Here is a 259,898-nt window from a genome sequence, read left to right on the forward strand (position 1 = left end):
ATTTTTATTTTGCCTCTGATTGTGAATGAGTTAAATAGATTTTAATAAATTGCATCAGGAGTGGCCCTGTGGGCCAGTGGTTAGCGCGTCGACCTCACAGTGCAGAATTCATGGGTTTGATCCCGGCTCCGGCCTTTCCTGTGTGGGGTTTGCATGTTCTCCCCGTGCCTGAGTGGGTTTTCTCCAGGTACTCCGGTTTCCTCCCACATTCCAAAAACATGCGTGGCAGGCTGATTGAACACTCAAAATTGTCCCTAGGTGTGAGGGTGAGCAGGGGTGGTTGTTCATCTCTGTGTGTCCTGCGATTGGCTGGCAACCTGTTCGGGGTGTTCCCCGCCTACTGTCTGAAGACGGCTGGGATAGGTTCCAGCACCCCCCATGACCCTTGTGAGGTTAAAGCGGTTCAGAAAATGGATGGATGGATGGATAAATTGCACCATTGAAATCCCCAAATCCAAGTTCTAACCGAGACTGTCCCTTTCCAAGCGCCACGATGTTGTGCAACTACAACTCTTGGTTGCGTGTCACTGTCATGCAATGTCTCATGTGGGTGCAACTGGATGCATTTATCTCCTGTGTCTCCTTCACTCTCAGATGACGGCGACACAGTTGAGGTTCGCTTTAATGCCAAATTGTGGTTTTCTTAAGCCGCAGCAGTAAACATTTACAAACTGTGAATGCCGTTGAACAAGAAACGTTCACCGAAATGTGCTCATTAAATTAAAACCATGACGGTGGGACTGAGCGATATGGCCTTGAAATAAAATGATCCCCCCATCCCCCCCATCTCCCACAATACAGGTAAACAGTGTTTAACTTCAATCTCATTGTTCCACATGCATGACTGCACCTTCCCATGTTGACAAACACATGGCTGACAGGCCGTCGCTCATATTAAGTCGGGTGTGTTATGTTTTGCAGAGAGAGCCGGCAAAGGTTGTTCATCCTGCTCTCTGCTGTCATGCCACCTCTTATCACAACATTGCCCTACCCTGGCCCTTGGGGCCTGGAGATGGACCAAAGACTCGCAAAAAGACCTGACAACCCTTCTAAAAAGTATTGGGACAATTACAGGAAGAAAAATAAGGAGTCAGTCAGTGACCCACAATTTGCTCATTTTAAAAAAAAATTTTAACGGCAGTCCGAGACTTCAGATTCATGCCTCAAAGAGCATGGAAGTCATTAAGGGTCTTGGGTAATAAGGGACCTTTGGCTTTCACCTGCCAATTAAAGCTAATTCAAGTAAACGTTGGATCGTCTTTCAAAGCCTAACAGCGGACTATGTCTTCAGTTATTGGGTTTGCCTCAGAAGAAACTAAGACAAAACAATAGTTCTCAGATTCTCTCAACTCAATTGTATTTTATAGAGCATTTTAAAACAACCACCGCCGTATACAAAGTGCCATACATGGAGATAAAATAATTAAAACAAAAAAAACAATAAATTAAGAACAAAGACAGTGGAAAGCATAAAAAGAGTCAAACTAAAAATCAAGTCTCAAGGACTCTAAAATGTATAGGGAGCCAATAATTTGATGCCCAAGTAGGAGTTATGTTCTCCCTCTTACGAGAACCAGTCAAGAGGTGAGCAGCAGCATTCTGGACCAACTGGAGACGCTGAATGGAGGATTGGCTGACTCCAAAGAAAAATGCATTACAGTAATCCAGCCGGGATGTAACAAAGGCATGAGTTACTGTCTCAAAGTGCTCATGAGAAAGGAGAGGTTTTACTTTAGCCAGCTGCCCTGAAATGAAAGAAGCTGGATTTAACAACGGCACCAATTTGCCAGTCCAGTTAAAGACCCAAGTTCAAGACTGTTGTGTTAAGATAAGGAGCCAGGGGCCCAGGTCCATAGGATGGAATGTGCAACAGCCACTGGGACCAGACGCGATCACTTTTGTCTTTTCAGTGAAATTCAAGAAATTGGCCTCAATGAGAAAGTGTCTTTTTTGCTCAGTGGGACGTAGATCTGACAGTCATCTGCATAACAATGGAAGGAAATAACATGTTTCCTTGAGATAGAACCCAATGGGCGCAGAAACGGTGAGAACAGCAGAGGCCCCAGAATTGAGCCATGTGGAACACCACACGACAGTGGGGCAGTTTGTGACTCAGAGCGACCAAGGCTGACACAAAAGGTTCTGTCAGCTAAATAGGACCTAAACCACTCATAGGCGCTACCACCAATGCACACTAGGTGATGCAAACGCACCAAAAGAATACTGTACTCTGATCCACTGTATCGAATGCTGCAGTTAAATCCAAATTTACTGACCAACATTCACTTAAAAAGGTAATCCAATTTGATCCCAGTGTTCATTGTTAATAATGCGGTAACACTGTACATGGATTTGTGTAAAGGTTTACATTAACATTTCGGGAAATGTGAAACACAACAGTATTTGTTTATTCTGCTATTATTAGCACTTTTTTTAAAAAAGAGGACCATGGGCTGGTGTCAATCCCAGTTGATATCTGCCTAAAGGCCATTCAGGGTTGACGTGCAAAGACAAGTAAGCAGTCAAACACATCCACGCCCGGAGGCCATTTAGAGCCGGCAATTAGGCTCAACAGCGTGGTTTTAAGTGGTTCCTGAAGGGAAGCTGCTCAGCAACGGAATGCCCAACTTTAGTCACTTGTTCACCAACCGTTGTTTTGTTTGGCATTGAAAGGTTTGGCTTGATAAGCCGCGATGTGACAGATGTGTTGATTACCTTACTTCCTCCCGTCATGGGCTGCAGATAGAACCAAGTAACCATGGCCTGTAGGGCTTTGCCCATGTCTATTTTATTTGTCTAGTGATAAGAGTGATTAATTTCAAAATACCGTGGGATATGATGGGGGACAGGTCATAAAGACAAAAATCCCTCATATATGATTTACAGATCTTTTTTTTAATACTAGAAGGTGTATTTACACCAGAAAAGTCTTTTGGTGTGCTTGTTTGGTCCGGACCAAAAGTGGACCAAATTTTTTTTAGTTCTGGTGTGGTTCAGTTTTTGTAAGTGAATTTTGTACGTTGTAGGACTGAACCCAGCCGATTTGATTGCCAGCCAAATGAAACGTCTCCCCTCATTCCCTTGTGGTCTACTTTGTGGAAGCATAATTGACTCACTGGAGTCCGTGCAGGAGATATGCGCGTGCAAGGCACGTTTCCGGGAAATGACGTGAAGCTATCCACGCGGGAATGATACAAAGTTGACCACTGCGAAAGCGACTGTGTGTGACAACCTACCCCCCACAAGTTCGATACAATGCTGATGTCAAATTTACCTTGGTCATCTGACGTACAAAAAGGAATGAACGACTTTTTTTAGGGTTCCAAAACAGTCTTGAGGATGTCGTGGGACTGCAATTCATGGTACCACGATGGAAGTTTGCCTTCATTGGTAAAATACAAGTCATCCGCACATTGTGATGGCAGTCTTATGGTTTAGTTTTCATTATTAAAACGATCTGTCTGCAGTGCTCTTTTAACCTCTGCTTTATTTATCGGTGCAGCCCCCAAGAGGGCTCTGCTACATCCATTACTACCAGATGATTGTTCCCATAATTGGAGCCCCATCGAGCAGCCCCGGCACCTCGAAATAGTCAGTGTGTAAGAAGATCTTTTAAACAGGAAGCACATTACGCCACATTTCTGAAATAGGTTAATTATACTTTTGACCAAATGACACAATGTCCCAATTTGCACCGAAAGCATGTTGCTTTGATTCCCTGATTGGACCATTTTCTTGATTTAAACATTATGTTCAAGAAGCCAATGATGCATTCACAAGAAAACCACAAACTAAAAACTAAACAAAAACACCCCCCCCCCCAAAAAAAAACATTTTGTCATATGTTCTTGGCTTTGAGAGACATGGAAAAATTACCCCAAACCAAAACAACGTCACAAAGGGATTGGTGCACGAAAGCGTTAACGTGTCCAGAAAGGAGACCACCCCTCGTCCCTTTGAACCGACTTTCACCTTCGTTTATTTGTAATGAAATAGACGACACAGTTTTATAGAAAATTGCTACTTTTATTTTTAATACTGTCCTTTGTTTTGGCATCATTTTTTTTACAAACACATAAACACTTGAGATAAACAATACAGAGCATGATGGTGCTTTAGCGACAAAGTTGCAAACAGCTGCTGTTCCCTTTCACAGTCCAAAGCAGCATAAAAGTATTCCAGTTGATGCGTTCATGGGATGGGCAGATGGGATCTGATCTTGTCACGTCGCGTGCTCGCCAGCAGGTGGCGGGTTCTCCCGCCACCTGTTCGGCACACCTGCCCGTTATTTCGGGCTGATTACGTGCCTTTATTAGGCGACTCCGGCAGTCATCTCACTGCCGGAGAATTCCTTACCGTGCCATTGCTCTCTATTTGCTATTCTCGTCGTTTGACTACTTCTCGCTGCCCTATTGCCTTACGGCCCCAATCTTCGCGTACTTCTTATTGTGATCAAATTGTTATCTCGGTAGTTCCTCGCCCTTTATCGTTTCGCGAGCGTTTTCGGTTGTCTTCCTTATTTTTTCCTGGTCCTTATTTGACCAGCGTTTTCTGTTACCGTTTTCCCTGTTCGGGCTCCTTTTGTTCTTTATTAAAACACCTTTGTTCTCACAAGATCTTTTCGTTGTCTGCTTCTCCGGGGATCCACCTCGTTTCTCTCTGTTGTGCACGAGGCGATTTCTCATCGCCTCGGGCTCAACGTGACAGATCTTGGTTGGGGGGTGATGTAGGGGGTGATGTATGGATTCACATTAGACTGCACTTTAGTCCTAAAAACTTGACGAAGCAGTTTTACCTTTTATATACAACGTCGCTTTCAGCTGTAGCCAAGATTTTGCATCACGTTTAACGAGTACTATTTTAAAAGACGGCTGCGTGCCTGGTGAATCAAAGGCGCACTGTTGTAAACCATTTACACTTAAGATGGTGATGAGTTCTCGCTCCAGACCAGAGGACGAAGTTTGAGTGTCAGTCGGGGTAAAATGGCTTAATTCAAGGTGTCAGAAGTTTGGGGAAGACTATTTTCAGAGACTCTCAGATGAGCTTCTGAATCTCGGTTTTTGAGCTCAGTCCTCAGAACGACTATATAGGCATATGTTACCATGCCAGCAAAACCCAAAACATTGAATCCAGTTGTTCTAAACTATGCTTTTGAAGTATAGATCAAAAGAACGGTCATCGAGCATGGGAGAACATTCTTGGACGGGTCGTTTGCGCGGTTAAAAAATTACCATCATTTTTATTTACTCTATGTTTTTTACATTATGCACAACTCTCATTTATTGTGTGATCATCTAATTGTAATGTGTGTTTGTTACATATTTTGATGCATTTTTATGCTTTAGAAAACATTTGTCTGAATTTTGGGGGGCCTTGGAACGGATTAGGGCATTTACATGGAAAACGTGTCTCTACTTACAAAATTTTCTCGTTAAAAAATTTCTTCCAGAACCAATTAATTTCGTGAGTAGAGGTACCACTGTACACACACACAAAAGATGAACATATTGTTTTGTCCCAAACTGTCAGCTACCTGAATGCTATTCTCGAGTGACATTCATCTCAGCCTCCGTCGCAAATAATTTTGACAATCATGCGTAGGAAGCATGTTTTTGTCTATCCAAATCGGTATCGTTTCAAATCACAATTAACAGCAAAATAACTGAATTAATTGACAGAAAACAATGTCACAACAACAATGAATCGGAACATCGGCCACACAAACCGGCCTTCCTGTCCACGGCACGGCCGTGTGGACAGACCCGATGCCTCTGTGTTGAGTCCGTCAGCCTTTGAGCTGCCATCCAACCCAAAAGCAATCGGCTGGGCGAAGAGATGGGTATTTTGACAGAATACACTTGGTATGCTTGGAAGTTTCGATCCACAAATGTCATCAGTAAGTCTGGTGACATGATTCAAAGCTTTATCAGACCATCAGTCGTACTCCATGATGGAAACGGTGAAAAGTAAATAGCAGAGTCTCTTCAGTTTCTGATTTAAATGCAGCTGTGTCAAACTTCAAATGTATTTTTTTTTTGTATCATGAATAGCTGCGCTTCCCTCCAGTTTCACTTCCAAGTCCAGCAACAGATTTACAACTCATTCAATGTTTCCTGAACAAGAAACAGTTTTAAAACAAACCATTATCAAAGGCTGTGTCCATGTTAAAAATAATGGCACTTTTCCGATTGGACTTTTTCTTGTCAATTGCACTTTGTTACATCACTTGATTGGCTTTTTTTCTCACCATCCAAAGCCATTTGAAAACTGCAGCCTGCTTGTTGTCCCGTCCTGACTAGGCTCATTTCCAACATGCTGCAAATGTGAGTGCGACTCGTTGTTGTCTGAATCGTCATTCCAGTCAGTAGTGGTATCGTCTTACAAAACAAAGGAAAAGTGCCGCATTGAAACTGTGACAAAACCTCAGAATGCTGAAACCACTACGCAGGTGATGGGCAGGGCTTCCAAAGTGTTCATATATTATTGCATCTTAAAAATACGATGGCTTTAGGGATGATCGACTGTTATTTGAGGGGGAGTGGCCTTCCATCAGTGGGACCTGATAGTCCAAATTGCCGTTTTGTTGCAACGATGTGGCTGGTTGTCGAGTGTGACAACGGTCAGTTTCTGTCTGTTTGTGGGGTAGTGGGCCGTTTCCCCCATCTTCCGGACATGCCTTGATGCCGTCCACTTCCATTGAATCGTCAGGATCTGCAGGACCCAGCTCGAGCTCCATTCCCGCTTTACGCTGCCTCTTCTTCCGGAGACAGATGATCAGACAGACCACCAATGCCAACCCCAGCACCAGTGCCAGAGCAGCTATTGCAGGAATGAGAGTATTCATGAGTGAGCTTTGAGTCTCCACTCGGGGTTCTAAGGATGCCAGAGGAACCCCTGCCGTCCGAGCTTCTGTACATGACCCCGTCTCCACTGAGCTGTTTGCCCTTGTGGTCATTCTCTCCCCGAGAGGGCTCGCGCAGACGGAGTAGGTACAGTTGGGTCTGAGTCCACGCAGGGTGTACTCCGGATAGGATGCCGGCACGCTCAAAATAATGGGGCGGCGGTCGGGGCCAGAGAGATTGCGGTAGGTCAGCCTGATGCCACGGATATTTGGTCGTGTCTTAATGAAGAGGTGCAGATCGAGAAGAATAGAGGTGGAGGTCACTTGGCGGGAGCTGATGGCATCAAGTTCTGCACGAAGCGTGGACTCTTCAACAGACACTTCTGTTCCCAGAGGTTTTGGTGGTTCCGTAGTGTTGTCGACATTTTCACAGTAGAGTCCAGATGTTCCTGAAGGACACAGACACCCCAGTTGCCCTATTGGGTCAAAGTTACAAATGCCACCGTTGAGACAAATATTTGGTGGACAGATGTGCTGGTCATATTTCCCACTAGTGAAGCTTGGAGAGGCGGTAACCTCTGATGGAAGCGGGTCTGTTTTTGAGTCCAGGCTTTGTTCACTTGGTGGTGGCGGAGGAGGAGGAATTGCATTGGTATGGGTTGTTTCTTGGAATGTCGTAGGATCCTGTGGCGCTGGAGTACTCCCCATGAGTGATTTCATCAGTAAAGTTGTGGTCGGTGGACAGCCAAAATCTGTGTGGTCCAGTGCTGAAAGCATCTTCCCGGCATTAGCTAGAGGGAAGTGGCACCTGGTCTCCCTAAGCCTCCCCAGATTTATATTCTTCTCTTTCAGCCAAACCGCAAACGAAGCGAGGGGGCACAAACAATTAAATGGATTTTCAGCTGCTGCCAGATGTACAAGTTTGGGGAAAGACTGGAAAAAGTCTTGGGGAAAGCCCTGAAGATTGAGACCACTGAGATCTAATTCTTGGAGCCCGGTGAGTTTCTGAAAGTCTTCTGTCCTGAGCTCACCCAGTGGGTTGGCAGCCAGATTGAGCTTGATCAAGCCCTTTAGGGAGTCCTTCTTTAGGGCTTGGGGAACCGCTGTGAGTTGGTTCATGGAGATGTCTAGCTCGTGGAGGTTCCCTAGAAAAGCAACAAGATCTTCATCTAGAGAAACAAGCCCGAGAGACGCCATTTTCAGGGTTTCTAAGTGGGGTGTCTGAAGGTCTGAGACATGCAAGGTGGGGATGTTGTTGTAACTCAGGTCTAGAAGCAGAAGCCTGGGTAAATTAAGAGACGGCAAAGATATGAGTTCGTTCCCTTGGAGCTTGAGTTCCAGTAGCATTTCTAAACCTTCAAAAGCTTCTCGTTGGATGCTCTGGATGTGATTTTGGTGGAGATACAGTCTCTCCAGCTGGACCAAGCCAGAAAAGCTCTCTTTGGAAATGTGAGTGATGAAGTTGGAGGACAGGTCCAAGTTCTTCAGCTTCGACAGCATCTTGAATACACCGTCTGGAACCTCTCTCAGCTCATTCTGGCTTAGATCTAGCAAATCCAAGTCTCCAAGACCCACAAAGTCGTTTTGGGTCAGAGCATTGATGCCGTTTTGGAAGATGTAAAGATTGATGGTGCTGGATGGAACCCGGGGCACAGTGGTGGACCGTCGAACGATGCAGAATATTGATCCTGGACTGTTACAAGTACAATCTTCTGGGCACTCGATGGATAAAACCAGACTTGAGGAGAGGAAGAGGAGCACGAGATTAAACAACATGGTAATTCCAGGGCTTGGAACTCTGAAAGACAAAACGGAAACAGACAAAAGGAAGGTGTTAATTTTGATTTGTGTCTTTGGTTGGCCACAGAAACTGGAAATAAATCATGAACAGGTGGTTTGTAAAGGTGTTTGTTTAAGATGGACCCTCAATCTTTATTTTAATTCCAATTGAGTCCTACTTTATATCCTTTACCTTCTTTTTTAAAGCCATGTTGTTGTTTTTTTTGTAAGGAATTCTTGACTGACTGCATCACCTAACCCGAAGCCAAGAATCTGTCAAGAAGACCTACAAAGCCAGTTCCTACTTTTTCAAAGTCCTTATTAAATGTGACACAGTTTTCTCGTTCACATGGAGCCTCTGCCATTTGCAACGTCAAACAGAAATGTGGCCGCTGACGTGACGCAAAGCAGATCGGCACGCATACCTGAGACCGACAGCCACACGGTGAACAGCAGACGAGGCGCAATCGCCATCACAGCTGGATTAAGTTACCCACAATGCACTGGAGCCATCACTCACGTTGCGACACAGCCACATGAACCTTTGCTTTGTCCTCCTAATGACTAGAGGGATTAGCTAGGGAAGAATACTAAACGGGACGGAGAAAAGGATGTAGGCAAAAGAAAATGAGGAGGTAGCGACTATTTTTCACAAGTCTTATTGAAACACAGTACGTATTCTCTTGTATGTTTCTCTTCGGTCATGTGGTGCCTAGGCATCAAAAGATCTACTGTGGTTGAATCTCGGCAGGTGGCTGGAGACTGTATAATGTCGGTGGTTTATTTTTTTCGGCATTCCTAGAGGAGCATGAAGAGGATTGAAGAAGTTGGGTTAGAGGTGAACTGGATGTAAAAATCACCCCGGTTGCATCATCCTTAACCCTTTCAGGCACAGTGGTTACTATAGTGGACATCTTATCAGGTTACAGGGTGCATGAAAGGGTTAAAAGGGGCCTTGGAGATTGTAAACCGTAAAAATATGTGTGTTGCACAAACGTTTCCCGTTGCTTGGGAATCCGTTATCGACTGCACAGAGGTAGGAGAGGGACAAAGGGGGGGAAAGTAAGGAATGAAGGTACTTAAGTGCAAAAACGGGGTCCATAAATTATATTTGGGAACATGTGTCCAAGGGGAGATTACTTCATCTTTTCTGAGAGGGGGAGGGGAAAAAACACCCACTTCCACCCCCTCAACTTCCCATAAATGGAATATCCTGTTACTTTATCCCGAAAAAGGTCCGTGGTCTCTTAAAAAATGCTCCAAAATGCAATTGTCTAAGCGCAATGCGCAACCTGGTCGTTGTGCAATCCAAACACTGGAGTGGAAGCGTGGTTGACAAAATATCAACATCATACAGTACAGGGCGCTTTACGTCAATCCAGACCAACGCTGTGGATTAGCGGTAAGCATGTCAGCTTTACAGTTGGAAGGTTCTGGGTTCAAATTTTTTTCCATGTATTGCAGGCAAGTGTTGCTACTTAGCATTTGTGTTGTCTTAGATCAAAAAATACTTGGTCAATAATCCACAATTTCTGTCGTTTGATTAATTGCATCATGAGGCAAGTACTGTTAAAGGAGAAAAAAAGTTCAATCCCCTGTGTAGGGCCGTTCTCACTTGACAACTGCTGTCTAGACTGCAGTGACAACTGCATTGGGGTCTATATTAAGATGACCAGACACTTACAATAGCGTGGTGAGAGACATAATTTCATATATATATATATATATACAAATTTCATTCCATTTCCCTTGTCTGGGTCTTTATTGGCGACAAAGTAGTTCACACACCTCGATAGATAGAGGCCAGTGTGATACCAGCTCCTGTGTGTAATCAGTACGTATGGAATGCAGGGGCTCGTGGGCGCACCTCTTAATACCTTGCTGCCTCTGAGCCAATTGTGTTTACGAGCAACAGCAAATGAAAAGCCCCATGCAAGTTTGCCAAAAAGCATTTGGCAACAGCCTCACACTTCTCTGACTTCTTGTTCCAAAACAATCCCAGAGATTGTTTTGGCATTATTTTTTTCCTTTGCTTACTTGAGTATTGGCTCAGATCTTCCTTCCAATGTGCATCTTCTCCCTGTCCTTACGTGGGTGACTTCTATATTGGCCAATGCCCGTATCTGGGAATGGTTGTTTGTCAATATGGCCGCTGTCAATGACTGACGACCAGCCCAGGTTGCACACTTCTTCTCTTGCTGATATGGGATTAGCTAAATTTGACCTGCAATCCTAAACAGGATAATGAGTCGAAAATTCAAAAACGTGCCTGCATCATCGAACAGGTAACTTTCTTGACACTGGGACAGCAACTACCTGGCGTAGACAAAAAAAAAAAACACATAGATTTTTACACGACCGTATTTTCCACACTAAAGGTTGCACTGGATTATGAGGTGCACCTTCAATGAATGGCCTATTTTGTAATTTTTTTCATATATTGGTCGCACCACATTTAAAGACGCAATCTACAATGCATCAACTAGATGGAGCTACACACAAGGGAATGCCAACAGAACACTACACTACACCCTGATTTATATAGCAACGATCAGATGTCTGTAAAACATATTTAATAAAGCGGCGGCACAGTTCACTGAACCAACAGCAAGTTATAACATTGACTCGATAACGTTGAACTCTCTTGCCGCTGCTCTATTTCCGTGTTCAACTGCGAACCCAATCGCCTTAAGTTTGAACTCTGCGTTGTAAGCATGTCTCTCGCAAGGAGCCATTTTGCGGTTGACATATTACCGTAATGACAAGACGCATCGGATTTTAAAGCGCGCTGTGAGCTTTTAAGAAAGGTGCGCCCTTCTAGTGCAGAAAATCATCTTTCATGTGTATGGGAGGTTTGACTACCGTGTCAAACCTCCCATACACATGAAAGATGACCAAAACTTTGGAAAAAGACCTTCCAGTCCTTGCGATTGGCTGATGACCATTTCAGGGTGAAGCCTGAAGTTGCCCAAAGTCAAGTGGGATAGGCTCTAGCACATCCATGACCCTAGAGAGGATGACCTTTGATGTATAAAATTTCATTTCACACAATGACAAAGCATTGTCAACAGAACCCTTATTTCTGACACATGATGATTTGCCAGTGGATAGCGCTAAACCACTCCCAAAGAGAACTGACTCGATGTCAGATCTTGAAGCATCGGTGGCTGGTATCGGCAGCCTCTGTGAGTACCCGGTCTCTAAAAAATAAGGCTGGAATCGACCCCAGACTAATACTCTGATATTGGTGCTCACTCATCCCTAGCTCATACATCCGAACATGGTATGGTGCACTCCATGGGACGGGGCTAGTAGTGCAGCGCACAAAGCATCTGACTGACTACGGACTTTGTGAGCAAAATGTTAAAGAGTAAAGAGCTAAAACTTAAAAACTGGGAACGGCCAAGTTCGGACTGTTTGGCTCCTCGTTTCCTGGCTTCCCAAACGAGGCAATCAATCAACCAAGTTGTTGTTCTAGAACCGCAGTTCAGCAACAGATCTTCACCAAATCTTTTTACCTTGAGGCGACCGCAAGGCTAATTTTCCCCTTGCACTCTCCTCAATGAGCTGCTTCCATCTGGAAACAGTGTCGCACCTACAGTCAAGTAGTTATTTGAGCAAAGAGTCACACTGGGGTTTTAATTCAACTTGTTTTCCAGACAGTAAACCTTCCTCGACTTCCTCCCACCATCCACGCGAATAACATTGTTTACGTGGCCTGTATCGAGTATTAAACAGCCTGTGATGTCAGGCCCGTTCACACAAGACCCAAATGGATCAAATCTCCCCGACGGAGTCGCCTGACTCCATATACGTCAAATTTAAACACATGTAAGCTTTTGAGCTGTTTTCAAAACATGGCTTTGCAGTCACCAAGGTCTGGTAATCATGAGAATTTCTCTCACTTTTGAGAAAAGAACAAATTGGCACGTTGTTCCTTTTTATTTATTTATCTCGTGCCTTTGTTGCGTCCCTCGAGCCCTGTTGGACAAAGTCGTCTGACCGTTGGCTAGCGACAATTTACTCAGTTGCTTGGTTCCCCTTCATTTCCGACAAGTCCCAAACATTGCGAAACTGACATTTGACTGGAAAACCAAATCTCTTGAGCAGCGACAAACAACGGACTTGCTAATAATATGCTATTCGCCATTTTAAGTTACATTTCAGCACTGTCCTATGAAAAACAAACATGAGCGTCTTTTTTTTTTTTTTTTTTTGGCATTAATGGTATGTTCCTAATGCTTTAAAATTACCGATTGGACATAGCAACGAAATAATGATATTTAAAACAAAGTGAATTAAATTATAGCCTTGAAGAATAAAATAGAGAAAGTCGAGGAAAATGGCTTCTTGGTTTATTACGATAACAACCCATTATTACATTGCAAGTGAAAGAATCTAATTAGTCCGGCTAGTTTGTGGATCCCCTTAAGACAAAAATCCGTTTTGGGGGGGGTTGGCCACACTGACATAAATCAACCAGATGTGCGTGAACACACACACGTGCATGCACATGCACGCAAAAACGAAAAAGTGTGCCCCACTGCTTGGATCACCTCGTTACGAACGCCTTAGTCCAATAGTGTCGGCGGATTTATGGCTGACAAGAACTTGGAAGAACTATAGGGACACGTGCAAACACACACACACACACGCTCATCCACGGACTATTCAGCAAATGAGTATGACACCATTTATTCACAAGGAGATTAAATGATGTCTACGTACGTATGCCTGTGTGTGTGGGGGTGGGAGGGGGGGGGCGTATGTTTACGTAAGTCACTTATCTATTTACTTTTACCCCTCACAAATCCTTCAGTTAAGTAAACACGCACGCATTCTGGAATCAATTAGAGCCGTTGCCTGCATGGCTTTCCAATCTGCCGACCTTGACTGCTTCGTAGAAAAACAATGGCTTCATTCTGCAAAAGATCATACGAGTCAGACCCTTTGTAAGCGCTGCTCAACCCCCCAAGCCCCCTACGAGGACCGACGCTGTTATCTTTTACAGTGTGGAAGCAGACGTGTCAAACCACTCGGCTTCCTTCTCGTACTGCGTCCGCCAGAGTAGCCAAATTTGGAAGCCATTTCGGCTTTCTTGGGTGACAAACACATTGAGATGCAAAAGACTTTGAACTAGCAGCGGTATCGTCATTTATGTGTGTGTGTGTGTGTGTGTGATGGGTCAGAAGTAAACCAAATTGGGTAAAAAAAAATTGACTGATCTGAGCAAACCCCCCAAAAAGTCAGGTTGGTTTATAAAAAAAATAAAAATAAATTGGGTTGAGTTGACCCAAGTAGCAATCCATCCATTTTGGACCCACATTGTTGTCTTTTTTTGACGCAACTTTTTTTCGAGCGGTGTCACAGTGAATGTCTGGTTAGCACGTTTGCCTCCCAGTGCAGAGGCGTAGGTTTCGATTCTGGCTTCCTGTGTGAGGCTAGGCCTGCGTGGGTTTTCTCCGGGTACTCCGGTTTCCTCCCACATTCCAAAAACATGCATGGCAGGCTGATTGAACACTCTAAATTGTTCCTCAGTGTGAGTGTGAGTGCGGATGCTTGTTTCGTCTCTGTGTGCCCTGCGATTGGCTGGCAACTGGTTCAGGGTGTCCCCTCGCCTGCTGATGAAGACAGCAGGGATAGGCTCCGGCACGCCCTGCGACCCTCGTGAGGATGAAGCAATTCAGAATGATGATTTCACAAATACACTCACTCACTCCGAAGCCGTACTCACAGACGCACACAACTAAAACACGACTGAAATGCTGTCTCGCCCCAGTGAAATGCCCTTACGAGCACGCCTGCAATGCTATCGCAGTTACAACTTACAGGCACTTCCGAGTCCTCAGCCCCCTCATGTTTTAATGATACCTTAAGTTCAATCTCATTCAAAAAATATATATATATACATCTAAAAAGACAAGCACACTCGTTCCGCTCTACTAAAAATAGCATCAAGCGTTACGGTGCCTTCAATGTCCGTGGGGGAAATAGCTAAGAATACGAAGAAAAAAATCGTAACAAGCAATAAACGTGCATGTGATCAGTTTTGGAGAACATGACACCCCAGTGGCGGTGGCGCCAAAGGCCAGGACGATTAATTCTGTTCAGGGGTGTCCAAAAAAAAGAACGTGCCTTCAATACAGTTTGTTTTCACGCGGTTTAAAAATCATGGTCGCACTGCTTCTCCTTGGCTTTTTTGCACCAGCCTTCGTTGACTATAAATGCCTTCAAAAAGCAAAAAGAAAACACTTTTTTGCCTCATGTGTACATCGCGTGTTGAGATCAAATTCTGACCATGTTGTTTTTTCCATGCAGATATAAATCCTTATTTTTTTTTTTTTTAACAGTTCCTTAATCAATCCGTTTTGGCGACTCAAGTCTTGTCATTCATGCCCCTGGTAAAAAACGTGTAAATCAAAAGACAACACAGATATACGGTCAAAGCTTTTACGGCTTCCACGACTGTCTCATCAATCTTTTTTCTTTCCAACAAGAACCATCTGCGAATGAGTGAACGCCCAACACTGAATCGTCCGTCACCATAGCGACTCTCCTCTGCTTCACCGCCGGTCTTGGATGGCGTGTGTTTGTTTTTGGAGCGTCTCGGTCTGGCGAGAGGCTATGGCTACGCTCGGCATAACTTTGGCCAGTGTGTGCGCGGAAAGAGGAAAACGGCCCAGTCAGAGGAAATATGCACTGGCCAGCCGCTTCATTAGGTACGCCAACAAATGTCCATCCTAATCCATTTAACCCAAGTGTCTAGGATCCGGTAAATGGTCCATAAAGTTCTTGGGGGGGGGGGGGGGGGAGAGAATCTGATTAAACCTTAAGCAATAAGTAAGCATTTTCCACACAAAAATAAATAAATAAAGGGGGGAATGGCCCCCCCATAACATGAAAAATATATTGAAAAGAAAAAAAAATATGTATACACATCCCATCTAAAGCTAAAGCTAGCATGTGGCCCATAAAGCTAATGCTTTATGGGCCACATGCACACTAAAAACACTCTCAGCTAATCGCTCGTCCCGCTTGTTTGGATCTGTTTGTTGTCTCTTTCACGTGGCATTTCGCTCTCATCTGTGAGCAAGATGTCCACATACCACACAAGCTGCAGAACATGTGCAATAAAACATTTCTGGTTCCTCGGCGCCGAAACGACATAAAACTTTAACACATGGTTCTAACTACTGGTCATACAGAAAATGCTGTAATGTGCATGCTAGGCCAGTAGCGGGCAATGTTTTCCTTTTACGTTTATGATTATTTAGGGTGTTTTTTGGGAGGCTGGGGGGGGGTGTACTTATCCACTTTGAGATCTGCTTCCAAAAATCTTTATGTTGGTCTCATAGCCTTTTGTGGCCTTACATGACAACAATGACATTGGGAGGCTAAAATAATGCTAACCTGTTTAAAAGGGTAGCATTAGAGCAAGTGGCAAAATGGCCGCCGCCTGAGATGTTCCTAAACGGGTGGACTTTACTGCTTAACTCACAAATGCAAAATGAATCAGAATGCCGTGGTTTTCCCCTTTAAATCGATTAATTAACTAAACTATTTGATTAGCAAGTTAATCAGCAACTATTTCAATAATCAAGTCATCACTTTCTCACACTTCTCTCCATGAAAGCAGACTGATTTATCTTTTGTGATGAATCAAAATTGGACAAACATCAGTTTTTACTGTGGGAAAACAATGACTGACTGAATCCGTTTCAAAAAGGTGAATATGTTGGCGAGTCCATCAATCAATTCGTCTTGTGTGATCATGCTAAATTTTTGTTTACTTGTTTGGGTTTTTTTAATCATTAAACAATATCAAACATCCTTCAATCATTTTTAATCAACAGTAATTGGGAAAAATTGTTTTGTTCATGAAAGTGTTTTTTTTTTTCAATTAATCAATGCAGATGATTCATTCAAATACATCTAAAACTTCTTGAGTCAAAGAGCAGCTGTGGCAATATCGCAACGCTTTTTTTTTTCTTTTTTGGTGTCTGGATGATGTGATTATGATTCATCCGCCTCCCTGCGAGCACCCCTCCCTTCTTCTCCAAGCGGTGACTTTTCACCTCCTAATCCCCAGACGGCCCGCAGCGAAGCATGCGACACTGACAACGATGTGCGTATGCTTTTCTACACATGTTGTTGCCGCAGTATTATGTCTACTGTGCATTTTCTCGGCTTTGTAATCCTTTTACGTATGGCGGGCTTTGGCAAAGATTCTGCAAACTCTGGTTGTCCACAAAACAATTTGCAAGCAGTTCTGTCATATCATTTCAAAACTATTTTTGGGAACCTACCTGTCGATTAACCAATTATCCCTATCTATTTTAGTTTTGGGCAATTCAAAAGCTGTGACGTGATTTCCTTTTGGGGAGGGACGGGTTCGGTTTGGGACCAACAGGTGGCACTGTAGGGCTCCCCTGCAGCTGCACACCTGTTGGGCGTTAGGTAATTAGTGGCTCTAAAAGGACTCCCGTCATTGTTTGTATGCTACTGTCATGTTTGTTTCAGTCAGCCTTTGGTCATTGTTTAATTGTTATGCTTTATCTTCAGTCACGTGTTTTGTTTGATACTTTGGACTTTGTTTGTTTTGGATTTCATTTTCTGAGGTTTAATCTTTCAAGTACACCCGGCTCCTTCCTCCTGCCTGCTTTTTAGGGTCCACCACCTTGCTACGTGACTTGGGATAAGACTCCTTAAATGTCTAAATGTTGATAATACAGTGGTACCTCTACTAAGAAAATTTATTGGTTGTGGAAGAAATTCCTTAACTAGACAATTTTGTTAGTTGAGACGCGTTTTCCATGTAAATGACCTAATTCGTTACAAGCCCCCTCCCACCCAAAAAAATTCAGACATAAATGTTTTCTTAAGCATAAAAATGGATCAAAATATGTAACAAATACATGTTACAATTGGATAAACAAAGATAAATCCTAATGGCATTTGGAGGTAGTGAGGTTTAATGCCGTTGTGATTATGAGAGCGGGTGGAAAATAAATAAATTCTCCCCCCAGGGCACCAAAAAATTTGAGAACCCTCGGCCTCTGGGCTGAGAAAAGGCAGGAAAGGCCGAGGTTGTGACCCATCAACACCTGCAAGGCACAACGGGTGTTGAGAGGAGCAGCTTCTACGACAGCAGTGTAAATTACACAGACACGCGTGTCACACTTTCCAAACTGAGGTGACGGGATAACTGAGCAAACGTCGCCTCAGGTGAGAGAGGCTCTGTGCTTTTGTCTCCCAAGTTTTGTTCATATCTGACTGGAGGGACAACTTGGAAAATCTGAAGTCGTTTGCAGTATAAAGCCTTTAGTAAAGTTCACATGCTTGCGGGGGTAATACAGAAACAATGTTGTGGTAACCTTGAGGTGGCACTACAGCTAACATTCGAGTAGGTAGGTGGTAGGTATGCATGGTATGCAGGTAGCTTAACTGCTCATGATGGTGCTACAAAAACATCAGTGAAAGTCAAAGTAGGTAGGAAGATAGCTCGGTGGGCTTAGTAAGTCCTCTAAGTCCCCAACCTTTTTTTCCCCACGGACCAGTTTAATGTCAGATGATATTTTCAGGGACTGACCTTTAATGTGTGGCAGGTAAATGCAACAAAATAATATGATATGACCACGGGTGTCAAACTCATTTCAAATGGTGGGCCACATATGGTCTCGGTTGTTGTCAAGTGGACCGGACCATTAAAATGATACCATACTTTGCTATAAATAACCAAAATAATGCATTTCCTTTGTTTTGGTTTAAAGCACAAGAACATGAGGAAAATGTTGAAATTAAATGAACATATCTTTTACAAAACATTTCATGAAGCACCTTACATTTCCTTCGACAAATGTGCAATTTACTTTTATCATTCACATATATGCATTGCAACTGATCCCACTGATTGTACAAACTTTAACAAGTAAATGGTATTGAAAAATATAGTCATGCACTTTAAGATTAAACGAGATCTATAAAGAAATGTTTTAAGCCATTTACACGTGCATATCAAATCTAAAAGTAATCCCTCCCTACACCTTACAAACTAAGAGTGCTATTAAATGTGTAAATGTGAGAGTGCTATTGATCGCGTCTGCTGTGTTGGGTCTGTGACGGACTGAGGCTGCTGTTGTCTTTTTCTCTGATCAAAACAATGTGTCCCCGAGCGGATACTCCATGAATTGCGCCTTTTAAAAAATATTAATGTGTCCTTTATGCATGTTTTCACTTTTAAATTATCCTGCTGGCCTAATCAAACCTCTTTGCGGGCCGGTTCTGGCTTGCGGGCCGTATGTTTGACCCCACTGCTAAAGCCAGATGTAAGAGAATCCGGTCATTTTTCAAAATAAAACATCTTTCAGATTCCGAAATGAATAAAACGGAAGTAATGTAAGTTATTTATTCTTTCTCTGTGGACCGGTACCAAATGACCCACGGACCGGTATCGGTCCACTGGGGACCGGTGCAAAGGAAAGGAATGTTGGTATGTGAGTCGGGAGGTATGCAGCGGGGTAGATATGGTAGTACATATACTGTAAGTGGCTAGTTTGTAGCTAATACTATGATGCTAAGTCTTATTTTTTTTACGTGAAGCTAAAAAAAGAAAAAACAAACCACTGAGCAGGAGACAAACTGCTGACATCAGCTTCATAATAATGTCACCAGAGCTCAGATCCGCACCTCTGTATGCCGGTGTCTCCTGGTACCGCTGCGGAATGTTCACGGCGAGCGCTTTTTTTTTTCTACAAATGTCATGCTCTTTACCTTCTTACTGAAGCGCTGTGTTTATACAACGCGCCGAGGGGATGGGGGGGGGACTTGGAGACACACTTCATGGCTTACAAAAAGAGTAGCGAGCCCTAAAGGCTCCCTGGGGGTGGTGGTGGTGGGCGGGGTGGGGTGGGGGACTTCTAAGGGAAGAAAAGTTCCCCTCTGGTGAGCGTGCCGAGGTGCGGGTTCATCCATGTAGTTTTGCTTCTAGAATTCCTCAGGTGTCAAGATGACTTGTAAAAGGTTCAACGTGAGCCTGTTGTCATTGAAACCTGAAACCATATTAGGCACTCGGGGGAAAAGGACAACATGCACTACATTACCATCAATTCTAAAAAAATAACTAAATAAAAAAGTTGTACATTTGAAATGTTATGAGGATAAATTCGGGACGCTACATGAAAAAAAATGCATGTTTTGGGGCCTGAAACGGGAATTTAACCTTTTCAGGGACAACGGTTACTACAGTGGACCGCTTCAGGTCACCGGTTGTCATTATTGATGCATGAAAGGGTGAAGTTGGAACAACTTGAAAAATATAAACGATTGATGTTCATGGCAACAAGGTGATTTAGCATCGCAAAGAAAGCAAGTTGTTTTCTCCCAAACAATTTGCTGCATTGACTTTACTCATATTGTGAAGTTGAGGGACAATACAAGGGACACTTAGTTCTGTCAACTCTTATTTCTTCGTTGGAAAATGTGGGGAAGCCAATTTTCTCATTCATAAAACTTGAAATATTTTGTGCATGCCCTGCGATTGGCTGGCAACCGGTTCAGGGTGTCCTTCGCCGACTGCCCGAAGACCGCTGGGCACTAGCACCCTCCGCGACCCTTGTGAGGATGAACGGATTCGAAAGTGGATAAATGGATGGATTTTTTTTTTGTTGCATTGCCCAACTTCAAGTTTGCTCATTCATTGAGTCGAAATGAGTTCATTCTTTGTCTTTTTGTGAGAATTAAGTTTGATAAAAAAAATATCATTAAAACAAATACAAGCTTAATAGTATGACAGAAAAATTGTAATGTTAGTCATTGTAATAACAAACCAAAAAAAAAAAAACGTTAGGATAATGATTAAACACAGCCTTGTCCAACTAAAGCATTTTGCAAGCCACAATATTTGAGCCAAAACCAAAGAACCTGGGGGGGTTCAACCCCAATGTTCCAAGCATAACCCAGAGCAAATTAATACATCTTAAGAAATAAAAATAAAAGAATCACCCAGACATGGTGAAAACGGGCAGCCTGCAGGAAATGCCAAAGTTATAATGATCAAAGTAGCACCAAATGATTTTTTTATTTTATTTTTTTTTGCCTCGCGAGTGAGTGGGACCAGTGGAATGCAGACAAATGGATCACGTTGGAGCTGATTGTCTCAGTATGCTGGAGTGGAGGGACACGCCAGTCGAGTGCAGTGCAGTCTAATGTACACGAGTGAAACGCGCTGAAAACAAATCAGCACGATTCGACCTCATTCCACATTTGGGACGGGGAATATGTTTGGCCCCTGCAGGCTCGCCTTTGCCACTGAACTCCAGTTGCCCCGTATCAAAGAAAGAATCCCATTAATTTCAAAGCAAAAAAACAACAACAAAAAAAAGATGTTGACTGAAGCGTGTCGGAGTTTACCGCTCTGTCAAAAGGACCACCAACCTTTTCCGATCTTATGCAGTTGATAAAGTTTACATCCCCTTTGAATGTCAGATGTTTGTGATTTTTAAAAAATGAGAACAAGATAAATCATTTCAAAAGTTTTTTCACCAATGAACTCTATAGCAGCTCAACTGAGAATGTTTTTTTTTTAAATAAATAATGGAGTTGCACAATTGTGCACACCCTCCTATAACTGGGAAGGTGGTTGTGTTCTGAATCAAGCAGTCACATTCAAAAACCACTCCTGCGCACAATATTACTTTTTTTGGGGGGGGGGGGGTTGCTTGTACACGCACTACCGAAACACTCTCTCTCACTACTGGAAATGCTTTCGCTTTCATACAGTACTGAAATGGTAGCACCTACAGCTGTTTGGGTCCCCCCCCTCCCCCCCCCCCCCAGCACACACAACTGAAAGGCTCCCACAAACATTACCAAAACTCTCAAGGTGCCGGCCCTCGCAGCATCTTCCATCTCCATGGAACCCCCCCACCCCACCCCACCCCCCGCCACGCCCCTCACTACCACCCCTCCAAAATAAGAAAAACTTAATTAAATTGCTGAGGCAGCGAGTCAGGAATGTTTGCTTTCCTCTCTCTCTGTGCCTGGGCCTAACTGCCTCTGAGTTCTTTGCATTTTTCAGCCTTCTGATTCTTTTTCTTCTTCTTCTCAGATCCTTGTCATAATAAGAAGCCGATTGTTTTTGGTGAAATGGAGGCCCATTCATTAAGGTTCTGCTTCCTGGCATGACTTTGTTGACGTTTGAGAGTCCATGCTCCTTGTTAGCTTGTCGGCCAATCATCAAGGTGCTTTTCTGGTACTGTCTATCAATTTAGAAGTTGTCAACGTGGTCAGCCATATTCTGTAGTTGCTTAGAAAGCATGATTGCTAACTGAATAACCGTATTGCTTTGAATGCTGTCCAAGAAGTTGAGTTTTTTTTGTTCGGACCAGGAATCCAAATGACTTTGAATTATATCCAAGTAACCATACAGGTTTGGAATGAGAATCCAGCCAAGAGGTCATACCAATTCCTCATTCCAAATCTTTGTGATCTTTTTTTTTCTTCGCTGTCTTTTTGTGGTGGAGGATTTGCTTTGATACACCCGATCTAGAACCTGACTGCTTTTAAACATCCGATTTTATTTTTATTTTATCATCGTTGTGTAGTTTTAAGTTTATTATTGTTTGAAATCAGTCCAAGAACACTGCTGCTTTTTGAGGGATGGCCAATCAAAATATTGCAATTTTTAAACCTCATGATTAAAAAACCAAAACAAAACACTGATAAACAATCAATATTTGTAATATATGGGAAAAAATCATTAAAAAAATCTACAGATACATTTTTTCGTAACTATATACTCTTAAAAATCTATTAATTATTGTTGTTGTGCCTGTCTGAGCACTCTTTTGATTTTTGGAATGTTTCTTCCTTGTTGTCAGGTAGCCAAACCCAAAATGAAGGATATGTAGAAAGCGCACAGGAAACCGGCTGAGCCTCTCACAAATGTGGACACACCGTGTGTGCACGTGAGAGAGCGAGAGAGATGGAAAGATATATGAAAATGTTTCAGTAATGTATGTGAGCATAAAAAACTCCGGAGTGCACGAGTGTTTCAGTTGTGTGCCTGAGAGGTTTTAGTAGTCTGGGATAGCATATCAGTGGTGTTATATTTGCAAAAATAAAAAATAAAAAGCCTCATGCGTATGGGCGCATTTTGGTAGTGTGTTTGTTTCATTGTGAAGTGAGAGCGTTTCAGTTGTGTCTGAGCGAAATTCAGTCATGCGAGTGATGGTTTTAGAAGGTGGGTACTTTCAGAGAGCGGGTTCAGTAATGCGAGTGTCCGTAAGAGGTTAACTCTGGCCACGTCCCACACAATCTCTCACTCAGGCTAATCGTATTTCATTTCCACGCACGACGACACATGTGTGAATGGTTCGTGGGTGTGAAATGCGAGATGTCACTTACCCTTTACGACGAATCAAATCCAAGCGGGATATATGTTCGGGTCCAAACTATGTATCCAAACTTTCTGCATAAACACAACCGCGGTGAGCGTCCGTTCACGCGGAAAGTCTCCACGACGATCCGGCCCCGTGTCTATTCTCTTTGCGTGTCTTAATCCAAACTGCGGCAGTGTTTCGCCTCCACTCCACACACGGGGAAACACTTGAAGGAGGAGGTGCACAAAAGGAGAGGCGAGGCGGGGACTACCTGCCTCTCCAGTCCCGAACTGCAATATGTGCGCACTCAACAATTAGACAAAAAAACACTCAACAAAAAGGGATTTAAAAAAAGAAGCAACGTGACGGCATTAGCTTCTCGCTTCATTTAAAATGTCTTATAAATCAGAGTTTTCTCGCTTTGAGTTGGGAAAAGACACCATATTGTGATGATATATGCGCCTTGGCCACCAGGGGGCAGTATAATACCATCCATCTATTCATTCATTTTCTCATCTGTTATCCTCACGAGGGCCGTGGGCGTGCTGGAGCCTTTCCTGTCTTGGGGCAATAGGCGAGGTACACCTTGAACTGAACTGAATAATACATTCATAATAAATACACGAAGATAGCCACAATGGCTCAATAAACTGTAGTTATATTTGTTCGGTTTTGCAGAGGATAAAGAATATATGCCTGTGAATATTTTGTTTGTTAGGGTTTTTTTTTGTCTATATGCTTTCTGACTGTTTATATTTGAACACCGGTTGCTGGTTAAGCCCCTACGACATTAGCAGTCATTAGCACGGCTAAGGCGTTTCGCGATGTTAGCACTATGCAATCAGATTTTTGAAAGGCATAGATAATTTGATGGTAAATACATATGATGTAATTCTCTTTATTTGTTTGTGCCTACGTGTTTATTGATGCCAAGACTGTAATAAAATAAAGCCAAATACGACATACCAAAAATACTAATAAACTCGTCACTGAGTGTGTGTGTGTGTATGCGCATGTCTGTGTGCGAAGAAAGAGGAACATTTGACAGGATCGGGTAAAAACAAACAGCGGTGTTTGTTCTGCTGCTTTACAATTTTAAAAAAAAGTGTCAACTTCTCATGGGAAGAATCGCACTACGAGAGACGGGGCTCACTTGCACTTACTGTTAACGTGGGGAAAACATATGGTCAAACAAAATAATGGGTCCTCTGAGTTGTTTGCCTGTTGGTTCACTACTTGCTGGGTGTTCTCTCTAAATGGGTGACCATTCCATTCACACCATTGAAACCAGTGGCGGATGCTGGTCTGTCAAGGATGGGAAGCTCAATTTCGGCCTACATCATAAAATGTCTGTTTATTTTGAACAAGGCGTCTCTTCCAGGGTCTTAACTGTGGTGATATAAGTCAGTCTGCGAACACAAGCAGACTGACAATTACAATTACAATTGCAATTACAATGAACCCCACCAGAAACAAAAGATTAATTTGTCACGAGTCGTTTTCAACAAAGAGAGTGTTGCGAAGATAATTGGAAGAAGCCTCCAGTTCAACTCAGAACAGAATGGGAATTGAAAAATGCTCCCACGGATGGCAACACCAAAAGATCGATGATTGGCTCATTTCGCTGTCAATCAATAGATTCCGCCTCAGACAGATCATCCAATCATCATGCAGTAAAGCAGAGCGTCCCAGCCCGCCCATAAACGCCCACTGTCCATCGACTCCCAGAGACGCTGAGCGTCCGATGGGCGGAACAAAACCAGCATTTATCCAATGATTCGCCTCGTTTCAACGCATTGGGACTACTCTCTCGACGCCCGCGTCTGCAATGTAGACGCTCAGCGTCCACAGGTTAAAGCATAGTGAAGATGTGGGAATGAATGAGAAGAGAGTCGCGTCGCAACCAGTAATAAAAAGCTGATTCGGAACCAAAGTTGAGCGCGTTGTAGCGCATATTTAGTCAATGACGTACACACATATATTTTATCACGTATTTTTTGACATTTTAGGGGAAGCTGAGCTTCCCTTGCAGTCTTGGAGCAATCACCTCTGATAAAAACCCATGTTAATGTCTTGTTGGCCAAATAGCATCATTGCCCCAGTCCTGTTTAACTGACTGTCAGGATGTCACTGAAAAATACCAACGTGCTTGCTAGAAAAATTTTGTTTCCCCTTAGGTTCGTACATTCTCAGTCATCGAGGTCTTGGTACAGTAATCAGCAAAAGTTGAATCGAGGCAACTGGATACTTTTTTGTTTGTTAAATTTGTTGTGTGTGTGTGTGTGTGTGTGTGTGTGTGTGTGTGTTTGCCCCAAAAAACATAGGCGATGCTATTATGCTAAGGATAAATTCCTTGGTCTGGACCTCTGTCCCTGATTCGGTTTGGGTCACTTTGTTGGGTCAAGTCAGATGAGTTTAGCGATAAATTACAATTAACTCTGATAATTCTCACTTAAAACGTTGATTTTAAAAGTGCGGGCTTTTCACCAACCTGTCGTTTATATTGGGTGTAATTTCATTATCGGCCACGGGAGGGAGGCCCACTTTTTTGTTTTAAGACGGTGGTAATTTAAAAGAAGAAAAACAATGGGAAATATTTCAGCCCTGTCTGATTTTTGTTGAAAATTGCTACATGTCATCCGCTACAATCGTGCTTTTTACACCTACAGACCCAGCACAGCGGAAATGACTTGCCTTTCGAAGAAGCGTCACTTTTCTCTTTCACGCTGCTCCCAAAATGTCAACCTCCCTTCGCAGTGGAATGTAAACACGATGAGAAGGGGACGCGTTGATGCGTTTATCTGTGTACTCAGCACGGGATGTGTTTTGTCTTACTTCTCACACGACTCATGGAAGTGTTTCAAAACTGAAATGTAAAAAAAAAATAAAATATGCATAATCTTAATTGAAGTATATTCATATACTTCGGGTCATATTCATATAATTTGATCAATACCGGTTAAGACACTTATATTTTTTAAAAAATCAAATGAAGCGATTTTTAAAAAATACAAAATGGGTTTTATAGTTGCGGTGTGTGTGAAATGCTTCCCATGCTGAAACAATCATGCTTAAAATTCAATTTTTAAAGCGACTGTCGATTTAAATTTGTAAACATTCTTAGTACAGGCAATACTTAAATGGTGGTGGCCTACTGAGATGGAATTTTTGCATAGAATTCTCACTTAAAACGTTGATTTTAAAAGTGCGGGCTTTTCACCAACCTGTCGTTTATATTGGGTGTAATTTCATTATCGGCCACGGGAGGGAGGCCCACTTTTTTTGTTTTAAGCCTACTGAGATGGAATTTTTGCATAGAGGCAAAGGCAGAAACGGCGTCATAAAAAACTGAGAGTTACATCGATTTCCGTCAAACTTTGCGGACACAAGTGCATAAATGGTCCTGCCTAATCGTGAAACCCCTTGCACTTTTTTTCTTGATAAACTTGTGAAAACGGCAAAGGCACTGAAGTAGTTTCGATTTTTTCACAAATTCCTGCACACCTCGGAAATATTGCGGATTCTTTGGCTATCTGCTATTGTTTGAACGCACAAAGGATGCCTCATCCTGGCCTTTCAGATCCAGCGGCGTGAACTGTCGAGACAACTTGAGTGATAAAGATGGAGCTCGCAAAATAACCATTAAAAAAGAACCTCAGAAGACAGTGAAAATCATTTAAGTTGATTATTTAAGTCAGGTTTCAACTTTGGTGTTACTCTGTCAATCAAATTTGCCCCAGGTCTTCGGTGTCAGTTATGCTTTTCTCTAGTGTTGATGGTCTCTATAAATGTAGCGGAATAGTGGTGGTCTTAGATGAATTAACACACACGACAGACCGGTTTGTGAGGCTGGCTGGATGAATGGATGGTTATTTTGGGCATTGACGTGTGAAATGTCGAGAATGGCTTTCCCCTCCGAAGTTGGAAGCGTGCAATTGTGATCCTCGTGGTCCCTCTGGTGGACAAAAGAGGAGTAACCACAACGGTGCAGCCTGACGAAGAATGAATGCAACGGAGGACTTTTTATTCCCGTTTTATTCATATTTTCTGGCAGCCAACTTAATTGAATAAGAGACATTTTACAGTAATCGTGAAAATCAAGTGAAATAAGATAACCTCTATTTGTCCCACGTGGGGGAAATTTGCAATCGACAGCATGCTTTAATATTTGAATAGTCACAACAATAAGTAAATGTTTACAATGAATAAGTAATTTGGTGGGATTTGACACCCTTGACAAAGCGGATAGTTGAATAGTGAGTGAACCTAAACACAGCAACAAATGTCTTAACATGGGGGTCCAGGCGCCAGCTTGAGCTGCCCCCAGAAATCAATCAGTTGTGTTGGGGACTCTAGAATGGAGGTCATGATCTTGGAGTACGTGCAGCGCTCGAACTTATTGACGTAGGTTCGGAATTGGAAGGGATCAGGCGGCGACGTGAGTGCCAGTCCGAGCTTCTTCATGCACATTCCCCACATAAGCGTCCTCAATGTCGAAGGGCTTGATTCTTTTAGAGATCTCCACCAACTTGCGGGGCAGATCACCGGAGAACACGTAGTCCATGCCCGAAGCGTAAAGTACGCATACGCATACCCGATCAGGGAACTTCTCCTCTGAGACATACCACTTGGATCTCTTAATGCAAATGACCGGTGAGTTCCGCATGAGGTGCCCGGTCAGGTAGTCAGTTTGGGGAATGTCCGGCTTCTGCAGCATCGGCACCAGGTTGTCGATGTTGAGAAACATGTCCGAGTCGATCTTCATGGCGTAGGCGGCCGTCGGGGAGCGCGTGGCCAGCAATCCATGATGAGCATGGTCTTGATGTTTAGGTTGCAGTAAGTGTCCCCGAAGTCACTGTGGATCAAGTCGTAGTGCAGATCGCCCCACGTGCTGCGGATGGCGTCCCGGGCCGCAATGTTTTTAGGCTCCACCGGAACGATCAGCCCCAGGAAAGGCGTACAACTCTCGCACACGTCGCCAACATCCATGAGGAAGTGATAGTTCTGCGGGTACGCCAGGTGGTACTGCGTGCCCCCAGCGTTCCCCATGTTGCTAGGATTGTTCTCATCCAGTTTGACTTGGAGCTTAGGATGGACCCGGTTATGAGGGGCTTTGGCATAATGGGTCTCGTCCGTCAACCACCAGGAGCGCTGACGGAGAAGCAACTTGTTCTTCCAAATGTAATAAAACGAAAACGAAAGCAGGAACAGGGACTTGAGCTGTCTTCTGGAAAACAGACACAATTCAAATGAACCTTTCATGCATAAATAATGATAACCTGGTAAGCCAATAAGCTGTCCACTGTAGTGGCCGCTGTCCCTGAAAGGGTTAAGTACATGGATGGGATTGACATGTGTCATGGGGCTTGTCCTTCATTGCCGCACGTTTATTTGCGCAAGACGCGTGTATCACAATTGCATGTTGTATCGTCAGCCATTCCATTCTCATTTGTATGGCATTTTAAATGGGGTGTTGAAATTGTTACTTTTTGTTGCCTCTTGGCTGTAAAGTTACACAAAAGGACAAAGCGCCGGTAATATTGAACATGAATGTGCTAAATATGAGTCTGTTTCTTTTTTTAACCCTTTCAGGCACAGCGTTTACGACAGTGGATATCTTATCATGTCATTAGGTTAAGGGGTGCACGAAAGGATTAATTAGTTTGACACTTATTTGGTCATCGATTAGTTATTTATTTATTTATGTTTCTCTTTGTTATCAGAATCGACGTCATCCTCAAAAACACATGTTAAAGCCATTGGTCATAAAGAAACAAAAATCTCGCGAAAAGCCAACCGTGTACAAAGCAGTATTTTACCTTCCACACAAATAATGAAAAAGTGGTTGATAGTTTCAGTGAAAAAAAAAAAACAGTCAATACCTCTTGAGTCCACTCCAACTCAGACTTCTTTTACGGTCTTCCAAGGGTAAAGTCTTTAAATTTGTCCCCCACCTTGCACTCGTCTCACCTCTTCCCTTGCTTTGGTCAATGGTGTAGTTTATATCCAATCCAATGTACGAGTGTGCGTTCAAACTGTCACACGCCCAAAGGGGCTCAGGTATGACGCCATCACGGCATGGAGGAGGTTAAAAAAAAAAAAAGACTGCTGTTCTTTGTATTCCAGCCGTTGGTCAGAAAGAAACAAAATGTCTTCACGAGATCCACTTTGTATCCTTTATACATGAAAGGCCGAAAATTCAGTGATCCAGTGGTTAGCGCGTCGACCTCACGGTGCACACGTACAATTTCACCTCCGGCCTCCATGTGTGGAGTTTGCATGTTCTCCCCGACTCTTTCGTGGGTTTTGTCCGGGTACTCTGGTTTCCTCCCACATTCCAAAAAACATCCTTGACAGGCTGTGTGTTCAATGCACTACATGTTTGCACTGTGTGGTTAAGAGAGGAAAGTAAGTTGAGAGTTGAACAGTGCACGGGGCAAACTCTGCATGCTGAAAGAGTCTTTTAAAAAGGTTTTTGTCACCAACTAAACATTTGTCTTTCATGGCTGTATTATATTGGCAATCCCCATTTAACACTGAAGTATACATAGTATTTAAGCCTGTTTGTTATCCTCCTGTCTACCAGGAAAAAAAATATTGTCCAATCACATTTATTTTGAAATTCCCCAAACCAGGTGAAGTAATTGGACTACTCCAAAAGAAATGTTTGAAATCCCACTATATTTTTTAAACAGGCTCAAATACACTTAAAAAGAGGTCAAACAACACTTTAACGTGTTCATAAGAGTCTTATCATTAAAATGCCAACAGCATTTCAAGACAAAATGTGTCACGGTTCTGTGTCAGTCTGGCCAGCAGGTGGCATTAGCGGACTTCTGTGCACACCTGCTGCCAATCTATGATTAGTTACACTCTGTATTTAAGGAGCCCTCTGCTATGCACATGTTGCTGGACTATTGCATTTGCCTTGCTGCTTCCTTGCTCACAGACTGCTTTTGCTCTTGACCTCGTCGTGTTTCGCTTTTTGAACTCTCGGTAAGTATAGTTTTTAGTAGTGATGGGTCCATGAGGCCTCATGAGGCGTGTCGACACACTGACACACTGTGTTGATACTGTGCTGATACTGTGTCACTGACCACTGCCACCTGCTGGACCTTCAAGATCCCTGCATCCAACCCACTCAACAGACTTTACTGACTGATAATTTTTTTGTATATTGAACATATAAAATATACAATTCGGTAATAAATTGGCAAAAAGTGAAGGTAAGATATAAAAAAAGGAAAAGAAAATAGTCATCATCACAAATATGTGTTCAAAGGAGTAGAAAGAAGTAAAAAAACCCTAGAGTCCTACCCCTTCTTATATATGAATTGATCATTTTTCAAAATAGAAAAGAAAGTCTACATATCAACAAATGCTTTTACCCTTATGTATGCTGTACTTATACATTTTTACAACTTTAGGTTTGTATATACAGTACATACTCATTGGAGCACAAGTATATGTCGATTTTCTCATATTCATAATGGATGCTACATTTCATTAATATATTAAATAATCTCATCAATGTATTCCTGATGTATTGCTATATTTCATGGGTGTATCGAATTTATTAGCTTAATTCTGATTTGTGTAGTTGTCTTGTACTACTCTCAAATTCATTTTTAATCTCAGCAAGAGAGTTACTCATTTTACTGGTCCGTTTCAGAATCATTCCACAGATTTACACCTATTACAGATACACTCCTTTGCGTGATGTTTGTTCGTGTTTTGGATTTTTCTGTATAGGTTAGTACCCCTTAAATTATGACAACTTTCTCGAATTTTAAAAAGCTTCTGGATGTTTTGGCAAAGGAGGTTATTGTGTGCTTTGTACATTAATTGGGCGATTTTGAAGTCAACCAGGTCATGAGATTTCATTGTTTAATTTGATAAACAGTGGCTTTGTGGGTTCCGTCTATTTGGAGCCAGTGATTGTTCTGATTGCTTTGTATTGTAGTTTTAAAACAGTGTTTTACTGGCATTTCCCCATATTTCCACACAATAGGTCAAATATGGAAGTAATAAAAGTGTGTACAAGGATTTCTTATTCAGCACATCCTTAGTTTTGGGAGGATCCCTATGGTTTGGGATATTTTTCTTTTATCTATTATGTAGCTGCCAGCACGGTTTTGCATCTACAACTGTTCCAAGACATTTTCATAAGGTCATTCATCGATTTGATGAAGTGTATACAATATCATTCACATCCATGCATTCATTTTGCAACATTCAATGTGTTCAAAAAATGTGAAGATCATTTGAATGAGGATGCTTGTGGGCTTTGATTTCACATTTTTATTGAGAAAAATAAGATGCTCCAATGTTTTAAACTTCAGCCTGTTGCGTCTTTTACAAGCAATTTCTCCTGCTGTGAAGAACACACGCTCACAAGGGACGGATGAGGCTGGCGTACAAAAGGAACTCCTTTGCGAGGTGGGAGAGGTTTGGGAAAGAAGTGTGTTGGTCCTTCCAGTACAGCTGCTTCCTGGAACCTTGATTGTCAAACATGGAGTGGAGAGTCAACCAATAATTACTGATTGTCAATTAATCATCAACATAGCAACCGTGAAAAGATGAGTGAACGTTTGTATACCTGGCGTAATACCGGGTGTATCGCGAACTTCATTCTCATGCTTGGCCCGATAATGCCTCAGCATGGTGGAGGTGCTTCTGTTGGCGAATTGACTTGGCAAATTCGACATTTCACCTGTAATGAAATGTGAATAAGAAGTAACTAAGAGTTACCTTGAAATGTATTCGGATTAGAATGGTACAACACGTCAATAATCTGAGAGGCACTCGGCGACTGCCTCTCGCCGAGAGGCTCTCGGCGACAGAAGGCGATTTGAATAAATAAATAATACCTTATTCTCCAGGACATCAAAATGGTCCCACACGGCGGATGATTTGCGTCTCTGCTCCATAATCGGCAAGGAAGGCAAGGCACGAACACGAAGTCTGCACTGACACGAGCTTCGACAAGCGAGCGTGAGTGAGGTCTGGCTTGTTTCGGCAGGTGTTCCTTATAAACACTGTGTGGCGGGCTTTTGCTGCGTCAACGCCCTCTGCACTGAGTCGACGCCCCCTGGACTAAGTGGCGCAGCCTGTACTGTGCCAAGCAGCCGATGCAGGTGCAGTTCACGTGTCAATTAGCAGCCTGGACTGTGTCAACGCAGCCGATGTGTCAATTAGCAGCCTGGACTGTGTCAACACAGTCGATGTGTCAATTAGCAGCCTGGACTGTGTCAACGCAGCCGGTGTGTCAATTAGAAGCCTGGACTGTGTCAACGCAGTTCACGTGTCAATCACGTGACGTAATGAGCCAGCACATGCATCGACACGTGGTTTGCTCTGTGAGCCCGGCGCATGTGTCAATGCATCGGTGTCGCTGGACCCATCACTAGTTTTTAGTAGTCATGGGTCCATGAGGCCCCATGAGGCGTGTCGACACAATACAATACATGCTGATTTATATAGCGCTTTCACAACAGCGGCAGCTGTAACAAAGCGCTTACCAAAACAGTTAACATAAATTAAAATAATAAACACAACACATAACATAAAACACGGACAGTCATGCAGTTCTAACCACTTTTCCATCACACGCTTTGTTGTTTGAAGCAGTTTGAGATGAAAGAGGAGAGAATCAAAGTGTCCTTTAACCAGTGGATCAGACGTCATGCTCAAAATGTGCACACGTCGGCTACAAGCTAAGTTTCAAAGTCAACAAGAAGCTGTAGCATCCATTGATGAAAAAAGAGATTGGTTCACTTCTCCTGTCCCAATGAAATCCATTTCAATTTCAAGCGGCGACTCTCGGTTCCAAATACGCATCGGCGCTCTTCGCCAACGCTCCTCTCTCCTCATCCTCAACTTCAGCGGCCATCCATCCAGCCGCACCAACGGCGACTGTCCAACAGCGCTGACATAGCCACTGAACAAATCGGGGTTGTGAAAAATGCTGCCCATTACTGGCGCAAAAAACACAAGCATCCCAGGTCTGTCCAGCACCGACAGTCAATGGCGCCGACATTCCTCCCAATCAAAATCTGTTCTGGTACAGGCGTGCTGCCGAGAAGGCGCAACCACCAAGCACAGATACTGCTCCTTTGACGAATGTCGTGGCCAAAAAGCGCTGAAAACAGTCCATATCAGGTCCACACAATGAAACAACAAACAACATGTGACAAAACAAAAGACAAAAACGGCAAAAAAGAACAAAAAAGCAAGGCTATTGAAGAGCACTTGCCGAAGGCTGCCTACTCGGGCGCCATCTTGGGAAAATAAAAATAAAAATAAAATGACACACTGTGTTGATACTGTACTGATACTGTGTCGCTGACCACTGCCACCTGCTGGACCTTCAAAATCCCTGCAGCCAACCTTCTTGACAGACTGAACAAACTGATTTGATGATGACGTGTATACAATGCACTACCTCACTCTACCCAATGACTGGTACTGAATGAGATAAAAGCTCAGTGTAGCCACTAGCGCCATTGTTTATGTTGTTGTTTATGCTGTTTATATTGTCTATACTGTTCAGATTACATGTCTTTTTTTATACAGTGTAGCTGCTATCCTTTCTTAGTTGTGTGTGTTTAGTGCACAGCATGTTTACATGCATGTATGCACTGAGGATTGAGAGGAAGAAATTTCATCTATGTTGCATGTCATACATAAAGCATATTTGACAATAAAGATGACATTGACCCTTGACAATATCATTCACATCCATGCATTCATATTGTATCATTCAATGTGTTTCAATAATGTGAAATTCATGTGAATGAGGATGCTTGTGGGCTTTGTCTTCACAAATTTTGATTTAGAAAAATAAGATGCTCCAGTGTTTTAAATTGCAGTCTGTTGCATGCTATTTCCCCTGTTGTGGAGAAGACACACACACACAATGCAGTAAGACATGTCAAAAATCCGAGAGGCACTTGGTGAGACAAGGAGATTTTAATGAATACCTTATTCTCCAAAAGATCAAAATGGCTCTACGCGGCGGACAATTTGTATTTGTCCGGAAGCTGCTCCATAATATGCACGTACTGTAGCAACGTCACTCGAGTGAAGCGCGTCTCATCAGTCGATAGTCTGCTGCTCTCAGCTGTGCGCGCGAGCACGTACTTGCGGCGCCGACCCAACCCACGCCACATATTAAGCTTTGAACTACGACAACAGCTAAACTAGCCTAGCCGATGTAATGATGGTGAGCAGACAAGGTTTACGTTTTATGTGACTTTTAATAGCAACGTGGCAGAGTCATCAAACATGCGGTGTGCTCACTCGCAGTCACTTTCTGGAACTCCCCCTTAGAGGCGGGACCTCTCAATCAACTGGAGTATGACGTACAGTACAAACGTTCATAAAACACTTCTCATATAATAATAGCCTATTATATGACAGCCGGCATGACGCTAGAAGTCAGACGGACACATTTTTTTCTGATAATCAGTGTGTTTTCCGTATTGCCCAAACATATATTTTTATTCGAGCGAGGGTGGGGTCTAGCTTGTTTCGGCAATCGGCATCGTGTCGCCAGACGCACTTCCTTAGGATACACTGTGCGGGCTTTTGCTGCGTCAACGCCCCCAGCACCGAGTCGACGCCCCCTGGACTAAATGCCGCAGCTTGGACTGTGCCAAGCAGCCGATGCAGTCTAAACTGCACCGGTGCAGTTCAAGTGTCAATCACGTGACGTAATGAAGTGGCACATCACCGACACGTCGACGCATCGGTGTCGCTGGACCCATAACTACTGCTTTTGCTATAGACCTCGTCGTGTTTCGCTTTTTGAACTCTCGGAGACCTTGTTTGGTGTCTTCACTTCTGGGATCCCAACTTTAGTTCGGCTTGCCCGAACGTAACAAAATGTGTTTGATAAAAAGTATTACTTTTCCTCTTCCCATAAAAAGTGCTTGCACTGAGGGAAGCCATTTTCTTACTTTTTCTAACCCTGACAAATGTGGTATCATTAGAAAGCACTGAATGTCCTCTTTAGAGTAACAAAAGGAGTTAATGCGATTGGGGGCACTGGGTGGAAGATATTTAGGTTCACAAATTTGTCCTCTGCAGAGGACAATTTGACATATAAACAGATAATGGTGATTTGAGAGGAAATGGGACAAAGTAAAACAATCTACCTCGTTCTTGACGTTTTTAATTTGTTTGATATTAATATAGTCGTGGATCATTTCTTTCGTATGTCTCGGTCTGACACCAACAAATGCTTTTGCCCTTCGATGTGCTATTTTTAAGTGTGTTTGTACAACTGTCGGTTTGCATGCAGACTATTTAAATTTAAGCGCACACACACTAGCATATTTATACATCACTTTTCTTTCTTTGTCATTTGTAAAAAAAAAAAGATATACTGTATGTACAGTATGTAATCATATTATTTGGTTGTATTAACTGATTTGGCCGATTATATGCAAGAAACTCTTTAAAAAAAAAAAAACTATTGAGATTGCCGGAAAGCATGAAAAGGAAATATTGTGATTCTCTGAAGTGTTGCTAACCACACCGATTGACGTACATGTACAGAAGAAGTTTCAAGACACTTTAACACTCATTTAGGGTGTGTCTGTCGACATGCTAGAACATCGATGATTGCGTGTCCCCATTTTTAATGATATTTTTATCTATTATTACTTGTACAACTCAACCGTATTTATAGATTACCAATTTTGAAATCAGTCAAATTAACGACAATAGTTTGTTCAATCATTGTTTGAGTTAGTGTGAACAGGGTTACAAAATTATCACAAAATCTCGACATTATTTGTTACATATTAAAATTTGACATTTCAGTACTAATTTTAGCAAGGATCATAGAAGTTGACGCGCGTAGCTTGCTTTCGCGGGCCACATAAAATGATGTGGCGGGCCGGATCTGCCCCCCAGGCTTTGAGTTTGACACCTGTGATCTAGCCTATCTCATAATTTAAAAAAAAAAATTTAAAGCACAAATGCTTTTATTTTGGAGGTCGGAGTGTTTTATGTATTGTACTCCTGAGTTGATGTTGCTGAACTGAATTAGATTTTGTATCGTTGATTTATTTGTTTAATTTTGTTTTCAGAATGGTGACATCGTTCAAATGGTGCATTAATTTGACCCCCCCCCCAAAAAAATTAAATGTGAGTATTTTTATTGTTTACTTAATTTTTGTTTGGTGTTGTATTGTTGTGCTTAGGTTCTCTTCCGTAACGGTCTAAAAATCGAAGTGAATGTCGTTATTTTTTGCTATAAGTTGTACTACATTTCTTTCTTTTGTTCTTTAATGTTAATCAGGTTTCGATGTAATACTGTAATATGCTTTTAACAATTTTATAGGCAAATGACGATTGTCGTGGCAGAGTTTTTCTTTTTAATAAAAAGAAAAAGAAGATAGGGGGAGTTATAGTTTTTAAGTTAAATATTAAGTTGAAATTAAAACAAGAAGAAGGAGACCATTCATATTTGTCTTTATTGACATTCCGTCATTGTCATTTGGAAAATGTCACAGTGGCCCTGATGCACAAGTCGCATCTGTTGTCATTGTTACAGTTACACAAAAGAAGTTACACGAATACACTTTTTTTTTTGCGTCAATGTTTTCAAATAACGTGCGATACATTTTGGTCGGAAACACAAGGCACATTTGGGACAGGTCAGAGATATTCACTAAGATATAACACAACACAAACAGGCCACATGTAGCCATTGTCAGACTTGGCAAAAATAGCCAAGTTTTTTTTAAGTATTATTTTTTTAAAGTAAAAATACCTTCCTCTTCTCTAACCTCTATGTAAAATACTAGAAACAAGTCAAGTATGTGGCAGTCGCACGGGCGCGACCTGTTTGTTGAACTGTCGGAAGTCATTCCTCACTAGTTCGGCGAAGGAGACATTGGCAGATCCCGTGGAGATCTTTGTCTACGATTAACGTGGCCGGAGGAAGGCAGAAAGAACTGCCGATTGCTGTGGTTTTTGACGCCACACTGTCACTGTGAAAAGAACAAGGACAACCCACAAAAGGCTGCGCGAACCTCATTTTTAAAATACACATCATCTGTGGACAAGAGTACGGTGTAGGGGAAATGAAAGCTCACCAAAATGTATCTTTGAATTGGGTGCACAATATTCAGATTTAATTTGTAGAAATGTTCCTCTTTTCCGATCAAAATCAGCAAGTGCCAAATGGTCTCTAAAGATTAATGATCCTGTGGTGTGGGGTGTGTTCAGAGTCTTTTTTTTTTTTTTGGTCCCTCCCTCATCTACTTGAAAAAACGGTCTGAGCCAACCATCGTGCGTGTTAAACCCGCGCCGTATTTCCAGTGGCAAAATGTGCGTCTGACACCGGAGTCGAATGATTCACCAAAATGTCAGACCTGTTCAATATTTCCGATCGCGAATCCTCATCGGACTTAATAGTGATGATTTGGTTCAGTGTGTTGGTCATTTCGAGCGCACCACAGAACTTGAGTCGGATGAACTGAGTGTACTGTATTTGAGTATTTTGTGTCATGAAGTGGAAATCTAATTAATCTGACAATTTTAGCAATTATTGGTGGTGGCTTCGCGTAACACAGATTTTTAGCCACAGCTATACTGCTAACATGCTACGACATTTCTTAGGTTAAAAATACTATCAGTATAGGTTGCTTTGCCCCCTTGTTGAATTCAAATTTCAACCCAACGTGCTGGACCAAATCCTCAATCCAATGTACTGGGTTAGAAATAAAAAACGCATTTGTCCCGGTCTCTATTTCACGCAGAGCTGCGATGGCTATTTCAACCAATTTGGATGACTTTTGACCCAGCAATTTTAAGAGTGCAATAACACACCACTAACCATCCCCCTCCCCCTTCATGTGTCCGCTCTTCATTTTCTTTCAAAAAATCCCTTAAAATGATGTGTTCCCCACCTGAGATATTCATTCCTTTTCCACCCCAAACTCATGCTAGCATGCTATTATAGACTTAGCTTTGTGCAAGGGGTAGACCAAAGGGGCTTCCCCCTGACAATCCAAAGTCCACTATTTAGTGATCCGGGACGCGGCCCAATCCTGTACTGTTGTCCACAGGTGATGTCGCTGTATTGAAATCATTTTGACATTAAAGCATTTTATGCTTGCCTATATATTTCCCTGAACATAGATACACCCTTAGTAGAACCCGCAGTCTACAACGACTTAGTCATTAGTCATACGTTAACTTATACTGTACGTTTCCCGGTTGCACCCCTTCGCGCAATCCCGCTCTTGATTCCCGTTTTGGTTTAAAGCTAAAATACGGGCGAGCGGAAGCGTCAGCGAGGTTTGTCGAACGCGAAAAGGCCGTCGATTGTCCGCTGCGAGACGTCAGGATGAAAGTCTTCCAAAGCTCCCCCATCCTCCGTTTAATATTTCTCTTTTACAGAGCGTACATTATGATAAAAGTGCAAAGTAAGAATTACAATCAGATTTTCCACATCAACTGATTTCTTGGCCGCAATGACTGTTTACACCTCTCTCGTACGTAGATTTGCAGTGCTCAGCAAACGATTAGAACGGCATCCGTTTTCTACGCTTCTGTCAGGTTAATGCGCTTGCATGTAGATGTTCTTGGACCTAAACAATAATCTCTTGAAATCGTATATTGGAGTTTGCTTTGCACAAATGCTTTGCCTTCTTGGAGGGTCTAAACATACATGAAAACTGTTATCTTGGTAAAAATATCGGTATTGGTAGGAGTCTCTAACCACCCCCCAGGAGAGCTTGAACAAATGAGCCTATGAAACCTGTTTCATTGATCAGCAGCCAAAAAGATGCAAAACAAGTCTCAAGGTCCAAAGCTGAAATTGAGTAGGAATGGGGACATTTTTGTTTGAAAAATGCCAAATCTCCTACAAGATTCAAATTCAAATCGCTAGATTGCCCCCCCCCCCACCCTCCAAAAAAATGGAAAATTTCATGATGAATTGATCCAGATGTCAGAAATAACACAATATTAGAAATTAATGTTTGTGCTTGATTCATCCAATTGTAAAGTCAAGAGCTCGCGGAAATTGAAAGAGTCCAAATGAGAGCACTTTGATGACCTCTTGTCATTTTCCATTTCACACTGGGCCTGACACTTTGCGTTGCCTGTTTTGGGGGATTAAAACGAATCCACGCATATTTGTGGTTGGGCAAATGCAAATGTACTTTTTTTGCGGATGTTTTCATGACCGGGTGGGAGGAACTCACCTTGTGTTATTTGGCTAAGTCAGGCCATAGCATTTTCAAATAGACCAAAGTGTATTGCCACCCTCTTGTGGCATCGACTGTCAATTCCAAACTTTTTTTGTTGGTGGGCGTCAGTTTCTCGTGAATTTCTGTGTTGTTATAATGGCTATAATGGTCCTAAACCCCCACGTGTAGTCACCACTATCCATGCAATTGTGTCACATTGGGTGGGTCACTCGTGTAGCCTGTTTTTATGACTACTTTCAAATCGGCATTAAAAATTGACTATCACACGCAAGTGAAAGATTTTTTTTGTGTCATTTGTTCGGCCAAATATTCTTGGAAATATCATTGCAGCCCCGTATGGGTAAACGGGAAAAGTCAGTGATGTAAAAATACCACGTCAGACCACCCCTTACACTCATCGCCCCGCCTCCAAACAGAGGGAGACCATCCTAGCTGACAACAGCTGGCTTGAGCAGGAGTGCCCTCGGGGGGACAACCACCCAGGACAGGGGATCCCCCCTTCTGGGCGCCACCTCCGCAGACAGGTTTAAAGCCTCCCCCTCTGGCTCGGTGTCGCCCTCGCCACGGCGCGGCCTTCCCAGAGAGCTCAGCCCCAACACGGACGCCGCCGATAGTCCAAAGTGAAAAAGCGGCGAGTCCGTCAGGCCGAGCGGGCCCAGGCCTCCTCTTCTTCCCACGGAGAAGAGCGGCGCATGGGGGTGGCACAGCGCAGACAGCGGCAGCGTCGTGCCTAAACCGCCCAGGAGGGCCGCGGCCGCCCCCGGGTGGATGAGCCGGGTGCCCCCCGTCGAGGCGGGGTCAGTCGTCCCCTGGTTTCCGAGAGGACCCGCCTTTGGGGCGGCGCCCTGCTCCTGACTAACAAAGTGGCCGTGGGCTTTGATGTGCTTGCGTAGCGAGCTGGGGTCGGTGTAACGCTTCAGGCAGCCGGCCATCTTGCAGCAGTAGGGCTTGTCCACGTAGTGCGTGCGGGTGTGCTTGAAGCGGTCGCTGGAGTTGGAGTAACGCTTGTTGCAGCCCTCATACGGGCAGATGTAAGGTTTCTCTCCTGGACAGTGGAAAATACAAAAACATGGAGATCGTGCCACACCTTTCATGCAAAATCAGCCGAAAGGAGGGCCGTAATAGCCCCTTTCTTACAAAACATTCTTTTAATTCTTCACACTTTCAAACATGTTTTAGACTCGTTCCCGTTTGTATTATGTGTGTCGGGCGATATTGGCATATGTGTTACTTGACGAAGCCCTGACTGTGGATGGTAGGATAGACAATGATTTTTCCATCATATTGATTGCATGTTAAGGTGTGAAAGTGACACTCTTATGCGTAATGCTTTCAGACATCTCAAATATATATCACTGTCAGGATTTATTTTCTCCCATGTTTTATGTAGCTCAATAGTGTTTAGTTTAAAAAATACCTCTACGAATATATAACATAATGTATACTTTAAAATGTTTGAAACCGGCCTGCTTGAAACGTGATGATTTCCTTGGAAAGTTACAAAAGTGATCATTTGGAAACGTAAACACTTTCATTTCAAGCTTTTTTTTCTCTCTTGTTGTTCACCTGTCATCATATGTGTTTCTTCATATTGACATAATGTCATGAAATATTTTAGATAACACATCGAATTAAAAGGAAGCTGCAGCAAATCTGTTATGTCAGAAACGTGTAGCCCTCCTCTTTGATTCAAACCGGAATTATCCTTTGAACTATTTGCAGAGCTCACCTGTATGGGAGCGCGTGTGGATCTTCAAGTTCTCCAGACGTGAAAAACTCTTGCTGCAGGTGGGACAATGATGCGGCTTCTCATTGGTGTGTGTGCGGATGTGGATCAGCATTTTATACCTAAAAAAATAAAAATAAACCTATTTAAAACATGGCCATATATACGTGAGCATGCGCTTTGCCCACGGTGTACTTCAACATGCCTCAAGCTAATGTTAGCTTGAGGCAGAATAGTGTACCTTCTAGTTGACAAACACACACACACACACACACACACACACACACACACACACACAATGTGAATGAAAACAGAAGATCCGAACACACCTGGCGTTGAAGCCCCGCCCGTTGCGAGCACAACCCTGCCACTTACAGCAGTACCCAGAATCCTTTTCGGGTTTGACGTGGGCGTCGTTGATGTGGTCCACCAAGTCCTGTAGCGACCCAAACAGCAGGTGGCACTGCAGGACACACAAACCGAGTCGGTTCCAACGGATTCCAAATATCACACGTTCGACTTGGTTGAGGGTATAGTATGTTTAGGGTTTAAATTATAAGAGTAGGTCATTCTAAACTTTTTCCGCCCGGAGGGGTGGGGGGGGGTGTCATGTACTCGAGGCCAAGGCTCACGATACCTTATTACAAAGTTGTTTATGAGCATGATTATAAAATAGAAATTACCTTCATCCAGCGGCATGCGAGTTGAGCGTCCAGTGAGGGTTCAGGTGTGGCTTGCTTGTCCCTCTTCTGACCACTGAAAAGAGAAGACGGGAAGCTGTACCCCGCCGGTGGGCTTGCGATGGGCATATAGAAAGGATAGCGCGGAGGTGACGCGTCAGCCTCCACCCTTCGATGAAGCGTCGCTTCCTGCGATGTAGATACAAAACAATGTCGTCAACTTCCATGTGTCATAATCGATATATTATGGAAATATGACTTTTGGTGTACAAATGCCCCCATCATGTTCCTCCGCTGACTTGGCAGCAAGACTATACAGCGCCGGGGCAATTCGAGCGCCTACCTATGTTGAAATGTTTACTTAAGAGTCTTGCGTCTTGTGTGAGGATTTTGCATCAACCGGACTTGCAGCGTCTCAACTATTTTTTGAGCAATGGGAATGTTCCAAAGGGCACCTAATGGTGATTTTGACTCAGCCACTAACCCGGACTCACCCGTGTGAAGGCGTTTGGCCGAGGGCTGCCGCTGCTTCTGCTGTTGTAGGGGGACTCCAGAGGCGAGGGAGGGGACGAGGGGGATGGGGACGAGGGAGACGGGGAAAGGGAGGAGTCGTGTCTGGAGGAAGGCGACAGGCTGAGGTCCATGGCTGGGGGAGTAAAGCAGGATCCAGGTCGCTCATGACATGGGGACTTGGAATCTAGAATGGGGGGGAGACGGTGTAAGTCAGAACGAGGGCAGTGATGATGATGCCTGCTTGGGTTTGGCAGAAACATTTATGGAGCCTCTTTTAAAATATGATTGATTGATTTTATTTTTATTCCCAATACCAAACGGCCGCTTGTTGTGAAGTACCCTGCCCTCATAAGTTTACTTTGTTTTGTAATTCATAAATCATTTATTTCGTGTGTGTGAGCGCGTGCATTTGTGTGAGCTTTGTGTGTGTGTGTGTGTGTTTTGCCCAAATACTCATGAGTAAGCATTTTTAAATGGAAGCTCACTCCTGTTTATTTCTTTGTTGTGGTACAGACAAAGCTTGGCCTGTCACATGAAAAATTTCTGCTGAGGTTTCTTTGTCAGTCAACATCATCTCGTCTTATGATACATACTGCCAGTTCCAAACCTATGTGGGCGTGGGGAGGAGGGGTGGGGGGAGGACAATGCATTTCTATTTGAGAACACAACACACTGAGAGACCACTGAGCGAGTTCAGCGAATTAGGTTACCGGCAAAGAACAGAGAATCCGCTCATAACCTGATTGCATTACGAGGGTAACGTTCCTAATTTGCACAGTGTGGCATCACGCGTCAACGAGAACAATAACGCTTGACCAGGAGTGGTCCAAGGAATGAGTGATAACCGCCTGTTTTGGGCCTGGCAACCACTAGGGGGCCTCGAGAGCAAGTAAAGGTCAACAGAGACTGGAGTTGTATTCAAAGATTTGTTGGGATGGGAACATTTGTATTGAGAGCAAAAGTGAAGGGCCCGAAAATCTAGTTTTTGCTTAGGATCCTAATGACCCTTCTGGTTGAGGCTTATACCTGGAGAGGAAGGCGGTGACGGGAAGGTGGTGTAAATCAGGCGCGGTCGCGGGTGGATGCCGAGCGGTGCGCAGATGGATGACGAGCTCCGCTTTCCTAGTCGGAGGGGACAACGCGTCCGTCCCGAGGGAAGCTTGAGGTCCAGCGGCTCGTCCGAGGACAACATGATGTGTAATGCAAGCAGCCCAGCTGGGAAAGAAAAGAAGCTTATTACAATGGCTGAACTTGATTAGAACGCAGCCATTTTAAATGTGATTGGTTAATCCTGCACACAGCAACATCCCCAATTACGGGAGGGTGTACACACTTGTGCAATCACATTTTCACTCTCTCACTCTCACAAACACACACACACACATGCATATGTATGCATTATATATCAGCAACAACAAACCCATCTATACCAAGTTATAATTTTGATCGGATTGTGGCCCGGTCAAGCTTTACGAGTTTGACTCATTTGTATGTACCAACACACTCACTTTTAAAGCTAAACAGATTTTCTGATTTGGTTTTCGTCACACCCTGTTAAGTATTTTGGAGGCGCTGCGATTCATCATAGCGTAAGTGCGTTCTAACCCTTTCTGTGCTCCGGGGACTGACTAAGGCTACTAATTTTCCATCCTAGGTCATGTGATATTCTGGGAGAGCAAGAGTGAAAAAGCAGCTCCTTGACTCAAGCGCAGGAATTCTTGTTGGAGCTGAGTGACTCAAAAGGCAGTTATGTGCTTTACAGGACACTCTAGGGGAGGGGGTGTAATCTGCAGGAGATGAACGGAACGGAACGTGTGAGGAAATGCGCACCAGCTGCACGCATAGTTAGGACAACGCACACTTTATTTACACCTTCAGGCCATAAATGAAACATATAGAGGCTGCGAACGGACCCTGGTGTATACTCCTGTTTTTGTGATGACAAGCTAAGAATGCGATGATAGTGTTTTCACTTTTTCATTGGCTTTGTGGGTCCCTTTTTTTTTTGGTGACGCCTATTCCAAAATACTGACTGTATGACTCTTCAGCATAAAAAAAGGCCTCTAGCAGGTTGACCAATATTCCACCAGTGCATCTTCAAATCTTTCCATTGATCGGCTTATCTCTCTATTAATCTTTCTCCGGATGCGGGCGAACATTTTCCCGCTCCAAATAATTGTTCCTGCCATCACAGGCGTGATCCCTTGACGTTGTACGAGGCAGAGGCTAAACCGCAGTGAAGTCAGTCTGACGGCTGTCCACATGGCCGCACTGGTTTCGCATTCCACTGCAAACTCATTGACTTCTGCCTCGTCTCGTCGTCTTTCTTTCTCTCTCTCTCTCACACACACATACACAACTATTTGGAGTTATTGTAGAAGCATGCACATGCAAGACCATATGGACGCAGGCACGCACACTGAGGGCCTGAAATCACAGTGGCAGACTCATAACCCCACGTGAGCCCGCCCCCAGCCCCGCCCCTCACAACAGCGTAACACCACCACCACATCCAACCTCCTGCAGCTCCTCCACCACTTTTTCCCTCAATGACCTTATATTTGTGGCAGCATGCCCAGACTCTCTTATGGATCTCTACAAAAACACCCTCTCACGCACATACATGCTTGTATGGTAGAGATTCTAAACACATGTCAGAGACCAAAGACTTTTCATTTGGGGGTTAGTTAACACACACACACACACACACATGCACGGCACATGCATACAATTACCGAGGTACGCCCATGAGTCCACACGTAACGTACATCTACTGTACATACACAGTATGAAAAGACTGGATGACCCCTCTGAAAGTGGAGGCAAAGTAAAAATAAGTTGTTATTGGACTTACAGGGGGAGGTGTTGGAGGGGGGGGGGGTTAGGGTTTTAAAACTGCTCGTAAGATTTGCACATAGCCTCACTTCACTCATGGGTGGATTTTCCGCTATAGTTTCAGAAAAACCCCGAAAGTCCTGGTGGTTTCTTTATAGAAAAGTCAAGTCAAAAATGTACTTTACAGTAATATGTGCTCTGCTCTCCCACTGATCTAAACACACTATTCTGATCCATATTGCATTTGTGGAATATGAATATAGCAGAAAAATCCACCCGTGTTCATCCATCGCAAAGAGGCAGCAATTTTGCCACTTGCTGTCGACTGGAAATGACATCACAGTGCCTAAGTGTCATGTGACGTTGGCAAGCTAAGCCCTTAGGCACTGTGATGTCATTTTCAGTCGACAGCAAGTGGCAAAATGGCTCTTTTTTTTTAATGGTTGATTTGACTTCCCCTTTAAAACTCATTGTAGAGGATAGCGATGCAAAATGCAGCCAGACACAAATCGTTTTTGCTAATTACTACTGTCAGGTCAGACTGACGGTTTTAACAAAAAGTGATTTGAAGTGTGTGTGTGTGTGTGTGTGTGTGTTTGTCTGTGCTACATACATACATATGCACATACAGGAAACCTTCCATGGAGCCCTGATGTGGCCTCTTCCTCCCCTTCTATTGACTTTCTCCCTCTCTCTCCCTCCCTCTCCCTCTCCCTTTCCCCAATTCCCTCCATCACAGTCCTTCCTGTGGTTTTCCTCTCCTGGTCCTCCAGCAGAGCCTACCTCGCCTGCTTTCTTTCGGTCTGTTCCGGCAACATTTTCCTCTCCTTGATTTTTTTATTTTCTACTTCCTTTGATTTTGTTGTTTTTGTTTAAGGCGCAGCACCCGCAGCGGAAGGGAAAAGTCAAATAAGACGCTCCATCACTCAAATGAGGGAAGGATGTCGCCTCCTAATTTTTAGTGGTGGTGGGGTTGGGGGGCTCACTGCCCTGATTTGGACAAAATGACACAGATTTTAAAGAAGTAAAACTCCCTTTAACGGAACTTGCAGAGAGAAGATTTTGAAAATCACGCTGTATGCCCCCTTCTTTAATACAGACACCCTGTCGCATTTTTCCATCAACGTGGCGTCAGGAGATTGGGTTTGCAGACGTAAGATTTTGACATTTAAGTGCCATAATAAGATGGCCCTTATTCCTTTATACAACCTTTGTCCCCAACGGGTCCTCCTTTATATCATTTGATGAACCTTCAACGATCATCCAGGATGCACCTTTCGCAGGTGAATTTCTGGGGCCCTTGCCCTGTGGGACCCCGGGCCTTTGCACACCACTGTTTGCTATCATTATTTTAAATTTAAAGTCATGCAATACATCTATCTTGGAATTAGACCTCTTGGCACAAAAAAAAAACAAGTAAATGAGGATCCCTGTCTAGTTTTGCAAAACTCAATTGAATATTTTCCATGGGAAAATATCGAGCGCGGACTAAAACTGCAACTGGTCCTCACAGCAGTTAGGGTTGCATGTGTGCACGCATCTGCGTTCCAGTCGACAAAAACATGAAAATGGTGTATAGTTGGTCAAAGAGAGGGATTTCCAGGACTCGATGGATAAAAGCGTACGACATGGAGAATTGTGGGTTTCCCCTGACCACACCACCAACAACAGATGCGGATGGTACAGTTCGGAACCGTAAAGCTCAATGTGTGTGCGTGTGTGTGTGTGTGTCATCCACCGCAGGATGACACTAGCTGTGTCAATAGTATGAAATCATTTCATGGCACAAAGAGAAAAGATAATGTACCTGCACCCTTCACAATGTTTCAACAATGTAAACATGCAGTACGTTTAAAACGAAACTACAATAATAATAATAATAATGAAATGATGTGAAAGACAATTGTAAATAGCACTGCCATTTATCCATTTTGTGTCTATATTGCACTTAATTGAACGGTGTTTGTTGTTGTTTTTTCTTGTTTCTACCTCCATTCTTGCTGCTGGAGGCTGTAAATTTCCCCAGTGTGGGACAAATAAAGGATATCATATCTTATCTTAATGCTTGTTAGAATTTACTGCCACTTGCAAGGCTGGAATGGAACAGCATTGCCAAGCGTTTCATGTCTTTTTGGGGCAAAGGGCCCTAATAAAGACCAAACCTTTTTTGCAAAATCTTCTGCTGGATCTGGGTTGGCCACCACTGACCCTGCACTTGACCCCAGTGCAAGTGGAGTTGAAATACATTTGTATCCCTTGAGCTATATTTCAATCCTTACCAAAACATAACAACTGCTTGCTCAACACATTCAAATTGTACGTGTACTTTGTGCGTAATCCAACAACAAATGACAATTGGAAATTATATTTTTTAAAAGGGGCTTCAGAATTCCCAAATGGATCACTACATGTTACGTCCCGAAGGCGCAGAGTGATGCAACTCCGCCAAGGCAGCCGGCAATCTGCACCAGCCGCGGTATTCATCGCTTGGGTGGGGTGGCGGGGGGGGGGGGGGGTCTTTGAAGGAGGAGTGGGTTGGAACCATTCCCCCCAAAAAGAGAGATGATGATGTTTTTTTGGAGAGTGCAAATCATTTCGCAAATGTTAGGTTGGGGGTGGCTGCAATGAGGCGAGAACAATCAACAGCACACGCAACCCTTTTGTCCTACTTGTCTTAAAGTACAGATGCAACCGTAAAGTGTTTTGTAATACGAAGGTCACCTCTGAAGATTCAAATCCAAGAGGCAATTTTTCAACGTGATTGGTATGTAGCTGTACTTTTTTTTTCATGGCCTAAAAACCCGCAATCCATTACAAAAATAATTATTTTTGTATTTTTTGTGGCCTAAGAACACAATGCAGTAGAAAATTATTGAAAATAAATGCATAAAAAAGCTTGAAAAAAAGGTAGCTACGGCATGCTAATTTTCGAGCCCCGCGTCTTTGGCAATGCTAAGCTAATATCTGTGCTTTCCATTACATTTGATTGGACACCACCAACTTGGCCGCCACGTGGGCGCGTCTATGAGCCTGCTCTAGTCTACTGTCCATCTGTAACAACAGCGGCACAATTTGGAAGTACACTGGATACATTTCTCTCTATCTGATTGTGCCACAGTGCCGTTTCCTGCAACAAACTTTGACGGCTATTTTACCAAAGGACGTTTTGAGTGGACTGGACACAATTTTCTGTCCTTTCAATCTGGAGTCTGTGACTTTCCAGGTCCGTCAAATCAACATTCCACTGTAGAGTCTAAGTTTCACTGGCCATAGCTACTGATTCTAAAGACCCTGGGCAGATTTGATGGACATACCAGCACACGGAAGCTGAAAACTGATTAGCCTCAAAAAAAGAAAAAAGAAAAAAAATTAACATCCACATACTGGAAGCAGTGTAGTAAAGAGAATGAAAAAAATAGACTGTCACGGAATGAATACAATTACATGGAACTTATACCACAATTCAATTGCTTAGTGAAGGGCAGGACTCTTATTTTTTTTTTTCAGTCTTTCAGTCTTAACGTTATCTTTCGACTGAAGCCTTTTGTCTGATGATTTTAATTCGGACTTTGCGTCATCTTCACAGGGGGATTATTTTGTCATTGTTATTTTCAGAGGCTTGTCACAGCCCTCAGAGTCCCCGTCCCACCTCATAGGGGCCTGAGCACCAGGCAGTCGAGCGCCACTCTTGGAAATCGCATCCTAGTGACAATGTCAATTGTGTTTCAGAAGTCGCCGATGGACCTCGAGACTTCCACTTAGTTCTACCTGGCTCCTTCTACTCCCTCTGAACACTTTGACCCTGTCGTTGCAGCACTCTGCATGAACCACATTGAGGCAAATCACATTTCCTCGATTAGCCAGTTCCGCAGAAAAAGCAAAGCGTTATAAAGGGTGGTTTTGTGGAGCAGCTCAATGAGAAAGAAAGAAGTCATACATTCCTTAAATGAGTTTTTTTTAAATGAATAGAATTCACTTTCATCTCTCAAAGTCTCAAGGGAACCCCCCCCTCCCATCAAAACCCATCTGTAATTATGGGTCAGGACCTTAGTTCAAATTGGCCCTGGAGCCATACTACCACTTCCACTGGATTGCGGCTTGCTTATTAAACTCCAAGAGATGGAATGGATAACTGATACACGTCATAACTGTATAAATCGCATAACGGCATCATGGATTTATGAAGTGTTTGACAATATTTTGGATGCCACGACTGAGTTGACCTGAAAACGGGGTCATGGTGTCAACATGGACCGGTCTCTCGCCCTCCTTTTGGATTTGGCTGTGTCTCTGGGAGAAACTGCAGCGTGTGGTTTTGCAAGAAAGTCGTTTTGTTTTAATTGGTGAGTGTGATTTTTAAAATTGCGCCGATCCATTCGTCAAGAAACGGCCGCAAACGTTAACTTCCTGCTACCGCTAAGTCCGCGCTTCCAAATATGGGCATGCTGGCAACCAGGGGCGCCGGTTGTCGTTCCGTGCTGCCGCATGAGCCTTTCACACCGAGCAAGAACACTGGAGAATGCAAAGTGGGGTTACATTTCACAGGACATCAACTGTTACGGGAGGTACTCGTCCACTCGCTTAGGATGCATGATTTGGAAACAGGAGTACAGAACATTCAGCGGAATCTAGATTCTCCAATACTTGTTACTCATTTATTAATTCATCTTCCGAACCGCTTCATCCTCACTAGGGTCGCTTTGCAATAAGCACATTTCACGTTAGCTTCTTTTTCTTCAGCGTGAAATGATCCCAAACTTTGGAAATTCTCCGGCACTCTTTTCTCCTGCCTGGGTCTGCAGTAACAATCCGTGTGGAAAAAAGAATCACCGCAAAATACCGCAAATAATCTGCCATATAAGTACAACGCAAAAAAATCTGCAATGTAGTCAAGCTGCTCGATTATAGAATAAGGATTCATTGTGTTATGCAAAAAATATATAATAATGATAATAATAATTAGTATTATTATTATAATTATTATAACAGTCACAAAATTGATTCATATTTTTTCCATCGTCAAATGCCCATCCCTATGATGCGGCCTAAACCAAATCTGTGTATTATACCGAGCGATACTTTTGTTTGATGGACACAAGTCAAAATGATGTCGCACTTTGTTTGAGTCTTTTTTCACACCAATTGAGTCAGATTCGATTTTCAAATTAACACTTGTTTTCCGCCCTTCCACTTGCGAGCGTCCTCTGCTCTCTCCCAATGCTTTTAACCCCCCACCCGCTATTACAACCCCCCTCCCCCGACCCCTCTCTCCTGCACGCCGCCACCATCCCGCCACTTGGCAGCGGGACAAGGTCAACACACAGAGAGCGTTCCCTCCTCTCTGCTTTTCCCTCCCTGTAATTCCTCATCAGCAGCAGAGCAACAGACCCCCCCTCCAAACACACCCTCCCTCACTCCCCAACTCCCCTCTAGCCTTTCATCCCCCCCGGCTGCCTTTGGAAGAGCGAGGAGAAAGCCTAAAGATGGAGAGGATAAAGAAGCGGCAAAGGTAGAGAGGGAAAAAAAAGCTTGCTGTAGGGGAGGCAGACGAGGTCAAGGGTGGTCAGCGTAGCAGAAAAAAAACAATCTTGCGCTCGCTTTCCACCTTTTCTGTTTCACTCTTTTGTCGTCCAAACTCCCCTCCAAAAAAAAAAAAAAGACACTGTGGCGCTTCACATTCCTCAGCGCCGAGCAGATTCACCCAATTTGTTTCCACTGGGAGAGCATGCGCCAGTAAATAATAAGCAATCCCAGCTGTCGTGTCGGCTCTCTGTCTTTTTTATCGTTTGGAGATTCAAAGAGGGAAACGAGCAAAAATGCCTCCATCAAATAACAAGGCGAGAAGATTTGACTAAATCATACGTTTTAATTCACCGGGAATTTTTCATTTCTTCTAAGATGGCTTCACAGCCACCGCAGATCTCAGTTCCCAATTCGGATTCAATGGTTGTTGGCAATTTTCCCATCGTGGGACGAAAGAAAGGTGATCCTATCCTTCCCTTGTGTTCTCTTTCATTGCAGATTTCATATGACACAGATCAGATACGACTGCGTGTGCATCCAAGTACACACGAGTCAACAATCCAGTATTGTGTGCCTTGGCGTTTGCAAATCGAATTGAATCTCTGACCGAATTCATTGGAACCCATCCTCAGTTATTCACTATAAAAATTCTACGATAATCCAAGGTCTTTAAACCATTTCAAAAACATTTGATATATTGAGAGAAATTAAGAAGAGCAGTGGACAAGAAAAAAATATTGTGTTATGAATTAATTAATTTTTTCCCCTAAACTAATGATCTCATTATATACATTAATAATCATGGCCATTACGAAATTAACCTTCAACTTTTTCTTTGTGTAGGCATTAAATGCAGGACGGTAGAGGATGGAAACATTCAATAATTTCTTCCAAATCTCGTCAGCAAAAATGCGGCTCATCTTTCTGTGTTCTGTTCATCTTTCAAATTTGCAGTGTTCAACACAATTGTGTCCCGACTACCTGGTGGCTAAAAGTGGAATTACATCCCAAAATTAAGGGCAAAATTGAAGTCAAAATGACTGGACAAAACAAAAATTTGCAAAAGTGTGGGACCGTGAACCGGGAACAGTAAATCAATCCAAACGCTGAAAGATGTGAGGTTGTAGGAGCCACATTACTTTCAGTGTCTAGACCAGTGGTTCTTAACCTGGGTTTGATCGAACCGCAGGGGTTCGATGAGTCGGTCTCAGGGGTTCAAAGGAGCCTCTGCCATGGAGGGTAAGACACACGCGACTCAACATGTTAATTAATTATGACACGCACGCTTGGCCATCACTGGCTGCAGATGATCACATGTCATTGCTTGTCCAATTTGTGCTGTGGGAAATTTTGTTCACTTAGTAGTCAACGTGTGACTGTCGTGATAGTCCGTCATACAATTAAAGATAAAAAAGTAGACTTTTCTTTTGAAATTTTATTTACTTTTTTTTTTTTTTTTTTGTTTTTTTTTTTCAATAAAGGCAGCCCGGTAGCCCAGTGGTTAGCACGTCGGCTTCACAGTGCAGAGGTACCGGGTTCGATTCCAGCTCCGGCCTCCCTGTGTGGAGTTTGCATGTTCTCCCCGGGCCTGCGTGGGTTTTCTCCGGGTGCTCCGGTTTCCTCCCACATTCCAAAAGCATGCATGGCAGGCTGATTGAACACTCTGAATTGTCCCTAGGTGTGAGTGTGAGCGTGGATGGTTGTTCGTCTCTGTGTGCCCTGCGATTGGCTGGCAACCGATTCAGGGTGTCCCCCGCCTACTGCCCGAAGACAGCTGGGACAGGCTCCAGCACCCCCCGCGACCCTAGTGAGGATCAAGCGGTTCGGAAAATGGATGGATGGATGGATGTTTTCAATAAATGCGGGGGTTTTATATCTTGAATTTGTAAAAAAAAAAAAAAAAAAAAAGATTTATTTTTCAAATGGTGGGCGGCCCGCTAGTCCAGTGGTTAGCACGTCGGCTTCACAGTGCAGAGGTACCGGTTTGATTCCAGCTCCGGCCTCACTGTGTGGAGTTTGCATGTTCTCCCCGGGCCTGCGTGGGTTTTCTCCGGGTGCTCCGGTTTCCTCCCACATTCCAAAAACATGCATGGCAGGCTGATTGGACACTCTAAATTGTCCCTAGGTGTGAGTGTGGGCGTGAATGGTTGTTCGTCTCTGTGTGCCCTGCGATTGGCTGGCAACTGATTCAGGGTGTCCCCCGCCTACTGCCCGAAGACGGCTGGGATAGGCTCCGGCGCGCCCCGGGACCCTTCTGAGGATAAAGCGGATCGGAAAAATGGATGGATGGATGGATTTTTCAAATGTGCATATTAACTTGTTGAGTTCGATACCTCTAAAAAGGTTAAGAACCACTGGTCTAGACCAAAATAATGTAGTACATGTAAGGATAAGACAACCCCTGAACCCATCGGTCCCCAAACCCCAGCCAATGACCTACGGACCGATACCGGTCCGTAGGTGATTTGGCACCAGGCTGCACAAAAAGACTAAAGAACTTACATTACTTCCATTTTATTGATTTCGGAATCTGTTTTATTTTGAAAAAATACTGGATTCTCTGTTACATCCGTCAACGGTATGTCACTTTTGACGCAGGAGAAGGCGCGCTTCTCGGTCACGTGATAGGTTACCGCTAAAATGAAACCCAGAAGCTAGCAAAATCAGTAAAAAAAAGAAATGTTTTGGGGGAAGGAGTAAAGGCTAGGCCAGGAGACAGACGAGAAGCCTCAGCCTTTCAAGAAAAAGAAGGCTACATTGAATGGACAGTATCAGGAGTCCTACTTAAGATACGTATTTATCTCAACCTGAGATTCCCACGCTCCTAGCCCACCCTGCATAATATGCGGCGATGGTGAGTCGTATTTTTCACGCACTTTGTATTTGAGATGCATCTGATTTTGAAGGCACGTTTAAATGTTACCATAGCGACCAGATAGGACGTTCCTCGTGTCATGATTCGTGTTTATTATTATGCTTCGAAAATTCCACCGATTTTCATGCAGACCATATCATATTATATTGTATTTATCCGTCACACCTTAATAAAGGTCGGCCCCTGAAAATATTGTCTGACATTAAACCGGTCCGTGGGGCAAAAAAAGGTTGGGGAGCGCTGCCTTAACTCTTTCGGGGACAGCGGTTACTACAGTGGACAGCTTATCATGTTATGAGTTTACAGGGTGCATGAAAGGGTTAAAGGGGGGATATTATTAAAAAAAAATCAAAATAAGTAAAATGGCCATACACATCCCAAATCTTCTTTTTTTCCCCTCTCAAATGATATATATAGCTCAAGAGAGCATAAGCGGTTCAGATAATGGATGGATGATGGATCTATAAAATGAAAAGCCGACTGACCAACTGAAATATATCCGTTTTCTTTTTATACAAAATTGCAGCCTTTGCAAGTTTGAAATTACCATTCTACTACATTGCACTGTTGATCTGAAGTTGATGAACTGTTTGGCATTTTTACACAAACGACAGTACATGTTTTGACCCTTCTTCACACAACTACTTCCTGCGATCACAATCGTGCAAACTGAAAAAGGAAAATTACATGTTTTTTGGGGGTTTTTTTGTCACCGCCAAAGCATTTTTGTGATGATGTTGTAGCAAAAGACACATCTGGGTGCGAGGCAGACACCAAAACAAAGCGTCAAAATCAGCACCGTTGCCATAATTTTTTTTTTTAAAGCAGAATGAAAAAGAAAAACGGCATGAGCAACAAAGCTGTGGTTCCGCTCTGATCCGTCCGGCGTGACACTCCATCTTTGTTTACCATCCTTTCTTTCTCACGTTCCACTCATTCTCTATGACAGATCCTCCACGAGGAGACCAAAATGGTTATTTATTTATTTTGTTCCTGTTTCCTCAAACGCAGCCCCAGAAGAAAGCAACAGGCAGGCAGTGAGGGGACGGGAGGGGGTGTGGGGGAGGGAGTCGGAGTGATGGAGGGGAGGTAGAAACGAGGGTGGTGGTGGGGGTTGGGTGTGGGGGCGAGGGGGGCGTTGTGTCGGGTGGGGTTTGTGGAATTTTCTCTATGTTTGGTTTGGAAGAGAAGACCTCGGCTCTGCGTTCTCATGAGGATAATGGAAAAGAGGGGAGAAGAAAAGCAGGGTTGTGTGTGTGTGTGTGCGTGTGTGTGTGTGTGTGTGTGCGTGTGTGTGTGTGTGTGTGTGTGCGTGTGTGCGTGGGCGTGTGCGTGCTCTCGTGGACCCTCGCAGGTGGTCGCGCCTTTCGTGCGCACGTGCGTACGTGTTTGGCCGAACAGTGTGAGCGCGATGGCACGGCTCCGCGCCCGAAAAAAAGCGTGTGAGCACATGTGTCTGCTTATTTGCAGATGTTGGCACCGCCGAGCATGCGAGCTTTCAGTTCGGAGACGGGGAGACGAGGTGAATAAGACATTCCTGGGATGAATGGATGCGGGGAGCCAGCGGTTGGTTTGTGGTTGCATACTAAGAGGAGAAAAATGAATGTCTGGTGCAGGGCTGCGCCCAGAAACAATACCGCAGCCAAGCAGGGAGCCAAGCAAAAGCAAGAGGGATAGCGTTGCATGTGGAGGAGAACCAGGGGAGGCCCGCTCCGCCGCCTCCTACCCTGTGCTCCCCTCCCATGGAGGACCAGCTCACTCCTGCCCCTGCTGCTGCTGGGGCAAGCCGTGCTTTTATGGCTGCTCTGAACCCGCTGAACTTATCACGTACAAACAGCCAGCCAGTGATAGTCAACAGGCGGCAACACAGTGAGGAAAGTTGAGGAGGAAGAAGGCGAGCGCCACCGCCGTCCTGTATTTCAACTGAAATTCAACTTTTGTTTAGTTCATGCGCTCGAAGGACAGTTGGGTCAAAAATAACCCAAATTGGGTACAAAAAGAAAAAAAAAGACCAACCTAACTTCTTGGATTGAATAAATATTCCAAACTATTTTCTAAGAAGAAGCAACTATTCACTTTCAGTGGTCGCCACAGCAAGCCACTCGCATATGTTTGGCACAGTTTTCACACCGGAGGCCCTTCCTTTTCACGACAACGGTGTCCAGAGGATAACCTGAGCTTTGCTATTAGAGGCTTCGCATGCTGCCTTTCGTGAGTTTGCCGGCAACTGTATGCGCAACCCGCTGGATCTCACTGGCAAGTGTCTGTCAAGGTGAACTAGAGCGCTCACAAAAGATATACTGTGCTCGGCTGTTTAATTTCCCACCTTGATGGGTAGGCAGGCACTTCAAAGGCAACACAATTATTTGTATTCAAGGCTATTTCCGTAATCTGTTCCCTTTACCTATTCGTTTTTGTAAGACATATCGGACAACAGCACGCCTTCAATTTTGGGTGAGCAGTTGGAGACCTTTTAAAGTTCCCAGTGCACGATGCACCATCCATGAAGGCATGCTCGGATGAGTGTAGTGTAGAGGAACTTCACCTCAACCCTCCTTAAATACCATTGGAATAAAATAGAAAAGAGGCAGGCCCTCCCTCAGGTGCAACATCGGGCCCTGACTGGCTAAATGTCATTGAAAAACATTTTGCCAATCATAAGCGAGCTGGTGAGCTCAGCGAGAATGCCCTGGATGACCACAGTGGACATCTGCACGAGATGAAGAACCTTCCCTTCAAAATAAAGCGGTGCTTTGAGATACGAGTGTTTCAATGTACACATTTTTCAAGATACGCGCCGTCGTTTGACTGATTTATGTATTGACTTATAGCACTGTATGTGGCAGTGAATTCAAATCAACAATCAGCAGCTGTTTGACAAATGGTGAATAATTCAGGCTGCACAGTGTTTCATGCCACTCTCGGTTGTCGTCTACTGTCAAACTAGACATAAAACAAAGAGAATTACACTTTGTGTGCTTAATAACTGCCTTTAGTAACCCCTTGCTAGCTTAATGCTAATGCTAATTACCATCTATGTTGCGATGCTTTAACCCAGGGGTGTCAAACTCATTTTTGTCGTGGGCCACATTGTTGTTACCGTTTCCCTTGGAGGGTTGTTATGAATTTGGGGAAACAAATTGCATACACAACGCACAACAAATTGATGGATAACTAGTTTTAAAATCAGAAGTCAAGATTAATGACTGTTGTTGTGGATTACATATGACAATTTGAAATTTTGGTTTCGACTTTCGTAAGCGTCATGGAACTTGACATGCTTGATTTGCTTTCATGGACCACATAAAATGATGCGGCGGGCCAGATGTGGCCCCCGGGCCTTGACTTTGACACCTGTGCTTTAACCCATTACGCAATGGCTGAAATGCTCATACTCTTTATCCTCTGCGTAGAATGACTGAAATCAGTACCGTACTAATGATCTAAAAGAGGAGTTGAGATGTTTATCTGAAAAGGGACCCAAGTACGTTAAGTCTAGAATACTCTGGATAATGGCATCATATCATTGTCATGCATGGTTGCAACGTGGAAAAAAATCCTTCCAATCTTCTGAAGTCTGATTGACCGGACAGATGGAACCATGAGCAATTTAACCAATCCAAAGCATTCCACATCAAGGGTCACACACTGAGGGGGCAGTATAAAAGTGACAGGTAGGTATGGCTGCCAAGGTGTGGCGAGATGCTCGCGATACTCAACTTCACACAAATGCTACAAAACGGATAGGACAGCGCGACATATTTTGGAAGACTTTTGGAAGAGCAAAGAAATGAAATGTGTTTCAAAGACGAAGGCAATGGAGCAATTGATGGAAAGCAATACAATCTGCCATAAAGCAGCGAGCAAAGGCGGCAAAGGATCTCTGGGGAGGAAACTCGGATCGGAGTCCAGGCTACAGCGCTCACTGACTGATTAAAAAAATTTTTTTTTTTCAATATATACTGCATTGTAACATCGCTTTAACAGACTGACTGACATGTGACGGGCATGCCCTGTTTTAAATTACAGGGGAAAGAATTCCAATGCAAATCCTCTATAGCGGTATACACTGCCATTGTCCGAATAGTTGTGGCCCTAACTGTGTTTGTGAGCAGCTCCCAGCCCTCCACCCTGCATCAGACAGTGTGGGTGGAAAGGGGCTTTTATGCAAGACGCACCCAAGAACAGGAAAAAGACTCGAGTCTGACCTTTCCGAATCCACAGTATGATGCAACGAGGCTGCAACCTGCTGCCGTCAACAGCACAGAAAAGCCTCACATTAGGCTACGAAACCACCGCCATCGTCAACCATCACAACGAGGAAAAAAAAAGAATCTGGCAAGGACAGTCAGGATGAAACAGCCCCGCCTCTTGGGGCCCCAGTGGGTCTTGAAACCCGAGTGAGTCGTGTTTGAGGTGGAGATGGGGAGTTAAGGTTGGTGACTGGAGAGTTTGCGGGAATTCAGGGCGGAGGGAGGTGTAGTTTCCACACTGTGGCCAGGCGGAGTTGTACGGGAGTTTTTCATCAGGACAGCTAGGGGAAAGGTGGAGGAATGGCCAATCGAATGTTCTGAACTCCTTTTTCCATCATAGTGTCGTCAGAACAATGATACCCGAGGCGGTTATGCCACAGCGTGGACGTAGTTTGACTTTTCAGAGCTGAGCAGTTTGCTTCAGTCGGGTTGCAATCCATCATGATTCAAATCCAATCCAGTGCACCCACGAATACTTTGGTGGGAAAACGCTTATTGGTGATTTATCAAGCACAAATCTATTCCTATGAACAATTAAGTCATTTAGGGAACGTAACATGTTTTGGGAAAGCTACAGTATCCACAGTAAACCCACCCAGACATGTGGAGAATGTGTAAACCCCGCATAGGAAGTCCAAACTCCGAACCTCAGAACTGTGAGACAGACACGTTAACCACTCGTGCACCACGCTGTTGCTTATCATATAAATTGTCGCATTTACAATTCCAGTACAATAACATGACATGGTTTTATTGTCAAAAACCCAGTGTGCTACCATTATATTAGTGTATTAGTGTTATGAGTGTAAGATTTGCTTTTCTTCTTTGAAGAATATTTTTTTCCATACTTTAGATTTAGATTTGTTTTTCATGAAATGCTTTCTTTTCTATGTCGCTATATTTACAATAACAAAGTTAACATAATGATTGAAAAAATAATAACTGAAAACGTAAACTGTTGAAAGAGATGATACAAGGAACAATTTTCATAGATCTTGGTTTTTCCTTTAGGAGAATATATTTTAACGGCGCAAAGATTCAATCATTTTAAAAAGTCAACATAGAAATTAGAAGTAAAAACGGCGAAATCATCAAGAAGAAAAATGTGTTTTTAGATTTTACTCATAGATTTTTATTTTAAGATTTTTCGGTTCATATATTTTAAATAATCAAATAAAATCATAATTTATATCAGTAATCTAGGAAGTGTAGTAATCCAAAAAATGCTGCTGCTAAATGTAAATTTAGATTTTAATCTTAATATTTTTTTAAAGAAATGTATGGAAAATAACAAAACTAAAATATTTATTGAATACCTGTAAAGTCAATAATATTTTCAAAATAATAGTCACGTGTAGAGAACTACAAATAAAACAGCCTTCTTCAGATGTTTTCATATATTTCGATGTTAAATGTGTAGGGAAAAATAGAAATAACACATTCTAAAATATAGATACAATAATATTTTCAAAATAAGCGCTGAGGGTGGTTAAAAAAACAGCCTGGAGCAGATTTGTGTGAAAATGAACACGTCAATGAATGAATAGATGCGCTCGGGTTAGAAAACAGCATTGGTGACAATTTCAGGTATTTCGAGCTGCTGCCACTCCAGAAATTACGCACTCAACTGCAGAAATAAAGACAGAAAACTAGGATCTACGGTTAGCATTTCATGACAACGTCGTCCGTCGAGTCTGGGCGTTTGGGAGCGTTTTTAAAGCAGCTGAATGTAGCGTGTCAATGAGCGATTTACCTCTAAAATGTCTTGGGGCAGACACCCTCCTCTCGTCTCAAGATGATTCCCAGCCTTTCCTCAAAAAAAGGCAACACGGAGCGAAGGCACAAATGACAACAAAATCAAACGCGTAATTGCCACATTTCTCGCAACATCATCGACTGCTTTGGCTTGAGTCGGGAGGTGGGTGGGGGGGTTAAAAAAAACAGGTCCTTTGGCCGTGCGGGCTGGTTCAAGGTGCGCAAGTAGTTTTCACTCGAGAAAACCTTGTCGTGGCGAATAAAGTCGAGAAAGGCGGTGAGGGAGAGGAGGTAAGACGAAGATTTGCCGGGCGCAGGAGCGACGCTCTCTTGCGACGCTGGTCAACTGAGGATCCAGGGGGGGCGGTGATGAGGGAAGAAGAGGCTGCCTGGGTGGAGACCGGGAGTGGGTGAGTAAGGGAGGGGGGGGCTTGTCAAAACATCTGTCCGGGGGCGTATGTAGTCTTTTTTTTTGGGGGGGGGGGGGGCTCAAGCCGAACACAGTCAACCTCACCACATCCGTGTGTTGGAACATGGTTGTAACAGAAGTTTAAATGCAATCAGGGCCGCCTCACCCAAATAGGACTGATAGGCAGATGCCAAGGGCACCGTTGACTCGAGGGGGCGCCAAAAATCAGGTAAAAATTCACCTTTGATTTTCAAACTAATTATTAATATTAATTCAGATATGGAAGTTTTTAAAAAAGGAAAGGAGTCATTTGAATTTAATCTAAATAATAAATAAGCGGTGATCCAGTGGGTAGCGCGTCAACCTCACAGTGCAGTGGTACTGCGTTCGATTGCAGCTCCGGCTTTCCTGTGTGGAGTTTGCAGGTTCTCTCCGTGGCTACGTGGGTTTTCTCCGGGTACTCCGGTTTCCTCCTCCCACATTCCAAAAACATGCGTGACAGGCTGATCGAACACTCTAAATTATCCCTCCCTCGGTGTGAGTGTGAGCGCGGATGGTTGTTCGTCTCCGTGTGCCCTGCGAATGGCTAGCAACTTGTTCAAGGTGTCCCCCGCTTACTCCCCGAAGACAGCCGGGATAGGCTCCAACATGCCCCATGACCCTTTTGAGGATAAACTGGATCGGAAAATGGATGGATGGATAATAAATAAGCAAAGAGAATCAAGGTGAATTAGAAATCAGTGTTCCTGCAGTGCAGATGAAGCAACGTAACCACCCACAGCTGAAAGAAAACGTAATGTCAACAAACATTGCTGTGAGGCAGAATTGTGCAGGACTGAAAAATCTGCATGCTCGCGAAGAGCCAGAGAGTGTGACACAAAGACACAGGCTGGTGGCGATAGTTGCATTTTAAAGGGGAAGTCGACACCTAACTTTTCTTTCCATTCATATGCTTTATGTGCCTTCATGGTTCCCCTCAAAGTCTGTTGGTTCCAGAATTTGCCACAATTCATCATAAAGCCAGTAAATGGCACCGTGGCACGTGTGTCCGGTTTACGCTGCGCCCTCATGATAAGTTAAAAGGACTAGACAGCGGACTAAAGCAGGGTAAACGGCTTGTGAAATATGCGACCATGTTAGGAGGGCAACATTCTCATCAAAACTATGCATGGATCGATGAGATGGCCATGTTAGCAGCGGAGTCCGTCGCTTTAAATGCAATGGGCGTTAGCTTAGCATCTGCTGCAGGCATGTCACTTAAAAGGAGCACTACAATAACTGCGCTGTATTGGATGCGTTTAGGCCATGAAATAAAGTGCAAGAGAATTGAGACTAAAACAATATTGCTTGAAATCAAAGAGAATTTTGTTCATGTTTTTATGAGTTGTCTGGGGGCTCTTAGAAATCTCAACATCTCCCCCTTGCCAAAATGTAACTGTTGTGATTATAGCACATGCAGTCGCTCATCTGTCAGGACATGGGCTGGTTCAAGCCCCATTGTGGACAAAAGGTGAAAATGGCAACCGTTGTCGGACAGCTGGCTATAATTGAAGTGCCCTTGAGCAGAAGTCATCCCCATGCCCTCAGCTCAAGAGGCGCCACACTGTTTTGTTTTCACTCTGACAAGTTTCCTTGCATGCCTTGCATGAGTCTGATGTGGTTCTCTTTGTGGTGTGCAGCACAAAATATACAGCAGAGTGGGTTGGGTTCAGTTTGCCCTTGAGAGATTATGAGTATAATAAATAAATTGAGTAGAGGATTTTTGCGGTTGACATGCATGTGGTGTAATGCCAGAAAAAGATATTTTGCCGCTCATTGAATTTTCCCCACGACAGTGTGGTGCTGTGAATGCCTCCCCACTCACCTTCTTGTGTAGACTTATAAAGAAATGAAAGCAAATGAACTGACAAAACTGAAGTACAGTACAGAGCAGTCTGGGCGCGATATGCACAATGAAAACTGCTGCAAAAACAATCATGCTGCAGATGGCCAAAGAAAAGGAAAAGGACACTTCCTTGACACACTGAACTGTGGTCTTATGCGACCTTCTTGGCTTATTTTCACACTGCTGCGAATGCGCTGTGGCTTGACACGCTAACTGGAATAAAAGTAAAACCTCTTCCGGATTACGCGATACAGAGGGGGAGAATAAATACAACGTAACGATCAAAGCAGACCAGATCTTTTAGTCATGTCATGCCCCCCTTTGTGATAATTGAGCAACAGGTTTTACAGTAGCAGAATAATGAAATCCTGCTGCCCCCTTGAGGCTCCAACAAACTCCTCAGTCAGGGCGATTTTTAGCGTCGATTCAATCAGTACAAAAAGGGTTCGTTGTTGGTATTTTCTTAGTAAGGAGACATATGGTACAAGGGGCAATTAGCATCACCTTTTGATAATAATGTTCTTGAGAGGAGGTGGTTTTGCTTATCGATGTCACACACAACACTACGAAACGAATTGGTAAGGCTTAGAAATTCAGTGGCTCAGTGAAGAAAGGCTGCTGTGATAGTGCAAATGAATCTCAAAGGAAAGGCCTTGTTGTGTGATTTACAGATGTCCTATTCTACTTTAAATCCCTCCTTTGGAACCAAACCATAATTTGAAACCTGACCCAAGCCTACTTGAGCAACCCTACTTTGAAACCCTGGCCCAAGTTTGGACCCCTATTTTGAGAGTCTTAGCCTACATTTAAAACTAACTTTGAAACCTCAGTCAAGTTTATAACCTTACTTTGAAACCCTACCCCTCATTTGAAACCTTAATTTGAAACATCAAATTTGGGTCAGCGTTTCAAACTATGTTTCGGGTTTCAAAGTTGGGTTTCACAATAGCATTAGGGTTTTTTTTTTAAAAAGGCTTTCAAAATAAGGTTAGCCTTTCAAAGTAAGATTAGGGTGTGAAGAAGGGATTCCAAACTAGGGCCAGGGTTGCAAAGCAGGGCCAGGGATGTAAGGTGAGAGTCTCAAGCAAGGGTTTGTGGGCATCCAGATATTTTTAACTGGCGGTTGGGTGGCTTCTTTTCACAGCCCTTGCAAAAAGCTCCCCTGCAAAAGAACGACGTGTAGACCACGCCCCTCGCCGCGCTCTATAATACGTCGTGACGTCACTGTGATCACGTGACGTGAGTCGGCTCGTTGTCTGCGTCTCTGCTTGTTGTGTATTCAGAACAAGCGCTTCTTGGCCTATTTACGTTCACAAGACCATAAAATACGATGGAAGGGAGAAACTACGGCTCAAGTAAATATGATTCTATTGTCGTGACGTATCTAGCTGACGGAGCACTACTTAATCTGCCTTACGTTCGTCGCTTTATATATATATTTTTTAGCTTACGGTTAGCCGCTAGCCTTAACCCTTGCAAACAATTGCCATGGACTCGAAGCCTTGCAGACTTGATTTATTTCTTGATTTCACAAATCACAAGTCTCATGTGTGAAATATTAAATCGTTTCCTTTAATGCGTTAAAACGGGTGCTGGCATTCAAATAGCAAAGCCGTCGTTTGTTTCTCCGTCATCGTTAAGCTAACTCGTCATTGTTAGCATATAGCCATTTGCGTGTGGCTGTTAACACGTTGCCAAATTAACGATTTCAACCTTTCGTTTAGTAAATTACTCACTTGGTGTAACACGAAACATCATAGTTTGGAATCAAGATGGCTGTCTCAACAATATGACTCTTACGGTCGCTGTAATTCGTATAACCGCATGTTTAAAAAAAATAATAAAGCGTCCTATTGCGAATTACGTATTGTTAATCATACTTAATAAAAAATCCCAGTTGCCATTCTTAATCGTATTTGTACAATTACTTTCACTCTTTTGGCCCAATTTGATACTAAGCTTGTATTTTATAGGTTTTTCCAATTGGGGTCGTGGAGGGTCTGGCAACAGAGGTAAGCGATGTGGTTGAAATCAAATTGTCATGTAAAGGAAATACAGTATTTGATATGATGCACTGATCTTGACTACATTGCGTATACAGACCAACCTTGAGTCAGTTTTCCCTGTTACAATATAAATAATTCAACTCAACTGTATTTATATGTAAGCACATCGAGGGACCTTTTCTGACAGAAGACGAGGACATGAATTTAAAATATACAGCATTTACTCAACTATAGATAGATAGCTGGGCGGGGTACATGCATACCTATTTTTAACACATCGGTTGTGAAAACACTCTATAAATAAAGGTGTGTTTTATTGCATGTTAACATTAACAATGGCCCGGGGACACTCCGACTGTCAAGCCAGCGTCAGTGGGCTGGTACACATTTTAAAGTCGATCAATTTAAATCAAAAAGTTCTTGTTGATTTAAAAAAAAGGTTTATATTCACTTTTTAGTTGCATCCAATTAAATGGATCAATCCTTATTGATTTTTTTTGTGTATGAGGTTAAATCCCTGAATAAGGAATGGCTTGAACAAGATATAAAGGTCAGAGAATGTCAAATGTTACATATGTGCTTAGATTTCATACAATGAAATAAAACACAACATGCAAAGAAAAACTAACTCCACAAAAGTTATATTTCTTAAAGGTTTAAATAAAGCAATATAAAGTCCCTAAACGTGAAATAATAATTGAAACTTAGCATATTATATCACAAACATACAGGGCCACTGCTGGTTCAGGCAGGGCGACGACAAACCGGATCACGGTGGGCCGACAAATGCCCTCCTGATACATACAGTATTTTATGGAACGTTTGATTGGATGAAGAAAGTATGATGAGAAACGGGACGTCACCCACACTACATGATCATATTTTAGGGACATGAGAGAATCTGGACTTTGATCAGAAGGGTGTTAAGGGCTGCTATAATTCTGCAAGATTATTGGTATGTGTGTACCCTGCATTGTACCCTGTGACATAAAAATAAAAAACACTTGAGGACATTTTCTACTTCTCATACATATCTTGCCCATTTTGGTGGTAGGTTGATACTTTATTCATCCCATGAAGTAAATTCCATCAAGGTGACCTGTAGCCAAAATAAATGGTAAAAGTATAAATACAGCCCAATTGTGAGCTCAATGGTCAAACAGTTAGTGTAGGGGTGTCAAATGTGTTTTTGTCGTGGGCCACATTGTAGTTACGGTTTCCCTTGGAGGACCGTTATGAATTTTGGGAAACCATATAAATGTTTAACCCCCTCCACATACTACATTCACAGCACACAACAAATTGGTCAATAACTATTTTTTACAATCTGAAGTCGATTATAATGACTGTTATTGGAGATTACATATGACAATTTGAAATTTTGGTTCAGACTTTAGCAAGCATTGTGGAACTTGACATGCTTGATTTGCTTTCGGGGGCCACATAAAAGTGTGTGGCGGGCCAGATCTGGCCCCCGAGCCTTGACTTTGACATCTAGGAGATAGTGCAAGTACTGTAATAACGGGATATGAATGAATAGTTAATGTTACAGTGTTGCCTCTATAATACTGTAATCTCTATTAGGTTCTGGAAACTTTGATCTATTTGGTGGGAATTATAAGAATTCCATGTCGGGGTTCGGGGGTTACGGAGGCGGTAACTCCAAGAGAGGCCTCTCTGGGTCATCCATGCTCCAGCAAAAGATAACGCATGCAGACGAAGTTATTGCCAAAATTAACCAGCGCTTGGACATGCTCACTCAGCTGGAAGGGGGCATGAAGAGCCGAGGCGACAGGTAAGTCGTTTTGTATCTATTTATTGTTGCGTCATTGTTATGTCACGCCATGCGCGTTTGTCCTGTGTGTCATGTGATGGTGATGAAAAGATCAAGCATCTCCTCAGCTTACTCTTTGCCGTTTTGTGTTTGAGCTGTTGTTTTTACATGTGCCCCGTATGAAGGGGAAAAAAGTTGGTCATGTTGTTTTATGACTGCGACTAGTAGAAGCATTCTAGGGCCAGATTCGACTGCGCTTCCCTTGCCATCTATTTTGTTGGTTCACATTCTTCCAAGTCTGAGGCGACCCATTTGCTTTTTGTTGCTGGTATCGGGATCCTTGTTTACCCGTTCTTCACGCCTTGAACGCTGTCCTCCGTCTTTCTTCACTGTGTTTACATTATTCACAAGCGTTGCTTTTCTCATTCATGTGACCGAACCCTGCGCTCTGGTTTTAAGGTTCACACACAAGATGAGTTTCAAGCTACTGGCCTTATAACAGCGAATTGCTCAAGGCTGTCTGCTATTCCGAGAACCTAGAAGAAAAGACCTAAAGCTTGTTTTTGTACTCGCTGTAGTCTTTATTATTCTCGAAGCGCCATTGGCTACTTTGGTGTGCTCATTCTTGAAAGAGGAAGTAAATCTGCATCCCCCCCATCCCCCACCCACCTCTGATGGCAACACTGGTTGACCTCTGAGTGAAAAAATGTAGTTGGAAGACTTCTAGTATATGTACCGATCAGAGGCGATTTCCAATGTTTTCTGTCAGATATTGCAAGCAGACGATGTCCGTCTTGTGATCTGATAAGAAAATGGCGACACCGCGGAGGTGCAAAAGTATCTGATGGAGCAATCCAAACCCGCCAGCCCTCCTTGCCTCCCGCCTTGCTCTCTGCTCTTCTCTATCAACCCCTCTCCCTCCATCCCGCAGGTTTGGCCAGTTCGATTCATTCGACTCGCTCTCCTCCTCCTCCCGAGATCTCTTCAGATCCGGTGGCGGTAGCTATGGCTGTGATGATGGCCGTGGTGACAACATGCTGTTGGGCCAGCGAGGAGGCTCGGGCTTCGGGGGGGCCATGGGGCAAGGAGGGGGAGGCGGCTTCAACAGCCTCTCCTCTTCTTATGGAGTCGCTAAAATGCGACAGAATATGAGGGAGTCCTTCACCAGTGGCTCTGGTGGGGGAGGATGGGTCGGAGCAGGCCGTCATTCCCCCAGAAGGGGTGGAGGCGCTGGAGGTCGAGGATCTGGCGGAGGGTTTGGGGGCTACAGGTCAGAGCCCATGCCATTTGGCGGAGGCGGCCGGGGAAGCGGTCCCTCCCCAGGGGGTGGTCGAGGCAAGCTCCCATCCCTCCTGTCCAACCGCATGTACTCAGAGGGTGGAGGTTTCCACCAGGGTCCCTCCCAAGGGCCCCACGACTTTCCCGGGAGGCATTTTGGAGGGGGCCCGAGGGCTGGCCGCCAGCGAGGCCGCAAGAGACCCCTCAACAAAGTAAGTACCTCCTGCCAAACGAAGAACCCCTATTCAGATACTGGCCAAGAAGCCTGTTCTGATTGCCACCTTTCTCGACCGTAGACCAACTGGCGAGCCAGCCTTTCACATCAGTGCCCGCTCTGTTGACATTTACCCACATTTAAATCACTTGCCCACCGCACTCTGCCCACTATTTATTAGCTATACTTAATGTAATGTCACATTCTTTGTGGATCTGAACTGCTCTTTTGTAAGCTACAAGCAATTTTGTGCTTCTCACTGCGGCAGCAAATTTCATGGTTAGATGTGCTGTGACATCCCCCACCCCTGATCTTTTTGGGCTTCGTGATTGAGTTCAAAACTTTTTCCACTAATAGAAGGTGACCTAGAATTGGTAAATTTCAATGGGTGCTGTGTGTGTGGGGGTGCGGGGGGTATTTGTGACTGTGTGAATAAAACTGAGATAAAGTGTGTTTGCACGAGTCACCCATAACCGAGTTAACCAAAACACATTCAAACTCATGTTAAATTGGATTCCGGACACATCTGCCACCAATTCAAGTGCCCCTGGTTTAACCCCCACACAACGTCAAGTGGTTTGAGACCGTTTCCCAGTGATTGTATATTTTTTTAAATGCTTTCTAGGAGAAGCCTCAATGTTTTGTGCTCACACTGACTGCCATTTGGCACCGCTCCTATATCCCTCCACTTTTGCCGCATCACGTAACAAGACGTGAACAACGGGGGTCTCCTTGTATCGATCTGTCAATCTTTATATTGCACTTTTCATACATGAAAATGCAACTCGTGCTGTGCAATTCAAACACCAAAAATACAACATAAAAGGGGCTCCCTTTTATGTTGTATTTGTTGATTCCCCCAACGTACAGATGCATATCGTCACAAGCATGCCTGTGCTCGCGCCACACCCTGATGAACTGTATTAAAAAAGACGTGGCAAGGCACAAAGAAACTATATGAGGAAAAGAGCACCTAAGGGGGAGCTCATCCACACTGGCAAGAATGACAGCTGCCACACCTCCCAGTGTTGAGGCCTTTTTGGAGGGGCGGGGTCAGTTAATGTGGACACTTGTTTTTGCCCACCAACCCCCCAAAAATGAAAGCAAAGTATGTTTTGATCCTTTCTCAAGTCTATATTGGGTGAACTTTAGCAGGTAAGACCACCAAATGATGTCCAGAAGAAGAGAAAGCAGATGGTCACTCCTGCAGATGAGCCAGAGTCGAAAATGAACAGGACTGAAAGAGCAGATGCTGGCGCTTCCAAGGGTACGTTGCAGACATGCGGCACATGTTAGTTGCCGTGATCATATTACAACAAAAGTGAGCCCATTAGAAAACTTTTTGTGCTTGAACATTTTGTCCATGCAGAGAAAGAAGAGAAAAATGGCGACAACGGCGAGGCAACTACTGCAGCTACGGTGAGTATCACAACCGCATCGCATGGAAGGAGCACATGAGTGGAACCATGTCTATCTGCGGTGGCGCTCAACTACACCATCCGCTCCAGATGATGAATAATATTTGTGGTATTTTTATTTTATTTTTTCCCTCAGGAGACTACTGATGGAACTTCAGGTAAGCACACAGAGGGTCATGGGTGTGAGTGATGAACTTACCCGACAGCACTATTAGGTCATCACAATGTCACGCTTGGAACACTGATGGCAACATTTTGGTTCATTGGCCAAATTAATGGGTGTTTTGTTTGTTTTGTTTTTTTTGGGTGGGGGGGCAAAAATTACATCAGTCCCTGTCAATCTTTACATTCTCCCAAACTCCAACATGCCAATTGAGACAACTATACATCAGCAAATGTGGTCATGCTGTGCCACCCCCCAAAAAATGGGTGCAACCAATTCTGTGTTGGTGCAACCAACTGTAAAAGCTGGTTGCACCAGTGCGACCAGTTGGCGCTAGTGGACGCTTTAGTTTTCCCTCCAATTTGTAAAATGCTTCAGTTCTGCGGCCTGGCCATGTTCCACATAATCCGGGAAACGAATGACACTCAAGTCACTCTCCACTAGCATATATATTTTTTCCACCAAAATAACATGATGTAACCATCATTTATGAGTGACAATGAATGTAGTGTAGTGATTATTCTGAAATTGAATACGGTATTTGATTTATTTTTTCGGGGTGGGTTGTGTTACATCAGTGGTCACCAACATGGTGCCCGCGGGCACCAGGTAGCCCGTGAAGACCACTTGAGTAGCCCGCCAGTGCCTGGACATTGTGATTTGCTAGTAGAAATTATGATTTAAAAATGCAAACATTGGCAGTACTGTGAGACATTTCGAAACACGATCAAAGTCTGACAATTTAAATAATCAAGTATTAAAAATAACCCATCCTCATATTATTGAAGGTATTTTGGACAAATATGTTATTTCAGACGTGTATCAATTTGGTAGCCCTTCACACAATCGGTACACATGAAGTTGCTCTCACCCTCAAAAATGTTGGTGACACCTGTGTTACATAATATACTGCAATAACTGGCCCACGGTCGTGTGTTTGACAGAATTTTTTTAAATGTGGAAATTCAGACAAATTCAAGTCAATTTATAGATTGGCAGCTCTGATAATGCTCCACCAAAATTTTTGATGCTGTCGAATGTCAGAGTGTCTCTGCACAACTAAGCTTCGCTCCCGTCTTCCTCTCAGGTGCAGCTACACAGGACGATGGCACCGAGAAGGCAGTGCCTCAGGAAATACAGCCTCCTCCCCGGACCCCGGGCAAATCTGCCAAAATGAAAAAGAAGAGGGGCTTTCAGGATAGGTGAGCAGGCAAATGAAAATAACTCAACCCTGGCCACGCTCAGCGTACATAAGCAGTTCTTCATGCTGTGGTTCAACTTCGCGGCAAGCTTAAACGCCAACATGTCCCATTTCCTCCCTCCAGGGTGATGTTTGCGTGCTCTGTGTGCAAGTTCAAATCATTCTACAAGGATGATATGGAACGACATCTGGAGAGTCGCTTCCACAAAGACCACTTGAAGTTCCTCTCGGGCCAACTCTCCAAGCCAACCACTGACTTCCTTGAGGTGATTAGCAGTCCTTCACTCAAAAATGGTTTGCATGCTTTGTGGTTTTTCCAACGACAAGACATTATTTAGAGGCATCCTGATTGCGTCTGCCTGCTCAACCGTCGTATCTATAACGGTGAAGTTAATGATGGAGTTTAAAGAACAAGTGTTCTGACCTGCAGCGCGCCGCATTTGGAAGACATGTTAAATATTTCATCATCAGGGCATCACCAAAAAGAATGGGATCAAAATACGATTTGTTTCCTGACAAATGGTGTATGCCTCATTCTCCCAGAAAAACCTTGTGTGAGGAAATACAGTATGACTGAACACGACAAATGTGCGACACGCAGCTGAATGCTTTCGCTGTTTGAATCCCAGGAGTACTTGCTGAATAAGTTCAGGAAAATGGACCAAATCGTCAAGCAGATGGAACACCACAGCGCTGCCCTCTGCCAGATGTACAGAGATCAGGACCTCACAAAGGGTAAGCGACTCCAGCTGAGGGCCTGATGATCTGGTCGGAAAGGGGAAAAAAAGTCAAACCATTGCTGATTGCCGTTTTTTTGCGTTTGCTGCTGCAGATCTTGGCATGGAGCACTTCATGAAGAAAGTGGAAGCTGCACACTGCAGCGCATGTGACATTTTCATCCCCATGGAGCTTCACATGATTCAGAAACACATCAAATGCCCTGACCATAACTATAATCGCAAGGTATATGCACGTTTGTAAGGGACATCCCTCAATCCCACTTTGTTTTGTAAATGTGCTTCAGAAATACACGTTGACGGATTTCCCTTTGTGTGATTCAAGGGAATGATGGAGCAGTCGAAGAAATCCAGCCTGTCGGTTGCACGCAGCATTCTCAACCACAAAGTCATTGGAAAGAAGCTGGAGAGCTACCTCAAGGTACGTAAGGGCATGCAGCCCAAACGACAAGTGGGTAGGGGGGCACCTGGAAGGCATTAGAAGGGACAAACGCTAACAATAGTCAATCTTAACAGCGCTAAGATTGCACATGAAGGCTCAATTGTAACGCTTTGTTTTGGCCTGTCTGAACACAAAGAAAGGGAATGAGATGAGTTTTATAGTGATTAAAGGAAGATACATACATTCAATTAAAAAACTCGTGAATTTTTTTATGAATAAATGAAATGAAATTATTTGTATTTAGCATATCTATATACTTATGTCTTATGGAATTTTAACGTAAATTTTAGCTGTGTGTGTTCAATGCACTACATGTTTGCACTGTGGTTGAGAGGAAAGTAATTTCATCTGTGCTGTATGTTACACATAGAGCATATTTGACAATAAAAGCTGACTTGAAACGCAAAAAGGCAAAATATGGAGTGCTTCATTGTAATAAAAATACTTGGATATCGGGAAACTAAATTGTGCACTTTTAACATTTGTGGGCATCTTTCACCATTATTTAGCTTTACTCTTTGTCAATTAGTGTCCCATATGTGCCCTGCCAACATATCACAAAAACACATACCGGTAGCACTATTTCTTCATGTTATTCCCTGCCGACGTCACAGCTTTGCTTACCTTTTGGCTTTGACCATCTTAGCCATCACTTGAACGGCGGCGTTTCAGCCAGCCCGGCTTCTGAATCGTAGGCGGGGAAAACTGGATTGGGCGCGGTTATGTAAATCAACCTACATGTATTTGCAGTGTTGGAGCGGACATTGTACCGATAGCCTTGTTACTTTTTCCAGGGAGAAAATCCATTTACTGGTAACCCCCAGGGCCAGGAGGCATCCGATTCCATGGTGGTGGATGCAACAGAGGGACAGAAAGAATCTGTCATTGCCGAGGAAGGCACCCAAGCCGTCGAGGCAGCCGCGCAGCAGGAGCCCGAGGTGGAGGCAGTCAAGGAAGTAAAGATGGCGGCAGAGGAGGAGGAGCGAGAGGAGGGAGAGAAGGAGGCATTCATGGAGAGCGCCGAGGAGGAACAGGAGAGCCTGGAGCACCAGGAGGGTGAGGCAGAGGGCGAAGAAGAATTTGAAGTGGCAGAGGATGAAGAAGACGACGAAGAGGGATACGTGGTCCACGATGAAATTGATGAAGAGGAGGGAGCAGAGGTGGCCATTGCCGTTGAAGAAGACGAGCATAAAGAATGAACTTTTGTCCCTGGTGAACGGAGCAGACACATGACAAACAATGAAATATGTAACCCTTACAAATTTCACTTTATTCCACCTAAATGTCCGTGTTTATACTTTGGTGTAATAGTCAGAAAATGCATTTGGAACATGGCAGTTTGATACCAATCCGAAGACAACCATCGCAAAACGTGTTTATTGCTTTTCAATATTTTGTGTGGCTTTTTGTTCAAGCTATTGTTCATTTATATTACACTGTCGAATTGTTTCAATGCACTTTGTATTATACGATTTTGTCAGCCTAAAAATTGCGTTCTGCCCATTATGGATATATATTTTTTCCCACTTCCAACTGAGTGGTGGATTGTTTTGTTCTGCTTAGAGCAGTTGTGAATTGAACAATTGCCATGTTCCATCGCTATTAATGTAACTTCTACAGTGTCATGAATAAACTTGAGTGAACAACCCTTTCACGCTTGGATGACTTTTTACTCTAGCTCCATCAGCAAAATATCCGCATAATAAATTGTATAGCATCTCAAACTATCCAGAATTACTGTGTCAAGCTTTGAGGAAAGACTTCAGCAGAAATTGATGCTTACCTCACTGTGCTTGACAGATTTCGCATGAAAAGACTGATGCAAATCACAATAACCCAGGCATGAGGTAACGTGTTCCAAGAATTTTTAACATTTATGACAAGGACATCATATAGTTTCAAGAAGGACAAAAGTAATGTCTCAACATTGTAGAATGTATGCACACTTTTTTAAAATTGAGAAATGAAAGTATTTCATTAAGGCAATGTAAGATGTGTATGCATTTCTGCCTGTTTCCTGAATTCCAATTGATGATCTTTGCTGCTCCTGTTTTATCATGATGTAGCTTATTTCCACTGGCAATATCAATATAGTAAAATATCAGGTCTGCTCCATTTTGTTCTCATCGTCGCGTGTGCTGGTGGTTTTGGCAGCGATGGGGGTGGCCAGAGGTGGGGACTGCACAGGGTGCCTCTTTTAAACGAGGTGTGCCACTCAATGCGGGGACACAATATATTTTATGAAATGTTGCTTTTAATTTATTTACATTTACATTCATGTTCAAAATAATACCAATTTATATTATAAAGAAGTTTATTCACGAGCATTGTATATATTTTAATTAATATACGTGCACTGTAGCGTTGAAATGGATGCAAATGATTGCGTAATATGCCTGAGGAGCGGGAGGAGCTTCGCCTGACACTGACAGCGGCGTCCCTCCCGCCCCGCCGCCGTGCGTCTGACGTAATCAACGTCGAACTGGGACTGTTTGTTCTGGATTTGGGGCGAGGAACGTCCTCCGAGCGCTGACAACCGACTCAGCTAGGTATGTATCGTTCTTGCTTGGGTGACACCGGCGTATGTAGCGAGAGTGAGAAACCGGTGAGATCCGGTAAAAACGCGATCAGGCCCCGTATCGATGGTGTTTTTCCTCCCGCTGTCAAGAGTGAGCCTCGGCATGAGCTGTGTTCGCGTGGGGCCTTGCACCGGTTTGGGCGACACACGCGATTGATCGTGTTGGTGTCTTTTGAAGCTAACGTTACTTTTGGTGCATGTTGTTTCTCGGCTCCTTCCGTTCTGTATTACAAGCACTAATATGGTTTTCGTGGTGTTTGAGACACTGCGCCGTCACATTATGTACACGTTAGCTCGCACTCGTGCTAAAAGCAGCTAGCTCAACTCGAGCTGTTTGTTTGTAGCCCCGTAGGCCGTATTCATGATATAACTTACGTACTCCAGACGGCGTAGCCGAGTCGGCATAGCGCGGGAGGCCGTGTGCAACGTGACGTAACTCGTTTACGTGAATATGGAGCCGTCCTGGTTGTATTCTGAAAGGTCGTTTACGTGCGAAGTTGACACTTGCTGGCGAAACATGGCGACGTGCTTGCTTGTCATGGAAGGTTAGCAAAGACAGCGATGTAGCAGCTAGCACGACGTTTTTTTTTGGGGGGGGGTGGACGTGGACGCTCTTTTTTAGCCGCTGGTGGCTTAAACGGACACATGGTGTTAGGTTAATTCAGTTTTGTCCCGCTCGGTTGTCGTAAAGTTAAATCCACCGTCAAGAACATAGTATCTCATTGGCTAACACTTCCTACGTCGGTTAAATTAGCGTCTACTTGATGCTTTGATGTTCGCTCTTTGACTAACGTCACAAAGGTTGTTGAATATTGGATATCTCTGCCTTTCACTCAAAGTCGAATGAAGCATCAAATATCTGGGCGCCTGCATCGACGATGTATACATCCGTCGATCTTGTAAGTAATTAAAAGAAAAATTGGATGAGCTTGTGTCTGTGGGTTCTCGGACAATTTGACAAAATGTCACCTCGAACTGGGACATTTTTTTTAGCAAGCAAGTAGTAAGTTAGAGGGAATTATGCTGTTTGGCTAAAGACACACTATGTCTTTTATCTATCGATCGACATATTTGTATATACATACCCAGAAAGATTAGAAATAGGGTAAACCTTTGCTAATAGTGGTGTTAGGAATCAAGTCCCACTGTATTGTAGATACTCGATTCTCCAATGCCAAAACGCTTCAAGGTATAGTTGTACTTACAATACTACTACCTACAATATAATTACGCTTTTATTGTCAATCCACAATATATGTGAAACATACAGAGGACAGGGGCTCACAGTCTTGAAAATACAACACAAAACGAGAACAATAAATACCAACATCTTCTCTATTAATATTTGCTTTGGCTTTGAAGCAGTCGTAGATGAAAGAGGACAGCTTTGAAGTCTTCCTTCAGTTGTCAATTACAGTGCGCACCATGACACTCCTGTTTGTACTTTAATATTTCAAAATTAGTTCAGACAATTTATAGACGTGGGCCCACTGACAAGCACATGGGGTCTAGCCCCTTGCAGCAAATTCTTATTGTGTATATACCATGCACCCCTAGTAATGGATACCACAAACGATCATTAATCTTGGGTTGGGCGCTTGGTGTACCTAAGATTTAACAGGTAGCCGTTATCCGCCGTTAACTTGGACCACTGCCAATAGCGATCTGGATCTTTCTCTGCATCAATTTGACAAGGGTTACTTTCTTCAGCATGAACCCCACAAGGAGCCTTGGTTGTCTGTTGGACCTCGACTGGAATATTGCGTCAACTCTTCTGTAAGCCATCTGTTAAGATAGCCTTTATTTGTCCCGCAATGGGCAAATTACAAATTATCAGATGGTCGCCGGTGCTATATACTAATCTGATAACATCACGCTGTAGAAGGTGCAGGAAAAAAATCACAAGTAGGGGGCACATTGTGAATCAGATGTTTGGCTTTTATATTTACCTATTTGAGGCCTGACATAGAAATACAATTATCACACGAATAGAAATAAAAGGCACCGTACAAAACAACAAAATGTACACACAAGGTGAGTTCATCTCGCTGAAATGCACATGTGATTTCTCCCCTCCCCTTGTAATTATTTTATTTACTTTTCTGTAACTTCCCTCATTACCTCTTGTTTTTCTGTGAGGGTGATGTGTCTCTCACTGTGTTGCAGTTTGCACTCTCAGAGAGAGCGTCGCTGCCCTCTCATTGTCCACATTATGAACGACCAACAAGTTTAAGTAACGGCCAGACAGCAACAAACATGTAAGTCTTCAGGAACATCAACATGGCATGTTTATTTAGCTCACTAGTGGGAATCATGTAGAGCAACCATAAGAATAAAGGTTTTTTTTATCAATATCATGATGTTATGTAAAATACAGACATAGAACATGACCCCCGTGATAAACTGTACTGTATACTGTACTAATGATTAGACAGACCAATATTCGTCAACTGCAGAATATCGGCATCAGCCTGTTTTTGTTTTTTTTGAAATCTGAAGGCTGATAAGAAATCCACGTAAAACGGGGGAAACTTTAGGGATCTATTTAAAAATGTAACTTAATAAGACATGCTGCTACTGACAGCTAAAATGAAGAAATTGTAGAATCAATACTAAATGTTAATATTTAATTATTTTCTGGAATGCGCATGAATCCAATTTCCCCAGACCTTGCAGTTATGTATCTTTTTTTTTCTCTTCCCGTTTCCATCCTTGGTATGGTACAATACAATACATGCTGATTTATGTAGTGCTTTCACAACAGCGGCAGCTGTAACAAAGCACTTAACAAAACAGTTAGCATAAAGTAAAATAATAAACACAATAAACACAACATACGGGACAGTTGTGCAGTCCTAACCACTTTTCCGTCACACGCTTTGTTGTTTGAAGCAGTTTGAGATGAAAGAGGAGAGAATCAAAGTGTCCTTTAACTAGTGGATCAGAGACGTCCTGCTCAAAATGTGCACACGTCGGCTACAAGCGAAGTTTCAAAGTCAACAAGAAGCTGCATCCATTGACGAAAAAAGAGATTGGTTCACTTCTCCTGTCCCATGGAAATCCATTTCAATTCCAAGAGGCGACTCTCGCTTCCAAAAAATGGTCATTTCTCTTTTCAAACCATCCAGGATATCATCCATTTGATAGGCTCCTATTTTGGGGAAGTTGGTTATAATGGCCCGAAGGAATTATAAAGTGCTATTTTTTGGGGGGTGTTGGTTGTTAGGGGCAAAGACAAATGATAACATTAAGACACACCCATTATTTTTGCGATTAGGACTGTTGGAACTGGCAGTGAAGGTGTTGACAAGTGTTTACTGAAGTGTTGTGAAGTTATTGCTGTGGGATACAAGGCATTGACTTGCTCTTGATGCTGGGAGAGAAAGAAACCACTCGAACCCCAAAACTCATACTTCTCTTGAACAGAGAGTCAAGCGAGGAGTGGAATGGCCTGAGGGGGATCCTCCCGGTCCCTCCTGCCCCCGCCAGGTCCAATCTGCCTAAACTCATTGCTTGGCCGTTGCAAACCACCACTGTGATGGGGGACGGACTGGAGCCTGGCAGCAGCCACAACCCTCCTTCAGCCCCACAGCCTCACATCCTCAACCCCGCGCCCCCCGAAATAGGGAATTCCACAAGACCCAAACGCCAGACCAACCAGCTACAGGTTTGTAAGAGGGACTGTTGCTTTTTGTTGTGATTTATTATTATTTTGGCGATGGGGGAGGGAGGCTGCAACTGACTGGACTCATTTTCTCTTTTCAGTACTTGCTCAAAGTGGTACTGAAGACATTATGGAAGCACCAGTTCGCATGGCCCTTTCATGCTCCTGTAGATGTCGTCAAACTCAATTTACCCGTGAGTCATGTGTTTTTTTTGATTTTTTTTTTATGAAGGGATGTCGTTCAAATTGCCTCATGGTCTGGTGTTAAAGTACAGTGGAACACAATACATTCTGGTTAATTGTATTGGTCAAGCATTTGGAAACGTATTTTCCCAATGGGAATTTTTTTTTCTTCACTAATTCGAGTCTTAACTGTCAGCATGAAGCATTGATTAGCTTCTCAGCCAGTTTAGTGCTGGCTGATAAAAATAGAAATTGTGTACTCACCCGTTGATGACTGATGGACACTGAGGAAGGTGTACATAAACTGTCACCAAAAGACCTGCATCATGTTGTTTTTAACATTCGTAACTGTCAAGCAAGTGTAAAAAGCTGTTGTCTACGCACATTCTACTGAGCAGCCTGGACACGCATGCTTCCCACGTCGCAATTTTGTCCTGAGCAGTTTGTGATCGACATCACACGTTTCCTTCCTTTTTGACATCAGCGCTACTCTTCTGTGGTGTCATCATGAGGAAAAACACAAAAAGGCAAAACACACTTGCGGTGTTAAAGCTTAAGGTGCTCACATCTTGTGTGACGTCACACATGATGTTTTTGTGCCAATTTAGAAGTCGGTCAGTTTTTGAACCTTTTAGGGACTGACTGCAATCACGAGTACACCCCGTTGCAGTGTGTATAAGTTACCAGTATGAACAATCACTACACAACAGTCCACATTTCATTGAAAACTGTGACCTAGAGAGATGAGAACAGACTGACCTCAGCTCGTCTTACGATATACAGTAAAAAAAAAAATTAAAGCTAATATCCAACCGATCATTGTGCTGACAGAAATTACCAACCTGACCTTTTAACAGCTATTAAGATAGCCTTGAAAATCTTCTCCTTTTGTCCCATTTCTAGGACTACAATAAAATAATCAAAACCCCAATGGACATGGGTACAATAAGAAAACGTCTGGAGAACCACTACTACAAAAACGCCCAGGAGTGTATTCACGACTTCAACACAATGTTCACCAATTGCTACATCTACAACAAGGTCAGTAGCTGGGAACTTTGTTGTAAAATTAGGGGTGTAATAATTCATCATTTCAATCAACGTATCCATTATGACCTGAGCAAAATATTGAAAAAATCCCCTTTATCCAATTATGCCGCCCAAAAATAGCAATATATCGTTTTGTTGTAAATTGGCCTTATATTGGCACGTACTCTGTCGATGAAAAAGTGTATTGTTACACACATTGGTTTGATAATTACAGAAAATATTTGTATGACAAATAGATCCGAATTCCGATCTCAAAGGTCTTCAAAATGCACGGAGCTCATGGATAATTTCACAAACGGCAAACAGAATTTCTGAGCGCATGAAAGAGAAACTAAAGCATAGTTGAGAATGCAAAGCTCCTGCGATTGGGAAAATCTGCAAATAAGCCGCCAACGTTAATTCAAAGATGGGGGATGTGGGGGTGCGATTTATTGTCGAGATATAATGGTAAATGCAACACAAATTGCTTTGCCTTATGCAGCCCAGCGATGACATTGTGTTGATGGCAAAGGCCTTGGAGAAGCTCTTCCTCCAGAAGATCACACAGATGCCGCAGGAAGAGACGGAAATTGCCGTGGTTGCCAAAGGACGCCGCGGCATCAAGCGAGAGCCTGGTAGCATCCTTGCTGGACTCAATCTTCAACTCTGATTTTCTGGTGTTCACTCATTTACATGCTTGATTTCAGCTCCCATCAGCATGTCTGAATCAAGCCAAGACCTCTCCTCCCCATCCAGCACCCCACACACGCGAGGCTTCTCATCCCCTTCCACCCTCACGCAGACCCATGCGTCGCCAACCCCGCCTGTGCTGGCCCAGCCCCCACGTGTGCCTCCAACACCTACAGCCCACGCACCCCATCTAGGACCTCCATATCCACTCTCAACAGCAAGCGTCCTCCCCCAGGGCATGACCGCTGTGGCGCCTCCGGCAGCCGCACACCCAGGCCTCCATCCGAGCTCGATGCTGCAGAGCAGCCCTGCTCTCATCAAGGTACTTACAAGGGGGATGGGGAAGTATGTCCTTTAAATCCAAAAAAATGATTGATTGATTTTCACAAAAATGCCATTTCCGATTTTAAGCGTTATGTCTCTCCCATTTGCTTATAGAAAGAAGCAATTGACAAAAAAAGTTTTGCTTTTTTATCCCCCTTCCTGAGACTTGTTTTGACTCTCCTCCCAAACAAGATTTGACCGACAATCCATTGTTGAAACGGAAAACTGATCACAAAAACAACACGGCTGAAACTGGATGTTATGATATAAAGGGGAAAAAATGCGACCGGCACCTACTGCACTGGTTGAAAGAGCATGAGTTGGGTTAGCCTCCTGTTACTCGACTCATTGCATCTAGTGTCATAAGAGGGCCATGGAACCAAAGAATGGATGTGAGGCGGAAGGAAGCAACCCAGATTGTTAAAAGAATAATGGGCGGACAACAGCTGAGTGCAATCGGGTTTTTAAAAAAAAAAGCATGATTGGGACATCCCTAATTTCAAAACTCTTTTCACATATTCTTTGAAGCACTTATTTATGTTATTAATACCTGATAAATATTATTTTGGAATCCCTTTATTGCCCAGCCCAAAAAGTAGTCAGTTGTTACCAACCATGCAACATGATGTCATTTTGTTTATATCCTTTGACCTCTTGTGATGATCCAGCAAAGGAAGAGCCAAAAGAGGAAAGCCGACACCACAACGCCCACGGCTAACGACCAGCTCAGCGAATCATCCCCCATCTCGGCGGAGACTCGCACGCGCCGAGAGAGCAGTCGCCCATCAAAGCAGCCCAAGCGAGACCCGTTGCAGCCTGACTCGCAGCACCACCTGGTTGGCGGCTTGGAGGCGGGGGGCATGTTGACGACCAAACGTCAAGATCAGATGCATTCCTGCTCCCTCCTTGTCAAAGAGATGCTGTCCAAGAAGCACTTTGCGTACGCTTGGCCATTTCACCTACCCGTTGATGCAAAAGCTCTTGGCCTTCATGACTACCATGACATCATCAAGCATCCCATGGACCTCGGCACCATTAAGGTAATTTCTGCATGCCCTTTGATTTAAAAAAAAAGTTTACTTTTTTTTTTTTGTCTTTGACTTTCACATACCTCAGTCATTCAAAATTTGTTATGAGACGTTTCAACCTCCTGGTATGTTCAGATTTGTTTTAGCCTTAAAAAGAAGCTGTTGCAAATTGCATGGTTGGTGCGACTTGTTCTGTATTTCAATTGAAAAGAATACAGGTATTAAAACGCACTTGTTACAACTGAAATTGGGATGTAAGGAATGGGTGATGTTTTTCAGCTGTTACTTTAGTACTGTCCTTCATCAGCAAACGAAAATTTTAAAACGCCTTGAAAGGAAATGTTTACCTCCCTTTAGAAAAAGCTGGACAATCGGCAGTACAGAGACCCCCAAGAGTTTGCAGCAGACGTCCGATTGATGTTCTCCAACTGTTACAAGTATAATCCACCGGGCCACGATGTGGTAGCCATGGCACGGAAACTACAGGTAAGCGTATCGTCCTTCGTACGGTCTCCAAAAATACTTGTCTCTCCAAATACAACCAGAATGACCAACATGGAAATACAATCATGTAGTAGGCCCAAGTGTTGATAAAGACCAGGCACATCTTGTACTTCCCAAAAAGGGGGATATTATTGTATATGATAGTTTTCACAAAAACAATGTCCTTAACTGTTGGAAAATACAAAGAAAAGTACAGTACTCAGCGATCTAATTAAACGTAAACCCCCCACATCTTCTCCCAGGACGTCTTCGAGATGCGTTTTGCCAAAATGCCCGATGAGCCGGAGGAGGTCGCCCCAGTTCCCACCCCGTCGTCTGTCCTCCACCCTGCTCCATCCACTCGACCAGCGCCGCCACCCCCGCCCATCGTCTCAGAAGACAGCAGTTCCAGTGCTTCCGAATCCGAGTCCTCAGCGGGAGACTCTGATCAGGAGCGGCAGCAGCGATTGGCTGTGTTGCAGGAACAGGTCAGACCAAAGGTTTTCAAAATCTTGACGCTGAGCACCGCCACAAAAATATTTCCAATGGCCAACATCATAAAATACAGTCGCATAGTAGGCCCAAGTATCGATCAAAAATAAGGCAGAGATTTTGGTCCTAAAAGCTATATTTCATATTTTTGTTAGCCACTCTGTTACGCTGGTGAAACGGTGAAAAATAAAACTTTATTGATTAAAGTATCGTTGCTGACATGCAGACATTTATTTCTTTTCATGGGGCAACACTGAAGAAATAAGAATTTGACACAATGAAAATTAGCAAGTTATTTCACTGTGTAAATGTACATTGTTCTCTCAAAACAACAAATAAAAACAGTCATTTATAGCTACCCCCTGGCAACAAGAGTGAGGACACACCCCTAAGTGAGAAAGTGGAATAGGATTCCATGCCCAAGAGATTTAGTGCTGGAAAATAATGGTGGCCACTCAAAATATTGACACTTTGGGCCTTTTCATTTAGGGCCAGAGACTTACATAAAAAAACAGTATACTGTATAAACTGTACACTAAGTATTTTTCATTGTCAGCGTAATTTCTTCAATGTTATTTCAACGCCCTTGTAGCACTGAGAAACGGTGCGCTCGAGACCTTTGTTTTAGTGTTTACGAGACGATTCTGCGTGTTTGTCGACCGTATTTCTTTTTGTGTCCTCCGCAGCTCAAAGCTGTGCATGAGCAACTGGCCGCCCTCTCTCAGCCTCAGGTCTGCAAGCCCAAGAAGAAGGAGAGGGAGAAGAAGGAGAAGAAGAAGGATAAGCACAAGAAGAAAATGGGAGTGGAGGAAGCCCCGGAGCCTGCTGTGCTTCAGATTTCCAAGAAGAGCAAAAGCAAAGAGATGCCCATTTCCAAGGAGAGGAAGAAGCCGGGGTCGGTAGTTTTTACAGCACAGTGGATAGCATTCATTGTAGAAACCTTTTCAAAAATATTATTAAATTTAATCAATAAAACAGTCAATGGCATAATAGATGTATAACCAGGTTGATGTTTTTTGTTTTTTTCTCCGAGCATGTTTTGGCCACAGCTTTATCTAGTTAAAATGGGTGATTTGTGCTTGCCTTCTTGAAATGCCATATTTCTAGCCATTAGCGAGCCTTTTCATGACATATGATGACTTAATCCTTTATGACACGCTGTTTAACACATTTTAAAGGTAAATGATGCATTGTCTCATGAGCTGATGGTGTTTATGAATTGCAGTAAGAAAGAAGGCATCAAAAACAGTCGTCCCGCTGTGCCCCCTCAGACTGGGCCAACCCCTCTGGTTCCTTCAGCCTCCCTCGAAGCAGAAGATGACATTGGTATGCATGTTAACTCATCAAATTGTCATCGCCATTGGTCTCTTGTAAACTTGATCCTGGTCTTCACACCAGACCTGTTCGGGAGCGCGGCAGCTGTTGGAGGCAAGCCCATGTCGTACGAAGAGAAACGCCAGCTGAGCCTCGACATCAACAAGTTGCCCGGCGACAAACTGGGCCGCGTCGTGCACATAATCCAGACCCGGGAGCCTTCCATGAAGAACTCCAATCCGGACGAGATTGAGATCGACTTTGAGACGCTGAAGCCCTCCACGCTGCGCGAGTTGGAGAAATACGTATCGAGCTGCCTCAAGAGGAAGAAGAAGTCCTCGGGTAGGCTTTTTCAAATTGAAGCATAGAGTATCATACTCTGTATCAATGAGTTCTCAGAGTCAATACTCGTACTGTTAATGGTTTGGAAAAAAGTGGCATCGAACATTTCCAATAGCATGAATTTCACAGCCACAGACAGAGGAAGAAAACAAGTGCTTGGTTACATAACCGACTATATTTACCTATTTGAAAATCCACTGTGTGTCACTGTAGAAAAATCCCCGGAAATGACCAACGTCACAAAGTTGAAGACGGGGTCTTCATCCTCTGGCACCAGTGACTCCTCTGATAGTGAAGAATCTGACAATGGTACCAAAATAAATAGGCCAACATTCTAGTCTTTTACATCAAATCGTAAACTTGGCTGTATTCCTCTTTAGCAGGGCTGGTTCCCAAGCAGCAGAAGACTCTGTCCAACAAGGACATCAAAAGGTCGCAGCAGCAGCCTGTCTCCAGCATCACCGGCCCTGGCGTTCTGCAGCCACAAGTGGTCGAATCCAAACTCGCATACATTGCTCCCCCACCCGTGCCCGTCTCGGTCCCCGTTTCCGTTCCCATCCCTGCTCCCGCTATCCCTGTCCCCGCTCTGGAATCTTCCCAGCTGTTAAGCGCCGGATTTGACCCACTGACCCACTTTATGAACCCTCACCTAACCCAGCCCAACACCGATCCCGATCCCGGTCCAGTCATTGCAGCTGCTTGTCCCCCGCTCACCTCTGGCCTCCTCAATGTCGCCGCACCGGTTGGCCCCACACCTACTGAGACGCACCCTTTTCTGAACCAACATCCCGTCATACCCTCGCCAGGTCAGTGCCATTTTGCATTTGTGAAGTTTCCATTATTTTGGCTCAGAAAGAGCTAAATATAATGCAGTACAGTTAACACACTGCTACAAACTTGTCGTAATGTGGACGCCGGGTCAATGTTGTATCAAATCAATACCCTAACAGGCACTTCTTTTTCTTTATTTTCAGCCATCCATACCGCGCTTCCCCAACAGCCAGCTCGCCCGAGCAGCCATGCGGCCCCACTTCCTCCCAAGAACTCTCATCCGCCTCCTTCGTCGCTCCTCTCTCTCCCGACGCCCCCACCTCAGCTTCAGAGCTCGCTTCCACTCCCCCTGCCCCAGCCTGCTCCACGGCCTCGCGTACCTTCACCGCCATCGCACGGCATCCTTGGCACCCTCTCCGCTCAGCCGCCTCAGGCCCTGCTGGAGGACGACGACGAGCCGACACCAGCCAGCGCCGAATCGCCGCCGCTCAGCCAGGTGCAAAGCTTCCTGCAGTCGCTCCAACCGCGGACGTCCGGGCAGATTCAACCGCTGCACTCGCCCGCGCAAAACGCCGCTCAGCTGGGACCCTCAATGCAAGCCGCGATGACGACCCCCTCCGCGGCCATGCATCGGCACGGCACGGCTCACGGCCACACGCATCAGTCCTACCCGCATGCTCTCGCTGCAGCGGTGCAACAACAGAAGGGGGCCAGCCTCCAGCAGAAGCTGCAACAGCTGCAGCAACATCAGCAGCAGCCCTTGGCACGCATCAAGGCCGACCAGTTTTCTACTGGTAAGAACTTTTGGGGGGGCTTTCCAACATCACAAACACCTAGCAGTTTGAAGACGGGTGTGTTGACTTTTACATCCACTGTAAAAAGGATTACCGTATTTTACACACTAAAAGGCACACTGGATTATGAGGCGCACCTTTATTGAATGGCCTATTTTGTAATTTTTGTTTTCATACATTGGGAGCACCTCATTATAAGACGCAACAGAACGATCAGATGTCAGTAAAACGTATTGAATAAAGCAGCGACACAGTTCACTTACCCAACAGCAAGTTATAACATTGACTCATTCACATTGAACTCTCTTGCTGCTCTATTTCCGTGTTCAACTGCGTAACCGATCGCCTTAAGTTTCAACTCTGCGTTGTCGGCATGTCTCAAGCAAGGAGCCGTTTTGGGGTTAAAATATTACCGTAAGGACTATAAACAAGGCGCATCGGATTTTAAGGCGCGCGGTGAGCTTTAGGTGCACCTCTTAGTGCGGAAAATACGGTATGTTTCATGTATCGCAATTGTGTTGGTTTGAATGCTTAGGCAAAGCATTTTCAATTGATGCCCCTCTTTCAGGTTGCCTGCGTGACAGTCCCTCCCCGCTCATGATGCACTGCCCACTGATCCCGCAGTTCCAAACGACGGGACAGCCGTCTCCCTCGCAGATCAAGAAAAATGTTTGTCTTGGGTTCACTGGCCCGAAAAACGATTTACTTTCTTAGGACTATGCTGGGTTTTGGCCTCGTATATTTAGACCTAAATTTCAATCTGTGTTTAGGATCAGAGGTCGAACTTGGTAAAAGAGGAGAAACCATCCCGCTCGCCAGTGCTGACCCCTCCGCCGTTCAGCCCAGCCATGCGCCCTGACACACAAAAACATGACAGCAAACACAGTAAGTGCAACCCTTTGTCTCTTCAGTGTCAACTTATGGAGTAAAAATATACAGCATTTCCCTAAATACTTCCCTCCTCTTTTAATTAATGGCAGGGTGTGGCATCCTTGGAAAAAAAAGTCTATAAATAAAAGGTGGGATTACCTGACCCGCATAGGGCTTACTTCAGCATTGCGACGGTTCCATAACCAAGAAAATGTGTCTCGCCTCGGAATACTCATTCAATTAAGATGTAGGATGATAACGGCCCGTGGGTATAAACTACGTAGGGCTGCATGGATTAGCAGCAGGCTTTTCTGTGAATGTTTGACCCAGGCTTTCTTTATTCCAAAATTCAGCAGGCAAAGGGCACACCACGTTGGGGGTTATTGAGATAATGGGTTTTGTTCATCTGCAGGTGGGGCTGGAATGACCCGTTAGTTTGTTTCATTCAAAACTGCTGGCTGGTGCGAATGACACATGGCATATTGGCTAATGACACAAGCAATAATTGTCATTAATCAGGCCAGTTGGATCCCATTGTTGCTGAGTCGATTCCTATAGTTACCATATCAATTGATCTTAAGTTAACCGAGACAATATTAAGACAACGTAGGCAATGTTTAATGTTTAATCTGATATACTCACAATATCCTTATGTTTGATTTAAAGATGATCACATTTTTGCTTTTGTTTGTTCGTTTTTTTTTTTTTGCCTCCCTCAGGAGTCGAAGGAAAATCCTCAGCCGGTTCTCGTTCCAGTTCCCGCCTCCCTGACTCCCTGGTGCAAACCTGCCCTCAGCAGGACACCAAGGTCAAGCAAGAGCCCAAAACACCCACAGCGTCCAAGAGGACACCGGTATGTCGGGAACACGATGAAAGCACAGTGTTTGTCCAAGTTTTACACCACCTACTGTCTCCAAAAATATTTCTTAAAATAAAGGAGCATAGTCGACCTAAATGGTCATTAAAAATACGTTAGTGGTTTTACCCTTAAAATATATATATCAAGATTAAATAATAAAACATCAATACACTTAATATTAGGAAAATGTCAGTTGAACTACATTTATCAAATGTATGTAAGGATTAAAAACAATGCACCCACTGTAATTGCAATTGCAGTTTGAATATTCGATTTGGCGATTCTCTTGTATACCGTTAGAGGGAGCCCATGTTCCCCACTGATTTATGAATATTACCTAAAAATTCCACCCATCTCACGAAACGCCTAATTTTTGTCGCATTACTGTGACTCATGCCGTCTAACTTGAAGCTCTCTTCCCTGTGTCCCAGGACGTGAAGTTAAAGAACATGGGCTCCTGGGCCAGTTTGGCCCAAAGGTCTCAGTCCACGCCGGCGTCAGCCGTCCGCTCGTCCAGCGACAGTTTTGAGCAGTTTCGACGGGCGGCCAGAGAGAAGGAGGAGCGAGAGAGACAGCTGAAAGCTCAGGCGCAGCAGGCCCGGCGGGAGCAGGAGAAGCTGCGGTCGGTCACAGCACGGCACTCTAGTCTAGTGCTTCCCAAACATGATTGAACCATGGAACAGATTTTACATGTGCCAAAAAATCTCTTTGCTCTCTGTCAAACTGAGATACTGACCATCTCATCTTGGTGTACTCCCAAATCTTCGTGCCCCGTTTCAAATGTGGGCGTATTTAGTTGAAGCTATTTTTTGTACGAACGCCGCCAGGCGGATACACCGGTTAATTGCATCTGCTGTCAAGTGGAGGAGAATTTCCTCGCTCTGCATATTATATCCCAACAAATTTTACATAATCGAATGAGCCCAGTATGACCTAGCCCATCTCTTTATTTCACAGCCGCGACGACGAGGACACCGTGGAACACGCTCGGCGGGCTCAAGAAGAAACCCGCCGACGGCAAGAGCAGCAGCAGCAGCAGCCGTCTCCGCTCGCGCCCACGCCTCCTGCTTCGACCCCGCCCACTCACTCTCCACAGCCTCCGGCTGCCCCGCCTCCGGTGCCATCCCCGACATCCTCGGCCACGCAAAATGCCCTCGACCAGCAGAGGGAGATGGCGCGCCGTCGTGAGCAGGAGAGGCGCAGGAGGGAGGCGGTATGTAACCACATTTCACAGATGGAACATGATCTAACTTAGCCTTTTACGCAAAACCCAGCAAAGGGGATTATTTTCCCCCTCCCCCATCATTTCTTCTATGCAGATGGCCGACACCATTGACATTAACTTCCAGAGCGACCTGATGGCCATTTTTGAAGAGAATCTCTTCTGAGTCGGTGATGGTTGTGTGAGAAGGACCTACACACACACACACACGCACACACACTCACACACTGAGGTGGTGAGCTTATATACATGCCCCCACATGATCATCCGCATACGGACTACATAGTACCTGTCCCCTATCTCTCGCCGTCTTTTTCTCTCGGAGCGCAGATACGTTTTGGTGTCTGACGTGATGTTTATACTTGTTGGCTCGCAAAGTGGAGTTAAAAAAAAAAAGTCCTATAAAAGGCAGAGTCATAGTCAAGGGGGGTGCGACAAAACTAAACTGAAGAAGGATAGAGAATGGATGATAAAAGGCACACAGATTTTTGTTCTTGCCCTCTCTTAACTGTATTAGTGTGAGATGGGATTTTTCGATGGTCTTGGACTTTGGGCTTGTTTTCTCAGGACACAGCGGCACAGCATCCTTAGCCCTTTCTCCCTCTCCCGCCAGTCCTACTTCATGATGTAAGACCTTCCTTTGCATGAGTTCAGTTGAAATGAGACCTGACAACAGAGTGATTTAAATAAAAAAAAATCTTTTAAAATCCCGTGACGCGTGTCATCTCCGCCCTAGCGCTCTGGCCTGTATTGTCTCTGATCAAAACCTACAAATTATACAAAAAATATATAAATCGATACATGAATATATATTCTATACAAGGGCAAGGCAACATAAGTGAACACAGGAAAAATTGGTATGTTTGTGCGCGGGGGGAACAATCGTTTGAGCTCTCTGCTTTTTTGTAGAATTTACTGTAAAGAAGAAGAAAAAGTTTTTTATGATGCCATTGATGATTTTTTTTTGGTCTCCTCCTCGAGTCTGTTTTCCCACCATGTGCCCATTCTATGCCAAAACCATTGAGTTCGGAAAGTCCATTCACGTTCTTTCACTTTACAAGAAAGGCTGTTTTTATTGCTTTATTTAACCTCGCCCTTTTGAAATCAGAATATTTTGCGCCCCCTTTTTGCGCTGGATTTTTTGTTCACTTCTTCTCTGCACTTTCACTCTTTTTTTACACCCACTTCCCAACCGAAGTATCATTTTCTGTCACGCTATACTTGTTTAAGGCTTTTTAAACTTTCTTACCCTCCAACTCCTACAGCCCCTTGTAGATTTTTTTTTCCTGCGGTGTTTCCATTGTGACAAGGCTTCCTGTACACTGGCCTGCACACCTAAGTGTGTTTTAAACATTCTAATTAGTTAAGCCACTTCCCCATCACCCACCTCCGTCTTTTCTTACGTGCTTGTTTTTGGAGTTTTAATTTTATTGTTATTCCCGTCATAACCCTCCCAACCCCAACCCTCCCCTCCCATCGCTCCCCACTGAATTCAGAACAACCGTGTTGGTATGTTGACAAGTGAGGCATTGAGATGAATTGATTCATCTTCTGACTATGGAATTTTTTTTAAGAAAAGTATTAAAATGATATTTAAAAAAATAATGGAGTGTTTGTGGGGTTTATTTGTATTCTGTATTGGTTAAATAATTGCTACGGTGGTTCTATCAATCAAGAGGCGGTGCTTTGGGGGGAAAAACTTTACTCACTGAATGGAGTTAATCTTGCACAAAGATTCTGACTTTACCGATTGAATACGGTTCAAGCTTTTTGTTCTAGTAAGTCTTATTTAACTCGTAAATAGAATTACAGGCCTCTTGGGAAACTAGCTCAAACCACTGTTTTCTGTCCCCTTCAAATGCTTTTCATCCCCATGATGAAATGGGCCAACATTAAAATTTTAATGTCCCAATATCACTGCACACTGTTTGCGACTCCTCAAGGAGGAGGTATTAGGACAAACAACATTGTTCAACTTTCACATTTGACATTGCCAGCGTCTCCTTAACACACTTTAAAACTAGCCAACCGAAATTAATATATATATAACGACAGTAAAAAAATAATTATCCTGTCACGTTACTGAGGTTTGCTTGGCAGTTTATTTTCTCAACCTACACCTTCCAAGAATGTCCTCCAACGCCCCCTGGTGGAGGTATGCTTCCAACGTTTGAAAACTGATAACTCATCAGTGTATTACTTGATTTCCACTCCCACAAGACCCAAACATTTTCTGACCCCCGAGGGAACAATTGTGAACTAACCTACAGCTATAATAAGTAACATGAGTGGACTCTCATGAAAGGAAGAGGAGTCGTGAGACAAAAAGCTGAGAAACAGAACCGCTGTGCAGGATGTTCTTTTACAACCCAGGAGAGGATGTGGTGCACTGCACTACCAGGTTCAAAACAGCCACGGTGTGCTTCAAAGAAGCCAGCAGATCCTGCCGAATGCACCTGATCTCCCCGACCGTCATTTGAGAGATTCAATACGAAGATAAGACAAAAGACAAAAAAAAAGTGTCCTTTGGAGACTCTTGAAAACATGCTTGGAAAGGTTCTCCACTTCAAAGTCTTATTTCATGGCTTGCAACAAAAAAAATTCAGGGGGGGAGCAAAGTGATTTGGGAGTGAATTAGATGCATATCTCAAGAAACCGCTGGAGTGTTGAACCAACACCTCTCTGACAGTATTAGTCCAAAGTAAACATATTTGTGAAGGCAACCTTATTTTTTTTTCTCGATACAGCTCTCGCATTGGAATGTTGATCAGCATTGCTCCATCAACCACACGAGGCCTGCATCCATTCAAGAGTCTTAAGAGACATGTGATGTCATCTTGAAAGAGTGAGAAGTATGCGGGGGGTTTACACACAAATGCTCACCAGCGCTGCACTTCTTCCCGTTGATGCCATTAGGAAGAGCTCGGGGGTGTGGAGAGGGGGGGAGGTGTAAGTCAATGATGAAGGCAATCAAGACCCTCCCTAAAATCTATTCCAGATGACAATAAAGCAGTTCCGCATGTGATCCCTCACACACACAACACATAAGAGTCACACATTGCGCAAGAGGTTGTGTTCTTGTCCAAAAAAAAATAAAAATCTCAATGCACATGGTCGCCCACTCACACGACACACAAGTCACCAGGCCTTCAACACACTTCTGCTTTTTATCAGTCTATGGATGCCCGACCACTTCCTCTTCAAAGTACAAGAGGGGCACAATTTAAAACACACATACACTTTTGTCTAGATTGTAGTTAATTCTTCAGAGTACTTACCGGCATTGTCTTAATCTAAAGGCATTGTCTTCATCATCACAGTGTATCAAGTCAGCATGTTTTATACTCATGGCAATGAGGCAGTGTAACACAAACCTTATGAAAGTATTGCTTCGTATCATTCGATGCAGGGACAGACTTACCACCACCACCACTTGTCACAGCACAGAAACTGTACATACATAGACATGACAGGAATTCTGGAGCCTGGATTCGAACCTCCAACCTCAGGACTGTAAAAGCAGGGATGCGAATCTCTCACTGTTGTTGTTATTGGATCCAAATCGGGCCACAGTCAGCCTATACCCCATAATGACTGAACTCCAGGGTAACTATTTGGACGTTGGAGTCCAGTCAAGTGTCAAGAGTAAGTGTACACTAAAACAAATGGTTTACAACTTCAAAGTAGTAGTTGCACAACCCGAGCGACCAAAGTGAAAACACCACTGCAAATGCCTGAAAATAAGTGAGGCTGCCCCCCCCAATATATATATATATATATATATATATATATATAGAGAGAGAGAGAGAGAGAGAGAGAGAGAGAGAGAGAGAGAGAGAGAGAGAGAGAGAGAGAGAGATATCAGTCAAGGAAGAACAGCTCTGTTTTATTTTAATCTTAAGAAAAAGAATATTGGTAGGATATACACTTACAAAAAAAGATAGGCAGTCTTTTTATACTGCAATTTGTTAACAGCCACTTTGTTAAGCTCATTATGGCCATCTAGAGGACTGGAGGTATATTTAAATCTAACGGTTGTTGGTTTTTTTTGGGGGGGGGTCAGCCTTGCCAGGGGTCTGCTTGCATGAAAAGAAGGCTACGATAATTTTACGTCTGGTTTGATTTGTAGTAATTAGTTAGTTTAGCTTGGAAAAACGCATTTGAGCTGTCAGCGGCTCATTGGTGATTGTGTCTGGACACAATCCTTTAAAAAAACTACAAAATGTGTTGCTAGCAATCACATTCTATTGCTCATTACCGTCATCTGCAGGATTGGCATGGATCGGTCTCGACTACAACTTTTAACCATTAATGTAGCCAGTGTTGAAAAAAAACCTGTTATGTTTTTTATAATATGATTTCTTTCCTAGTTTTAGTCAGCATTGAATAGTAGTTTGGGTTTTAAGCCATTTTTTTCACCAATAAGGACTGTGTAATTTTATTTGTGGTGCTAGGTCTAATTTCACCCCCATCCGCCAAATGCATGATACCACTCAACTATTGCAGGCTTGAAGGCAGCCACTCAGCATCCCCTGTTGCCAAGACGACAGCTTGGGGAAACAAGCATGGGCACTGTGACGGCTACAGTGCATAAACACATGCACACACACCACATCAGGAAAGTATACAGTTGTCACATCTTGACACTCGAGAACCTCGGCGCCAGAAACAATCGTAAACAGGAAGTCATAACGGCATTTTTCTCACTGACACCCCCCTTGCTTTTTCTCACTTGTTCCACGTCTGCTGTCTTTCTGGTATTTCCTCCTCGTCTTTCCCGTCATTGTCGTCATGACACCGTTGGCCTGCCACAAACACTCCGAACACCCATCACATGTGTTACATTTAAGGTTCAACCCTTGGTCAGCTATGAATAATGAATCGAGTTTGAGCCATCCGTGTCAATGAGGGAATGAATTGTAGAACGATCCTAAGCATTCAATGACATGTTTTTGTACCCAATGAGGATGAGATCCACATACAAATTTTTGTAAAGGTCCCAGGCCATCAAATCCAATCCAATTTTCTCCAGGTAAAACATGTTTTAATGTTTTACAAAACAAAAAGAAAGATGGAGGCTGAAGTAGCTTCCACATTTCAGCATTGAGTGGCCACGGCCACGGCCTTGAAAGCGGCTTGATTTTTATTTCAATTTTTTACGCGGTTTAAGCTAAAAAAAATTCAAGTGGATTTTTTTAATCATTCATATTTGGCAGGGTTGTTCAAATCCCTCTTATCTCTGACGTGTTTACCTTTTTCACTTTACAGGGACTTCAATAATTCACCTCATTAGGAGCCAAGCTGGAGGGTTGAACGCCCTCCCCCAAACTGTCAATCAAGCCGAATTCCTCTTATCATTGGCAGGTGGGCATCGCGTTTATCCAATGGGCGACATTTGTAGGCGGCGCCCCAACACCGGCCAAGATGCCCAGCCGCCAAGCTCTTGGAGGAGGCGGGGAAGGCCGAGGCGGTGGCGGAGGAGGCGCCCAGCGGCGCAGCCTGCCTCCGTGCCTCGCCCTTTCCGCCCCTTATAGCCCAAAGTCAGCGAGGACTGATCCGGCGTGCAGGTAACGACAAGAGTGCCGAACAAGTCCCGGAAGCAAGCACGCAGGCAGGTTGGCCTGAGGACATTTGGGGCTTTCTGCCAACAAATTAAGAACGAGCCTCGCTGGCATTGGAACATTTTATTTACTTTGTTTTATTTATTTATTTTTTTGGTCGTGTTTGTGTTCACCTTTTGTGGGGCGTCGCAGTTTGTGCTCTGCGGTAGGTGACCCTCAGGTACTTTCAGGTATCTTTTTTGCTAGCTCGACGACTCCTGTGGATTTACTCGAAGAACAAACTCAAAGTAATCAACGAAAGTAAGTGTAGTCCACTTATTTATGATGTGCGGGTTACAACTTAACATTTTTGGGTGAAAGTTAGCGTTTTATTGTCAGTTGTGGGGAGCGCGCGCTCTCGCTTTGTCGTGACCGTTCAAGGTGCTTGTGCACGCGGGGACGTCTGCCTCTCGGTCTTGTCGAAGCACCAGCCCGGAGATGCCCATCTTGTCCAACATGTCCAGCTCACCACATCCCGCCAGCCACCGAAGCTGTGATTTCTTTATTTTTTTCAAATCTCTTAATTTGCATCAGCCGTCGTCTTTATTGCTGTTTTGCATAATATTATAGCCATGAAGAACTCCATCCAGCTACGCACAATGCAGTTGTCAACGTGGAAAAAGGATGGCAATCAGAAACCAGTTTTATCTATCTATCTATCTATCTATCTATCTATCTATCTATCTATCTATCTATCTATCTATCTATCTATCTATCTATCTATCTATCTATCTATCTATCTATCTATCTATCTATCTATCTATCTATCTATCTATCTATCTATCTATCTATCTATCTGGGGGGTTGTACAAAAAAGCTTCCCCAATTTTGATATTTTAGGAAAAAACATGTAGTCGACATGCAAAACATGATTTCCCTTTGCAGACCACTTAAAATTAGGCCAGTGGGGCCCCAAGTTTGACACCTGTGCACTAAAATGACACTAAATGATCCATGAATTAATATGAAATATTTTATTGCATTTCACTTCAGCTGGAATTGTACCACATTCTGTCACTAGAGACTGCTTCCTAATCTATGAAGGAGTGTTTGAGCCACATTGACAAGAAAAAAAATACACGATAAGAAAAAAGCACAATACAGCAATCCTGTGTGAAACAAGTTTTATTTTGACAACACTCAAAACACTCACTTAATAATCATCCTTAAATATTAAAATGACTTGAAATGCCATTGAGATGTTCCATTTCGCCAAAAGGACTAAAATGTATAATTGTGAAGTGTACTGTATTACAATAATAGTAAACCCTAACCCCAACACCACCCTCACCCTCAGGGTTTTTTATATATATATATATATATATATATATGCTTGTTATTTATATTGTCTGTCTGCGTGTTTTGCAACACCCTATGAGATCAAATCTATTTATGGTGTTCTGAATTGTGTGTTGGCATTAAAATGGAGTATTTTGAGATTAAATGAAGTTATTGTGCCCTGCGACCGACTGGTGACCAGTTCAGGGTGTAGTCTGTCTTTTGGCCAAAGTCATTTGAAATATGCTCCAGCATCCCCTGCAACTCTTGAAAGAATAAAGCAGTTCAGAGAATGTTGTGGATAATCCCCTTGACATGTTTCTTCTATTACAGAGATAGAAAAAAGTTATATTTACAAAAAAGGTAGCATACGTTCTCAATAAAACCCTGATGTTTTTGAGGTTAGTTATAGTTATCCTTCCATCAAGAATAATGATGGAAGGATTTCAACAATGAAGGGTCGCACCATTTTGAGTTCATCATATCTTTTCAATTAAAATCAAAATTCACGAGGACGTTGTCTATTTTAAAGACCCTGAAATCTTTTCCAGAAATTAATCTGTAATCAAGAAAATATATATATATATATTTTTGAGATGAAAGAAGTAATAGTTAGGAAATAGTCATATACTTCCAAGGAAGAAAAGATTCAAGCCTACCCAATCTTGAAAATGGAAGTTGTATATTTTTGTAGGGAAAAAAATATATATAAATAAATAAACAATAATCTATCTTGCATGTCCTTACACTAACCCAATCAAGACTGTAAAACATAAACTGGACTGATCTAAAAAAAGAGGGAGAACTTCAATCTACATTTTTTTAATGCACAATTATTTTTGTTGAATTACAATTTAATTTAATCCATTGAATTGAAGAGCCCACCCGCCAATAATACTAACCAGAATCACTTCACAATTTCATCCATCAAAAGTACCCAAAACAGCACCTTGAAGGAGTCCATGTTTTCTTCTGTGTCAGGTCATCACTTGATGCACTTTTTAGTGGCACCGGACATGAAAAGGAACAAGAAATGAAGAAAATATAGCAGTCTCTTTATTTTTTTTCCATAGCTGCATATTCGCTGAATGGACTTCCCACGTTAGATTTGTGTTTGAGTTTTGCTCTCCTCAAGTCTCCTGCTCTTGAAAAGGTTCCCTTTCAATGAACCACAGAGGTTTCCATCCAACTTGTCCGTGACGTGTCTGTGCATGTGTTGGGGTGATTCAATGTCTCAAGTGTACAATAGTACAGATATTACTCGCCCAGAGTAGGAGATTCCTGGCTCTTGTGTTAGAGGGGCCACTTGGTCTGCAAAAACCCAACGAGAAGCTGAACAATATTCCTTTTTTGTTTTTTTTCAACCAGGAACTCCAGCAAAAATTTTTGAATGCCTCTCCCTCTAAAGGTTTTCGATACCCCTTGGGTGCAAATCTTTCCTGCTGAAAAGTATCGCAAACAGTCAATACTTATTTTTAAAAAAACCCTCTAAGAATGGCGGGAGGAAGAGCAGACTTTGGGTGTGGCTGCCCTGCTAATGACGGGTTAGCATCGAAACTGCTGTTTACTGTCGACGCTCGTTCCCTGCATGCGCAAGTGGATGCAAGCGATGCAGAAAAAAACGCTCAGTCGTATGTAGCGCCACAGAAGTAGCGCAGTGAATTTGGAAGCCAGCATTGTTTAGCACTGGAGGACAACTCTTTAAATGTTTGCTCTCGTGTCAGCGGGTTGGTTCAAGGTGCTACATAACAGCAGTCGCCATTGCAGACTGTGGAATTGTCCGCCAAGCGCGAGGCCGCGGTCTCGATCCGAGGCTGTAAAAGTCAACTTCACGTTGCTTTTGAATTGTCAGTTTCGAAGCATTGGTATTGAGAACAAAGATAATTCAACATTTTATTTATACATTTTTTTTCTGAATTCATTTCAAACATTTTTACAAAAAATGTACAAAATGTATTAAAAAATGCAAATAAAAAGGTGAACAGTGCAAAATTGGATCCATCGGGGGATAATGAATATGAATCAAAATGTAAACATCAATCTGAAGTTATGATCCTACATATTGGCGCTGCCGTCATTTCAATTTGCAAATGCGAATGATGAAAAGATGACGTAACTGGCCAGACACGGTATTAGCGGCTAAACTGCTGCTGTTTAACTTCTCTTGTCAAAATAGCTTTGTCTTTAGAAGAAGACGCCACGTCATGGCTGCCCATCAACTTAGGGAGGAGTGTCACTCATTTTTTGTCGCTGGCCACATTATACTTACCATTTCCCCTGGAGGGCTATGATGACTGAAACTCTATGAAGAAATCAAGAATAACGTTTTATTCAATTATTGTTTGAGTAACTGTAATGAGGGGTTTGGTAACAAGAAACCGCTTACATTATGTCACTGATTTATTACATTTGAAAATTTGAGATTTTAGTCCAGGTTTTAGCAAGCATTATGGAAGTTGTCGTTTTTGATTTGCTTTCGCGGGCCACTTAAAATCATGTGGCGGGCCACATCTGGCCCCCGGGCCCAGAGTTTGACAAATGAACTAAGCGTTTCGCTGCACATTCGGTCATTGTCACTTCAACTTGCAAACCAAAGTTAGAAGGAAAAGCCGAACTGCAGTCACAAACTACGCAAACTACGGCCCGCGGGCCAAATCCGGCCCGTTGGTCTTTTTAATCCGGCCCACCGAAGGTTGGTACACAATTAAGGTTCAATGTCAATGACTGCAGTCATTTCAATTTGGACTTGTAATGACAGGCATTTCAACGCCAGGTGGCACATTTACTTGAAGTTGCAGAGCATAGGGAGGAAGGGGGAGACGATACGGAAGCCCGCAGTAGCGCCAAGTCTAGCAAATCCTGTTCGACACGACGGAATAATGTACTCTTAAAGTCTGAAAAACGTGCCAAAAAATGCTAAATACTGCTTTTTAAATAAAGAAATCCAATTAATATTATGTAGAATTTAGTTCACCCTTTTGATCCGGCCCTCCATAATATTTTCTGGTTCTCATGTGGCCCATAATTGCCCACCCCTGCTCTTGCGTAATCATTTCCATGTTACTTGGCTTTTTTTTTGCAAGCCTCATTCAAAATGATGTCAAATGGAAATTTGATCCAGTGATCTCAAAAGGAGGCCTGAGGTTTCGGTAAGATTGAAGCTTCGTGACCCACAGGAAAAAAATGCGTCCAAAAGAAGCTGAGCCTTTAGTTCTCAATCTCACATAAGTGTCCTTTGCAAAGCAAATGTACAAGTTCTCACATGTCATATCTTGAATGTGAGCCACAGAAATACAAAAAAACAAGCTAAAGTTTTGAATTTGACATTAGTTCTCTTGGAAAGCGGTAACGAGGTCCAGGGGAACCTTGATTTAATAGAACAACAACCACTGGAGCTCAGATTTAATGGACAGAAAGAAGTCCATTCCACTCAAAACGCCCCTTACAGAGTACAAAAAGTACATAGTAGCTGTTGGAAGTCTCTTAGTTCCAGAATTGGCCGCAATTTGCCAAACCGCTTGTAAATGCCGCTGCGGCGCCATCAACAGAGACTGGTCACGTGTTTCTGTGTTGCAGTGCTCTTGTGTCATAGATAAACAGGCTTCCAGTAGACTAGAGCAGGCTGGGAAAAAAACCAAAAACACAGTAACCTTCGCATCAAAAGCCATGTATGGAAATATGCGGTGGCCGTGTTAGCTGGGGAGCGAATCCCTACAAATGTCACGGAAATCCTGACCGTTAGCTTAACATCCGTAGTAGCATGCAGCTCACAAGGCGCATGTTGTTTGTGTTGACATACTCGTGTCTGAGTGTTGTTTTTACTGGAGCGAGTAGGGTAAACGGCTCTTGACCATTTTTGGCACAGTGCACTGTTGTTTTTGTTCTTGTAAAGCTCTTATCTGTGGTATCAAATGCTAACATAGGAGAATAATGTCTATTCTATCAGCGCGTCCTTTTTCACCTATGTCAAAAAAAACAGTTTGAAGACTTTTTGCACCCTTTTTTCATTATTTCTTTACTATAATTTTGTTCTGTAGCTTGTTGGGCTTTTTATAAGCCTATAAAAAAAGTACAAAACAATTTTGTGTTGTATTGGGTGTTTTTAGGCTTCAGAAAAAAAACCCAAAACATAGTTCGATGTAACGGACAGTTGGCTCTAACTGTTTAGTTGTTCTCTTTGTGCGCAACACCCAAGCCCCATCGCTACGTCACTGTATTGCTCTGATCAGTTTGCTTTTGCTGACTGTAAATTGTGTCTGATGATACAAAAGTGAAGCATCTGTCAGAAAATGTGACAACAACTCTTGTTTGGAAGTTGGTGTACAGTTGTGCTCTCAACAATAACAATGTGGTTCGGTGGGGGGGGTGGTGGGGGGGGATAAAGCTCAAAAGCATTTGAGTGGCTTTCTATACAAACCAAAATCCGCCCGTTTCTCTCTCAGGCTAACATGGAAGTGTTGATTCATGCTTTTATTTCCTGTTGCTTCGATTATTGTAATGCCCTGCTCTCTTGTCTTCCTTAAAAGAGTATTTCAACCTTACGACTCCAGAACTCAGCCGCACGAGTCCCGACAAGGTCCAGAGGGCGGGAATACATTAGAGCAGTTTGAAAGTCACTCTGTTGGCTCCCCGTTTGTTTCAGCATTGAATTTAAGGAGCTTTGATTCCTTTTTAACTGTCTTAACGGTCTTTGGCCACCATATTTTATCAGATCAACCCTGGCGGATCATGAGGTCCTCTTAATTATTCCTCTGGTGAGAACCAGAACACATGGAAAGCCTGCATTCGGCCATTTTGGATGGAAAACCTGCCAAAGGACATCTGGTCCGGAAAGACTGTTGATGTTTTTTCAGTGGAGGCTTAGGCCACATCTTTTTAGCTTGGCTTTGAATAACTCAATATATTTAATACTTTTAATTTAAGTCTTTTTTTTCAGCAGTGGTTCCTAGCAGAATGCCTCGATGCCTTGTATGGTTTTTCTGTGCCTTGCCTTTTTTAAAAATATAATTTATCGGGTGTATTGGAGAGGCCCTGTTTTTATGTTGTATTTTGATGGATGAAAAGTGCCACGTAATTTGTTTGATTGATTGACAATTTTGTTGTCAATCGACGATGTATAATATTTAATTTCTTACGGAGGTTGCACATGAGTTGACAAACTCTGTGAACCTGTGAAGTGAACTCCAGTACAGAAAAATTGTTTGGTGTTTCTTTAAAAAAAATAATTGAAAAAAAAATTAAGCGATTTTTCTGATGTTAACTATCCCTGACTACATTTGAAGGTGTCATCATTTTAAAAAAATCCTTATGACAAAACTATTTACATTCCTTCGTCTTGATTTTGTTGAAAGACTGGCTTCTGCTGTGCTTCTCTTATAACTTATGTCAACACTCCACTCGAGATGAGATTACATATAAAGGTTAGTTCACAGGTATTTCTTGATGTAAGCAGCGTTCAAGGTTCCGTGTTCAAATATCAGCATACGCGCTGCGGGGAAGGATGGCTCAAACGTCCACTTAGTGACGAACGCATCAGTGGAAATGTTTGCAGTGTCTCGGGTGCTTTTTTTTTTTTCAACATATCCGCCACGCAAAACGTAAATCCTGTTGGTGTCAGCAGCACTCGAAACTCTACCCTGCTGCAAGCAAGAGAGTGGAGGAGCCAACTTGAGTGCATTGAAAAGCAATAGACCGTGTCAGCTGATTACAATTGTACTCGTGCACTCCCTTTTCGAGTGCAGTTGACACAAGGGACTGTTTTCACAACCAGGCCACAATTGTGTGTCATAACCTGGGCAAAAAAAATTATAATTGCGCCCAATAACTGTTTTCATGAAAAAGTCTGAAGCATCTATGCCAGAACTGAAAGAACGAAAGCTGCTTAAACTGCCTCTCCCGTTCTACATTTTTTTTTTTCGATTTTGGCATCTTCTTCTGCGCAACCCTCAGTAGGAGAGTGGGTCATTGAGGATGTGCGTGTGTGAGAATGTTTGGATTGAGGTTGTGTTTCATAGCTGCATTGTGTAATTGTGAGGTGCGTCTCCGCCGTGGCCTCTCTGCCGTCTCCATTGTGGAGATGCGGCAAAATGGCGCGTGTGAGGGGGGAGTGATGGTTACTAGAAAGGAAGCCTCTCGCAGGTTAGTCGTCGCTAACGCCGGAGAGAGAGAGACGGGTTGATGTTCAAAGTTTGCAGCTCAAACCCAAGATGGCTCTGGTGCTGACTTAACGTGTGCAAAAGTAATCGCGTTCATTGCATTAAATGTTATTTGTCGAGTGAAAGCTCAAAGGTAACTAAATCAGTTGCAACGGGCTTGTCCAACTCAAAGTTTGATTAATTAAAAAAAAAAATTGGCAAGTAAATATTTTGAGGCTTCAAAATCATTCTTATGAAATTGATCAGTGATCAATGGTGTGTGTTTGTGTGTCCAGCAGACGAGCATCGTCACCCGTGCAGCCGACGGCATGCTGCTCTCCAGGCCGTCAGGGAGAGGGCCGGTCTGAATGGCGACCTAGCACCGCCCGTCTTCCCCGCCGTTTGAAAGGCACTCCTACCCCGCCATCTCTCCTCCGTCCTCCGAGCCCAGCCTCCGCCCAACCCCCCCACCCCGTACCACTGACCCCCTCCGGCGCCGCCATGGATATTCAGACAGACGACACCGAGGGATGCTACCTGAACCGCAGCGTCAAATTTTTCTACGAGAAAAGCGGCAAGAACATCAGCGACCACTGGAGCAGCCGTGACTACGTCATCGTCTCGCTGGGGATGACCGTCTGCTTCATTGTCATTTTCTCCAACCTGCTGGTCATAGGGGCCATTTTAAAAAACAGACGCTTCCATTTCCCCATCTATTACTTATTGGGGAACTTGGCTCTGGCAGACCTCTTCTCAGGTACGTCAACTGGTAACGTGTTTTTTTTTTTAACATTAGACCAGTGGTTCTTAAGCTTGTTAGAGGTGCCGAACCCAACCAGTTCATATGCACATTTGCTGAACCCTTCAGTAGTGAAAAATAAAAATGGCATTTTTTTCCAAAGTCAAGACATAAAAGACATTTATTAAAAACAGCAAAAAGTCAATAAAATTTCAAGACAACTCTTGGGGTTTTATTTGTTGTTGTTTTTTTTTTTTTAATAGTATGGCAGAGGCTTGGTCGAACTCTTTGGACCGCTTCACCCGAACCCTTAGGGTTCGATTGAACACAGGTCAATAACCACTGCATTAAACGATCATCAACTAATTCCCTTGGTGGACTTAGGGTAAAATAAACTTTATTTTTGTACATTTTTTTTATGGAATTGTTCTGACCTCCAGGTTCAGTGACTGTGCACAATGTTTCCTCGATTTGCCGTTGCTCCACTTCCCAAAGTTGACCTCATGTTGGCCTTCCGTTTGGCTGACTCAACAGCAATTGAGTTTTTACTCAAGGTCTTCAAGACACAGTCGGCAATCCGATCCTTCAAATTTTTAATGAAACAAAAAAAGCGGTGTGCCGTACAACCGAAGATTGTGTTGTACTGTGTTTGGTTTAGTAAAAATAACTCTCGTCGCAAAACCGTCAGTGCATTACAACGGACAAACCAAAACAAACGTAGGACTATAAAAATGAATTGACTTGGTATCAACTATGTGAGGAAAGATAAGAGAACTATTTTTTAACCTCATAAAAGGTTCAACTACAAACTATCCAGAAATCCAGAATCTTTGTGAATGTCTCTTTAAATAGTTCCTGCAAGAGTTGAAGGTGAGACGCTTGTTGAGCGCGCATGTGCCCCATGCAGCAGCATGCAAGGAAATTTCAGTTGACAGTTTGCCTGACAAATGGGAGCCGCGGTGCACTGCAGCACCTAAGACGCTCCTTGCGCGTGTCTCTGTGTGGTCTTTCCACTGGAGAATATTAGTCACACTGCCGCTGCTAGTTGCCTTCAAGGGGCTCGTCCTCGCGGCTGTTGTGTCAAACCAAAAGAATCACACTCGGTAGCTTTGTGGGTTTAAAACGTGACTCGCAAGACGTCGGCAGCGAGGACGCGATATCTGATGACGGGATGGTCATATGGGAGGGAAATAAATGATTTTATAAAATATAATTGACAGAATAGGAGAAACTCACTCAGTGTTCTCGATTCCCGTCTCTGTGCCTAAATTGTGTTCGGTACAGCAAGGCGCGATGATTCTGTCGTATGAATGGCAACTGGTGGTGTTTTTATTTGGCTTTAGACATGGAAAAAAAATAAGAATTGCAGTGGTTTATTCACAACTGTGACATTAAGATTTGCATAGCTGTCTTGGATTGGTCTTAAAAAAAAAAAAAAGGAAATGACAGGCCACCTATGGCAGTGGTTAGCGCGTCGACCTCACAGTGCAGAGGTCGTGGGTTCGATCATGGCTCCGGCCTGCCTGTATGGAGTTTCCATGTTCTCCCCGGGCCTGCGTGGCTTTTCTTCGGGTACTCCGGTTTCCTCCCACATTCCAAAAACATGAATGGCAGGCTGATTGAACACTCTAAATCAGGGGTGTCCAAACTTTTTGCCAAGGGGGCCAGATTTTATGTGGTAAAATGTCGGGGGGCCGACCTTGGCTGACATTCTTTACATTGAACAACAATATTGTTCAACAAATTTTAGTAAGCCAGTCTGTTTCACATTTCCATTTTTATTTTAATTTCAACAATCTTAAGAATTTCTTTTGGTTCATTTGAAACAGGTATATCACATGCAACTGCTTATTCACTTGACTTTTTCTTAAACAGAAGTCTCCTGAGTGCAAATTGATTGATTTAAAACATAAAATGTATCACCATGACTTTTCAATAGTCACAAAACCTTTGACTCGAACAACAGGGAAATGAACCAGCAATACACATATCCACAACTGCAAGGATCATTTGAAATATGACATATCAGTCAATATAAACACGGAGTGATGTCTTGTTAACTCGTGAGTGATGCCCTCTAGTGTCTAAATGCTATTACTCATTTAGTGAATGCTATTACTCATTTGGCCACTAGAGGGAAGCAGTACTCTATGAAACATCACTCACCAGTCTACGAGACCTCAGTCAATGCAACACGTGTTCCATTGCGCCCAACCTGCGGGCCAGACGGCACTGATTTTATGACAGGGGCCGAGGGCCGGATGAAATTCGACCGTGGGCCGGATTTGGCCCGCGGGCCGGACTTTGGACATGCCTGCTCTAAATTGTCCTCAGGTGTGAGTGTGAGCATCTCTGTATGACCTGCTTACTACCCAAAGACAACTAGGATAGTTCTCCAGTACCCCCCGCGACTTTTGTGAGGATAAAGCGGTTCGGAAAACAGACGTATGGATGTTGAATCAACAACCCGAACCCCGTGTCGACCTCAAATGAAATGCGTCTGCTTCTGCTTTGCTTCACAGGTGTCTCCTACCTCCACTTGATGTTCCACACGGGCCCGTGGACGATCAAGCTGTCCAAGTACCGGTGGTTCGTGCGCCAGGGGCTGATCGACACCAGCCTGACCGCATCCGTCCTCAACCTGTTAGCCGTGGCCGTGGAGCGCCACCAGACCATCTTCAACATGCAGCTCCACAGCAAGATGAGCACCCGGCGCGTCTTTGTCATCATGATCTTCATCTGGCTGGTGGCCATCGTCATGGGCCTGGTGCCCACCATGGGATGGCATTGCCTGTGCGACCTGGACAAGTGCTCCACCATGGCACCGCTCTACAGCCGCAGCTACCTGGTGTTCTGGGCGCTCCTCAACCTGCTGACTTTCTCCATCATGGTGGCCGTCTACACTCGCATCTTCTTGTACGTGAGGCACAAGAGCAAGCAGATGTCGCAGCACACCACGCAGATGAGACATCGGGAGACGGTCCTCAACCTGATGAAAACCGTCTCCATGATCTTAGGTGAGGCTCCTTTTCAGCGCATGTTAAATTATTTCTTCATCTGCAAACCTCAATGGGGATTCCAGTCTCACTATACATCACGATTGCAAAGAGGAGGGGCCTCAGAACAGATCCCAGTTGGAGTCCCGCCGCCACCTTAAATTTCTTCTGTCACCCCTCACCACTCTTCTTATTCTATTCTAAAATTATTCTCTGCCACTCCAGACTTCCCCGTAAAGTATTGAAGTCGCTCTCTGGTTTTCTCTAGATCAGTGATGGGCAACTCGCAGCCTCTGGCCACGTCACACTCTTAAGAGCCCACTTGATTAAATTAAGTACTGTAATAATAAAAAAATGTAATGGTCATGAACGCTTAAAGGACTCAATGCATCGCTGTAATTGATAAACACTTCATATTTTCTTCATTGTAATTCATTTTTATGTGTTTGCCAAAAAATACCCCCCAAAAATTACATTAAATCACTCTTGTAAAATTGAGGAGGGAAACAAAATCGTTGAGCCCTGCTGTGTCCCCTGCTTCAGCCAGCTGCTTGCTGCGCCTAGCATGCCTGCACTTGGTATGCCTCCACTTGTTCATCCCGAATCTCTCGACACGCGCACACACACACTCTCTCACTCCCCCCCACCTTCACAACTCCCCTGGCGTTCCATAGTGGAACAATCCCAAAGTACCTCCCCGCCCTGCTCCTTACACTGTGTCCGAGCACCCCCCCCTTCTGTTTTGCTTTTCCAACACGACAATAAATTCCTCAAGCTGCCCCAAACCCCATTTGTCTTTTCTGCCGTCGCTCAGCAGCGAGCGCATGCCACCTCTGGCATGTGAGGGAGGCCAGGAAAACCCTGGCGTGCCTTGACAAGGAGCCGCATACTTGAGTTACTATGACAGAGCAAAGTGTGTGCGTGTGTGTGTTGTTTGGTGTATCCCGGGGTTGAACCATCTCAAAGTTGACATCTGGTGTGTGACACTGGAATTAGTCCTTGGCCTCATGCGTTCCTCGCATTGCTCCCATCACACTTTACGCCGTAGCGTGCCCACATTGTTATCAATTCGCCGAAAGGATTCCTGAGCTGCCTAATCAAGTGTTATGATAATGAAATGTGATCATGCAGACTAAACGGCGTGTGTGTGTGCGTGCGTGCATGTGTGAGAGGAATTTACAGTACATTCCCATTCTCCCTGTAGGACCTCCTGCTTCGGACATTCTTCGGCACGTTCATCCGTTTTCTTGTTTCGTGTACCGGCACAATTGTATATTTATTCTTTTCCACTATCTCCAACGAGATGAGTTTTTGTTGCTTTCTTGACCCGAATTTCTAGGAAATTGGCCCGGTACAAATTTCATGAATAAATATGATGGAATCAACACCTTGCTTTTTAGTAATATTGAATAGTCCATAGTTTGATCACTCATCATCACTGATAGGATTACTACGCTGCACATGGTGATTTCATGCTGCAAAAAAAGGAACATGAAGTAATGTAAAATAATCATTGTCACTTAACGTACTTTATATTGAAATTACGGGCTCAGTGCCGGTTGTGGTCGGGCCACCAAGAGCAATCATGGCCAATTCCAGTTGAACTTTGGTATGGTCCACTAAAACCCAATCGTGTGAAATCCAAAGCAATAACTTGAACAAGAAATAATGTAAATCCTATTTATCCGTTCCAGAAAAGCAGATATACAACTATAGTTTAAAATTCAAAAACATTGGGAAATGAATGTCAACAACTAATAAATGAATGACGACTTAACATCACTTTTACTGTGATTGAAGCCTCTTGATGGCGGAGAGACATGGGCCATTTTCCAAGTTCTTTCTTGAATTCTAGAGTAAATTAAAAAATAAAAGCATGGCAGTCTAACAGCTTCACCGCACTCTATATATTTAATTGTCCCCCTCAAACTGTTTAGTGGCAGTTTATTGATTGAGGTGGGCAAATAAGCCAGGATGTCTTCATACAGTCGAATGCATGCTTTTGTTTTGAAAGTCTGACTATTGACTGGATGTGTTGCGCAGATGTCGCGAAGCAGACCGGGAGGTTTATTGCTTGTTGTTCATAAAAGCACGCAATGTGGAATACGCCCTGCCATCACTTGAAACCTTTATTAACACGTTATGAAATGCCTCGGAGGAACACTGGGGTTATGATACAGGGTAGTTTACAGGGATTGTTAGTTTTTATTTTGTTTTCACTTTAAAAAACAAATATATATATATATATATTTGTGCGGGTGTATTTGTTTGTTTTTTTTTCCCTCAAAAGCTTTCTTTTAGTTTTTTTTATTTTACAATTTAGCATGAGTGTTTTTATATCATACTTGTCCAGGTGCAAGATTTAAAATAAAAATCACAGATTTTTTAAAAAGTCACAAAATATTGTGTCATAAAGTAAAGTCCACTACAATTCACAAACGACTGTTCAAACTTTTTCGTTACGGGCCTTACTTACACAAATACAGAAATAAACACATTTAAAATTAACCCCGAAAGCTCATGTATAATACTGTTTTTAAAATTATCCAATATGAAAACAAAGGACTTTTTTGCCATTACCATAGCTTTATCAACTTAAAATGTAGTTTCAATTATTGTATTTCTTTTTTATTCTTTTTTTTTAAACAAGCAATTTTCATTCAATTTTATTTAAAAAAAACAATTCCAGTTTTTGTCAGTATGTTAACCTTCGTTAAATATAATAATATGAATGAACATGCATGGATTCTGAGGAATGAATGGCGCCGTCCCGTTATTTTACCGGCAAGCTTTTATTAATAATAAATAAATAAATTGGGCCTACAATGTAAATCTATCCTTGGTGAAGTGACGCGGCCTCGCTCTGCCTCCCTCTCCAGGCTGGTTTGTGATCTGCTGGACTCCTGGCCTGGTGGTGCTGCTGCTGGACGGCCTGGGCTGCGAAAAGTGCAAAGTGCTGCGCTACGAGAAGTACTGCCTGGTACTGGCCGAGTGTAACTCCCTGGTCAACCCCATCATCTACTCCTTCCGGGACAAGGACATGCGGAGGACCTTCAGGGAGATCCTGTGCTGCCTGTGGCAGCGCGGCGGCGACAAGTCGGGCGTGTCCGGCGTGAACTTCAACACCCTGGACCACGAGGTACTGTCTGAGAGCAACGGAACCGATGTCACCAGTCTCAAACAAAACAGCCACTAAGCCCCTCCCCGCTGATCGGGGAAGGAATGTATGCTCACCTCGCGCCTTTTCGGGAACCACCAAATGGGCTTGTCACATTTTTCCCTTATTATTTTCAGATTTTCTTGAAAACGTGTCAAAGTAACGGAATGCAGACCAAAAAAAAAGGTTGACACATTTGAGCGCTTTCCTCAACAAATCCAGCACCGGGGAAAGAATATTCATCTTATCTACACATTCCTCACATTTTTGTGTTTTTGAAGTCCATATCATTTGATCCCCGTCAGTGTAGCCCATCTCGCAAAGATCTTAATTAGTTATTGGTTACTTTTCATGTACTTTAAAGTGAGACATATCCAGTTACACGATGCTTACAAAACCTGAAATAACCCGCACACCGAAACTGTGTGTCAAGTCAGTGTCAGTAAATGACATTAATAAAAAGAGAGATAATGGATGCCGACAATACAGAAGTAAAGAAAATGACGAAATATCAAATTTGAACTGTAACAAACTTATTTTTTTTCCAGGATTTGCTGAATTTGGTTTAAACAAACAAAAAAAGTGTTTTAATTGCCATTCCCTTATTCAAAAACGAGACGGTATTTCAAATTAATAGTGCGGAAAAAGCACAAACTATTATTGATTCCGTTATTGATTTCGTCTGTAACATGCCAGAAAAGATGCAAAACTGTTGATCCTGCTTTTCCAAAGTACTTTTGTCAAAGCAGATTCTGAAATATCTGAGAGTATGTTTGTCAGAAGGCTGAAATTCCGAGTATTTGAGCAATTTTAAATTTCAAAAAAAGGTCTCAACCTTTACTAAATTCTCAAAAATAATTCTCGATTAATTTGATAGGTCACCGATTCATTGTTGGACCTCCACATTGAATTTTAGCATCCAGTTGGCCGTGGTTGTCTCTTCCTTGCTTTCCAATCAAGTTAGCTGCTAGCTAATGGGGAAGTTAGCTGCTAGCTAATGGGGAAGTTAGCTGCTAGCTAACGGTGAATCTGCGAACCCACCAAGACTTGATGCAGCTCCGCCTCCCTTTTTTTGTCTTTGACAGCTAGCAGGGCGCGCTACACTTGGGCTTCCGCATGATAGTCTTTAAGATTGTGTCGACGACGCTAACCGTTGCTTGAAAGCGACGCTGGTATATGTATACCTATATGTCGTCGGCGCAGCGACAGAGTACTGTATCATTCAATCTGCCCACTTAGTTTTCGGCCACACATTACTGAAGCCCCTGATCGAAAGCTGCACACAAGCATTTTTTTTTTTTTAATGCTTACACTGCGGTGACTCATACAGGTCTGGGCATCATTAGCAACCGATTTCGATTGATCACATCTTTAAAGCAAATGATTTTTATCAAATTTTCCGCTTACTCGGCTAAATCATCATCCCTCGCCATCATGCGTTCTCAAATGTGCCACATCGAGGCTTGAAGACGATGTCATTTGGGTTTTGTCATTCCAACCTCAGACGTCGCCTTGGAAAACATTTGAACCCGAACATGCAAAAGTGTTGCGTCTTTCAAGCTCCGCGTGCAACCATGATGAAATCCATTTGGTTGTGAAGAGGCTTTTTGGAATGCGATGGTCATCTGTGACTCACCTCACTGATGGCCTCTTGATCTCTGCCCCGCCCCTCCCATTAAAAAAAAACACACACACACACACACACACACAAAAATCCCCTTTCAGAATTTAATGGTTGTTTTTATTGCACTGCATGCACCCAAACGCATGTTGCCTTCTGGCCTCTATCTGAATGTGTGTGTTTATATTTTGTGTGATATACAAGCCAATGGCCACAGACACAGACACACACACACACACACGTGTGTGTGCGTCAGTTACTGCTGCTTCTGGGAAACGGAGAGGCACGCAACTACAAGCTTATTTTGCCCAAAGGGAAACTCCAACAGCAAAGCAGGAGAGGGCGCCGTTTCCTTTTTAAAAGCGGAGGCTCTCTCAAAACCAATGCCTCCTGATTCCCTCACAGACATCACGGGAATGGTTCGTTGCAGGGTCAAACTTTGGCCAACAAAAAAAAACAAACTAACATTTTTAACGAAGCAGCAGTTGCTCAGTCACATTTTAGCTTTCTCGAGGGTTGAAAATCAGCTACCCGCTTTGCTATTGTTGCATTGAAACCATTTTTGAGAATGACGGCGATGGTAATGAGTGACATCATAGCTTTCGCCTCTTCTTCCGCTTCTTTTCAGGCCTAATTTCGCTTTATTGCAAATGATTCAACCGCTGGCCACTCGGGATTTTTTGCGCTATAGCGCAAATCAAAAAGACTTTTGCTCTGACTGAACGCGACATAGTTGCAGTTTGACGATAAATAGCAACCGGAATGAAAGCGATATATCTCTTCATCATCTTTGCCTTCCCATCAGTTTGCTTCGACTCGGATTTGTTGTACTTTGTTGCCAGCCATTCAATGACGAATAAATTGACAAACCAGCAGCGTATGTGAGACGTGTGATGTTTAACATGCCCCTTTGTGTTCTGATATCCGTCACGACGACGACCTTTTACTCGCAAGTCGGTAAGTGCCATGGCAATGCGATCTCAGCTTTGGGCTATTCCCTTTCGCACAGGTGGTGTCCTTCCTCTGATACTAACCTCTGGACTGTGTGATACGACTTCTAAAAGTAGACGCAGGCAAAATGTGGTGTCTTCCAGTTTTACAAGCACAAAGTCCCGTTTTATACTTTACTTTAAAGCCTGATTTTTCTGGCTTTCTCCGGGTTGTCCTTCTGTATGAATGGTACCAACACGAAAGGGGGCAGGGGTGGGGAGGGTGTCAAGTCAAGCCAGCAGATTTCTGCCTTTGGAATTCTGTACTAAGTTGACCTGGCGATTATCTGCTTTCTCGGGTAGTGTAAGAAAACCCCTTGGATACTAAACTATCCAAGTCATTTCCCCCCCCATCTTTTAAAGTTTCAACGTTCTTTAAAAAATAAAATAATTAAAAAGCACCAACACGAAAAGGGAGTACGAAGTCAACCTTATAATTCCTACCTTTGGAAGTCTTATATAAAATCCCGTTTACTTTGATTGTAAAAAATATATATTTTATAAATGATAGAAAGAAAAAAAAAGGTCACTTCATCTTAGTGTGCTTATTGCGAAAATGGGTGTCCTTTATTTTTGTTGTCAATTAATATCTGAGCTTTTTGGGGTACATTTTAAAAGAAGTCAAGCGGTCTTGCACTCAATACAATATTCCATATTTTTCAAAAAAGCTCAAATGAACACAAAACTAATAAAAAGCATTTCAAATAAAAAAATTAAAAGCGAACCAACCCGCTCTTAAATCTAAAACTAACTGAATTTAAAAAAAAATATATATATATAATATACAGTATATTCCAAGCATCCTCAACATGTTAGCCCAATAAGTGTCAGCCAACTCTACAGACTCATTTTTTGACACCCATGTCAATCACAAGGCCAGACTCCGGCTTTTTACACTCTCAAAGTCACAGATTCTACAGTCCAACATAAGGTTGCGCAACCGCAAGTGGGCCGATATGGTACTTGCAACTTCCGAACACGGAAGGCAATCGGGAAGTTGACCGCGTAATTGGATGCCCTTTGAGATAGCGTTAGAAGCTAGCACCTTTCGCCTTTTTGCACTGCCCATTTTTCTCGATTTATGGAGGGAGGGACATGAAATCATCCAGCAATCGTATGACTTTGGACGTCGTATCACAAACCCTTTCAAGGTCAAACATTCCAAGGTGAACTTGGTATCCCATTCCGTTCGGTTGCTGTTCATACAGGAGAGCAACATGCGTCTTGAAGGGGGACTGTCTGCATGTTTTCCATTGGGTCTTGGTCTAACTAACTTGTTTTCCTCTCTGCTTTTTTTTTCTTGACTTGGTGCCCCCCCGCCCCGTCTTCCTCCACAATGCTATTACCTTTTCCTCCCTTCTGTTCCCTCTTCCTGTAGAACTCCAAGTATCGCGACGTGGAGCTGATGGAGAAGAGCAACGGGGCGCCGCTCATCAGAAAACACTCGGATGAGGCGCCATCGCCGGACAGTTGGAATTAAAACCCAAACATGCACGCCTGTCCGGATGGCATAACTTATTCATTTGTGCGTGTGACACTTGAGGTGGATCGGACCTCGCTTCCTGTTTTACCGACCCGCCCAGCACCACTCAAAACATTTGGAAACACTGCAGCGCTGCCTGCATGATGGATGTTGCCGCAACAGAGTGCCTGCAAGTGTTTTTATTTTATTTAAAACATTTTTTTTAGCCTTTTTTTTTTCTTGGAGCTTTTTTTTTTCCCACCACATTTTGTGAGCTCCTGAGCAGGCTTTTGTCAGCTTTCTGAGAGGAAGACACAAAAGTAATAAACCAACAAAAGCAAAGAACTAATACATCTATGCAACTTTTTTTTATGTGCTCTACAATCTCAAAAGTACTCAAATGTTATATTTATGATGCTTTTGTTTGTAGCCTGAATGTGATGTTGTACCTTAAAATTCAATGTTCAATACTGTGGTTCATTAGCTAAACAAGTTCGGAAGAAGTAGACTGAGTTCATTATAATATTTGAACTGTGACTTTGATGCAGTCGTGGGAAAAAAGTTCTTGGTCGTGACTCAAAATTTTGCGTTTCACTAGCTTTGCTGCTTCAGCATTTTTCCCCACCGTATTCTAAACGCAATCAACTTCTCAAATGAATTTTCCAACGCTTTTTCTGGAAAGTAAATTTATGGAGAAAGTCAAGGAAACACGAAATTTTTGCACAAAGTCGACCCTTGGGAAGGAAATTGTGCAAACAAGTACAACTTTAGGGGAAACGTAAGAGTTGAAGAAAGTAGGGCAAGGGCATTTGCGTCAGAATTACAGTTTGGCAAAATCTAATTGGTGCAAACGTCTGACAAAATTGACCCAAAGAAAATACAATTGTCTCAAAAACGGTAAATTAGGAATTGTGTCCCCAAAAAAAGGGAAAATAAGTCAAATACTGCGATGGGGAATTAAAGGCTTTTTTGTTTTCAAAAATTTAGAATTTAGAAAAAAATTGGAATTTGTTTTAAAAAGTTAGAAAATACGTAATACATTTCTGCTAATTTGTGTAAATGTGCTAAAGAAGGAGACGTGATAAAACTTCAGGGAAATAAATCATTTGGAAGATGTTAATTTTTTTGAACATTCAAATTCGATTGTCAAAAGTCATACTTTTTTTGCATGAATTACACGTTTGATAAATTTAAAAGCGCATCAATTAAATATCTGAAGCATGCCAAACCTCGAAATCGATCTATGTATTTCTGCAAAATGCCAACATTCAGAAAACAGTTTGCGTAAAGAGTTTGATATGAATATCTAAACTCTCATGCCGACTCTAATGTGAAAATTAATTGGCTGACAAACTGACTTTTTTTTTAATGCAGAATGAACAACATCCAATAGGAGTTACAGGCAGAATATTTGACTGCTTGACACCTGTCCTTTAGTATTTACGTTTTTCTGCATTGGGGAAGACAAAGATATAACCTTTTTTTTTTTGTGTGCAAATTTTGCGATTTTTTTAAAACAATTTTTGGGGGGGGTGTTCAACATAATGTGTTGCACTCTGTTGTTGCTTGATTTTTTTTTTTTTTTGTGGCAATTTTTTTTGCAGGTGTGCGCTGAAAATGTTGAAAAATTGGAGTCCATGGTAAAAATTTTGTCCATGCCGGTATTTCTGTGCCTCTGTAATCAGTAATCGTTACCTGAGACTGACTTTTTGTCGTTGTGTGAGTGAAGCATCACGTTGGTGTCGTTCCATGTTTTTATGACACTTTTGAGAAGTGCGTACAGTACGGCATTTAGGGCACTTCCACATACTGATGGGGATCATTCTGTCTTTTTTTTATATAGAAATATGAGTGAAGGTGATGTCATTAAATATGTTTCCCTTCAGTGATGTCACATATTCTTTTGTGTAGGTCCATCATGCGGCGTCTCTCATTTCCTTGCTGGGGTTTGTGCTTAATTCTTCCTCCTTTCATGTGTCATTCCCGATCGCTTCCTTCCCTCCTGCATGGGCTCCCTGCCACTGTGGCTTCTGAACAGTTTTTTCCACCACACTGGTAGGGAGCCTCTGTTGCGGTCTGACGTGACCCTCCGTGGATTTAAATCGTACAGCGGCTTCATCATCTTCTTGCGCCTCCTCACCCGCATGGCTCTCTTCAACGGAGCCAGAGCTTGCCTAATAGGGGACCTCTTCTGCTGGACCAAGAAACCCTTGGAAGAGGAGCCGCCCATCACCAGGTGACCTTTTGGGAACAAGGCAAGTATTTAGAACTGTTTGGTCAACATTCTCTGGCAGGCATTTAGTGGAAGATTCTGATTATCGGTGTTCTGTGGTGCAGATAAATCTGGTCACCAAATTGTAACAATATTTTTTAAAATCAGATGCAATTATACTTTTCATTTTTCCCCCTATTTTTCGATTTGGGCGATTTTCAGCTGATTGGTATCCAGCTGAAAACGACCAGATTTCTGAATTGTATTCATTTCTAAAGGTTATTAAATATTTTATTCATTTGATTTGAGGCAATGCTGACTTACTGCCATATTTAAAAAAAGTTACGTTGGGTTTATTTTTATTTAAAAAAAAAACTATTAAGGTAATATTGACATTGCGCTATGCACGAGTGGGTCACTGGGTTGAACGATGTCAAGTTTATTCTGCTTGGATGTTACGTCACTTGCTGTTAAAATCATTAAACGGGCTTGGTTTTGGCTTTGCCACTGGGCTCACACAAACATGGAGAAAGAAACAATTCATTTGATTGTATCCAGATCGGGTCATCCCAAATCGTACTCGCAAGTCAAGAATAAAAAGCAGCCGAGTAATACTTTCTAAAAACTCGTCAGTTGGGGTACTTGTAAGTTCAGGTACCGGCACTGTTGAATGGATTTGACTCGGTCTATCCGAAATAAGCTAGCTCAAATATTAACGTCTGCGCTGGAAACTAACCACAATAATAAACTTAACCTTAAGTTAAATTGACAACACTCTGACAAATATCGATCAAAAATGCCATTTAGCAATTTTTGATACACAAATTGGATTTGATGTGATTAGACGTACATAATGAAGAGGATTTTCATTTTGTCCAATTCAAAAGTACACTGAAGCCATACAAAAAAAAAATAATACGATGTTTCATCTACGCAAAGTGCTAATGGATCGACAGCTGGCATTGTGGTGGCTTTACCTTGAGCATGATCGAAGTCTGCTATGTCCTCTTAAATTCACTGTGGCTTTTTTTCTGTCTTTCCTTTTGCGAGTCGCGTTTAATTGCTCTTTTTTGTCAAGGAGCGACTAAAATCAAAGTACAAAAGTGAATTAGAGCTAAACAGGTTGTGTTGCATTCTTATTGGCTGACAACTCCCCTTTTGCAAGGGTGCTTGCGAAACTACCATAAGCCATTAACACAGAATATTACATGGGTACTTCCATTCATACTGCAGCATGAAATAACAGCACCATTGTATTCTATCTATCACCATGTGTTGATACATAAATCGCAAAATTCTCACTGCCTTATCGTCCTTGTTTTGCTAAAGAGTGCCACCTTGTGGTTATAAGGGGAACTGCTGTAATGGAGTGACTTGAATGATCACTTGATTCAACAATGGTCCTGTTTTTAGGTTGCCTTTTTTTGTATTAAAGGAATGTCATGTGGACAACAAATTAACAAATTGGGGGAGAGGGGCGAACTACATATTTTCTTGATACTTTAATTTGAAATGATGGTTATGGAGAACAGTTATCGAACTTGCCAAGTTACCGTATTACAGTATATACTAGTACTGATACATATGACTTTCATTTTATATGCATTTCACCTTTGCATATTTGTTGTCATGTAGTAGGCTATACTTTAGTTTTAATGAAACCATGTTGGCCAACAAAAATGGAATTGTGCTGGTTATTGTTGAATTTTCTTATTCATTTTTTGTTTCGTAAAAGAAAAAGTTTTTCAAAGAGCTCCGAGCCTTCACCCTGATATTGAAATATTGTCATGTTAATCTAAATATATGCACGACCTGATGTGCGGGGGTCCACTTCACTATAATTGAGTGTGTGTGTGTGCGTGTGTGTGGGCATATACATCTTAAATAATTATATGTATTTATTACTGAACTCTGTTAGGAAATGATATATTGGAGACAGTGTGGGTGGGGTGTGTTGGTTATGAGAAAATTGATTGGCCATGTTATGATTCACTCTCCTGCCTGTTGACATCATCACCAGGATCCTCCCTCTTCCTCCCTCCGCCTCCACCCTACATCCTCCTCCTCCTCCTCTTCTTCTTCCTACCGGTACTCCGTGAGCCTCAGCCCGGCGATGGTGGACTCCGGACCCGGCGAGGCTACGGCGACGTCGACGTCGTCGAGGAAGCCCTTCTCGGTACCGGAGATCCCCCCACTAGACCGCTGCGACTTCGGCCGCGCCAAGATCCGCGCCAGCGTGCGTTGGCTGCTGTGCAAATCTTACGGCTGTGCAGGTGAGATCACCCACGGGAAGGGGCTCCATCACTCCATGCGTCTGCATGGGTGGGGCGTTCCGTGGATAACCCGCCCGGCTTTGGTGGGCCATTAGCGCCTCCGTGTGCGTGTGTGTGCGTGCGTGTTCTCTCCTTCTAGCTTCCATTTAGTGTGGCAGCCCCTCTCGGAAAAAAAATACAGTATATATTATGTATGTCGCTCGTGCATATCGGAGGTGGTGTCCCAGCTCAAGCGTGGGTTGCGCGGATGCTGCATCATCAGTGCAACAAAAGACTGAAGAGCTGCAGCAGACCTGCAAAAGTGAGCTGTGCTGCATGGAAATGGGTCAGCACGCTGCAGAATATCGGTGTCAGTGTGACTCGCTGTTGCCTTATTGTTGTTGGGGAACAAAAGACACCGAGGGGAGAAAAAAATGCAACGTTGCATTCGTGATGCTTCACTTGATTGGTCCTTTGTCGTGGTCGGGCGTGTGACGTTTTTCCACGGTCTCGACGTCCCTGGCTAATCAATGGGTTTGTCACATACACTTGACTCTTGAGGTGCACCTCGTAGTATAATAAATACAAACAAAGCGAAGAATCCTATCAGCTACATTACACTGTCACAATGTACAATGTCAGCACTGCTATTGTTTCAAGCCGCTCCCTGTTGAAGTTTACTGTCAAACTAAACATCAAACTAGGACACTTACACATGGTGGATCCAAATCAACCACATAGTCTTTAGTTGGCCAACACTTTATACAATATGTTGTGATCTTTTGGTCTCTCACAATGTATAATGTTTTTTTTTTTATTTTAAAGTTCTTAAAAATACTTTTAAAAGTCCTTAAAAAGACGAAACGCCACAAATGCTGTAAAAATCATGCCTAGAGAGTATTTCAATCGGGCCGTCCCTGCGATGGAGGGAGGATCACGTAGACAATTTCGAACTTACTGCACAGGGTTAAACAAATTAGTCAAGTTCTCACCGAGTCAACTCGACGGCACTTCCATGACATTAAGAGTCCTACTACTCCCAACCAGAATCTCTGAAATTAGTTTGTCTTCACGCTAAATAACAGAATCATGTCAATTTTTCATAAGTGTGTCGACAAGGCAAGTTGTGCTTCACTTTTGCTCACATTTTTCTCCAGGATTCCCTTTAGAAGCTTAAGGTGGTCCAGAGATGGCCCTTTGGAAGCTTTGTCCTGATTGTGCCTCGATGAGATTAGCTGAGGCATTATGCTAACCTGGTTAGCGGGTGATTGGCTCCTTTCCTCCGCAGTCTCATTGCCTCTGTCGGCACCGCGGGGACACAATGACTTATTTCGTTCTCCGTCGTTTCCATCGTGACGACGTGCCCGTTTTCTGAGGAGATTTAACCCTAAACCCGCTGTGGTGATCACGCTCGTTGCTGATGATTGGTGGAGAGTAGGGTTTAGAAAATTAAGTAGAGCATCTAAGCGGTCATAAATGTTCCTACACAGACAGGGAGGGAGGAATGTAAGACCCCCCACCCCACCCCGAACAGTCATCCCGACTGCGCGAGCATCCTTCGGAGACTGGGACAGCCGAATGTGGGTCAGTGTTTCGATGTCGTCCCTTCTTGCCTCGTCTTCTTTGAATCGCGTGACCTGACTCTCACTTTGGTCCCGTCCACCTCGTTGAGCTGTTCATGCAGAAGATAACATTAGCATCTCACAGGATATGACAAAACATTCACTGAGGAATAACTTTTTTTTTTCCTCCTTGTTATTATGACTTGGTATTTGCTTTGTTGTTTGTTTGTTTGTTTGTTTATTGAACATAAAACATATACAGTAATAATTTGACAGAAAACAAGGTAGATAAAAAAGTAAAAAGAAAGAAATCAATCTTCATTCAACACAGTTATTATGTTCAAGGGAGTAGGATGAAGTAAAAAAACTTATCTAGTCCTACCCCGTTATGTGTTTATATCTACTAAATCATTTTTATATCAATCAGAAAAGAAAAAGTAAGAAGAAGTCTCCATTAAGGCTCATACTTTACCCTTAACCGTGATATTTTCACAACTTTTGGTTTGTATCGGGATTATATACATCCTCACCCTGGCACTCTTGTGTCAATTTTCTCTTGTATTCATAATGGATATTTCAATACCTTTCTCTATTCATCAACTTAGTTCTGATTTATCATTATATTTAATGTTTAGAATGTATCATTTTAACTCTGATTGATGTAGGTTGTTTGTACTATTTTTTTGAATTTGTTTTTGAACTCAGCAAGCGATTTACTCATTTTTAGGTCTGTTTCGAGATTATTCCACAGATTAACACCTTTGCTAGATACACTTCTTTGCTTGATGTTTGTTCTTGTTTTGAGTTTTTTGAATAAGTTGGTACCTCTTAATTCATAGTTGCTTTCTCAAATTTTGAAAAACCTCTGAATGTTTTGGCAGAGCAGGTTATTGTGTGCTTTGTACATTAATTGGGCGATTTTAAAGTCAACCAGGTCATAAAATTTCATCAAATTTAATTTGATAAATAGTGGATTTGTGGGTTCCGTATATTTTGATCTATTAATAATTCGAATTGCTTTTTTTGTAGTTTGAGAATAGGGAGTGTGTTTGTTTTGCAGGCATTTCCCCATATTTCCACACAGTAGGTCATATATGGTAATAATAATGAAGTGTATAATGTGTACAAAGATCTCTTATTTAGCACTTCCTTGGTTTTGTAGAGGATCCCTACGGTCTTGGCTATTTTTCTTTTATCGATATGTGGTCTATTACTAATCCGATAAACTTGGTTTCATACGCTCTTTCTATTTCAATTGAGTTTACCATAATTTTAGCTTGGTGTTTGATTGGTCTTGTGCCAAAAACAATTAACTTCGATTTTTTCAGGTTAAGTGACAATTTATTTCTTTCGAACCAGTTTTTTAATTTGTTTAATTCGTTTTCTACGGTTGTCAGGAGCTGTTTCAGATTTACTCCAGAACAGTAGAAAGTTGTATTATCAGCAACTAGGACACATTTAAATAGTTTTCAGACCTTGCAGATATCATTTATATATAAGATGAATAGTTTTGGACCAAGCACTGACCCCTGAGGAACTCCGTGAGTGATTTTCAGTTGATTCGTTTTTTTATTGTTGAGTTGCACGTACTGATATCTGTTTTCTAAATAACTTTTTATCCATTTATAAGCTACACCTCTAATGCCATATCTTTCTAGTTTTTTCAATAATATACTGTGATCTATTGTGTCAAAAGCTTTTTTTAGATCTAGGAAAACCCCAACAGTAAATTCTTTGTTGTCTATATTAGTGGCTATTGCTTCCACAAACTCCATAACTGCCATTGAGGTGGTCCGTTTTTCCCTGAAGCCATATTGATTCTCACTTAACAGCGCATGCTTTTGTATAAAGCTATCAAGTCTGCGAGAAAATAGTTTTTCTAATATTTTTGAAAATTGTGGTAGTAGTGATATTGGTCTATAATTTGTAAACAGTTGTTTTTCTACACTTTTATAGATTGGAATAACTTTAGCAATTTTCATTTTTGATGGAAAGATACCAGCTTTGAATGACAGATTGCATATGTGCGTGAAAGGTCGCACTACATATTCTATAATCTGCTTGATTGTTGTCAGTCAATATTAAAGCAGTTGACTTTTTATTTTTTAAAAGTTTTTATAATATTTGATACTTCTTGTTTTACAGCAGTAAGGAACATCGAGGAGGAGTTTTTTTCTACGTATCTATCTATTTCAAACAAGTTTGTTGGATCAGGAATTTGTTTTGCTAGGTTACTGCCGATGTTGACAAAATACTCATTAAATTCAGTTGCTATTTCTGCAGTTTTTTCCAAAATAGTATTTTTGCATTTGATAAAATACTCTGGATAATCCATTTTTTTAAGACTATTTCTGATTACTTGGTTAAGTATTTTCCATATTTCTTGTGTGTTACCTTTATTCTGCTCTAATAGTGCATGATAATGATCTCTTTTACTGGTTCTTATAATATTTACTAGTTTATTTTTATAGGTCTTATTTTTTTTTCTGCTTCTTCAGTTCTGAATTTTAAAAACAATTTATATAAATTGTTTTTCTTTTTACATGCGTTTTCTATGCCTTTCGTTATCCATGGCTTACTTGGGTCTTTATACTTTTTGGAGACTTTAGTTAATGGAAAATGTTTATCATATAAGGAGATTATGGTAGACTGAAATACTTCAAACGCTGTATTTGGGTCTTCGTTTGAGTAGACCTCGGTCCAGTTTTGTTTTTCTAGGTCTTGCTTAAAGGCATTGATGGAACGTTGGGTTTTTAGTCTTATTTCTGTTATACGAGTTGTTGATTTAGCTTTTCTATCGAAATAATTATGAAAAACTGCAAAAACAGGCAGGTGGTCACTTATGTCAGTAATGAGAAGTCCACTTTCCATTTTATGATCAATCTTATTTATAAATGTTATCTATTAATGTGGCCGTGTCAACTGTTATTCTGCTAGGTTTCAGGATTACTGGGAAAAAGCTGTTGCTGTACATAGTATTTATGAAGTCAGTTGTTTTTTTGTGTCTATTTGGGTTTAATAAGTGAATGTTAAAGTCACCACATATTATTCGTGTTTTCTTATCGTTGTAGTAACTGAGCATATCTGTTAGTTTTTTATTGAATGTGTCAATACATGTTCCTGGTGTCCTATAGATGCAACTTATGATGATATTTGATGCCTTTTTATTATGTATTCCAATGGTTAGACATTCCATTAGGTTTTCTATTGTGTTTGTCAATCTCTCGATTTTACTGCATTTAAGTGCTTTGTCTACATATATTGCAACCCCCCCTCCTTTTTTGTTTTCTCTATTAGTTGCAAACATTTGATAACCTTCTATTTCCATTTCAGTTGTTTTATCTTCATCAAGCCAAGTTTCTGATATGGCAATTATTTTAAATTTATTGAATTTAGTCAGGTATTCTTTAATTTTTGTGAAGTTTTTATAGAGACTTCTACTGTTTAAGTGTATTACCGAAAGTGCATTTTCCAATTTTATATTAGTGTTGAATTGTTCATCCAGGTAATAGTCAGAGTTTGTTACCCTTTGTTTGTTGTTGAAGAAGTTATTGTCTGGGTCCAAATTGTTCTCGGGATCGAATGGCTTATAGTCAATATCTTCAAAGGGTTGGAAGTTCATGTTTTTGGGATGTGAATTTCCCACTCCCACACGGTCGTCGATGGCTCCCTCACGGCCGTCGTTGGTTCCCTCGCTGTCGTCGCTCGCTCTCTCGCCGTCATCACTGGGTCCCTCGTGGTCACTGGCTCCCTTGCGGTCGTCGCCGACTCCCTCACGCTCGCTGGCTGGCTGCCTCCCGGCTCTCTCACGCGCGCTGGCTGGTTGTCTCCCGGCTGCCTCAGGCTCGCCGTCTCCCGGCTCCCTCGCGGTCACTGGCTCCCCTGCAGTCGTCGCTGGTTTCCTCTCGGTCGTCTCTGGCTCCCTTGTGGTCGTCGTTGGCTCCCTCACGGTGGTCGCAGGCTGGTTGTCTCCCGGCTTCCTCACGGTCGCTGGCTTCCCTGCAGTCGTCGCTGGCTTCCTCGCGGTCATCACTTGCTGGTTGTCTCCCGGCTGCCTCAGGCTCGCCGTCTCCCGGCTCCCTCGCGGTCACTGGCTCCCCTGCAGTCGTCGCTGGTTTCCTCTCGGTCGTCTCTGGCTCCCTTGTGGTCGTCGTTGGCTCCCTCACGGTGGTCGCAGGCTGGTTGTCTCCCGGCTTCCTCACGGTCGCTGGCTTCCCTGCAGTCGTCGCTGGCTTCCTTGCGGTCATCACTTGCTCCCTCACGGTCGGTCGTCGCTGGCTCCCTCGCGGTCGGTCGGTCTTGAAAAAGTTATTGTCCGGGTCCAAGTTGTTCTCAGGGTCAAACGTCTTGTGGTCAGTAGGATTGGAAGTCATCAAAGGGTTGGAAGGATCATCAAAGGATTCGAAGTCCATGTTTTTTGGTATGTGAATTTCCTGGTTCAGTAGGGTCAGAGTTTTTATTGTCGGGTGGTGAATAATTCTCAGTATGCTGCTTGATGGTGTTGAACTCGAGCCTGTTGTGTTGGAGTACTGGTGCGGGGGTGGACAATAAGTTTGTTATGTCTTAAGTAGGCAGTTTCCCCTCTGTCACGTGCAGCTTTTAATTTTGGGAGGAGCTCTTTTCTTTTTTGTCGTACGGCATCTGTAAAGTCTTCGTTGATGTAGATGTTGGAGCCTTTTAAGTATTTTACTTTTTTTAGGATCCTTGATCTGTCCTTGTATCTTAGAAATTTCACCACAACTGGCCTTGGTCGAGGTCTTCCAGGGTCTTGTCTTCCTGTGCGGTGAGCTCTCTCCACCTCAATTTGCCCCTGTATTAGCAGTTTCTCCTTAAGGATTTTTTGAACTTTTTCCTCTGTTTCAATCCACGTTTCTCCCGGGTTTTCCTCAATTCCATCAATTACTAAGTTGTTTCTTCTTGACTGTCCTTCCAAGTAGTCCACCTTGTCTGTTAATACAAGCATGCCGTCACATACGTTGTAGAATTCTGTTTGCATGTCTTTGCAATGGCCAGTTTGACAGATTAGATTTTTTTTAATATCGTCTACCTCTTTTTGGGTAAAGTTGATGATGGTTTTTATTTCTTGGACTTCCCTGGTAAAAGTGTCACGTCGTGAGTTTGTTGAGTCTATTATCATCTTGACAAATCCTTTGAAATTTTCCTGTTGTTGTTGCAAGAGCGCCGTAAAAAGTTATTTTTGTTGCTGGAGTAATTAATTTACTTGAGTGAGGGTCAGGGAATCCTCTTCCTGATTTGTGTCTTGCTTCTGTTTGGGTGGTATTTTGTCAGGTCTCGTTGCTTAGCCGGTTGTATGCTAGTTTGTGACGTGTCCAGTAGGCTTGCTGCTGGGTGTTTCTAACGTGGCAAGTGGGTTTACCGGCTCCCTCACGCTCGCTGGCGTTTGGTTGGTTGGTCTCTGGTCGTCGGTTCCAGCTGCGTAGCGACTTTTCGCAGTTAGCTTCCGTGCTAACGTCCGCGGTTAGCTTCCATGCTAACGAGCTAGCGTTTCGTCCAGCCCCCTCTTCACGTCGCCAATTTCTACACACGCGCTGCCACCATGTTTCGCTCTGTTCTTTACTTTCAAATGTGGGAAAGCTTCACACGAGAGAAATGTTGACTTTACTGTTGCTGCTCCTTCTTTCCGCTCTGCAATGCTAGCAACTCACCACTTCTGTGTTCGTCTGACAGTGACAGTGCGCACGTTACAACCGGTGTCATCAGGTGTCATTTCAGTGTTGGAGGAATCGTTATCCATACTTAGTACTTTTTAGAGTACATATGGTACAGTAGTAATACCATGCATACTTGTGGTCCACTATTCACCAATTCAGATTTTCATACTTTTAAAACCTGTCTTCTATTCGGCTGAAGCCTTGACTAAATTGGTAAATAGTACATTAATTGGTCCAAAGAAGTATGTAGAAGTGATACATCTCTACAGAGACAAGCTTTGTCTGTTGGCGCATGACCAAGTTTAGCTTGAATTTTTATGGAGCTTCTTGACCATGTAAACATGCAGTTGGGTGCGTTTTTATTTTATTTTTTTTCCAACGCCAAATCATTGAGAATTTGTTGAATATGTAAGTTGAATGAAATGATATTAGGTGTGTCGGGATTGACGAACCAAGCTGGGAATTTGCACCTGTGCGTCCTATGATCGTCCACTTTTGCCCAACGTGACGACAGATTTCATGCGTCCGCAGAAAATGTGCCGGTGGAGTTGCGGGAGCCGCTCTATAAGGACCAGTATGACCAAGAGCACCTCAAACCGGCCGTCTCCAAGCTGCTCCTCTCCCCGGAGATCTACTGCCGAGCTCAGGCCTTGCTTGCGCAGACACACGGGGCCCCCGCCTCGGCCTCGCAGGACTCGCCCTCCGACAACTGCGCCTTGCTGCACTTCCTCACGAAGAAAGGCGTGGCCCCGCAGGTCCAGGATGTGGACGTCACCGAGGACGACCTCAGATGCACACCCATCAAGATGGTAGGACTTTGGGCCAAAGTTGACACTTCATTGGTACACAACACAATCTAATAAGCTCTGTACAAACAGTCCATCTTGACAACTGTTCCACCCCCCCCCCCCCTTTTTTTTTTAACTTTAGCGCTTGTCAGTCAAAACTTAACATTACTCTCGTTATAAAGGAAGAATATATATTATACTGCACAAGTTGACCATAATGTTCAGACTTATAATGGAGGAACCAATTGTCAATGTCATATTTTTTTGCGTTCTGGTCGCCAATGGGTGCAGAAAGCCCACCTGGCCCTGATGGACTCGATGATGTCACTGGCCAGCAGGGAGATCGTGCACAGGGTGAAAATAGCGGCCGAAGCTGAGCAGATGGGCGTCGGAGCTCCCTGGGAGAATGCGCTGCTCTTCTGGGTCAACAGGGTGAGTCGCCAACGCTCCTCCCTAGTCACAAATATGAAGTGTGAAGCCCTTTTCACACTCTACTCGCTCAGTGCGAAAGATTCGCGTGGCCGCTCAGATATACAATGTTGCCCTGGTTGCCAGCATGCCCATATTTGGAAGTGATGGTAACAAACAGCGAAATGGCCTTTAATTGTCACTGCATCGTCTTGACAGTTGAACCAGAAGCTGAGAGAAAGCACCGAGGAGGAAGAGACACCCAAGCCGCCGCAGCAGATCACTGACCCTCAGCACTCCCAGGAAACGGTACTTGACCGCACACACGCACAAATACAAAGTGTGACTTCCCTCATTGAGGTGCGTCGGTCCACCTTGTAACATCCTCACCCTCATTCTGCTCTCCGTCCCCCATCCCTCCTCCTCGGGCTCATGTGTATTGTGGCACCTTGCTCTCCAGCAGGGCCCGCCCACCCGTTGGTATTGGAAACTCGTCCCCGTAAGTGTGCGTTCTCTCTTGTCTATCTCCTCTCTATGTATGCGTGCGTGCACTCGCCGAGGCTGACGCCGCTGTGCCTGCTGGAAATGCCACATTATGGGATTAAGATATAAATGTGAGTTTGGATGTGTGTGCGTGTTCTTTTATTATCTGCCTGTCATGTCAGATGACCAATGGGGAGTGTCTTCATTTGTCCCTCAATGTGTTGCCTGCTCATGTTTGTTCTCTCTCGCAAGCCACAACTGCATGTTGAGTTCCAGGAACTCAATGGTCTTAGTAATTGTACTGACAAACAAACAAACTAACTAACTAACTAACTAACTAACTAACTGGCTGCTGAATGTTCCTTGAAAGGGAACTAACTAATGAGAGTTACTAGGTAGGTAGCTAACTGGCTCGCTAGCTAGCTGACAAGCTATCTATCTAGCTAGCTAACTAACTAACTAACAAACTAACTGCTGAATGTTCCTTGAAAAGTAACTAACTAATGAGAGTTACCTGACTAGCTAGGTAGCTAACTGGCTCGCTAGCTAGCTGACAAGCTATCTAGCTAGCTAACTAACTGCTGAATGTTACTTGAAAAAGTAGCTAACTAGAGTTACCTGGAAATCTAACTAACTGGCTAGCCAGCTAACTAACTAACCAACTAACTAAATTTGCAACAATTTACGGACTGACCAACTGGTCACTGCAGTGCATCTAGAAAGTCACCACACCCCTTTTTAAGTGTCAGGCTTTTGTGATACAAAAATAAGGAGACCAAGATAAGTACAAAGTCATTTTGAAACTTTTTACACCAGTCATGTGACTGAAAACCTGTCCACCTCAATTGGTAAAAATATTTTCAAGAGGGGAAGTAAACATAGGCGGCCCGGTAGTCCAGTGGTTAGCACGTTGGCTTCACAGTGCAGAGGTACCGGGTTCGATTCCAGCTCTGGCCTTCCTGTGTGGAGTTTGCATGTTCTCCCCGGGCCTGCGTGGGTTTTCTCCGGGTGCTCCGGTTTCCTCCCACATTCCAAAAACATGCGTGGCAGGCTGATTGAACACTCTAAAATTGTCCCTAAGTGTGAGTGTGATTGCGAATGGTTGTTCGTCTCTGTGTGCCCTGCGATTGGCTGGCAACCGATTCAGGGTGTCCCCCGCCTACTGCCCGAAGACAGCTGGGATAGGCTCCAGCACCCCCCTCGACCCTAGTGAGGATCAAGCGGCTCGGAAGATGAATGAATGAATGATGAAGTAAACAAACAACTGAGATAATGTGATTGCAAAAGTGTTCACACCCTGTTGTAACCGGCTTTGTTCTGAATGAGCTCATCCCATTCAAATTCATGGTAGAAAATGGATGTGACCTTTGAGCCACTGAGCCAAGAACAGCACTTAGGCATGTTCGTGACGCAACGGGATCATGGCTCTGTATTCAATATAAAATCCCCACCTTGTGACAAGCCTCTGAGTCATCAGTTTGATGAGAAAGAAGGAGATGTTGGGGAGGAGAGAGGTCAAGCCACATCCATCTCGTTTGTCCCTCGCCTCTCCCCCCATTGCCCTCCCCCAGTTCCTTGTGTGTCACAGTGTGATGATTTAATTTTTTTTCCAGGGGCCCCTTTGTCATTTTTATGCTTGTGTCCCTCTCTCTCCCCCGCCCCCGTCCAGCATGCTATCGCTTTTTGTTTGAAGGAGTCGGGGAACAAACCTCCAGTGGTAATGTATAGCAGCTCGCTCTTGTCGTCATCCACACCCCCCCCTCCCCCTTCCCCGCTAGCAACGCACCCCCACCCACCCACAGGCTAAACTAACCTCCACCACATCTGCTGTAACTTTGAGCTCCTGCAACAAGGCTGCTGGAATGAGTCTGGTGTCCGTCCGTCAGTATGTGCACTTCTGCTGCATGCGGGGCACAAGCCCTCATCTTCAAGCCACATTTTTTTTCCCAGCTGCTTCATGTTTCATGATGCCTGTTTTTGCTTTGTTTTATGCAGCTTGAGACCGCACCATGTGTTTGGTGTGTGTTTATTTTGGATGACCTGCCACACGCTATCTGGTCACAACAATAGGTACACCTGCACAATCTAAGGGAAATCCAATCAGGACTTCATGCGTGTTTAGTGTCATTGACCAAAATACACCTTGATTGTGTTATGACATTGTGCTCTTGAGCTCCAGGCTAGACTGTCTAGATTTTGGGGAGGCGCGTGTTACATGTGATTTAAAAATAATAAAAGTAAATTCCCAAATACAAAGTGTGAAAATGAAAAGAATCTTACTTAAATCCTATTTATTTACGCTGAATTTAAAGAAAAACCTTAAACCACAGGCCGCGTATTTGCGTATCAGTGAATATTCATCAAACCTGAATGTTAATTTCTTTGCAGAAATGTTTATTCCGCTCCTGTGCAAGTGTACCTAATGAAGTGTCCGTGAGCGTACGGCGTCTTTATTTTTCTGTGGGCTTTTTCTTGCCGTGGCTTCACAGCTTGACTTGATTTATTTCTTTTTCTTTCTCTTTTTTTAAATCAAAGGAGGAGGACCCGCACCTCTTCGACGTCCTAAACGTCCCAATGTGGACTGTCATTTTTCAGCGAGCTCTCTGCTTTCTGCTCCTCCATTAGATCCGCTACAGGAAGGACAAAGTGCAGTCCAAGCTGACTCCCACCTTCCCTCTGGTCACCGCGGTCAAAGATTTGTCTAATGGCTGCGCTGTAGCCGCTGTGCTGCACTTCTACTGCCCCGGCGTGCTTGCTCTCGAGGGTACACACACACACACACACACACACACGCACACACACACACACACACACACACACACACACACACACACACACACACTAACACACATACATGCATCATTAAATATTGATCTTTACCTCCTGGCACAACAATAATCAACCGGCGTTGTGCATATAATTTCTGGCAGATGTATGTCTGAAGGACACCATGTCAGTGGCCGACAGTCTTTACAATCTGCAGCTGATTAAAGAGTTTTGCGAGCGCACTTTGCAGAACTGCTGCCTCCTTCGCCTGGAAGACCTTCTTTATGCTCCGCCTCTTCTGCATGTAAGCTCCACCCCCTTATAAACGCTACTCGGCAGCATTCGTCATTCATAGGTGGAAAACAAGTACCTTCCCACATTGGAAGACATGATTTGTCTTCTAGCCCAGTGGTGGGCAAACTATGGCCCGCGGGCCGAATCCGGCCCCTCGGTCTTTTTAATCCGGCCCGCCGAAGGTTGGTCCACAATTAAGGTTCGATGTGAATGATTGCATTCATTTCAATTGGACTTGTAAAGACAGGTATTTCACCGCCAGGTGGCGTATTGACTTGAAGTTGCAGAACACTGGGGGGGGGGGGGTCTTTTCGACCACCTAGGACCACTGTATTGCTCTACTTCTACTGGTCTGATCACAACCCATCTGCAGCAATGCACAGGCTAAAATAGGTCATCAACAACACTGTTGTCATTTTAAAAAAGTATATTAATACAATACTTTCATGCTTTTGTTCTGTTGATGTTTGATATGGACTGTCAACAAATGCAGTTTTTTTAATGTACCATAGTTCGTGCTGACCTGGCCTTTCTGTCAAATTTTAAAAGTCAATGCGGCCCCCGAGCCAAAAAGTTTGCCCACCCCCGTTCTAGCCAGTCATGGAAACGTTCAATAAAAAAAATAATGGGGAACAAGTACACGGTATTATACAGCATTGGTCCCCCAATCAGCGGTCCACAGTCCGATACTGTAAATTGCTCATTTGGGATTGCCATGACAATGGGAGAGAGTGAGGGAGAGAGAGGGAGGGGATGGGGGGGAGGCTCATCTCCTTATGGCCAGCCGTTGCATCGAGACAATTTTGAAAGTGTTATTCTAAGGTGAAACTGTCACAAATGGCCACTACTGTATTTACAGATTCTTTTTTTAAACAAGATGGAGGAATTATAATTCATTTTGTTATGTTTTTTTGTCGGCACAGCTGAACATCCTGAGTTTTGTCGCCGAGCTGCTGGAGTGGTTCGAGATCAAGAAGCCTGATTTTGTACAACCGATACAAGCCATTGACCTCACAGGTGAGTTTTGGGCTATTGGTCACGTGTTTAGTCAGGGGGGTGATGCTGGCTTGAAATGTCACCGAGTGAGGCCCCTCTTTGCATAAAAACAAAAAAACAATAAACAACCGTACTGTACTTGTTTGGTGGAAAGCACTCGGCCTTGTGTGCAGTTTCTAATAAGTGGCACCTCTTGCTCATCCTTTCAGATATTTCGGGTGTCGTGTTTTGTACCAGTCCTGTCAGTGGGAACAGCAACAGGTAGGAAACCAAATTGTTTCAGTCCAGAATACGATGGAGCAACTCAGCAACACTTTTCATCTCCGATCTTTCCAGTGGATCTCCTTTGTTCGTCTTCAAACAACCTTTTGTGACCGTCCCCTCCCCAGTATCACCGGGTAAGACACGCCAAACTATTGGACCTACCTGAGAATCAATTAGCAATTGGACGACTGGGTTCTCTGACCATATTGCAGTTTAGCATTTTCGCCGCAAGCGGCTTTGCAGATATTTTTTTTGTGGAATGTGTCCATCCATCTTTCACTTAGCTCCATGCTGGATTGTGGAAAAATAGAAAAAAAAAAAAGATTATAAATCGCATGGTTTATAATCTTTTTTTTTTTTTAAGGAGTTGGCCAGTTAATTTTTCAGACGTTTATTGAACGCTGGGAAAACAGAAAACAAAAACAAAAAAAATCACAATGAGCACTCATGAAGCAACTGATGTTGACCACAGCTCACGCTCAGATATCCAAATGCTGATTCAATGACATCAAGCGTCCCTTCGTCCCGCCCTGACTTGAAAGCACATGCATGGATCTAACACAGAGACACTACAATAGGTCCGGTACTTTCTACACATCAAATACATTTACCGCATGTTTTAAAAGTGTCATTGAACAAGCATCCTTGTTAAATGGCCTGGAATTGAAATGGATTCGCATGGGACAGGAGATGTGCGCCAATGTCGTTTTTCGTCAAAGAGTATGCAGAAAAGTGGTTAAGTGGTTATTGAATGACTGTCTGTGTCCTATGCATTTGTGTGGTGTTATTTTGTTATTAAGACTTCAAGATGGCGCCGCGAGAGTGGCTGCCTTTACAGCAGCTCCTATGCTTTTTGTTCTTCCTTTCATAAGTTTGCTGTTGTAAAGTAAGAATTTTTCCATTTCCTTATTCTTATTCTTAACCTCGGCACCTCCTTGCGAAGCTTTTCCTGTTCCGAGTCCATAGCGCAGCATCCCTGAATGCATGCTTGCATCATTTTGGCACGGATGAGCTTGCCACACACTTGCGAACCTTGCAGAAAGTCTTTCTTCTCGCTGCAAAGGTGGCGCAGGTCCATATTTGCTTCTATGTTCACATCTAACTTCTGATTATGTCCTTGCAGAAAACAAAAGCTGGACAAAGAAACAAATCAGGTGCGACACTCGCTCGATGTGTTTCTTCCGTAGCCGAAGTGTTGTTGTGTTCATACTTTGCCTTGATTTTCGAAACCGTCTTACTTTGGCTTCTGTGGTCTCTCCGCACTCACATCTTCAACTCCCCCACCCCCTCCATCATCCGCCCTCCTGCAGTCGTCCTCTGTCCGCAGTGACTTTCAGCATCCCATTTGGGCTGGACAGTGATGTTGATGTTGTCATGGGCAACCCAATAGATTCTGTCTTTCGCTCTGTCAGCACGGACAGCCCGGGCGCCAGCATCCCGGCGCCGACTTCGCTGGCGGGGATGACTCGCGTAGCCATCAGCCCCCCGGAGGACCTCAGTCACCTGGTCAGCGCTTCGGCACCATCGCAGCGGTCTTCTTGGGGGCCCTATGCGCAGCTGGGAGAGCTGCCCGCCGTCGAAGAGGCATTACACGCGGCCCCGGGCAGTAAGGATCGAAACAAGGGAAGGACTGCAGAGAAAGATGCGAAGGGAGTTTTGACAACAAGACCGGAACCTAGGTTATGTCCCGAGGGCGCCCCTGCCGGTTTCTTCCTGCACTCCCCGTTGGAGGAGACCCCTCAGCTCAGCAGTTCCGTCCCTTGCCACTCGGGAGTCATTTATCGGCCGCTAGGTGGAGACGCGAGTAATAGCGGTGGGAGGAGTCGGAGGAAGGAGAGCCAATCGCGGGCAACCGATGGCTCTGTCTTGCGAGACGGCAGCGTTGACTCGTCGGAGGCGTCCGACAACGCCCCCCGAAACGCCCCCGGTAATATGCGACCCACTAAAAATCATCAGGGACACGACGGCAGCCCACGCATGACAAGCTTTGCGGAGCGGCGGGATAACAGAAGAAGACATCCCGTCGCTTCTGGGGAAGACTTTACCACTCCTCTGACTCCAACGACCCCGGGAACGCCGCGCACTCCCTCCGCGCCAGCGGGAACTCCCAGTCAGAAGGATAGCCCTGACCTCCGAGGTCCCGAGCCGGGTCCGGAGGCCCGGGAGCTGGGAGCTCGCCTGGAGGAAAAACGCAAAAGCATCGAAGCCCAAAAGAAACGAATCGAGGCCATCTTTGCCAAGCACAGACAGAGGCTCGGAAAAACGGCTTTCCTTCAAATGAAACGAGAACAAGGGGAGGGTTGGGGGGAGGGAGCGGAGAAGAAGAACCTCTCTCTGGAGGAGCGCCTCACCCTCATGGAGGAGCAGCTGAAAAAGGAGGACAAAGGCAAGGAGAAAGCCGAGCCGTCCGTCTCCGAGCCTCCGCGGCTGGAGAAGCAAGTCAAATTCTCCATGGACGGCAAAGCGGGGCAAGAGAAAGAAAAGGCATCGGAGAAAGAGAAAGGGGGCGATGCCATTCTTGTGGAGTACAATGAAATTGTCCAGAAACTGAGTGAAGCTTTGCACTCACTGCAGAAGGACATGCACAAGTTAACGGAACAGCAGCAGCAGCTTCTGGGCAACCAAAGACCAAGAAGCTCCCAAAAAGTCAACCCAAAATCCAAACCGAAAGGTAACACGAAGGCGCTCGCCAAAACCCCTCCTCCCACACCCGCAAAGACGCCCCCGAGAACCCCTACCGAGAATCCGGCCGCGAGCGGCAGCAAAGCCCGGATGATTCCACCCGGTCCCAAAACGTCCTCGGTGTCGTCGCCGTCCCGACGGAGCCGCGCTCTCCCTGCGGCGACTCCGCCAAAAACAATCGTCTCCTCCTCCTGTCCGGCCCCCAGCACCAAGATCCACATCTCGTCAGCCCCCCGCAGTCCCAAACGCCAACCGAGAACGCAAACTCACCCACGACCCTCGGAGCTCAAGTTCCCCCCTCTCAGTCGCGTTTTGACTCCAACTCACACGGTGGACACCCTCCCCCACTTGCGAAGGGCGTCGCCCAGCAAGTGTCAAGTGCAGACAACGTCGTCCTTCCGCATCGGCGGACTTCGAACTCCCCGGGAGGTTTCTCAGCCTGCGCCGCGGCCCGACGACAGCGCCTCAGACACGGCGTCCAGCGAGACGCCGACCCAGTTCAGCCTGGAGCTGGAGCAGGATGATGCCGAGGCGGCCGCGGCGCCCGTGCCGCCTCTCCCGAGGGTCCCGAGTGGCAGCGGCTCCGGAGCGCCTTCGGAATGCTCTTTTGAGAGCGAGACGTTCTCGATTTCTGCCGCATACGCCACGGGACAGGCCGGGGGCAGAGCCGCAGGTGCCGAGAAGCACCGCGGTACCATCGAGGCGTCGCTCTCCTCCCTCGGAGGACCGCAGGAGGGAGGCGGTGAGGAACCGACGGATGAGGGGCAGGACTTTTCTTCCGATTCCATGAGTGACCAACTGGAATCCGCGGCGGAGCCTGGACTCGTGATCGCTTCCGGTGCCGCGGCGCAGGCGGATTCAGCCACGGAAGCTGGGAACTCTTCGGAAACGCAAACGGAATCCAGTGACGGCCAAGCAAAAACCGATCCCGCGGACCCACTTGAAGAAAACAGTGAGCTTGGAGCCAGAGGAGGGATAGGATTCTTTTTTAAGGTGAGTGGTGACGAATAAAATCAAGGTCGGTAGTTTTTCTTTTTTTTTTCCCACCATGGAGCAGTTTCACAAGGTAAACCAAGATTTTGACGGTCCGGCGAAGGACCAGAGAGAAAAAAAATGGAATCATTAAATACACAATTGTCCATTTCGCTGAATGTTGTTGGTCCCGCCTTGTCTTGGGAGACATCACACGCCAATCGGTGTCCAGTCTACGCCGTCATTTTTTTGGGGTTTCCTGCAGGTTGGGGGATCTGAATTGTGTTATCGCGGTTTCTGTAGGAGGATGTCGACAACGAAGAGGAGATGGCCCAACGGAAAGCTCTCCTCTTGGAGAGGCAGCAACGGAGAGCCGAGGAGCTGAAGAGGAGGCGACAGGAGCAAGAACGTGAAAAAAAGTGCGGCGGGCCGTTCCAAAAACTACGTCATGAGTGAAATCCAAGCTAAGACCGTTTCCCCTCTTTCTTCAGAATGGAATCGTCAGACAAGACTGCCTCTTCTCCTGCGAACACACCTCCTATTGGCAACACCTCCCCCTCTCCCACTCCTCCGGTCACTCCAGCCCGACGTGGAGATTTCACGCGAGCCGAATATGCCCGGCGGCAGCAGCTGCGGATCATGGACGACCTGGACAAGATGCTGCAGCAGAAATCACCTAACCAGGGACGATCACCCATCAGGAGGGCGCGAACGCGGGCACGGCCTCGCAGCGTCACCAGGGAGGAAACGAAGCTGTCTCTGAGCCCCGCCAAAAACGCCACCCGTAAAGAAATACCGTCGGCGGTTCGATCGTACCCAAATAACTTGTTGACCGTCGCTTTTCTTCCGACAGCCCCGAAGATGACCAAATCTCACTCGTCACTCAACCTGGCCGCCACAGATGTGCCGGGAAACGATGATGGCGATAAGAAAATCCAAAGGTGCTCTTTCGATTTGCGATTAGCATCACATGTGTACTTCACTCATTTCTTAGCATCTCGAGCGCCGTGTATCCACCACGCACATCGTTAAGCGTTTCTCTCGTCAAGAGTCAACTCGGCCACAAACCTCATGTGCTATAAGGCTAATTTTGGTTAAGGTTCGGATCGTTTTTCCGACTGATCGATTGGAAAACCAAAGCTAACACTTACAGTAATCTGCGCCTGACAGCCGACCCGATTCACCTGCTGGATGCGTGACGCCGAGCAGATTTGCGAAACAGAATGGAGATTGGGAGACCGGTTCAAATGGAACCCCGCCTGCCCTGGAATACACAGGTCTGGAGCATTGTGACATACCTCCACATAAACACACACACACACACACACACACACACAGTTTTTCCAACAACGCCGACTCATTTTATGTTTATTCGATCAGGTCCAAAGCTCTTCAAAGAACCAAGCTTCAAGTCCAACAAGTTCATCATCCATAACGCTTTGTCTCGCTGCTGCTTGGCCGGAAAGGTCAACGAGCTCCAAAAGAACAAAATTGTCGAGGTAGAAAAAAAAACAATTAATAGCATTTCAATTCATCTCAATGGGAAAATGTGATTTGATACACCAGTATATTCATCCACGAACCACGAAGAGGCTAGAGGGTGGGGTGGTTTCACTGCGCACCCTTTTGACCTGCTCTCCCTCCAACCGCAGGAGATGGAGAAGAGCCCCGCCAACCACTTCCTCATCCTCTTCCGAGATGCCAGCTGCCAGTTCCGCGGCGTCTACACCGCTAACCCTGATTCTGCGGAGCTCGTGCGCTTGGCCGGTGTGGGCCCCAAGACGATAAGCTCGACCCAGGTGGAGTCCATGTACAAGTACAGCTCAGACCGCAAGCAGTTCAGCGCCATCCCATCCAAGACCATGGGCATGAGCGTGGACGCGTTTACCATACCTGGACACCTGTGGCACAGCGGAGGGGGGGCGGCTGCAACAGGAGGAGGAGGCAGCAGGAGGGCAAGCGTCACGAAAAAGGTGCTCGTTTCCAAGTGAGCCCCACCTTTTTGCATATTGTTGACATATCGGATTTGACTTTGCAGTGCAATTCTCAACCTGGCGAGATTGTCAAATGCTAATAGTTTCTTTCAACGGCAGAGTAAGAAGTCGCCTGATTTCAAAGGATAGCCAAGCCAATATAAGACGTCCCGGGCAAGCTTTTATCCATCCATCCATTTTTTTTGCCCGTTCGGGTTTCAGGTGAGCACGTGTGATGCCCCAAACACCTGACAACTATTAATAATAAATTGGTTATATGTTGATATTGTCGATGTTTCCTAGCTATGCAAATATGCAAATACAACACAGTGTTGTCTTGAGATATGACTGACCCGAGTTTTGGGAGATACGAGCCATTAATCAGCTTTTTTTTCTTGCTTTGACTTTTGAACGATGCTCATTTCAACTTATTTCGCAAGAAGCAGCAGTTGGTAGATGCTGAACATTTTATCTGGTGCCAAAACATGTGATATGACGGACTTTTTGTCGCGAACACGTGCAGGGGAAAGTTGCTTCTTCTGCTTAGGAAATGTTAGAAATACATTTTTTTGTATTATTTTTAACCACAGTTCGACTGATAACCTGGTAAGCCAAACTCTTGATAATGTAAATGCTCTGCAATGGGCTCAATTTTAAAAATGGAGCGTGTCGTATTTAGCCCACGCACCATATTTTGTCCACACCTTCACCAGAAAATATGTTTGTATTTGTTTGGGACATCAAATACATCTAAGGTGAATGGTGGTTGCCTGTGTGAGTGAGTGAGTGAGTGAGTGAGTGAGTGAGTGAGTGAGTGAGTGAGTGAGTGAGTGAGTGAGTGAGTGAGTGAGTGAGTGAGTGAAAGAGAGATCTAACTAATGTATGTTTATGCCCCCCCCCAAAAAAAAAAAAAAACCCTGAAAACGTGATGTTCCTGGTTGCAAAATGGAGCGATTTTGTACGTTGACACGAAAGGACTTTAGCATTGTGCTCCTTTGGAGTGCACGTGAATAAAGTGGTGCTTTGCAAAAAGGACTATCGTGTGTGAAGTGACGGATTAAACTCTTCTTCAATCAAAAGACTGTTACATGATTTATTAAATTAGGAGTGTATTTTTGGTCATGCGAAAGGAATATCGTGAGGTCATTTTCAATATCGATTTTTTTAACAGTTCTTCATAAACCGAAAACACGCCTGCTTAAACAACTTACCTTTTTGTGCGTGTGAATTCCTGAAGTCGTGAATGCACCAGAGGAAAGTAATCTATCGCAAATACATGGTCGTTTTTTTCGGCTAAAAATTTCATCCAAAAACGCCTTACTATACATGTTTGTTTTTTTCGGCTTAAAATTTCGTCCAAAAATGCCTTACTATATACATGGTCGTTTTTTGGGGGGCTAAAAACGCCTTACTATACATGGTCGTTTTTTTCGGCTAAAAACGCCTTACTATACGTGGTCGTTTTTTTCGGCTAAAAACAGCTTACTATAACATGGTCGGTTTTTTCGTCCAAAAAGGCCTTGCTATACATGGTCGTTTTTTTCGGCTAAAAACACCTTACTATACATTGTCGTTTTTTTCGGCTAAAAACAGCTTACTATAACATGGTCGTTTTTTTCGTCCAAAAAGGCCTAACTATACATACATGGTCGTTTTTTTTTTTCGTCCAAAAATGCCTTACTATACATGGTCGTTTTTTGGGGGGGGGCTAAAAATTTCATCCAAAAACACTTTACTATACATGGTCGTTTTTTTCGGCTAAAAAGGTGGTACTCTACGTGGTCGTTTTTTTCGGCTAACAACGTCTTACTGTACATGGTCGTTTTTTTTCAGCTAAAAATTTCGTCCAAAAATGCCTTACTATACATCTTTGTTTTTTTTTTGTCTTAAAATTTCGTCCAAAAATGCCTTGCTATATACATGGTTGTTTTTTTCGGCTAAAAACGCCTTACTATACATGGTCGTTTTTTTCATCCAAAAACGCTTTACTATACATGGTCGTTTTTTTTCGGCTAAAAACGCCTTACTATACATGGTCGTTTTTTGGGGGGGCTAAAAACGCCTTACTATACATGGTCGTTTTTTTCGTGCAAAAACGCCTTACTATACAAGGTCGTTTTTTTCGGCTAAAAACGCCTTACTATACATGTTTGTTTTTTTCGGCTAAAAATGCCTGACTATACATATATATATACATGGTCGGATTTTTTTTCGGCTAAAAATTTAATCCAAAAACGCCTTACTATACATGTTTTTTTTCGGCTTAAAATTTCGTCCAAAAACACCTTACTATATACGTGGTTGTTTTTTTCGGCTAAAAATGCCTGACTATATATATATATACATGGTCGGGGTTTTTTTAGGCTAAAAACGGCTTACGACACATGGTCGTTTTTTTTCGGCTAAAAACACCTCATTATACATGGTCGTTTTTTTTCGGCTAAAAACGCCTTACGACACATGGTCGTTTTTTTGGGGGGGTGGGGGGTTATAATGTTCAGTAAAATAAGTAAAAAGCCATTTCTTTGCTTGATAATTGTTGCTATTTGCAGTCAGTAGAGTGCAATATTTAGTCCACAGAGTCATTTATCAAAACGTATGCTAAATTTGTCATTAATATTTAAAAGAAAAGCTCAAGTTAAAAGAACCGTTTTAGAGCCAAAAACAGCCGTCTGATCCAAATGAAGTGCACCACCGAAAAGAGCCGAAAATCCCGTCACTATCTTTCGGCGAAGTGTGGAGACTGCATGCTCTACACGGGTTCAATTCACAATATTAAAGACGAAGCTCCAGAAGAAGCATATTTATGTCATAATCCTTTTAACTTCACTTTCATTCGTTTTAATTGTAATGTAACAGTACTTTGGCTCCTAAAATGTGTTCACACAATTCAACAAAGCTATCCAAGCGCCAGCATGCGTTAATGCGCAAAAGTTACAATGAACGACAACATGAGTATGTTACTATACGTGGTCGTTTTTTTCAGCTAAAAACGCCTTACTATACATGGTCGTACATGTGGTGGATAGAATCAAAATTATCAAAGCTTGATCATACCAGTGATTCTCAGTGCCACGGGAAAGTATCCAATTGGTCCAAAAATGATTCCTTTGTGACAAATAAAGTATCTTAGTTCATCCATCTGCGGGGCAAAATGAATGCTCTTTCTTCATGTGCAACAGGACCATCACAGTAGTTTTGTGCTCAACTAAGCAGACACAAGGTGGCGGCAAAGGACTATATAGCGCTGTTCTACTTAATAATACTGTAGTTCCTCTGCATCAAAGTAGATGGAGCCAAAGCACAATTATTATGTTTTAGCCCAAGCACAAAAACAATGACGAATGGAGGCCGGCCGGGCATCAAAACAAAACCTGTGAATAGGTCAGTCCAGGAGTATCGGATTTTTTTCCCCGTTAAAATACATATGTGCCTCATTTCCAAATAAGGTTGAGAAACACTGAATTATACAATGCCAATTTTAGCGGCAGTCTGAGCATAACTCAGCAGCTAATACCAACACCGATGCAGTTTTCTGTGGCTAGTGCAGCACAATGAGCTAACATGGGTGTCGTAGTGAAACAGCACGCCTCCACTTAGACGCTATCTTGTTGGGGCTCGGTGCTGTTCCCCATGGCGATCTCCCCCTGAGGTTCCAGCGAGAGGGCCGTGGAGGCGGACCAGGTGGTGTTGGGCGCCACGTCTGTCGGGACTTTAACCGAGGTGGGGGTGGAGCTCAGGTTAACCCAGAGGCGAGAAGAAGAGGGGCTCGGCGGCATGTCGGTGGATGCGTCAGCCGGCGTGTCCGAGGTGTTGGATGACGTCAGGTTGGTGGCTGTGAGGGAGGCGGAGACTGCGAGGGGATCCGAAGAGAGATTGGCGGGAGGGCTGGGTGTCATCTTGGGGGTGTGAGCGGGAGTGGGCTCCTGTGGATCTGAGCACACAGGCGGCCCCTCAGCCACGTACCACACCTCGTTGTGCCTGTTGAGAAGCTTGAAGGGACTACACGCACGCACGCACACACGCACGCACAAAAAGTGAAATGTTACATGAGGATTTCTTTGAACAAATATAGTGGTGCCTTGAAATATGATTTAATTACTTTTGGACTTGTTTTGTGCCCAGTGCCAAGTCTAGCGCAAAACTATATATAATAACCCCCATTTTGTGTTAAGCTAGCAGACGAAAGGCTAATCTATGCAGTTGTTTTAAACACACGCGTTGTTTTCCTAGAATGTTTATTAGCTCGGATCTTGAAAAGCTTGTAAGTTGGGGGTCCCTCGTACACCAAGGCAGCACTGTATCGGTTTCCCAGCCAAACGTCACACCTCCAAAATGAAAGCGCGCGCGTTCGCATTTGGTCTGCAGACGAATCATTTGTATTGTGCGCACCTGTCGTAGCCGACGCCGTAGTGGTAGGTGTGGTTGTAGGGCGCCCGCACTCTCTCCAGCTCTGTGGTCAGCAGGTGCGCATGAAGCCTGGACGTCACCGATAACATCCAACCTCCATAGCTGCGCACGTAGACGTCCATCTCGGGCATCTCGGTGAAATACAACTAGAGGGATGAACAATGACACCGACGCGGCGGTAACTATGATGCTATCATCGCGACCCTTGGTATCAAGTTAATGACACTCATGCTGCACCATCCACTCACTTTGTCATTGGTGGGTGCGGGCGGCTTGTCTTGGTACGCTTGCGGCAGCAGGAAGTGAAGCGTGTAAACGGCCAGCTCCCACATTTTTGTCTCCTCCGGGATTTTAACCAACACGGGAGCGGTCATCTCCATCTGGATGCCTGCCAGCAATACGTACTCACTCACTTTAATGTAAGTGGGGTGGGATCCCATCTTTTCACAATCAAAGACTATTTGCTCTTTTCACCTGCTTCATTGGCGCCGGTGATGTACTGAAAAAGTCTCCTGAATGCCATGGCAGCACCCACACCCATGAAATAGGCCTCGGCGTCTGTTGACACCCAGCGGGTGGGGCTGTAGTGTCGGACCTACACAAAAAAACATAGTCAGCAGTTTTACTGTTTCACCCAAGACGATCCTTCACTTCAACTTGTGAATCATTTTGTGTCGAGGATTTATAGACGTGGACAAAAATGTTGGTACCCCCTCTGTTGGCGGAAGACAAATCCACAGCGGTCACAGAAATAACTTCAATGTGACAATAGTACAGAATCGGAGTCATTATTATTGGCCAAGTATGTAGAACACACAAGGGATACACCATTGCAATAACAAGCAACGGCGAATAAAAAAGACATGACAGATGCGTATCGAAAGACTTTCCGTTAAGTAAGGCTACCGTTGCGCAATAGCGTGGAATATTGATCAACCGCAATTATTCAAGAATATAGACAGCTGGAGCGACAATGATCAATGCGGGAATACGATGTTGCAAAAGTGCAAAGAGCCACGATTGATTTGAGTCGCGGTTTCGGTACTTAATGGCGAGAGGGAAGAAGCTGTTTGAATGTCTGTTGGTTTTGGCGCGCATGGTTCGGTCGCGCTTACCTGAAGGGAGTAGCTGGAGAAGGTGGTGGGCAGGGTGTGGGGTGTCAAATAAATAATATGTAATAAAAATCAAACACTGAAAATCAGACATTGGTTGTAATGGATTTACCTTTTTTTATCTTGAATATGCTTGTCTATATAGTTTTTTTAATCTCCTCAGACCCTTTGCTTCCTCCGGTCCTTGTTTAGTGCAGTAAGGGTCATATCACCAAAGAGCGCGATGACTATTTTGTCACCCTTTAAACAGGCCAACTTTTGTGATATTTGTGTGTGTTAGTCAAACACACACACACACACACACACACATATATATATATATATAAAAGCCTTTATATACACTCCCAATGAGACTCACCTCACTGATATTGATCATAACAAAGGTGTCATTACTCACTTCATATTCATCGGTTTTGCAGACCGCCTCAAAGTCCAGGCATTCCTTTGTCTCAGTGCAAAAGCTGCCACTGGTGCTCGGGCTGCAACCAGTACAAATGGGAAAATTGCATTTTTTTTTTTACATAGAGAGTTCCATCAATCCAAAAGCATAGCATGCACACTACAGTGGTGCCTTGAGATACAAGTGACTCCACTTGAGAGTTTTTCGAAGTACGAGCCATCATTTTGACTTTTTATTTCCTTCTTTGTTTTTGCTTTGACCTGCAAGCAGAAACTTGAGATAAGAGTGTTGGATGGTGGCAGTGAACTCAATTCACTGTACTAAAAAAACCCCAAAAAAACCCACCAGTTTCGGCAAATATTGACTCAACAACATTGCCTCCAGAATGGCTTTCCAGTTTAGCGCTAACAAAAATGGAAACATGACATGCTAATGGTAACACTTAGCATCGATAGTTGCACTTTGTAGAAGCAATGGATGTTTTAACAAGAACGGTGGAGCAACACATGTAGGCAAATTAGACAGTGTAACAATTACTCGATATGCTGACCCATATTAGTAGACTCATGTGGTTTCGGGTTCTTTGGATTGAAAACAAACAAACGATCAAAAAACATCAGTCTCAAAGGTCCACAAAAAAACTTTGAGGAGCAGTGCTAATCAGATGATTGTAATGTTACTCTACAAACTTTGGGGCAGCTTTTGGGACCACGCCCAAGGGCTATATCGCGTGTGTGGGGAAATAAACAAAATAAATTAACAAAAAGGAAAAAAACCTGAATGTACATTTTTTGTTGATAAAACTAAGGTACTTAAAATGTACGTTCTTTTCATCTTTGTCATGAGTATTTATTTCAGTACTATTGTTTGGCTGTACGCAAACAGAAATAAACATATCAAAACACAACGGCCCACTCGCAAAAAAATTCAAAACTGTGTCAATTTATTTAACACAAAATCAACAACAAAATCTATCATGAAAAATCCCAACCTGTTATAACCCTGCAGGAGTTATAAATGTGTCACAATCTGTATTTCATGAAACACGTCAATCACTGCTGGCATGCGCAAACTTACCCAACACTTGCTTCCGTGGTAACCACAATGGCCAACACGGCCCAAACTGACATTAATGTCCTGCAAAAAAAAAAACAAACGTGTCAATCTGGAGGAAACTTTTTTTTTTTTTCATTCCCAACTAGGGCACTGTTTGACATTTTTTCAGTTAAAGTGCAAGTCAATTCCAAATATTTCTTGTTCCTAAGTACAGCATTATGTCGGTCCATGTACAACGTCAATGGAGCATGAAAATGCACAAATGGTTCTTCCATCCACTTTCCGATCCGCTTTCTCCTCACAAGGGCCGCGGGGCATGCTGGAGCCTATCCGTGCCGTCTTCGGGCAGTAGGGCGGGGGGGGGGGGGGGGGACACCCTGAATCGCTTGCCATCTAATCGCAGGCCACACAGAAACAAACAACCTTGCATGCTCACACTCACACCTAGGGTGTTCTATCAGCCTGCCATAGTACCCGTAGAAAACCCACGCAGGCCAGGGGAGAACATGCAAACCACACAGGAAGGTTGGCGCTTTAATCGAACCTGGTACCTCTGCACTGTGAGGTTGAAGCGTTAACCACTCGCTCACCGGGCCGCCACAAACGGTTCTATCGACATTATTTTTAAAGATATTATTAATCTATGTTAGGAGTGTGCAGTTATTTTTTTTCCTATCACAAACGATGTTACAAAACTTTTTGGGGTGCGTTTGAGGATCGGGGTAGGGGGCATTTCCCATCATCCCATTCCGCCACCCGGCTGGCTTGATGTGCAGCCTGCGTATGGCGCATTGTCACTGCAGCAGTAAAGAAACGCTGGGCTACCGCTGCATCACGTTCCCCACGCTCGCTCTTTCTCCTTCTACCACCGGCAAAGTCATTTGGAGGTCAAGGATCAGCATGCAAACTGTCCACTTTTTTGCTTTAAACACTCTCACAGAGCTCCCAAAGCTAGGACTCGTACAATTTTCTTGATGATTTCTACGTTGGTTCAATAGTTTGCGGCGGCTGCTCAGCAATGACGCAAACTAAACGGTGACGCAGCAGGAAAAAAAAGTCCCAAAATGAACACGTGCTCTTATTTCACACATGAGGACGATCTACAGCATCTGTAATGTGTGTTTGTTTGCCACTTACATGCTTCCGGGGCGCGTGTGTCCTTCCGCAGAAACGTTGGGAGACGCCGTGAGGTTGATGTGCGAGTGGTGGTGAGGTGTGCTGCAATATGACGGCACCAACTTCTTGCCCAGCACCGCATCGCGCCGGAAGGGGGGGGGGGGGGGGGGCGCACAGCATGAAAAAAAAAAACGCAGATGTAGCCTATAGATAGACTAGACATTGGGAGACAGAGAGGCAATATATGCTGTGAAAAAAAAAGTATTTGCTCTCATCATTTTTCTGATATACAAATGAATAAACAAGTCATACATTTGTCTCGTAATATTTTATATACTATACAGATGGGGTAGCCTGATGTCCTAGGTATTAAAAAGATTACCCCCTCATCAAAAAAAAGCATATGCTGCAATCCACTACAACACAATTAGGAGTTACTTTAGCCAATATTTCCAAAATATCGTAACTTTTTTAAACTCAATTAAAAACTCAAGTGTCTTTAAAAAGTTACTAGTAAGACCAAAAAAAGAGATAATTTTAAGATACACGTGTGTGATTTTACTCCAATCATTCGCGGGGGTTAGAATTTCAAATTCAATCAATGTCAAGAGGTGTACTTGTCATTCTATGATTTGAAAGTTATCCCAATTCTTGAGCAATTTAAAGTGTTTAATCATTTTAAAAAGCCTACGTTGCCAGCATTAGCCGGTTTGTCATGTCAATGCTTTACTCAGATTTGGCACTTTTTTTTTTAAGATCAAGGGAAGTCAGTCAACAACTTTCTTCATGTTTGATGGAGCACGTGCGAGTGGAATGCCGGTTTTTATCGATCTCAGCAGGCAGCCATTTTGAGAGCCAAGTAGGACATTTTGTTTAAAAAAAATCAATTTCGCTTGTAATAATTCCAACTTAGTGTCCATAACACTCGACGTGAATTGAGCATCTCCGTAAGACAGGTCGAGAGGTGACATGCCCAGAACACCATCTTTATTTTGACAGGTCACAATTGAGGAAGGGAAGTAAAGAAAAAAAAAAACTTCAGTAAAGTTTATTAATATTTTACCATCAATAGAGTCCTCACACAAAGCAAACAAACGTGCACTGGAGCGTGTGCGGGGTCACGTCGGTCGTCCTGAAGTGCACTTTCACTATTTCAAAGTCACTGAAAGAACACACAAGTTTTTTTTTCCTTTTCCTGAAACGGTTGCGAGGGCTGTGTGTCTTATTATTTACACTCACTACACAATTTTCCTTTCCAAGAATTTGTCAATACTTAGTAAAATAGGCATCATATCCAGAGTAGCAGGGTAAAAAAAAAAACCCAAAAGCAATATGGTCATTTTTCAGAGTGGCACCAAATTGAGAGTGGTGGCGGGTGGGGGACCAACAACAAAAAGGCTGTCGGTTGTGTGATCAAAAATTGGGCTCACCTTGAGAACAGAACACCGAACCCGACCAATAAGCAAATCTACTGAAATATACAACCTCAAACATGTCCAAAAAAAACGAACATGGTAGTTTCGACCAATCAGCGAGCCATGAATGTTGCAATTGGCCAAAAAAAAAAAACAAAAGAAATAAGGGGGGGGCTGAGCATGTGAGCGAGGGGCGGGGTTGGGACTTCCTGTGTTCTCAGGACCTGCACAAGCACTAGAGAGGAAGGCTGATGCACAAGTACCATGTTAAACAGAAAACAACACACACACACATCCAAAAAGCTAAAATGGTCTTTGGAGAAAGAGCGAGGTCAGGCCTCTCGTTCGTCTGTCCGTTTGTGTTTATCCAAATACACAAAAAAGTCCGTTTGCATAGCCAGGCAGTGGGAAGGAGCATCTGAAAAAGGGGAGCCCGTGGCAGTGGTTGGTGAAGAAGCCTCGGTCCATGTGTGTGCGTGCCACTGGTCAGGTGACACTGCTCCCCAAATGAAAGCCCTGCACCCCCTCCCACCCGCTCACAAGGTGGCCTCCTTCTGCCGCTCGCGTCCGTTCGACGTCTTCTTGACTTTGGAAATGCCCTCCAGGGCGCCCGACTCCGTCACGCTGCACACAGGCAAAATCAAGTCAGTCGTTGGGAATATGAACTCAATCACCGCCGTTGATGGCTTTTGACGTTAAAGATCCATCTGGAATCCCCATGCAGACCGCCGCCAAGCCCTTTATTTGCTGTGCATTGCGAATGTATTCACACCGCTTCACGTTTTATTCCCCCCATATTTTGTTACAGCTTAAATGCCTATTGGATCGTATTTTTCTGTCAAATTTCTACACACACCACCTCATAATGACAGCGTGAAAGAGGCCACTTCCGATCCAAACTAATGAGTCTTGTGAGACGCCCAAAAAAGGAATCATCTAAATTGCCAGTAGATAATGCCGCTGTGCCATCAACGGACCAACACTGACCACGCACGAAAGGCTTGTGCTGCTCTCACGGCGTAGGCAAACAGGTTTCAGGGTAGACTAGAGCAGGCTAAAAAGACAACGGACGGAGAGATGTGGCAGCCAAGTTAGCAGGAGAGAGCGAGTCCCTTCAAATGTAAGGGAAAACACGGATGTTAGCTTAGCATCTGCTGTAGTTTTGTTTTAAAGGAGCATTTTTGACACGTTTGTCGACCATGCTATCTTTGCTATAGGACAGTTTTTGTTGTTTTTTTAATTGTAAAACCCGTGGAATTGAATCCTAACATCGGTGAAAGAAAAGGAAGCGCCAACACTGCGGTTCATGATCAGATGCACCCCATCCTCCGTCTCAAGCACCAGCAAGCTAAGTTTGAATCAAATTTTCAACATCCAAAACAGATGCCCGAGCCACCTCTTTTTTTTTTTTTGCCTCGCTCTATGGGAGAGCCCCGACACCCAGCGGAGGAAACGCGTGTTCTTTCGGTCACAACCCGCAGCTCGTGATCGATTTAGAGTTGTTGCTCCTCGTCTTATATTGGACGCCATTAAGATTGTACACATGCGTTTTGACAGTGGTGGTGACGCCGGCTTACATTTCATCCATCTCCTCGTCTTCTTCGTCCTGGGGCAACTGGAGGTAAGGATTGTTGGAGGCGGGCCGGAATTTGTAGCCCGTCATCACGAAGAAGACCAGAGTGGATACCTCCACCAGGAACTGAGGAAGGAGGATGAAGGCAAACGTTAAAAATACCACCATCGCAATTTCATTTGACCGCACTTTAATTTCAATGCTACCTCGTAGCACCACTGCCACTGGAAGGGCATGGTGACCTTGAGCAGGATGGCGATGATGCGGGTGAAGTAGATGTAACAAACAATCTGAAAGAGGAAGAAAATTAGGCAACCGGAGAGGAAATAACCCCAGCCGGAAACGATTTGAAGGCCAAATCCCACCATGACGTAGTAGTGACGGAAGAGCTTGAGCTTTTCCAAATTCATGGCGGCTGTGGAGGTCAAAGTCGAATCCGTCATTCGGTTGACAGCAATTCACTTGACAGACTCATAAATGAAAGACGCTCACCTTTTCCGTCCGTGCTCGAGGCCTCTTGGAGGTGACGGATGGACCTACAAAATAAATGTGCGGCATTTTCACGAGGGTTTTTAGTTTTACCCACCAAGTCTGAACACCGAAGTACTGCAGGGTTCCCACTCTTCCACTTGCTTTTTATTTATGGAGTTTTGAGGGCTAATTTAGCCTCTTCTTTTTTTTTTTTAAAGGACTTTTTCTTCATTAGGCAGGGGATTCACAGTGGATTTAATGCCCGCTCAGCAATATGCGGGCTGAACAGAAAGCCAAATATCACCGAGTTGGTGTTCAAATCATTGCTGCCAAAGGAAGGGCACGTCTTTATTTTTAGGGGCACTCAGCAAACCCTTTATTTGACATACTGTATGTCAATTTTTCATTTTCCTACCTGTATTTTAAATTGAGAAAATTTAAAATTTCAATTGATTTTTGAATAGAAAAATACATTTGTAAGGATTTTTGTTGATTTTAGAAGTTTTCCCTAAAAATTAAGGATAATTAAGAACATAATTTGACAACTTCTTTTTTATGGATTTTTTTGAATTTTAGGGACCCGTGAGAACCCTGCGTAGCAAGGCTCAAGACGCTGGCCACTGACCAGACGACAGGGAACAGGATGGCGCCGCAGCAGATGAGGTCGACCAGGAAGAGGATCTCCTTCCACAGCGGGTACTCGCTGGAGCCTTCCTCTGTGGACTCGATGATGATGTAGGCCACGTTGGCCAGGCACTGCGCGTGTGTACGGACACACCAATGAGTCAACAACCAAAACGACTACAAAGGGGACTTTACGACGACGCAGTGATGAGTTTCACCTGCAGCGGGATGACAATCATAAAGATTTTCTTCTCCTTATCAGACAGGATGTACTTGACAAAAGCCCAGCCGGTGCCGATCAGGGCCAGCGTGATGAACAGCAGCGCCCCCTTGAGCCTGGGAAACGTTGCGAGGAGAAAGCCGTCACGAGTCAACAAGACATTTGGATAAAAGCGGGAGAGGGAGACAGCGGGCTCACAGGTGAGTGATGTAATACATGACGGCCCAGCCTTCGATGGGGTGCCCCTCTGTGTTGATGAAGTGATAGTTGATCTGAAAGACAAAACCAAAGGTTGCAGGAGAAGAACTCGACCAAGGCCACCACATATACAAAATGGTCATCTCGGACCAAAATACAGACAAGATGCACGAGTACCCTATAAAGTGCAGCATTCTCCTCCTCCTGGTTTTAATCCCCATTTGCACGCTATACCTCAACGATATCGACTGATGCTTGGTTTTAATCATTTTAATAAAAATATTTGATTGGGATTTTTGTCACATTTTCATTTTTGTGTCTGTCTGTAGTGCTTTTGATGTTTTACCCGAAAGTAGTTTGAATCGTTTTATACATGAAATGCGCTGCACAAATGAACTTATTTTGCCTAAAAATATGCAGTATTTGTCAAGTGGGGTGGGGGGTAAAAACAGCACTCTGTTATATAAAATAAAAACAACTGTTGGACCTTCCTTCTTCTGTATGGTCGTATAGTAATTTTGAAATAAATACATTTGAAATAAACCTTGAAAGCTCATGTATGAAACTAATTGACAGTATCGCTATAATTATAGTTTGTCCAAGTTTGTTTTATAAATGTGTCAATATTTGAAAAAATATTGAAACACTGAGCCCGCAGGTCAGTCTACACTTTTTTTTCCAAATTGGAATTATTTTGTTAGTTTCCATGAACTCGAATAACCTTGAAATTCACAGAAAATTTGATCCCATAATCTTTTAGGACTTAATACCAAAGTCATATCCAGTCCTGACTTTTTCAATGAATAACACCACTCATTTTGGGGGCATGAAAATGGCCACAGGCAGTGCGCGCTGCCGTTTGGACTCACGCTGTGGAAAACTAGTGAGGTGGACTTGGTGAAGGCCAGCGCCGCCATCAGCCAGTGGATCTTAAACACGCTGTACCTGCAGACGCAGCACAGCCAACGTTAGCCATCGCTCTGGTGCGACCGTCTGGTGAGAGTCCCGCCCGCGGTCACTTCCCGTACCTGTGCTTCATCAGCGTATACACCCACACCATGGCGGCGGCGAAGAAGACTCCGGCCATGCCGATATAGAGGCGCGAGAGCGGGATTTCGGCCGCCGACAAGAAGCCTCCGGGGTTCTTCTCTGTCATCTCCAGCTGCGAAGGAGGCACCGAGGGTCAAGGGAGCGTGCGGGATGGCGGTGGGTTTCGCGAGAGGCGACTCTAAACTCACGGTGAAGGAGTACGGCCGGTTGATGCCGGGAGCCATGTTCTGGCAGTAGTAGAAGTTTAAGTTGTACAGGCCTTCAGCCAGCAGGCCCAAAAGGAGGTGAAACTGTGGAAGAGGAAGAGGAGGAGGAGGAGGAGCTCAGGGCCAAGCAAATACAACATCACCTGATGTGTTGAAGTTGCTCTTACGTCGAAGGCGTACGTGTCATTAACTTTCTCCAAAGCTAGCGTCAGCTGTTTGGTGGACGCCAACTAAACGCAAATACGCGTTAAGAGCGTTTTTTACAACCCCGCCACGGACACGCAAAGGAGTCATAAATCACCTGGAATTCAGTTGCCGTCTTTTCTGCCGTCTGATCTTCCTTCATCTGATTGACGGGCTCTGCATTTGTTTGCACCTTCGCCTCACCTGCTGTTTTCTCAGATATCTTATCACCGGCTTTTGTCTGCTCCGCCGGCTTAGCTGGCGTCGCAGCAGGAGCCTCTCGGATGGCCCGCTGACCTGAATGCCACAGAGATCCCAATTTGCAACTACTTGCACCCAGCAGTACATTTCTGTTTGCTTGAAGTCGTAAGCAGGTGAGCCTAAGGCCAACAATTAACACCCTTCGGTTTGGCGAGCAACCGCGGCAATAGGGCGCTTAAAAATCTGGCTCAAAACTGAATAGAAGACAAAGAAAAAGTGGAGTGCCCAAAACTCAAACATCAAAAAGTATAACCTCAAATCGACTACCGTATTTTCCACACTAAAAGGCGCACTGGATTATGAGGCGCACTTTCAATGAAAGGCCTATTTTGTAATTGTTGTCATACATTGGGCATAAAAAGACGCTATCTACAATGCATCCACTAGATGGCGCTACACTCAAGGAAACACCAGCAGAAATAACTATCAGCTGTCGGTAAAACCTATTTAATAAAGCAGCGACACAGTTCACTTAACCAACAGCAAGTTCGAACATTGACGCGTTCACATTGAACTCTCTTGCCGCTGCCCTATTTACGTGTTCAACTGCGAAACCGATCACCTTTGAACTCTGTGTTCTCAGCATGTCTCGAGCAAGGAGCCATTTCGGGGGTCAAAATATTACTGTACTGACCATACGCAAGGTGCATCGGATTTTACGGTGCGCTGTGAACTTTTAAGAAAATGGAAGGCTTTTAGGTGCGCCTTTTAGTGCGGAAAATGCGGTAAACTAAAATGTAAGTGATGGTGAAAAAGGACACGGACCTTTCTCTTTGGTCAGCACATTGGCCTTCAGTTTGCCGGTCAAGATGTTGTCCTGATCTCCGAGGACACGCACTTTGACACTACACAAGCGAGAGCACGGACAACCTTAAGAATCCGCTCACAATGACGCCCGCACTCACGCCCGTGCCCACACCCACCTGAGACTGCCGATGTCAATGAGAAAGAGGATGAGGGGTTCATTGTTGGTTACTTTCGTGAGTGTCAGAGGGCACGACTCCGTCTCTTCAGCCTTTGAAATGGGGGGGGGGGGGTGCATGGGGGAGGATGTCAACAGATGAATCATCGTTAGATTATTACCGCTGTCTAATGACAACCAGGCATGTCACGTTGCGTAAAAGCTTTCTCCCAGGAAGAATGAGCAAAGTATTTCATAAAAACACACCACAAACCATTAATAATGCACCATACGGTGTGAGTAAATGGCTTTTTATAAACGTCTTGTGAACAAAACAGCTGAGCGGTGATGTTCGCAACCTGAGCCCTTAGGGACTGGGATGTCATTTTCAGTCGACAGCAAGGGACAGTTCAGGGTAAAATGGCTGCCCCGCTGAAATGGACAAAACTGGGTCAATTTCATCTACTTAATTCATATTCCAAAAATGCACAATTCATCGGATGAACGCATTTAGACTAGTGGGGGGACATAAAACATCCTGTTAAGACATTTTTGACTTGACTACTTCTTAAAGAACCCTTGGTGTTCGTAGATGGACACATTTGACTGTCACCGGCAATGAGTTCTCTCGACTTTGAGGGGAGGAGGAGGGAAAGAGACACTGCAACCACAAATGCTTTTTTGCTCTGGTGATTAAGGTGCCTAATGCCAGCAGGTACTTGTTAGCCCCAAGAAAAACATGAGTAGCCCACGGGTCTGGTCTAAAAACAGCTCACCAGTGACGGGCAAGGACATTGCGACTTAAGAATTAAAAACAGAAGAAGAATGCGAACATTTTTCATTCACAGAATCAAACTTTGGTTTCTTGATGTACCAAATATTATATTTAAAAAAATAAAATAGAATGTTTTCAACGGGGAAAAGAATGGTTGTTGTTTATCCACATATTTTAACAAAGGACATTTTAGAAGTCTAATTTGAATACGGTGATAGCGCAATATTTTTGCTAAAAGGTTGTCAGACCGTCCGATTCGAGTATTGACCCATGCCCGGCGTGATCCTTTCCTTTTTCATAATCGCTGTACAACTGTCCTTTCAAACTGAATACGCAAATATTTTTGTGGAATAGTCTTTTTCACACTGCCACATGAAACCAAAATGTTAACTGTATAATACAAAATTGAGCTATTGCTGTTCCATTGACCACAGGATTATTTTGTCCCTAAATGACCTTGCAAAATTAAGTGGAGGGGGGGGGGTCCTTTTTCATCCAGTACTAATCAGATGAAAATGATGCGATGGGATCGGGGTACTCACCGTGTACGACAAAACTCCACTAACATGGGCCCTGGAGAAGCTGAACCCGACCTGAAATATAAGCGAGAGAGAATGTGTTGTGAATCAAATGATGAAGACCGAGAGCACATGTGATTCATTTTCTCCCACCGCAAAAGAACATGTTGAACAAAACGTCCTTCCTTTGCAACTGTTGTTGAAGACAGCTCAACGTAAAGCTTCTTACCGGGTACGCGCTGTAGTTGACCAGCTGCTGCGGGAGGCGCAGCGAGTGGAGGTTCACATCCAGAGTGCCATTAGCATAAAAGCCAAAAGTGTTGAGGTGGACGAAAAAACGAGTTTCATTCTGGCGATACACACACAATAAAATCACTTGTGACACACAAACAAGTCCACGTCAGTCATTTTGTGTGTGCTCACTATGGCTGGTGGAGAGGGAAAAAAGCCAACCACAAAAACATGTCGACACAAAATCTTTGATCTCAAGTTTGCCCAGTACCATGTATGTTACATAATTTCAAATCTACAAACTGCACGTCTCTTTTAAGGTATTACAAATGACCCCCACGATCCCCATCTTTCTAAACACCAGTTCGACTAAATATAACTTTTAAAATTCAAAATGTAGAAGAAATACTGAGCTGCTGACGATAGGCTGCGTTTATCAATTCATTTGGCTGTACATAAGGGCTGTTCACACAGCAAGATTTGGTGCGGTGCTACGCCGGGGATGCCCCAGTAGAGCATTCACACGTGCAAATTAGCTCTGGCGTTGCCCCGGAAAAAGGCTTACACCGGACCAAATTTGATCCACCTCAGGGAGGTGGTTTAAAAATTTGCTCCGCAGCAAATGCTCGTTTGCGAAGCAGCACCGATGTAAATTTGCACGTGTGAACGCAACTGGGTTAAATTTGCTCCAGAGCAAATGCTTGTGAAGAGTACGTATGGCGAGAATGCGTCGCTTTCGCGCTCTGTCGGACTTCTGTCATGTGTTTTTTTAATAACGACACAAGACTTGTCTGGTAACATCTTTCCTTTTGTAGGAGACTGGACTGTCTCGGAGTTGTTTGTGCAGTTTGTTCCTTTGTTTTGTGTTCACAAACCCCGCCCCCATATAATTTATTTTGTAATTTCCTTGCTTGATTTTCTGTTTGGCATTAGTGTTTGCTTTTCTGAGTGTCATTCAAGTCACAATTGATTTACGTTTTCGTGGGCGGTCACTCTCGAGCAGAAGGCACGGAGACCAAGAAGGAGAAGGACGTCCCTGTCCAGTAGTCGCTTGAGTTTTGTATATAGAGTACGTTTTAAAAAGAAGCAGCACGACAGCTCATTTGTTTTCTGTCGTTTTGCTCCGCTGCAGAAACTGCCGTGTGAAAGCAAGTGGGGCTGTGCCGACGACGCTGTGCCGGTGCTGTCACGCTCAGCGGCTTTGTACGTGTGAACGCTCCAAACAATTTGCTGCGGTGCAAAATATATCGCAACAAAATACATCGGTGCAGCGCCGGAGCAAATGTGTGCCGTGTGAACAGCCCTTTAAACGAACATGTCGATATCACGATTAAGGAATGGGGAGCTTGGGGTGATAAGCCGTCTAATGTTCATGGTTTCCATATTTGTAAATCACCCCCCCCCCCCAAAAAAAATACATTTTGTGACTGGTCTGCGTTAAAAGCAACAAAAATAGAAAGCCCCGCAAATCGTGAGGTAAAACTGTAATAGATGAGGGTATGGTCACAAGTCAAAATCTGCAATATAGTGAGTCCGTAATAAGCAAACATTGCGAGGGGACAATGTACATATTAAAATAAATAAATAAATTCCACATTTTAAAAGCAATGAGTTTGGTAGTATATCAGTGTGTGTTCGCTGGCGTGTCATATGAATGTTTATTATTAAAACAAACATGTTCGAGCTGAATAAAGCGAATTCGGCGGCTAAGCAACTCTGAAGGCGTGCTAACTGCCCGAGCTAACGCAGCTGTGTTTCGCCGCCGTTTGCCGACTTACCTTCAGGGTGAGTTTGTGTATCCTTGCCTTACTACCGTCCAGAAGTAAGACGAGGAGTAATGCAGCCACGACGCCAGCTCGGTGCGCTCCGGCCATATTTCCGCAGAAAGAGAAGCGACGCTACGAACCAAAACGATGGATGGAGCGGCTGGCAGCCCCCCGGTTGCTAGCGGTCTCACAACAGCAAACCCGTAGCAATGTAGAGCGATTGTTGCTGGCGAAATTAGAATCGAATCGCTTCGCGTTGTCAAACAAGTACCAATGGATTGATTTGCTGTGCTTTCATCGCGTCGACAAAGCAACGGCAACGTACGGCTGTTAGCAATTAGCAATTAGCTCATCTTGCTTCCTGGTGTTTGACTCACTATGCCAAACATTCAACAAGAATCCTGCGGCGACGTCATCAGTCCTCGTCACGTTGACACGAAAACGTGTCAAGCGACAAAACAAAGTGCTGTTGAATTGTCGACTGTTTATTTAACAGACGTTGTTTTCTTTACTTAGAGCCGATTGGTTTTTCAACTTGAAACGAAGGAATTTGATCCAGTCGGACCAATATTTGTCATGTGACTCGCAGTGTTGACGACTGCAACTTCCGGCTCCACGTACCCCCGGTTGCGATGGATAATGACGTCACATGAGTATAACGAGTCTGACACGTGGAACCTACCCTATACGCCGCTTGCACGTGAAGTCACTTCCGCTTTTGATTTTGTTATTTTTCATGAACCTTCTTGGGTGCACATATTGTATTTCTTTGCATAACATGCTCCTTGGTTCCTCTTAAAATAATGCACCTTTGCTCTGTTATTGAGTGTTATTATTATTTTACTTAGAGAGGAAAAAAGATCATATGCACCACGGCCTTGGAGACAGAAGAAAGGTCGAAAACAGAACTCACTTTCTGAGCGCTAAATTTGTTCACCTTTGTAACTGAAATAATATAAGAGATTATAACCACAGAAAATATATATCTTATTAAATAAGACAAAACTGCAACCCGCGTATGTTTTGGATTCATGAGCAAGGTAGCTAGCTAGTACAACCTAGTTCGTCCAAGAGATGTGTTGGTGGAGGGAGACATTTAAAACTTGCATGATAGGGACCCTCAAGTTGGGAAGTTGACCCTAGTTGGTGACCCCTGGTATAGAAAGTCACTTAAATCTTCCTCCCTCACCCCAGGAAAGGCTGGTCACACAAGTGCAACATTTTTTTTTTTCTGTACGCATGCCACTGAGAAATTAGGTTGCGTAGATGCTCGAAAATGTCTGGTTTTTAATATGGCCGCCTCATCAAACACAAAAAAGTGGAAACAGAAAGGTGATTATCATCCAAACATCAAAATGAATGTTTTATGAGTGGAAGAACTCACTTCTGTTGACGTCCATTTGGTCATCAGTTTCTAAGAGGGGCTATTACGTGACCAGGGGTGCACTTATGAAAAGAGTCATATTGACAGAGTAGGTTTCAATTTTAATGATGTATCATTTCACAAGCTGATAATTATTGAATGGAACAATTATTTCAAATTGTGAAATGGAACGGGATTAACAATTTACGCTCATTGAAGAAGTGTACTGTATCTGAGTAATATTTTGACCTTCCCATGTAATAAATGTAATCCGATTATACAGCCTTTAAATATCTCTCTTATTAGATCGTGTTTATCTGTTGATCATTTTGGGAATTGGAATTTTTATACACAGGCTACTCTGGAGTTGCACGTCTTCTTGCCCAGTGTGCTGCTGCACTCGACACCATTATTCTTGACCCTCCCTTCCTTCCTCCCCCGATATACCAACAGAGAACGCCCATGGTGCCTTTGAGAGGCTAAAGCAAAGGAATTGCCTGATCATCAGCTTCACACACACACACACCCACACACACACACACACACACACACGCACATTCCCATAAAAGCCCGAAGTCCTCCAAAAGTCTCACAGTGAGGTGTTGCCGCCTGCCAGGGTGACTGTATTTACTCTAATTATAGTTAGACACTGTATTTCTGCAGCTGCTGCTTGAAAGACATCACCAGAGATACAGAAGTACATTAAAGATGTGTGCCCTAAGGTCGCTCAAGGTCACTCTGCTGCTTCACTTGTTTTGCTCAGGTAAGTGACATCAATTGGGGGCTGGGACTCTGAACAAAAACTGGAGATGTGAGAAGTCCAAAACTACAGAGAATGTATTGATTTGGATGTAAAAAGTAGAATACACTGAAAGACATTCACAAAGAAAGCCACAGCATGCAAAGGAAATTACTGTCGTGTACAGTTGGGTAAATAGTGTGGCAATTTCAAATTGTACAAGAAGGGTTTTTTTTTTGTAAATTGGTCATTTATCGACTCAAATAAATGTATTGAAATATTTAAAGCATCCCCAGAGACATTACAGGACAAAATTATTGAAAAGTGTTTACAATGTATTTTCAAAACAATTATAAATTAGTATAGAACATTTGCACGACTTGTTGTACTTGAGTGATTTTTTTTCAATTATACAATATATCTTTGTATTTTTAAACAATGATAAGATCACAATGGATGTGAGGTTGAGGACTCAAATGCAAGGAAGTAGGGAGGCGAGGAGCATCAAGTTCCAAGTACTGAAACAAACAGCAGGAAAAATATTTGACTGAATCATGACAGCCAACAAACAAACTCCAACAGTGAACTGACAAGGACAGACAGAAACCCAAAATTTAAAAACAGGCATGTGATGTGACAACAGAACACCGGGACAAGATGCCAAAGGGTTGAAGGCAGCTGATTGGGAAAGAGAAGAGACTGGATTGACATATGGCATCTTTTCGAGGGACAAACCCAAGGACTCGTGGCACAGCAGTGTAGCAAGTAAAGTAAATCATAGCATAGCAGACACACGTTGTGGTAGCTCTTGTGCCATGTTGGTTAATTACAATTTTATTTTATTATCATCATCCGCTTTCTTCACTGATTCTTGTTTAGGGGAACTCAGATGGTGATTAGACAGTGTGCAGTGTTCTTTTCAAGTTCATCCAGCCATCCATTTTCTGAACCGGTCATTGTCCAGGTTGTCAAAATAAGAGTTCAAATAGTTGATTTCTAAAATAGAATCAGTTTTGGCGGAGGTCCGCACGCTAGTGTGCACCAGCGTAGCGTTTTCAAAAGAATACCAGGCAAATTATTATGGGGTAAACCAATCCTCATCGCCTATTGGCTGCGCAACGCCACCTAAGCTAGCCAGCTGTACCATAGTCAGATACACTAAAAATAATTTTTTTATTACTTTTTTTTTAACAGCATATGCAATGACATCAACAAATGTCCAAGAGTCATTTGTTGATGGCAACTGTGTGTTTGTCTTTATCCTACTGGACGACCTGTGATCAAGAAGAAGCTTTCTTACACATTTCAATTCAGAATGCAGTGGATAGTTTTGGCTGAGTGTGCTACATTTGGCAAAGCAGCTTTAAAGCATAACCAAGCCTGTTATTTTGTTCATTGGTACTCTTTAAAATTATAAAGAAACTGACAAATCATCACTGAAAACAATGTGAAGCACTCTTAACACAGCATTCTAATATTGCGTTTGTGGAATCTGAGAGAAGTAGCAAAACACACCCGATTTTAGCCACTTCAGCGGATGGCCACTTTGCCGCTTGCTGTTGACTGAAAATGACATCACAGTTGCTCAGGGTTCAGGTAAATACCAATCATGGCTCAGTTTCAGAAACCAGGTGAGCCATGATTGGTTGTTTTCATTTTCATTTTCAGTTTACAGAAAGTCGCAAAATGGCTGCCCCTTAGGTTATATTTCACACATTAATCGGAATGCCGTATTTAGACTCGTGGATGTGCATAGAACTTATTATTATCAAGAGAATTTTAGGGTTGACTTCCTCTTTAAATGTTGAAAGTCCCCGTTCTGGGACAAAGTTCTTTTCATGAGTGTGTGTTTGTCTTTTTTTGGTTGAAGCACTTTGCTCACAAGGACTGTTCCAAAATGCCCGCCGAGACGAGATAAAAGTCCCACTGAGAATAACCGACATCTTTTATTTGCAGTTATTACCTCAAAAGGTTGTATAAGAAAACATTAAGAATTTATCCTTGTGGGCCTTTCTTGTCATGAGAAACCTTTTGTCCACGTCCGTAGTGCCAGCCAACTGTTTTGTGCACAGCAGCACCTGAACAAATTATCGAGAGGATGTCTGTGGTGTGGAAAAGAGAAAAATGTTATTTGAGTCCCCGCAAAGTTTCTCGTCTGATTTATGTTTCCCAGAACCATAGGAAAACTGGAGGCACAAACAAAATCTCATACACAAGCAGAATCATCAGCATGAGGAGGGAGGAGAAGGCGCTCGGGGTCTAGTGGAACAATGGTAGTAGAAGAGAGGAGCCAGTTCTTTCGATTTGGGCAGGGTGTCCTTCCTTCCTTAGAGGAACACATTGGGTGTATTCAGCCTGCAATAAAACAATGGCACACAATAGATCATCTAAAAAGAGTCCGATTTCACGAGATGGCAAAATTCAATTGACCTTTGTCTGCCTTGCGGAACAGTGACTCATATGTTGATTTCCAGCCACACTGGAAAACGAATTAGGCACGGGATTTTATTTCACTTTGAAACAAATGAGTACAGAAATAAAATGGCAACAGACTGTCTCAGCTCCTAGTACATGATAAAGAATAGATGACTGTCAGTATGGTTACATGGTCTTGCGTGTTGCTGCACCTTTTGTGTTTAAATAGCCTTTGCTTAAAGCAGTGTTTCTCAACTGCTGTCCGACATTCTGGGACGCACATCTTCCTGTTCGTGAAAAGTCGCCACCTACTTCGATAAAATATGAACAAAAAAAGCTTTTTTGTTTGTTTAAAAATACATGTACAGCAAGTTATATTTTTCATTGCGGTTTCAAATGAATTTGACTATCCCGCCAATACCATATGGCTAGCTATGACACATGCTAGCCAAAGGCGGAGTTGTGCTGTTTTTTTTACAGCGTAAGATAGTGGCTAACGCACGAGTAATATTTCCTATCATTCATATAATGTTTCATGTGGTTGGTACGCCTCTACAATGTACCCTAAAAAATATATAAAAATCAGAATACAAATACCGGTACATGCACAGTAATCCCTCGCTATTTCGTGGTTCGTTTATCGCGGCTTCAGTGTATTTTTTCTAACATATTCATAATATATATATATATATATATATATATATATATACACATATATATATATATATACAGTATATTTTTGCGAACGTTTGCGAACTTTTTACGGACTTAAAAAAAATCTATATATATTTTTTTACCTGTCTATGTTTATTGGTACTTCACGGATTTTCGTTTATCACGGGTGGTTTTGGTCCCCATTAACCGAGATAAACGAGGGATTACTGTACACTTTTCAGTCCCGACCTATCAGTGGCTAAAAAGGTTAAAAATATACATGTGTGAATCAAGTTTCCTGCCATCATACAGCTATCGAATCGAACATGTGCGCTTGCAAGTCCAAAAAACAAAAAAACAACCCAGAAAAGATGCTTTGTATCATGAAAAATGCACAAGTTGTGCCACTCGCACGTCAAGGCACCACAGAACTTCATTATTTTTTTTCCTTTTTTTTGCTCCTCTGGTAGCTACCTCATCTCCTCTTTCCCTGCTGCCCTCTGAAATCTCTCCTCCCTTTCCCACAATGCTGCCCCCCTGGCCGTCTCCCTCGCTCAGCATCCCTCCAGTCGGCGGAGACCAGGACGATCTGGTGGAAAGAGCCCGCTGCCCTCTCACCCTCTCCCCTTCCAGTCTGGTGGTCAGGTAGAGCCCGACTCCCAATTCTACACAATATTCACCGTAAAGCGTCAGCCCAAAATATCAATAATGATTTTCATTTAGGTTTGGAGATCCATTCCAAGTCAACTGCTCTGTGCCGATGAAGGGATTTTCTCTGCTAGGATGGGAGGTCACACTGGTGAGAGCCATCAGCATTTCATCATGACCTATGCTGCAATTGGTAGTTGAACAGTTTTACGGACGTGACTGACGGTATTCTAGGTGGCCCCAAAGCCCACCATGAATAGCTTTCTGGTGTGGAGAGTGGAGCACATGACAGAGTGGGCTATTTCCCCAAGTTGCTATGCGCTGTCAGACATGGAAGGACCCTGTCATCTTCATCTCCCGGTCCTTGTTTACAGTAAGTTCTAATCAAAATCCTTCAAAAAATACAGTACAAACATTAGACAAAATGGCTGCCACGTACCTAACCAATTTCCATGCAAACTTTGTTTATACAACCTACTGGTTGATACTCTTCTGCTGCAGCCCAACGGGGCAGTGGTTCTGAACCTTTATGGGGTCTTGGGCCCCCTACATATTAAACTACCAGAAGAAGAGTAGTAACAAAAAACAAAAACAAAAGCCTAGGTTAACCGTTAGCTTATCTGGTAACCACATTGTTGTTGCAAACTCTTCTCCTTTACGTTCTACAAACACTCAACACAACCATTCGCTGGAATTAGCCGGGCACGCGGTCGTTCCGCTTCAAATTCCAATCATGACCCCACATGGCACATAAGGATTGGCCAGCGGAACTGTGGAACAGGTTTAATATTTATGACTCTCGGTCCGTCTGAATGGTGGTCTAAATAGATTGGAGATGAAAATTCAGTCTTCAACACATGCCACATCATGGTATCACTCTGGATAATCTTTCAGAGTCAATTGATAATCAAACCTTATCTGATTTTAACCCTTCCAGGGACAGCGGTTACTACAGTGGACAGCTTATCATGTTATCAGGTTACAGGGTGCATGAAAGGACATGCGATGGGGAAAGGTGGACAACGAGACCTTGTGGCAGTCCGGGGTCTAAACGGTTCAGCCTGACTCTTCCATCTCTTGCTCCTGCTTTGCGCAGAGGCTCCAGACAGCGTGTCCCTCAGCTTCGTGAACCACACGGGCTCATTGTTGGAGCATCACATGTATACTCTGTGGTGCACCGTACACAACGTCGCCCCCGCTGGGAACCTCCTGGTGACCTTCTACAGAGGCCAAACCCAACTGGTTCAACGACATTCAAACGTGACGGAGAAGACACCGGTGACTGAGGTCTTCACGCTCGACATTGTGCCCAGAAGAGAGGACGATGGCAACGACTACTGGTGTGAGGCTGAGCTGCAACTGCATCCAACAGGGACACAGCAGCGTGTGGCGGTTGCATCGGAAAAAGTGACTACTACTGTCCTCTGTAAGTAAATTAAAATATTTCTATACCACAGTAATCCATCCATCCATTTTCCGAACCGCTTAATCCTCACTAGGGTTGCGGGGGATGCTGGAGCCTATCCCAGCCATCTTTGGGCAGTAGGCGGGGGACACCCTGAACCGGTTGCCAGCCAATCACAGGGCACACAGAGACGAACAACCAAGCGCACTCACACTCACACCTAGGGACAATTTAGTGTGTTCAATCAGCCTGCCATTCATGTTTTTGGAACGTGGGAGGAAACCGAAGTACCCGGAGAAAACCCACGCAGGCCCGGGGAGAACATGCAAACTCCACACAGGGAGGCCAGAGCTGAAATTGAACCCGGTACCTCTGCACTGTGAAGTCGACCAGCTAACCACTGGACTACCGGGCCACCCCTACCACAGTAATGAGGGTCAAAAGTCAAGACATAATACCACACATAGACATTCAGTCGTTTTCATTGTCTAAATAAGGATACCACTTCTGCCACCATTTTCCATCAAACGTTTTGGAGCTTCAATCTATGTTGAGTTACCAACGAGGTCTCCAATTACATGTGTGACACCTGGGCCCACCACTGTTTTTATAATAATTTCCCTTTCATCCGTTGTGCTAGATTGTTGACCCAACACATTTAAAGTCCTCCAAACTCATTCTCTTTTCGCCCTGAGGCCTCACTCTTCCTCATCCAGTCTCTCGTTCACACACATAAATTCAGTTTTAATTCTGCTAATCCTCGTCTCCTTTTCACCTTTCTAAATGTTCCCTAACCTGTTCTCACAATGTCATCTGCAAACCTCATCCATGGGGGATTTAAAACCCTGGAGAACCCACGGGGTCAAATTTGGCCCCTATAAATTCTGCTTCTCAAATGCTACCCGTAAATCACAAAGGGTCAAATTTGGCCCTACTCGTAAATTAGGATTAAAGCATTAAATATTTGAAAAAACATTTTGGTGTTCAGTGAACATATAGCAGTCATTCAATGTATAATTCACAATTTTCCAAAAAAGAAAAGGGTTCTTGGATTCTCCAGGGTTAAATCTAAGATCATCTGTCAGTCTATCCATCACTGCAGTATTGAAAAGAGAAAGGGGCCTAGAGTTGAACCCTGATGCACCGTAAACCCCTCTATCACACCCTACAGTACAGCTCACCACTATCCTGCTGCACTCATACATAACCTCCAGTATTCTAACACCACCAACTCCAGATTACCTTTCCTCTGTAGTGGGGGACAGATGAGAAAGCAACATACAAAACTATGGTGCAAGTAATGAAATGGAGGTGGGTTACAACTGGATTTTTGTTGGACAGTAATTAAAGTCAATACACCGACAAAGTAAAAGATTGAATCGCTATTTATTTTGATCATGTTCATACATTCACCTGTAGCTAAGGAGAATTTAAACAACTCGGGCCATGGCCAGGAAACAGCAGGTCAAGCCAGAGCCGCAGTAATAAATCCAATAGCGACTGAAACAAATATCAAAACGGGAACAGGGATTGTTTTCCCATAATTGTGATTGACGAGCGCTCTCCTTCTCACAGTTGGCCCGCAACTGCTTTGTCCTGCAAAGCTTCAAGTCAAGATGGGTGAAAGCCTGCGCTGCGAGGTCCGAGGAAACCCCGAACCATCGGTCATCTGGCTCAAAGACGGCCGCCTGGTGACCCCACCCGCCCACTCAACGAGAGCACATGCGGGAAAATACACCGTGTTGGCCACGGGACTCTTTGGAGAGAGGAATGTGACGGTGGAGGTGGAGGTGGTCACTTGCAGAGGTATACTTGTTTACGCTGCTTTACAATTGAACATCACAAGTATTTAATGTCAATGTCTTCCCTTCGTAGGCACCACAAGCATGCCTAGAAGGCACTTCCTGCTGACAGCTCTGCTTGGACTGACCTTGAACCTGCTGTAAACCTTAACAATAACCCAATGGGGTTTGTGATTCAAGTCTCACTGCTGTTAAGACATTTCTCCTACAGAGAGGAACAGTTGTCAGGGAGTTTTATTTTCTCATTTGGTCTCGTGTTCACATTGGGGTCTTTATTGTCATTATAGCTCATACGATGTTTTTTTTTCCCCAACTCTCGCTCCACAGAACTTCTGTTCAGGTACTTCTACTACCCCAAAATTTCACTAGTCAAGTACTAAGAGTTAATTCATGTGTAAAAAATGTCAAACTGTTAATCAATGTTTTGCTTCATGCTTTAAACTTACTCTTATGCATCCACAAGAATGTTTCGTAGCTGCGAGTGTTATGAGACACTTTAGATTTGATGAAAGACCAGCTACCATTTCTGAAAAGTTAGTTTTATATAATTAGAAAGAAAAAAAAATCTACATGTACATATGCGGATTCAACATATTTTTATTCAATGTTTTTTTTTTTTAAAAAAAAAGCATTTTCAACAAAAGGCTTTCAACTTTTTTAAGCTATGTCAAGACTGTCAATGTCAATTTCAATGACTGCAGCTACCCGACCATTTCCATGGAAACACTCTTGGGGGAGGGGGGTTAGTGACATCTAACGTGAGCCGTTGAAAGAATATCTTGACTTACTTCATCCAAGCAAGACATGGGGAAAGTTCAAACATTGACATCATCAGAGCCCATCTGTAGTTCTGGGCCACAATCTGCAGGGCCACCCGTTGAGTCTTGCAGCACTTTTGGCAGGACCATGTGACGCAGCAGGCCTGCTTCTGGAAAGGTGACTGGGCTGCACTGAGGCGGCGGCGGCGGCGGAAGCGGAGAGCCGCCGCTTGCCGCGCTAAAGCTCCATCGATGAAGAGAATTTTCGTATTTCGCGATAGCAGCCGCAAACAGCTCATGGGGGGGTACCGGTGGGCCCAAGTGAGCCCAAGACTGGTCAGTGAGGATCACTGGTGATTCATCACTGGGAGTTGGCGAAGAGTCTGAATCCAAGACAATCACTTCGGGATCCTCCATGGTCACGCAAGATGCATTTGAAGCTTCAACCACTGAATTTGCCTCACAAGGGAGTTCGACTTTGAGTGGCAGCGGTCCCATGTTTTGATCCAACACCGGTGGAGCAATGAATGACAGCTGCTTCTTTTCAGATCTGGATCTCTTTGTTCTGTTCACATATAGGGCAGAGTGTCATTGCGTGCTTTGACGGATGCTCTCAGAATTAGGGCCCCGAATAAATCATCGGTTGGCTGACAGTTGTTTGTTTGAAATAGTCTTTCTTAAATCTATGACAAAATGAGGTCAACATTCCTACCGTCCCCACAAAAAAAGACTGTTGTAAAGTTAAATACTTAAAGTGCACTGCGAGTATTATAAGGTTGCTTAAATACAACCAATGTAACCAAATACACATTTGGATGCACTTTTTCTTGTATTTTTTTCTTCTGACCAACACAGTCCACTTTGAGGACCAAGTGTGGCAAACCTGCCTGTAATTCATCTATCGTTGTCGTCGCAAGCATTAAGGGAACCCAAAAGAAATTATTTAATTTATTATATTTTGTTTTCAATCACCGCAAAACCTAGTGTATAATACTCTGCATTATAGGCTCTCATCAAATCATGCAGTTTTGTTCTCTGTACTTGCATATAATACCCCAGTTTTTTTTCCAGAAAAAGAGAGCATTTCAACAATAATCGACCGATTAATAGATTATCAGAATTATATTCTGCCTAAAATAAATAAATAATAAAAAAATCAATAACTGTCAGGCCTAAGTCAGCATGACTGGACAGTTCAGGTACTCACGGAAACGTCAGCCGGAGGCCCAATATCTTCCTGCTCTCACTAAGCAGCACCCTGAGGGCACAGGCATCCTTAAATGCAACCAAGGAGACTCGACTGATGAATCCGAGAGACCGGCGGCGCTCATCTCATACCTGGACGGCATCCAGCCTTTGGGCCAGAGAGGCTTGATGTCCTTGACCAATATGGCCTTGAGGCACTCCTCCAGTTGCTGCCTCCCTTCACTCCTCTCTTGAAATACTGCAAGTTTTTCTCTCAGCACATGACGCAGCAACTCCCTGTCGGCAGAATACAAGTTGACTTGGTTAATTTTTGAACAGGTGTGGCGCACGTCCATTTTTATTAAATAGACATTTTCTTCATTCGCATAGAGTTTCGGAGCACTGTGTTCATGTGTACCGTCAAATCACATTTTGGCTGATATCAATCAGTATTGTTATTTCTCTATATCAGCTTCTTTTTGTGCCCAACAGATATTTCTGTTATATTTATGTCATCACCTGATCTCCTCATTCCATCGGAACAACTTCTTTGGACCGCCTCCTCTTTTTGCCCCCTTCTCTTCCATATTGTTCCCGATGCCACCATGCCTGACGTCGCTCCCATCCTCCATCATCCTGAAAACCAACAGAACCGTGCGTCAGCAGTACTGACAACAATTGGTGAATTAAACAAGAGGGATTTTTCGAACAGCGGTCACCTCAGGGTCTTAACTTGCTCATATTCTTGACAATGTTGGTTGAAACATGTAATCTGCTCGGGCATGGCTCTCCCGATGGCCTCATTCAGCTTCTGCATGGGATCCCCCATGTTTGAAAGGCCTTCCTTGGTACCGGAAGGAAAAAAAAAAGTCAGTTTATTCAGCCAAAAAGAAAAAAAAAAGTGTGGTTCAATCAAACTACTCACTGCAAGCTTGAGTTTCTTGACACGTTTCCGGAGCGTCTCCTTGCTACAGGGCAGGAAGGACGAGAGGTGTGTGTACACCCAGGAGCGCAACTGGCCGCCGTGCTCACGACATTGACACTCTATGCTGAAAATGACCAAACATCACAAGTGGAAAGTACATAATTTATCATCTCCGGGTCATTTGAAGCATAGGTAGAAAACTGATGGCATAGAACGGGTGAGAGTTTTGGTTATGTGCACTTACACTACCACCTACTGCAGTGGAGGTGCAATTACACTGTTTTAGTACAATTGCCCCCCCCCCAAAAAAAGGTCTGGAATTTGTATTTCTACCAAAGTTGTTCTTTTACTCAAGTAATTGTACTACTACTACACTTACAGAGTGTGAATATCTTTTTCACCATCTGTGTGTGACTCACTCTAGCAGGACAGAGTTGATTTCCGGGGTGAAGAACTTGAGTTTGGACTCCCCCTCCGCGGTCTTGGCTGCCTGCACAAACAGAGTGCGTACAAGTGTTCATCTGTACTGCAGCGCTGAAAACATGCTATGACATCATCGTGTGTGGGACCAATTGCATAGGTGCGCTTTACCAGCATCAATTTCTTGATGCTGCTCTCCAGTGGAGGCGGGAGTCCCTCTGGTAGGACGGCGCAATGAAGAGATGTCACAACCTCTGAATTAGGCTTTTGTGATTGGGTCATTTTTCTGCTTGGAGGCTGTGTTGCATCGCAAGAGGCTCCAGGCGGTTGTGGATGGTCTGTTCTGGGCTGGTTTGGAGGGGGCGCCTCCATTAAAGACTGGGGTGTTGATATCTCGTCACCGACATCCAATAAACAGTCGAGGTCGATGTCAAATTCCACCGTACTGGCGGCCTGGAGAAGTGCCTGTTCATCTGTAGATCCGATCAAGCTGAGCAGCGGGTCGGCCAATCCCGAGCCGCCGCCGCCACCCGCGTCCGCCGGGCAGTGTGGCGTCACAGGACTTAGTGGGATGCTGGCCATGCGCTGTTTAGCTTTCTCCATTTTCTTCCGCTCTCGCTCCTTTTCTCGCCGGAACTTCTTCAGCATGCTGGTGACGCTCAGAGTGCCGGCCGCTTTCTTTTTCTTCTTCTTCATCGTCATCATCAGCTCGTCACCCACTGCAAGCTCAGATGAGACTCTGCGAGAGAATAACAGCGCGTCACACACATGCCAAACGGAACTTTTCCAAGTCTCACCTGGAATTTGCCTCATCATCGTTTTTATCCAGCAGAACTTTTCTGCGCCTTTTCTTCTTCGGCATCTCTTGTCCGTCTTTGAGGTCACGTTTCTGTACATTGAGAGCAAGTTTTATCACATGGCAATATGGGCGATACTGTAAAGTAAATACAACAAGCAAAATATTGCCTTTCTGTGCTGTCACTGCAGGAACTTTACATTTCAGTGAAGAGATTGTTGGCCTACCTTGGCGGTTTCTGGCGTTCTCTCTCCTGTGGTCCCATCATCCGTTTCAGTGTCAGAAACCTGGCGGAAGTGCAGCACACCAGAATTGACGTAGAAGCCTCCGAATTTGGTGGTGATTGAGGAGGGCACAAACTCGTCGTACTGTGGAGACAACCAAATTGGGATGTGACATAACGTTAGATCCAAGTGACGTGACCTTGCCAACATTTTGAGTCACAAGGTGCAAGTCAGTGGCCCAGTAAGCACCCACAGGGTATAATATACTGTAGAATCTTGACATTCTATGTAAGCGCTGTATCGAAATGATCCAACAGAGCTGAGCACCAAATTGATAGTGTCAATTAAAGATCAACATTTCCATATTGATATCGACGGCCCTTCTGATACAACTCTCATTATGTTGGTCGAATGCTGCCACATTTGGGAAAACAGTACTCACAGCCTCCGAGTTGTCAATGAAGGAATCCTCATCATCATAACCGTAGCCGATATCAATCAAGTCCTGAACGCGGTCTTGCTTTTTCTTGACTGTCTGCAAATAAACATTTTGTTTGTCCACATCAGCCCAAAACAAAGTTTCTAGAAAGAAGGAAAATGACAAAAGAGGAACTGAAGCAGCGACTTACATATTTTTTCTCCATCTTCCTTGCAAGGTCAGCCATCTGCTCCTTCTCCCACTGCTCCTCCACCTCGAACCTGGACCTAGGCTTGACCTCATTGTTTTTGTTGCTCTTCTTAAAAGAGAAACAAATAAGATCCAACAACATAATACACAAATAGGTTGCACATTCAGACTTTCAAATACTGTACCGGTATGTTGCTGTTCAGTGAAAAGACCACATTTCCTTTTGAGTTTTTTTTAAATCATCTTCCTCAAAAAAAAAACAACCCCTGCCGCCCCCTACACTGTTAAACCCATTTTCCACCTATTGATATTCTGCAGCGCTTCTCCTTCGGGTTGAAAGTAAGCTGGAGACTTTTTGGGAGATAATCAAATAAATCAATCATCCTAACATGTTGAGCAGTTATGAGTTAATATTTTCAGAATTATTATTCCATTGTTTAATCAACCAATTATTGTTCATTTGGTATAAAGAAATGACAATTAAGCAATATGACACAAGAGGGATGATGTATGCACCCACGTTTTTGTAACTGATTCAGTAAGTGATTCAATCAGCTTTCCAAAGTAAAAGTAGATGTTTGTAAATGCTTTCATGAACAGAACCGTAGAAATCAAATATTTATTGTTGAGGGAATGAAATCTAAGTATTTGGACAATTTAAGTGAAGTAATGTCTCTCAATGATTACTCGAATATTAAATGGTTTATTAATTTGATAATCAATAATTTGTAGATTTATCTCGGCACATCTACTCACATGCACTCATCTGGACAATTTTGTCTTGTTTTTACAACCCATGCAAAGGCACTTTGTTAGCAAAATGTCGCCGTAAATACACATCCCATTCTAAAGAATCTCGGTTAAATGACCTAAAAACAGCACACAAACGTCTGATACAGACCCGTGTAATTAAAGAGCTAAAACATCACGACAGAACGAAACTGACCATCGAGTCCAAGATATCTCAAACTTCACAGTTTACCTTGCTTTCCAGCAGCTGAGTGTAACTGAACTCGCTGAAGCTACGTTCGTCCGGCTCAAACAAGGCGATGACGAGGCGCACCGAACCCGGCACGCAGTCCACCGTTGGCCGGGATCCACCGCCGCGTTCTGGCGGAGACTTCGGGGCGAGGACGGTTCCGTTGACCGCACAGGACCGGACGTCACTGGGCAAAGACGTGAACTCGACTCGGCGAGGTTGCGCCATCTCGCGTGGAGAAGAGCAGTGGTGGATGCAGTTAACGGCTAAATAGTGCCAGGTGTGCTGTTACCTGCACAATATGGCCGACGCTCTTCAGTCATAGCACAAAGCTACTTTTACATTGCTGTCACTCTGGATTTAGACTACTGGGATCCATTCGTTATTCTCTTAATTTACACAAGCTAAGACTGCTTGCTAACTAACTAACTAACTAACCAACTAACTAACTAACTAACTAACTAACTAACTAACTAACTAACTAACTAACTAACTAACTAACTAACTAACTAACTAGCAACTGTCTGTTGAGTAGGAAATTCCAACGCTCACTTTTCAAAATGGCTGTCAGCGCTGAGTCAGAAAGAAGAGTGCGATAAAGACTGTTAAAATACATCACAACACATCATGGCATTCCCCCCAGTCATTCAAGGATGACATATAAATGACACGTTTGGACGCCTTTTGTAGGTGCTCTGACCTACCAAGACACCATTATGCCCGACGTCGCGGTTGCATCATTGCCTCAAACAATGGAAAGATTTAGAAAATTAATTGAACTATTGGATTTTGAATGAATTGGATCCCGGATGGGTGGTCCAGTGGTTAGTGCATCTACCTCGCAGTGAAGAGGTACCTGGTTCAATTCCAGTTCCGGCATCCCTGTGTAGAGTTTGCATGTTATCCCTGGGCCTGGGTGGGTTTTCTCCGGGTACTCCGGTTTCCTCCCACATTCCAAAAACATTCATAACAAGCTGAGTGAATACTATAAATTGTCCCTAGGTGTGAGTGCGAATGGTTGTTTGTCTCTGTGTGCCCTGCGATTGGCTGGCAACCGGTTCAGAGTGTCCCCCGCCAACTGCCCGAAGACAGCTGGGATAGTCTCCAGTAGTCCCCACGACCCTTATGAGGATAATGATTGGGATCCCTGGTAGCTATGCCAGCTCATTTTGGCAAAAGACGAGCTACACTTTTGGACAGTTCGCCACCTAACCACAGGGCACCTATCGAGACAGACAGCCATTACATTCACGTCATATTGACAAACAGTGCAGGGATAGAGTACGACTCCAGGCAGCATGCTTTTTCCGAGTATCAAGTGTAATTGCACATCCACCACAGTTGGTGGCAGTGGTGCTCTCATTGTTAGTTTGTGTACAGGGAGTAAAGATGTATTTCTTTTTGCATTAAGCATCTCGGCACACAACACAAGAGCAGGAGATACTGTCTGCAGTGCAATGAACAAACACTTAACATGGAAAAATATTTAACACGGATGAAGAGAAAGGCAGATAAAGACTGAAAAAAACATTAATAATTGTTCATTTTTGCTGTGTGTTGATACTGCACATAGGATCCAGTGTTATTATACCCAAATCATTACCACAGCAAAGCCCTTTGGGGGGCGGGGGTGGCTATTGTACATGTGAAGAGTTGTCCATTAAAAAATATTTTGACGACCATAAGTAATACTAGCTGACTTTTTAATCACTGTTTAATGTATAAGTGAGCAAAAAAAGGAATATTTTGAACATGAAATTGTATTGATTTATTTATTTATTTTGCATAAACCTGCACTGCATCCTTCCAACACATTGGGGCAGTACAGACAAATGAAAAGCATGCCAGTACTGCACACTTTTCGGCACACACTTTTTTTTCCAGAAGATAAATCGATACAGTTGGACAATTAGAAAAAAAATAACAAAAATGAGGAACAGAATACATTTTCAGTAGTCGCTGCAAGTAAACAAGGGAGAAAATCCTGCATTACATAATTGTACTAAATCATTTAAAAATACAACAAAAAAATGAAAATAAACTGCAGATGGCTGGAACAAGTTGTAAACAATGTTTTGCTTTATGATTATCATAATTTACTCAATTCACAATACTTTGTTTTGATTTCCTGGTAATCCAAACAAGAAGGAGACATGAAAATGCATTCCAAAACAGCAGACTCAGGAGAAAATGACACTCGATTTGTAGAATAAGAACCTGCCCTGTGCTTCCTGCTGGCTTTATTGGGACTTATTGGTTTACTTAATGTGCCCAATCTCACCAGGTGTTGACATAACTGCTTCGCATATGTTCACTTGAAATACAATTTCAATTTTAACACATTGGATATACCACATTTCCTCGATAATTTTGTTTGGGCTGCTCGTGTTTAAAAACAACAACAACAACAACAACAACAACAAAAAACAAAACTGTGTTGAATTGGTTTTACTCATATCGGGTGATTTTTAACCCAGCAGTTTTAACCTGAACTCCTAACCCTAACCCTAAACTAAACCCTAATATCTAATTCCTAACTCTAGCCTAACCCCAACCCTAAACCTAACCCTGAAATCCAAACTCTAACCCCCTAACCCTGGCCCAACCTTTAAACCTAACCCAAACTCCAACCCTAACCCCCAAACCCTAATTCATTCCCAACCCTAACACTAACTTGAATCCCCAACCCTAAATCCAACTCATACCCTAACCCAACCCTAACAGAACCCCAACCCTAACCCAACCATAAATACCTGTACAAACATAACCCCAACCCGAACTCTAACGTCCCAACCCCAACCCTCACTCTAACCCAACCTTTAACCCCAACCCCTAACCCAAACCTTACCCCTTAACCCAACCCCCAACCCAAATCAATGTTGAATTAAAATCGAACCTCAAGAATCCAAATCGAAAATGAATTACTTCCTAAAGAATCATTAACATTTTAAGGTCCATAAGACTACTCAGCCCGAGTTGACCAATATGTGGGAGGGATTAGGAGCTTTAAAATCGTGATTTGGACATGGTCTCGATATGACGGGTTTTCATCCATTGCAGGTGCGTCTGCAACATAACTCCCCTGATTAAAAGGGATCACTGTATTCCCAGAATGTTTTTTTTTTTTTTACAAATAAAGGCCGACCCTCTAATTGATGTCTGCCCTCATCTCCAGTTAAGTAAATAAATGCCTCCTGGCCACTATTTGTGGAAATGGGGTATTTATCTCATTTCAGAGAGTCTTGAAGAGCTCAGCATGAGAACTGCTTCCCCTCCACGCAGGCCCGATTCAGTCAGCCTGCGCTGAATTGATTTTGACAATTACAATAACGGGATAATTGCAATCTGTCACCATACATTCCGTGTTAGCATATCACAAAATAACCAATTCCGAGCGTGACTGACTCCACACATGTCCTCCATTTGCATAACACACACGTACACGTACACACACACACACATGCATATCACCCCCATCCTCCACCACCCTTTTTTGTAATTATACATGAATTTCACGGTGCAAGGCTTTTAATGCAAATAATATGGATCCTCTTTCTTTCTCCTCCACCCCTTCATCTGACCAAAATGTGTGTGTGTGTGTGTGTGTGTGTGCGTGTGTGTGTGTGTGTGTGTGTGTGTGTGTGTGTGTGTGTGTGAGTGTATCAGATTGCAGCCAATTTTGGTTTGTCAACCCCCCCACCCCCAAACGTGTTAATGGGATGGAAGTTATTTGAGCCGATGACATGGGTTGGAACAGCGGCTCCGCATTAAGACAATAAACACGCTGGAGACAATGAACCAAAACACACCCGAGCGTTCTAAAGATGGACAGGACAGATGGACTCACTTGGAGGGGCGGGGTGGGGGGGCTCAGTCTATCTGTGCGTAGTGGTCTGCTCGATGACACGGGGCTCGCCGGTGCAGGTTTAGAGTGGTAAAATTGGAGTACAATGCTGGGATGGAGGGAGGGGGCGGGAGTCATTCAAAGCGAACAGGGGAGGCGTTGTCCCAGAGGTGCATAATTCACTCATTCATTAACTCAAGCAAACAGGAGCCAATATTAATTAGGTCCTTCCTCTGCGCTGGGGCTTTTGTTGTCGGTTGGCCTTTTGGAAGAGAAGGCGTTCAATCAAAGCGGAGGCCAGAGGGGATGCCGTCTTTGGCTGCTAATAGTGACGCCAATCACCATCAATGGATGGAAATGTTCTCTTCAAGGAATGATTTCGCTTTACATCAGGATCATACTTTGGTCTGCCTGGTGCGGCGGAACATTCAGTGCTACTACGCCGCAACACCATCAAGAGCTTTTACAAAAACAACAAAAAAAACTTTATCAAGATTTTACTCTAAGAGGGGTATAATTTGTGTTATACTGTGCTCGTCGTTGACAATAGGGCTGCAGGGATGTACTGCAAGACGTTTTACACCAAGTAGCCTGTCACCCAGATTTATAATGGCTTTCAATTTGTCATTAGGCTTTGCTTTTATGTTGATTTCACATTGTTAGTTTTTTTAAAATTCCATTAGTTTTGATTATTTTGAGAAGGGGTCTGTTCATTTTTATTAGTTTTGATTCATTGCTAGTTTTAGTATTAGTTTGAGTTTTTAAAAAAATATATACAGTACGGGGCGGCCCGGTAGTCCAGTGGTTAGCACGTCGGCTTCTCAGTGCAGAGGTACCGGGTTCGATTCCAGCTCCGGCCTCCCTGTGTGGAGTTTGCATGTTCTCCCCGGGCCTGCGTGGGTTTTCTCCGGGTGCTCCGGTTTCCTCCCACATTCCAAAAAAACATGCGAGGCAGGTTGATTGAACACTCTAAATTGTCCCTAGGTGTGAGTGTGAGCGCGGATGGTTGTCCGTCTCTGTGTGCCCTGTGATTGGCTGGCAACCGATTCAGGATGTCCCCCGCCTACTGCCCGGAGACAGCTGGGATGGGCTCCAGCACCCCCCGCGACCCTCGTGAGGATCAAGCGGTACGGAAAATGAATGAATGAATATACAGTATGTCCAGTGTAAGATAAAAAAAAAATCAATGTATGAATGTGCAATTATGTTGAGTAAACTACAATTCCCCACAATGACCTTCCTTTTTCACGGCTGTACAGTATTAATGAAATAAATACATTTTAAGTAAACGTCAAAAGCTCTTGTGCAATTCATTGACAAAGATGGAAAATAAAAGGACATTTTGCTAGAACTATTGCCAGAGACAGTCTTATGAACCCAAAATGTAGTTTAGGTCTGTTATTGGTTTTTTTTGGTTTTTTTTTATTACAATAAACGTGCAAATGTGTTTTCAAATTTGAGTTTTAGCTATTTCGTTCGTTTACCTTGACTACAATTACCTTGGTACCACCTAACGGTGGCTGAGTGCAACAGCCACTGCTGTAATTAAAAACTTAAAAATATACATAATAGGCCCATTAATAAGGAGACAGAGCTTTTACTCCAAAAGCATATACAGTTTTTAATATCTCCAAAAATATAACGAATGAATAAATATTAAATTTAAGAGAATTTATAAAAGGGTGAGTACTGAACATTATTTCGGCGACGTCCTATGCATTGTATTGTCATTATTCAAAATGTCACTGACAAAATTGCCACCGTGAGATGGAACACATATATAACAGGCATTTAAAAAAAAATCCCATATCTCCAATATTTAAATTGATTATGACGCTGCATCAATGCATCAACCGCCAATATCGAGGAAAAAGTATCGCGATTAAAAACGTACCGTTAGACCCTAGCAATTGTTGAAATGCAGCGCATCATACTGATAGGTAGTTGTTGTATTTTGCTGAAGAAGCTAACTGAAATATGAGAAACATCTCTCGATTGTTGGGTTCTACACCACAAAGCAACCACAATATTCTTACGAGTATCCCTCTCTGACAGTTGCATTAAAAACTCCGATTAGTTTTAAACAACCATAAAAAGTTTTAGTTCTCGGTAGATGGAGCAGCTTTAGTACTTCTTTCCACTCTACCCGGGCCAGCTATGAACCTATAAAGGCTAATATATCATTCGTTTTTTGTTGTTTTTTTCAATGGAGGTGAACCACAAATATTCCACGATTCAAGGATCCGATTTTACTGTGTGTCCCAGAGGCCTGCACAAATCTGGGTAAAATAGGCGTTAAAGATGCAGCCTATTTTTCTTGGAAGCAACTGCAAACGCATCACAGCCCTTTATAGGGCTATGAAACATACTTCAATATTTTTCAACTTTAGGGGGAAATGTACGCCACGGGCCTCCCTATAACGCCGTACAACCACCAGGGGGCAGTGTGATAAATACAGACATACCATACGATGATGATTTATAATAATAATAATAATAATAAATTTTATTTATAAGCGCCTTTCAAGATACTCAAGGACACTTTACAAACACACAAAACTGTAGTAAATAAGCTGCATTAGTTTTTTTTGTGAAGACGATGAATATACGCCTGCGAGCATTGCTGTATGCTCTGTTTGTATGTGTTGCCAATATATATACTGTATACATACATATACATATATATATATATATACACACACACACACATATATATACTGTGTATATATATATATATATATATATATATATATATATATATATATATATATATATATATATATATATATATATATATATATATATATATATATATATATATATATATATATATATATATATATATATCGGTATATTTTCGAGCATTAAAAAAATGGAGTCACTCGTAAATCCATGTGCCATTGTAGTTGCATTGGTTATTCAGAAAAAATGTACAGTAGATACTTACAGATGTTTTTTAAAATTATCTACATTTGATTAATTCTTGCCCTGTGATTGGCTGGCAACCAGTTCAGGTTGAAGACAGCTGGGATAGGCTCCAGCATACCGGTGACCTTCATGGGGTTAAGCAGATTAAAAATGGAAAATAGCTTTAATTCTCTGTTGTAATGCAGTGCAATGCTACAATATCCGAGTTGATGTGTGATTAAAATTGCCACTACTAATGCCCAGCACAACAAAATAAAACTAATGACATTGTGGGAAGTACCAGCAATATGAAGTAAGACTAAATTGTATGTATATAAACAAACCGGTAAATACATAATAAATCTACCTCACAACATTTTCACAGGGGAAATATTGATTTAGCTTTAATCCCGTTTGTGGCTAAATGAAGAAAGAATAAGTTCTTGTTTTTGGGTTATTTTGGCAAGGGCTATGACTGACTTGAAATGCATATAAAGACGTGGAAAAAAAAACCTCACTGGCACACAACTTCTTCCATGGTGCACTAGGGGACGCCCTTCGCTGGCCCCTGCTCTGTTGTCAGGCTCCGCTAGCTTTGATTAAGGTTTAAATTGGCTGAATTTAATGAACGCCGCCTAATTAGGTTGGATAACAGCTTTAATTGATAAGTAATTATCTGCCACCATTTTTTAAATTAATTTCCCCAGCTCTGTCTTCCAGTGTGCACGGTTCTCAACACTCAACAGCACTACCATCCCCCACCGCAGCTCCCCCATCAGTTTGTGTTTATGTAAACACGCTGCGATAAACAATTAGGCATATGTTAGGATGACTTATTGTCATGCTGAGATTGGTGAGCTGCCAGTTGAGAAGAGTGGCCAAACGAGTTCTTTTAGCGTATTTGGTTATTGTTTAGTTCCTGTCGATTATCTTCAGATACATTCATTCATTCATTCATCTTCCTAACCGCTTGATCCTCACTAGGGTCGCGGGGGGTGCTGGAGCCTATCCCAGCCGTCTCCGGGCAGTAGGCGGGGGACACCCCGAATCGGTTGCCAGCCAATCGCAGGGCACACAGAGACGAACAACCATTCGCACTCACACTCACACCTAGGGACAATTTAGAGTGTTCAGTCAGCCTGCCATGCATATTTTTGGAATGTGGGAGGAAACCGGAGTACCCGGAGAAAACCCACGCAGGCCCGGGGAGAACATGCAAACTCCACACAGGGAGGCCAGAGCTGGAATCGAACCCGGTACCTCTGCACTGTGAAGCCGACGTGCTAACCACTGGACTACCGGGCCGCCATCTTCAGATACATTACCGCTAAAATTCTGGGACTACTTAGAAATGGCCGAATTTTTGAAGGATTCTTTTTCCATACAAAATGACATGGAATTAATCAAAATTGTAGTCTAGACATTGCTATAAAGTGGCCCAAAAATAAAAATAATAAATAAATAAAAATATATGCTTTCATGTCAATAGCGACATTTTCTAATCAACTTCTGAACAAGCGGACATACGTATGCACTGGTATGTGGATGGTATGTAATTGTTTTTGGGGTGATTTATTGTTTTTATGTCATTAATTTATCATTTTAAATGCCTTTGCTGTGTGACTAATTTAACTCCATGTATAGCACATTGTATTGCAGCGTTGGTTTGTTGTTGGTCCAAAAAAAGCTCAGCTGGGCTCACGTTACCTACGGCGGGTAATCGGGAGGTTGAGGGAAGCTCTGGCTACTTACTAGCAGCTAGCTGGCTAGCTGGCTAGCAACAGCTTGGGCTGGTTTCTAGAGTGCCTCAACACATTGAGGAGTTGCTCTAACTCAGTAATCATCAATCAAAACCGTATTACCAGAGTGCAAGCCATTTTTAGCACTTTAGGTTGCTCATTGATTTGTCAAAATATCAAACACGCATACACACAGTCCAAATGTATTATTAAAAACATTGCTCAGTTCAACATCATGAAATCACTCTGAACATGAATAAGAGCAATATTACCGGTATTTGTTTGGTTGCTGGTTTCAGCCTTTTTTGGGAACAGATAAAACTCCAATAAAGTCTAAGAATACAGTATATATTTTTTAAAAAGTTAATCTGCAAAATTTTCCCCACTCCGAGGAAGAGGCTCATTCGGACTATTTTCAAGATGGCGCTCAAAGATGGCGGGAGCAGAGAGGCTGGTAGATCCCGAGTCGTTGATAACAATTAAAATGGCATTTTGGACTCTTCCAGGCATAGAATTTCATGGCCTACTGAGTAAGTTTTTGAGGGGAAGGTGATAAGTCACTCTTAAATGACGTGGTATGATTGCTGCAGCCTCAAATTGTGCTGCTGCATTTGACTGCGGTTTGCTTTGATTTTTGAAAAAAAGGGCATCACGTTTAATCCCTTTGAACTAGAGGAAGTGGATTCAAGGAATAGTAAACAAGCACGACTTGCATATTCGGTCACAAGCACAATTAGGCTCACAATTAGGAGCAGGCACGGTTTTAATTGCGCGCACAGAAGGAGCCGCAAATGGGCTCTTTACTTTCTCTGAATGATCAAAGCGGCCATTATGTGCAGAAAACAGGAGATCAATACTTGCAATCCTTTTACTTGTAATTGGAATTGCATCCACACGCCTCGTTTAAGAGCGCTTGCACGATCAAAAGGCATCCAGCAATTAATTTAGATTAGATGCTTAATTATCAAGCGATTGACTAAATAATGAGCGATAGTTAAAATTAACTTTCACGCAGCCGACGGACTAATTAACGCTCCTCTTCATCACCTTGCTTGGGCTGATTATAAAAGAAATGTGACTTGATTCCTGCTCTCGAGAGGCGAGTGGAGACTTGAAGCCTTCGAAGAAAGATTGTTCACCAACCTGCAGCGTGACACGTCTGATCTCAATGTTGTTGTTTTTTTTGGGGGGGGTGAGGGGGCGGTCAGAGAGAGTATTTGTGCTAATTGGTGGTAAATTACTTTTTTTGAATACAGCGGAAGCTTAAATGTCCAACACAATATGTTCCAAGAAGCTGGAAAGCGTATGATTTTTTGGGGCTGTACGAATGTATTTTTTTAAACAAAAAAATGCAGTCAACATCACCGTGTTTTATAATCATATTTGCTCACCACATAACCTGTAAACATGGAAAATGCTCGCACAAAACACGCTAAGTGATGCGTTGTTCTTCCATGTTGATCTTCTGACGTGTCGATTTTCCGAGCACATCACTGCCACCAAGTGATATTGTCCTTCCGCAGGAAACCAACGTGAATTGATAGCGCCTGTATGTTGCCGCCATTTACCTGCGGGGGAAGCTGAAGCGCATGTTTACACCTTATACCGTGCATGTGAACAGTGTGAATAGAGCCGTTTCAAACCAAAGGACATTTTTGTGATAATCATGGTTAGTTTTATAATTGTAAAATGTTGTTTCAGTTTGTGTGAAAATATATTTTTTTAAAAACGTTTTTTGTGATTTCAATAGTTTTTGTCAACTATCACAACCTTAGTGTGGACATGCCAAGATCGTACCAACTTTCCAGATGTTTGCCCGGCGTGGAGTGCCTACCGTATTTTCCACACTAAAAAGCCTTCCATTTTCTTAAAAGCTCACAGGGCGCCTTAAAATCCGATGCACCTTGTGAATGGTCATTACAATAACATTTCGACCCCAAAATGGCTCCTTGCTCGAGACATACTGACAACGCAGAGTTCAAAATTAAGGCGATCGGTTACGCAGTTGAACACGGAAATAGAGTAGCAAGAGAGTTCAACGTTAACGAGTCCATGTTATAACTTGCTGTTGGTTAAGTGAACTGTGGCGCTGCTTTATTAAATATGTTTTACTAACATCTGATCGTTCTGTTGGTGTTTCCTTGAATATAGCTCCATCTAGTGGATGCATTGTAGATTGTGTCTTATAATGCAGTGCACCCAATGTATGAAAAAAATCACAAAATATGCCATTCATTGAAAGTGCGCCTCATAATCCAGTGTGTCTTTTAGTATGGAAAATACGGTATGTTGTTTTATGAGTTGTTTTATTTTATTTATTTATTTTTTAGACAGCGTGACTGGACTCGGCATTATTTCCCTTTGTCGTGTAGTAGGACAATTGGATATTACATGATGGGCCGAATTGTGTCTCCTCTGAGCCCGACATTTGGAATGTATCAGCAGCACTATTGGCTTAAGTCCTGGAGAATACACTTTGCGCTCACTATTTCCATATTGATTTACTTCAGTTGATGCATACGGGCCTCTGCTGAAAAGCTGCTCATAATGAGTCTCTGTGAGCGTGCTGTCAATTTATTCAGGCATAAGACATAAGGACAAGATGTTAATTATCGATACCTCATGTATGAACGCACAAATACACAGCCGCTGTGATTAAAAAAAAAAAAACCTCACTGGATATGCTGAAGAATGTGAGGGCCCGGAGCATCACGTGTCAACATGTCACAAGCCGTGTCATCAAAATGAAAGCCCTGAATGAACCTCTTCAATGAATTGAGGGATGCGTTTTTAAAAATACATCTTGGAAGTTAAGTTATGAGAACATCTGCAAAGACTGAGAAGTATGTATTTTGCAAATATGGAACTATAGAGTTTTCTTGAATTTTTGGGGCTCAAATCGTGCCCTGTGATGTGCTTTGGTGTCAGGCAAGAAATGGCCCCTCCCACATTTCATAAGAACTTGAGCGTCTTTGTTTGGATCAGTACTTATCTGGCGCTACTGCATATTACTTAGTTGTTAAGAAGCCCAAACATGTTCCCTCAGAAGCTAGCTGGTGGAAAGCTTGCAATGGGCCGGTGGGATACGTTCAGGCCACTGGAGGCTTGAAGCGGATACATTTTCACACTCCAAACATTTTAGGCAGAAGAAAGATGTTGGAGTGGCATCCATTTTTCAGCGTGGTTTCATGTAGTCAGTGGACATGTCCACAATTATTTTTAAGCTTCATTATCCATACTTGGCAATTTTTTTAATCCACCAAAATTGGTACCGGTAATCTTCTCTGTGCTGTGTCAAATTTCGAATACATTTTATTTTCACTTTACAGGGATCTTAAGACAATCTATGGCCATCCATCATTTTCATTTTTGGAGTGTCAATGCTGGCGTTCAAGTTCAGCCAGGAACTTAATTCGGCAATCACCTCTTTGTATGTATTTCCTGCTGAATTCATAAAGGCCCAAGAACAGCAACAGCTTGCGTGAGACATAAGGATCGTTTGACTCACAAAAAAAGTTGTATTTGTGGTCAATACAGAGCCGCCATCTCCGTAATTGTGACGTACGTGACATACAATAGCAAATCAGGAAGCGACCCGAACAGCCTGGATTCTTCCATTTCTTCCTCTACTACGAATTCGTTGGATTTTTCCAGCAGGTTGTAGTCCCTCTGGAACTGTGCTGCCTCTCACAGGTCAGTTTTGGCACTACAACAGGCTTCTGATATAACAGACTCATGATTGTTTGTGTGGCTATAGTTTTGAGTGTGGCGTTGCCTGCTTTGTCGGTTTTCAAGGACACAACACAGTGTCAGGGCAGTAAGGACAGAGTTTATAGTTTTGTCTTGCGGGGTCTATCACATTTTACAAATCCGTTAAGATGTTAGACAGCAGTATGTGTGCACCCGGCTTGACAGGACGCTGATTGATTTCTTCATTTTCAATTGGATCAGCCTGGAATTTAGATGGTTGAATTTAATAGCAATTCAAACAGTTACTGATATTTGGAGATCGTAGTTTGTTTGGGGTTTTTTTTGTTTTGGGAGTGTGACTGCAGTCCTGCGCCGGCTTATCGAAGTGGAGAGGGTGTTTTGGGTCTGGTGGCTAGCCTCGTACGTGAATTGCCCATCTTATTATCAAGTTAATTAAAGCCAGCATCTGACAATGTCACTCGTGCCCTGCAAATGAAAAAAAAGAAGGAGGAGGAAGGAAGAAAGGCGAATTTAAATGGCGCGCTCTCATGGGACCTCATGTCAAGGGCTGCTTTTCATCGAGCGCCGCATGCGTTTGGCTCGCACTGCCGCCGGCGGAGTGGAGGAAGGCGGGAGGATGGGGGGGGCGGCCTTTGTCAAGGAAGGAGCTTTTATAAGCAAATGACAAGAAAGCGATGGATTTTGATGCGGAGAATAAATAGGCATCAGAGGGAGCAGCGGGGAAATAAAGAAAGAGATGGAGTGACATCAAAAGCGCCTCTTAAGTGCTCAAAGTTGCACTAAGATTGCAGGAAAAGCTTTCCACGGCGACATTAAAGAGGCTATTTAAGCGGCACACATTGAAATGCAGAGAGCCCGCTCGTCGACTGACTCTCGGGTCAAGTAACGGAGGGGATTATATGGTTCTTCATAATAATATTAATTAAACAATTTACATGCTAATAAGGTAACAATTATCGGAGCTTCTGGTGAAAGATTCAGGTTATTACAACACGCCAATCCCAGGGCTGCAGGGTCACATGCGGAACAGCGGAGCCAAATCTCAACTCAAATTAACATTCTGTCAGCTCCAGAAATTGGATAAATAAAGTCGAATTAATTCACAGTATAATGGAAGAAGGAGAGGGGGGGGGGCACTTATTCAAGCAGCTCTGATTACCATTCAGTATTCACCAGCACGCCAGTGTCTCTCTGTCAAGAAATTTAACACAAAATGAAGCAGTCACCGCCTCGGGCAAGATTTGGCCCCTGCGACACCGTTTACAATTTATATGTATAATCTTTTTTCCCACCCGCCCAAACCCCCCCCCCCCCCCCCCTCTCCCCGCTTGCTCCCCTAAGATGTGGACCCGCACAGCCAGTTGCTACCGGCCTCTTTCATGACTGTAAATTTCAACACCTCTTCTTTTCCAACGCACGCTTCAAGTCGAGGGCCATTAGACAAGTCCTCAACTGGATAATTAGTTTATTTAAAGCGCACGCACGACACGCAACGCTCTGAATGCTTGTCACTTAAAAACCACAAACCCATTAGCAAAAAAACAAACACAATGCAGCGGAACCTCAAGCTGAAGAAGTTCTTCTAATTTAAAGGTTAAAACTAAATTCTCATCTCAATTTGTTCCTGGCTTACGCGCTGTTAAACTACGCAACGTTTTGAGGAACATTTTGGACTGTCAAAAAATACAAATATGTTCAGCACTGTGAAATTGGGTGCAGTTTTGCGGCCATGTTTGTGGCAAAAGGTGGAAGGATCCAAGCAGGGCAGGAAACATCAGATGAAGGATGGGGAAAAAAAAGTTTCACCCCCCCGCCCCCCCCCCCAAGTACAATAAGGCCAATAAGGTGCTGGAGAAATCAAAACGCTAAATTGTCCCAAAGAATCCAAATACTACTGATCAAAGCAACAAAAGCAGTCATAATGATGCTTGACATTAACCTCAACGGAAACAAATGAATCTGGAAAGACTAAACGAAATCAGGGAACTGCGATAAGCAAACTGACGAGACAAAGAAGACCACTACAAGACACAAATGATCGGAAGGAGCTGATTGGTTGACACCAGTGACCGGGCTGGCGAGAACAGGTGCAAACGAATAAATAAAGGATATCTTATCTTAAACAAAAACCTGATGACCAAGACATTGAGACAAGAATCACTTGTGATACACCTCGCGCCAGGCTTCGAGACCGACCAAAATTTGTCACATATGCGACAGTTTTTTTTTCGGTGTGTGAGAGTCCGAATTTTATTAGGTCATGTTCTTGCAAGTGCTCGTTTCAATGGTCCCACTAAAACAGGCTCGCTATTAGACTTAGTGGTTAAAAGTCACCCTCTTCTTCAGTCTTTTATCCTGTCACAAAAGTGACAGAACTTTCCTCAACCGTATCGTGATAGGAGATGATGGCAGGGTTCCAATCTTTACAAAATGCAAAATTAGGAATTCAATCACAGCTCTTTGCCCCCATCCAATGATGGTGTCATTTCCAAAATGGCTGACAGGAAGTGGATATGTTCCAATGACATTTTAATTATTCTTTTTTTTGCAGTTTATATTTTAAACAGTTGTTTTAACTACACACTGTTGAAATTTCTGAAAATATGAAGTCTGGTCATTTCCAAAATGGCTGACAGGAAGTGGATATGTTCCAATGACATTTTTTTTATTATTATTATTTTTTGCAGTTTATATTTTAAACAGTTCTTTTAACTACACACTGTTGAAATTTCCGAAAATATGAAGTCTGGTCATTTCCAAAATGGCTGACAGGAAGTAGATATGTTCCAATGACATTTTGATTATAATTTTTTTTTTGCAATTTATATTTTAAACAGTTGTTTTAACTACAGACTGTTGAAATTTCTGAAAATATGAAGTCTGATCATTTCCAAAATGGCTGACAGGAAGTGGATATGTTCCAATGACATTTATTTATTTATTTATTTTGTGCAGTTTATATAATAAACAGTTGCTTTACCTACACACTGTTGAAATGTCTGAAAATATGAAGTCTGGTCATTTTGAGCAGGGCTCATTACTTTTTAACTGCCCGTCATATTAATTCAGCTGGATTCAATAGTACCTCATTTGGATCGTAGCCGAGTGGCGCGGTACACCGGAGGCGAGTCACCAGCCAATCACAGGACACATATAGACGCACAACCATTCACACTCATTTTGACATCGACGGACAATTTATTGTCTTCACTTAACATGAAATGTATGTTTTTGGAATGTGTGTGCATGGAAGACGGGAGTATCAGAGGAAAAGCCACGAAAGCACACCATGCATATTTAAAAATAGGAAGCCGAGATTGGAACTCTAACTTCAGAACTGGGATGGTGACTTGCTAACCACAAGTGCCACTGTGCTTCCAACTTGTGGGTTGAATCTGCTTATTTCAGTTCTTTTCATGAAGACGTGTAGGATAAATTATTGGTAAATGTGCCTAGTAATCGTTCTCATGTAGCTAAGCAACTCAAACCATGAGAAATCACAAATTACAATTTGCTGCGCACGTAATTGAGTTGTACCGTCACTTAGAAGCGCCCCGATTTACGAGTCGCAGTTGCACTTTCAGTTGTTCATTGAACGGGACCAAAAAGCAAATCTATCAGATCAATTAGTCCTAAAACAGATGGGCAATTGTAAAGTATGGACTCCAAGAAAAGTATTACTTTACTACGTTTACATTGTATGAACAAATAAGGAATATTCATGTAATTGCTTTGATAATACTGCTTTGGAGGATCACCTTCCCCAAATAAGCATTTACGGTGCACTGCTGGACATATTTTCACAGCGTTGCACATTAATTTTACTGTCCGGATATTTTTCAATGTAATTGTTGTAGTTATTTTAAACAGGTAAAATAAAGATATATATTATCGCTAGACTGATATGAAATATGTTAATTTATTTTCTTCCTTTTATTAGATCGTGACCACAATTAAATGTTTCCCCAATGTCAAATTTGGTGCTACATGCGTTTTAAGTTGAAAGGGGAGGGGGTAGCGGGGGGGGTATAAGGTTATTGGAATCGCGTGTTCTTCATGTTTGGACATGACGGCACCACGTGTAATCATAGCGACCCAGTGAAGTATTATAATAATAATAATAATCACAATAATACAACCCTAACAAAGCTCAGCCTCCTCTGAGTCCGGTGACGTCAGGCGGCCATTAAGGCTTGTGATTGGCCCCGCCAGCAGATGGGGGAGCCCTAATGAGCAGGCTCCAGGAGGGGGAAGCGAGCGTGACATCTCGGGCTGGACCACAACACGTCGCTGCCGGCTTGATCACAACGCTCATCCGTGCTTCCGTGGGAGACGACCCGTCGGCACGCAAGCCTCGCTTCCTTTTTAAAACGACGTTTTGCGTCCTTTGCTGACTGCATGTTGCAGCCACACACTGCCGCCTCCTGCGCATCCTCACTTCGGCCCCGCCGCATGCAGCCCGGGCGAGCATGGACAGTCGCGTCCTCGAGCATCACCCTCACGCCCACTTCGGGGGCCCCTTGGGCGGGCTGGTGGGCTTCCCGTATCCGCTCGCTGCTCACCATCATCACCACCACCACCATCATCACCATCATCAGCAGCAGCAGCAGCAGCACTACGAGCTCGCCAGCGCGCACCAGCTGCAGTCGGCGGCCGCCGTCCCCTTCACCATAGACGGATTACTAAACGGTTCTTGCTCGGCCTCGGTGGTGAGCTCCAGCGCGCTCTTGTCGCCCGACGGCCAGTACAAACTCTCCGGTAAGCTCGCCCGATTCGTCCCCTCTCGAGAAGAACTCTGTATTATTATTTTTGGTTCACATTTAGCGAGAGTTTGGGGTTGTTAAAAGGAAGCTTTTGGGTGCAGTAAACCTTGATTGCTTGATCTCGAATTCTTCTCCGATTACAGTAAAATATATTTGAGCCTTTGTTGCATTTTAATTATTTTACCAAATGTGTGTGCGTGGGGGTGTTTGATTTTGATTTCTTTTATTTTACTTCCGATATTTTTAAACAGCAGTTAAAAACATTTTTTTTTTGCTCCTGCAAGCATTCGAGTATGAGACTTGATTATTCGGACCCCGCCCCATTATTATGTTTATTTATTTTGATTTGATTGAGTTTTTTCCCCTCTTTTATTTATTTTAAAATGTTTTGTTTCTGTATTTTACATGCATCTCTGAGGAAAAAAAATAACACACCACTGCGAGATTATCAGCGTGTCGTCAAATCTTCACCGGGACGCAAAGTCACTCCATGATAGTTGTCATTTTCTATAAAACGTCGACTTAATTGGCCCCAAGATCCACCCTTGATTTTGAAGTCTATTAATTTTTAGTTTTGCTCTTTCTTATTTCGTTCTCGTATTTTTTTCCCCCGGAGCTACACTTCCAAAACGCCGCGATCCCTGTCTGCACCGTGAGAAGCGCTGTAAATAAAATGTACATACTTCATAACAATGGCAATTAAGTTCCATCCTCAGTATTGATTTTTTTCCTTGGGAGTGGGGTCGTGAGCTCAAATTATTTAATGAAAGCAGTATGCTTCTCCGAACGGGTCAAGCTGCCAATCAATAAACGCTGCGGTGCTAACTGTTTCGGACAACAACAACAGATTCCGGGGACCCAGACAAAGAGAGTCCCGGTTGCAAACGGAGAAGAACCAGGACCAACTTCACCGGCTGGCAGCTGGAGGAGCTGGAGAAGGCCTTCAACGAGAGCCACTATCCGGACGTGTTCATGCGGGAGGCGCTCGCCCTCAGGCTGGACCTGGTCGAGTCCAGGGTTCAGGTAACTGCGGGCCCGCTCTTCATTGATTGATTTTGATTGGGATTGAAATGCTTTTTTTTTTTTTTTTTTAAATGGGCTTATATGACAAAAATCTCACCCCCACCATCCTCTAAACATGTCAGGGTGGCTGTTTGTTCAGGAGCTGGCCCGCGAAGGCCCACCCCATACTAGGAGCAGCAATTTGTCAATTAAATCTCCAATAAAGGGCGACCTCCTTTGAATTATGCATGGGCACAACTTATTGATTGATGGGTTAATTAAAAAAAGAAAAAAAAGGGTTGTCACTGAGCAGACCAAAAGGGGCTGAAAATAATATTTGAGACATGGGGCGCCTCTTTATTTAGGGGTTTGATTTAATCATTTCTTTTGGAACAAGAAAGGCAACGTGGAGAAGCAGGTGAAACGTTCTTCCTCCTCCCTTTAGTGTTTGAAATGAAAATTGATTTTTATGAATTGTAATAATTATAATTCAAGAAATTAACCGTCCTTGAAATATTCTTGCAGATCCAGAAAGCCACATGAATTCAAGCAACTGTGCTTTTAATAGTAAATACTAAAATACTCGAATATGCCTTGAAATATAAGAGTTTTCACTCAAATAAGGAACTGTTCGTGTAATAAATAATTGCCCCTTATTAATAGTTAGCAAATCCTGGCAGACGTTTTAAGATTGGTATCATTCTTTAAAGAAAACACGAGTGAACACATTTATTTTTAAGGGGATTCAAGTTCAACAAATTGGCATTCCAGAATTGCACAGTCATTCAACCAAAGAGGAGGAAGGAGAATAGTGAGTAAAATAATAATTTCCCACACAAAATTTGCCAATATGTCACAAAATCTGCCAGGTAAACTTACAAGAACGTGTGTAATTTTAAGCAGTTTTCTACATCGCGCATAACATAGAAAACAACCAATTATGAATTATCAACAAACAGTCACGTGCCGTCGTTTTCTATGGGATTGTGTGAATAAAACAACAACAAAATCATTTTCTTCAGTTAAAAAAAAGTGCACGTCACGTTCGAAACACCACGTCAATAGGGTGATGCTTTATGTTCTGCGAGTGGGGGCGGGCAGATTTTTGTTTCTAAACCTCATCTTAATTCAGCCTTCAAGCTGCTTTGACGCTCCTTTATCGCAGGTTTGCGAAGGGTGGCGGTGATGGGGCGGGTGGGGGTATGGCGGGGGGGGGGGGGGGGGGACACGCGCTAGAAGCCACGTCAACAATCTCACATTGTCGCGCTCCGTGTCCGCGCCTCGCCCTCATTAGACTCCATGCGCCTTATCAGCGGCCAACACGCGGCCCTCAGAGAGCCCAGCTCCAGGCCGGTCCCGGAGAGCTCCAAGGTGGGAGGGGGGGACGTGGTGACGGTGGTGGATTGGGGGGAGGGGGGGTGGCTTCATCGCTCTTGGCCGGCTCCGAAGACGGCAGTCCGGCGAGGAGCCGAGGGCTGGTGTGGACGGTGTGTGCTGGGCTTATAATGAAACGCACCCAATTAGTTCGATTTTAACCGGTAGAGTTGGGCAAGAAGCAAACTCATCGGTGATGAACGCAAACGCTGCCAACAAGGCTTCCTTCTTTCATATGTGTACATTTGATGGAAGACGATGTTCAATCTATACTCACTGCCAAAAGAGCGGCCTGAAAAAGAGTAAATCTGCCAATCAATCAAATAAATAAATGCGAAAACGGCGACCATATATAGAAGCTCAGAAAAAAAGAATCGGATTGAAAGTGCACATCATCAAGAGTTTGAAATACTCAAAATGGATGCTAAAATTTTGCCACGTGTTTAAAAGTGAGAGTCACTGAGCAAAAAGTGTATTATTTTATTTTTTTGGTGTGCGATGTGTGGAGTGATCATTTCACCTGGTCAATAGAAGCCATCTGCTAGGCAGGCATAATTTGGTTGGTATGGATTGCGGAGTGCTGTTTAAGGAGAATTGAATGATGCCATTCACAGTCCTTTGCGGAATTAGTTGTGTAGAAAATGGGGGGGGGGGGGGGGAAATGGATGGATGTGTTTGGATTTTGCTGCTGTTATGTGAATAACTCATTTGCTCTTTGTTTTTGTTCTTTTTTTAACCAACGTATACATTGTTAGATATATGAACATGAATGTGTGCTAGGGAATTTTAATGGAGCAGGTTTTGGTGCCTTGTTTCATTTTTGTTCCAATGATTTACAGTGAGCACACGTTGCTTATAAAAACATACATATGCTCACATGAAATAAACATCTGCTGAAGCCATCTATACGGCGCATGCCAAATTCTCAGTAAGGGAAAAGTCCCTTAATATACAGTCTGTCCTTGTATCCGTTTTAATTGACTTTGATGATTTTCTTTGCTAATTAATTTACTTACAGTCAGCTCATTAAGTCACTTGCAGCATCGCGGCAGGGAGCTAAAGTGTGTGTTTTGTTTTCCTGACAAGTAAGTCCGTAAATTTACTGAGCACTTCTCAAAGTGCTTCGCAAACATACAATTGCAAATTCAAACAGGAAAAAAAAAAAAACAAGGCCATCCAAAAAAAAAAAAAAAGAGAAAGAAACCGTCATCAAGCAATCAAGTCTCATTGGAATGCCCGCCAAACAGATTTTGCGCTTGAAAATGTCAAGCTGAAACAAAAGCGCATGACATAATTTGGGAGCAACAGACTAACATGGCGACCCATCACCTTCAACTTTTAATCCTGTGTGAGGCGCAATAAATAAAAGGTAGTCAGTCAACTGCAGTGGGCTAATAGGAGACTAAAATGAGACGGGATCCACGAAGGATGCAGAAGCCTGACAACTGCGATTGACTCAAATTGTGTCCTGTACTAAGTGCCCCCGCCCCCCCCCCCCCCCCGTTAGTTTCAACAAATATTCTCATGATGTTGTCTTTGAAGTAAAGTCTTGTGTGTTTGTGTGCGCAGGTTTGGTTCCAGAACCGACGCGCTAAGTGGAGGAAGAAGGAGAACACGAAGAAAGGGCCCGGGCGGCCCGCGCACAACTCTCACCCGACCACGTGCAGCGGCGAGCCCATGGACCCCGAGGAGATCGCCCGGCGGGAGCGCGAGCGCGCCGAAAAGAAGAAACGCAAACAGGAGAGGAAGTTGCTCAAGTCGCAGAGCAAACTTCTGCACGGCGACAGCTTCCACACGCCGGGCGGCTCAGAGAGCGACAGCGGCGTGTCGCAGTTCACCGACAGCGAGCAGCAGCCTTCTTCGGGCCCCGACGGGAATATTCACGGGGAGCCGCCACTGGCGTCCGGGGTCGCCCGAGGACACCGAACCGAATCCAGCTGTGACCAAACCCCACACGACTTCAGCCAGCAAAACCAAAGAAGAGAAGCGGAGCGGGTTTCTCCGGCGAGCACGCGCGGCTCCGGCAGCCCGGCGGGTTCCAGATCCTCGGCCCTGCAGAAGCGCAACCCTTTCAGCGTGGAGAGCCTCCTCTCGGACGCCACGCCTCGACGGAAACCTACCCCGGACTTCCCCTCGCTGCCCGCCCAGAGGACGCTGGTGGGCAAAGGCCACTTTTTGCTTTACCCCATTACCCATCAGCCCCTTGGCTTTCTCGTGCCCCAAACGGCCCTGAAGGCTTCGCCGTGTCAGGACGCCATCGACAGACTTCGCCTCGAACAATCACGCGCACCCACCGACCTCTCTTGCGCTCTCGCCAAGCCGATCGCCGCGGATCATAAAACGCACCGCCGCCATGGCGGTCCCGTTCGCAATGGAGTCGACGCGGAGGAGGAAGAGGAGGAGCCAGCCGGCGAGAGTCCCGCGCTCGCCGAGTCTCAGGCATCCTCGCGGTCTGCAGGGAGAGTCGGCGGGGAGGCGCTGACCGACGGCCGCCGAGGCGAGGAGCCGCGCGCAAAGGAGGAACTGGCGTCTCCGGCCCTCCCCGAGGGCCTCGGAGCAAACGCGGACTGTCGGGAGGCGCTCGAAACAGACGGCGAGGACGTGGATATGGACTAACACTTGTCGTCGGAGCGCACACACAAAGCGGCATGCTCGGACGCCGCCAGAAAACAGGGCTACAGTCGGAGTGGACTGCCAGGTTATGTTTCCGCGCTGTATAAGCGTCAATGGATCCGAAACGATTTCGAGCGACAAAAGGCCTTGTACACCTCAGCTACAATTTTTTTTTTCTTCCGAGTGGACCCGTTCAAACATTCCCAAAGCTCTGCATAGATGCTTGCAAACATATCAGGAATCGGGAGACTTTAGCCACCTTTCCCACCGAGCGACGCAGTTCGGTTCAGCTCCGGATCCGGTTTCGGGAACAGCAAAAAAAAAAAACAAAACCTGATCTCCATTGACAAGATGCCACAAAGCCTCTTTTAACTCAAAGAACCCATCAAGTCGCTCCGTCAGAGCAAATATCGGGCACCGTTGCCTTACATTTGAATCCCGGCAAAGGCGTTTCAATAGCGCACATTTGATATAAGAAGGTGACAAAAACACGCGCACGTTGAGCTTGAAGTATACCGATGCTACCGAAAATCTCCGTCGGAGTTGATATCGTATTAAATCAAGCCATGGGTACGGAAGATTTGCTTTAGGATCTCAACTGAAGCTCGATGGATGTCTCTTTACGTCATTTTGTCATCTTCGACGGTTGAAAAACAGAAGTCACCATCCTAGTTCGACCAAGGAGTTGAAAGTACAAACGTAGGGAGTAGGGGTGCGCCGATCAACTCGCCGGGATCGGTGCAGATTTCCTTCATTTTCAAGGATCGGTGACCAGTTGATCCCTGAAAATGAAACCGATCCTGTCCACCGAGCTCTTCTCCCTCCGCAGAGGTCCGCAAAAGTCGACCACCGTCTGCTACGGAATGACGAGTACACATTTTTCGGAGAAAACCACTTCGGGCGCAGTTACAGCAACGCGTTTGTCGCGTTTCAAAGGCATCGTTCAGTGCGTCACAATAAAACAAAACGTTGAAGACTCACGCTGTTGGTTATGAAACAAAAAAATTGGGATCGGCAGGTGAAGCTTTTCAAAGCTCGACGATTGGTGATTGGCCCAAAAAGTTGGGAGCGGTGCACCCCTAGTAAGGAGTAAAGGAACTCAAATAGTTTGAGTAGCAATAAAAGCATTACTGCTGAAAAACAGTAAGGAACTATTTGCACAACACAAAAACAGAGCAATTGCGTAACTAATTTGACAGATGTCGTTCTAAATCAGACACGATACTGCAACCCCCGTTTCGTGCCAGCGTGTCTTTTCCGTATACGGATAAAAAAGGCGGATAAAAAAAACTGCTTGAGCAGGCTGTGTAGTAACTCGCCGATGAATTCAATCGGTGAGCTTGTGGTCAAACGTGACACGGAGGATCTCGAGCACGTGTTGGTTCTCCTTGGCAAAGCAATCCCATTGCCACACTCGAGCGACCGTTATCCGTCGCCCAATCGATGGACTGCGGCGTGTCTGGCTCCACCTCCATTGCGAAGGGGGCAAAATTCAAGTCAGTTTTTTATTTTGTGGACAATGGCAAAATAAAAAAATCAATCAATAAATAAAGATGGCTATTTGCAGTCGACCTGAACCGCACTGCTTGGTGGAAAAGGGGGCTTTAATCCTCACCTATCTTTTAATCACGTGTCCTAAAGTTGAGGCCGCGGGTTTTCTTTTTTTTTTTCTTTTTCTCTTCTCTTTTTTGGTGACCAAAACTTGTAAAGAAAACACGTCTTTCTTGCAACCGAAATCCTCAGATATTGTAAAAAGGAGAAAAACAAACGATATTTATATGTCAACGTTTTGATAAATAAAAGCTATTGTTTCAAAGTGAGCGCTGTTTTTGCAGGGGGGATGGGAAACCAGGAGGGGGAGCGGGTGGGGCTGAAGCTTGTCGACCAGGGGAGTCAAACACACATTTTTGTCGTGGGCCACATTGTAGTTACAGTTCCCTTGGAGAGCCGTTATGAATTTTGGGAAACCATATCACTGTTCAATCCCCTCCGCATATGACATACACAGCGCACAACAAATTGATCAATCACAATTTTTACAATCAGAAGTCAATTATAATGACTGTTAATGCAGATTACATGTGACAATTTGAAATTTTGGTCCAGACTTTAGCAAGAATCGTGGAACTTGACACGCTTGATTTGCTTTTGCGGGCCACATAAAATGATGTGGCGGGGCCAGATCTGGCCCCGGGGCCTTGACTTTGACACCTCTGTTGTAGTCCGTTGTGGGCGTTAGAGCAGATAAATCCAACCCCTAGCCCTCCGCCCCCACTCTCTCACCACCGTCTGGCTGTTTGTATTTATTGCTTTAACAAATTTATTCATTTGAAAAGGCCGGCCTGGAATGAGGTTAGTGGCCGCCGGCTATAGGACCCTGCGCCTCCTGCTGAGTTTTGATATGAAAGTAATTATTTTCCCACTGGCTGCTGCAGGGTCTCCAGGCAGCTCCCCTTTCCTCCTCCTTCACCCCCCCCCCCCCCCGCCCCCCAACCCTCTCCTCAGCCCAAAGGGTTATTAGACATTAGTGATTTCTAGTGATATGGAATCACATAAACTTCCTACAATAATAGAATTAGCATGAAAGGCAGGGGTGTCAAATTGAAATGGGGGAATAATAGCCAGCTGCACGGCACTCGTGCGCGCGCCTGGCAGCCTGCACGCGTGTGTGCGCATAGACTATTGAGCGTACGAGGGAGGGGTTGGGGGTGGGATGGGGGGGGGAGTAGTGTGTGATTCGTGGGGCGGAATTTTCATGAGCTGGCGCGCTTGTCAGGCAGCCCTTGTAGCCGGCTATATTAAGATAGATGTTCGATGATATCCCTCATTGTTCTGTCGCTTATATTGATGTCGCTGCCTTATCGCCCTATTGATCATGTGTCGCACATAATAGGACAGGCGTGCTGCCTTGCGTCCCGCCACCCCGCTCCTCCTCCCTCACAAAAGGCACCGGAGCCCCTTGTCATTTGTTGTTATTGTGGGGCCCTATGGGAGTGAGCCAGATAAAGATTCGTGGAGGGGGGGGGGGGGGGGGGGGAGTGAGGGCCCACCTTAATATCTTTTTATATTTTGGGAGGCTCAAACTAAAGAAAGATGTTTGAACCAGATTTTAGGCTATAGGCCCATTTTTGGATGAGTACATGAGGAAGTAGATCTGAGACAAACAAAGCCACTTCTTATAATAATGGTAACTTTGAAACGAAATGTAACAAACTTAGACACATGCATGGAATAAATGACATTAAAACTGCATATTTTTTGCATAATTCATCAAAGTAAAAATTCCAATCATAAACTTTAGACCAGTGGTTGAGAACCCAACAAGTTCATATGCACGTTCACCGAAGCCTTCATCCGTGAAAAACAAAAATATGACTTTTTACAAATTCAAGGTATATTAAAAAAACACATTTCTTAAGAACATCAAAAAAGTACATAACATTTCAAGACATAAGTACAAGTTTTTAAAAATTTACGACTTACTATCACGACAGTCACATGTGGACCACTGAGCGAACAAAATTTCCCACAGCACTGATTGGACAAGCAATGTCATGTGATCATCTGCAGCCGGTGATGGCCAAGCGAGCGTGTCGTAACTAATTGACACGTTGAGGCGGGTGTGTCTTAACCTCCATGGCAGAGGCTCCATCGAACCCCTGAGACCAATTCACCGAATCCAGTTTAAGAACCACTGCTTTAGATTTGGGGAAAATAATGAAGTGAAAAGACTAAATTTCAACTTTTTTTTAAATTTAAAAATAGCATTTGAAACGAACAACAACAGCAACATTGCAAATTTCATTTTCAAACATTTGGCAAAAAAATCCTGGCCCAAAAAAAGTTAAAAAAAAAAAAAACTAAGTACAATTCCAACTATAATTAAACATTCTCAGGGTGCTTGGGCTTCGCTAAAATAGATTAAAATGGAAAAAAAATTCTACTTTAACTGGTGAGCACTTTCGCTTAGTGAGCTAACACAAGCTAAGTCTCGCTAACTAACATTTTCAACAATCTAGTTTTAGAGTTGCCGTTTGACTCTTTTCATCTAGTTACCTTAAAATGGTTTCAACTGAGTGTAAAAAGTGTTCCTGCAAGCAGAGGAAGCAACGTACAGTTATCGCAATGCATGGTGGGATTTGTATTTTGCTACATCCATCGTTTTTTTTTTTCCTCCCCTGCCAAAAAATGCAATCACCTGAAATTAATCATCTTTTAAGGGTGCATGAAATTATATTTTTGGAGTTGCCTGACAAGACAAGCCAAAAGTCGCAACGACAACAACTGGAGTTTCGCAAAAATGGGTTCAACCTTCATAAGGACCACAGGAAGAAAAAAAACCAAACAAAAAAATCCCCGCATGTTTAGATTATGCTCTTATAAACGCCACCCCAGTCCCTTGGAAAGTGAAATCCCAATTATTAAAAGCATTAATTCTGGCCAGCGTGCGCGCATCGAAGGCCGTGTTGACAGGGCGCCTAAATATCCCTGATCCCTCCCGGTCACAGCACTCGCTTTATTTGCAAATAAATTGACGCAGGATCCGAGGGACGGCAGGCTTTGCTCCGCAGAGCCCGAGCTAAAAATGAATTTCCGCGCCCGAGTCCCTTTAATAATATTTACATAATTTTCGCCCGGCGAGTGCGCTGTTTGCGCTGCAGGAAGCAGGGCGGCTTAGAGGAAAATAATTAGACGCGAGGAAGAGGAGGAGGAGGATGAGGACGAAGGAGGAGGAGGGGGATGGAGGATGGGTTAAGACCCGAGCTCAACACTAAATTCCCAGACAGCTAAAATCAATGAAAGTAATAACCCTATTATTTAATTCATAAGGACATTATTTTCCCATAAGGCCTCGGGAAACATCCCCTTCGACCGAAACAATCACATTAAATCCTTCATTCCGGTGAAATCTGCGCTTTTATTTGCTTTAATCGGTTAGTTTCAAGAGGACGATTAATTAGAAAATGTCGGTTTTGATCTGCTCCTTATAGCTAAGAATGCTTTGCAGTGGGGGTTCCTTTAAAAAAAAAATCCCTTATAATGAAAGAAGTGGACATAGAACGTGTTTTTTTTTTTCAAATTTAAACACATGACATAGGCTACGTAACGTGATCTTTTCATGCTTTTAAATAAAGAAAATGATCAAATTAAAAGATCTGTCCGTTTAGAGAAATTGGTTCTTTTTCATGATATAAAATTAAGCTTCTCGAAAGGGAAACATGTGACTTATGAATGAAATGAGTTATACTGCTTACACACTGTAAAATCTGACAGGAGATCCTAAGAAAAAGAAATAAGTTAACATTAACTTAAGAATGTCAACCAGTTAGAATCACTTTCGCACCCTGCCCCCAAAAAAGAAAAAAAAAGTAACTTAACCAAAGGTGGCTTTTTGTAGCACTTGTAGGCTTTTTGTATTGGGAATGATTAGATTGCAAAAAAGTACCTCATTTGTCTCTCTTTAGGAGACAAAAGAAGAAAATGGATGCCTGCTACAATCGGCAGACGCCGTAATTGACATGCTTGACGTTGTCTGTCATTGTTGCAATGTTGGAGCAAGACAGACAATCCCCTTTGACTTTGGACATCCACTTTATTGGCTCAGTTTTCGGAGGCCGCTAACACGCCATGCCAGGAGTGGAAGTGACCCCCCACCCACCCCCACCCCGCTGCGTCCCGCATGCTTCACCTTTTATGAATTCAATTTCAACCTGGGTGAAATTTTCAATTTGAGCACGCCGTCATTGCAGCGTTGAAGGAGGACGTTGGGGTATGTGTGTGTGTGTGTAGGGGACGGGGGGGTATGGCGTAAATTGTTTTTGCTCTATTATGCATTCGGACGCCATCATTTTTCTTTCTAATTACCGAGGTGTCAGCGCGGTCTGTCACCCGAGCGCTGATTTTCAATTTAACTGATCATCATACATTCATTTTCCCATTTGATAAATCTGCAATCTAGCCGCGCACCACCATGCCCGGAATATTAAGCGGCGCCCGGGCGGCGGTAATAGGGGGATGTGTATGCGGCAATGAGCGCGGATCAGCCAGCTAATTTAGCGCCTTCCTCCATGCGGTACACCCCTCGCATCCCCCCCACCCCCTTCCGCCATTTCCAAACCTCAAGAGGAAGTAAGCGAGGGAGAGAGAGAGAGAGAGAGAGAGAGAGTCCAGTGACTGCCAAGAACCCCCGACTACAATGTCATTTAGACCTCCCGTCTCGGCAGTTAGACCAATAATTGAGTTGTTGTTTTGCTTATTCAATACAGACACATTTGCACTTTAAGTATCATGGCCAATCTGAGAAGCTCTGCGACTCTTCATCATCCCCCCCCCACTCCATCCCAAGCCGAAGAGTCAATTAAGGCCCACAGTGAGCCAGCGTGGTTACACTCGTGTTGAACAGCAGCGACAACAAACTAAGCCTCACAATGCTCTGTACGGTATGGCTGTTGATTCCCTTTTCAATGAAATACAACAAAGCCACACACCCAAGTTATATGATTTGACCTCAAACGCTACCGGAAACACAAAATCAAGATGCTGACTAATGCCGCGCCCCTCGCTGACATGCACGAGAGATGCGCACTGCACGCCATATGCACCGTTAGCAAGTCAGTGTTATCCGTGGCTTCTATGTTGGTAGCGTGACTTCGTCATCCGTGTCATACCATAAAACTAAGGGCTCTATTTTATAGCACAAATCCAGCACAGCACACCGTCTAAATGGAAGCAGAGGCAGGTTAGAACCGGTGTTGGTAACTTCGCAGATGCGCTGAAGTCGGCGAATTCTAAAAAGGTCACTGTCAGCCGTTTGAGACGTTGTGGACGCTGTTATACTCAACTTGATTCAGCACCAATCAAAGTGTCTCTGGTGGCTAAAATTGAAAAGTCATTGTCGTTCATAAAATACAATAATAATCCTTGTAAAAACACAAAAACTGACTGATTCTTCATCTGCCTTTTATAAATATAACTAAAGCTTTGTTTTCATCTTGATGAATTAAATCATATACTAGCTTCAGTTGAAATATATATTTATATATATTTATTTTATATTATATATATATAAATAATATATATATTAATTTATATACAAAATTACTTTTGTATATAAATTAATTGTTTTTGTAATTTTATATACAAAATTTATTTTTTGTATTACTAGCGTCCAGAAGAAGAAAGGTAAAATACTTGTTTGACAATTCTAGTTTGCTTTACTTTATTAAATAACACCAAGTGATCTTTTTTCTTCTATACGACAAAGAGTCCACATATTTAGAAAAAAAACGAATACTAAAACTAATAAAAATGAATTAAAATGTCATGTTTTTGAAAAATTAAAAAGGATAAAAACAAATAAAATAAAAATTACTTTCAATAATTAAAAAAAAGGTCAAAACGAGATGAAAACCAACTTTAATGAAAAATCCAAAACAATTATAAAGCCTGGTGACGAGTTTCGACGAAGGTACAAATTCGGCTGAGGTGGACGCCATGGGAACGGAACTCTGTCGTAAACCGAAGAGCCTATGCACATCAGGAAATATCAATAGGGATCAATTATTATCCACATTCTTTTTTAAAAACCCTTCTGCAGACGCTCCTATTCAGATGAAGGCACCAAACTGCAGTGCGCCCCAAACAGTTTATAACGCACATTTGTTAATATGCGTTGTAAAATATGACAGAATATATGCTTATTCGCTCATCTTCATGCGGCACTAAACATCTCATTGATTGAGTTTTGAGCCAAGAAAACTCAATGTCATGTAATGAGTGCGGCCCCCACCCCCCATCGGGCTTCCCTTATATCTGTTTGTTTTTCTTCCCTGCTTTTGTGGTTCATATAATTGACTAACGCAAACTCGTCGTCTTACCCTCCCTTACCTTAAACCTTGTTTAAATGTCACTACGGTCGGAAGGCCTTATATTTAAGTGTGTGTGCGGGGAGGAGGGGCAAGTGCTGTAAAATGTTTACTGGCACAAAGCAGCTTTGGGTTTGTCGTTGTCTTTGTTTCATTAGCCCGCTGGTTGTAATAAATGCCAACGAGCCAACGGGATGGATTTTAATTAAGTCGGTGAAAGATGAGTGGAGTGGCACGGGAAGAGATGGTGGAGGAGGTTGGGTGAGTGTGGGCTGAGGGATGTTGGGCTGGTGGGGGGGGGGGGTAATGGGGGGGGGGAAGCAGTTTTTCAATAAATCGGTTGGCTCAGGGGTTAGTCGGTGATTTCCTCTGCAAAGTGTTTGGGCCGAGGAGGACTCGCAGTAATTTGCTTGATAAATCAGCGGCGTTGGGGGCACGAAGCCGGCCGCTCGACCGCTCGGTTCGGCATGTGATTTATGTGTTTCCCGGGGGTCGTACACAAGATCGTGACAGTCCACAATGAATTAGCCAGGAGGCGCCGTGCTCCTAATGAGCAGGTGTTATTTCGCCCGCACGTCTCTCTTAAAAGAAGCATGAAGAATGAGGCTGGCAGACGAAGACCGCCGCGCCCAGCGCTCAACCGCACCCCCCCCCCCCCCCGCCCCCTCACCTCGACGCGGGCCCGTCGTGCCATCCCCCGAGGTGGCCCAATCGATTCGGCCTCACAGATTTGGATGCACATCGGGAGAGCAGGTGTTCCGCGGAGGTTCGCAACCATCTGATTGAGGTTAACGGAAGCAAAGAGGTGTCAGACACACGCCACCCGCCGAGCCTCCCACCAAGGAATCAAACGTACGACACAAGCAACAAATAAAAACAAAGTGTGACACAAGACACTCAGCGAGTGATTAGCAGCCAAGAATCCCGTCAAAATGTTCAGGCGTCCATTTTCTATCGTGCTCGTGCTCATTAGGGAGCTGAAGCATCTCCCAGCCAATCACAGGTCATGCGTACTTTTTGAAACTGAAGACTGCTGTACCTTGTGGGTACTGATTAATGTGAAAGCTTAGCAGTTGGATACACCTTCTGAAATAACAAGACAGTTCGATTGTTCACAATTGTCAACATTGATTTTACAAGGTAGGAAACATAAATATCAATACGACCAGCTCTGGGTGTCGTCCCCGCAAAAGCAGGTCTAAGTAGCGGCGCAGGTGTTGTCATGCAATTACAGACAGGCAAACGGTTTCACACATGGACGCACGATCGGGACAAGATGGTCTCCAATTGCTCACATCACATGCGTAGCTGTCTACAACATCTACGAGTCGACATATTGCAGTTCTGCGTACCAAATCTACCCTAGCGAGTTAATTTCTGCTTCCGCAACGTCAAACAATGTGTGTGCTGCGACCAACCTGATTTGAGGCCTTTCATGGACAGCTTCTCGTGTTATCAGGTTACAGGGTGCATGAATGCGTTAAAGGGAATGAGGGGAGCTGCTTCGATGGGCCGGGAGTCGATTTCGTTCAATCCGGCAATGACGCAAAGTCCTCTGCCCTCGTCAAGCAATATACCAAAAGTAATAAAACTCCACCCATGCCCACAGTTAGATTGCGCTTTGAGCCCTGGACACAAAAGTAGGGCCCTTCGACTTGCAGCCCCCTAGTTCTACTCGGATTCAGAGTGCATTTGCACTCTGTTCTCATATTTATGAATAAAATACGATGACATCCACAGCACATATCAGCGGAGCGCAAAATCTGCCTACATGTGCCTGAAACAAATCCACCAAAATCAAGTTACACAACCTGTACCACAACTTAGACCTGGTTTTACTTGCTATATAGTCTAGCCTAGTTTCTCTCACCAAATTGCAGGTGCACCATACAAGATACATCCATCCATCCATTTTCTGAACCGCTTAATCCTCACTAGGGTCGCGGGGGGTGCTGGAGCCTATCCCAGCCGTCTTCGGGCAGTAGGCGGGGGACACCCTGGATCAGTTGCCAGCCAATCGCAGGGCACACAGAGACGAACAACCATTCGCACTCTCACTCACACCTCGGGACAATTTAGAGTGTTCAATCAGCCTGCCGTGCATATTTTTGGAATGTGGGAGGAAACCGGAGCACCCGGAGAAAACCCACGCAGGCCCGGGGAGAACATGCAAACTCCACACAGGGAGGCCGGAGCTGGAATCGAACCCGGTACCTCTGCACTGTGAAGTCGACGTGCTAACCACTGGACTACCGGGCCGCCTACAAGATACATGTAATACTTAAAAATAAATAAATAAATATGGTCTCTTTGGAGCACAGGTTTTTACCAATGGAACGTAACCACTATGATGAATGGGGGTTCAATTTACTGCGTCAGTCACGCATTGGAAAGAAAAGAAACAGACTCATTCACATGCTGATGACTCAGGACATTACATCTGAGGAAAATGTCAACATGTTATGCATGCTAATGTTGCACACCAACGCAGAATAACATCAATAAAGGAAGCCCCCCACCACTTCCCCAGCCCCCGCCACCCTGCATGAACACAGTGTTGACATGGCGCGGAAACATCAAGTGTCTCTTGTGCTTTAGTGGTTACTGCTGCCGCTGCTGGATAACGTGCACTCCACAACAATGGCTGAGCGCATTTCACGTGAAAGCCAGCATGGAGCTAATTAGCAAAGAGTGGCCTTTAATAAGTCCTGCTGGTGGAATCAAAAGAGCACCGATACAATGATTAACGCCGGTTTATAATTATATCGGGGAGATGTGCCTAAATTATAGGTGATCGTGTAGGATTATGACCATTATTAGCTTGGGTAATTCTGGTACTCATTTAAAAAAGAAAAAAAAAATGTTGTGCTTGTGCATCCTAATGTGTTAATGGCTGTCGTTATAAAGACAATTATGGCCATCACGAATGTTCCAAATAATATTGAAGATGTTTTTGTTCCTACTGCAACTGGATCAAACGGGGCTAAAACTATCGAAAATGTAAATAGTTTGATTATTTTTATCATTGCAATGAATTCAAATGATGTTGATTGGTCATTGCCCACCACCCCAAAACAATAACAAATTTTATTTTTTATTTTTTAAGTAAAATAACACTCAAAATGATTGTGCTTTTTAAAAACACACAAGGCAATGACCACAACGATTCTAATTCTAATGATGCGATGAAATAGAAAAAAAGAATTAACCAATTTTTGAGATGTTTTTGTTGTGCACCCCTTGGCCACCAGGGGACAGTATAATACCGAAACACAGACACAAACACAAAGAAGAATTCTCTTTGTTTGATGTTTAGTTTGGCAGTAAACTTCAACTGGGAGTTGCAACAAGCTTTTTTTTTTTTTTTTAACAATCGTTCACCGTCTGCCACACTGCTACTTGTGTCCAACTTGAGGTAATAGTTTGCAGGGCTGACTTAGCGGCCTTTACATCACGCATGTGGTTCGCGCATGTTCCAATAAACAAACGACTACATTTCAAAGTAATGCTTCCGTAACAAATCATACAAAAGGTTGAGCACAAGAATACACTTCCATCCGAACTATTTTCCAGTAACATGAGTTACGAGGGCCATCTGCTAAAAACGAATATAGCTAAACCCCAAAAACATATCGTTTAGCAGCTTTATTCCAGGTACTTTTGCTGAAATGTTGCATGCAATGGGATGGATTTGTGAAATCATTTCATTTCTGTCACGATATATATATCATTTCTGTCAATGAAAATGACATGTTACGAAATCCCAGAGAGGCAGAAGAGTTTTAGAGCTGCGCATACGCCGACCTGTTTTGTAGAACCAGACAGTTGAAAACTTAACTTGGAAAAGTCACTCCTCGAGAAAAAGAAGAATCCCATATTTGCAAAAAATAAAAAAAAATCCCATAAAAGAAAAAAAAAGTCTGAAATGGAAGACTTCCTCGGCCAGATGCCAGTGTGTTTGCCAACAGTTGATTATAAACGCACCGGCAGCTGAAACTTTTTCATGGTCGCGCTCACTAATCCCCACTCGCGCCGGCTCCTCCGACAAGAATTCTCTTGCTATTAATTCAATAAACCTTTACCCCTAAAAATTGTAACGCGGTGTGTCGAGACGTAATGGGAAAGGCCTTGACTGTTAAATTGTAAAATTTGAATTCGGGGAAGATGACGCGTAATGCACGGTGAAGCTTTTATTACAGCCACGCCGAATAATTGAATTGTTCTGCTGCTCGGATTTGTTTAAATAAAACGCCTGTGGGTGTAAAAAACAAAACAAAACAAAAAACAACGAGGATTCAGACAAATTCTATTAAAGACACAGGTATCTTTTGTTGCATTTGTGCAATCACCAATGGACATTTTTTTTCCCCCATTTCTTGCTTTCAGTATCTGAGCTTTTGCTCTGTCACGGCTTATCTTCGATCCAACCCCCTCGGCGAGGGGTTTTCAAGCCACTGTGACATGCAATGAAAGGCTGTCCTTCCTCCCTTTGCCAAAAAGATTGCAATCGGCTGAGGGGCTGCTGTGAGCGCGTGGATGGGGGAGGGGGTTAGAAAACAAAACAAAAAAAAAGGTATCTGTTCAAAGAAGTTAATAAAATTTGTGATGGGAAATGGACGGCCGGGATGTACAATAAGCTCGACGCGTCAGCTGACAGGAAATGCAGCGACGCGTTGGGGACGAGGGCTGCTCGCACTTATTGGGCTGATTATGAAGTAGTGATTCGAATGCCACACACACACACACACACACACACACACACACACACACACACACACACACACAAGTATATACATCCAGTGGGGAAGGGGGGAGGGGGAATTTGTATTTTAGTAAACAAAATTTCACACATTGACAGGAGGTGTCCTTGCTTTTCTGCTGGTGTAATTATCACTCCGGGAAAAGTGTTTCATTAAGAAAAAGCTCCACTTTCAGACACTTTAGTCACACTGGGTTGGGCACACTCCCACAAAGACACACGCACACACATTCACACACACACCCCCACGATCCAGTATTTAATTCCTCACCCCTCATCCTTGTCTGCTTTTCTTGGCCATCTTCACACCTTCATCATTTTTACTCCACGGTGTTCGATCCGTGAGACAAAGATAATAATTGAACCTTCTCTCTTTCTGCCATTATCTCGCCTGTCTTTTCCCCCCGAACCCGTCATCCGCATAAACCACCACACCCCCCCACCCCACGCCCCCATCCTCTCCGTGCCCCCTCGCTAGCTTGGGGAGGTCTGCGGGTTAATGAGTCATGAAGTGTGAAAACTTCCTGAGACTCAAGCAGAACTAAATGGACTTTCCAGATGTGAGTCCACCGCGACGTGCGGATGGGCGCTTAAACGGTGGGGCGGCGTGGGGGGTGGGGGGGCGGCGGGATGGGGTGTACGAGGGCTTGTGGAGGTTTGAAAGAGAAGACGATGAGGGTGGTGGGGGCGGGGGGTCATGAGATAAAGCTGACATGATACTTTTACAGTTTGTTCACTTGTCAACTGCAGTTTGTCAAAACCGGTGCTGGAAAAACGTTAAAGGTTTACGTCTCTATAAAAGGAAATTTAATTACATATACTACATGTACACTGACTGTGGATGGTATGACATTCAGTGAATTCTCGGCCATATAAATATATATAAATGTAAAATATATTTCACGGTTTCCTTCAGTCTCAAAGTGTGGTGGCAGAGCATGCAAATGTCTCTGTGTAATGTGTCCGTGTGGAACCGGCAACAAATTTACCTGCGTCATTGAATCACATTCATCGAAATTTTCGACGAGACTTGGCGTGGCCCGACAGTGGTCAGTAATGCTAGCGCCGCCCCTGTATAACGTGACGATCTCAGATTCCCGGTGGTCCAGTGGTTACAGCGTCGACTTCCCAGCGCTGAGGTAGTAGTTCAAGTCCAGCTGCGGCCTCCCTGTGTGGAGTTTGCATGTTCTCCCCGAGCTTGCGTGGGTTCTCTGTGCACTCCGGTTTCCTCCCACATTCCAAAAACATGCATGGCAGGCTGATTGTACACGATAAATCATCCATAGGTGTGAGTATGAGCGTGGATGGTTAAAAGTCTGAGTGTGCCCTGCAATTGGCTGACAACCAGTTCAGGGTGTCCCCCGCCTATTGCCCGAAGATTGCTGGGATAGGCTCCAGCACCCCCGCGACCTTTGTGAGGATAAGCGGATCGGAAAATGAACGAATGAATGAATGTTGCGCACTTCTGGCTCACGGTGGAGAGTTCTGGGTTCAAGTCTCCGTCTGTTAAGAATACAATCAAAATCAACCGTCAATAACCGCAAGATATTTAAGAATTGCAAACGTGTGGAGCGGCTGACAAGATGGCCAAATTCCAGTTCGCGCTCGTACAGACTGCCGCTCGATATTCCAAAATGTCAATTAGCAGCATCGAGCACTTTGATGCTTCAATAATGGCCACACTTTGAACAATCATCACTGGCGTGGGAGGAATTGAAGCTGCTCCAAATGAAAGCAATCAAAACGTGGTTGACCCCCAATGCCGGTCGACTGGAAGCGAAGACAATAGAGCCACGGCGTGAGTGCCAATCATTTCAGTCATCAGCGCAAATTGTCAACAAACGGCATTAACGGCCACTCTGGGCCGCGTTGGCGCTCGTTTGGACATTTGCGTCCGGCTCGTAATTTAAGAGGCTCTCCTCGCTCGCTCGGCCGCGTGTGCGATCGAACGACGATTCGTTATGAGAGAAGAAGTTGAAAACGGGACGGAATCGATACTGTTTAGCCAGCAGCCGTGCTGCCGTGGATGCATTTAACGCGTCAAGCTGAGGAAAAACAACCAATTGCCTCCGAACGCGCACTTTATTGACCACACAAACACAGGCGCGCACACTGCAGGCGTATTGACTGGTGTAAGGCAATTAGAGCGGGGTTCTTTCTAACCCGCAAACTTGCAGTGATGCTTTGAGCGGCTCGCTAAAAAGTGTGGCACGCATCGCTTTGAACACCTTTTTTTGAGCGACAAACCATGGCAGTGTATTAGAATATTTTTAAAACTCTCTTTTTTTCAGTATAGTGGTGCCTTGAGAGACAAGTGAGCCGACTTGCGCTGTATGGTGACAGTGAACTTGACTCACTTCACAACAAGCAGCAGTTTGGTAGAGTGAACCCCCCCCAAAAAAAATCAGGCTTCCTGTTGTTGAATGCTTCACTGTCAAACTAAACATCAAACAAAGAGAACGACTCATTTTGTATTTGAAACAACATCATGGCTTTCCCTTCAGACTGTTTAGTTTGATGCTAACAAACAATATAAAACGCCATAGACGGGCAAATAAATCAGTGTCGTGGTTTTAAAACCCTTTGAATCAGCGAAGATTTCAACACAAAGTGTGGAGCAATGCACATAGACAATACAACAATACTTACAGGCAAACATTCTTTTTCCTCAAATATAATCTGCAATTACTAGACCTACAATTATATATAAAAAAATATGTACGTTGATGTGATGGAACATTTTTTGGCATATTATGAAAACAATTCTATTAACTGTCCTCATAAATAAACAAATACACACTAAGTGGGCTGCCCTGTCTGAATTGTCTTCAGTGAACCTAACCGGATCCTTTTGGGATTGCGGGAGGAAGGAGGAGTACCCGGAGAAAACCTGCTGATGCCAGTTTCTGTGACAAACTAGGCGGGCCCGATTCAATCCATTTCAGTCACAAGCGCTTACTCACGTCATCCTATCCGACGAGGCCAGCCGCCGGAGGCGCATGAAGAATGTTTAGTTCAAACACATATCACAGAAAATTGTGTCACAGCTCAGTGTGGCTTCACTATTTAGTCAGTTCATGCTTCTGTCGCCATTGATAATTATCTCTTGTGCTAAATCTCTGATCAGCGATTTGAGCATTAATGTGGGCCCGCAGAAAGTTACTCCGTCATTCTCGCTGTAACACGAATACCATATTTTTGTGTGAACAATAAACATAATTGTACGAATAAAGAAATTAGAAACCATTAAAACAGGACCTTTCACATTTACAGTCTACTCAACGATTGTGTGTGTGTGTGTGTGTGTGTGTGTGTGTGCGTGTGCGTGTGCGTAGAACATGTTCCAGTGGGACCGCTCAGCTCACTTTGTGTTTTCGAAACATTTGCCGACTCCCATGTGGAGGTGGCTCCCGGTGACCTCGGCGTGACTCTCTAGACATCTCTCTATCAACACGGTGCAAACAACGCGGCAGCACGCACACACACACACACACACACACACACACACACACACACACACACACACACACACACACACACACGAGGGCCCCCATAGACACACACGGGCATCCACAAACCTGCGAGACGTCGGGGGTAAAGAACAGCCAAGTGAGACTTGGACGTGCTAGAAAACATTTCCATCGCAATTAGCCTCTTGTTTTTGTACGCACGGGTGTGTGCGATCACGTTAGCGTTTAGCATGAACTCCACCAGGAGATCATTTCAAAGGGTAGCACATGTTGCGCAATTGAATCAGTGTGGATCGATAACTCGTTATTTCACTTGTAGTGTAAAGTCGAGCAATTTTGTCACTGTCCTTCATTTATTTATTATTTATTTTCTCTCTCTCTCTCTCTTCATGTATATGGATTTATTGATGACGGTTCATTCTACAATTAGGTTTGATCTCAAATTTGGGTCATTTGGCCTTGGCTGAGGCCCACTTTCCATCTCACCGTTCTTTGTAGACTCTCCTTTCACTCGTCCCCTCTCTCCCTACCTCCCTCCCTGCCTGCCTGCCTCCTCGACTTAATATCTCTCTTCCTCCACACCCCCCCCCCAGCCCCTTCCCCCTCAAGGTGTCTAAGCTGTGAAACATTTAATCGCCGCGGTAACGGTTTCATATCTGGCCCAGAAATCAAATAATGCCGACTGATTTACTCTCCTTAGCAACCAGGGAGCACAGCCCTAGCAACCGACCCAGTCGGCAGGCCAGACCTAATCAGGTTGAAAATATTTCAATTATTGTGTTGATTCTAGGAAGTGTGTGTGTGTGTGTGTGTGTGTGTGTGTGTGTATGTGCGTGTGCGCGCATGTGTGCTTGCAAATGATATCAGCCGCTATTGATGTGAGTGGAGGAGGGAGTGAGGCTGTGAGGAAAAGACAAGATGTGCGATGAGTCAGTGAAGTGAGGCTGATGGAGACATCAGGAAGCAACAAGAGCACATGGTCAGCCGGGACGGGATTGTCAAACAGCTGGCACGCTCTCCGCGTTTGTGTGCGTGAGAGCGGGTGTGTTATGCGTCTTTTCGGACAATGTTCACACACATACACGTGGATATTTTAAAATGGGATTTCCCATGTGTGAGCGAAAAGAACTACAAATGACTCAAGAGCACATCTATATGGTATTAAGCGCCAAGAGGAGGCGTAACTTTATTGATACGCTCACACTAGTTCATTTCCAATAAGTAAATAATTCATCCATCCATCCATTTTCCGATCCGCTTATCCTTATACAAGGGTCGGGATATCCTAGCTGTCTTCGGGCAGTAGGCGGGGGACACCCTGAACCGGTCGCCAGCAAATCGCATCGCACACAGAGACGAACAACCATTCACGCTCCCACTTACACCGAGGGACAATTTAGAGCGTTCAATCAGCTTGTCATGCATGTTTTTGGAATGTGGGAGGAAACCCTAGTACCCAGGAGAAAACCCACACATGCCCGAGGAGAACATGCAAACTCCACACAGGGAGGCCGAAGCTGGAATTAAACCCGGTAGCCCTGCACTGTGAGGTTGAACACTTGGACCTACTATGCTACTGTATGGTAATGTCGGTCATTATAACGGTACGTGGTGAGCTAAGTATTTTTTCATGCGGTACCTGGTGTAAACTGAGAGCCACTGATTGAGCACCTGAATAATGAATGAATGAATCTGGATGAGCGTACGTCTTTAATAATGTGTCTTAATGTATGCCTACTTTTGCTAATAGAAATGTGGATAGCGCGCAGTGAAAAAAAGGGGCCATCAGTCATCGTTGTGCGCCTCTTGTGTTTTACCCAATGTACAAACGCGTCCGTGCACATGCTTTATTTGATTTAGGTGACTCTGTATCCATTCGAGGAAGTAAACAGCTGCTGGGGGCTACTTTTGAGCTTTGCCTGTGCATGTGTCGACGCCCACTTTGTCATGTCGTAACACCGGATACAATTATTATCCTTTGTTAGTGCCACAGTGGGAGAATTTGCATTACCATATTAATGTAGAAACATGGTCACTTACACGGCGGTGTACTCTTGTGTTAACCTCCAAGACTGTGCTTGCAATGGCGCCACGCCGTCCACATTGAGGCACTTGGGTGTGAAGAGGTCAAGAGGTGACGTGAAACTTCCATCAGGAACTGGAAAAAATAAATAAATACAAATCGTCAGATAGCTGTAGAAGGAAGAGGAAAATATGTCACAATTAGGGTGAATTTACACTTCTTAACCCTTTGAGGGTTATTACAGCAGTTATTACAGTGGACAGCTTATCATGTTATCAGGTGACAGGGAGCACGAAAGGGTTAATATCACAATAAAGTGCCGTTGGTGTCCCCATCACAATTACAAAGTGTGAAATCATAGCAGGAAAATGAGACTCGGAGGTGTTATTATTGGCCAAACATTTGCACACACATAGAAAAAAAATAGTTTTTTTTCCCTCAATGGATGGAAAGCTATTTTGGCAATTGTCCACAAACTGCACTGCTAACTCCAACATGTGTAATAAGTGGTCAAATGGTGCCGAATCAACATTTTTATGGTTTTATTGCCCAAAAAAAAGGTATTTATGAAAACAAGCAATTTTCATCATCATCTTGAACACTTTGCATGTGTCCCTGAAAATGCAGTCCACCCTGCCGTTATGGGTTGATGCGACTTTAAGTAACCCGCTGATATTCCCGGAGACATCGCAAAAAGAACGATGTCTTTTCTTTTTCATTGGAGGATGAAATAGTGGCTAATTACAGAATAAAATATTTACACTTTGTGTTTTGGTAATTTTGTTCACGCTGTCTGTGTAGCTGGATGTTGTCAAAATTCACATGTCCACCCTGTCACGGTCAAGTATCAATACCAGTAGAAATCTTCCAGAAGAATCAAAATGTATTTTTTTAAGAGTACGGTACGCAGTCGACTTGCTAACTGAATAACATTGCTAAGCGAAGGTCCACGACATGCTAGTGGAATGCTAAGATTAGCACAAGATGTCAGGGCAGACACGCTGCCATTATCCATCCTGTCAGCTAGCTTACGCAGCGCTTCAGCTAGCACTTAAGATTGTTGACTTGCAGTCAATTCATGGAAAAGAGTGTTAGCTTGACCAAGGTGTATTTCTGACAGGCTAACATCTGCTGAATAAAATCAATATACCGGTAATGTCCGTGGTAAAATGTGTGCACTTTATGTGGCCGTGTCGAATTGGCTTCATTGTTGTCAGAGACAATCGGAGGTGTTTGAGTGATGTCACACTTATTTTGTTTAGACAGTTTGAAGCCGTTTTTCACTCTGAAAAGCCTGTTGGCACAAAACTGAAGAGCTGGCCTCTAAAATTCAGTTGCGATTGTTGTTGAGAATGTCAATTGCTTCTCGCCGTCTTTCACATTTGTCACAGCCGCCACTAGAACGTTGGATGACGCCACAACGAGAAGCCAGGAGAAGAAAATGTGTTATTGTACTGTATTTATTTATTTCTTTATTTTTAAAGAACAAGGTTCTGAAAGCACAGAGGAAAAAAATTGTCCAACTGGATTGGATGGAAATGTCATTTGGGGAAAATGACATGAAAGAAATTGAAATTCTATTTTTGAGTTGCAGCAAAAGTTGAATTCTTATTTCCACGGAGGCGTAACACCATAGTTGTAACGTCAACCGCGCTTTTAAATGAGCAACGACTGCAACAAAAATGCGTGACACATAGGGAGATTTAGAAAGGGGTTTAAAAAAAAAACTGAAGCGACAATTTCAAAAGGTGAGTTAAGATACTAAACTGTTGATGCGAAGACGAAAAAAAAAACAGCCCCCAAAATCACAACTTTTCCAATTTCCCATTCACGTTATAAAGACCAAGCCGCTAAAGTTATTTGAGTGTGTGTGCATACGTGTGTATCTGCGTGTGTGTGCGTGTGTGTCAGTTGGAAGGGCAGCTAGGCGTAAAATTGAGTGCGGATTCATTAGGTTGTGTGAGCTGAGCTGCAGTCGCTTTAAGTGATACATTTCCTCTGCGAGTGGAGGTGTGTGGGTGGATGGGTGCTGTGGGTGGGGGGCTGACTTGGGGGGGGGGTGTCATGCCTGTCTGTCGGCCTCATACGAGCGCACGCGCACACACGCAGGCACAATTTAGAGGCCTTATTCTATATCCTCCCTCCTCGGATTAACCGTAGAGTGACACTGTAAATCTGATCCAATTTCCTCCTCTAATCATCATTAAAAAGCGCAAATGACTCCACTCGCCATTAAACACTCCCACGTGCGTGCCGCCATTAGTGGCGCTTCCACAGAGCCGCCCGGCCGCGGCCTTGTGTTTTGTGTCTTCCGACCTCCACCGTTTTGTTTTTTGTCCCCCCCCCCCTACACACACACACTCGGTAGACGACAAGACACACAGCAGAATGTGCTAAAAACATGTCACACCGCGGGATCCAACAATAACAACAACAACAAAAAGAACTAGCGTGTTTTGTTTCTACAGTAAAACACATTTGCAGGCTGTCGAGTGTATGCCAAAGCAACAGGTGGTGCTGTAACACCTAAGCTCGTGGGTCATTTGAGACCATCAGAAGAAAGACATTTCCGGAAAAGGTATACAATCACAACAATGGTTCATTGAAAAACATTGGAATGAAGTTTGTGAGGCAATTTTGAAGATGACGGGGATGAAAACAACAGTAGCCGGTGTGACAAAAAGCTTCTCTGGAAGAAGTTGTACTGCCCACATATAATCATGATATAATGTTAGGTTTGAGTCATTACTTAATATTTATCCTCTTAATTCTGTACATTGCGAATATATACTTAGAACTGACATTCCAATGAATCAGATTTTTTTAAAAAGGCCGTGGTGGTCAAACATTTTAGTGCCACTATTGTCATGTAATGGAAAATTAAAAGAACAAATATAAACCAATGATTCAAAATATCACTCGCCATGAGATAGGTTTGAATGAGATATAAAGATATAAAGTATCTGTACTACTGGATTTTATTTTATTTTTTTAATGTGTGTGAAAACAGCAACAGATCTAAAACGATACATTTGCCTCCACACCCCAGACTCACGCAACAAACACACAAGCTGAAGAATTGACGTTAGCACAACAAAGCTAACCTCAACTGATGTTAGTTAGCAGTCCATTTGTCCCAAGTATGTGTGAAAACTTTAAGCTTGTTAACCCAACAATTTTTTTGTCCCATAAAATGGTGCAGTAAAATTTTCAGTCACTTGAAATTTTAATCTTTTTTTTTTCTGTGTGTGACTATTCGCTCACAGTCTGATACAGCGCACTATTACAGTGCTAAAAATGACAACCACAACAATAAGCATCTCGTTTCATTCATACCGCTGACAAATGTCCATCAAAAGTGTGCATTGTTATTTTTGTGAAAGCCCACTTTTCATATAGCTCTTGTAATTGAACTGTTGACAATATTAGAAGACAGGCTGGCATGATATTAATACAAAATACAAACTAGAGCTGCCCGATTTGAGACAATGGGAAGTGAAAGACTTACAAATCCTCACTTTTCCCTTCCTCGCTTTTTGGCGGGCACACACAAGAAGATGATGGGATTTCATCAATGACTTTTGTTCGTTGCCACAGTCTCATTTCTTGCCTGCGGCCTGCAATATTCTCACCCACAAAATGAATTTCAGTCTGACATTTTGGCCCCAAATGCAACCTCTGGATTTTATTGTGGCACCTAGACTGAAACACCAAACATCACAATGGTTGACCTGGTAATTTACCAAAGTCAGTGCAGAATATTTAATACTCTCAACGCGTTGAATTGTGAAATTTACAGCATAGTAAATGTACTCATAATTCAAATTTTGCCAGTATTTAAGAAGATTAAAAAACATTGGTAGCCTGATAGGAGAACGGAAGAAACATTTTTTCGTTCTTCGTCCAGCTGCTTCGATTCAACCTTCGATCTGGATGATCGACAACCTCTCCACCCTCTTCCCCAATGAGCATGTTGGTATTTTTTATGGTTACTGTGACAATAAATTAGAAATGATTCTGGCAATTATGCTTTTAGGCTAACAACATACAAATTGCTGAACAAATAGTTCCCTTTGAGCTTTAATGCATATTAACCTTCAAAGGTGTTCTCAGCTTGATGCATATCAGCGACAACGGCGGCAGATGGAGAATTGACTCCAGCCATATTGTGCGAAGGTGTTAAAGACGCACCTTCACTCACTTAGTGGTGAATTAACTCCGTAAGGCAAAGTCATAAAGAAGACTTTTAGTCCTAATGGAGAGAACCCCGCCGAGCGCGGTGCAGCTGTGCTGTCATTAGCCGGTGTTTGTTTTCACACTTTGTTTGTTTATTGCTTTGTTTTTGCACCTGCGACATGGCCGGGAGGGTCGTGAGAAAGGACCCGGGTTTCAGGAGAGGATCGTCTCCCTGTTAGTAAACGGGAGACTCCCAGAGGAGCGCTAACTCCAAGACCGTAGGATTGATGGGAGTAGCCGAGGCTGTTTGCAATTAACGGTATGTTTGACATCCTCTTTGAACCGAGCTACTGAATTAACTTGACTAAGGGACTGATTGACGAAAATCCTTAACAAGTGACACAAAATTGCATGTTCACTGTATGAACTTCATGTGGGCGTGTTGAGCATTAGTTAAGACGACAGTTTGTTAATAAGATCCCAAATATGTTAGAATGCAATAAAATTCCAAATACTGTGGTATCTCAGAAAAACTGCTTTGATTGGCTGCTATCAAGTTTGCTATGTACACACCCACAACGGCGCAAAGTTGCACACCCATCCATCCATCCATGCCCTGGCCACAAAGTGGCACATGTTAGCTTTCCATAAAGTTTATGAGTGCGAAACACACAATATTAGTTTTGCTCCAAATTTGCATTCTTAAGATAAGAACACCTTTATTAGTCTCGCAATGGATCTTGTCCGTTCTTAAGTCCCTGTGATCTTGTGACACATCATTACTCCCGGTACTGCTCCAGTTCCAAAAACACATGGAATACCCGGATGTTATTGTCGTCTGTTTGCTTGAACCAAGAATGTATCAGTTGGATACATGTGAAGGCTTGGCTACTATCACGGAAATACATCACAGTTGTTGTTTTTTATTTTATCAGGGGTGCCCAAATGCGGGTCTCGTGAGCCACTAGTATCCACGTGTGGATATGGGTCGTTAATTATTTGTTATTTTTTTTTGCTCGACTAAATCTACTACTATCTGGTCGAAAAGTGGGCAAACTCTCCATTGGATTGTTGAAGAAATAAACGTCACATGATGTGCTCGTTGTCTCTGCTAATTAAAATAGCCACTTATGGAGCACACCTTAACGTTCCATACAGGTGGGTTTTCTTCCATTTTCACAGTCCGTGTTGCACCACACGGAGAAGATAAAGTTCTAATCTTACACACAACGTTGGGGATGCAGTCGTGTGGTTGTGTGCACTGGTGTGTTTCACCGGTGCAATGATAACAGGTCTTCCGAAAAGATAAACTCTGGCACATCCCCACGGAATGTCTTCATGTGCTGCATGAAACATTGAGGAATCGCTACTGTGTGTGTGTGTGTGTGTGTGTGTGTGTGTGTGTGTGTGTGTCTTTTAAACAATAGAGTTTCCACATCAGATGATGCAACTTGTTCCTCCCCCTCCATCTTTGTCCTCCCCTAATCACTCCCCTTGGAATCCTCCGCCTTATATAATTGAGTAGCAACTCCAAAACACACATGCACACGTACACTTTACGCCTCCTCCCCCTCGTCTTGTGCCAACGACGCCCCTCCTGGCGGGGGACACAGAATGAGATATGACATTTCATTTGGGTTTCTTTGCCACTCTGCGCCCTTGCTTGGAGGAAATAAATAAATATTTCATTAGAAGGCTGGCGGGGAAATAAAGAGCGCAGGACAATGCATAGATTCTGAGATAAACCGAAGATGCTTGGGCCACACCCAGAACGTTTTGGGGCTCTATTTTGGTGTCCAGTGCAAGTCTGGCACGAAGCGTGGTGTAAATCTGCGCAGGGCCGGGCTTGACTATATTTCGGTATTTTCACACACCCGTGCAAGCTGGTGCAAGCAAACCAGCTGTTGCGGTTTCGGACCAGTCGGGAACAAGAACGGCTCTCACAAACGAAGAACAGGATAAGATCCATCCATCCATCCATCCATTTTCTGACCTGCTTTATCCTCACAAGGGTTGCGGAAGGTGCTGGAGCCTATCCCAGCTGTCTTCGGGTAGTAGGCGGGGAACACCCTGAACCGCTTGGCAGCCAATCGCAGGGCACACAGAGACAAACAACCATCCATGCTCACACTCACCTTGGGACAATTTTGAGCCTGCCATGCACGTTTTTTTGGAATGTGGGAAGAAACTGAAGCACCCAGAGAAAACCCACTCAGGCACGGGGAGAACATGCAAACTCCACACAGGGTGGCCAGAGCTGGAATTGAACTCGGTACCTCCGCATTGTGAGGTCGACGTGCTAACCACTGGATCACTGGACCGCCCAAGGATAACATTGAGTACAAAAAAGCGGTTTGTTTACAAAATCAAGACCAACAAAGTTCAACAGAGAACAAGGATAATTGCGACACTAACCAAAAGCGCTAGTAAAAGGCAAGGGGGGAAAAAAATACGCATGATGCCAGCGTCTTGTTGCGCCATGTCAAGGACAATCAAGTGCGGCTCTTGTGCGTGGGAAGGGAATGAGAGGAGCCGCTTCAATTAGAGGCGAAACAAGTCAGGTCTGTTTATTCCCACAACGGCGCAAAACACCCTTTTCAAAAAGCAGCACATTTTGCGTGGGTCTGGCAAATGATCACAACTTAGTCCATCCCGCCCCTGCGCCAGACTTGCACTCTGCAAATACATAGAGCCCTGAAAGACAATTTAGACTTTTCAATCATCTTACGGGGGATGTTTTGGGAAGAGCAAACCAGAGAAAAGCCACACAAGCACAGCCAAATATTCAAAACCTGAAACTCAAAGTGAAAGCAAGACCTGCTAACCCAGGGGTGGGCAAACTTTTTGGCTCGGGGGCCGCATTGACTTTTAAAATTTGACAGAAGGGCCAGGTCAGCACGAGCTATGGTACATAAAAAAAAAATACAGAGGTCCTCGGTGGTCGAAAAGATCCACCCCACCCCTTATGTTCTGCAACTTATAGTCAATGCGGTGAAATGCCTGTCATTACAAGTCCAATTGAAATGAAAATCATTCACATCGAACCTAAATTGTGGACCAACCTTCGGCGGGCCGGATTAAAAGGACCAACGGGCCGGATTCGGGCCGCGGGCCATAGTTTGCCCACCACTGTGCTAATCACTAGTCAGTCCGACATGTTGCTTGACCTTACGCATGATGACGGCACATTTCCCGAACCTCTTCCCTCCCGTTCCGTTCTACTTGGGACAATGAAGGAGCAACACGGTCCGGCCGTAGACCAGACAGATAAGCCAATCAAGTGTGTCCCTCCACAGCACCTATCATCCTGCCTTTCTCGTTAGAGCTCTTTATCAAGCTGCCCTCTGCCGCCTCGCTGCCATCTCTCTCCGGGCTCACCCGGAGACTGGCGGCTTTATTGTCTTAATTAAAACAGAGCCTGTTTAATTATTTTAATCCTCACGACCGCACAGCAGGGACTGTTGAGAGAGAGGGGGGGGGCAGGAAAAGAGCAGGGAGGTGAGGAAGAGGAGGAGGAGGAAGAGGAGTAGCCCTGACATTTCCAATTAAGCTCTTCAAGTTCAAAAGCAGGAGTTCTTATCACTTTTCTTTCTTTTTCATTTTCCAATTTGTGGCCTCCTCTTTCGCTCCGCTCCTTCCCTCGCTCCTCCCCTCGTCGTCTTTTCCTGCCCCCTCCTCGTCTTCTCCCGTCCGCAGCACCTTTGAGAGATTAGCAGTTTGAAGAACGGCCCCCGTTGAGAGCTTCGTTCAAGTGCAGACATCAAAAGAATCGGCTACAATAGCGCACAGCGTCACGTGCGCATCGAGGAAAAGTATCTTAGCACCCCCCTCCGTCTTCACCGCCACGTCCCATGACCATTGCAAACAGCCCGACGAGCGACATCGTGGAATGTGGTCGCATTCCGACACGCAGTGACGGGATTCGATCCGGAACATCGCTCATTGTTGTGCTCCCAAATTTAGAACAAACGGGCAACATTCTGTCAAGTCACGGAACGTCTTTTAAAATAATTTAAGTTGGAAATCGGAATCTGTCTATTTGCAAGTAGCCCAGACATCCGTTGAGCCATCTTTTTTATTTATAGCGCTTGTCCTCAATGAGGTCAATCTTTTCTCAATCAATGTTGACTTTCTTTCACTTTGCGCCTTCAAATGAAACAGATGCCATTTTACAGATGCCTTTACGTGTGCTGTTATCGTCTATTTACATTTTCCCCGCCAAGTATTGTGCCAAATGTTGCATATTCATCAACACTAACGTACTACCGCGGCCCGGTAGCCCAGTGGTTAGCACGTGGGCTTCACAGTGCAGAGGTACCGGGTTCGATTCCAGCTCCGGCTTCCCTGTGTGGAGTTTGCATGTTCTCCCCGGGCCGGCGTGGGTTTTCTCCGGGTGCTCCGGTTTCCTCCCACATTCCAAAAACATGCGTGGCAGGCTGATTGAACACTCTAAATTATCCCTCCCTCGGTGTGAGTGTGAGCGCGGATAGTTATTTGTCTCTGTGTGCCCTGCGATTGGCTGGCAACCGGTTCAGGGTGTCCCCGCCTACTGCCCGGAGACGGCTGGGATGGGCTCCAGCACCCCCCGCGACCCTAGTGAGGATCAAGCGCCTCGGAAGATGAATGAATGAATAACGTACTACCCGGAGAAAAGCTATTTTGCAACACCCATCCATCCATCCATCCATTTTCTGATCCCCTTAATCCTCACAAGGGTCACGGGGGGTGCTGGAGCCTATTGCAGGCATCTGGGCAGTAGGCGGGGGACACCCTGAACCGCTTGCCAACCAATCACAGCGCAGAGATGAATAACCATCCACGCTCACACCCCCACCAAAATTATACACAACCGCCCGTCCTCGCATCACATTGTCTTGTTCGTGTACTTTCCACCCGATGACACCCCACCCCACCCCCTCCACTCCCTCACCCATGTTATTGCCCCACCTCTTGATCCATTTCATCCGGGAGCCTAAACTCTCCAGATTTCCCCCGTTTGCCTCCTGATTAAGGAGCGAGTGGAGCGCTGCCGCCACCGCCGCCACCTCCGTCTCCATTCCTCATTCATGTGCTGCCGCGGTAACTGGCCTATTATCTGACAGTTCCACTCCACTGACCTGTCCAATAACAGCTTCCACATCCCTGTAAATGCCCTGGAGAGAATCGCGCGGGGGGGGGTGGGGGGGGGGGGGGCATTGAAAACAAAAGGGGGTGAAAAAGGGAAGTGTGTTACTGGATGCGCATTGATGGATAAACCCTGGAGATTGGCCTCGTGTTATAAACATTGACGCCGGGCTAGCAGATCAACTCCAAAATAGGGGACTGATGTGAGCCCCTAACCGCCCCCCCCCTCCTCACCCCCCCCTCCCTCTGGCAAAATGAAAGGCCAAGATTAGAGAGATGATAGCTTTTCAGATTGGAGAGGAGATACTAAAATGAGTTTGCGGAGGTGAGACTCGGGCAGTTAAGCAGCTGATAAATTGATGGCACTCTCACGCTCCTTCTCTCACCCCCCCTCCCCCACCCCACAACGGCAAGGCAGCCAAATCTATTAAACACCAATGACCTGTTTGTGTAGTGCTAGAAAGGGGAAATAAGGCACCCACTTTGACGTAAGGATATCCTTAGGAAGGGTTTTAAAACAGGTGACGGGAAAGTTTATTAATACTTTTTAAAGACTTGACGGTGAAATGCGAATGAGATCCACTGCCTGCCAAATAGTACGCCCACTTTTTACCTCAACTGGTACCATTTTATAATAAATGGTTTATTGACTAATCATCACTTTATAAAACCTTAAGGGTTGTTTTTTTGTGATGTCTTTTCTTGCCAAGTAGTGAGCCGTTTCTTATAAAAGCTGGGTAAAACAGTTTATTGTTGACAAAGGTTTTATCTTGACTGGTCGTCAGCCATTGCGCTCACATTCACGTCGCCGCTATGCGGGTGACGGAACCTGAAGAAACTCTAAACATAGGAACTGAATTTTGCTTCTACCTTGAATAGAACATTGAGGGGATATGTCATAATGACTGTCCAACGATAGTATTTATTTATGGTTTACTTATTTATTGTCATTTGAATGAATAAATCTATCATGCAATGATATGTACAGTCAGGTAGTGCAGAAAGGCACTTTAACAGAACCGTGGGGGGCAAATACGCGTGGAAACTGACAATTGTGGGTGCTGATTTTTAAATTCCAAACTTAAAAAAAATGTTTTGATTAAAAAAAAAAGCTTCCATTGAATGGTCACTGAAACTGATCCATAATAAATCAACTCAAACTGGTATTTATGAAACCTCAACATCACAAGGACAATGAGCGACTCACCAGTGTGCGCGGCCGTGCGTGTAGAAGAAATAAAAAGGAGGGCAGCGAGCGCAAGGTCTGGGATGTTTTTGGGACGCTCCGAGATGAAAAAGGTGAGAAGGGCCACAGGAACTGTTTCCCATGATCCTGCTTGACCTGACCTGGGCTGGTTGTGTGTAGTCGTTTGCTCGGGGCTTAAGGCAGTAAACAGCAGGCAGAGGTTTGACAGCGCTCGCTCACACACACACATTAAAACAGGCCGCAGACACTTGACCGAACACATGGGATGTTCTCGACACCCATGAATCATACACTGACTCTGAAGTCCAACCGGGGTGCGCGCGCGGGCGTTTTGATATGCGGGTGACAGCTCCGTCTGTGACGAACCGTGGAACAATCAAGTTTGATCGACACGAGGATGAAAGTAAAGTGCTGAGATTCGTAGACGGTTTGGACGGCTTTCAACTTTAGAGCGGAGCGCTTTGGGGTGGCGAGGTGTAGTAAAGTTATGAGCACATTTGCACCGCCATAAGATGATGCAGGTTTGAATCTCAGCTCAGCATTCTAGAGAGGGCAAGACATTTCCAAGAGCCAAATCAATCCTTTTTTGGGATGAAACAAGCCGGCCAGCAACGCAGCTGGCCGAACTATTGCCCTTGAAAATTCCTCCTTGAAAATGAATTTAGGACAATGTCCGACGTTCGTCCTCCTCTGTCTGATCAACCAATCAGAGAATGGAAGAATGCCGACTTCACTCCAAGCCACAGGTGTCAAACTCAAGGCCCGGGGGCCATATCTGGCCCGCCACATCATTTTATGTAGCCCGCAAAAGAAGCTCAAACATGTCAACTTCCATGATGCTTACTTAAAATGTCGACCAAATTTCTAATTTTCACATGTAAAATAAATAAGATATATTCTAAGCATATACTTTTTACCAAACCCCTCATGACAGCAACTTAAACAATGGTTGAATCAACAGTTATTCTTGACTTCTTTATATGGTTTCAGTCATAACGGCTCTCCAAGTGAAACACTAACTAAAATGTGGCCCACGACAAAAATGAGTTTGACGCCCCTGCTCTAAGCCTTTGCGAAGGCCATTATTTTCTGTCTTTGAAATGTGATTGGATAAAAAAGCAACAGCTAAAATAAATAAATAAACCACATGAGACGCGCGCCCACATTACTAATTCTGAAGGCCTCGAGCAGGTTACATTGACATGGCAACACAGTGAAACCGAAATCTGATTCGAGAAAAAAAAAAGTTCTAACATGCTGACAAGCCAAGACACACACTAAGAAATGACAATAATAGACCGCTGGGGATAAATCAAGACAATTTCGCCCCGAGTTGTAAATGTAGGTCAGTGCTTTTGATAGCGTTTAGGCCCGCAAAGGCCTTGCTGGCCCAGACCGCCACGCTAATGGTGCTAAATTCACAGAAGACGAAATTATCCAAAAGGTGGAACTGCATGTTCATCTATAAGTATCCAACATCGACCGGAGAACAATCTGAGGCGAATCCCGCTTCACACTCACGTTTACACCGACCGACGGACAATTTCAAAGCTTCAACCTAACAGGCGCGTTTGGAGGATGCTTCGGAGGCCACTGGTCGGAATGTCCTTCTTATTTAGCGGGAGATGACGAGACAAAAATTCCACTTCAAAGTCTTTCGAGAAGGGTGGAATTTTCTTCCATTTGCCCTGGTCGCGACCGGGCCGCCCCGAAACCTTTGTTCTAATTGGGTTATCATGTAATCCCATGCTCCTCAATGTGACCTTTTCCCTGTCTTTTACGCTTGTCATGTTTACTTCGCTCTACCCTCACCATGTCTTAACACCAGGCGCATTTGACATCAATCCCCCACACTTTCCAATCATTGATCCATTCAAACCCATCGCCCGTCTCCAACTTTCCCCTATAAAACGTCCCGGCTTCTCTCTCACCACCCGCCCCCCCTCCCTTTTTTCTCCCTTTCGCTCTCTTTAGGGGGAGTCATTGAGTGTGTAATCACTTGGTTACGCTGTGTCAGTCTGTGTCTGAACCCGCCATCTGTCCTCTGGGTTTCCGTCTGGGACTATACACACGCGCGCGCACACACACACATACACTACACAGAGAGAGCACAAACATACAGACGTGCACAGTCGAGCCAAGCTCATTCACACCACGACATGATGACAGCTGTATCAGCAGCCTATTGACATGAGCTGTCGGAGGGGCAGTGACTAACATGACACATCATGACATGTACCCGTCTTCTGAATGCACAGACGCACATGCGCACACACACACTCACGCAAACGCATTCGAAGACACGCACAGACCACTGGACACACGTGTGTCAACTGCAGCTCATGCAAGCACATTATGAGCAATGACAACTATCACACGCATGGCTTTGAAGGCTTAGTTCAAACCATATATATATTTTTTCGATTCTGATCATTTGATATTTGTTTATGTTTGTGTAGAATGACATTCACCAGCTATTTGCCAATTGTAAAGTTGCTCACGGACTCGACTACTTTTCATATACAATGCATTTGGAACACATTCTCATGTTTTTAGAGTATGTTATAGCAAGTATAATCTCGCCCTCAAAATAATCAGATTTTGACTTTTTTTTTTGTTTTTTGCCTCAAACAACTCCTCAGTATGCTTCTACTAAAATCGGCTACAATGTCTGTACAGCGTCCTTGGGTGGCATGAAAGGTGCTTTAAAGTAAAATGCACTGTGCACAGTGCAGAGGTCGTGGGTTCGATCCTGCGTGGGTTTTATCCGAGTACTCAAGTTGCCTGCGTGGGTTTTCTCCGGGTACTCAAGTTTCCTCCCACATTCCAAAAACATGAATGGCAGGCTGGTTCAACACTCTCAATTGTCCCTAGGTGTGAGTGTGAGCGCGGATGGTTGTTCGTCTCTGTATGCCCTGCGATTGGCTGGTAACCGGTTCAGGATGTCCCTTGCCAACTGCCCGAAGACAGCTGGGATAGGCTCCAGCATTACCCGCGACTCTTGCGAGGATAAAGTAGATCAGAAAATAGATGGATGGATCTCATGCGCCATATACGGACGGGCGTGTGGAGTTGATTTTGACCTCAAATTACCAGATGTGCTTCCATGCCCAGTTTAGGAAGGCGAGACGCAGACTGGAGGAAGTAAAGGACAAAAGCTTGGACTCCCAAATAGTTACGTGCAAGTTTAAGATGGAGTACGCGCATCATGCAACAGTCACAGCTGGAACAAATGTTGCCTTTTAACGTGGCGTATACGAGTGTCTGAAGAGACAACCAAAGGAGACAGAAGTGGGCCGACAGTTGTGTTCGATAAAAGAACAAAAGCGAAGCGGAGGCAATAAATTTGCTCGCGCTCCGCGGCGAGGCGAGACGAAGAATAGGAGCATAACAAACCAATTGTACCTCGTCGCCGCCGTGCGGGAGTGAAGAGGCATCGGTGCATGAAATGGTCTATTATGATAAGAATTAAACAGGTTTATCAAGATGAGATCAAGAATGAGAAAAGGCGTGATAAGAACTAAAATACCGGCGGTGCGAACGCGGCAGCACGATCGCGTGGCCCGATACGTCGTCAAGGTTTCGCATCAGTGCTAGCGAGGCCATTTGAAAAGTCTTTTGAGTGCAGCTTTGATCACATTAAGGAAGAAGTTTCTTCATTTTCGTCGTTTTACTGCAAAGTTTGACAACTTTTACGCTCATTGGCCATGATATTAGAAACCAGAAGTCATAAGCGGTGCATGAAAATCCCCAGACGCAGCGTGAGAACACGCAAACTCCTCACAGAAAGGACAGAGCCCGCATTCAAACCCACGACCTCCGAACTGTGAGGATGTGCCAACCATTAATCCACCATGTCGACGACACCGAGCAATATTAATATTAGAAATGATAAAAGTTGTGGACACATTTGTCAATTAATTTGGGCATCGCATTGACTGGAACAGAGGTCACTATTTGAGGAAAAAATATTTTAGTATTTATAAGATAAGATATCCTTTATTTGTCCCACACTGGGGAAATTTACAGCCTCCAGCAGCAAGAATGTAGGTAGAAAGAAGAAAGAAGAAAAAAAAAGGGGGTGAGAAAGAAACATCCAATGAATTGTGGTGGACACACTCCAAAAACAGTTGAGTAAAAAAAATAACCCAATATAAGTCAAAAAGGGGGCGGGTTAAATCACCCAAAAAGTTGGGCCGGTCCATTTTTAACCCCTACTGGGTTATTTTTGACACAAACTGTTTTTAAAAGCATCATTTGCTCTTTAGCATTGTTGTTTGTCGTCAGGTTTGCGTGCGTCCGTGTGTGTGTGAGAGAGAGAGAGAGACAGAGAGAGAGTGTGCGTGCATACGTGTGATAGATTGTCTCTGACTCGAAACACTCAGCCAAGCAAGTCCCGCTGGTTACCGGGGGCAACCCTGTAAATCTGACATTATGGGCTGTTGACAGGAGAAGCTGTTGTTATCATAACCTGCAATAACTTACAGGAAACACAAACACACACACACACACACACACACACACACAAACAAACACACAAATACAGTCTGGAGTGTTTGCTATGACAGGAATGTAACGGACATTAGGTATCTGGAGATAATGTGTATTTACGGTACAGCTCAGTAGTGTGTGTGTGTGTTTTCTGTGTGTGTGTGTGTGTGTTTGGGGTCCGGGCTAACGCTGTCAGCAAGAGGGATGTGATAGAGTGAAGTGATGAGTGTGGGAAACCATGCGATGAGCGGGTCACAGGAAACAAGATATCATACCTGACCCTCTTTAATCCTCACCGTGAAATGATCTACACACACACACACACACACACGCACACACACACACACACACACACGAGACAAAACTATGCGAGCATGCTCCACAAATATTGTTCTTTCAGTTTTCATGTTTATGGTTTCAAACAAACAAATCTGGGTTTTGCTGATGAGGCCCATTAGCGTCCGTGGATCAGCGACAAAGGCACACACTCACATGAAGGAGGCGGAGGAGGTCAAAAAATGTCCGGGAGAGAGACGCATAGACGGAAAAAAAAAAACATCGGGAACGAGAATGAGGAGACAAGATGGCAGCAGAGCAGGATATTATTTCACGCGGCTATTACATATAATGAAGCGACGACAGTGGGAGTCCTAAGTCATGCGAGCGCACGATGGATCGCATGCAAATGTATTCAAATGAACACGCTCCACGCCGCTTGTATGTCATTCGTAAAGCAAAGTATCCAAAGAAGGCCTGGTTTGCCATGGAATTATGGCTCCTGAAAATAAGCAATGGCTGTATTTAATAAGGAATTAATGGCATCAAATAAAATAATTTCATGTTTTATTCATTTGGGTTCCTGGACAGAAAAAAAACGGCATATTCGCTGATGTGATTTATTTGCGATGTTAGAAAGCAATTATGGGTTACTCGGTCCGTGCCTTCAATTGAGATGAAATCAGAAAATGGATGCTTGAAAGAGTTGAAAGACAGAGATATGGCAGGATGTCAAATCTCCTGATGGCAAATGTTCCTCAATTACAATTGTAGTTTATATACCAATTGCAGCATTCAGGAAAACTAATCCTTCAGTCTAAATTTGCAGGTTGAACATGAAGAAGAAGGAAAAAAATATATAACTTTGACCTTAGATTCTTTAAAAAAAAAAAATGGTTAAATTCTCTAATGTCTAATGTCAATAGAAATCTTGCTTTAACATATAGAAGAAGCCCTGAAAATGTGTTAGTTGGTGGAAAATATGACAATTTGACATCTTGGTTCAGACATGCTTGAGTCAGTAAGAGTACCCCCCCATCCCCCCAAAAAAGAAAAAGTCAGATACTTAATCCTGATTTCCAAAAACTAAATGTAATCAGGCGGCACAGTGGACCAGTGGTTAGCGCGTTGACCTGTGTGGAGTTTGCATGTTCTCTCCGAGTTTTCTCCGGGTACAGTATTCCGGTTTCCTCCCACATTCCAAAAATATGCAAGGCAGGCTAATTGAACTCTCAAAATTGTCCCTAGGTGTTGAGTGTTTTTAATGTGAAGATTTATATGGCAGATTTAAAAAAAAGTGTTGAGTATTGTGTAAAAAGTAAACTACAGTTCTTGAACTACTTTTCTGAAGTTATGAATGCACAGCAAAACCAAAATAACCAACGAAATGTCATGTATGATAGTAATTAATAAAGACGAACACCAAGGACACTTTTTTTTACTGTAATTATAGTTATTTTGTTAAGTTTTATAAACGTAAAATGTAGTTTCAGTTTCGTTTTTTTCGATTTCTATAATCACCTTGTTCCACAAAAAAAGCTGTCCTTCAGCACAGTTGACGAACAAACTGCACAGATCTCACGTCCATAACAAACCTTGTCCTCAAATGTCCACGTCACCCGTGCGGCCACCGTCACCCTGGTGAACGAGAGGTCTGCGGCGTCCGCGCCGCCTTGTCAGGTGGTAGCGGAGCTGACCTTTTGTGTCGTAGCGGCGGCGACATGAAGGCAAGCGGCACACAAAGAGCTCCATTAACTGGGAAAGCAGATATAATGGGGAAACAAGATGGGCCTTTAAAGGGGAACAGGACAGGCTGTCAGCATGCATAATGTAACAGTCGTGTTAAAACAACACGCGCGCGCGCACGTGGACGCACAGAACCACATACGAGGCCCACGTTATTAATTCTCTCGGTGAAATATGAAATATTCTCCGCGCACATTTCTCCAGCAAGGATGGGAATCATTGTTGTGTGTAATTATGAAGACAATGTTCAGAGGGATTATCAAAGAAGTGAGGGCGAGATAAGGAAGCGGCAGATGAAGAGGGTGCGGGCACGAGAAGAAAGGCAGCGAAGGAGGAGGACGGTGTGGCGGGGGTTTGGGGAGGGGGCAAAGAAAGGAAGGCCGACGAAAAGAGAGAGAGAGAGAGAAGGGGGGAGAGATTACCTCTCCTCTATTTGCGGAGCTATCGTTCCCCTCTCCCGCCTCCCTGCTTCCGTCTCTGGCTGTATTAGCATGATAAAGACATGGTGGAATAGGGCAGCCGGCAGGTCTTTGGACACGCAGACAATGCTATCGCCCGAGCAGGCGTCTGGAGCGCGGGGAACAGCCACCGTGGGGACCCTGCGAGGCAACGGCACAACAAACACAAGCGCCAAGCACGCATGTAGTCGCCGATACAAAGCCGAGTGGACGCGCACAAACATGTCAACACGCACACACACACACACACACACACAGAATGGGGCGCGTGTGGATTAGAGTGCCCAGGAGGATTTCAACATAAAGAGGTAATACATAGTGAAAGAAAGTCGCCATGTTTACATCCGTGCACTTTGATCGTGGTGTTATCTGTCGTTATATCAGGACAGTTGATATTGGGGATGAACCGAGTTGAGTACTCGTACTTACATTTCAGTCGTCGCCAATTACAGATATTTGAACATCTGATGATGTCTTGCAATTTGGATGAAAATCTGAATCAAATATGTTTCAAAAGCACAAACTTTTCTCGGTATAAATTTCAATCAAACATAGCACCTTGGACACACAAAATCGCAGATTGTTCAAAAGACCATTTTGATTGAACATTTAAACTGAAACTTCTCACACGTGAAATAATGCCGCAGCCATGTCCATAAATAAAGGGACGTCGAGACAGTTGTCACGGTATTCATTGTCGTGTCAGGGCAAGTCTCGTTATCCGTGGCTGGGACTTGATCGGCGTTATACCTCTGGCAATATAGTGACAAAAATTAGATGAGGTTTTAGGTCGTCGAAAGCGGGTCTAAGTGTTGGCGAGGGAGGTGTCACGTGATGTTGATGGACTTGATTGATGCGCAGGCTGGCAGATTCTGCGCTTGCCGGACGTGCCTGGTGGATGTCAGTGTAATTCATTCAGGCATGTTGTCATAACAGGAGTGTGACAATCCATCCGAACCACTGTAAAAATCGATTCACTGAATGAATTAATATTATCATCTTAAAAGTACAGTGGTACCTCTACTTGCGAAATGTATTGGTTCTGGAAGAAATTTCATAACTAGAAAATGTTGTTAGTAGAAACATGTTTTCCATGTTAATGCCCTAATTCATTCCAAACACCCCAAAATGCAGACAAAAATGTTTCCTAAAGGATAAAAATGCATCAAAATATGGAACAAATACAAATTACACTATTGCACAATGAATGAGAGTTGTGCATAATGCCAAAAAACAAACGAATAGAGTAAAGAATAAAAATGTTGGTCATTTAACTTTGAACTGTGCCCTTATCGTTTTTTTGCCCTCTTTAGTTCATGTTCTCTCCCAGAAGTGGTTTTTGCCTGGCGTTTTGTAAAGAATTGGATCCATGGATGTTTGCTTTTGTCGGCTTTTAACATTAATTCGAAAATGTCCGAGGCAAACATCAGCATAGTGAGTGATGGCCGGACTGATCAACACTTTTTCTGGGTGATTCACATTCACATAAAACTATTGGAATGCCTCATGGCCCGAGGGGCGAATGACGAAGACGCTGCATAGACGCATAGCTATCTATCAATCTACACTCATAGACACATACAGTATAAGTCCCTTTTAGCCAATGGGATGCCAGGAAGATGCTCGGGAATAGCCAATGGCAGAGCACCTATATGTATGTTGCGTTCAGGAAACTCGGGGCTGCGAGTAACGCATGTGTATTTTTACCTTTCTTATTTTGAAATTTCTTTTGTAACAAGAGGGTATATTTTCCCGTTTGGTAACTTGAAAATTTCGTATAAAGAGAAGTTCGTAAATAGAGGTACCAATGTTTTTGAATAGCTGCCCCTTGCTGTATGACTCCTGTGTGTTTTTAACCAAATCGGACGTTCTTTGTAAGTTTGGACATCCCTGCGCCAGACACGACAACCAGCAATCATTTCCATTCGCAACGCCCAATCCCCATCTGGAAGAAATTCAATGAGGCGTCCAAATTAAAGAAAGGGCCATCCATTTTAACAGACACTGGCTGTATATCGACAGTCGAAGTGAATCAGTGTGCGCTCATAGCGTATTTCCGAATGCACTCACTATTAAGGAGCTCTGCTGCTCTGGGTCTCGCTTGCTGTAAAATAAATCTCCCCCCAAAAATCTGACTTATACTTTGGAGTGACTTATATGTTGTTGTTTTTTTTCTTCTTCATGGTACTTTTTTTTGGGACTGGTGCAACTTATACTCTGACGCGATTTATAGTCCGATAAAGACGGTAATCTATTCCTAAAAGTGTTAGAGCCCATTGCAAGTCTTCCTTCTCCTCTTCCTCAGCTGAGTATCTGCTCTGGGTACATCATTAAACTGCTTGTCTGCTAATCAGTGACACACACACACACACACACATGCACGCACAGGCGCTCACAAACGGATGGAGCTTCTTCAGAGCTCTGGAACATTCTCCAGGTCAGGCTCGGAGCCACGGGCCCTGTGGGACGCCGGGCCACCCCACCGCTTGAGTGTCGGGTTGGGGCACGGCTCCAGACTTCAGGCTCGTGATGAGCACACACACACACATGCACACACACACACACACAGTTGCAGTCCATGTGTAAACATACTGTACACACCATCACGGATGACAGCGAGTGCATGAGCCTATGACGGCCATCCAAGCGTAACACACACACACTGTAAAAACACAAGGAACTGTACAAACAGCACACACATGAGCGAGAACGGACGCGCACCAGAGAAGTCCATCTCACGGTGACAAAAGCCTCATTGACTGTCAATCGTCAAGGATAGCAACAATAGTAACATGGTTACATTTTACACAGTATAAATAAGTCAAGTGAAAACACTACGGCTACTTTTACACTATGTTCCCGGTGGATTCATGCATGTAATAACAAAATATATGCAAGCGAGGGTCCACTTGGGGTCGTCATTCTCTCGTTCTAAAGTACTTTAGTATCTGTGATTGTGTCCGTGTCATTTTCCAATAAAGCAAGTCATTGCTTTAAGGGATGCTAATTGAAGCCTTAATTTAAAAAGCAAATCCAATTAAAGAGTATTTTAAAGCTCTGTGGAGATCCTGTTGAATGACAGTTCGGTATGTTAAAATGTTATATGCTGGAAAATACCTGTACAGTTAATAAAGGACTATTTCAATGTTGATGTGCCAAAAATAATGACACGTGGGTTAACTCCTGTGCTGTGTGCTGCCAAACAACATACATACATACAGTACTTAGGTATAAAGCAACGCAATGATCCTCAATAAAGTATCTTACGTCGAACAAATGAACTGAACACGCTATGGGTGTTGCTAATTAGCCTCCAGGGGTAGGCCAAGGATGAAATCTCACTGGACAAGTGTTTCAAAATATTCAAACAATAATAACCATGAGCATGAATACTTTCCACGTAAATCACAACAGACCATTTTTGAAACACAAATGTACTACAGATAGCTAAAGCTAAATTGGGTAGCAAGATGAATGTACAACTAGGTTCTCAAACAATCACAGTATTAACAATATTTTTGTCACTTGCCGGTACACAAAGGCCTTCCATACACACATTTCATCGTCACAAATAAATAGTGTACACACACTTACACACATAACTGTCCATCAGCTGCAAGATAAACTCATCTTTTCCGGAGGGCGTTGACGGTGATGGGCAAGCAGAGGATGGCGTCGACCTCCTGTGCCCTCTCCATTTAATGATGTCATTGTGCGCCTGATGGGGAGGAAGATACACAGACGTCAAAAGGAAGAAGAGCGAGGGGTGGCGAGAGGGAATTCACGGTCAACGCATCAGTGTGTATCACAATTCAAAGTGAAATTTTGTGTAGCGGAAAGTTATACTGTGTGCGCTGAACGAGAACGTGTCAGATTTATTTGCATTTTTTGGGGCATTGATAGCTCTTGCAGTTAGCGTGCTAACCTGCTAGCTTAGTCAGATTAAGAAAATGGAAGGATCGATTTTCGAAATGGATAAAGTATTATGGATTTTTTTTTTGTTAAGTGTTATTATTTTACTTTGTGTTAATTGTTTTGTAAAGCACTTTGTTACAGCTATTGTGAAGGTGCTATATGAATCAGAATGTATTGAATTGCATTGTATTGAATTGTAAAACTTTTAATTTTACAATTTATTTCAGGAAAATATGTTAGTATATACTGTATATCGTTAGCGGATTATAAAATTGCCTTCACGGCGATCTTCAGAGCTAATTTAAGGGTAGTTAAAGCTCATTTGTGTCATGGTTTTTGCAATTTTTCAAAAATAAATATCAATTCAATTACAAAAACGAGTATTTGTAAGTGCATCACCGTTGCCCTAGCGAGCAACATTTGAATACATTGATTTCCCTGGGCCATTTACACCTTATTTTCTGTCTCTATGGCGAAAATGACATAGTTTTTATACAGACACACATACAGTATACGCATGTATAAGTCTGTATGCCTGGTGCTCAATAGACACGCAGTGGTAAACAAATATGTCAAAACTGATGACGCTGAAAAGCACACCTTTGGACCGAGGAGGGAACAGACTGCTTTATTCCTGTGATGACGTCTATTCTTGTCACGACGTCCCAGCAATCGGCATTTTAGATGCGGGACAAACTCACTCATGGAAACGGGTCTTTCGGAATGTTTCCAAAACGCAATTTCTACCTTAACTCAAATATTGACTGCATGTGAATGTAGTCATTGTGTTACCATGGTCACCCCACTGAAAAAGTTTTGGCTCCGCCCCTGGGCACAGTCTGCTCTGCTCAAATGGCCAACTTGCGGAGCATGCCTTGCGTCGATACGAAAATCAGGATACGGCGAAGAGGCACTGTCTACAAAAATATCTTCAGAGCCGGTAAAGGAGCCTGTGGTTCATAGCCCAAGGTTTGTGTGACATGCTCTGGTCCAAGTTACTGATACTTTTAGTGAGTGTATTATGTGTGCGCTTTCTGGACATATGAAAAAGGTAGTAAAGTGCGATAAGTGGAGATTACAACCCTAGCAACTGTCATTTATCACGCACAGTTTTCTCAACAACACATATGCACACACACACACACACACACACACACACACACGCACACACACACGCAAACACACACACACAAGATTATCCCTCCCTGATAGGTTGCCGCGTGAACACAACAAGCTTTTCAAGTGTGTCAGATACACAAACATGCTAGAGTGTGAGAGCGGAGTCTAGAGCAGACATTACAGCTGTCATTATCACATGTAAGGGGCTTTAGATTCCCTCTCACAACACACACACACACACACACACACACACACGGGATAAATACGTTTGTGATGAAGGCTTTTTTCCCGGTGAGACGTGAGGAGCGTCAAGGCTGTTGCAACAAATAAAGTCGCGCATCTCCCAGCTTACCGCCGCCGCACATTAAGCGCACGCAAGCGTCGCACGCGCAGCGCTCCTGCCAATCTGTGGCACAACCCTAATCCATCTTTTATCCTTCCATGCATCTTCTGCTTTCCCTGTCAATCCTCCTCTCAGGGTCTCCTTCAACAGCAACCCCCCCAACCTGCCATCCATCCATTTCACCGATCCCCACCATAACATTCAGGTTTTTGTCAGCGAGCCTTTTTAGGGATGGCATTGTTGTGTCAGTGAGCTGTGTTGCGGTGAGATGAGACCACACAGTTGATCTCCACAAAATCCCAAAGGAGGAAGAACATCGATGAAATGGACTAGGAGGGTGAAACGGAAATTTCAGTCGAACTACACCTCCACATTTGGACAAAAATCTGCCAGTCGGCATGATGTTACTCAAGACGTCAACACATTTGATCACCTTCAGCTCGGGGAGCATCGACTCCTTTTTTGCTTTTTTTTTTTGGGGCCACCACGGAGTGAGAAAAGTGTGGCCCATTTCAGAGTCCTCGGGTCTCATGTTCTTGTGGCGCATGCCTCAGGGAAATTGAAAGACATCTTTGTCGGTGTGTGAAAAGTTGATGCGAGTGCAGGAAGAGAAAGAAACAGCTGTTGCTTAGTGTCCCACTGGGCACACAATTACTTGTGTTCACCTGGGGGGCAGTGAGTCAGAGTCATGCCACTAATATCGTCCATCTCTTTTTAAATATACAACAGACGGTACATCAGCCACACATTTGGATACTTTGATGGGTCGCATAAGTCAATGTATACAAGCGCTCTAGAAATCAGCATGGATTGGATTGGATTGGATTTGACTTAAAATTTAACTGTACATAGCGCTGCAGCTATCAAATGTATTGCTATTTGGATATCCTACTCAAAATTCTATCAAATAATCAAGTGTTTGGATAAAAATACAAATATTTTTGCTTCATGAGAGAATAATGAAGAGAGGAGAACATTTACAGATGTCACTAAATAATGATCAAATGGATTTCATTTTTCGAGAATGAATGTTTTTTTTTTTGGGACAAATTTAAAATTGAGCATAGCAGAAAACTTTTCTTATCTAGAAACATTCGACTGTCCCAATGAGGGATGAACATGTGCAACTGGTGACGAAGGCACATCGGAGTTTGTCGGGGTTCATACAAGGTCGCAGAGCTTCGCCAGACGTTCGCAAGACATTGGCTATCAGTTTTTGTTGGGGGGTTAGGGTTTGGTTAAGGTGTGCGACATTGAACAAACCCTGATGAGAGCGCAACATTCGCTACCTTGGCAAACACCCACAAATGTTGACTGTTCAGTGGCATAGCGGCTTAAGTGAGATTCTGCGCTATGAGATGGAGTGACGCTTGAACTACAGGAGTCGTTTTACCAGCTCAAATAGCACATTCGAGTAAACCTGGTTGGTCTATAAATTGATGAGTAAGAACTGCAACTTTATCAGGTTGTCAGCATTAAAATGTGCGGTGTCATTTTCACGTATTAAACTGCCTTTGAAAAGTAATCTTCGCAACCCAAGATCAGGCAGCGGCCTAATGACTAGCCGCTAGCTGCTAGCACTGGCTAAAGCTGCCGTACTATACAATAGCAGCATCATTGATTCGAGTTTATTTTAGCATCATTAGTTTGCAACTGACCATGATCAGGATTAAAAAATTCATGCTACCGTGACATCATATTATGAAAGTCGAACAAATATCCTGCCAATTTCCCTTTCATGTAAACATACCCTGAGCTAGATACCCACACTTCCTCTCACCATCAGAGGACTTCAGAAGCATCTTGTGCGGCAATGCGGCGCTCAACAGTGGGACGACACATGTGCAACGCACAAACACACATCGGCGTAAAGTGAGCTTGAGCAGTGGGGAACTAATTGTTTCTCGACGAGGCGACCTGAGAGGCACCGGAAGGGAGGATGGGAGCAAATGTGCGAGGGAACAGGGCAGGCAAGCAAGGAGCTATAAATTTAGGAGGTGGCGGATATTTGCTTTCCACATGGCTTTCCCTTCACAGACAATCGCCGACACTTTATCTCTGATGAGACCACACGCACACACCGTCGTCCGTACGAAAATGAAACCACCTTGACGAGGCTCTCTGCAAAACAAACCACTCAATAACCAACAGCTAATGGAGGCTGCAGGTCAGGCTTCAACATGAACACACACATACACACACACACACGCGCCATTGTCTGGCCACTACTTATTAGCGCCCGTGCTAACAGAGTTTATTCATAAGTGACCTTAATTAAGTGGCTAGTGCCATTAGCCGGGCGGCTAAGAGGCTAAGAGCCGGCCATCTGCATGTGAATGTGTGTGGTTTTATGCTAATGGGTTCTCGGAGGTGTGCGGCAGAATACTAAACGAGAGGCTCCATGCGAAGCGGTGCAGGCGAGACAGTTTAGATAAGTTACTCATGAGGGACAAAGACAAAAACAGAGCATAGGACTGGAGGGGCTACTTCAAATGCCCCCCCCCCCTCCATTTACATGCACAAACGCAGGCACGCACACACACACACAACACCCTGTGTAAGAGGGGGAACATGACTTTTTGTCATTAGCTGTGAAAACAGAGATGTGATCTCGTCATGTTTGGAGATAACCAAATAATGATGTTGTCAACATATTCGCAGCAAAACAAATCCAATTGAACAATAGAGGTTTACCCTGTTGGGTGGCATCATTAATCCCCCATTTTAGAAAATTTATTAACAGGTCACCAGTCAACCTTGGATTTGAAATTTGTCATTCCACTCCAGCTTTACAGACACACACACACACACACACACACACACACACACACACACACACACACACAAGGGGACACTGTGATTAAACTTAACGAAAGTTTAATCTGGTTAGCCTGGATTATCCTGAAATTAGCCTAGTTTGACCAACATAATTCTTTTGGACGGCAAGATTTTACGAGACGGGCAGCAGCGTGAAAAAGCTCCAAATGTAATTTCTTTTCCCCCCAATATTCTTAAATAATGTGGGTGGGGGAGAGGGGTCGGGTAATTGTTCATGTATTGATTATCAGCATTTTTGGGGGAAGAATTTTTAGAGATAAAATTGTTATTTTTATCCCATGGTATTTCAATGGTTGTGAAATATACGAAAATGTTGGCTCTTCGTGGTCCAGGTTGGTATCAAAATTAACAAGTTGTTTAAATCAATTGGATAGATTGGTTCATCTTCTGGTCAGATTGGTGATCGATTTTTTTTAACTCCAAAATACTGATTGTGTAAAGCCTACCGAAAAAAAAAACCCCCATTGAAATGTCACACACGCTAATAACCCTAGACCCACCCCTCTAAAAATTAACAGTTGGGACAAAAAAAAAAAAAAAAAAGACCTAACAAGTCTGACTGAAGAGAAATTTTTCCAGCGCCACAAATGATAGATTGGACTAAATACTCAGCTCAAGCCATAAAGTCTCGCGTTTCGAACGCTTAACAGATTCATCAGTCACTCTGTAGTAATGACTGACTTGAAGTTTTTCACATCGCTCGTCTGCTTCGGACCTTTGAATTTTACTACACTGGGCGCTGTTAAATAAAACGGATCGTCCAAGCCCATATGTTAGCACAACTTCAGGGTCTGCTTATGCAGCAAGCTTTTTAACTGAATTTAGAAAAAAAATAAATGTGTTTTTAATAGGACAGACTCAGTCGGTGTGTCATGCTTAGCCAATGAAACAATAATTATTCATGCTTAATGGCCTGGCTTCACCTGTCCAGAGGTCCCTGTGTTTTTGTTGTTGCTGTAGCTAATGGATTCTCGCCATACCGCCTCATAAAATGCTGCTAAACTGGGGTCGTTGGGTCAAAGGTCGCCACTCCCCCTTTGATGTGACCCGGACATCCTGGGAGGAAGAGGAAGCCGAGCAAGAGGATTCTTCATGGATTAGTTGTAAAACACACACGCGGCCTCACCGAGAGTCAACTTGTGTATATCATCAATCACGGCCATTTTTTACAATAATCTGCGCTCCTGAAATGCCTTTGTTTTTGTTCAAATATTATTAACATTTCAAAGTTGATATCATATAAATGACAGCTGGGTCTATTCCAGTTTACTTAAGCAAGTGGCAAGGCGCACTTTGGTCGGCAGTCAATTGCAGGTGGGCACATGTAGACAAACAACCAAACACACCTTTGCATAATTTAGACCAAAAAAAACAAAAACGTTTTCAATGAACCTAATGTGTGAAACCCACGTAAGCACTGGGAGTGTCTACAATAAGTAGGTGTATAGTTTACTTTAAAAAAATTTATCTGGATCCAGATGATTTTATTTCATGCAACCAATTCATAAAATATAAAAACGTTATAAAACGTTTTCGGTGTACGGCAGTTTTTCTTCTTTTTTTTTTTTAACCAATTAATTTTGCTCTCTAAGCACCATGACCAACATCAAAATTCATATGTCCAGAGGGCCATGTTGATCCAAAACTAAACAGATGTTTTATTCCTAAAACATTTTTTTTCATATGATTGTAAGCCATGGAACATTCTGCACTTTGAACATGAAAGTTGCCCTTAAATACAAGATAAGATATCATTTATTTGTCCCACACTGGGGAAATTTACAGCCTCCAGCAGCAAGAATGTAGGTATAAAGAAGAAGAAAAAAAAAACAACCACCGTTCAATTAAGTGCAATATAAACACAAAATGGATAAATCGCAGTGCTATTTACAATTGTCTTTCACATCATTTAATTATTATTATTATTATTATTATTATTGTTATTTTTATCCAGCAGCCTGACAGCAGTCGGTAGGAACGTGTTTGATCAAATGTATTCCACGTAAAAAACAAATGCATGTTTAAAAACAGACTAAATCTAAACAAATTTAATTGGAAAAATTCAGGATTATATACTTCGAAGTTAAATATAACTAAACTATGCTTAAGTGGTGATTCCTTCATGCACCCCTAGAGGGAGCCCTACCACACATACAACTATGCTCATTCAGTACGCATCACAAGCAGAGGGTGCCGCTGTGAATTTGAAAAATTAAGGGATGTGACATGAAGTGGTTTAAATTAACAGCATTGATTTTGTTTGAGTACTTTTAAGCAAGTTAAGAACATCCAAATGTAGCTGAAAAATTGTAACAGTTCATTTCAGTTTTGAGAGACCTTTACTGCTCCAAAGTTCACAATCTGTTTTTTTCATCTTCTGCCTACTCTAAACAAACACCGCTGCTTCAACAACATCTCGCACGTGACCCTTCACCTTCTCTTGCGAGTAAACACCCCCAACCTCACATTTAAATTCATTAGGGAGGGACGACTGAGACATTCAAACACACTTGCACACTGCTAAGCGAGGCCGAAAGTTAAAGCGTGTTCAATTTGAACAAAGGCATTATTAAAGCGCGCACTGTTATTACGACAGTCCGTTGGATGAGCGTGAGTGCAACATAGCTACGGCGATGAGAAAAAGACACCTCGGGCGCACGTGTGCAATTTGATTCTCTGACCATCGCATTCACGTACAACCGCAGACAATCAATGTGCTGCAGGAATCGTTGTATCTCCAAAATTTTCACTCGTCAGGAAAGCCCCCAAAACGGCATGTTCAACCATTAACAAGAAATAGTCAAAGAGCGCATTTTTTAACGATTTGGATTGGTCAAAAATTTGAAGAAAATAACACCCACAATTGACCAGTACTACAGATTCATAAAAAACATTACCAAATTGTTACATCAACCCAACGGCAGCTATATTTTACATTCTAAAAGATACTCTGGCACACCACCCAATAAAAATGTTCATTGAAGTGATGACACGCAAGTATTTCCGAACGTCGAGTCACACATATACATTGTACTTTGTATACTCCCCACGTAAAAAACGTCACACCTACGGAGACAAGAATGTCATCCAAACTTTCCTTTCTGACGACAATATACCATTGCAACTCGAAGATGAACGTTCTGAATTGGCGTTTCTTTCCAATTCACCACTGATTCATGTACAGACCGCCCTGGTCTTAACAGTTTGTTCATTTCCTTGTCCGCTTACAGAAGGGTTAAGAATCTTAAAATAAAACATTGCCTGTGTAGTCAAACGTTTTATGATGGAAACAGCTTGACCCAGGGATACGATTATTTCTATTTTCATTATTTCCTGTGGGGGAAGAAAAGAAAAAAAAATCAAAAGACAGTTTTGCCAGCATTCCAGAAGGGATTGTGTTCTCGGAGGTTCCACTGTAGTAGCAACAGTTTTAGAGGAAGCAATAACAGAAGAAGACACACAAGTGAGTGATGGTGTGTGTGTGTGGGGGGGGGGGGGGGCAGGTGGGAGGGGGTCAATTGTAGGACAGAAACTTGAAGACTTTCTCAGCTGTCGTCTTTGCTTTTAGGGGGACAGCGACGCCTCTGTCCTCCCTCGTCTACAACTTCTACAATAACATCATGTCCAGACTTCCTCCTCCTCCTCCTCATGAACATTATCTTTTTGTCTTCTATGCCCCCCCCCCACCCATCCTCCTCCTTCTCCTCGCCTCTGTCTTTCCCTCCTTCATTTGTTCTCTACTCTTTGGTCCGCTCTCCTCACGCTGAGCCAAATAGATTTTCAATTACGTGCTGAGTGCCTGGAAGCTTCTATACTTCCCAACCTGACCCCAATACAGCTCACACATACACACACACGGACACACATCCATAAACACACTTGCGCCTCCACTTACAGCCTAATGGAGTGGCGGCGAGGGCAGTGAATGTCTTCAGTCTTCAACCGATATGCAGTGCTTAAGAAATTTATTAGGCCACCCGTCATTAAAAAAATCTATAACAATTTTAAATAAGACAGCACCCAGCATGATGGATGGCTTTTGATGCAGACGCTTTCGGATATTTTATAGTGGGCTCGTCATGTTTTACCTGGAATGAGAAATTCACATTTTGACAGTCAAATTTTCAGAGGTCAGAAATTAATCAAGCATTCAAAATTACAAACCGAATGTAGAATGTAGTAAAGTAGATAATTACATTTTACATCTGAATAAATAATAATGTAATTGACTTTTTTCTGTTTTGCTTTGTAAAACGGCATGAGAAAACTCATGTTTACCAGCTGTTTGTTTGTTTGTTTGTTTGTTTGTTTGTTTGTTTGTTTGTTTGTTTGTTTGTTTGTTTTTTAAAAAGCATGATTGTGTGGATTGAATTGTGTCTACACACAGGTTTATTAATCATAATATAAACAAACCACACATTCAGTACTCTAGTCAGTAACAATGCTTCAATTTTTAAAAATGATGAAATTTAAACACTGCATGTTTCAAACTCAACAATTTTTTCCCCAGTGCAAAGGGCTCTGGCATAAAAAGTACCATTCAGCACAGCAAAAAAAAAAGACTATTGAAAAAATGAACCAGCATTAAGTGCAAGACGAAAATGTTATTGTCAAATCAATTCACTCAAAATGTTTACTACTGTTTGCTCTGCATATCAATCCAAATTCGCTAAGCCACGTCGTAATAAAGGGCAGTGTGAGACCCAAGTCTAAGTGCAAATTGACATGCCTGCCATCTAGTGGTGAGTGGTGACATTACACCTTAAAACGACAGTCGACCACTGCATATTCACAGATTCTGGTATTTTTTCAAATATTTTTAATCAGCATTTTTTAGGATTGTAAAAAAAAAACTATTCCCAAAACAATATTTGGGTTTTTTTGTTGATTTTTTTTAACTAAAGGGCCACCCAAATATTTTTGTGATTCTACAAATCTGCTTCCATTAATCTTCCCAAAAACTGTGATTAATTACAGTTCACCAATCATTCATGATTGATCAAGAGGGGGCAATTAGTTACTCCCCAAAATATTACGAAACTGCATTTTGTATTCAGTGCGTTAGATATTAAAATTGTTTTGATGATCCGAAACATTGACAAAATCATCGCATCTCAAGAACGGCACTCCGACCTCAGAAGCGCTCGACTGTCAAGTTTCCACTTCTTTTCAAAGGCAAATTGACCTCACCTTAAACCGACTTGAAATGAGCTCGCAATGAAGAGTTCGCTGCGTAAATCGAGCCGCAGACTTTCATTCAGAGACGCACAGCTGCGCAATAAAGAGACATCTGGCCACCTCTTTAATAATCTCCACGCATTCACGCGGCATGATGACCATTTGCATTTATGTTCATGAAGCCCTCAGAACACGGCCTCTCGCCGCCTGCCTGCCGGCGCGTGCTCGTCCTTTTTAAGCGGAGTCAGGGGTCAGAGGTCGCTGGCCAAATGCCTTATCGTGAATGCACCGTGGATAGCCTTATTTCAGAGAGCTTAGAGAACAAACATACGTTTGCCGTCTGCATGCGTGGCCGAGCTGCTGTTAGGGTGCCGTCGGTGAGACAACGGCCTCGGGGCATGTCGGGCGGCACGGCGCCCCACGCACACACACGTTGGTATAAAGGGAGAAGGCCCGAGTGCTGCGAAGAGCCCATTAAAAATAGCTTGTTTTCCACAAGAAGTCACGACCTCTTCCTACGCAAAGCAGCAAAAACACAAAGTTTCCCTTGCTGTCGTTTTTTTGTCTGAGCATTGTGTGAATAAATTGTCTTCGTGTGGGCTAAAGAGAATTAGAAAACAACTCGATGTAGGAGGGCACGCAACAGGGAGCAAGGCCCAGCAGCACTAATTATTACATTAAAAAAAAGAAAGATATCTGAACATCTTCACTGTCCAATTAAATGTAGATCTCCATATTTTGACTTTTTTTCTTCAGAAAATACTTTTTTTGCCAGCATGTTTCAGATAAACGAAAAACATTTCTTGCTTTTCGATGGACGTTGGCGCTGTGTAGTAAAATTCACAAAGCATTGCCACCGATATCCAAATGCTCCCATTTCAAGTGGAAATGTGAGAACAGATGGTTGATTGGGAGAGCGGTGACGAGGGCAAGTCGGCCTTCAAAGGAGGGAAGAACACCAAACTAAATAATTGCCTCCGAAATTGTTTTCCAATTAGCCTCATGAATCAAACCTCTGCCCTTGTGTGCATCTGTGTGTGCGTGTGCGTGTGTGTGTGTGTGTGTGTGTGTGTGTGTGTGTGAGAGTAGGCGGGGCATCGCTTTGTTAAGGCCTGAATGAATCGCTGATGGGCGCAGCAGCTTGGGTCTCTGAGGGGGAGGGAGCTGGGATGGAGAGGAGGTGGGGTGTGAGGGAGTAGGGGTTGTGGGGGGGTAAGTTGATAATTGCAGGGGAACTTGGACTCAGGATGGGCACGCTACTCCTCCCACTAACACACACATGCGCACACCAGCTTTGAGAGGAGGTCGCTTTGATTAGGCCACTTAAACAAAGTGTACCAGCCCACCTCCCACAATTCCCATCTCTTTGTCTGTCTCTGACGCTCCGCTTTCCTTTTCTGCTGTGTGTGTGTGTGTGTGTGTGTGTGTGTGTGTGTGTGTGTGTGTGTGTGTGTGTGTGTGCGTGTGTGTGTGTGTGTGTGTGTGTGTGTGTGTGTGTGTGTGTGTGCGCGCGGTGGGCGGGGTTATGTTCGAGCCTCAGCTGCTGTTGTGTGTGAGGGTGAATTACACTCCGGAGCTGAGTGTTGACAGGAGCAGCTGGACATCAGTGGGCCATAGCTTGTGTGTGTGTGTGTGTGTGTGTGTGTGCGTGTGAGGTGCCCCCTTCTGGTGCAAAATCAGACTGCAATAGCAGGCAAGATCTACTGTACTTGGTCTTGAAAAGTACAAGAAGGGTCATGTTGGGTCAGGACCAGCAAGGCTTTCTTATGGGTCAAACAAAATCAGAAGCACTAAGTTACATTTGCAACCTTTTTTTGTTTGGTGCTGTCAAATTTCATGATCTCATTGTTGCCATGTGAAGCTCCTATGACCATGTTAGATTTTTTTGGTGGGGGTGGGGAGGTTGTTTGTGTTCTAAGCTACCCAGGATGTTTTTTATTTTTATCGTATTTTCTTGGTCCAATCAATTTTCAGCATCTCACTGTTGCCATGTGAACCTCATGCGCCCATGTTGGATTTTTTTGAGAGGGTGCTCAGCCATGTACTGTAAACCTAATATGCCCACTTCGATTTTTTTGGGTGGGAGCTCCAATCAAATTTCAGCATCTCACTGTTGCCATGTGAACCTAATATGCCCATGTTAGATTTTGGTTTTTTTTTGTGGGGGTTTTTAGGCCTCGATTTCCTCGATTCTTACTCCTCTTTTTGTTCTCTCTCTTGTCTCGTGGCCTCCTTCGCTCCGTTTACCAATTCCCACCTCTTATTATTTGCAGTGTTTGCAATGACTCATTGCAGTTTTCTCTTCGCTTCCTGGGCTTTGTTGCCTCATCGTGGCCTGCCTTCCCTACGATTTGCTTCATTTCATCTTCTGTCTTGGCTGTCTTGACTCTCTTGACATATCAGAGAGTGAAAGTGGGCCAAAAGGGAGACCTCATAAAGACATCATCATCCACACGGCTGAGTCCGGTCGGATGGAGGAAGAAGAGGGATGATGTATGTGTCGGAGTACAAAACAAAAACGTCATCAAGGATGTTAATCACATGGTTTCTACCTTTGACCCTTGCCTGCTGCCCTCCTTTCGTCTTACGATCCTCAAACTCCATCAACGGCAAACTCCACGTGAACATATTTAGGTGAAGCCGAACGAGAGCTCCAGTGATAAATCTGACGCCAGCTCGTCCCGCAACCACGCGAGTTACACGGCCCAATTCTCCGGTGCGATTCATGAGCATTAAACCTTTCGCGTCACCCTTCATAAACAAATCCTTTGTGATGTCACCAGACTGTCATTGGGGTTTGGAACCAGCACAAAAACGCCCATGATGGTTTTGGGTTTGAATCAGCACCTTGGTGAAGCGACTTGAACATCTGTCAAAACAGAAGCTTCATTTTTCTGTCGTTAGCCTTTTTTTTGGGGGGGGGGGGGGGCAACGTCCAATGAACAAGAGAATGATTTACACGGTATGACTCAAGTTACACAATTCCTATTTTTCGCCATTCATTTTTCCTCTGTGACACACTACCAGTTTTCCAAAGCCGAAAGCAATGAAGCCTGTAAACAAAGTGGTCATTGTCCCCCGTCATTGTGGATATAAACTGTCCAACAGCAGCAGCATATGATTTAGCAGGTGGGAGGCGCCAGAGAGGTGTTGAGGGGATTGGGGGGGGGGGGGGCTTTCAGCGAGGGACAGGGCGCATATACATCACTTCATCTTTAATTAGCTGTCATCAGGTTCTCTCCACAGAGGTGGCAGCCACTGATAATTAACCATCAAACTCACTCTCGCCCTGTGTGGCAGAGATGAAAGCGAAGATAAGGACGCGTTTGGCTAAAGCGTCATAATAATCAAATGCGACTGGATTAAAGGCAGTGAGGAATCGTGTCGATGAAATAAATGACTCGGTGAGGTGTAAGCAAAAGAGTTGCCGTGCCTGCAGCCGGTGGTTTCCACAGTAACGCACACTCGCTGCCCTCGACATGATTATTGCTTGTTTGGTGTGAAGAGAGCCTCTTTGTTATTAGTGTACCCAGGGCGGATATAAGTGCCCTCTGCACTGCCTGGTTTCTTTTTTTTTCTTTTCTTTTTCTTCTGCACGAAGAAGGGAGGGAAAAAACATGCAAACGGGCCTGTAGACACGAGCGGCTAATTAGAGAGAACACGGAGTAAGTGGACATATGTGCACTGAGGGACGCGTCGGCCAACACTCGACGGGACGGCGCCACGGGGTTGCGGGCCGGCGGGCCGCTACGGAGGCATGTTGTGGTTTGAGCGCCGCAAGCGGCTGGCACTGGCAAAACGGAGGCCCCCGCGTGGAGCGCCGAGGAGGGGAGGAGGCTGTCGGGCCCGCCGCAACCTGTCCTCTCCGTGGTGTTTGTGTACTAAGCTGCTCTGGAGTGCTTTAATTGGATTATCCTTAATGAGGAAACAAGCACAAGATAGCAGCAGCACAATGGAAAGCCAATGTCACAAAAGTGTTGTTGTTGTTTCGTTTTGTTTTTTTTACACTACAGTGACCACCTTGCGTATTTGTGGGACATTATTCTCAAATTTATACACTTCCTGGAAATAAGTGGTTTCGCATGACGGTTTGAGAGTCAATATTTTGCATGTTTATTTTTTCTTCCCCTCATTAAATCACACCGAATAGGAAAAAGCAGAATCGCAGATTTGTAAGCTTTTCTGAGAACTAAACCACAGAGTCTGTTCTGAAAAGCATGTCAAGATGCTGCAACACGCTCGCTAGCAACGGGCTTCGGTTGGCTAATAGTGCATCTTGACACGCTGCAGAGTCGCTCCCAAGTCAGTAATTATTTCCTCAATGGCGGCGAATGAGGTCCACTTCTTACGAGTATCGTTCTCAAAAAAAGGCATGACATGGGGTAATTCACAGAAGACTGAGAAGTCATGCTAATTGCTAAGCGAAACCTAATATATAAAAAATGCTAACAATACAACAAAAGGAGACAAAGTGGTTAATTGTTCTGTTCGTCAGTCATCATACTTTTGTTGAATAAAAACCCATGATTTAGGTCACATGGATTAATCAGCCCCATCCCCAAAAAATAAAACAATTACTCCTCAAAATCAGAACGTTGCTCCTCAAATGAAGTCAGTCTTTTACATAATTGCTCCTTGGAGGGAGGAGCTAAATTTAGACTGAGTTGTTAGCGGCAGAGTTTTCGCCGACACAATTCCAATGCGTTTTTGAAAAAATCCAATATACTGTAAGCCGTTTATTTTATTTTTCTGAGGAATAGTTTGATTTATCATTTTACGGTGGCCATGGCTTTCAACACAAAAGGGTGGTCTGTGAGTCTAAGGTACTTCACACTTTGGTCATGGCTTGCCGCTAGCCTCTTACATATTAAGATAAGATAAGATATCCTTTATTCGTCCCACACTGGGGAAATTTACAGCCTCCAGCAGCAAGAATGTATGTAGAAAGAAGAAAGGAGAAAGAGCAAAAAAAACAACAAACATCTTTCAATTAAATACAATATGAACACAAATGGATAAATCGCAGTACTATTTACAATTTACCTTCACATCATTTAATTATTATTATTATTATTATTGTTATTTTTTATTTATCAGCCTGACAGCAGTCGGTAGGAACGAGCGTCGGTATCTCTCCTTCTTGCAGCGCGGGTGTAACAGTCTCTGGCTGAAGGAGCTACCAAGTGCTGTCAGGGCGGGCTGGAGGGGGTGGGAGGGACTGTCCATCATAGCTTTTAGCTTAGTTAGCATCCTTCTGTTGCCCACCTCCTCCAGAGTGTCAAGGGAGCAACCCAGGACAGAACTGGCCTTCCTGACCAGTCGCTCCAGTCTCTTTCTGTCCCGGGCTGAGATGCTGCCTGACCAGCAGACAATGCCATAATGGATGGCCGAGGCCACCACCGAGTTATAGAACGTCTTAAGGAGTGACCCCTGAACCCCAAAAGACCTCAGTTTCCTGAGTAGGAAGAGTCGGCTCTGTCCTTTCCTAATCAGGGTGTCCGTGTTTGTAGACCAGTCCAGTTTGTCGTTCAGAAGAACACCAAGGTACTTGTAGGAGGTCACCCCCTCTATGTCCATACCCTGGATGTTCATCGGTGCTGGTGAGGACTTTTTCCGGCAGAAATCCCCAACCAACTCCTTAGTTTTCCTAGGGTTGATCTGGAGGAGATTCTGCTGGCACCAGTCCACAAAGTCCTTTGTCAGTCAGTATTAGAGGGCATTTCTCCTTTGTTACTCCTCTAATGCGGGAAGAAGCCAGCAAACTGACAGTTCTATTTCAACCATACAGCAAACTGGGGGTGGGGGGGGGAATCTTTGTATCATGCACAAGTGGAGATTTTCTTGCATTTCTTTATAAACATACTTTGCGCACACCGATTTCCAGGATAGAGCTCACCGAGTCTGTAATGCTTCCGCCATGTACAACATGCGCACTCTCCTGCATTGAATTTAAAGGGAATGAGAGGAGCCATTTCAACTGGTCTGGAATCAAATTGGCTGTGTTCACTCTCACAACGGCGCTTACGCCAAATTCTATAGGAAGTAACTCATGGTTTGGGATGCATATTGCATTTTTTACAGGTCTGTGTTACCACAATTCAACATTGTTCAGTTTTTACGAAATTGTTATCATGTAAACATCCACCACGTGGTTGCTTTTAAGTCTGGAATGATTCTTCAATTACTGCCTTTACAATGAAGAAAGGTTTTGTTTCGTGGAAAAATCAATCTTCCGGGAGAAGGTGGAGATCAAAAATAAACAAACACAGAATCTTTTGAAATGACATCTGTGAAAATATTATTAGAACATCCATCGCTGCTGACGACACAGATGCTCAAGCCATCTCCGTCTGTCGCTGCAGCGGGAGAGGAGGAAGAGGAAACGATAGCGAGGGTAAGAGGAGGGATGAGGAGAGGTGAAGACCCAAAAGTAAGACTTCCAATCAGGAGGAAAAAAAGCCCCCAACAAGAATTCGATTTCACGTTTAAGCAAGAAATGAAACGGCATGAGAAGTTAAAAGTCATAGGGATGGAAGAAAAACACAAACAAACAAAAAAGTTAATTATTTGAGGGGAATCTGGAACAGACAAACGCCATTTTCATTAATTTCACTTAGGAAAGATGATTACAAAATACGTTGAAATCTTTTGTTTTTATATGCGGTTTGTTTGGGTCATTTTAATGGGTTACTTTGGATCTCTTTGCTTTGAGAAAGGTCCGTTCCGTTTGTAAACGTGTTTTGGTGTTGTGCTTTTGGTCGCATGAAGCTACCAGTGCGTATAAAACAAAGTAGCCTTAACGACAGAGGTCGCAGAACAGATTAAATGTATCTCAAGGCACCAACCAACAATGGAGGGCAAACAAAAATGAAAGGAATAGAAGAGATGAAAAAGGGGAAGTCGCCAAGGACACGAGGAGGTGGAGAAAGCAAGTAAAGTAGCCAACGACAAAGTGAGGTAGAACCGTATTTATGGCTCACTTCAGTTTGGACCATTTGCTCCTTTTTGTATGTACAAAAAAAATAAAAATAAAATCCATGGAGCAAAATGGGAGCCAAATCATTTCATCACCTCCTCTGTCCTAATTGCAGCCATATGCAATTTTAAAGGCCTCCTTTCCTTTCTAATGGCTCCCAAGAGGAAGCCAGGCTTAATTGCTGCAGCTGGCCATGCGACTTGTCTTTTTCTCTCATCCTTTGCTACCCCCCCCCCCTCACCCGTGGGACTCACTGTACAATTGACAAGCTGACGTGTGGAAAATAAATTCTACAAGCTCTTAGACTCAATAGAATTCTTGTCATTGCAAAATTGAAGACAGCTGTTTTATTTTACTTTTTAAAGGGGACATATTATGGAAATGTACAGTTACATTTCTGAGGGGATGTTCTGTTCTAAATTACCGACCCGTGTCACATACAATAAGGTGAGTACACCACTCACGTTGGTATTATTTTCACTGAGGGGTGTGCTCACTTTTGTTGCCAGCGGTTTAGACATTAATGGCTTTGTACACCGACTACGGCCGTCTGTGGCTGCATCACGGTTCACTTTTTGCGGTTTCACCGAATCGTCGAATATTTGCTTGTGATTGTTTTTCCACACCGAGTTTTACAACAGACTAATTTTGCAACAAGGGGTAGCCGGGAGGAAACAGTGCGTAAATGTGAGAATGTGTAAAGTTTGGGATGATTTCATACTTAATAAGAGAAGCTCAAGCGTAATGTGCCTATTCCAAAATATGACTAGCTAAAGTTATAGAGCTGCATATGTCTGAAGAAAGACGTTGTGGTGTCGGAAGGCAAAATAGCGAGGCCAAAATGGAGCTAAAAACTATTTTCTTAACAGGCTATTAACACCACATTAGTTCGTACAACTCACGGAAGTCACCATTACAGAACTCCTCTCCTTCCTTTTTTATCAACAGGATTTGTTTAATCGCAATACCGCCACCTAGTGTACAGTCAGAGAACATAACAGAAGTGAAACATGTTTTTGAGACAAATGATATACGTTTTAATCGGACACTGAAAATGGATTTTCCCAAGCTCCGCAGACCACCAACATTAGGATGAAAGAGCAGCGGGCTGCCGACCCCTGGGAAAGATGGCTCGGATCAATCAAACCAAAAATTACAGGAAACAGCGGCACGTTGTTAGACAACTTGCCGGTGGCCTCAATGGATGCAGTCACTCAACACAGAGCGGCCAACTTTTTAGCCAGTTCGCAGCAGGCATACTCGACATTCTCACTCACTGATGTTAACATCACTCAACCGACACGCACACTTTCAACGTCACAGATACTAATGTGTGAGAATGGTGACTCCCCAGTGGCACCATACATGCAAATAGTATTACATGATGCACAAAGCTTTGAAATATACAGTACATATAATAAATATTCCGTTGCTACTTTGCAGGTAAGTCATTTTCCTGAACACTTTGACACACTACATATCAAACGAAGAAGTATTTTCCTTCCAAGAACCAAAAAAAAAAAAGAAGCAGGAAGCATAGGTGAGCAAAAGCCACACATTACGAGTTGGCAAAGGCGCACGTCCAAACAAGTGAGACAAAAAGGATGAAGCAGCACGAGAGGGACGGCGCAGATGGACAGACGGCGAGCAGGAAGTAGAGAACTCAACCTGCCTCGGCTGTGAGGGGCACCTGCTTCACGGCGGGACCTCCTCTCACTGTTATGTCCTAATCAAATTTACCACAGGGGCAGACTGTGCCTGCACCCCCAACTAGCCTCATTCCAACAAGAGTCCCGCTGAGTGTTACATTGAAATCATCCTCACCGACCAGCCACACTCACAGTGTGGGACGTGAGCTAAGCTAAGGTGTGCTAACTCTTCACAGGCACTCACAACACAACAGATATTCAGAGACTAACATTAAGAACACGGTTGCTTCATGTTGGCAAGCTGAGCAATATAGCTTTATTTCAGTTCTACTTCCAGCAAGTTGAATTTTGATTGAAATTCTGCTTCCTGTTTGCCACCTCACATACAAACACACACTCGCTCGCTCGCACAACTGATTGTTGGTGCAAATCAGCCAATCCCACTATGCAGCTATTTAGTGCATTTAAACCCTTCGTGCACTCTGTAACCTGATAACATGAGAAACCGTCCACTGTAGTTACCGCTGTCCCTGAAGGGGTTAGGCATGTACATGGGACAAGCTAGTGTGGTGCAAAATGCTGATGATCACAGCATTTGGCAGACAGCACTCGGCGTGCTAGTGCTAGCGGGGAATATTATGGACTGGATCGCAGCAACGTGTCCAAGTCATACTGTCATGTCAATAATGGACCAGCACCTCAATGAATCCATGACATGAATAATTAAGGCCAATGTGAGAGCAAACTTGCCTCGGCGAATATCCAAAGGCGGGAGCTGAGATTCAAACCCAGAACCTCAGAACAAAGATGCAAATGCACCAAGCAGGATGTCAATGCGCCGCCCCAAAACTTTTATTGGTAAGAGGAATTGGGCATCTTGGCGATGAAGTGCTGTCTACACAAGCAAAATCAAATCTATGCTCTCTTTGTGAGATTAAGTTAAGTATACTTTGCAGTCACTTTTTTTTTGAAGACTTGGGGCTCAACAAGTAATTCCGTCTCGAATGAGCAGTACCGCCCCCGCAAAACCTTTATTTTTCACAGATCACATAATGTCAATAAAATGATGTTTACTGATTGTCTATTCCTCCTTCCCTGAAGTGCAATCACTTTTGCCCGGCAGATATGACTCCATCCTGCCTGAAATTTATATTCCCTCTCACTCCTCCAACTGCCTGTTGGAAGAGAGGGAGGGAGTGCGCGGAGTGCGCACGAGAGAGGTGTCACTTTCAGTGAAACAGCTTAATTCCGATGTCAATGAATTAATTAGATGTGTTAATGAGCTAGCGACAGCTCGCCCAAATTAAATTAATACCGTAATGGCCTCAGACAGCGAGAATTAGCTCACCCATTTCAGTAAACGCTTTCTGGAGTGCGTCTGCGGATGCGCGCACGCGCACACACACTCACGCACACACACACTCAAACAACAGCCAGCCCCGCGAGCAAATCAGCATCCAGATGTAATTAAGTGACTAATTGGAGAAGCACTCACTGGCTGCCCTCCCCTCTGCTGGATCGTTCCTACAAGCACCAAGCATTTCCATTTTTGAGGAAAACTAATAGCGAAACTGTGATTGGGTGGCAACCAGTCCAAAGTCAGCTGGCATAGGCTCCGGCACACCCTTGACCAGAGACATATATATGCGAGACAGAAAATGGATGGATGGATAAACCTGACCAAAGACAATGGATGAAACATACGGTTATTTGATCAAATACATTGTTTAGTTTTTAGTGTTGTGCCCAGTCATCTTGTTTCCTTCTCTAGCGAGCTTGTGCCCACTCCTTTGCACTATTTCTGCAAGTGTGTGTGTGTGTGTGTGTGTGTGTGCGTGTGTGCGTGCGAGAGAGCATGGCCTCTGCAGGGATGGAGCTTCTCACACAAACACCATCTGTCAACAACAGGCTCACCTACTAGCAAACATTTAGCTTAGGATTCATCTCACCTGCTCTGCGTCTCTCTTTCACACACGCACACACACACAAAGCAATGTCAAAGCAGGGGATAAAGTAATTTCCCATGTAGTCAACTTGAGAATGTTACCTGCTTTGCAGCCTGGCAGATCTCCGAAGGATTCTTGCGATGTGTTTGTATGCCCTGTGGAAAGAAAAACGACTTAAATACACCGAAAACATGTAGATGCTGAAAAGAAACAAAACAGTTGACACCTTGCAGAAACACGAAAATTACAGAGCGGGTGTAATCATTGAGGGGAGGGAAAGAGGCGAGAAAAGAGGGAGATGGAGACTATTACCGAGGGTGTGTGACTAAATTAACTTCTCATCATCACTAATTAGCCTCTTGTTCCTTTCTTCCCTCCAGGTGATACGATGAGCGACATCCAAGTGTAAGCGTGAGTGTGAGTGTATGTGTGCAAGATTACTACTACACTATACCACCACCAAACGTTTATAAAACATACTTTGTTATATACTGTATAAGCTAAAACTAATACTAAAACCAATGAAAAAAATGTAAGCAAAAAAATTAATAATTCTACAAGAATTTATAAACATTAACTGAATTCAAAAAACAAATTTAAAAATCCAAGACTATTATCACAATGCTAAGCACATATACTTGGTTACTGTACTTAAGTCGATTTTTCTGGTATCTGTACTATACCTGAATAATTATTTTTCTGAAGACTTCAATATTGCAAGTTTTTTTTTAATCAACAATGAAAAGTGACAACTTCACTTTGGTTAAGTACAAAATATTTGTTTGCAACGGACAGCGGGCACCCGACATACAGTAGTCGACCTTTTAAATAAGTGAAAGCGTAATAAAATAGCAATCTTATAGCGTATTAAATTAGTGATTGAAGCTGATTTGGGGTTGATGTTGGTCCCAAAAAACAGAAGGTATCATGCCCACTTGAATGATGCAGTGTTTGGTAACTGAAACAAAATACATTTCAAGAATTCATTTTAGGGTCTACGAGGATTCTGCCCAACAGTGACAACCTGCTGGTTTCATTCAGAGTTTTTCTAACACAAGAAGGTACTCTTTAACAGCCCAAATCATTCTTATTGTGTCAAAAACACAAAGTTTGAAGTTACTTCCCATATTAGCTTCAACTGATTCCTCTGTTTCCAATTGTTAAGTGTGTAGCATAATCAGATTATTCAAAGAGATGTTAATTAGAGCCGTTTCCGCTCAAAAAGCTGCCATTATGAAAAGGATTTTATGGGAAAATGGTCATGAAATGCCACCAAAAAAAAGTAAGGCCCGCTGTTGTTTGTGTCGTTTTGGGTATCCTTTTGTTTTTCGTCGGTGTTCGTCTGACAGAGTTATAATTTGAGAGGGAACAATGGTGCTCGGAGAATAAACTGATAGAATACATATTCATAGGTCTTGAAATCCAACAAAGGTAGCTTTGCGACTGTTTTATCCCCTCCATTCCCAATCCCTCCTCCAATAGCTTGCTCTTCCTTAATTATCCTCCCTCTCTTTAAATCTTTGTCCCATGCGGCACCACCAAACAAGGCGACAATGTTTTCCCACTAATCTCGTCTTGTTTTTCGCTTTTGACGCAAACTGCCATTTACCTGAGGTAAAGCGCACGGCAGCTGAGAATAAACGGGGGCCTTATAGCACCGCGCGAGTGTCGACGTCACCTGGAACAATACAAATTACAATAACATTGTTTTCTAATCCTTCTAAATGGGAGCGAGGCGCTAAATCAGTTTGATGATGCTCCGCTTAGCTGCCTTTCGCTGGTTGGCGCGGTAATCCTCAAGACCACAACACTAATCTCTCCTCCGTGTCTGCCGTCCGCCGGGCTCGGACACGGGAAATGCAAAGTTGCAAAAAGTGATGCAAAGTTTTTGCTTTTTTTTTTTACAAGCGGCTCACGCAGAATTACATGCTAGCAGCCGTGACCGTGTTTGTACGTTCATGGTAAATCACGCATTCCGCCGCATCTTGCTTGTGAAACATTCAAATCTCGTGTTGAACAAAAGGATTGACTCGGCCAGCCTCTCTCAAGATGGCAGGCTGAAAAACGCTTTGAACGTCTGAGGTTTATTTGTGGAGACAAAGTGACAAATGGAATAGCCCGTTTTGGCTAACCGCATAGCCATAAAAGACCAAACTGTGTCCAAACATGAATAGTGTAGAATCTACACTGTAAATTGCACCTTAGCGGACACAAATGGAGTCCTAATCTCCTGAAAAGCCTGAAGAAATAGATGCTAATAGTTCGCCAACACGCTAAAGATTTCGTAGCATTAGCTCGGGTTGACACGGGCAGAATTTCGAGCTGCTTTGACCATGTCTGCAACACATAAACTAACACCTTAACAGCTTCACTGGTGACATTTTTGTTTTCTTCCAATCTAGCGAGGGAACACATTGTACTGTAGATAAGGTGATATCGGTAAGTGAGAGATCTTAGCATTTGCTGTTCTAGCTGTAATTTTAAGAGGACAACATGGCACTCTGTCAACTCAGTTACGGCCACCTTTGTGCGGTGAGATTCAAATGCGTCAACGCGTCTGACCTTTTATAAACAATTTTTAGGGGCCCTCTTCAAACAAACTTTAACCAAAACCACTGTAAACATACAAAAGATGACTTCCGAGCAAATTAGCTGGCCTCCAACAAACAAATAAATACACCTCTGACACCCAATGATGATAATAAAAATAATGAGTTAACCTCGCATCCCGTTTCGCTCTCATTATTCAAAGTGAGCGCTCTGATTCGCTGGCTCTCTTCAATTAGCGCTATGTTAATTAAAGAGCATCATCATCATCATCATAATCATCAGGTTCTCGTCAGTAATTAAACGCCTGAGTGTGATTACTTAACTCAGCAGGGCTCCTGATGATTCATCCGCCCTCTGGTTCTTTTTAGGAGTGTGCGTGTGTGTGTGTGTGTGTGTGTATAAAATTTTGTGATGCCAGAGGATAGGAACAGATTCTCCCAGTTACACTGCATATGAAATGCTGCAATGAACGCTGCATATGCAAATACATGCGAGTGTGTGTGTGTGTGTGTGTGTCCACTGTCCAGGGAACGTAAGGGGTCTGGGGGGAGAGGGGGTTCGCTGGCTGATGAGGTGTCTGGAGGAAGTTAATTGCCCATCAAGAGAGCTCTGCCTATTATTGTGTGTGTGTGTGTGTGTGTGTGTGTGTGTGTGTGTAAGGCCTTTGTATGCTCTTCTGGCTAATTAGCAATCACGAGACTGCTAGAGTGCAAGTTGATGTGTGATGAAGTGCATTTACGGCAGGGAACCTGCGAAAACCAGGCCTAGACATGCAAACAACAACAATTGAAGAGAACGAGGGTGCGCTGTATTAATTCCTTGACATGTTTATCCGAAAAGAGGATTGAGGGCAACTACTACCTTCATCCTTCATAGTGTGATGGAAATGCTGTAATATGAAACAGCAACTATCCATGCCGTTTGTTTGCTAGTATGCAAAACTGAATTTGTCATGATGCAAAGCTGTGTTGATTTAAGGACACAATATGAACAGTCGACCCTTGCACATTTGTTATTTGACACGCGCGGATTGACATAATTGCGGATTATGTTTTTTTTTTCCTCAGGATCCCCTCACCAATTCTGCCCCCTCCTTTTTTGTGGAAACTGTTTCGTGAAATATGTGTTTGATTACTGATTATTTGGGATTAAACATACCATGGCTTACGATGAGGAAAATACAGTAATATCGGGTGAGAAGCCACATGCTGCTTCATCAAAGATATGATTATCTGATCATGGGTCGGCGCATTTCCATCACAAGTTCCGTGAACACACTGATGTAACGTGAAATGTCCATGAACTGCTTAAATTGAGCCTTTGGCTCAAATGCTAAAACGGCAAGCATTCAAATAGGCTCTTCGTGATAGTAAGTAAACATATTCAATGTTTGGAGAAGTGTAGTCCTATGTCAGTCAAGAACAAAGAACCACTGGATATTAACTTTTTTTTTGTGTTTTTTTTTAATTAATTGTGTGTATGTGTGTGTGTTTTTCCCCCACCGGTGCAGTTTACTTCCAGAGGGCCGAGATGCTAATTAAGATGAATCCAGACATATCCTACCAGCCCCGCCTCTCTTTTCCTGCCTCACTGTTATGCAAATGAGGGTGTGCCCCATCTGACTAGGCGTAATATATAATATTTAATAATCGGTGCGGCATATAATCAATGCAAAAATGCAAGCCATTCGACTCCTTTTGTGGGGGTGGGGTGGGGGGTTGTGGGGGGGGGGGGCAAGTACAACATCTCTGCTGGATGCACGCTAATTGAATGCATGTGCATATGCGTGTGTGTGTGTGTGTAAGTGTATGTGTGCACGCGCGGATGTCGAGAAAGTGCGTAGGACGTTCTTCACCTCTCAGCAGACAACGTAAGAGTTCGATCGAGCCGGCCAGCGCGCGCGCACACACACACACACACACGTACACGTACACTCGGCAGGTGAGCAGAGCTGACTTGACACTTTGTCAGCACTGTGTAATTTGACATAATGAATGCAAGCATCGTTACTGCTGTTAATTGGCCAGACTAATTATACTCGGAGGATGTCATTAGAGGGAAACTGATGCCAACTGTGTGTGTCTGTGTGTGTGAATGAGCGAGTGGGGTTGGGGCAGAAGGTGGGAGGGGCAAAAAGGGCACTGTTGGTGACTTGGGAGGGGAGCAGTGCAGGTGGTAGTGATGGTGAAAAAGGGTTGAAGGAAGAAGGTTCCTGCAAAGGGATTATCTAATTGTAATTCTAGTAAGAAGAGAACTGCAAAGTCATCTTGTCGATGCCCTTCCTTTACAAGTTACATTCAACAGCTGCCATTTCTTCTACAACATACTGTCCAACCATTAGCTAGCATACTAGCTTAAACATGCTAGCACACGCGCGCACACACACACACACACACACACACACACACACACACACACACACACACACACACACACACACGAGGGCCTGTAATCAAATTTTTAGCTATCGTCTTGCAAATCCACTCATGACAACCCATTTATATTGAACACGAGCAGAGCTGCAGCCTTTTAGTTTGGCCTCTCCGAGCAGCGTGTAAAAGCTTCATCACGGGCCGCGCTGATGAAATTAGCGCCTATTAGCACCGCCAACCCCCATCCACCGCCCAGCTCTTCCTGCCCCTTTCGCTCAGCCCACTCCCACTTCCTCGCCGCGCTCTCACTTGGAGAAGTGTGTAGATTTAATTTGCGGCCACGACTTAGGAGCCACTTAGTAATATCTCTCCGTGTGCGGGAATTGATTGATTAGGCCTTATCTTGTTATCTGGCTCTGTGGTCGTTTGATAGGCCTGTTTGTTCTCTCACTCCTATCTGTATCCCTTTGCTTTATGTAATTTCACACCCCTGAGAGAGAGTGTGTGTGTGTATGTGTGTGTGTGTATGTGTGTGTGCTGGCCTCCAGCCTCTCTGTCTACTTTCTCCTTGCAAATGTGGGAATCAGACACTGATAAGGAGGGATAGTCTTGCAAGATCAGAATTAGGAAATTACACAGTTACGTCGTTGTGGACAGCCCCCCCACCCATCCTCCACTTTATGCCCACGCCAGCCTCTCCTGCCACAAAGACAATATTGTTTCTAAGACGTGTGCGTGAATTGCTTTGTCCATGATGGCTGACTAAGTCTGTCTCCAGTTGAAAGCAGTCGGTACTTTCACAGTGAGTTTTTCCAATCTGATTTAATTCTTTGAGTCCATGTAGATACTGCCAACACGTCCTCTCATTTTTAGGTTTGTTTTTTTTTTTGGATGCCGCTAGGTCATAAAATCAGAGGGGAGAAAAAAAACATCTTTGATAACTTTCAGTATATTTGCAGGAGCAAACAAATGACCAGCATAGAGCCCAGAGGTTTACACTGCTGTTGTTCTTATTCATCAGCATTCCCCAAAAACTAAAATTACAACTTAAAAATGATACCATAAAATAACTATTAACTCCAAATGATTTTTTAATCACATTTTCACACCAGGAAATGTCCTTGAACGCCCAAATAAAGCAGCCTGACTTTTTTTAATGCTTTTGAATATGCAGAAGAGGTGGAAAATGGAAAAGCACATGTGCGCACGGACATGAAGAATGAAGATGTTTTCCAGCGTGCACTGTAACAGACGGCAGCGAGCGGGCAACGTATGACACCCAGCAGAGAACAGCGAGCCCCCCCTCTACATCATTAACACCTCCCGCTGTGCTCCGCCGGGCCTCAGCCGGCTGGGGACCACCGCGGCAAAGGGGAAAAATGAAGACGCGGAAGACGCTAGAAATACACGTGTGTGTGTGTGTTTGTTATTTCTCCAAATGCTCCCCACTTATTTGCAAATTAGCCAAGCGCAATTAAGCGTGTTTAAAGCCAGCTCATACACAGGTAAACAAACAGCGCGGAATAAACAAGGTGGTAGGTGATCAGCAGCAGCACGGCAAGGCAAGGGGACAAAAAGACAGAAGAGAGAGATGAGGAAGAGCAGGAAGAGGTAATCATCGAGTCCCAGCGGACAGATTGAAGCCGAGTGGATTCTATCGTACGGCATCTCTCATTTGTATGCTAATTTACGCTATTAACACACGGAGAGAGCGGGAGCATGAGCTTGGGGCGTGGCTTAATAAATACTCACTGATCTCTGTTTGTTCTAGAGATGATGCTTTCTGTTGTCTTGTAGGGAATCCTATGAAAGCAGTATATTTTTGGGGCAATTAGACTAAACTGGTATTGTGGAATCAAATCCTACACACGCTACATTTCATATGAAATGAGACTAAATTGCATGAATAATCCAAATTAAATATTTTAAGACTAAAACTGTCTTATTCCTTTATGAAATTCAAAAGTGCCTTCTACTTTGCATCAAACTAGTATTTTTAAATTCAATCCTATTAAACTCAGTACCGGACAATTCTAAACCTAGTCTGAAAAGACATAAAAATGTTTTTGGGAGTGAATGAGTTAACACTTCTTGGTAAATTAGACTACAATTGCTTTATATTCCATCATTTCAGAATTGAGGTTTTGGCATAATCAAAAAGAATAATTTAAGCTCCTCAGTACGGCATTAATATTCGTTGTTCTTTAAAGAGGATGAAGATTACTGTATATGCCATGAGTATTGTTATACTGTTGGCATGTTTAACCTGTCGCACCTTCTGTGTTGAAATATTCCTTGCCAATCGACGACTTGTATCTTTAAAAAAAAAACTGTAGGTCAGATCACTCATATTGCAAGGCATCATTGTATTTCGTATGAAATCCTACTAAAACAACATTATATGGTATGTCATCCGAAAACACTTGATTTCACCAGGTAAAGCAATTGTCAGTTTTTCATTCACAATGCTGACCTGGAAGCAATTTAGTATTCAGTATCCTGCCCAGTTGGGCAGTATACAGTCGGGGTTGGGAGTTGAACTATTTTGCTCTTCATTCACCAAATGACACGATCGTACAACTGAGCCACAGGCACCCGATTCTGTCGTAGTGAGTAGCAAATTCTGCAAAAGCTGCATATCACTCTCTTAAAGTTGCACAACGATCCATATGAAATTCCACTAAACTACATTTCACATGAAATCCTAATAAAACTACGTCCTTGTACATCTTGTGGTAGCAGATATGCATCATTTGTTTTCTTCCAATAAAGCAGAAGATTGAAAATGTTACGCCTCAACAGTTACAGCAGGTTGTGGCCCAAAATAAACCAGATTAAGGTTTGGTTTACTGACGTATAAAGTGTATGTACAATACATAATGGGAATGTGCATTCACTCTTGCATTTCTAAAAATTCGTTTTATGTGAGGGTGGTGGGGGGGTCCATTTAAACATCATTGCTGAAACTGTCGGAAAGCCTGAAACTGCTGTGATTAAGCTTGAAGTCTGATAGATGATGTTGGTGATTCATCGAGCGTGCATCCTCTCTGCCATTTACATCACTCACAAAGCTACAAAAAAACCCTATTCTTTAAGTCGCTTAAACTGTGTGTGTGTGTGTGTGTGTACAATGCTCTCACTTTTTGACACACACCAATCATCACTAGGCTGCCTCGTGTCACACACACTTAGAGAAACACAAAGAGTAAGATGTCGAGCGAAATCCTCAAAGGATTTTCCTCCCGTCTATGCGTGTCAATGTGCACGTTTGTGTGTGTGTGTGTGTGTGTGTGTGTGTGTGTGTGTGCGTGTACTGACCACATGCGAAGGGTTGCCACGGGCGAAATCCATGGGTCCGTGTGGAGTTTCCTCAGCTGTGATGGGTTTTCCAGGGCTGGCGTCTGAGACGCAAACTGAAACAATGAGAAAATTATGAAAAAATAAAAGTTACAAAGAATTTCCTAAACCCCAAACTTCCCCCAAAAAAGGAAATTACCAACCAGTGTGTTACGGCACATTGACATCCCACAGGAAATTATCGAGTTTTACTTAAACTGATCCAAAAATTCTGTACACTGGTGCTTTCACAAGAAGGAGCAGTTTAGTATAGTGGACGGACCTTAACTGTCTAACTAAACATTTAAAACAACCAGAAGACTACCTGAAGAAAGGACCCATTTTCATACAATGGGAAAATACGATTGACAAGCTAACAGATAGCATCCGAGTGACGATGGTATAACGCAGACAAACAATATAGGATTACAGTACTCACAGTGATATATTCCTTATCGTCTGCAACAAACAACCGATATAATTAGCAGGTTATCGAGTGGCAAAAAGTCGCTCAGACAAACTCTTCTACACTTGTCGGAATGGCTGTATCATACTGCCACCTGGTGGACATGCTACGCGCAGCAATTTAAAAAAAAGCTGCAATTAATTAGTCACGATGCACAAACTGTTAAATTGCGACCTACCAGCACGAAACCGATCCGCGGTCGCGCAGCCGTGTTGAAACGAAAGCACTACTTGAAAATGAGTTATTTGCGATACAAGCGCCAGAAAAATTAGTAAAGGTCACTTCCCATTTGGAATTGGTGTGATTTTCTTACCTGAATGCCACCACAAAAAATAAAATCCTTGAGAGTGGAAAGGGACGTCCCTGACGTCAGTCCGAAAACCGACCAAAATAATCGGCTGCTGCTGCATGTATAACAAGGAAAAACAAATCAAGTCTCAGCAGTATCAGCAGAAAGCTCGGTGTTCTGTACAGCCCCACTTTTAATTTAAATCCACGGCAACTCGCACACGAACCATTAAGAAGCCGTAATGCACTCCTTTATGGTGTAAACAAAACATCCTTTTAGCTAGGCTAACACTTTAATAATTATACAGTATAATTCAAATAAAAATAATTTATCAAATAGTTGCCATTTAAAAATAAGAATTATCTGTAGTTCTTGTTGGGATATCTGAAATAACATTTGGGATTATATGGCAAATAAATAAGTGGTGTCATTCATTTCTGATAAATGCTAATACGCGTCGCTAATGAGTACATTTCACCACTTTGGATCGCGATTTTCTCCAATCCACAGCGACATGCTACCTTCATTTTAAATTTCCCATGGTGTGCCGTAAGATATTTTTTTATGTAAAACTAGCTGGTTCGCCGCACTCCGGGCGGCTCATCAGCTAGTTCCTGCGGAAGGCTGGTAAGGTGGTGGTTCGCCGCCCTCCGGGCGGCTCATCAGCTAGTTCCTGCGGAAGGCTGGTAAGGTGGGCCTTCGGCCCACAAAAGTGTTGTTGCTTGGTTCAACTTTTTGTTCATCTTCATTCCTTATCGCGAAAATAAAGAGATGTTTAGCTCTACTAAATAACTAACAATTTCATTGCAATGCTTGTGGGTAGACAACATTTTTTCGCTAAGATGCCCGCGCGATCGTAGTGAGCCACTGCCTGAGCGGCGTAGTGGCGGCGTAGTGGCGGCGCGCAGCGGCGCGGTGAAGTAGGTACGTTTTGAAAAGGGACAGACGGAAGGAAAGACCGCGTGCGGGACGACGCGCAATATATATATAGATGTATTCCTTGTCTCATAAGGCTAGGAAACACTACTCTAAAAAAATAATTGCAACAAAAACACAAGGTTTGAAAAACACTTGTTGGCAGTAATA

General features: G+C 43.7%; 11 protein-coding genes, 3 long non-coding RNA genes and 1 pseudogene across 28 annotated transcripts; 6 read left to right on the forward strand and 9 right to left on the reverse strand.

Moving 5' to 3' along the window:
• Positions 1-5,423: 5,423 nt before the first annotated feature.
• Positions 5,424-23,346, reverse strand: LOC127613880 (vasorin-like). The gene is made up of 2 exons (XM_052085164.1): positions 23,024-23,346; positions 5,424-8,639 (listed from the first exon to the last, which is right to left on the reverse strand). The coding sequence occupies exon 2, from the start codon at positions 8,615-8,617 to the stop codon at positions 6,491-6,493; it is 2,127 nt and encodes a 708-aa protein (XP_051941124.1). The 5' UTR covers positions 8,618-8,639; positions 23,024-23,346; the 3' UTR covers positions 5,424-6,490.
• Positions 23,347-27,051: 3,705 nt separating this feature from the next.
• LOC127613883 (beta-1,3-galactosyltransferase 2-like) lies at positions 27,052-28,332 on the reverse strand (annotated as a pseudogene).
• A 2,966-nt stretch (positions 28,333-31,298) lies between these two features.
• LOC127613885 (uncharacterized) lies at positions 31,299-32,407 on the reverse strand. Its single transcript, XR_007966355.1, has 3 exons — positions 31,869-32,407; positions 31,598-31,711; positions 31,299-31,496 (listed from the first exon to the last, which is right to left on the reverse strand). It is a non-coding gene; the product is annotated as an uncharacterized LOC127613885 (long non-coding RNA).
• Positions 32,408-39,178: 6,771 nt separating this feature from the next.
• LOC127613882 (zinc finger protein GLIS2-like) lies at positions 39,179-59,770 on the reverse strand. Its single transcript, XM_052085168.1, has 7 exons — positions 59,389-59,770; positions 43,176-43,364; positions 42,131-42,333; positions 41,640-41,825; positions 41,286-41,419; positions 40,960-41,078; positions 39,179-40,275 (listed from the first exon to the last, which is right to left on the reverse strand). The coding sequence occupies exons 2-7, from the start codon at positions 43,339-43,341 to the stop codon at positions 39,659-39,661; spliced, it is 1,425 nt and encodes a 474-aa protein (XP_051941128.1). The 5' UTR covers positions 43,342-43,364; positions 59,389-59,770; the 3' UTR covers positions 39,179-39,658.
• Positions 59,771-62,874: 3,104 nt separating this feature from the next.
• Positions 62,875-72,565, forward strand: akap8l (A kinase (PRKA) anchor protein 8-like). 2 transcript variants are annotated; one of them, XM_052084225.1, is made up of 13 exons: positions 62,875-63,039; positions 63,658-63,696; positions 65,275-65,485; positions 66,396-66,954; positions 68,109-68,223; positions 68,326-68,375; positions 68,511-68,532; positions 69,625-69,739; positions 69,863-70,004; positions 70,368-70,473; positions 70,571-70,701; positions 70,801-70,896; positions 71,712-72,565. In XM_052084225.1, exons 1-13 carry the CDS (start codon positions 63,015-63,017, stop codon positions 72,114-72,116), a joined length of 2,016 nt encoding a protein of 671 aa, XP_051940185.1. In that variant the 5' UTR covers positions 62,875-63,014; the 3' UTR covers positions 72,117-72,565. The 2 variants fall into 2 exon arrangements, with proteins under 2 accessions (XP_051940185.1, XP_051940186.1); XM_052084226.1 differs by having other exon boundaries at positions 68,112-68,223.
• Positions 72,566-73,307: 742 nt separating this feature from the next.
• Positions 73,308-89,165, forward strand: LOC127613262 (bromodomain-containing protein 4-like). 5 transcript variants are annotated; one of them, XM_052084211.1, is made up of 22 exons: positions 73,308-73,466; positions 75,662-75,753; positions 76,922-77,162; positions 77,261-77,353; positions 78,246-78,383; positions 78,874-79,006; positions 79,079-79,383; positions 80,054-80,425; positions 80,771-80,899; positions 81,160-81,384; positions 82,075-82,283; positions 82,614-82,714; positions 82,787-83,044; positions 83,258-83,353; positions 83,425-83,850; positions 84,019-84,609; positions 85,178-85,278; positions 85,380-85,494; positions 86,199-86,332; positions 86,770-86,960; positions 87,296-87,551; positions 87,658-89,165. In XM_052084211.1, exons 3-22 carry the CDS (start codon positions 77,034-77,036, stop codon positions 87,724-87,726), a joined length of 4,071 nt encoding a protein of 1,356 aa, XP_051940171.1. In that variant the 5' UTR covers positions 73,308-73,466; positions 75,662-75,753; positions 76,922-77,033; the 3' UTR covers positions 87,727-89,165. The 5 variants fall into 5 exon arrangements, with proteins under 5 accessions (XP_051940171.1, XP_051940173.1, XP_051940169.1 ...); XM_052084209.1 differs by lacking the exon at positions 73,308-73,466 and adding an exon at positions 73,491-74,394; XM_052084210.1 differs by lacking the exon at positions 73,308-73,466 and adding an exon at positions 73,491-74,394 and having other exon boundaries at positions 83,428-83,850.
• Positions 89,166-93,077: 3,912 nt separating this feature from the next.
• lpar2b (lysophosphatidic acid receptor 2b) lies at positions 93,078-111,885 on the forward strand. Its single transcript, XM_052084231.1, has 5 exons — positions 93,078-93,421; positions 100,872-101,329; positions 103,834-104,328; positions 107,187-107,446; positions 111,453-111,885. Exons 2-5 carry the CDS (start codon positions 101,074-101,076, stop codon positions 111,552-111,554), a joined length of 1,113 nt encoding a protein of 370 aa, XP_051940191.1. The 5' UTR covers positions 93,078-93,421; positions 100,872-101,073; the 3' UTR covers positions 111,555-111,885.
• LOC127613280 (uncharacterized) lies at positions 111,734-115,115 on the reverse strand. The gene is made up of 2 exons (XR_007966132.1): positions 114,726-115,115; positions 111,734-113,777 (listed from the first exon to the last, which is right to left on the reverse strand). It is a non-coding gene; the product is annotated as an uncharacterized LOC127613280 (long non-coding RNA).
• Positions 115,116-115,133: 18 nt separating this feature from the next.
• LOC127613261 (calmodulin-regulated spectrin-associated protein 3-like) lies at positions 115,134-135,939 on the forward strand. 7 transcript variants are annotated; one of them, XM_052084208.1, is made up of 19 exons: positions 115,134-116,021; positions 123,766-124,043; positions 124,314-124,454; positions 124,650-124,739; positions 124,891-124,929; positions 126,583-126,630; positions 127,539-127,677; positions 127,844-127,983; positions 128,897-128,990; positions 129,179-129,230; positions 129,306-129,367; positions 130,357-130,387; positions 130,646-132,908; positions 133,191-133,306; positions 133,379-133,671; positions 133,741-133,828; positions 134,058-134,164; positions 134,268-134,386; positions 134,540-135,939. In XM_052084208.1, the coding sequence occupies exons 1-19, from the start codon at positions 115,862-115,864 to the stop codon at positions 134,876-134,878; spliced, it is 4,599 nt and encodes a 1,532-aa protein (XP_051940168.1). In that variant the 5' UTR covers positions 115,134-115,861; the 3' UTR covers positions 134,879-135,939. The 7 variants fall into 7 exon arrangements, with proteins under 7 accessions (XP_051940168.1, XP_051940162.1, XP_051940163.1 ...); XM_052084202.1 differs by having other exon boundaries at positions 115,135-116,021; positions 130,544-132,908; XM_052084203.1 differs by having other exon boundaries at positions 115,135-116,021; positions 124,894-124,929; positions 130,544-132,908.
• Positions 135,940-137,350: 1,411 nt separating this feature from the next.
• soul5l (heme-binding protein soul5, like) lies at positions 137,351-143,119 on the reverse strand. The gene is made up of 7 exons (XM_052084233.1): positions 142,976-143,119; positions 141,860-141,919; positions 140,780-140,861; positions 139,745-139,865; positions 139,519-139,658; positions 139,253-139,416; positions 137,351-138,862 (listed from the first exon to the last, which is right to left on the reverse strand). Coding segments are annotated over exons 1-7 (975 nt in total). The 5' UTR covers positions 142,978-143,119; the 3' UTR covers positions 137,351-138,456.
• A 794-nt stretch (positions 143,120-143,913) lies between these two features.
• Positions 143,914-153,968, reverse strand: LOC127613271 (protein GPR108). Its single transcript, XM_052084227.1, has 18 exons — positions 153,359-153,968; positions 151,579-151,698; positions 151,374-151,424; positions 150,079-150,170; positions 149,921-150,000; positions 149,013-149,191; positions 148,879-148,941; positions 148,694-148,795; positions 148,484-148,617; positions 148,325-148,400; positions 147,456-147,529; positions 147,256-147,373; positions 147,039-147,169; positions 146,435-146,478; positions 146,308-146,357; positions 146,149-146,232; positions 145,947-146,068; positions 143,914-144,993 (listed from the first exon to the last, which is right to left on the reverse strand). The coding sequence occupies exons 1-18, from the start codon at positions 153,452-153,454 to the stop codon at positions 144,906-144,908; spliced, it is 1,704 nt and encodes a 567-aa protein (XP_051940187.1). The 5' UTR covers positions 153,455-153,968; the 3' UTR covers positions 143,914-144,905.
• Positions 153,969-155,242: 1,274 nt separating this feature from the next.
• LOC127613277 (intercellular adhesion molecule 1-like) lies at positions 155,243-162,986 on the forward strand. Its single transcript, XM_052084232.1, has 7 exons — positions 155,243-155,472; positions 158,988-159,162; positions 159,241-159,316; positions 159,400-159,538; positions 160,262-160,591; positions 162,146-162,376; positions 162,446-162,986. Exons 1-7 carry the CDS (start codon positions 155,418-155,420, stop codon positions 162,514-162,516), a joined length of 1,077 nt encoding a protein of 358 aa, XP_051940192.1. The 5' UTR covers positions 155,243-155,417; the 3' UTR covers positions 162,517-162,986.
• On the reverse strand, positions 157,761-168,734 carry ubn1 (ubinuclein 1). 3 transcript variants are annotated; one of them, XM_052084223.1, is made up of 13 exons: positions 168,291-168,734; positions 167,310-167,417; positions 167,123-167,215; positions 166,684-166,824; positions 166,458-166,549; positions 165,832-166,399; positions 165,660-165,730; positions 165,241-165,364; positions 165,035-165,159; positions 164,835-164,951; positions 164,469-164,612; positions 164,338-164,388; positions 157,761-157,803 (listed from the first exon to the last, which is right to left on the reverse strand). In XM_052084223.1, exons 1-13 carry the CDS (start codon positions 168,513-168,515, stop codon positions 157,776-157,778), a joined length of 1,887 nt encoding a protein of 628 aa, XP_051940183.1. In that variant the 5' UTR covers positions 168,516-168,734; the 3' UTR covers positions 157,761-157,775. The 3 variants fall into 3 exon arrangements, with proteins under 3 accessions (XP_051940183.1, XP_051940182.1, XP_051940181.1); XM_052084222.1 differs by lacking the exon at positions 157,761-157,803 and adding an exon at positions 163,139-163,695 and having other exon boundaries at positions 167,310-167,414; positions 168,291-168,726; XM_052084221.1 differs by lacking the exon at positions 157,761-157,803 and adding an exon at positions 163,139-163,695 and having other exon boundaries at positions 168,291-168,725.
• Positions 168,735-184,721: 15,987 nt separating this feature from the next.
• On the forward strand, positions 184,722-190,345 carry LOC127613274 (homeobox protein unc-4 homolog). Its single transcript, XM_052084229.1, has 3 exons — positions 184,722-185,246; positions 186,099-186,274; positions 189,197-190,345. The coding sequence occupies exons 1-3, from the start codon at positions 184,958-184,960 to the stop codon at positions 190,241-190,243; spliced, it is 1,512 nt and encodes a 503-aa protein (XP_051940189.1). The 5' UTR covers positions 184,722-184,957; the 3' UTR covers positions 190,244-190,345.
• A 6,937-nt stretch (positions 190,346-197,282) lies between these two features.
• Positions 197,283-226,380, reverse strand: LOC127613281 (uncharacterized). Of its 2 annotated transcripts, XR_007966135.1 has the most exons (4): positions 225,800-226,380; positions 225,227-225,386; positions 208,375-208,492; positions 197,283-198,883 (listed from the first exon to the last, which is right to left on the reverse strand). It is a non-coding gene; the product is annotated as an uncharacterized LOC127613281 (long non-coding RNA). The 2 variants fall into 2 exon arrangements; XR_007966134.1 differs by lacking the exon at positions 197,283-198,883 and having other exon boundaries at positions 206,943-208,492; positions 225,800-226,379.
• Between the last annotated feature and the right edge of the window lie 33,518 nt (positions 226,381-259,898).

This window comes from Hippocampus zosterae, chromosome 13 (assembly GCF_025434085.1).
Source record: "Hippocampus zosterae strain Florida chromosome 13, ASM2543408v3, whole genome shotgun sequence".
Classification (NCBI taxonomy): domain Eukaryota; kingdom Metazoa; phylum Chordata; class Actinopteri; order Syngnathiformes; family Syngnathidae; genus Hippocampus; species Hippocampus zosterae.

Excerpts from the sequence above, each read along its gene's own strand:
- LOC127613880 (XM_052085164.1), bottom strand. The coding sequence starts at position 8,617 with ATGTTGTTTAATCTCGTGCTCCTCTTCCTCTCCTCAAGTCTGGTTTTA.
- LOC127613882 (XM_052085168.1), bottom strand. The coding sequence starts at position 43,341 with ATGTTGTCCTCGGACGAGCCGCTGGACCTCAAGCTTCCCTCGGGACGG. Across the intron at positions 41,420-41,639 it reads TCGCATGCCGCTGGATGAAG|TGCCACCTGCTGTTTGGGTC; the intron begins GTAATTTCTATT and ends TGTGTCCTGCAG. Across the intron at positions 40,276-40,959 it reads CCACACGCGCTCCCATACAG|GAGAGAAACCTTACATCTGC; the intron begins GTGAGCTCTGCA and ends TCCACTGTCCAG.
- akap8l (XM_052084225.1), top strand. The coding sequence starts at position 63,015 with ATGGAAGGGAGAAACTACGGCTCAA. Across the intron at positions 63,040-63,657 it reads AGGGAGAAACTACGGCTCAA|GTTTTTCCAATTGGGGTCGT; the intron begins GTAAATATGATT and ends TGTATTTTATAG. Across the intron at positions 68,533-69,624 it reads GACTACTGATGGAACTTCAG|GTGCAGCTACACAGGACGAT; the intron begins GTAAGCACACAG and ends TCTTCCTCTCAG.
- LOC127613262 (XM_052084209.1), top strand. The coding sequence starts at position 74,374 with ATGTATACATCCGTCGATCTT. Across the intron at positions 74,395-75,661 it reads TGTATACATCCGTCGATCTT|TTTGCACTCTCAGAGAGAGC; the intron begins GTAAGTAATTAA and ends ACTGTGTTGCAG. Across the intron at positions 83,045-83,257 it reads GAGGAAGAAGAAGTCCTCGG|AAAAATCCCCGGAAATGACC; the intron begins GTAGGCTTTTTC and ends GTGTCACTGTAG.
- lpar2b (XM_052084231.1), top strand. The coding sequence starts at position 101,074 with ATGGATATTCAGACAGACGACACCGAGGGATGCTACCTGAACCGCAGC. Across the intron at positions 101,330-103,833 it reads TCTGGCAGACCTCTTCTCAG|GTGTCTCCTACCTCCACTTG; the intron begins GTACGTCAACTG and ends TTTGCTTCACAG. Across the intron at positions 107,447-111,452 it reads TCAACACCCTGGACCACGAG|AACTCCAAGTATCGCGACGT; the intron begins GTACTGTCTGAG and ends CTCTTCCTGTAG.
- LOC127613261 (XM_052084202.1), top strand. The coding sequence starts at position 115,862 with ATGGTGGACTCCGGACCCGGCGAGGCTACGGCGACGTCGACGTCGTCG. Across the intron at positions 126,631-127,538 it reads CGGGGAACAAACCTCCAGTG|ATCCGCTACAGGAAGGACAA; the intron begins GTAATGTATAGC and ends CTCCTCCATTAG. Across the intron at positions 133,672-133,740 it reads CCCCGCCAAAAACGCCACCC|CCCCGAAGATGACCAAATCT; the intron begins GTAAAGAAATAC and ends TTCTTCCGACAG.
- soul5l (XM_052084233.1), bottom strand. Across the intron at positions 139,866-140,779 it reads GCAAAACCGATGAATATGAA|GTCCGACACTACAGCCCCAC; the intron begins GTGAGTAATGAC and ends TTTTTTGTGTAG. Across the intron at positions 139,659-139,744 it reads CACCGGCGCCAATGAAGCAG|GCATCCAGATGGAGATGACC; the intron begins GTGAAAAGAGCA and ends TATTGCTGGCAG.
- LOC127613271 (XM_052084227.1), bottom strand. The coding sequence starts at position 153,454 with ATGGCCGGAGCGCACCGAGCTGGCGTCGTGGCTGCATTACTCCTCGTC. Across the intron at positions 148,796-148,878 it reads ATGACACGTACGCCTTCGAC|TTTCACCTCCTTTTGGGCCT; the intron begins GTAAGAGCAACT and ends CCTCTTCCACAG. Across the intron at positions 146,358-146,434 it reads CTCGAGCACGGACGGAAAAG|CCGCCATGAATTTGGAAAAG; the intron begins GTGAGCGTCTTT and ends TGACCTCCACAG.
- LOC127613277 (XM_052084232.1), top strand. The coding sequence starts at position 155,418 with ATGTGTGCCCTAAGGTCGCTCAAGGTCACTCTGCTGCTTCACTTGTTT. Across the intron at positions 159,163-159,240 it reads CCTTCCAGTCTGGTGGTCAG|GTTTGGAGATCCATTCCAAG; the intron begins GTAGAGCCCGAC and ends ATTTTCATTTAG. Across the intron at positions 159,539-160,261 it reads TCTCCCGGTCCTTGTTTACA|AGGCTCCAGACAGCGTGTCC; the intron begins GTAAGTTCTAAT and ends TGCTTTGCGCAG.
- ubn1 (XM_052084221.1), bottom strand. The coding sequence starts at position 168,515 with ATGGCGCAACCTCGCCGAGTCGAGTTCACGTCTTTGCCCAGTGACGTC. Across the intron at positions 166,400-166,457 it reads GATGATGAGGCAAATTCCAG|AGTCTCATCTGAGCTTGCAG; the intron begins GTGAGACTTGGA and ends ATTCTCTCGCAG. Across the intron at positions 163,696-164,337 it reads GGCCTCCGGCTGACGTTTCC|AACAAAGAGATCCAGATCTG; the intron begins GTGAGTACCTGA and ends ATATGTGAACAG.
- LOC127613274 (XM_052084229.1), top strand. The coding sequence starts at position 184,958 with ATGGACAGTCGCGTCCTCGAGCATCACCCTCACGCCCACTTCGGGGGC. Across the intron at positions 185,247-186,098 it reads CGGCCAGTACAAACTCTCCG|ATTCCGGGGACCCAGACAAA; the intron begins GTAAGCTCGCCC and ends CAACAACAACAG. Across the intron at positions 186,275-189,196 it reads TGGTCGAGTCCAGGGTTCAG|GTTTGGTTCCAGAACCGACG; the intron begins GTAACTGCGGGC and ends TTGTGTGCGCAG.